The sequence below is a fragment of the Homalodisca vitripennis genome, chromosome 7, assembly GCF_021130785.1.
Source record: "Homalodisca vitripennis isolate AUS2020 chromosome 7, UT_GWSS_2.1, whole genome shotgun sequence".
Lineage (NCBI taxonomy): Eukaryota > Metazoa > Arthropoda > Insecta > Hemiptera > Cicadellidae > Homalodisca > Homalodisca vitripennis.
In genome coordinates, this window is record NC_060213.1 from 136,239,768 (window position 1) to 136,528,125 (window position 288,358).

Below are 288,358 nucleotides of genomic sequence, written 5' to 3' on the forward strand. Positions count from 1 at the left end.
CTTCAGTAAAAAGTTGTTAGAATGGAAATATGAAATAAAATTATAATAAGAACTAGCGTTGACTAAAATGCTGCGTCAAAACATAAAACACAAAAGGACCGACATACATCACTACTGAAAAAAAAAATGGCCTTTACAATACAACATACTGATGCTGTACAATGAATCAGCATTGTACAATGTGTGTAGTAGCATGGCTTGTTTCTCTTATCTGTGATGGATACATCTTTTAACATATTTTTGCCATGATCAAGTTTGACTTTGGTGAGTTCTTGTATAAGTTGGCTATTCAATTAGAACCTCAATATGGGCCATTTTTGTCACAGTAAATCTGTTCTAAATCAGTGAATTATTATTCTATTCAAATAATATTGGTGTCATTAGATTTGTGATGAAATCCACTACAAACTATAATTCCTGTAATTCTTGATAAAAATTGCAGGTTTTAAGATATTTAAAGTTTTAATGGCCTCCATTTTGAAAATACTAAAGATAATTTCATGATGATTTTTCCAGTAACCGGCCTTGTTATCATAAACATTCCAGCCAAATTGGGTAATATTTAATTTATTAGTTTTTAAGATATTAAATTGTTTTATAAAAAACTAATACAGACAGACAGATGGGAAACTAAGCATCGGAGACCCATGATCATATGGTGAAATATGTTTGTCTTGACCTGAGCAATAACGTGGTATACCTTTGTCCAGAAAGTTACAGGACACCCTGTATATAAAAATACAATATATATATATATATATTATATATATATATATATATATATGCATAGCTTTATGACTAGGTTTTTAAACCTGAAGAAAACGCCAGATTGCAGACTTTCTACTTTTGCAACATAACAATGGGAAATGTATAAAACCCTATTATCCTTTCAACCAAAAAATGGTCCCTTCATTTAATAAATAGTAAATTCAATAACACGTGAGTTCTCAAAATACACCAGAAAACTTGGCATCTGCATTTATATCTATAACACTATAAAATTATATCAACATTCAGTTATTTGCTTTCCAAACTGGATGAAATAAAAAAACCAAACACTATATCAAAATTAATAACGATTTATATATACCATGCGTCTTAAAGTCCCCCCCTCCCCCTATTAACTTTCTTATGAATAGAGATACAGTGATTTACTTTGGGGGATGTTTATATGACCAACTGAAGAGTTTTTTTTATGTAAGATCATTTTTGACTCCTCCAAAATAGGGTATTTTAGGGGCAAGTAAAAATTTCTAATAGTAACCCCTAGCAAGTGACACTTAGTAATGTAAGAGACATTCAGTCCAGTTAATGTATCAAAATTGACTGAATGTGTCTCACATACTAACTGATACACAATAAGATATGACATGGCAAAACCAGTTAGTTATTGGTATTCCCAGGACTGCCTACTGGACTTTGGTCAGACGAAACAAAACCTAATAAATGCCATGTTATTCATGGTTGTTGATTCTTTTAATAACTTGTTTTATAATTTGGTGTTGTAAATTCTCAATTTTAATTTAATTCTTCTTTTAATAATATCTTTAAAATGAGGTGTAACTTGCTAGGGTCACCCATTTGGGGACCAGTTAAAAATGTTCATACATAAAAAAATCTTCTCCATACTACCTATTAAAATATTTTTTGGACTTTACGAAGGATAAAAATATTTATCCCCTTTTCAAAGAGGGGATCACTTTAAATTTTCAAATAGAACCCCTATCTTGTGACATGTCATTTGAAAGGTAAACTCAAAATAAAAATACAATGAAACGAACAAAACTTCTCTACGACGTCCTAGAAAAAGTTATGGGCAAACAATCCCTTACATCTAAGGGTGTAAATTAAGCCAGGATACACCTGGATATATTAGAAACGGATTCACCATACTTATTCAACTTTTTTTGGATTTGTTTAAGGGTAACAAAAAAGTCATCCCCTTTTCAAAGGGAGGGTAGAAGGGGGTAACTTTAATTTGTCAAATTGCAACCCCTATCTTGTGACATGTCATTTTAAAGGTCTATTCAATGGAAACACAATGGCATGAACAAAACATCTCTACGACGATCCTAGCAAAAGGGAAATATTTTTATGCATTTTAATAGGTATGGTGAAGATTTTACATCGCTACCTCTATCTGTTTGGAATATATCCAGGTGTATCAGGACTTAATCTACCCTGTATATATGTATGTTTCAATAGACTGAGCTATGGAGCTGCACTAAAAGACAGATATTGGTTATGAAGGAGGAGGAGAGGAGTCAATCTCAAATTGAGTCTTTCCAATATTTATTTTTATACACCTAAAACACTAAATTCAGTGTCCGACTCCCCAAGCTGCTGCTGTTAATCCACATCAAGATTTTGCCACAAAATATTTGCAACCATAGGGGTAACTACTCACATGATAACGTTTCCTAGGGTGTACCCTGAGGTCAGCGTCCAGTATACAAGCCCAGGTCTGGCGGTCCCGCATGGACTGTCGCAGGCGGTCGTGCTGGCGGTCCCACTCATGGTAGTTCCACACATAGTGTATCGCGTTCACTACCAGCGCAAACATCACTGCTGTCCTGTCACTTCTCACGACACTGTCACCATCACTCTACACACATGTGCTTCGGTAACGCGATTCACAGACTTGGCACCTGATTGCAGGTTCGATCAGTTCAACAAGTGTTCATAGGCGGTGTTCAATTTGCCTTGTTCTGTAGGAAACCAGAGATTATCAAGAATGAAGGCTATGGTGTGTGTCAGAAAAAGTGTTAAAATTACCTACTGGTAGATTTGAGCCGGTAGATTATTATGAGACAGGTACATTATTATTAGGCAGGTAGATTATTATGAGACAGGTAGATTATTATGAGAAGGTAGATTATTATGAGAAGGTAGATTATTATGAGACAGGTAAATTATTATGAGACAGGTACATTATTATGAGACAGGTAGATTATTATGAGACAGGTAGATTATTATGAGACAGGTAGATTATTATGAGACAGGTAGATTATTATGAGACAGGTAGATTATTATGAGACAGGTAGATTATTATGAGACAGGTAGATTATTATGAAACAGGTTGATTATTATGAGACGTTTGTCCAATTACATCAAACCACGAGCCATCCTTAGCCAATGCTACACTCTGGATGTTAAAAAATAGTGACAAAAATCTTTTGAGGTAAGGTGTTTTTTTTTATTCTTCATTAAGGGTTTAATAGCTTTGTCTGTCACAATACTTGGAAAACCATCGGAGCTGAATGTTGAAATTCAGTATCAAGGCCTAACTTTATCTCAGAATAACTGGTTGGTAACTTATAGCTTTAATTGATGGTTCGGAAAGAGTCCATATGTTTTTGATATAGGTATTTAAAATCATTAAAAACAAGATGTTAATCATTTAAAGCAGAGTGCCAAAACATTGAATTTCTGAGTTATGAATTTTGTTTGCAAAACATCTGCGTCTTGAGTCAGACTACAAAAGAAGTAGGACACGGTTTATTTTTACTGTGTTGTATTTTGTTCAGAATTCCACATTCTTACATCTCTGTTGAAACATCACTGTGGGCCTATGCACTCAAAGAAATCGTGTGATCTATCCCCTTCAAATTGGACCTGAATATAATTTAAAAAACCTTGTTACAGGATCTTGTCGCTTAAAAGGTTAAATGTCTAGGTGTGTGAAACAGATTGGTAATAATAATAAATAAGATCAATCAATCTTTGTTCAATCAATTTGTACCTTACATAATCTTTTGTGATATACATTTTTTTAAAGGTGTTAAGTTCTTTGTTATCTGATCAGGAATGTAACAATTACATGCTTAGTGGTGCAAATTACAATTCCAAACATTAAGCGTGTTCTTTGATATTAGTTTTATCAATTCTAAAATCAATGTCAATGTTTTTCAACACCATTTAAGGCAGAAAGACTTAGGAGCTAAAACTGTTGTTACTTTTTCTTCTTTTAATCTAGTATGAAATTGTAATTTTTATTCTATAAGAAATAAAAATTTACAGAAGTTAGCTTTGAATATATATATATATATATATATATATATATATATATATATATATATATATATATTGTACACATAGAAAAAAATGTTTAAAACATTAAAAATGTACCAAAGGTTACAATTAGTACATAATATTATTTAACCATCCCGGATTTTGGTATTATTACGAGGAAAACCGCAATACTCATTTTCCTTATGGGAATTTATTAATTACACCCCCAAAAAGTGTTGTACATCCAGTACCATTTTCTTGTAAACAAATACCATTAATCGATTAAAATAAATTGTGAATTTCGACTTGAAATCAAGAAGGTCTGCCCACAGATATGTTCTGCTTTTAACCCCTTAGTCAAGAGGAAAGGAAAAATAAAATTCAGCTGGTGTTTTGGATTGAAAGAGACAATAAATTCAGAACCAACTCATGTAATATAAAACAATTGAGTTCACTACGGAAGATAAAATAATAGACAAACGTTTATCATCGGATTTAACGTCGACACCTGAATTTGCACACAGAAAGGAATTGTATGAGACGAAATCCGTGCAGTTGCAGTTGTAGCCTACAGGTGCTCCACTAAACTCGGACATGGTCACTAGAGTGGAGGTGTGGAATGCACATCATGGCTCAAGTCCAACATTTTATCCGCAAGTATTGCGTTGTATTGTTTTGGTTCTGCTCCGTCTCTGCTGTAGCCTGATACCTGGCTTGTTCATTCACAACGCAATTAATACAAGAAATACCTGTCAACGATTCGATTTTGGACTATCAAAATTACCACCATTACAAAAACATTCTGAACTGCATAAGTATATATATATATTTTTTTTTTAATTTTATCCACTTCTGTCCAATAAAAAAAAAAAAAAAATGATACGACTATACAGGCGGAGTTTAAACTATCCTTAAAACACAAATTTGGAGGATCTTAAGCAATAAACATAAAACGCCCTTCTTTCATTAATTTTTAAAACTTGATGTCAATATTTCTTGTAATGCATAAAATAAAACCATTAATTATAAAGATTAAAATCTATAATTATTTTTAACCCTTCAAAATACCTTTGGAAAACTAACAAATGAATATAACAAATATTGAAAAGACGAAGGCCACAAAACTGTTTACCGAATTCAGGTCCAGAATCAAACAATTCTTGTGAACTTTGTCCAACCCCTCCCACATCTTACAGCTCTTTTCTTCGTTTAGAACAATAACACAAAGAAAGATTGATTAATACGAGTCTTTGATCAAAGAATGCTGAAAGTACAACTAGCGGTGGTTGACAAAATGTAAAACTGAACTTGAAACGCAACTGCCAAGCCATTGGCCCTCTTTTAATGGCATTTGTTCACATTTATTGCCTTTGGATCGATGTTGTTCTTAATTATAACTGAAGGTTGGTCAAAGAACCTTAAAAAAGTTTTGATTTCCAAGCTTTGATTCAGTAATTTAATATTATTTTATTTTTCTTCAGTCTGATTTGATATTCACAATGAATCTGTAACTTGCAGCTTATGCACCTTCAATATTATTTGTGATCGATCAATGGAAGTATTAAAAAATATCAATTTCATATTTAGATCTTTGATCCATCTCAGGTAATATTTTAACTTTTCTAAAAGAACTTTATCAGAACTCTAAGAATTTATAAAAACCTCAAGAAACTATTCAACCTCAGCAGATTATACACTACTAGTAATCCAGGATGAACATGGAGAATTCTAACGAAAGAGTTGAAAACTTTGATTCAAGACATCCATAGCTGTAACAGCATTCACATCCATAGATAAAAAAATTTCCTTACTAAGATAAATTACGGAACACTACTTATTTGAATTAATTTAAAGAAATTAAACTCACAAAGTCTACTTTAGTGTCATCTACAATTTTAAATTTTTATGCTATAACGGTTTGAACTAATTTCAAGAATAATATGGAAAGACATACACAATTTATATCTGCAAACCTTGTATGGATAAAAACTACTTTAAAAACAAAAATACACTCTTTACAACTATCCAGTTCAGTTCATATGATTATTTTTTAAATAAGTAAAATTTAACTGAATTTAAATTTTACTACTAAGTAAAAGATATTTAAGAAATACACCAATTAGAGACTTAAAAGTCATGGGATATAGTTGCAGTTACAGTAAATTAAACAAAACCTAAAAGATGTAATAATTTGACTGGAATAATTTAAAAAATGAGTATATCTTTTAACATACAAAATTTAGAAACTAATAATGGTATATAATATTACTTTTTAAACCGCAAAACATGGGCAAAGTATGCTGGGATTTAAAAACTAAACGTTTAATCTTTACGAGTTAACAAACATATCATTCCAAGTCAGTGTCTTTTCTGTTTTACAGAGTATTAAAACATCAAGTAAATTTGACACCCCCATAATTACAGTAGGTACCAATGCATCTGCAATGAACAATGAGCAAATTACTGCAAGTGTAGAAGTAAATTGCTGATTAAGAGCATTATTTTTACATTAATAAACTGTAAATGAAGTAGGCACCATGTCATGAAAAGTTAAAAATATTGTACTAAAGGAACATACATAAGTACGTATTAGAAATAGAAGAAGTTAAAGTTAACCTTTATTCACCTTTACTCACGTGATCTGCACATGAATTTTGGTACTATCTCGAGGGATTTTTCCTTTTTTTTGCCAGATGCGCGAGAAAGCGCCACTGAAGCCCGCACTGATGTGGGGTACTTTTCTGACATAAGCCCACATTGGACGATCTGGCACATGATTTGACACTGGGAAAGTACCGATTGGAAATGCCCCTGACCAACGGGTAAAAACAAAACATCCTCGAGATAGCACCCAACTTCAAGCTCAAATCACATGAGCGTTCATAAAGTTTAACTTTTTCTATTTCTAATACGTCTGTATGTATTTACCTACTTATATCGCATAGTAACAAGTAATAGATAGTTACAAAATGGGCTCCATATGATACCAAAGTACCGAAACATAAATTGTTCACTTGATTATTTTTGTGATTTACTCGATGAAGTTTGAAAGTACATTAGACACATTGATTTATGAGGCTATGCACTGTGTTTCGTGTCCCTGACCTTGTTACAGACAATTACAGAATGTGAGAGTTTAACGATCACCAGCTGTTACACCAGTTAAGTCACTGTAAGTTGTAGCAGTTCATTTAAGTGCAATTATTACCCAGCATATAGAATTACAACTACACAGTGTGAATTTTAATTAGCTCTGTTAGCAGTTATTTGAGCTTAAAATCCCAATTTTATTCTAATTCATGGAGGAAGCAAAAATGTAATGATTAAGCTATTCTTGGAAAACCATCATATTTCAAAACCTCGACTACGCATTCAGGAAAGTTTTATTACAGTCATCAATTGACTTGAAACTGGTTGAAATGATTTCTCACTTGATTTCTTGCAATATACAGTTAATAACATTTCATCACATTTTATTAATTTAAAATTCTTTATAAATAACTAGTCTGATTGTTGTAATTGTACAACAGTTATTTAGTAAAATAAATTGAGTAATTTCATGATAACTTAATTGTGTCATTTGACTTATTTAATTTCTCATTCCTTTAGGAAAATAATTCTATCCTACAGAAAAAACTGAATTATAAAATTTTGAATTTTATGTTCTTCAGCTTTACCTAAATATTTCAACCTGTAACCCTTCCTCAAAAGATGAAAATCAGCCTAGCAGTTCTTTTTCATCCAGAAACGAATATTGCATAATAAGCAAGTATACATTAGTGGTAAGCTTAGATTGTATACAAAATAAAAATAAATATTACAATTATTAACAGTAAATATAAAAACACTAAAAATGTGTGTTTATGATTATTAAAATCTTCATTTTTCTGCAAAATACATACTATAGTGGTAATACAAGCTTCATATTTATACATTTGTTATCAACACCAAGGAAAACGAGTAAATTATTGTACTATTAAGTGAAAGGTTTAATGTTACAAAAACAATATTTAATCCTGTTTTTACTCAGGTTGGGAATTCTTTGCTAACAATATATACCGTAAAATGGTTTTAAATAAAGTATCAATACTTTAACAGATAAAAATATTTTTAATTAAGTAAATGACATCTTTCTTTTTAATACAATCAAAATGGGATTGACAGCAAATACATCAATTAGAAACTTCACCAGCTGGTGGATTGAGTGTATTTGTATTTTCTGATTTGGCGAAAAACTTAAAACGTTCTCAGAGGAAACCGGGATTAAGAAGACTCTAATAAAATTTAAAACGATTAATTGCACCAGGGAAACTAAAACACCGTAGGCATAGAATTTAAAATTAATCGACAAAAGCAGAACCTATTGTGTTGAAAGATTAATGGAGAGTCCGACTTAGACTGGATGCGCTGCGGATACGAACAAAGAGCAACCATAATGTAGAGTTAAATGCAGAGCCGTAGAGAAGCGTTCCAGCCCTAGAGCAGACAGATGTGGACGGAGAGAAAGAGTTATTTCTGTCTGATATTGTTGGATGCACTGAGACTCCAGATGCAGCCTGCCGAGGATCCAGACTGTGAGACGACAGCATCGACAGTAACAGTGCAAGTCGACCGTCGGAACTATACGAGACAAACCGTACATAGCAACCTTCTTATCCCACCTCCGAAGGTACCAATGCCAATGAAAATGTTAAGTAAGCAAATAAACGGTCCCATATGACTGCCAAAAACTTCCACTTATTTTGTATGCAGTAATCACCAAGAATTCTGCATAAACTAAATAAGTTCATCCACTAGTACTAGCTCTCTTGATGGCCCAAAGGTACCTTAGGATTAGGCTGGCTCTGCCCAAGTAGCCTAATACCCTGTCCACAAGTTTGATAGCAGTAGTTGATGATATAACAACTCTACAGACAACCCTACCTCATTTACCAACACTACCAGACAACCCTACCTCATTTACCAACACTACCACCATGTTAATATACAGGGTGTCACGTAACTCTCTGGACAAACCACGTTATTGCTCAGGCCAAGATAAACATATTTCACCGTATGAAAATGAAGTCTCTGATGCTTAGTTTCTCATCTGTCTGTCTGTATGTGTTTTTTATTTAAAATAAATTAATATCTTAAAAACTAATAGGTTTAATTTTACCAAATTTGGTTAAAATGTTTATGATAACATGGCCAATTACTAAAAAAAATTATTAATGTAATTATAATGATATTTTTCAGTAATTGGCCTTGTTATCATAAACTTTTGAGCCAAATTTGGTAAAATTTAATTTATTGGTATATTAGACATTAATTGTTTCATAAAAAACCCATACAGACAGACAGATGCGAAACTAAGTATCAGAGACCCATGTTCATATGGTGAAATATGTTTGTCTTGGCCTGAGCAATTACGTGGTATACCTTTGTCCAGAGAATTACAGGACACCCTGTATACTAGGATGATGAAATGTCCCTGAAAACCGAGATTGTCCTATTTATTTTCTTGACAGCAGTGTCCCGAAAAATTCTTTGGGGTCATCCAAAAGTCTCAGAATGTAGTTTTTAAACGTTTTATTACATTATTTTGATATTTTGGTTCATTTTATGACACATATATTTAAGTTTAACTTAAGTGATTTGTTTTCTTTGACTAGTCAGTAGTTTAATTGTGCTGTTGCACTCTATCTATCGAAAATCATGTACACAAAACTATCATCATGCCATTTAACACTACTACACTGCCGTAAAAATAATGTGTTTTTGAGAAGATTATGTTAGTCACAGTTATACTAGTTACTAAAATGATTATTATTCAAATCAAATGCTTTATTGCAATTGATCACATATTTAAATGTTGAAATAGGCATCGTACACAAAGTAAGAACTTTAAACTAATTACACATACATCATATAAAGATCATATTTATATGCACATTTCTATCCATAAGCTTTGGAATTGAATTTTCTACTAGTCAATCATATAAAACTATTTAAAATTTTTTTTAAGAAACGGTTCCTGCTGAAAGAGGAAGTTTATTAAAAAAAAAACCAAATTGAATTAATTTGAACAGAATTTGCGGTTTTACTGAGTCCGTGACTGGGAATATCAATGTTTTTTTTTGTTACAAGTGTTATAATTGTGTATATTGTCTGTTGTTAAATTATGTAAGTTAGATTTTGTATAAAGCAGTATGTGATTATAAAAATGAATAGTAAGTGGTACATACATTATTCAAATATTAATCAGTAGTATTGTATTGAGCTGTAAAATGTTAAAACTGCTTGCTAATTCAGTAACACTTATAATTACAACACTAATTATATTATATTGTTATACATTTTTATAGTTTATACAGATTATAGTTGTAGTGTCATATGTATATGTATGCTTATATGTATAATGTATGTGTATACGTCATGCGGTTGTGTTATATAAATTCAAATTAAATACAGTTTTTTTGTTTCAGTAGCCAAATGTAAAGTCAAATTTAAAAAAAAAGAAAAAGAAAGTAAAAATGTAAATGTCAAAATCATTGCAATACTGTACAATACTGATTTGGTTCCCGCACACACCTTGCAGGGTGCATTGTGACCTTATATTATAATGAATAAAGAGGTTGTAAACTTTGAACTGTAAATGACACATTGAAAAACACGATGTTAAAAGTATGCATAGGATAAGTACTAAACCTAAACTGACTAAACATTTAAATAATAATCATTAATTTAATCTGATCATTCAATTGTAAGATTGTTATAAAACTTTGAATTTTTGTTGTTCAAAAAAGCTCAGAAAATTAAAAATTGACACATTAAACCATACAGGACGCTTCTGTTTGATAGTTAATATTTAGTTAAAAAAAAATGTTCTTCAGATTTAAAAGTGTATATTTTGAAATTACTATTAGCGTTTTGTGTCTATTTAAAGTCAACTAAAACTCGAATTAGTTCATATTAATTAGGAAAAAAGTACATTAAAAGTTATTATTCAATTTAAAACTAGACAAATTTATGTTGTTTTAGTGAAAAATAATTCAATAAACATTATTTTTATAAAATAGTACGAAATAAAACAAAACTTTGAATGATTTTATAATACTGATTCAAACAACAGGAGAGAGAAACGGTGAACCTCTAAGACTGTCTGTCCGCTGCACGCAACACACGACACTCGCGGGCACCACCACCACTGCCTCCTAGATCCCCGAAGCCGACAGAGAGACTGCAGCAGGACGGGGACACGTGGTGGAATGCGGGGATACCCTCTCGTGGGGACACAACACACAGAAATACACCGTCACCGAGCAAAACGCGACAAGAGTATTAATACAAGCACACCTCCAACGGCTGACTCATTCACAGACTACTACTGTCTCACCGTCTCTCACCACTCTCGGGGTGGTAACACGATATAACAACAACACGTGTTGTGAATATTGTTGGCAAACCTAGCGACATTGACTAGAACAGTGAGGTCAGTTTGTTGGTCAACCAGTGGTCAACATCCTCCCGTCTGTCAAATACCTTTCTCCGTATACATGAGTTAGTTCTTATTAAATGAAAAAGTTAAACAGTATTTTAAATAAATTATACAAGTGGAGCACACTCTAATTGTTTTAAAAATAATTTAAATGAGATAAAATAAATTAATTTTTTGTCCTATAATCCTAAAATACATTATAATACCACACTTAACAACTAGTGAATCAAAATTCCTTTTACGTACTAATACGAAAAATTTCTTTTACGCAATAATAAAAATTCTTTTTACGTACTAATCCAAAAAAATCTTTTTACACAATAATCCAAAAAGTCCTTTTACGTACTAATCCAAAAATTCCTTTTACGTATTAATCCAAAAAATTCCTTTCATGAACTTATCCAAAAGTCTCATAAGTTATTAAAGTTGTTACTCTATTTTAGGTATATTGATACTGTAATATTATAATTCATGAAAATAATAACATTTTTGAGAGTTCATCTACGTGCAGACAGCTTTACACATTAACATGTATTGAGTGTTATAGTAAAAAAATAATAAATAGTAATAAGTACAAATATATTAATTATATAATAATATATTCCAATATAGACAAACCTAATGTTTTCTGACAGGGTCTCAAAACTGGTATTACATTTAATATTGTGAGATCGGTTTTAAAATTATAAACTCTAGCTAGTAAAGCTAAGGTATAAAATAATTCTAACATATTCTACATGAAGTGTAAAGACAATGTCCATATATAAAATTCACTCCATCGCAACAAAATCAAGAACTTAGACTAAGTAAAAAAATTTTGTGGTAGTTTTCACACACAAAAATACATTAAAACACCATGTTAAAAACGTGAATTATTTTAAGACTAACCAGCTATAATCGCTTTAAGTACTTTGAACATTTAAGTTATCTATACAAAGCACATTTCCTCTATAAAACTTGTTTTGTAAGAAATGTGGAGAAATATGAAGTAATAAAATGTCCATCAAACTTTTCTTACAATAATATGACAATTTTTTTAATAACTCTTGAATGCATAGTGTTTTACAAATATTAACAATACAGCCAAAAATTCGACACGGTTAACATCATTAAGAAGATTACCGTTCATTTGGAAATATGACATTTTTATGTTTTTAGGTTGGTTTAAGATTACAGTAAATAAAACTGCATTGTACAAATAAAAAAGGACAACAAAAATAGCTTGTGTTAACTGTTAACAGCAAATTGTTGAGTTAATCAAATTCAAAATGTCAATTATAGTTGATATGATATATTGAAAAAAAAACAAAAATATATCAAAACATGATATGTTACTATTTGTATTTTCATTCTGTAAACTCATACTAATCTACTTATTATTGAAAGTACAGAAATTTGTCAAACAAAAAATGTGCTCAACGATAATTTGACATCATTACAACTTTCGAACGATAACGAAACTGTAGCAAAACAAACAAAATATTAACTGTTAATGAGAAATACTAGTGACAAAATACTCACTTGTAGTAACCGTGTTCAGCTTACCTGAAAAAAAAAAACAAGTCAAATAGTTATTTTGAAATAAATACGTGAATTTCACAATTGTGTTGCACATTAAAGGATTTCAGAGCAAACATTACAATATAAAACCATTTTATCTCTCAAAATATACAAAGTATTAGTAATAAATCAAATTGTTGTGGCCAATAAAAAAGTACTCCCTGTTAATGAGATGTTCAAGTGGCATTAACTTGTAAGCTAATCACCTTTCTGATGGTGCTCATATTAGAATTATTTGTAGCATGTAAGTTTATGAGAAAACGTTTGATGCTTAGTTTTGAAATAAATAAGACTATTTGAAATCAGAAATTCAAATACTGGCAGAAGCAAAAGTAAAAAATTACATCTAAAAAGACATAAGCAGTTTAAAAACTGGCTCAATGAAGTTTATTTATAAATAGTAGTATATTTTCTTGCCTTTCTAATATTTGCTGTGACACTACATTGGGGTTCTAATTGTAAATTATAAAACTTTTAGTGTAATATTTTTTATTAAAGTTATGGTAGATTTAAAACATTAAGGTATTTGGTAAATAATGAGATATTACAAAATAACCAAAAGGCTGCTAATTTTAAACTAAGATAACAATAAAAACAGCATGAAAACACAGGATTTCATACATTTTCTTTATTTAACAAAGTTGCAAACATATTAAAATTTAATTTATTTATTTACTTACAAATTTAATATGGATAAATAATGTGGCATTTGAGAAAAATTTCAGTTACTACTACTTTCTAACAATATTTTGGTTAATACTAATAATCTTCAAACAGAAGATCTCATACTGGGCGTTTTGTGAGAAGTTGGAAGTCTGAGAACCTCTTTACGTTTCTTTCCAACTTATACAAGTACTACTTAGTTGGAAGCTGTCACATCAGATGTCTCAAGTGAGAGACGTATGTGGAGAGATAATATGTGCAGCTCGATGTGTGCAGGTATGCTAGTAAACACACACAAGGCCGAGAGCTGAATGTGTCGCAAATCGGAGAAGTGTTTTCACTACCTACTATTGGCACAATGCACCATCAACTGCCACTTCCCACACAATGCTCTATTAATCTGATATACGATCTACAAAATGCCTCTTTAAAGTTTACAACTCCCTTAAATAAAAAAAAACTAGAGCGTTAAATCTAAAAAATAGTGTATTTTTATCTTTCTGTATTAACACAATATACACAGAATTGCCTTGTAAATTTATTACTCGAGTTGGACTTTTATTTTGTTCACCAGTACAAGAAACTGAGAAACCCTCTACTGCACTTAAACCTACTGTATAAGGTTTCCTGCGCAACTTCCAAAGTGACAGGATATTTAGGATGGAAGCATGGAGAATTGTGGGGTATATTCTGGAGGGAAGATTGTGGTGGATATTCCAGATGGAAGCATGGAGAATTGTGGAGTATATCCCGGAGGGAAGATTGTGGTGGATATTCCAGATGGAAGCTTGGGGGATTGTGAAGGATATTACGAAGTTGTTAACTCTTTAAGTTAGGTTAAGTAACCTTTTAAGTTGACTTTGTTATACATGTGAACATGTTTACAACAAATAAATATTTGATTTGATTTGATTTGATTTATTCAGGATAGAAACATAGGGGATTGTTGAGAGAGTATTCAGGATGGAAATGTAGAGGATTGTGGAGAGTATTCAGGATGGAAGCGTGGGGGATTGTGGAGGATATTCAGGGTGGAAACATAGGGGATTGTTGAGAGAGTATTCAGGATGGAAATGTAGAGGATTGTGGAGAGTATTCAGGATGGAAGCGTGGGGGATTGTGGAGGATATTCAGGGTGGAAACATAGGGGATTGTTGAGAGAGTATTCAGGATTGAAATGTAGAGGATTGTGGAGAGTATTCAGGATGGAAGCGTGGGGGATTGTGGAGGATACTCCGGATGTAAGTGCGGGGGATTGTAGAGGATACTCCGGATGTAAGGGCGGGGGATTGTGGAGGATACTCTGGATGGAAGGGTGGGGGATTGTGGAGGATACTCCGGATGGAAGGGTGGGGGATTGTGGAGGATACTCTGGATGGAAGGGTGGGGGATTGTGGAGGATATTCTGGATGGAAGGGTGGGGGATTGTGGCCTGTCCATTTTATTGATCGCCCTACTGTAAGCCATGTTACTATACAGGAAGAGGAGACTCTGCTCCATTCTATACTAATCAAACTGTCAGAAAAAGTTCTATATCACATTTTGACTTACCAAGGGAATCAAACCCACTAGAACCATCAACCTCAGCAGTAAACTTGGTCTAGAAATCAATCTATTCCTTTATCTCAAAATCTCAACATTTCCAGTTAGTGATAGTCCAGTGCTTGGACATCCTGCAGTTGACCTGATCTAAGTAGCAGTATAGGTTTTTGTTAAACCCCAGAGGAGGTTCTATTAGCAGGTATAAACCAGCAAGAAGTGAACCCTCCTAGAAATACATTTGACTTCAAAAGAACAGAGAAGCCGTGTGAATTGGGTGGCAAAAATATTGTTCAGTTCGGCCAACTCAGCAAAGCGTACTGGACAGTAATAGTCTAGATAATGTTGTAATTAAATAAGTGTGTTATACAGTAGAACAGCTTTAGTGTGACTTTGCGCACATCTCAACCATCTAAATTTGAAGATAATCACTAAAACTATAATAATCCACTAATCTTTTTGTTTATTAATTAACATTCTCCCCAAATCATCCTTCACTTATACCTATATAAAACAATCATCAATAATTATAAAAAGAATATAATAGTGTTACTTTTAAAACCATTAAATAGAAATTATAGCACTTTGAGATATTACTGACTTACTGCAGAGAGCTAATTCAAATTGAGAGATGTTAAATTGAAACTGGTTGAACCAAAAATGCCTGCTGACAGGTGTATTGAGAGGACTCAGCTCTCATATCTTGTGATTGGCTAGAGCTCAACCAATCAACATGACTTCTATTAGCTGCCAGCTTTTTGATAATTTAATGCTTCTTTTTGCTGATTATGACTTTATTTCCTGATTATTTTAAAGGTTTTTCTTAAGTTTGGTGTAGCCCAGTGTAAACCAGAAGACTTATGATCAGATCAACTGTGTAAGTCTCTGAAATAAAAATTAATAGAAAAGTTAGCTTAAACGTTTGGTATTGTCTGAAGTTGGAATCTTCCATATTTTATAATACTTACAAAATGGAAAAAAACACACAGCCAGTTAAAAAAATAAGGGACTCATGATAAATTTCAATTGCAAAATGATTGATATCTACATTACACTTTCCAGGAAGTGCTTTCCTGTGGTTGCATGTGTTCCCGTGCTACAGCCATGACACATATAATTAACCAATAAGTCTTAGATAGAGCTAACGAGGCCTAGATGAGCGACTGGTAGGCGTTAATTGGACACTTGTGTAAACAGCCTTCAAGGTCATTCCGTGTACAGGCCGACAGAGAGAGTTCAGTGGCATCAACTCTCTTCCCGGTGAGTACACTGTTCTATCTTAGATACAGTATCTGAGACAATGACATCTAGATAAGCCTCCCAATTTGTCAAAGTATATTGCTGTCAACTTCTGAGTTCAATGGACTGTCATTGTTGTATTACACTTATGGCTACTAACCCTTTTAGGAGAAAAAAAGTTATTTTAATTTTTTCTAGAACTTACTTTTGAAGCAAATACTTTTTCTGAAGGGTCTAAGTATTAAAACATTTACGGTTTTTTCATCCTGTTTTTTTATTTACAGTACAATTGTCTATGATATAACAGTATTTAATAATAATTTGATTCAGTACAAAATAAAAAAATTACTATGTCTCTTTTGTGTTTCTTGTTTTAAAATTTTTGTTTACGGTCAGATTACTATAAGAAATAAAAATAATTTTTTGTGAAAAAAAAGATTTCCATTGTCTTACTTCAATTTTTTTTAAGAGTACAACATTTTATGTTGATTTATTGGAAAATAAGGATAAAATCCCACAAATACACGACACAATTGTCTCTTGTCTTACAACACAGGTGACGTGATGTTGATAGTGTAATGTATCATGGTTTAGAATTTAATTTATGCATGTTTTTTTATTCATTGGTATAAATTATTATTTTACTGCAGATTTGACATTATAGAAAGCTATAACATGAAAATTGTCAACAATAGTTTACTTTACACAATAATAATAATGGTTTTTATTTCTTTTAGTCGACTGAAAATATATATATATATATATATATATATATATATATTTGACACGGATAAAACTTACAGATTAATAAAAAAATGGAGCAGTGTTAAAACTTACAGATTAATAAAAAAATGGAGCAGTGCTAAACACGGCCAGTCCAACACAGTGTAAGAATCAATTTTTTGAATCAGTAAATATCACTAAAATAAACTAAAAAAATTATTATTACAAGAGAAAATCATACCTTAAAATAAAAAGACTCAAAAAACTTAAAATACGGTATTCTACGATATTCAACTGAAACTTTATACCATAATTTCCCTAGATTCTTTTAAACATACAAAATCATTATGGATTTATCAATTTTACTTTGAATTTATGTCAATACCTATACATTTTTATGTTCTATTAATCAATTTACGGCACTAAGTGCTGATTTGAAATTAACTAATCTTGAAATAAATAATCTTGGTGCTTGGAAAGAATAGTGTTGTATTATCAGCACAGCAAACAGTTTCGGCCTGAGAGTTCAGAGCCTATTGCAAATTTATCTTCTTGTTGTTGCATGTATTTTATATTGCAAGTACTTCTTTTTATAAAATACAAAATTCACAACTTCCACATAATATCTACATGCCTGCACATAATTTTTTGACTGGGAATGTGATCTGGCTTCCTCTGTTTTTAAAACTTAATAAATGTGATCTTTTCTTACACCAATTTCTTACACAGTAAAACATTCTGTTGTTCATTGATACTAAGTTCAGAAATCATCCTTTACATGTCCCTAAATTAAGGATATCATCCTGAAATGTAATGAAAATTGACTGTTAGACACAAAGGCGTTATTCTGTAAGTATCAAAATAAGCAAAATTAAGGTAAAACAGCAGTCCTATTTCATCCATATTAACTTGTAGTTTTTTGGTACACATCTATATATATATATATATATATATATATATATATATATATATATATATATATCTATATATATATAAATGAATGTTTGTATGTTTGTCCTTTATGGAATCGTGAACTATTGGACCGATCATGATGAAAATTTGTACGTATATGTATTTTTCCACGGAGAAGGTTTATAAGCTATGCCCATCCCTTTCCCGATTCAGGATTCCGCCCCAATGGTTACAGAAATACCCATAAGAAATGCATTGCAGCAAACATATGTTAACGTCTTTTCAAATTTTTAATCAGCTGTTCTTTGTAAACATATATTACACTTATAGTTTTAAAGCATAGAGTAAGCTTAAGAGAAACGACAAATTTTGTTTAAACTGTTTTTGCAATCACTGTTAAACATAGACTTTACTATCCAGATAATACAATTCAAATTTGACGTAAAAATTCACCTTTAACTGCAATATTTATTTAATATAAACCATGCTCATGCTTGATCAGAAGAGTAATGCAGATATCATAATTACTATCTTACGTTGGCTACAAATATAAAGAATGTTATAAAATCAACCTTAGTTGTTTTTTTTGACAGAAGTATGGTTCTCAAAACTCCGTGTGTACATATTCTCTCGATCGAGACAACAAAGCAAGCTCAATCGTGGCATCGGAGATATAACTAATTTAATCTAAAATTTATTATAGTAAAAAAAAAAATTTACTAAGTAATATAAGGACTTCGGTTCTTAAGATTTGCGTGCGAAGCCGTGGGTAACAGCTAGATAGAGGCAGGAATATGGTACATACCTTCATAATACGCCCAAGAGGCTCACGATGGAACGACTATCAATTATCTCAGCAATGTTTAGAATGTGATAGAAAAAGAATAAGTGAATATAGTGTACTGTTTTCAACGGGAAATTGCGTGCGAAGCCGCGGGCAACTTTTGCAAAAAATTATTGAAATGCGCAGCAAAGCGCGCCGGGCCCGCTAGTATATATATATATATATATAAATGAATGTTTGTCCTTTATAGACTCAGAAACTATTTGACTGATCATTATGAAAATTTGTATGTATATCTATTTTTCCACGTAGAAGGTTTGTATGCTATGCCCATTGATGTAACTCACCACCAGGAGGCGCTGCCAAATATATAAGTTATCAAAGCGCCTGCACATTGTAAACTACAATTACGAGATAGTTGTGTATAATAACCACACACTATGTGAAGGCGCTAAGTTTTTATGGATATTTGTCTTTCAAATGAATTTCGTTTGGCCTTATAGCTTGAATGTTAGACCACTTTATTATTAAGTACATGTATGTGTACAATGGCTATAAACATACACTTTTGGCAGATTTTCTTGATAGTGTAAACAAGGTAAACTCTACATCGGCATTGACAATATAATTCACTTGAACCAGAAGTGCTCATACACGAGCAAAGCTTACAAAAAGCGTGCGAAGCCGCGGAGAACAGCTAGTAGCTTTTATAAATATTAACCCTTCAACTTTTTTTACTTCATTATATACGTAAAAACCAACAATAATATGACGAAAATCTTTTAAAATTGTGTAAAAGATGTTTCATAATTTTTCACCACAAATGTTTTCTGAAAAAGTTGTTGTTTTTTAATAAAATGGATTCTTATAATTTTGTAATATATAAATAGTTGTTAAATAGTACAAAAAACATTTTACCGATCAAACTATATTTGTAGAAAAAATTTATCTAAAGTAAAAAAAAACCCACCTTTTGAAAAACAATAAAAAAGGCAAAACACATGTAAGATTCCTTTTTTTTTTTGTCAAACCCAGCTTCATAGCTTTAGAACACACAAAACAAACAAATGTTATTCAACAAGCTTTTTTTTCGTGGTAAACAGGTTAGGCAATACAAAAAAATTAATAAATTTGAAGTTAGAAACATTATGATTATTATGAAAAAATAAAAATAAAATTTAGATGCCTCTGAGCAGTGTCACAAAATAGGTCTGAAACAATAAAAGACTTGCTAAAAAAGTTACGAACAATGGCTGTACATCATAAATCTTTCTCCTTTAAACTTTGGTATCTAAGTGCTTAGGAAAAACTGTTCTACAAAATAAGGTCCTAAAAAACATTTTTTTCCATTTTTGACAGCTGTCTTACCTTAATTTTTATTGAAAATTAACTTACTTATATTCGAATAAATATGTAGGCTACCATAATTTATTAGTATTACATTAACTTTATTACGCTTGTAAAATAATCAATAACAGGACAATATAAAACTTTTCAGTTATATTTCACACAAATTTACACTTCTGTTAAGACCTTTCCACACTCGTAGTTTTATTGGGTTCCTTAACACTCATTGTTCCACTCCAGGCATTGTTAAGCTCTATATATAGAAGGCGTCACTTAATTAACTAATCTCATCCTTATTTAATGGGGCACAACATTCTTCAGTGGCTTGAAGAAGAAGGCACAAAGAAACACAGTTTTATTTACTATAAATTACTACTGCACATAGAAGATACACTGTTTACTTTTCTTGTGTCTTTTTTGTCTCCAATATTTATACATCAATGATTACTTTTGATCTTCTGTATTTTTAAAGTTATAAGAGTATACGACCATTGAATATTGGCTTAAAAATCTTAATCTAATTTTTTTTAGATTGTGGCAATTTAATCTTTCATGAGTAGACCTATTAATTCAGTTTGAATTACGTAACTCTTGCTATATAATTTTTTTTTAATAGCTGACCTGTGCAACATTTATTTATTTATAATTTTATGGCCTACATTGGACCACTTTAGTCACTTTATATTTTCTAGTCTTTCTTCTTTTATCCACCCAATATTTCTTCATCCTTTCCGAGCGTAATTTCCTTTCCTCCTCCGGAACCACTCTTCCTATTCGTTGTTTGTTTCTTTTCAGCTGTAGTGTAGAGTGTTTGTCATTTAATATCTTTAATGTGTTTGTCTTGTGTTTTAAATCCTCTACTGTAATTTGTAACTCTCTCATTCATATCTTCCCTTAATTCTGTGATCCATTTAATGTCACTTTTACTATACCACAGTTTTTCTACTATTTTCCTGCTAATTCTATTTTCAGGTGTTCTCAACAAATGCCCCAGGAATGATATTCGCTTCTTTTTAATTATACTTGTAATAGGTTCTATATTTTTGTAGACTGTTTCATTGGAAGCTAGTCTCCAAACTCCGTCTACTTGATAGTTTTTGTTTAAGCAAGTTCTGACTATTCTTCTCTCCATCTTAAGAACCTTATCTATTGCAATAGTATTTGTTGTTTTAAATATTGTTTCACTTGCGTATGTAATTTGTGGCAGAGCAACTGTTTTGTAGTGTCTTAATTTTGTATTTATTGAAAGACATCTTTTATTATACGTATTCTTAGTAGCATGTTTAATCTTAGTTAGTTTGTCTATTTTACTTTGCCAAGATGGTTTTTCATTCAGGTTATAAGTGATTACTTAGTCATAGTCATAGTCATAGTCATATTTCTTTATTAACATATTCTTCAAGAACAGTAATAGAGTCACAATGTTAACAAATTACATAATTGATATTAATAAATAATCAATACAAGATGTCAGAGCCTCCAATCTTCCTTGTTTACTTCTGTGAATTCTTCGATGGTGTATATTGGGTGGTCCACCAGGAAGTTGTGAAGACATCTTTTCAAGGCAGCTCCCTTGAGGTTTTTCACAGCTTGTGGCAGGAGGTTCCTCAGCTTCCTACCAATGTAGGATGGTTTTTTCCTCGAAAAGTGATGTCCGATGTAGAGGTAGTGTGTAATTTACTGCATGGCGTGTGTTATGTGTATGAAGGGTTTTTCCTGTTTGTACATGCAGTTGGTCAACGTGCAAAATTACTTCTTGTATGTAGAGTGCAGTAATTGTCATAATTCCCAAGGTTTTAAATGCTTGTCGGCAGCTTTGTTGGTGTTCGAGTTCCGCTAGGGTTCGGATAGCTTTTTTCTGCAGGAGTAGTACTCTGTTCAGGTTTCCTGCAGAGGATCCACCCCAAACAGCAAGTCCATACCTCACATGAGTTTCCACCAAAGCATAGTAAGCTGTTTTTGCTGCCTCCAAGTTGCAGATACATTTTATTCGGCGTACTACATATATACCAGTGCTGATTTTTTTTGCAAACCTGGTTTACATGCTCAGTCCACGTAAGTTTGTGGTCAATAGTTACGCCAAGGAATTTGATATGGTCTTTTCTTGATACATCAAGTGGGTTAGGGATATGGTCCTTCCTCTTGCTGAAGTTGATGTGAACTGTCTTCGATGGATTCATGGCTAGATCATTCCTTCTGCAGTAATTGAGGGCTTTACTGAGAGAGCTTGTGGCACTTTCGTACACTCCTTCAGCAGAGTCATTCTTAATCAACAATGTTGTATCGTCTGCATACATCACACAAGTGGTATTGTGATCACGTATATAAGCTGGGAAGTCATTCACAAATAAGACAAAGAGAACTGGGCCCAAAACAGATCCTTGCGGTACTCCGCGGGTAACAGGTAGTGGATTGGATTGATGTGAAGTAGTTACACCATAAATGGTAGTTTGCAGCTCGACTATTTGAGATCGGCCTGTGAGGTAACTTACAAACCATTTGTTAGCTGTGTCTCTGATTCCTAATGATGTTAATTTCTTTGAGATGATGTCGTGGCCCAGGCAATCAAACGCCTTGCTGTAGTCAAGAAAGAGTGCAGATACGTATTGTTCTTTGTCTATTTGGTCAATAACATGTTCAACAAGGCTGATGATGGCAGAGCTGGTTGATTTTCCTTTCAAAAATCCATGTTGCTTTTCGGTTATCAGATTTTCTTGTTTTAGGTGAGCCATGAGTCTGTGTAGAGCTATTTTTTCTATGATTTTTGAGAATGTTGAGATTAGAGAGATGGGACGGTAATTTTGGACTTCCAGTGTTGAACCTTTTTTTATGTTTGGGGTATACTTTAGAGAGCTTAAGGGCTGTAGGGAACTCACCAAGGCTGAAGGACTTATTAATTATGCTGACTAAAGGCGGCATTAGCTCTTCAGAGCAGTGTTTCACAATTTTAGAAGAATATTCATCCACTCCACTTGAAGATTTTGATTTTAGGGCATTTATGATGTTCCGTACTTCATTGATGCATGTTGGGGTTAGATATAGAGATTTATCAACATAGTTAAGTGGAGTTTCGTAATTTTCATTATCATCTGCGTCCCCTGGGGAGCAGTTATTCTGTTTCAGCGTCAATTCTGCTACTTCTGTGAAGAAGGTGTTAAAGTGGTCTGCAGTTTGTGTGGGGTTGTCCACATGTTTCCCATTCACTGAGAGACATATGTTTGGCTGTAGTTGATGTTTTCCTCTTCTTTCATTGTTTATGACATTCCAAAGAGCTTTACTTTTGTTGTCAGCTGAGTTGATGAAGTCAGCATTAGCATTTTTTCTTATTTCTCTAAGTTTTTTATCATAATTTTTCTTTTTTACCACCATATCTTCTTTGTCTTGGGTATTTCCTGTGGTCTCAAATTTGTGCAGGGCTTTTAGAAAGTCATTTTTAAGGTCTTTGGCCTCGTTGTCATAATACACATGTTTCCTTTTGTGTTTTTGACTACATTTTTTAGTAGGACAGGCAATGTCTAGCGTTGCTTGGAGAGTTCTATGAAAGATGTTGTATGCTTGCTCTGCATCTGGGGCCATATAGACAGCATTCCAGTTTTTATTCATTAGGAGAGATTTTATCTGGTCTGTATTAGAATAACAAAAGTTTCTCTTGAGAATGATCTGTGGAGGGATGTTTACTCTCCAGTCATATATTTTTATAATTTGAGCAGTATGGTCAGAAAGTCCAGTTTCAAGTATGGCTGTGCCAATGTTGTCCTCGATTATGTTTGTGCATATGAAGTCAATTGAGGTGGCAGTGCTATGTGTGATACGTGTTGCAGGAAGTGGCAGTCTTCGGATGTTATGGGTGTGTAGTTCATCTTCTAGGATAGTGTTGTCTAGGGTTGTTTTCATCCTGTCGATGTTTATGTCTCCAGCAAGCATGATTGATTTACTGTGTGCTTGAGTATATTCTAAGATGTTGGATAAGGCATTTACACCGGCTCGTACATTCTCTTTGGGAGATCGATATACCCCAAGAATGTGTATGTATTTACCCATGGATTCAATTACTGCCATGGCTGCTTCACAGTTAAATTCTTGGCAGAGGTGGGATATGTCAGTTGCTGTTGTGCAGTTTTTGAGGGTTTCTTTGGCATATATGGCAACACCACCAAGCTTATGATTTTCTCTGCAGTATTCTGCTATGAGAAAGTATCCTTCAATTTTTGTATTCTCTATTTCTATTTTTTTCAGGCCATGTTCAGTAAGCACTAGTATATTGGGGTCAATGTCATTAAGAAGGTGGTTAAGTCTGTCTAATTTTTTGTCTAGTCCACGGATGTTTTGGTGTAGTATTTTTAGGTTACTTAGGTTTGTTTTAGATTTGAGTTTATAATGTACCTGTTTTTGAATTTGATCTTTTTCTGTTGGGTTTGGTCTAAAAAAATGGTGGTTGTTTTTTTGGCTTGTATTTTTAGTTACTGTCGTCAGATGGGGTGATAGAGACTTTTCGTTAGTAGTGGTAAGTTCTTGTGTTGCCTTATAGTGCTCAATATACTTGGTGCTCAATATGTTACACCCAAGATGGCTGACTGACTACAGTCAAAGTGAAGTGGCTCCCAGTTAAAAGTGTATTTAAGTGTGTATTTTAACAACAAATATTTACTCACTTGTGCAGCAATTTACCTGGAACTACTGTAAGTCCATTTCACCATAAAACTTCAAGAAAACTAAACTACTCAAGAATCTAAGACAATTATAACAATCTCACTGTAACACAAGAACTAATCTGTAATCAAATCTCAAGCACTTTTTAAAATAAAACAACTTTATCACTAATGAAATTATAATAACAAGCTTATAAACACTAAAGGTCAAAAATTGTATTTACACACAATCAAGAATACTTTACTTAAAATCACCGAATAAACTCAAGCCATATGGTGACAACTGAAAACAGTGCTGACTGTGCTGACAACATCACATTCCACACCTGACCTAGTGACAGCAGCTTATTTGTATACACAGCCGTCAACAATCAACAGACCTGCTTCCCACCTGACCTTGATTTTCTAAACAATCTGCCGCATGAAAAAATTTAACCACGAGGAGGCTGCCAAACCTCGTTATAAAAAACAGTTTTCCATTTTGACATTTAAAAAACATTAACCACGAGGAGTCTGCCAAACCTCGTTATAAAAAACAGTTTTCCATTTTTGACATTCAAAAACATTAACTATGAGGAGTCTGTCAAACCTCGTTATAAAAAACAGTTTTCCACTTGATATTTAAAAAACATTAACCACGAGGAGTCTGTCAAACCTCGTTATTAAAAACAGTTTTCCATTTTGACATTTAAAAAACATTAACCACGAGGAGTCTGTCAAACCTCGTTATAAAAAACAGTTTTTCATTTTTTACATTTAAACATATATTCATTTTTGAACAATAAAATGGCCATGGACACAAATGCTCTATATGAAGTAGGAGTTATGGTATTTGCAAAGGTAAAAAGGCTATCCCTACTGGCCGGCAGTGATAAAAGGGGTTACAAAAACTGACAGAACTACCAAATACAATGTCACATTCTTTGGAGATGAAAACACTGCAAATGTCAAACAAAATGACATGTGTCTGTATTCAGAATACAAATTAATTCATGGAAAACCAAAAACAGACAATTTTCAAAAACAAAAAATTTAATGAGGCATTGAAAGAAGCTGAGACATTTTTTAAAAACCCATCTTGTAATAAGTGTCTAACAGAGAGCAACTCCAATAAAACCCTAAAAGGCTATATTAGTCAAGACTCAATATTAGAAAGTACACTACCAGAGCTAGAAGAAAGCTTAATTGAAAGTGAACTGCAAAATGGGGAAGACAGTCTAATCATGGCAGCAAAATTGGGAAAAGCACTGCTTAAAGAAAACGAGGCCCTCAAAGAAGACAATCGAAGGTTAAACTTCTTGCTAAACAGTATGGAGGCTAAAATTGAAGATTACAGCCGAGAGGAAGAAACTTATCTCTCAAGAGTAGAAAATTTTCAACAAAAAATTTCTGATATGGATAGGCAATTTGGAAAAGAAAAGCAACTACTTATTGATACACAACAAATCTTTGAAGACCACGATAGACGACAAGCACAAGTTCTAAATGACTATGAACAAAAGATTAAAGAGCTATCTAAAGAAATATTAATTTTAAAAAAACGTTTAAAAACCCAAGAAAATATGTCCCAAGAAAAGGTTCTTGAAGAAGCTGGTACACAAACAGACTCCCCGCCATTTTCAGTAGCTGAATCAACCCCACTGGTAACAGAGATTGTTCAACTAAAAAATAATCACTATCTTCTAGAGCAAAAACTTAACCGTTTAAACCTAGATAGTCAAAACCGTGCAGAAAATCTAACAAATCAAAAGAAAAGGGAAGCTGTAAACCAATCTCATAACTCTTTAAAAAAACAAAAGATTAATGGGAATTCCAAAAATAAATTTAGTATCTCTTTACAAGTACAAAAAATTAAAGAGCAAACAACCTACCCCAAAGAACCTTACAACAACCCAGTCCTAACCATATCAGATAAACAGCGACCAATTCCCACATGCATACCAAGGGACAAAGGAGACTTTGAAGTGATCGAAGTGGAAGCCATGTTTCACAGAGAAAATATTTGTACAATGCCGGAGTCTAAAGATTACAAAAAACCAACTCAGAAATCTAATAAGTCACCACCTTGTACAGCTTCTCCTAAGTATTTAAATTTCTGCACAATTTTTATATTGTGGTTGTCCAACCTTATTTTATTTGCAAGTGGAGGCTGCGTTAATAAAACTTCTGTTTTTTCAAACGATATCTTTAAACCAATTTTGTGATCTGTGCAACATATTGACATAAAATGGTTCACTACACATAACTTAGCAATGGTAGGAAGAGTTGGCTCAAATTGAATGTTGAATTTGGCTCCAGTTCACCTTCCTTTTATTGTAGCATGTGGTATCTGACGTTGTCTCAGACGACTCCTGGAATCTGGAGTCATGTTTGTCTGAAGATATCCGAAGAAAGTCGACATCAGAGACACCTATAAATAGGTGAAGTGACTCATCAGGTGCACAATTGAGTGCACTACGATGTACCTGATGAGACTGCCACTTCACCTACTATAGGTGTCTCTGATGTTGAAACACTGTAAAAGTTTTGTTTTGACAGAGTATTGGCATTTAATTCCTAAAATTTTTGGACTTCACGCCTGGTCTTAAAATTTTTTAAACAATCTTCAAATAGTCTCATACAATCATTTTAAAATGCAAAAATTTTTAAAGCAAAATAAATTAGTAATGATTATTGCACTTCACTTTCATTTTGTTGATATAACAATAAATCTATTCACAAAAAAATATTTTGAAAAATCTTAGTGAACGAGTTAACACAATTGGCAGCAATCTTGGGACAACTATATAGATAAAATGCCAACTGAGTAAAAATCTAAATTCACCAGGTCAATAATTACAGTCAAGTATACAAATAAACATTACAGTCTCGGTAACACAACAGTTGAAATCATGAGGCGATCTAGAAGAGAACAAACAGAATTCATAAAAGAAAACAAACGCATTTGTAAAAGCAAGTCTTTAATTTAAGATTCAATAAAGAGCGTTGTTCATTGGCATTGGCGTAATAAGTATACAGAATCGAAATATTTAGAATGGAACAGCTAACAGTACAGAAAAGAAGGAATATTTAGAAGTCACTGTTAAAGGTTATTATTGTGGGAGCAGTTGTGGAGAGTAGCTCTAATAATAACTGACAGATGAGAGATCCTACTCCAGAACAACACACTCACTCTCTCATATTAAGAGCTGGCTGAAATAAAATAACCTTGTGTTTTAACTGTAACAACAATGTTAAACCTCATGCAGTCCCCCCCCCCCCCCTTTATGTTTAGTTGTAGAATTAGTGGAGATCTCATTTTCAAGATGTAATTACTACACATCCAAATGCTTTTTAACTTTTCTTGGATATTTTTATGGATTAGTCATTAGTCTTAGTAATTTCATTGTTTTAAATATTCTAAAAGTATAATACATTTTATATAAAATACAAATACAATTATTGTGCATTTGTTTCTAAATATACAAGATCTACATAAATGATTTGTTTCCATTTTGTTGGAGGTTTTGTATTTGTATAATTTTATATATTTTATTGATTGTTAAATTTTATATATTAATTGTTAAATTGTATATAATAATTGTTAATTTTATATATTAATTGTTAAATGTTATACCTATTGTTAAATTTTATATTTGGTGTAGAATTGTATACATATTAATGATTTTTATATTTGGTGGGAATTTTTGTGAAATTGTTTACATTTTTTCAATCTTATTGCTTTTTACAATTTTTAATGCCTTGTTCTGACTAGTTTTAATCCAGCCTGCTTAAAAATAGTACTAGAAAAACCGCCTCAAACCACTAAGCTTATATAATGTTGCTGTAGATGCTACTATTGGACCTCTGTATGATTTTTAATATATTAAGTTTGTAGAATAGTACAATGTTACATGTACTTTTGACTTGGCCATCTGACAGCAAATAGACATCGTCAATACTAGTAGAAGTTTTACTGCAATAAACACGATTTGATTTGATACACTTAAAAAAAATAACTAAAAAGTGTTTGGATGCGTATTGATTATGTCCTTAAAATGAGATATCTCCAATAACATTACAATAAAAAATAAGGGCGTACAACTGTGTGAGATTTAACATTGTTTTTGTAGTGAAAAATTCAAGGTCATTCTACTAGATTTCAAACATGCAGATTAATCTTCATTCAAACTTACACTAACTTAAACCAACGAGTAGATGATTGAACAAATTATAGCAAACCGCAAAGATTTTGATAAAATACTTCATTGAGTTTTAATATTCAATGTAGTTTAGTAAGCATTAATTATTTTCATTCAGAAAATGTTCACATGAATTATTAAGAACACAATAGTGTCTTAATGAAATTAATTCATTGTCCGTCCGTCTATCTGATAACTCTTGATAGAAAGGTCCTACAGACTTGAACATACATGAAAAGTACATGGGTTACTTTTGGTACAAGGAACAATGTTCTTGGTTTTGGTGTCAAAAGATCAAAGGGCAATCCATCTGTCTAATTTTCTATTCATTTACTAGAGACTTGAAACTTGGTACATTGGTTCCTCTTAGTCTAGGGAAGAACCCTGTAGATTTGGAGATCAAAAGGTTAAAGGGCAGTCCATCTGCCTACTTTCTATTCATTTGCTAGAGATTCGATTCTAGAACTTGAAACATTGGTTCCTCTTAGTCTAGGGAAGAACCCTATAGCTTTGGAGATCAAAAGGTCAAAGGGCAGTCCGTCTGCCCATCTGTGCAATAAGTCTTGATAAAAAGATCCTAGACATTTGAAATTAGCAACTATGTTCCTTATCATCCAAGGAGAAAACCTACTGATTTTGCATTCCAAAGATCAAAAAGCAGCCTGTCCTTAGATACGTCTTTTGGTGCGATAACTCTTGAGGTAAAATCATTGTGACTTAAAATTTAAAAACACGTGATTTTCTTAGTCCAAGTAAGAACGCTATTGATTTTGGGATTAAAAGATCAAAGGGTAGTCAGTCAGTTAGTCTGAATGTGCGGATACTCTTGAATAAAAAGTCGTAGAAGCTTGAAACTAGGAAGAGCTCTCCTGATTTTAGGATCATGAAGTAAATGTATGGTCAGTCTGTCTGTGCATTATGTTCTGTTGTTTTTCAATACTCTGTGCTATTGGTTTGTTTAATACCATAAAATAACTTACAGTACCTATATAAAAGGCAGGACATTAGTGCCATTGTTTGGAAGTGTTTATTTAGATTGAATACCACTAGACACCCAGCAAAAGCATGACAGCAAACGTCTGAGTAAAGTATTTTGTATTTTGTAAAGTATATATACAATCACAATCGTATCACATTGCCGACGGACATGTGATGCACAAGTCTGATTCAAGTCATGTGACACCTGTGGGATTCATTTCTCGACAGTGACAAAAAGAACAGCAGCAATAAGAAATACTGTTGACGGCAGCACGGCAAAACTAGTTTACAGTACTGAAATTACATCAATGATGATTCGTTTATGCATTTACATTCTGAATCACTGTTGAATAAAATTAGAAAAATTATTTATTAGCTCTAAATGTTAAGCCTTGCAGTTTTTTAAGCAGAACGTTACACTGGTTTAGTTCAGTGAAACACATTTCTTTCCAAAATAAAATAGGTTAAAACGTAAAAACCAGATAAAAATGCAATTGCTCGACAACAAAAATCACAAGGAAACTGTTTTAATATACAATGTGCGACACATATTACTAGTTGATGAAACATGAAAATATTCCTTACCACTCAGTTGGAAAAAAGATTTTCATTTATGGCTATAATTATAATATAAAACTGAACATGAAAAAACAATTTTGATGGTTAGTTTATACAAAGTTATGATAACTTTGTAATAGCATATTAATATTTATTACCTTCAATATTTTGTAAACCCCATATTCTTGAAATATCTAAAAGCACAAGATTTATATCTAAATATAATTAGCACTCTATTAGGTTTCTACCTGTACTTCTCATGAAGTTATAGATTTTAAATGTTTTATTTTGCTCCATAAAAGGTTCTAGGAAAAAATTAGAATGAATGTAACGTTCAAAATGTTATGTGATTTAATTGAACAGTGTAAATTATGAAATAACCAAGAGAAACATTTTACATGACAACAAACATTATTCAATAGGTAATAGTATACTATATAATCTGTACGCACATATTTTGCTCAAAATAAGAACAACAGAATACTATATCATATTTTTAGAAAACCATTGATTAACGTTACACTAAACGGAAAAAAGCAATGATACCTGAACTGTGAAATGGAAATATGTACATTAAGGGAATGGGACCGAACATATAATTCACAGCGTTTGTCACTTCACGGTTATATACTCAACGTTCGCAACAGGTGATAGTTTGTCTTCTTCAGGATATCGCAGACGAACCGGTTTTGTGAATACCTAATTCCACAATTAAACTATTCTGTAATTTTAAAAAAAGTGTCTTCACCTATTAACAAAATGTTTAATTACTGAGGAAAAATATATTAATTAATCACAAGATAAAGATTAACGAGCATTCGCCACAACAATTCACAAACACTTTGTTGTTAAATTTTGGCACAACGAATATTTGGCATATGTAACAGAGCTGTCTGATTAATGGCACAGTTTATTTCAAAACAGCTGAATCTGTCAGTGCGCCCACTGAGGCTAGACCTGCCTTGGAGTACGAGTATGATTCATCAAGGCGTATAACAAATTATCACGCAAAAATAAAGTTTTGCTTTGCACATCAGAACCAGAATTTCTTTATCTCATTAACATCAAGTCTACTGAGGGCGTTATTTATGAGCGCAAAATATGTTACACGTGTACAAGAGATTCTTCAATTTTGCGTAATAAGGTCAGTCTTTAGTTTGTCCTTGAATTTTGCTTCATCATGGAAAGATTTTCTCTGGAACTACAAGCCGATGGTCTGGTAGGTGCAAGTCCTTGATCTGTCTTGCGTCATGCTGATGGATGTTGTTTGTGCAAAGTTCTTGGCAAACTCTGGTGCGCTGTGCGTCTCTATCATGTAGCGGAACGATAATATATTCCGCATTATCTAAATGGTTCCTTGGAAGAATCCCTTGGCTTCATCCCAGCTAATATTCATTCTTACAGTACCCTTATGTCTGCTGTCTTCTTAAATTCAGTGTCATGCATATGACTCAAGCAAAATAAAGCATGATAGGCTATTCATATACTGTTTCTGAAACAGGTATTACTCTTCCTTGAATTAGCTATAAAGCAAAGCATATGTACTTGTCCCCAGACAAGCAGTCATTTAAAATCACACCGATGATGACTTTCTGTTAATTTGGAAGATTTGCGACTTTATATATATGTCTCAGCAGCCTAATCAATGATAAGGTATACTGAGCAAGAGAGAGTGTACCATACTTCTGTTATCCAACATAATTGATACTTCAATATTCTTACCTGAAATACTTTGAAAAAAACATGTTCCCATTTTTTCTTTCAAAAAAGCAGAGTTTATTTTATTTTCATTATTTATCAAAATTGTAGTATTTTAAAGATTTTCACAACCAGAACCAGAACCGCGAAAGGCATGTTTCTAAACCCAAGGTACATATTTAAACTGGATTCTAAAAGCGTAGAATCCTGAATTTTTATGAATTCTTAATTAATCTAATGATTACTCAATAAAGGCACTAAACAGATCACTCATATTTTGATTGTTTTTATTTCGGAAAGAGCCTGTGGCCATGCAGTTTGAGGCGTTGGATTTTGGAACCGAGTTAGACATAGCGCAGGTTCAAATCCTGTTTGTGACAGTTGAATTTTGTCTAGTACTGACAACCTTGTTCTGTACTGGATCTCCTCCTTTACCCTGTTTGATAAAATTCTCACACACACACGTGGTCTATGAGAATGGGCAGAATAAAAAGAGGGAAGGGGAGACATTCAGAGTAAACTACTACTCTTATCTTTGACGATATAGGAACGATTGAAGTGCTTTAAATTTCCACTTGGTATATACAATTTTTACTCATAATTAGAATTATTAATAAAAAATTATTAATAACTAATTATTGCTGTAAACAACCAACAAAATTGTACTACAAATGTCATTTTTAGCATATTGTTTTAAAAAGTCATGTTATCTTATTAATCATAGGCACAGTTAATAACGTTATTATCTGTCTGTAAATTTAAATAATATTTATCCACATGTTATGTGGTTATGCATACGTGGATATGACCTAATGATATAATTATTTAAATATCAGAAAAGGACATATCAAATAATGAATGATACAATGTTAATTTTCATCCCATCGGCCCATCATAAGTTCATTAACGGAGTAAAACGCCTTCAACAAAAGAATGTGTCTTAATCGAGATTTAAAAATAATAGAAGAAATAAGTTTAATACCACTAATGACAAATGTTTGGTAAATAGAAAGAACAAGTAAGAACTAAACGGTGTATTGTCTGTTCAAATGAGTGCACGATGAGTACAACTTTGGTACCAATGAATGAGCCATCTGAGAGAGTAATTGTACGAGAAGATAACGACCATAACTGAGAGCCAATGAGAGCACAATTAGAGCAGGAGAGTGGAGACGCTAACAAGACCGGGCAGGTGGCAGGTCTCTTGAGTGAGCGCCAGACGTGAGTGAGCGCTGCTCCGAGTGCTACCGGACTGTCCGTCACTTGCTCTAACCTGTGATACCGAAGACAATCACGACTCATCACCTCACTAAAATACGCAAGAGCTCAAAATTGACTTATTTATAAATAAATAATAAATATTCATTAACTTACTGCTTATAGAACTGCCGATATTTGTTCCAAACTATTAAGTTGAAAACCATTATGAAGTTAAAAACACTTTATAGTCACATTTGTCTTAATTCTTTGGCTTACACAACCGGCATCATAATTGGTACTTTGGTATTATTTGGAAGTCACTGTTCCCTATCTACTAATATAACTACATGATAAAAGTAGGAAAATATATTATTTTGTTTACGAATTGGATCTAGTCCTAATAGGATCTTTGTGTTTTTTTCCGGGGTAAGGGTTTGGGGTAGGGGCTGCCTCCTGTTGAGATCCATGAGGAAGAATTTAGGGCATTAGTCATGTTCCCTTGGAAGAAGAAGCCAGCTTTGAACCAGCCTCTCCAGTTAAAGAAGGCAGGAGGTGGCACACCCTTATGTCTAGGCTAGCAAGAACCTTTGACTCTAAGGAACCACACCAACTCCAACAGTCATCTCCTGCAGTAGACCTATTGAACTACCTTTGCACCCCAGAATCTCAACACTTACGCTTAGCGATGTGCCGCTCCTGGACATCCATAAGGTTGCCCACGTATAAGTAACACAACGGTTTTTGCTGTGCCCAGTGGTAGGTTCAACTGGAAGCTATAAACCAACCAGAAGTAAATCCTCCTCGGGTGTAGGAAAATACATATGTACATGTTATAAATATAAAAAGTTAACCTTTACAAGCGTTCACTTTAACTGAGCAAGAATTTATGTACAATCCTGAAGGATGTTTTTCTTCAATCGCCAGAAGTGCGGTAGGTTTACATAACTCCCTGGAAGCTACGTTGATATTCTTTCCAAACCAAACTTAATACAAGACTAAGTTGAGATTAACAAAAAGTTTTTAATGTGTGATAGAACTATTATTTTAAAGTATAAATCAAAGCTAATTAAGTTTCCAAAAATCAAATTATCAAAAAAGTATTTCATTACTTGCTTATAAATATTTCATAAATAGCATGATTTGACCGAAAAAGGTCTTGAGAGCGTGAAATCATATTCTTCAGTAGACAAATATCTAATATTCAAAAAATAATTTCATGTAACATATTACTGCCAGTATATAGAACTTTTATTTCAATATTAGGTAAACATAAATATTTATATTAAAATCTACTTTGTATAGGTCTGCCTTTTTATCACAAAAAAACTTAAAACAACAGTATAATTTAGAATATTTGTTTAGCCACAATTGGCTAGTGAAAATGGTTCGATTAACTTTTTATTACAACTAGAGTGAATAACATTGTGATAATTACCTCGATATATCAATTGGGACTGTCACAATATAATTTATTATTAACACAGATTTATCTAATTCTTCTATGCTACTTATATAAAACCACTAATTAAAATGTGCGAGCATTTGTATGTTACTGAATTTTTTTAGTGGGCTGCTTTAATTACTTTTAGAACATGTGTAGAAGAACTACTTAAATGTTTTTATAAATCCATTTCTGGACTTTTCACGCAAACACATAATTACAGAAAAACAAGATATGGTGCACAAGCATAAAAAAGCAGCTGTTGGAATGCTTATAAATATTATCTTAAAAACATTACCACAAAACTCAATAACAAATACAAGTGAATAAAATTGTTAATGCTGTAACATTGTCCTTGGGTAATTTAAGTTCCTTCCTATTCAGTCTTGAACTCAACACTAATCTTAATGTCTCAAAACATTTCAAAACTATGATTTTTCATTATTCCATTACAATGAAATAAATCCCAACACAAAATCATGAAATAAATATTCCACATTTATTATAGTAGAATAGTGTTTAATTTTAAGTATTTTTATGAAAAGAGCACACAGGAACTAGAAACTGTTGTGAGAAGAGCATGTAAGCAAGAACTGGCATTTTGTTCAACTCCTGCATCAATCGGATACCATACCCAATCACAGATGTACTCATATTGCAGACATAAAAATGCAGGCACTACATTACATGCAAGCATGTTATAAAAGAACTAATATGATTACTTTTATTTAAATAAACTACAATTTGATTTAGTATATTGTTATAGGACATTAAAAGTGATTGAATATATAGTAAACTGCATAAATTTAACCTTTGAAAATAACTTTTTGCATTCTGCTGATTGTTTTAACCAAGGTTCTTGATTGCATTTCACTTATTTTGCTCTCGGAGAAACTTAAATGTTATAGAGTTAAAAATGAAATGAACAGAAAATACTATTTTCATATTAGATGGCATTAGATGGCAAACTGTTGTTCATAGTATTGATAAATCAAACTTTAGAAAAATTGAGAATAATAGGACCACCGCTATAAGAAATATGATGGTAAATGAATAATGATAATAATGAATAAAAAAACACTTAAGCGAACAAAACAGAAAATATTTATTTTTTATACATAAAAAAAAAAAACAGTTTTTAATCTGTAAGATAGTTAATTATTAATTTAATAGATTTGAAATATTTTATATAATTTATTTCGATATTAAGTTGAACTGGGAGATTCATCTAATAAAAGTATGTAACATATAGTTAGAGTAGTGTTTTTACTGTAAAATCTTTATTTTCAAGCAGTCATGAATGTTTAGATTGGTATCTGATTATTTTAGAGGAGTAATATTATTTATAACACAAAAGTGGTTCCAAGAGGTAAGAAATGAAATAGCGTAAAGATTTTTGTGTATTTTTTAACTATCTATTTTCTGTAGTTTAAAACCACTTCAACTGTACAGAATAAATTAAATAATATAATTAGCAAACACAAAAAACAAAACAAAACATTTGTATAAATACTAACCATTATTTATAGATAGTATGTAAAGGATAGGTTCATCAGAATGTTCTGGTTTCATTGTATTGCATTTAAAACCAACAGACAAATGTCTAATATATTTTCTAAAGATCATAACAAAACTTTTTGTTTTTATAAAATTGTTTCTAAATATACAAGTAATATTCCTTTAAAGTTGTGAGAGTTAATGATTTTTTTACTTTTTAAGCTGCCACATTCAATTAAATTGCTATTAGGGACTTGTACACAGTTAGTAGAAGCTGAAAAGCATTACGAAACTCTGCTCAACCATTCCTTATTTTCTTCCTGAGCAATACCTGCAAGTCCTGAACAAATAAATTACACTATAGGCCTGATTCCCCTAAAACTATTTCAAATTATGTATGATTTTTATTATTACCAAACATTAATGTAATAATTCTTCAATGGGGTACTAAAACCAAGAAACATTAATTATGTATAGTTGCTGGAACATATGTAGTAGCAACTATAAAAATAACTTTTGTCTATAAAGTCTAGAGCCCAAAAGGGTGCATTAAAAAAAATTCAAAGTCAGAATAAGACAAAATAACTATACGACAAAACTTTCAGTATATGTCTTTCTATATATGATAAATAAGACACTTCTTACAAAATGGTGATAATTTAAATCATTCAATGTGTAACGAGTAACCGGTTTCTTTTGGCGCTGTATATCAATCTATATCGTGTGAAGAAACAAAATTGTCGTCCTTACTCCTTACTTATGTAGGTCTTGTATTCCTGAATTCATTTTTGTATTTAAATCAGAGTTGGGTGTTCAAAAACATACTGTTTTTGAAAGATGAATGATAAGTTTTTGTTTTAATGCAAAATGAGTGATCTACTCATTCGGTTCGAGTTTCTCCATTAGACAGACGTTTTCTTTCAATAATGGCTAACATACTTCTACATGTTAACCGATAAAAAAATATCTTGCACTTAATTTTTTATTTTGTTATAAACTCAACCAATCATCAATTCAATACTATCTTGTGTGCGGAACAAGTAACTCATATCTCATTTCACAGTGAAGGATTCTCCTACAGACTTGTCATATTGGCAACAATGACGTGATAGTTCTCCCAAAATAATCTAGTGTCCCACGTCTGTCGGCTGCGCGGAAAGTTCATTGCACAACAAGTTACTCGTGTCACATAATTACTTAATTTCTACGCTTTTTCTTGTTACACATAAATTGTTATACGCAAGGAAGATGTTAAACTAAAACTATTTTTCCGGATACGAAATGGTCTACGTCTGAATGGGAAGATACTAATTGTAGTCTATCTCCAAACTCCGTCTTTCAGTATTACTAGGTCTAGACAAGTTACAACATGTAAAGTTACAATGAAACCATGTCATGTCAAGTGTTTGTGTGTTTAAAGTTTGTAAAGGAGCTATTAATGAATGAAATGAGAGTTCTGTTTAACAAAGATCAACATATTATTTTATTAATTATCACAAACATAAAAATGAACCCACGTAGTATAAATTAAAACATAGGACTAACTTCTCCTTTAGAAAAATGTTTAAGCAGTACAAATTTAGCACCAAAGAACACTAAAATTTAAATAAGCTTGTTAAACAGGCAAAACCTACAAAACAAATCTTCCGACGCAAGAAAGAACTGCTATCTACAATCCAACGTTGTGTGTAATACAGGCACTATGAAATAAAATGTTCCAACTGAAACTGCCAACTTTTTTCGAATCAACATCTACAACATTGTTAGAAATCATTCGAGCAAAAGATATTGGGCTATCTGAAGCTACAAAGTTCATTTCGAAAAAACTATTGAGTGTTCGTCACAAGATTGGTTTGATATTTGCTGGACTTTGAGCTAATAAAATTGTATCTATGTTGAAACAAATGATTTATATAAGAATATCTAGATTTGTTTTATATCAAGCTTGTACTGCATGAGTTATTCTGCTAGATAAATGTAGACATGACAAAGAGAACGAAGTGCAGATTTAACCTGTACCGTTTTACTGGCACATGAGGGGATAGCTTTGAAATTTAAACTTTTGTGAAAGTTCAAAAAATAAAAGAAAATCTTCTGAAATAAATAAGGTTCAAACTAAAATAAAACTTCTTCTTCAGGGTTGCTACAGGAGTCCAATAATGAAATTCCCTGACTTTTCCCTGATTTCCAGACCAAATTTTTCATTTTTCCCTGACTTTTTTTGACGCAATCCCCAGGGTTTTTTGCTATTAATGGGTGGAAAAAAGCGGTATTGAGGGTGGCAAATATAAAAAAGCAAAAAATAAAGTGAACACAGTTTAATACGTACAAAAAGATTGACTTAAATGATCTTTTACAACACAGAAGTAAAATACTTTAGAACACTGCACCATAAGTAATTAGTAGCACATAGAAATTACAGAGTAAGTTTATTTGTGTAAAGGGATTTTATATTTTTCCCTGACCAACGTCGAAATTCCCTGACTTTTCCCTGACTTGAGACCGGATTCCCTGACTTTTCCCTGATTTCCAGTCCTGTTTTTTTTCCCTGACTTTTCCCTGACTTCCCTGATTTCCCTGACCTTTAGCATCCCTGTTCTTCAAAATAATTACTGGATTTAAAATTAATCTGATCTGGCAATTCTTCACTTTAGTTTATCTTCAAAATTCAATTATATTTGTTACTAATTTTCTTTACTTTACTTTAAATATTACTTCTTTTCAGTGTTAGAAATTTGTATTATAAAAATTCTTCAGTGTTAGAGAATTAAAAATTATTGCTGAAAACATCTGTAACAACCACAAAACTCTTTTAATATTTTTACATAAAATTTTATATACATGTGCTCACTGCAGCAACAAGTTTTATATTGCACAGATCAAAAGGACAAGTTCCTAAATTTGCATTAAATTTAATTTTTACAATATTTCTTTCCCCAAAATTATTCAAAATAACTAAGAATGAATATTGACTGGACTCCAGTTAAAAAGTTCACTTATCCACAGGTTCGATGACGATTAGCAAAAAATTAACTCTAAGCACTTTCAAAGTCCACTAGTTACTATAACTTCCGATCAACTGAGACGGGAGGTACGGCACGTCTACCTCACCCCACCTCTCAATTTCATTATCAAACACTGCCATCTGCGATGCGCGCCTCGCTGATAGCAGCCTCTTTTGTACTGTCCAGTCCTTATCATTCTTCTGGGCCTACTCCTTCCACCGGTAATCTGGTTACCCCAGAATTATTATTTAATACAATCGGTATAAACCTATTGTAAAACCGAGATTTGAATAACTTCAATTTCAATTTCAATTTCAATTTCAATCTTTTTATTGTCGTAGACATGTATTACATGTATGACAAAAGTCAGTAGTACATTATTAATAAATAACATATAAAAATACAATATTTGTATGAAAGTCAAGCTGAGTAGGAACTAATTTTACATTAAATAAATAAAAGAATACAAATGATTATTAAAATAGAGTTTTAGGCTAGGAACTCCCCAACCGAATAAAAACAACCCTCTAATAGGTATTCTTTTAGTTGTTTTTTAAAAATTGTTTTTTCAGTTATATTTTTTAAAATGACTAGGGAGCTTCCAAAAAAACCTAGCCCCTGAATTTTGAGGCAGTCCACCCGCCAGAGCCGAGCGATGTTGGGTTTGTCGCAGGTCTACTCGGGCTCGCGTGTTGTGGTCATGTATAGCAGCTCCATCTACTACATTTGCACAATGAAACCTGGCATAGATAATGGTCTCGTAAATATACAAAGATGGAAAGGTCAAAATGCTGTGCTCTTTAAATGCATTTTCTGCTTGAACTTCTGCGAGATATGCCAGCCACAACACGCACAATTCGTTTCTGTAATACGAAAAACCCTTTTTAGTAAGTACTGAGGTGCCGAGCCCCAAACAAGAAGTCCCATACCGCAACCGTGACTCTACCAAACCAAAGTATATTATTTTTAATAACTGAACATGGCGATATTTTGCAAACTGGGAGATCAGGAAGGACGATGAAGACAAAGAGGCACACACAAAGTTTATGTGGGATCGCCAAGTCAAGTCATCGTCCACCTGAAGTCCCAAATATTTTACTGATAATTGGTGTTCTATTTTTTCTTCGTTTATTTCAATACATGGAGGCTGAAGATGATTATTTTTTTTTAATTCTGTAAATTGTGTTTTTTTGAAATTAAGATGTAAAATTCAGATTATTTAAAAATTGATAGGCCTGTGATAAGACTACGTTACTGTTAAATTTCGAGTTCTTCTGTACTGTAATTAGAAAATACGAAGGCAATATCATCAGCGTACATAACGGTATTTTCGTGGTTTATAGTGAGCACTAAAATTATTTATGTAAAGGTTAAACAAAATTGGTCCAAGTACTGATCCTTGGGGGGACTCCAAATTTAATCTCAATCAGTTCCGAGCAGTGGTTATTGAGTTTGACAAATTGTTTTCGATCCCTAAGATACGACTCTAGCCACCTCAGTATCTCATTTGCAAAACCTAGGCGTTGCAAACCCTCCATCAGTCTGTCATGACTGACACAGTCGAACGCCTTAGTTCAGATCCATCATTACACCAAGTGTCCGCTGTCTTCTCTCCAGTCCCGTGACCACATGGGATATAAAGTCGCCAATGCCTCACCAGTAGAGCGGGCCCTTGACAAAACCGAACTGCTTGTCTGTTAGAATATTATTTGTGAGCAAGTACGGTGATAATCTATTTTAAAAAAATAAGTTCAAATACTTTACTTAGACTTGAAATTTGTGTAATTGGTCGGTAACAGTCAAGAGACGTACTGTCCCCCTCCTTTGAATACAGGTAATCACTAAACTAGTTTTTAGTAAAGATGGAAAAGTAGCTTGCTGGAAAGAAGAGCTTATTATAACAGACAGGGGTTTACATATTGCATATGAACAAGCCTTCAATAATCTATTGGATATGTCATCAGCTCCACTTGAATTCTTATTTTTTAACATTTTGATGGCATTTACAACCTCAGCAGGGCTCACAGGATGTAAGAAGAAGGGATATTCCAATCTCGCCAAGAAATGATCATTATTAAGTGGTGGTTCAGTTGATTTTTCATTTTTAAATTAGCTCCAATTGATACAAAATGGTTATTCAATATATTACATACTTCCTGTTTATCTGATTCTATTCTGTCGTTGATACGTACAGAAATGTTATTATTAGCATTGCTACTATTGTACTTTTCCTTTATTAGCTTCCATGGATTCCTTGCTTTTATTAGTTGATTGCGATAGTATGTTTTTAAATAGTTAGCTTTAGCCTGCTTAATTTGTTTTTAGAATATACGTTCTTGTACTTTTTATAATGAGCTTTATTCGCTTCACTGTTATCCAATTTTAAATTTTCATGTAATGTTTTCATTGTTTGACTTGACACTTTAATACCTGTTGTTACCCATCCTTTATCCTGGGTTTCTTCGACCTTTGCGTATTTGTTTCTTAGGGCAAGCAAATCAAGAGCATAATTAATAATACTTATGAAAAGAATTAAAACTGCTCATCTACTGGCTCGGTAAACATCGATAGCGTCCCAAGTCTCCTGACTTAGTATGAAGTTCAGAGTAGTCAAGTTACTGGATGTTAGACAGCGCCTAATACACGGAACCGGTGCGGGCTCCTTCAGGAGGTTCATGGATATGGAGACTAGCTGAGCGAAATGGTCAGATAACCCAGTACCCAAGACATCAACACTTACATCTTCGTCGACTATGTCAGTCATGACCCCAGTCCAGCAATGATTGGCGACCAGCAATAGGATCCACTCGAGTTGGGGGAGTTAACTAGCTGTCTTAAGTTAGAGGAGGCAAGAAGGTCCTGCATCTCATCTCGCGCACTTGAACCAGCCAACCAATCAATATTTATATCGCCAGTGATAACAGTGTTGGTTTTATTGAAGAGTACAAATCTCTGAAAGAATTCTGCAGTTAGGCGTTGTAAAATCTCTACAATTACCACTTGGGGAGCGGGTATACACCAAAAATGTCAATTTCAAGCGATTGTTCAAAGAAGAATTTAGCACCTGCAATTTCAAAATTCATTTCTTCGGCTAAGGAGTGCAGATCAAAGGACTTTATGTTTAATTTGATTTTTGCAGTATATAAAGCACTCCGCCTGATTTATGGTGTACTCGACTGTAACTGGTAACTAACCTATAACCACAAAAATTTATATAATTTATTTCATGACTTTTTAACCCATGTTCAGTTATTATGAGAACCTGGGGTTTCTCATTTAAAAGCAAAATATCAAGGGCATCAGCTTTTTCCCTTATGTACTGTATGTTGAGATGCAAGACCTTGCAGCGATTGCCAATTACATTTTTATCATAAATAATTGCTACCATATGAGTTATCAGTGTTTTATATATTTTTAAGGATGACACATTTCTTTGATGCCTTGTTCTAAATAACTAAGCAAACCGCTAAAGAAAATTGGTTATATTTTCCATTCAAATGTTCAATAAATATGAAAAATTACTATGTTGTAACATACTTTTATACAGGTACAATTTACTTATATTAAACAGTAACTGTAGTCTGCTTATAACATATAACGTACCAGGAATTCAGTAATACAGCTCATATATAATTCAATTCAGTAGTTAAGATTTCATAATTCCTTTTTGTACAAAATAGTAATACACTACACTATGTAATAGGCTTCACTCAGTTTACATGGTAAATTTTAAATCAATAACTCATTTTATTAGGCTACATCAGGGTTGCTACAGGAGTCCAATAATGAAATTCCCTGACTTTTCCCTGATTTCCAGACAAAATTTTTCATTTTTCCCTGACTTTTTTCGACGCAATCCCCAGGGTTTTTGGCAATTAATGGGTGGAAAAAAGCGGTGTTGAGGCTAACAGGGTGGCAAATATAAAAAAGCAAAAAATAAAGTGAACACAGTTTAATACGTACAAAAAGATTGACTTAAATGATCTTTTACAACACAGAAGTAAAATACTTTAGTAAAATATGCCTGCTTCATGCAGGCAGTAAGTTTATTTGTGTAAAGGGATTTTATATTTTTCCCTGACCAACGTCGAAATTCCCTGACTTTTCCCTGACTTGAGACCGGATTCCCTGACTTTTCCCTGATTTCCAGTCCTGTTTTTTCCCCTGACTTCCCTGATTTCCCTGACCTGTAGCATCCCTGTACATGTGCTGCAATGTTACAAGTTAAAATGTCATATGATTGTATTTAGTTTGTTTATGAATTTATTTACATACGATTTTCTCGTTGCCATCATGGATACCAATGTAAAAATGTTCACTACAGCTCAGCTAAATCCTGTGGAGTGACATGCACCATCATTGAACTTACACAAAATTTGAAGTCTATAGATTACTTTGTTCTGTAATCATTGTGCAGACAGACAGACAGATAGACAGGTGGAAATAAAATTTTGCTTGCCCCTCGAGTGATAGGCTTCCCTAACGCTCAGCCAATTATTTTTGAGAATGTTTACAGTTTTATTAAGGATACCAAAATTTACCTTTACTAAGAGAAAAACAAGATAGGAGTCTTACTAAATTTACAATTCTTATTTTGGATCGTATTAATTTCACCAATACAAGACGTATTTATCTGGCCTGAACGTTACACAAATATCCAGATCATAAAAACGGAATAAATAACCAAATATTTTCAAGACAACTGTTATAAATCTATCGCATTGATAACATTATAAATTACCCAACTTAATAACATTGCATGGTTTGTCCACAATTTTACATGTATGGATCATCAACTTTATAAAAAATAAACGCTAAGAAGCGTAATTTAGAAAACGTTCCTGGCTTAGGAAAACGTAATAAAACGGTAATTGTAGAAGAGCAACGTCCAAAAATAACTCAAATTAGGCAGTCTGTTTGATATTTCCCTGTTGGCTGCTTCGACAAGTCTAATTTAACCAGAGCACACAAGACCTCTGCCAATATTGTGGGTGGGCATTGATCAGATTGCTCATCCGGAAGGAACGCACCAGCAAACAAACAACAAACGCAAACACTTCATCGCGACCGCATGGAGCTGTTTTCTGGTCACATGTTTGTGCCGCAAACAAACAGAACATCCTCGTATGTTTACACAATGCTTCTTTTGTTGAAAATATCAACTATAAATAATAGTGAATACTTCAAAAGTTACGAATAAAAGTAGGATATAATATAGCTAAAATAATATTAAATACTGGTTTTTATAAAACTTTAAGAAGAGGTTTCGACAAGAAAATTGGTAGGGGTCCAGCAAAGAGTCACTTAAACGGAACATAAGTAAAGTTGAGCAAGGCACAACAAACTTTGATATTTTCTATAACTAATGACTTCCCTAGAGCAAGCGAGAGGATGGAAAGAAAGTTCACTCTCAAGATAGTCTGACTGTGAGCTGCGGAACCGTCTGTTGCAAACTGATACTGTTAATGCCAACACTGAACACTTAAAACACGAGATTGTTGTATGGAAATAATTACTGATTTTGAATCTGCTAGCTTAATGAACACTTAAAACACGAGATTGTTGTATGGAAATAATTAGTGATGTTGAATCTGCTGGCTTAATGAACACTTAAAACATGAGATTGTTGTATGGAAATAATTAGTGATTTTGAATCTGCTGGCTTAATGAACACTTAAAACATGAGATTGTTGTATGGAAATAATTACTGATTTTGAATCTGCTGGCTTAATGAACACTTAAAACATGAGATTGTTGTATGGAAATAATTACTGATTTTGAATCTGCTAGCTTACTGAACACTTAAAAACACGAGATTGTTGTATGGAAATAATACTGATTACTGATTTTGAATCTGCTGGCTTACTGAACACTTAAAACACGAGATTGTTGTATGGAAATAATTAGTGATTTTGAATCTGCTGGCTTAATGAACACTTAAAACATGAGATTGTTGTATGGAAATAATTACTGATTTTGAATCTGCTGGCTTAATGAACACTTAAAACACGAGATTGTTGTATGGAAATAATTACTGATTTTGAATCTGCTGGCTTAATGAACACTTAAAACACGACATTGTTGTATGTAAATAATTAGTGATTTTCAATCTGCTGGCTTAATGAACACTTAAAACACGACATTGTTGTATGGAAATAATTACTGATTTTTAATCTGCTAGCTTATTGAACACTTAAAACACGAGATTGTTGTATGGAAATAATTACTTATTTTGAATCTGCTAGCTTAATGAACACTTAAAACACGAGATTGTTGTATGGAAATAACTACTTATTTTGAATCTGCTAGCTTAATGAACACTTAAAACACGAGATTGTTGTACGGAAATAATGACTTATTTTGAATCTGCTAGCTTAATGAACACTTAAAACACGAGATTGTTGTATGGAAATAATTACTAATTTTGAATCTGCTAGCTTAATGAACACTTAAAACACGAGATTGTTGTACGGAAATAATTACTGATTTTGAATCTGCTGGCTTAACAGATAAAGAGACCAGGAGCTGATGGCGAATCTGCATTACACAAGCATGCAAGGGATAATTCTTTTCCTCAGATCACATTGTGCTTATCTTGGCCCACTGAAAACTAACCGTCAGACAAGTAAATAAATGCTAAATCAGTGTCACCAAACTATATCCAGAACCTAAAAGTGCCGACTTAGTCTCTATATCTCATTGTCTTAACTTTTAGCCTTTTTATCTTATATAATAAATTGAGATATTTAAAAAAAGAAAATGTTAAATATTTTATTATTAACATTTGTATTTCAGGCTGACCTATCTTTTTCTGAGAACTCGTATTCATGCAAAGGCAACATCAATTGCTTACATACTTTGTCCTAACATTCTATAAAAATGATTTTCAAACATTGTTATAATTTTAAAATAATATTTCATATACATGACATTTATAACTTTGTTTGGAAATGAAGTAATATTACAGCTCTTACAACTTTTATTTGTTTATTATTTTTAAGGTGTCGTATATCAAAATAAGATACATGAAGTATAGAATGGTGATGTATTTATCGCCGACATCAACAATAACCATTGTTGGCAGCAATGGTTTTGCATTATTGGCGGTTTTGGTTTACCATCAGTCGACTAAAGATGACTGTACACAATGAGGCTGAAATCAGTATTTCAAATTTAGCCACGTTTCGATGTGGTGTGAACCGGAAAACTGTTAATTTACTAAAAAGGTGAATTAATAGTTTTATGACTGAGAAACTAAGTGATCTACAATTAATGTAGGCTTTGGAACACTTTGGTATTGGTCTTATTGTACCGTCTAACACAGCCGACTGTTTAGCACTCACATTGGCAGAGATCCAATTGATGTTCCTGAGTTGACTTGGACATATCCATAAAAAAATTCAAACACATTTACACAAATGTTTATCCGTCCACCAAAACAGATAGAGGCTGAGGGTGGCTGTGTGACTATATACAAGTGGATGGTGACTGACCGAATGGCTATTTGTCTTCAAATAGGAGGCTCTTATTCATTCACCTTATGTTTGAATATAAAATCTCACACCCACAAATGTACACTCATTCCCACATACTAATACAACGCAGTATCTACAAGAGCCAAAGCGGAGGAGATAAATTTTACATGACCTGGTTTCTCACGGGCCATGGCAACTTTCGAGCGTAACTGTTTAAGATGGGTATGTTTGAAAGCTCAAGAGTTACTATTTTTTTGTAGATAGCTGGAAAACGAAAGAAAGGGACTTGAGACTGCCATAGGTCAACTCTTACCGGACACCATTGTCTCTGACAGACAGACTTGGAATACTGTCTCTGTTTATATACAGGGTGTGGCACCCTATTGAAGTAATGCAAAAAGCAGTCCCGAGAGGGAATGATGCTTGGGCAGTAGGGTTATAGTGGGTGCGAGTCCTACTCAGCAGCGGAATCCGTTAACGGTACATTAGCAATTTCCCTATTGTCACAAAAAAAGATTAAAAAAAACAATATCCACATCATTAATAGTGATTCAAAGATACTTATTTCTCCACTCATGACATCATGCACATCCACATCTTGTGGATAAACTCTCGTAATAAACTCAAGGTAATACATCCATTCAAATCGCTATCAAACAGAATCTATAACATGACTCGAAACTCTATACTTATTTAAATGTTAGAATAGTGGTAGCTCATAGAATTTGGTTGTTATCCATAAATTGTATTCTAATGTGAGCTGTAAAGTGATGGACTCGCTTAGGGACTCAATTCCCACGTACAGATCTGTAGTCTCTGCGGGAACTTCTCAGATTTCAATATATTATTGTACATCTTGTAAAATATTTACAATTGTAAATAAATAGCTCCAATAAAATAGTGCCCAGAAAAAGTCAACAAATTGGTGCATCACCAAAAAGACAGAAAGGAGTCCAATACTCAATAATTCTGCAAAAGATAAAACTTTGTTGCTTTGTAACAATGAGGCAGAGCCCATCTAACTGGTTCAATAGATGTTCAAAGAGCGCCGAATATAAAAATCTATATTTCGCCAAGCGTGTAATTAGCTATTAACAAATTTAGGTTAATTTGCTTAAAGTTCTATTTGATCAAAGATTTATAAAGTTATTATGGGAAGTAAACTAGCCTAAACCCGCGGCTCCGCTCGCGTGGCAGTAGAGAGGGCTACATCAATCAAGCATCGAAAAGAAATACTAATTTTATTATACGTTTTTCCAATTAATTTATTGCTCTACTAATACATCGTAGCATATCATAAAATCTATTATAAAAGTTTTTTGTTTATTTTAATGCGTTTTGGTAAACAACGTTATTAGTTGTATTATTTGGAGCATAAATATAAAGGTTCTTCGGGTTTCCGACTCTTGAGCAAGCGACGTATAATTGACCGTGCGAGAAACATGAGGGTTCCAGATGGATTCCTGCGACGTTAAGTGATTGTCCTTGTGCCTTATTAATCGTCATTGCGAACGCAAGTCGAACGGGGAACTGAAGTCTCTTAAATTCAAATGGCAAGTCGGATGGAATTAAGGGGATGCGAGGGATGAAGACATCTTCCCCGGCAGATGTTCCCGACAAAATCGTTGCTTCAATGATATTTGGATGTAAATTTTTGACGGTTAGTCGAGTCGAGTGCCGTTGCACAATTTTGGTGGTCGTAAGTTTCTCAACATCATTATCGGTGATCCTACTTTCAAGAGTAATTGATGTGACGGCATAAAGCACTTTTTTTTCTTGGCGGCATTATGTTATTTTCCAATAAAATTCGTCAAAAAACTGCTCAAAGGAATTCTGTAAAAAAAAAATGTTGAGAAAAACATTCTTCAAAGAATATTTACATGAGAAAACAAAAATACTTGCCTATTTTTTTTAAACCTTTTACTGATGGAAAATAACACTGTTCTTGGAAATTGTAAAAAAGATATCAAATCACGTTTATCAAAAATTTGACATTTGTGACACGTTGTAAATGTCAAAAAATGTTTGTTTACATAGAAACGTCAAAAATATTTATGTTTACTTAGTTACTGTCAAAAATAACAACAATTTTTTGTCGCATTATATATGTTTACAAAGAACAGCTGATTAAAAATTTGAAAAGACTCTTTCACTTAATAACATATGTTTGCTGCAATGCATTTCTTACGGGTATTTCTGTAACCAGTGGGGCGGAATCCTGAATCGGGAAAGGGATAAAAAGTATCCTATAACCTTCTACAGATCAAGACGAACAAATTAAAAAAAAAAATTAGGCGAATCCGTCCAGCCGTTTGTGAGTGATGCTGTTACACACGAACAGTTTCATTTTTATATATATAGATAAACGTAAACTCAATTTCTTAAAAAATATCTTTACAGATTAATTTGTATAGAAAACAGAATATAGTTTTCCCAATTCCTCTTGAGTACTCCTGTCAAGCGCTTGGTTCGCAAGAGCAGTGTTTGGAGTCAGTTCTCTCCCTGCGTCTGCTCCCAGCATTGTCCCTCCTGATTGTCCATCAGTGGTGAGCTTCATCTCCACGATTTTATAAGTTGAGCTTTACACAATGTTAAAGAGGTGCTACATTACAAGTAGCTCGACTCACCTCTTTAGCAATCAAAAGCTTGGTCCTCAAGAGCAGAGTGTTTGGAGCCAGTCCTCTCCCGAACTAATAAGTGAGCTTTACACAATATTAAAGAGGTGCTACATTACAAATGAAATGATGCTGAGTTAACAATCGTATTGAATCAACCATTCCCACCATGTGTAGAAAACTCGGTTGCTCCGCCATGAATTGGGATCGTGTCAAAACATTGTAGTGCACTCAGTTGTACACCTGATGAGACAATGAGAACACCACTTCATCTGGATTACATTTGTTGTAATCCAGGTGGCTCTTGTAATGAAACGATTTAATAGTTCATTTTTGAGGTTCATTGTCGCCAACTGTTTTCGATCTCTTCAGATGGATTCTGATTCTAGATTTTAAGAGTCAAATCTATCACAGCATCAGATTTCTCACGCTGCACTAAGTGGAAGGTGAAATGGAGCTAAACTTAACATTCTTATTGAATCAACCCTTCCCACCATTGCTCTACATTACGCGTATTACGAGTAACTCTCTCACCTCTTTAGCAATCTGGTCAAGAGCTTGGTCCTCAAGAGCAGAGTGTTTGGAGCCAGTTCTCTCCCTACGTCTGCCCCCAGCATTGTCCATCCTGGTCGTCGGTCAGTGGTGAGCTTCATCCCCGCGAACTTTCATCCTGCAACATTCCCGTGCTGTTGAAACCTCAACTGTACTGATTATCACTGAGTTTGCTTTAGGTCCTTTCATTAGACGGGATATGAAATCAATTAACTTTTAACAGCCTGCAACAAACTAAAATCTTAGATCAATGGTAGAAGGTGAGGTCTTAACAGTATGGTACATGATGTTACGGAACATACTGGACCCACCCCCTCCACAAATATGGACTGTGTACCCTCAGAAATTTTTCAAGGTTGTACTTTTACTAGCATCCTTGAGTCCGATTCAAATTGTACATTTCTTATATTTTCGGTCTTAAAAACTAATAAAGATTGATTTACTGGAGTGGCTTAAATAGATTATTTACATACAACCCTACGAGTACATGAAGAACCTGAGTCAGTCGGAATAGCCCGGAAGCTTTGTAACTTGCTAGTTCTTGGAAGAAAACTGTAACAGAATAGTTACAATTCTGTCTCTTACATTTAACTCTTATTCAGAACCCCTTTCTTTATATTGTAAAAATTATAGGAAAATAATATAAATTTGAAGAAACAACACTTAATATTCGTTTCCAATGCCTGTTTGTTCAAATGTCTTATATGTGTCTATATAAGCATATATAGACTATATAAGTCTATATAAACCCCAAGTGACAATTTTGAATGGAAAAGAGCACAAAACCATTATGAAAGTTTTAGTAGAGTTTACTAAGAATTCCATGAGAGAATCGTAACACAGATGGTGATATGAATAGTCAATATGTGAACATTTCATGTTCACCAAAGTTTTGGATAATTTTTTTAAAACCCTATAATTTTTATAGAAAGGTAATATAAAAAAGACAGAACAGGTAGAGCAAATTCTCTTTACAATGAAATAAATAATGGATTTGCCCCATTCCCAGTCTCATTGGCCAAACCCCCTAACAATGGAATTAAGTAAAAGATGATGACTTCGTCCACTTCCCAAAACTTTTTTATGTTTATATATTTAAATTGTTATTGTTCATGTGTATTGGGGATGGTATTGTTAGTATTTTTAGGCAAGTGTCATTTATCATGTTAAATGTAGGAAAAAATTGTTACATTTAGTTTTAATAATCAAATTATTAATTCTACTACTTTTTTTGCCAAAGCAGCTTTAATAAGTTTAATTTCTGTTTCATATCAATCTTTCTTTATTTACTTGTTCATGCTGTTTATTATCAATTGCGTATTAGTTACAAATAATTTTGCATTTGTATTTACTGACACAGGTTAAGTGTAAGAAAGGACCTAATGGTCCTAACTTCACCTGTAATATATAACAACATTGAAATTTGGAATTCCTTTTGTTCTGTGAATAAATCGGTTCCTATAAGCGATGCCCGATCAATGTTAACTTCACAAACAAGGCTACAAAACTCAAAACTTCTACCAACCACTATAAGGAAAAAAAAAACAATATAAACTGATATAGAGTGTGATAACAAAGTGTTATTTACAATGGAAAAACATAAATATCAGACAATATTTCAACTCTTATTACACAAGTTGAATTGCTACCACAAGTGGTGTATCTAGGACTTGGGGTAGGGTGAATGTGACTGAAGGGCAGACCATAGGGGGTGGGGGGGTATGGAATAAATCTAAATTTAAAAAAATCATTTTATGACTAGGCATAAAATTCGAAGTAAAACTTTGAACTTGTTTATTTCATACAAGCTGAATTGCTAATTTATATATATATATATATATATATATATATATATATATATATATATTAATTGCATGCTAAACTTAACATCTATAGTTTATTTCAGTTTCTAAATGTCCTGCAGACAGATCTACAGACACACTAGAACTAGTTTCATGGAGAAATTTAAGTCTACATATGAAATCATGCGGATAGACTGGAATAAAACGTTTCTAGTCCCACGAGTGATAGCTTCACTAAACCTCAGCCAATTAGGATCTATTTGTAGTCGATAGCTTAGGTACTCTTAATTAATAATTCGGTTCTCTACTTCGATTGTGGTGGTGGCCGCTTACTATACTGCAGCCTTATGGCAAAGTAAGAAAAGCGGATCCGGTTTTTATATTGATTATAATCAATACTTTATATATAGAACAACAAAAATATCAATCGATATCAACATATCTAAAACACAAAATAAATCATAGGTTTGAAATTAAAAGGATTAATTTAATATATTCTATGTCACGACATAATGAATAATAAAGGAACCATAACAATTAGGATCGGTAATAGGATGAATATCATCCAAATAATAAAAAAAACATCAAAACTAAAAAAAATAGAGGTTTCGTCTTTCAATGCTATTTTGATTAATTTTCTAAAGTTAACTAAATTTTTTATTTAAATGAAGTTACTTATCAAATAAATATAGGACATCTTAACAAATAATAGGTTTACGTTGGTGCAGACGCCTTGAGGTATTAAAATCAGAATCGGTTTATTACACTGATGGTGTAATTGTAGAATGTAGTTTATTAATATAGATTTAAAGATCAGATCCGCGGATCATACTCTACCTCAGCCTTATTTTTCTATCTTCTGTTTTTTAAATATTTTTTGTAATGTCAAAAGGTTTCTAAACTAGCTAAACCCACATTTTACAATCACCTAAAACATGTTTAAACAGCCTACTAACTGGTCAAGACTACTTTTCGTACTGATTTATTTACTAAAAAGAATTATAGAAGGAAAATTAATACAGAACATTACTTTTAACATATAGTTGTTTATGTAGAATCTTGGAGCATTGGAAAAAGTTATATTGGAAAATGTTGTATTCATTTATACTAGTGATAGTACAATAGGTGTTTATGTGTGTTTGACATTATATTAAATGTTATAAACATTGTGTTTTAACGGTTTAAAACAAAAAACTATAGCTGAATATTCCTTAGTTATTATCAATATTGAATATATCTCAAAAGTTACAGGATCCAATGTTTTTTATACTTATATTATAGGGCTTTTAATTGAACTCAACTTTTGCACCAATAACAAGTAAACATTACATTTGTAGATAAATATTTAAAATATATTAAAAACAGATTGTCTATAAACAAAAGCTTAAAAACCAGCTGTCAATAACTGTCTTAGAATAACTAACCTGTTAGCCTTACAATGTCCATCCTATAGCCAATTTATTTTAATTGGATCTAGTAACTGTTGCTTCACAGCATAATAGAAAAATTAATACAAATTAAATAGCTAAAATATGAACAAGGCCAAGAGTAGGCCTACTTCTGACCCAAGTTAACCTGAATTCAGTCCCTTACTTTTGAGGTTACTAAGAAACTTCCTGAGGGGCGTGTAGAATCTTAATTTATAACTAATAATGGGCTGAAACGGTTAAATTTTATTTGACCGCATAATATGCAACCTAATTGATAATCCCTTCAGGCCAATTTTAAAACTATCAGCTCCTTTGAACCAGTAATGGAGTTTGTAGCATCGTTTAGAAAGTGGCTTTTGAGCGCCCGTTTTTTTAAATGTACGAACTCAAATGTAATCATAATAAATGTAATCTTATCTAATTGAGGGTATAATTGGATACAATAATGCTATAAATAGAATAAATTGTTTGAAAATTAGCCTGCGACATTGGCTATGCTAGTTGAGTGCCAAAAAGCTGAAAGGCGCACCTTACTTGAGTCAGTGGTTCTTGTCGAAGAATAAAATGAGACGAAAAGCATGAATAACTATTGTTTAGTAGGCATCTTTCTTAATCTTAAAATCATGCCGTACAATGTTAAAGTACATTAAAAGTCGATAAACACAATTAATTATCACTAATCATCACATGTGTGTCACTCGTATTCATTCGCGACTACTAACGCTATCAAACTGACGGTGGCCACACTCCGAACTATTTGACCGACCACTGCCTGCTGCTGCCCCGCAGCTGGTGAAAAGCGGGCAATTTCTATTTTTTATCACCTGAGAACGGTAAGATGTACTTCGGTAATAGATTATAGAGGGAGCTCTCTCCTCTTGAGCAACAATGTAGTAAATAATAATTAATTACGATGTAATGGATATTACCAGATTGTTTTATGTAAACGATATCTACTTATTCATTTTGTCTTTGAATTGTAAATTTATACAATATTGGGATATATCAACTTATTTATTACACATCCTGTTATAATCTGTAATCAACCTAATCTACTATAATAACAACGTGTCTCATTGTTTCTATAGAATATTTCCATTCGGACATAAACAGCGCTTCTTGTATTCTAATGTAAATGTGTTATAAAAAACCAACTGAGCTGTTATCAAAAAAATATTATCAGACAATATAGTTTACATTTATTTACATACCAACGGTAAACGCCAATTTACGATTCATTATCGCAAGCAAGTCGATAATATAAAAATTAATAATTCAATAACAATGAAGAAAAGATAATAGTTTGAAACCGCGTGTGTGTCTAGCAGTTTGTTGTTTAGTACTATGTAACAGAAGAAACGCAAGTAAATATTTTATAAAATACTGTACATAATTTTTATTTCTAAAAAAGACAACAATACTTTAAAATACCTTAATTAGGGTTAAACTGTACAATAATTTTGATTTATTTTGTTTCTAATGGAGATTGAAAAATATTAACATCTGAGCTTTTTGTATATTATAATAACGATGGAGAAACTTTTCCGACTGATTCATACCTAATATGAATCTAAAAAGCCAAGAATAATTTTTGTGAAGTGTTGTGTGCGTATTTGTATGTCAATGATATTTATAATAATTATTATTAGTAGACCTACTAATTATTACGATTTATGGATTCCTTCGTATCTCAGAATGTTCTTGGTACTATAAAAATATTATATCTCAAATAAATTTTAACGTTTTGTACCTTATATATTCAGACATAACATTGAATAATCTGACCACTACCTCGTTTATGTCCAATATCTACGTCAATTTCCAAATATTTTACATTTTTCTAGTTATATTATTTTATTTTCCTAACTGTAGAACGCGCATATTTTGTATATGACAGTTCCAGATTAATGAGATGACTTTATTAGCAAACACAGCAGACGACAATTCCAGCATGATTCTAAAAATAGCCGTTGGGAGCAGCACTTACCAGACAAGACAATGACCGCAGCCACCGAAATAACGTTGACCTGTAAGATTATAAGATACAGTTATAACTACACTTCATTACACCTCCCGCACATAATAAACATAATAAATAGCTATAAAAATACATTTGAGTATCAATATAAAATCTAAAATAATAGCTATACTTATTACATAATAAAATTGCAATTTTTGGCGCAAATTAGCAGTGACATAGAGAATTCTTCCTCTGTGGAGGTGGTGGTGTAATTAAAAGGGCACGCTTTAATGAGATGTACCTCCTTTTCAGTTGCATTTGCGTACAATTCAATACAATGTACCAGTAGCGTATCCAGTATACCTGCCGGGGGGGGGGAGGGGGGGTGCAAACTTATCATCTCATATTCTTCTGATAGAGAGGGAATGTGACATTTTCCTCTAGCAAGTTTGTAGAATGTGGAGCAAAACTGTGAGAAATGGTTAAGTGAATTTGATGAAACAAAAGAGTTCACTCCACTAAATTATGACATGATCAACCTACTTATGAAGTATGGTATAGTTCTGAATTACTATGTTGGGATGTCTTGAAATAATGTAATAATTAGCGTACATTTATTTCAAAACCTTATATGAATAATGATTCTTTCTGAAAATGTCTTAAAAATAAGGTTCTAACTATTAAACAATGTTGAACAATACGCAAATTAACTAGACACCATGGTTATGTGTAACTGAGGGTAGCTTTTTTATAGGATTTCGTCCCTGTCTTAGAGAATAAATATGTTACTTAGCCTTTTCTGTTTATTTGTAATAATTAAGAATCAACAAGAAATTGTTTAGTTCAAAATTAACTTTACAAATTAATATCTGCAAAAACCCTTTTATCCTAACTAAAACAAATTGCAAATGGAAACAATCTTAAATTGTATTTAAATCACTCACTACAAACAAAATAAATATTTATAGTCAGACTGGTAATACAACACATAACCATAATAATGTTTGACTAAAAATGTTGATGTTCAAGTTTGAAACCAAATTAAAAACTAACCAGACAAATTATAATAACTAGAGGTAAAATTAAGATTCACATTAATTTTACCTTTAAATAAACAAGAAGTAAACTTCTAGTATTATATGACTTAAACAGGAGTTTTATGAACGTAACAGTTTTACAAACTTTCTCTCAAGTCACCTTCCAAATGTTTTAGTCAAAACAAGTCAATAATGTAAGGTTGTAATATAATGTAAATATATCTGAATAATTATTGATAAAAAAGGATAAAATTGTTATTTTATCAAATTACGGTGGTCACGGTAAATTGAAAAACTTGTTGAACTTACTGTTATTTACCGTTTTCGAAATTGAGATATCGGTATCCCTGAATTCTGTTCATCAATACCTATCAGAATATGATGTTTTCAAGTGTCAAAACCCGCCATTACCGTCTTAAAAACAATATAGAAAACTGGTCAAATTTCCAAAACACGTTATTTCCATTGCATAACAAAAACGCGTCAATTCCATCTACCATTGTTTTGATTTGCAAAGCGCATTAAAAACTATCAGAGTAACATGGCCATCTCAGAAAGCAGATCCAAAACCTGTTATTTCCAATTTGGTGTAATATGTAAAAATACTCTAAAATTTAACTTTTTATAATAAAAATATAGATTATTGTGTGTGTATTTTGATTTTTACTCTATGGCAAACATGAAATACCAATTTTCCCCAATGATTACTATCCAGATGTTATCGTTATGTTTTTTGTTTTGTTCCCACTTTTTGTCTCTTGCTTTGTGTGAGGTTTTTGAAGGTTATATTGTAAGAGAGAGATCTTTGTATTAAGTAAGTAAATAATAATTAATTATATCTAAATGCTAAATGGAGAGTGAACCAGAAACACACACTGACGACCAAATAGTGGAAACAACTCCTGAAAGATCTAGGAAAAGACCCAGACATTAATATTAATATTTCAATTCAATTTCCTTTGTTTTCATTTCATTACCCAATAAATAACAGGTTTTGCAACTGTAATAAGTACAAAAATGGCTGACCACACAGTTCCAAAACCTGTTAATAACACTTTACAGATTCAAAACCAGTTATTTCCAAAATTTATTGTTAAATATCTTATTAACTAATAATGTGACATTATATAATTTTCTATCAATAACAAATCTAATTTTTCTTAATTTTTTGGTAAAAACCTCGAGTGGTTACCATACAAACAAACTCTTTCAGAAGTTTTTTGTGATTTCCCAAAATTTACAAAAACTGGAAATAACGTGTTTTGCATATGGGCTACTCATATACACTATTAGGCTATATAAAAATCTAATGTGCTTTGTGTGTTAATCACATAAAAACTACTGGACCGATTGTACTGAAGTTTTACATGGACATTTACAGTATATTCTATTTTATTTGCTATCAGTTATGTTGGCTCATTAACATTATACAATTAGTGAGTTAAAAAGTTGCGTAATAAAAATATACGGTAGTGATATTTTAAATATAAAACAAGTCAACAACTCATTACATTAATCTATATATTTTCAAAATATGTGATTGGAGGTAAAAACTGAAATACTGTAACACTACAACTCCTCACATTAGATAAAATGAACAATCATCGTATAATCCTATTGAAAACATTGTTCTTATCTCGTTTTTGATAAAAATTTTCAAATTTGTTACATGTTATTATGGCCCAATAATTAAATTATGTGTACAAAAAAACCAATAGCATACCCAGGAATTATTTTAGTGGGAAGAAGGATAATGGGGTAAGAAGAGTATGTATCAAAAGAAATTATTATACCTCAAAATTTGGGAGGAATATATATATATATATATATATATATATATATATATATATATATATATACTAGCTGTTTCCCGCGGCTTCGCATGCTTTTCGTAAGTTTTGCCCGCGTATGAGCATTTCTGGTTGAAGTAAATTATATTTCCAACCCCGATGTAGATTTTACCTTGATGTCACGATCAAGAAAATATGTCAAAAATGTATTGTACATGCATAATGTATTTTATTACAAAGTGGTCTACCACTCAACCTTTAAGTTCAACCAAAAATTTAGTTTAGACAATTATACATCATAACTTAGCGCCTTCAAATAGTGTTTCACTGTTTAATATACGTATCTATCTCGTAATTGCAGGTTATAATGTGCAGGCGCTTTGAAAACTTTTCTTCATTTTATTCGTTTATATTCACGACATAAGCGAATAATTCAGATAATAACTATCCTATCTTCTAAGTTAGACTAAATTACGGATACATGTGAAATTTGATTGAAATTGGTTCAGTCAGTCGTTTTGGAGTTTATTGGCAACATACATCGTGACTCAAGATTTTTATATATATAAGATATATATATATATATGTATATATTCAAATATGTGAATACCCGGGCAGTATTCGAATACCACTCAATTCTCCCATCACTAGGCAGTGTCCTGATGGTATTTTGGTTTGCAACAGAGAATGGAGTATAACGGAGAGTGAGAGTATACAATACACTCCTCTAGCTCTGTCTCTAAGCTGTAGTTGCAACAGAGGAGGAATGGAAGTGAGTGTAACAGAGAGTGAGATTGTACAATATACCACTCTAGCTCTGTCTCTAAGCTGTAGTTGCAATAGAGGAGGAATGGAAGTGAGTGTAACAGAGAGTGAGATTATACAATATACCACTCTAGCTCTGTCTTCAAGGTGTAGTTGCAATAGAGTAGGAATGGAAGTGAGTGTAACAGAGACTGAGAGTATACAATACACTCCTTTAGCTTTGTCTCTAAGCTGTAGTTGCAATAGAGTAGGAATGGAAGTGAGTGTAACAGAGAGTGAGATTATACAATATACCACTCTAGCTCTGTCTCTAAGGTGTAGTTGCAATAGAGGAGGAATGGAAGTGAGTGTAACAGAGAGTGAGATTATACAATATACCACTCTAGCTCTGTCTCTAAGGTGTAGTTGCAATAGAGGAGGAATGGAAGTGAGTGTAACAGAGACTGAGAGTATACAATATACCACTCTAGCTCTGTCTCTAAGGTGTAGTTGCAATAGAGGAGGAATGGAAGTGAGTGTAACAGAGAGTGAGATTATACAATATACCACTCTAGCTCTGTCTCCAAGGTGTAGTTGCAATAGAGTAGGAATGGAAGTGAGTGTAACAGAGACTGAGAGTATACAATACACTCCTTTAGCTTTGTCTCTAAGCTGTAGTTTCAATAGAGGAGGAATGGAAGTGAGTGTAACAGAGAGTGAGATTATACAATATACCACTCTAGCATTGTCTCTAAGGTGTAGTTGCAATAGAGTAGGAATGGAAGTGAGTGTAACAGAGAGTGAGATTATACAATATACCACTCTAGCTCTGTCTCTAAGGTGTAGTTGCAGTAGAGGAGGAATGGAAGTGAGTGTAACATAGAGTGAGATTATACAATATACCACTCTAGCTCTGTCTCTAAGGTGTAGTTGCAATAGAGTAGGAATGGAAGTGAGTGTAACAGAGACTGAGAGTATGCAATATACCACTCTAGCTCTGTCTCTAAGGTGTAGTTGCAATAGAGGAGGAATGGAAGTGAGTGTAACAGAGAGTGAGATTATACAATATACCACTCTAGCTCTGTCTCTAAGGTGTAGTTGCAACAGAGGAGGAATGGAAGTGAGTGTAACAGAGACTGAGAGTATACAATACACTCCTTTAGCTTTGTCTCTAAGCTGTAGTTTCAATAGAGGAGGAATGGAAGTGAGTGTAACAGAGAGTGAGATTATACAATATACCACTCTAGCTCTGTCTCTAAGGTGTAGTTGCAATAGAGGAGGAATGGAAGTGAGTGTAACAGAGACTGAGAGTATACAATATACCACTCTAGCTCTGTCTCTAAGGTGTAGTTGCAATAGAGGAGGAATGGAAGTGAGTGTAACAGAGAGTGAGATTATACAATATATCACTCTAGCTCTGTCTCTAAGGTGTAGTTGCAATAGAGGAGGAATGGAAGTGAGTGTAACAGAGACTGGGAGTATAAAATATACCACTCTAGCTCTGTCTCTAAGGTGTAGTTGCAATAGAGGAGGAATGGAAGTGAGTGTAACAGAGAGTGAGATTATACAATATACCACTCTAGCTCTGTCTCCAAGGTGTAGTTGCAATAGAGTAGGAATGGAAGTGAGTGTAACAGAGACTGAGAGTATACAATACACTCCTTTAGCTTTGTCTCTAAGCTGTAGTTTCAATAGAGGAGGAATGGAAGTGGTGTAACAGAGAGTGAGATTATACAATATACCACTCTAGCATTGTCTCTAAGGTGTAGTTGCAATAGAGTAGGAATGGAAGTGAGTGTAACAGAGAGTGAGATTATACAATATACCACTCTAGCTCTGTCTCTAAGGTGTAGTTGCAGTAGAGGAGGAATGGAAGTGAGTGTAACATAGAGTGAGATTATACAATATACCACTCTAGCTGTGTCTCTAAGGTGTAGTTGCAATAGAGTAGGAATGGAAGTGAGTGTAACAGAGACTGAGAGTATACAATATACCACTCTAGCTCTGTCTCTAAGGTGTAGTTGCAATAGAGGAGGAATGGAAGTGAGTGTAACAGAGAGTGAGATTATACAATATACCACTCTAGCTCTGTCTCTAAGGTGTAGTTGCAATAGAGGAGGAATGGAAGTGAGTGTAACAGAGACTGAGAGTATACAATACACTCCTTTAGCTTTGTCTCTAAGCTGTAGTTTCAATAGAGGAGGAATGGAAGTGAGTGTAACAGAGAGTGAGATTATACAATATACCACTCTAGCACTGTCTCTAAGGTGTAGTTGCAATAGAGTAGGAATGGAAGTGAGTGTAACAGAGACTGAGAGTATACAATATACCACTCTAGCTCTGTCTCTAAGGTGTAGTTGCAATAGAGGAGGAATGGAAGTGAGTGTTACAGAGAGTGAGATTATACAATATACCACTCTAGCACTGTCTCTAAGGTGTAGTTGCAATAGAGTAGGAATGGAAGTAAGTGTAACAGAGACTGAGAGTATACAATACACTCCTTTAGCTTTGTCTCTAAGCTGTAGTTTCAATAGAGGAGGAATGGAAGTGAGTGTAACAGAGAGTGAGATTATACAATATACCACTCTAGCTCTGTCTCTAAGGTGTAGTTGCAATAGAGGAGGAATGGAAGTGAGTGTAACAGAGACTGAGAGTATACAATATACCACTCTAGCTCTGTCTCTAAGGTGTAGTTGCAATAGAGGAGGAATGGAAGTGAGTGTAACAGAGAGTGAGATTATACAATATACCACTCTAGCTCTGTCTCCAAGGTGAAGTTGCAATAGAGTAGGAATGGAATGGAAGTGAGTGTAACAGAGACAGAGTATACAATACACTCCTTTAGCTTTGTCTCTAAGCTGTAGTTTCAATAGAGGAGGAATGGAAGTGATGTAACAGAGAGTGAGATTATACAATATACCACTCTAGCATTGTCTCTAAGGTGTAGTTGCAGTAGAGGAGGAATGGAAGTGAGTGTAACATAGAGTGAGATTATACAATATACCACTCTAGCCGTGTCTCTAAGGTGTAGTTGCAATAGAGTAGGAATGGAAGTGAGTGTAACAGAGAGTGACAGTATACAATATACTCCTTTAGCTTTGTCTCTAAGCTGTAGTTGCAATAGAGGAGGAATGGAAGTGTGTGTAACAGAGAGTGAGAGTATACAATATACTCCTTTAGCTTTGTCTCTATGCTGTAGTTGCAACAGAGGAGGAATGGAAGTGAGTGTAACAGAGAGTGAGAGTATACAATATACTCCTTTAGCTTTGTCTCTAAGCTGTAGTTGCAACAGAGGAGGAATGGAAGTGAGTGTAACAGAGAGTGAGATTATACAATATACCACTCTATCTGTATACAGAACTAACCATAACATATTGGTAATAATTGGCATAGCTTTGCCATGAGGAAAAGTGATTCACAATTACGGTACATGATATCATATCAGTGACCTCAATGCTACTAGAAAAATATCTAACCAAATTTTGATCAATGAGTTTTGATTTAAATAAGTTTTGATATAATTATAGCAGCCAACACTTCCAAACCAGCATAAGGCATATATTACACCAAACTGATGACATTCATAAAACTATCCAATACTTTGTTCAAATACCGAAAAAAATGAATCAAACCACTTTAAAATTTTGATAGAAACTGATCAAGATTTGTTTAAGACTAGTTGTAGGTTTTAACATTATTATCCTTTTGTTTTGATGTAATTAATTTTTAATTTTATGTTCAGCAAATAATTCAAATTTCAGTCATTTTTCTACAAAATTAACACTTTTATGTTGGTTAGAACTTTTGCAAAAGTCCATTGAATTTTTTTCAAAATGAATGAAAATAAATTATATACCTCCATGAAATTCCCAGATTGTAGCCCGTGTGGAAAGCATAACACCTTCTGACCAAGAAAGGAAATAAATTTAAATAAACAATATATTTTTATTTTAAATCATTTAAATGTTACAAGCTCCGAACTTCCAACCAGCTCAGCTACACTTGAGGCTATCACGGGGACTGTCTCGGTCATTATCACACGCCACGTAGATTACTGGGTTACGCTCAATCAGGTCAATGTCTTTCTCCAGCTCTTTGAGTCTCTTCTCGAGCTGAGTCTTCCGCTTGATCTTGGGTACCGTGTCCGTCACCATCGGCAACAACTGGAACTCCTTTTGAAGCAGCTCCCAGTTCTTCTTCAGCCCCTGAAACAACAATACATTTAGTCATTGTTACTTTACTATTAGTGGATTGTTTTAATACAACTTTTTCAGATTTTCAGTTAACACGTCTCTTTTACATTTTAATAGAACTTGGTATAATTATTATTCTGTTGAATATAGATGGTGTAATAAGAATAATAACACCAGAATAGTATAGTATCTGGGAAATACCATTGTGTAATGTATCTTCCTTGATTTTTCTATCCTTCTTTCTCTCAAAAATTCTCTGAAATACTAAGATATTAACTTATTGAATAGATTAAGATACTATATAAAATTTCCTACCATAACATTTACTACGAGAACAAAGAATCTGGAATATATTATACATGGAAAATCTGGTACGGAAAAAAATAGTAGGCTTGAAAGGGGAGTAAGTGAATTAACAAGATAAAATGGAAGATTCATAAATGGAGTAGGAAGAAAACATGTTACTACTGAAATATAAATAATAGGACAATTTATTGCACTCTTTGAATCTACGAGAGTTATCCAGAAAGTAGATTACGTTTTCATACAAACAAAAAACAAAGTGTAAGAAAGAATAATTGTATTACATACATCTGAAAATGGCACCAAATTATTATTTTTAAACATAGTCACCATACAAATTTAGGTACTTGTCATAGCGGTGCACTAGTTTTGAAATTACAGCATTATTAAATTCTGCCTCCTGAGACCAGGTAGTCACACCCTCCAGCAGTTCTAAGTCATCATCAAAGTGCTGCATCGCAAGCCAGGTCTTCATTGCTGGAAACAGGTGGTAGTCGCTGGGTGCAAGGTCCGGACTGTAAGATGAAAATACCTCCCACTTAAAAGAATCCAGGACTTCTTGAGTCCGATTTGCAGTATGTGGTCGGTACCCATCTTGCACAAAATTTCTGGTAACCTAACGTCTGCATAACAATTTTGTGTAAGAAACGCCTTGAAATTTGAAAAAAACTAAGTGAGAATTGGTAGTCTACTCTTTAATCTTAATCTACTCATCAATTTTAGAGATAATGTCATAGGTCATAATGCTTGGCCATCTTTTCGAATGTGAAAACTTTATTCGTCACTGTGCACATTAGTTCGGCCATTTTTAAACCTAACACATCACTGGATGCACTCCATCATCAGTAATCACTTCATTTCCCAAAACTGCACAGAGGTGGACATAAATCTCAATTGGTTTATTGTGCTTATCCAACAAAAACCGTACTACCGACCGCACTTCACAACTCGCAGGATTTTAATTGAGTCACACATTTTAAACTGCTATTGTAAAACAACAAGGAGCGACAGTAACCTCTCACTAGCATGGCTGGATAGCCACTGAACGAAGAAATGCCTTGACATCAAAAGGGCTGTGATAGTCCTGCCCCTAGCAGCTACAGAGTGAAATACGATCTACTTTCTGGATAGCCCTCTTATATTACTGTACATGGAGCAGATGAGTGATAGAACAAAAGAAACAGGAACTATATTATGAGATATCATTGCAAGTCTGACTGTATAGGTACCGCAACCTACTTCTCTCCTCACCTTGTGGCGTTGTCACATTTTTTTATCAGCTGATTCTCAGTATGAGGTGACACGACAATGTCTCGCTTCGTTCCGGTTGTTTACATTCATTTGGTCTTGAATGTATCAGAATGGATGGAGTGAGACCAAGGGAAACCTAGAGATTGTTGGTTGAAATTAAGAATGAGAAGGAACAATCGGAGAAGAGAGGAGAGTTAAAGGTCTGGGATAGAGAAGGCAGGAAGATGAAGGAATTAGAAATGAGTACATTAGAAAAGAATTAGGAAGACAATGATTTTGAAAACTGCAAAAAATGGAGATGATAATATATGTCTCAAAAATAGGTTTTGGTAATTCTTTATCATTGTAATTTAACAAAATCGTAATTTTGTAAGGTTTGTAATAGGCACATTTTTTACTGAAATGCAATCAATTGAAAGTATATTCTCTTATGGTATTGTCATAATATTATGAGTATTTGAAAAAAATTTCTGGAAGTTTTTATTTATTGACAATTTATTCCACTTACTATCAGCATTTCCTCCCGCTCCTCTTCTGTGACATACTTCAGTGGAGGTTTCTTCTTTCTCTCTTCCTCCTTGGCTTCCTGTTCCTCTTGATAAGTAGGCTGATACCTTTGCCGCAAGTATGAAGGTACTTTTCCATACCCCTGTGAACATGAGCAAAAAGACATTTTGTCGTAAAAAATACATGTTTTTAGTAAGTCAGTCGGCATACACAAAAAACGTAATAAGTTATAGCGTTAGATTACCGAATGTTTCTAAATACTGTGATTATATTAAATATTTATAATTATTTTTCAAATCACTCGCTATAAGATGGTGAAAAACTGAGTCTGTTTGAGAGCTGATGGACGATACTTACTCTCTCTTATAGTAATTTGATATTTTAATGAAAGTTTTGGTCCCAGCTTTTCAAGATACCATTTCAAAAAACAGGAAAAATAGAGCAAAGATCTTTTGATTATTATATGAGAAACAGCGGGAATTCGAAGCAGAATTTTAGGATATACATAATCGGGACCAAAGAAAAACTGTTAAAGATAAGGATATGGACTTTTTACGATATATACATAATGTTTATGTACTGGAGGGAATGATATGTTTTTTACTTATAGTCTCATTAAGTCTAAAAAAAACATATAATTTCCTGAAGCTGTGATTCATGTACACACAGAAAAAGTTTCAAATTTTCCATTTCAACCATTTTTATTTGGGCTTGATTACAAAAATGCACGGTTCCAGCTTGAAATGTCCGAATTTGTGGAGTGATTTTTTAAAATACTTCATTTATATTCAGGGATATAAATAAACAATTTAAAAAAATATTTTCCCGACAAAAAGTTGATTACACTACCAATACAGACCAAACTGAAAAATTGATAAAGTAGATAAAAATTGAAAGTGGTGGAACAAGATTACTTTGGCAAATCTTCTCATATCTATGTCAGTTTCCTTATTTACCTCATAACTGTACAAGTTGTCTTGATATTTTACAAAATTAGTTACAACTAGATATGTTAAATTGATTATGTCTGTAAAAAAATTAAAGTAAAAATTTTAGGGTGCTGAGTTTGGAAAGAAATTACTATTGTTAAAGGACAGGTACACCAATCAACTTTGCAAGTAAATAAGAATGAATACAAAGTAATCTGTCCAGTTTCATTTTAGAATGGTTCTTATCAGCAGAGATAACATTGTTTTATATAGAGGGAAAGAGATAAGAGTCTTGGCAGTAGTCCTGAAAGGACCTTTGTGCCTCTCTTACTTTATGTTAGGCCCGCAGAATCTGAAACTTTTACAGAAGCCAATCAAATTTGAGGGCTCCTGTTCTCTGATATCCTTGGGGCTGAGAAAAAACAACCCTAGGAATGTTTTCCTAATTGTAGATATGGCAGGACAGTTAGCCATATATATGTACCGCTGATTCTTCTGCTTCTCTGCAGATTCTGCATTCATCAATCTGACTAAGACCTGCCTTCATCAGATGTTTTCTAAGAGGGCCGTGTCCTGTCAACAACATCCCCAATATCAATTGTATATCCTCCTTACTTTGTTCTAGGAAAGCTGACCACTGTTAGGATAAAGAGAGATAAAGATTTTAGATTGTCTTAGTCCTGAGGACCAGACAGCAGAGATAACATACAAGTCAAGATATTTTTAACAGGCTTTGTACAGATAAATTATATAATGTAGAGTTTCTAACCTTTCTATATATGTATTTAGGCTGAAGTCCTGAAGTCTCCAGTTTTTGGGCATGACCAGTTCTTGTGTCAATAACCTGTAAATGAAAATAAAACCAAAATATTTCAGTTACTGGACTATGAATTACTTCATTGTTAGCTAAAAGAACCTGAGTATATCCTGATACACCTGGAAACCGACATAGAGGATTTGAAATGTTTTGATTTGATCTCACAAGTCCTAAGTATATGCATAAGAGGGTGATCATATAATGTGTTCATCCCAACCTGATAAGTTGGAAAATGTTCTATGTGAAGATAATACTTCAATTTTGGTTTATTCAAAATTGTAAGTAATTCTCCGCAAAGAAAGAAGAGAGATAATTAACTGTATAGGGATCTATTGGGAGAAGGTGCTGCCATTTTTAATTGGACTTAAGGATGTAGCCAGCGAGGGGCTCCAAGGGGTCCAGACCACCCAAATTTCAATTGTTTTTCAATTACTTCTTTAGCAAACGTTTATTATTATTTAAATAATTCAGTATTACTGACGTGTACTGCTGAAAAATCGTTTTTAACATTGAAATGGGTCAAGAACTTTTTAATACAAAATGGAGAAAGAGCGGTTGGCTGTACTTGCCTCACTTTCTGTCCACCACGGAAAAATATCAGTCGTCTAGACCCCCCAAAGTGTTTTCCTGGCTATGTTCTTGATTGGACTCACTAGAAAATTCGTTTTTAACATAGATAAACTATAGTACAATCTGTACAGAAATGCGAGGACTTTAAATAAAGTTAAACTTTACTTTTAGAAAATTATGCCTGTTGATTTAGATGAACTGATTTCGACGTACAAAAAGATACATACAAAGATCCAACAAAAATAAAATGAAAACATCGTAAGGAGACTACAGTATCTCAAGCTGTAGAGTGTCCGCTGAGATTAAAGTCTCCCTTGTGGTTTTTTGAAAGATCATCTGAGGTTTTTATCTCAAAGATTCTCACAATACTAAGCTTTATATGTTGTGTCAGAAATTGGTATATCGGCCGATTGGCTTCAGTGTTACCTCATGAAGCTAGCACTAACTTGAAGCTAGCACTAACCTGGGGTACAGGCTGTTTTGGCACGGCCCTTACAACCCTGACGATATTGTCTTTTCGGAAGTTCTTCTGCTCTCTTTCTTCCTCTTTGGTTCGTCCAGACTTGGGCTTGGGTGGAAGGCCAGGTTTAGCCTCTTGGGGGTATTTTTGCTTGTCTGTAGAAGAACAGTGATTTCAATGGAGTTTACACTTTTAAAAAATGTGGAGCAAATACATTTTTGGGAGAATAAAAAGAAAGAGGGATCACAAAAATGTTGTGGAAATAAAACGTCGTATATATTTAAAATTTGTTATCAGAAAAGTAGTGGCCAGTCTCTCTATTTTTATAAATTCAACAATATTCAACCCTACCAAAATTAGTTTCTTTTTTGTTTTCACAAAAACAAATACAATTTAAGAGCGGCTATACTGGTGACCATACTTATTTTACCTCCTTAAAAAAACAATTTTAAACTTCAAACTCTTCCATGACCTTATTTTTGTCTTACGATTTATTGAAGATATCTCGAGTTAAAAATATAATAATTAAGCATACAACCACGTTTTAGTTTGATATTTTTACTGGTTATCCTGAAAAAAACCACAAACTTTATTAACTTTATCCTTTAAATATTCATAAGTGTAAAGTTTACAAGTAAAATTAAAAAGCATTGGGATGCATTAATCATATTTATTTAAAATCCAATATTTCCTATAACATCTACAACTAAAAATATGTGCTTAAAAGTATTTGAAATTTGACACCGTTTTTATGGTGTAAAACTTAAGGTTGTTTTACTACAGCCGGCTCTTACAAAGAAACCACAGTTTTTTACAATTTTACTTCATTTGTGCTAAGGCAATTGTACAATAGCCAACACAATTTTGAATATTGCATAAAACTGTACCACAAAAGTTTGAATAAAGAAAATGTGCTTGATTTTTTAAAAATTCCAGTGCTCCATTTTTTTGTTATATTAGTAATTACACTTTAGTTTTAGGGCATTAAAACAAACTTTACTTTCTGATTTTGCTTTAAAAACTTGTCTGCATAGCATTCACTCAGATATTGACGACAATAAATACAAAATAAATAACATAAAGAATTTTCATTATTAACTGTCTTCTGCGTTTTAGGATTTTTTTTTAATTTGGAAGAAAGTTGCAGAATTTGTCAACTGCCTGTTAAGGATTCATAAACTGCTGATCTATGAAGCCCAGTCCAGCAGCTATTACTGCATCTGGCTCCTTAACAGCCAGATATATACAAACTACGTTGAGCTTTCCCAGATAAGAACAAAGTTAAATTTCAAACACTTTTATATTTTTCATTTTAGCATCACAGAGTCTTATTTCAAAGATATGGTTAACACACATCCAAAAGCATTGTAGTTTTTTCAACATCTTTATTGATAGTCTAGAAAAAAACACACTTTGGTATTTCATTGTCTTAAATAATCAAAAAGTGTACACTTTATAAGATAAATCAATAAGCGTTTAGATGTGTATTCATTTCCCATAACAGTATGATAAAAAAGTGTAAAAGCCCATGAGGTAGATTTCCACTTTTGACTATCAGAACATTTTAAATAAACGTGTAAATTAGCGGTAAAGTCGAATAAAGGTGTGTAATGACTTGATTTCGTTTGTTATTTTTATGTACAATTCGTAAAAAACATTTTTGTTTAGTATTAATATACCCTATTATGGGAAACACGTGTCAGAGTGCCCGCTTCGTACAATATATAATATCCTCACTATTTATTCATGGTATAAATGTTTTAAAAAATAATAAAAATCTATTGAACATGATTTTCTATTTGCTTCTCTAACAAGCGTCATTATTAAACACTTGGTGTTGTTCATCTGCCTTATAGCAAACATACAACATATCTATATACATTTTCATTCGGAAAATGTTATTTTCTTATTTAAACTGTTATTTAAATATTTTATTTTCCCAAATGAACAGTATTTTCATCTTGTTGAGGTGTGATGTCAAAACATTTGTTTTAAAATTATTGTTAGTGAATTGTTCTTAAAAATTCAGTTCTTATAATTTTGGCCTTTTTAGGGTGTTTATAGAGTTAGTTGTCTTTGAAAAGATGTGACAATCGTCAAAATGTAATCATTCTAGGTGTGAAATCTTGTGCCTTTTCAACCTACTCCAGTAAGTAATATAATCAAACCATATTTAGGTTTGATTAAGTTGTGTGTACTTTTTTTTAAATAAAATATAAATAACTTTTGTAAGCCTTATTGAAATAACTATAAAATCTATAATCTATAAAATAACTGTTTGAAGATAGTTTGATTTTTACAACATGAATTTTGCAAGTAAAAATTTTCAGGTGTAATAATTGAATCTTTTACAAGTCCCACATTAAAAAATATTAAATGATTAATCTACGAATACAACTGCTTACAAAATGTCATTTATACATGTAAAGCATCCTATAAAAAACATTGGTTGCACATTATTTTGTGGTTTATGTGCTGTCTTGAGGTTTAACTACTATCATTATTTGAAACCACATCCTTTAGATTTCCTGGTAGAGTAATAAAGAAAAATATAATACTAAATGCATTAGAGACCAAATTAGTATTGCCTTTATAAAAAGGAGCATAACATTCATTTTTACACCCTCAAATATTGAACCACAAAAGTTATAAGTATCGTCTTATTCAATAGACAATGTATTAATTATTTACAAAATCGATTGAGAGCTGCCGTTTATTCAGTTTTGTATTGTTGGCTATTTGCTGAGAACCTCAATGTGGGCCATGTCTTGTCACAGAAAATCTGCTCTAAATCAGTTATTTATAATTAAATTTAAATAATTTTGGTGTCATTAGATTTGTGAAAAACCTTTTAGAGGGGGAGGACCTTTTTTGGGGGTATTGCAAGAATAACAGTTTTTAGAGAACTGTTATTCTTGCAATTCTTGAGAAAAATACTAGTTTTTAAGATATTAAAAGTTTAAACGTTTTAATGGCCAGCATTTTAAAAATACTAAAGATAATTTCATGATATTTTGTTCAGTAACTGGCCTTTCTATTATAAACATTTGAGCCAAATTTGGTATATTTTAATTTACTAGTTTTTAAGTTATTAATTTTTTTAATAAAAAACACATACATACAGACAGATGGGAAACTAAGTATCAGAGACCCATGTTCATATGGTGAGATATGTTTGTCTTGATCTAAGCAATAAAGTGGTATACCTTTTTCCAGAGAGTTATGGGACATTTTGTATACATTTGATATTGTACTCTATATTCTAAAACATCCTTTACCTTTGAAGACATAGTGTACAGACATAATGTACAATTCTAGAAATAGAGAAAATGTGTTCATAGAGTTTTATAGACTAAATAAAACTATTAATAGTCACACGCTTTGAAGGTCTACAACTTTTTAAAACCACTTATCTCTAAATATAGTATTTATAATGAATTTAAACAAAAGTTGTATTCCTGGCTTATAGTCAATCCATTTTATTCTTTAAAAGAATGTTTTTACTTTAGAACTGTTAGTTTTTCAATATAATCTATTTAGTTTATGTTTGGATTTTAAATGTTAATGTCGTATATTTTTTATTTATATAGACTATATTTTTAAATTTATCAATGTTATATTATTCTGTTATTGCAATTTTTGAGGTTATGTTTTACTTGTTGTTATTTATTTATTCGTTATATACCAGTTTTAATTGGTTATACTCCTTTTATTTATTTATTTAAATTTTAAAATAATATTTAAATTGTGGTGTGACTGTTTTTGCAACTTTATGTTTTGAGTACCAAATTTGTCACAACTTAGTATTAATATTTTGAAAGACAATTAGCTAGGTCTCGGCTAATTTAGTTTTAAAAGCATACCAAAATAAATGATCATATTTTACCTACTAATGGTCTATGGACAATCCTTGTCTTCTTCTTCAGGAAGTTGGTGGGAGGTTCGAGCGGAACTTCAGCATAACCGAATGTTTTGTGGCAGTTTTTCACTTTTTTCGCGTCTTCTCGAACCTTCTTGCTGAATTTTGAGTGATACATTGGGAGTTTGACTTCTGGAGGCGGTTCCTCATATATGAGTTTCCGGATATCCTCGTTCAAATCCGATGGCATGGCTACAGCGCACGTCTTTGCCTATAATTAAAAAATACTAGAATATTTGTTTACACATGAACCTACTAAAATTAAAAACAAAAATGTAAATGCGATGCCCTATAAATAGAGCTTTGATAGAGTAGGTGATTAAATTTATCCTTTTTTCATAACTAAATTACCAAAAACACTCATAACCCTAATAAGTTCTGACTAACCTTTCTAAACACACACTTTTTTTAACTTACCATTAAGTTGAGATAAAACTTTAATGATCAAATCGGGATGTAATTAAAATGATTTAAACTGCTCAAAGAATCAAGTTTATAATGTTTTTCTATTAAAGATTCTCCTTTTTTAAGTTAGATTCATTATCCTAAATGACTTTATATTTTTATATTGAGTTTCCAAAACAATTTAGTACAAAAACATATGTTAAATTATATTTACCTTTTTAATGCTACAATAACACATGATCGTCTGTGAGAAATTAATAAAAACTATTCTTTTTCAAAGAATTTAGGAAAAAGACCGCTCATGCTGGAAATAAGTTTTTCAAAACTTGCCAAATGATTTATAGAATTAAATTTTAAAGAGAATAAAAACACATTTAAAGGAGCATTTAATGGAATTGGCATTATATTTACTTGAGGAGTTTTTATGAGTTAGTAAAGTTATAACATTGTAATTAATTATAAAAAATTATTCAATTGTAAATTTTAATTCTAATATAGTTTTAGTTATGTAGTTTATTTTTAATTACGCTATTTCATGTACCAGCTGTACATGGATACATAAAGAGAATTTTGATTTTATTTGATCTTTGTACTTTTTATGGATAATTATAGAAACTATTATGAATACTACTATAAACTAAAACGTTTTACACATTTCAAAGGGAAATAAAACTGTTTTTAGATTGTGTAAATGGACAATATTGAATAAAAATGAATTCAGAGTGACCCAAACTATAATGTTTGAAAGTTAATGTAAAATGTTATTGTTATTTTAGTACTATAGAAAAGAAGAGGAACATTTCCTAATACATTTGCTAAAATTCTGTGCATTTCTATTATAACTGGTTATTTGCAAATGGTATTTCAGTGGAAAATATTGTGTCAACAAATGATATTTTATTTTGGTAACAATAATTATTTTTGTTCCTATCACAAGGTGGTGAATATAAATTCTTGAACAAATTTTGAGATGAATGGTGTACAGAATATCAACACAAATAATGCATAATGAAATTCAGTTAATTTTTAATATTAAAAACATTACTTCCACAAAGTTTCTACAAGACATAATGAATAAAAAATAATACTTATTCAAGCAAGGAAGCATTAAAATAGTAGTAAATGTTAATAAAACAATACTTTTCCATTGTAGTTTATTTTTTGGACAAGGCCTTTCGAAAACAAAGGTTTCATTCAAATTTTGTGGCCTGAAGATGAAACTTTGGTTTTGAAAGGCCTCATCCAAAAATAAACTGTATTGGAAAAGTATTGTTTCATTAACATTTACCACTATTTTAAATTTTTTCTGATTGCTCCAAGAGTCTTCAAGGAAATATTGTTGTATTCCTTCTGGGGAAAAAATAGTTTATAGAATAAATTACAAATTTGTGTTTTTTTCCAGTTAGTTGTGGAACAAAATAATTTTTGTCTATTGACAATTAAAAAAAGTACTACTACGCTTCAAATTTTTGTAATAGGATTTTATTTATTAAGAAATTAACGATATTAAAGTGTGGTATAGTTAGACAACTTTTTACACCAACATCTATTTGATTTCTTGAACAAACTTTAACTTATTTTATTAAAACTATGCCTGGAAAACCCATGTAACAGTATACAGATGTAGCACTCACGTACCTTTGCAGAAGCGGGTGTCTCGGTGAGTGGGGCAGAAACACTCCGACTGTCCAACAATTGACCGGTTGCCTGGCAACGTTTGATCTATGACCCTTACCTACAACACCCTCTCACCTAGATCAGGGCTGCTTCTGGCGTTCATGTTTGGATCGCGTGACCAGATCGCTACGGCAACACGCCATGGTTTATATCTCTTCTGGCTAGCATGCTTGGAATCTGTGACTTCCTCTGCTTTTCATTACGCGGACCTAATCCTATCTATAAATTTTGTTATTTTAGGGATAACTGTGCAGAAATGTCAACTTAAAAGTAAATTTGAATTATTTATTGTTTTTTTTTTCAGTAAAATAGTGCATAAATGTATTTAAAAACGTTCTCGGTATGCTAATATTTTTAAATATTGTTAAAAAAAGCATTAATACTACCTAAAACAAATTTAGTTAAAAAATTAATTTTTTAATATTTTAATTAAAATATTTTAGGGTTTTTTTGCTTTTAAATTTTATTTTTTTTATTGTATCCACAATTTTCTTTTAAACAGGAACAGTTATTGACAATTATTATCAAAGGCTACGGAAGATAGCAGATACAGTATTAGGACTGGGTTCTTCTTTCTTTTCTTAGTTGTAAAATTTTATTTTGATAGTTGTGCTGCCACATTACTGGTAAACGTGATAGTGTAAATTCCGTCTGTGAATTCTTTTGATGTGATTTTTCAACATGAAATACATCATTATTATAATTATCATCTGCATTGTTTTTGAGCAAAGTGTGATATAAAAATAAGATTTTTGAATTCTGTTGACCTTCACTGTAGCATAAGGGTAAGGCTATGGTTTAAGAGGTCATAGGCTTGATTTCTGCAGAGGTCAATTAAAGCATTAACAAAAGTGTTTGGACCGTGTTCTCTCAAAAATGTTTTGTATAACTGATTAAAAAGCCGCTGGTGTGACAAAATTTCCTTTAAAAAGTAAAAAGAGACTGTAACCTTTTAACAGTTAGTTGGAATTAAACTAATTAAAGTGGGCAGTCTGGTTATATACACTTTAGTTTATACAAATTGAAAGGTTACAATAAAAAAATAAAAATACTGTTCTGGCAAAGACAGAAAAAGTAGTACATGACAAAAATGGAAACAACACATTCATTCAAAAAATTATATAATCACCTGAGTTTAATTTTGGATAAGAATAATTCTTGGATCATATTAAATTAATATACTCTGGACCATTACAGACTGAGGCTAGGAGGGTAAATAAAAGAGGAAGAAGACTAAAAGGAGAATACAAACAACTAATACCTAGTTCATTCTTCTTGCAATTATATGGGAATGAGGTCATATTTTACCACTAATCCAAATAATTGCTGAAGGAAATTCCAAAATCACTTAGATTTTATATAAAAAATTGTATTCGTCAGCTTTTAATCCAAACACTTTTATAATATGAAAATGTTTGAGATTAATACAACCTTCCAGATGAATAAATTTAAACAGTTTTATTCAGACAAAATGTACTACACAATCATTTTACAAAATGTATCTACATGTTGTAATTTCTAATTGAATTGAGTTGAATATAATCAATAATGTATCTTTAGTTTTTGAAAAAGCGGAAAAATATGAATTGCATCAGAACTTGTTAAGTTGAATATGCTGAATATGTTGTAGGTTTTTATTTTCCTTTGGCTGTGGGTTTTGGAAAACCAGGTGGCCTCAGGGTCTAAAATGTTAGCCTTTGGATCTGAATTAGATATAGTACGCGTTCAAACCCTGCCTGACAGATGGTTGTTTTATCAGTACCATACCATCGATCTTGTACTGTACTAACTCTCCTTCTTATTCTGTCTGATAAGATCTAGGTGCAGGCTAGTAACCTATTAGGACAAGAAGAATATGGCATAAACAGGAATTGGCCTCTCCTGGTTTTTAAAGAAAAATACTAGTTGGATACTACACTAAATGGAGTACTAGTGTGGGTATGTTGTTTTTTTTATTAGCTGTTGGACTATACTTTATTTTAAAGTATCAGCTGTGATGAATAAATAAAAATATGATTAATTTCTTTACTAAAGTTATTGTTTTGAACTGTTGTTGGCATGATTTATTCTGATTACCATTCTTCATCCACATTTTTATTTTTATATTTGAAAACCACACATGTTTATGTTACATAACTTTTTGTTACATTCCTCTAGCTAACCAACGTCATTGTACAAAAATAGACAAATTGTACTCAAAGACATGTAATTGACCATTTGGAAGAAAATGTCTGCAAGTTGAAATAGCAGAATTAGCAGGTTTTGAAGGAGTCAATAATAGTATTGTTGAGTTTGAATTGCAACAATGTTGTAGATCATGGGTATATTATAGATTGGGGTGCATGATGGGGGGCTCAAGCACCTCAATATTTTGAAAGACAAACGTTAAAATTGTATCTAGTAGTTTTTTTTTAAATAAAGCATATTCTTGAGGTCTTAAAGCCCAACAATTTCCCTGGGAAAGATTCCCGAGCCCTTATTTTTGGAGGGTAATTTCCATAACCACCCAGTGTGGCACCCCCCCCCCCCCAGAATAATGTTCTATATACGCCACTGCCGTAGATACTGGGAATATCTGTATGTAGCGAGCTATGGAAGGTATTACAACATGATAGTCAAACTTCGGTACATAGGTTTTCCACTTAAATTTTTCTTCTTTGCTTTCTTTTTTTTGAATTATCTAAACTCCAATGTATTCTGTTTGTTTTTTCAACAGATTTGTATATGTTTCTTTAATATGATAAATTGTACTGAGGTTAAGTGAATCGGTATTTGTTAAAAGGGCATCAGTCATGAAAAGTAAACTTTCGGAAAACTTGATAAAACCAATTAAATATTATATAGCAAATGTAAAATTCCTAAATAAATATGCATTGCATTTTCTGCCTTATTTTTAACATCCCAATATAAAGGTTTCAAATTTTTATCAAAATTTCAAATTTTTATGAATTTTTAAAAATGTGTGACTTATGCCCTTTTAACAAATTTTCAATATGTCACATGAAAAAAATAGTGTTAACGCTCATAATTTATAAAAAAACATTTATTTTTAAAGATGCAATGAGTACAGAATTATTGGTATAGGCTTAAGCTTAAATTATGTTACTTAAAAATTTTTTTTAAACTCCTTATCATAGAAAAGAAACTAAATTTGTGCCCTATTGTAGGTTTTTGTTGATACTTATCACTCATCTTCTTCTTGCATATTAATATTTTCCATTACAGGCCATTCTAAAATATCATTATAAAATTGTCTGTTCTTATGAGGTACATATTGAATGACTTTTCTTAAATCTTGGAGTTTTGATTTTTTTATAGGCACTTTACCCTCTGGGTAAGCAAGTTCGCTGGGACCAGTAATCCCTGTGTTTGTTAAAGACATGAAAAAAGGTGTGGCAATGGAGACCATTAATGGTGGTGTATGCCTTTATGTAGCCTTTTAAAGTAGATTCAAATACAAAATGAAACAGCTTAATGATCCCAAATTTGACTTTTTCTTTGCTTGGTTTCTTTTGTTTCCTCTGAAACTGGAGTATTTTTGTAATACTTTATCCGCCAAGATTTGAAGTTAGAAATCTCTGAAGCTCTCACCTCCTTCACAAGAAACTTTCCAGGTTTGGCACTTTTTATTATTACCTCAATGATTTCATACATACTGAATATTCTGTCATGCTTATTAAGCATCCTTTTGATTAAGCCGAACTCTCTGTCACAAGGAAGGAAACTGTGACCTCTGACAGGATAAAAGTGCTGAATTTTTAAGAACCTTTTACTGTCAATTAAAAATAAGAAAAACCTAGTCAATGTCTGGTTCTTATTTTGACCAGCGCAATGGTCCGAAAAAATACGGAGCTCTGTCACACTTTCCGGAACATGTTTAAGGTAATCATCCAAAAAGGAGCAAACTTCGTTAGGCCTCTTGTGACCTTCTCCTTCATGATAGAGGTAGATGTTGCTGTTTCTACTTTTTAAGTCTGTTATACAAAACACATTCACTGTAAGTTGGCGCAAATAAAACAGTTCCTGCACAGGCACCTTTGGGAGGGAAATGTTTTGCATGTAATCAAATGCAATTGAAAGAATATTGTTTTCTTCCTTAGCATCTTCTGAGGCCTCATACTTTAGCGCAGAATAAAACTTTTGGCTTCGTCGCTTATGTACAAGAAGCTCGGCCACAGCACTCCGTTTTGCAGCTTCATTCAAGTGCGGAGATTTAATTTTTAGCTTAAGCTCTTCACATGTGCAACATGTGTCGACTTGAGGCCGACAAAATCTGAGATTAAAATTATCTTTAAAAAACGTGTAGTAAAAACTATAACTCACCTTCTTTTCAGGGTACTTCTCACAAAAAAAGTTATACATTATTTTTAAATTTAATTCCGCATTCAGTTAAAATTTGGTTCCTCCCAAATAGTGGGATTCCTTCACAGGAAATGAACTAATATGTTCTCTAACCAAGCTTTTTATTTCATCGGACACGGAAAAAGACACTGCCTTTCCTCTTTTATCTTCGGGAGTTTTGCAGGCCTTCTTGAGTTCTCTGATTCGCCGGACTCTTTTAGTTGTAACACCAAAAGCATTGACAAAAGCATTCAAACATACTATATGTCTTGAAGTTCCAATCAAAAGGTGATATTTGAAACTAGCACTGTTTATTCTTGGATTTGCATTTCTTGGTCTACGTATTGCCACTTCCTCCACATCAATAAGTCCATATAGTAACATGTCTTGTTCATTTTTCGTACCGAGGTCGTGAAACCTAGCAAAAATCTCAGTCACGTTGTCCTCTGGAAACTCTCCCAAGCAATTTCTCTTGCATCTGTAACAAAAAGAGAGTTTTAGGCTAATGTAAACCAATTATTTCAGTAATAGCCTACTTAGGGCTCAGACTTGTAACTTGATGTAGCTCTGAGGATTTTATTATATAAGTTATTTAAAAAGACACACACCAATTATATTGGTAAACAAAGTTTATAAGTTTATGTTGATAACCTCATTTAAATTATTACTTACCCACAAGTAAATGAAGGCTTCTTAGCTGGAGTTTCATTGCCTTTATGGTTCACATATTTCTCCCCTTTGATAATGGCTTTCCTTATTTGATTCCTTTTGTACTCACTAGGATCTGTAAACTTCCTTTTACGAGAAACATCATGATTAACACTTTCCATATTTTCTATCATATTTTTCTACTCGTTTACTCTGTTGAATTAACCAAAGAATCTGAAAACTATAACCTTAAAACCTGCTCACAATATTCAAGCTGCTAGACAGCTGTTTCCATGTTAACAGCTGTAGCTAAACAAAAGTACAGCCAACATTTTTAGTTAAAAGGGCATGAGTCATAGACTGATGCCTTTTTAACAAATTACACAATATTCAACCTTGTGCTGTGGGCTTATTACTTGACTGACTGATGCCCTATTAACACAGAATGTAGATCTAGAAATAAAGAATCCAAATCCACCAAAAAGTGGAATTGTGAAAAAAAGTGACTGATGCCCTTTTAACAAATACCGATTCAAGTAGAAGTGAGTGTGTCACATGTAGAAAATTAGAAAAATTTACTTTAAAGTCAATCAAATATAGTTTTTATTTTGATAAAAATATGTCTGCTTATATGAAAATATTAGACATAAATCTTAAGAAATCTTATTGACTTACTCTAACCATCATCCAATAGAGCAATTTAGGCATAACTTGTCGTTTAACTAAAAGTAATGTGATTTAGTTTTCAATTCATTTACAATTTACAGAGTATGTATTTACTCAGTTACAGGTATCATTGTTTTTTCAGACCCCAGGACACACCATGACCTCCCCCCTTCCTATTGATACCCACTGAGACGTTTGTATCATGAACGGTTGGTCGGGGCGGATCCGTCCTAGGGGTCTGTGGGTGTGGTGCTGGCATTGTGTGTGAGGAGTGTGAGTGAGATAAAACACCATATATATTATTTATTTGTAAAATATTCTTATTATTTATTTATAAATTATTGTTATTAGGTATTATTAATAGTTTTTGGTTCTTATTAAAAATGGAAGTTGTAATAATATTTTGTGTTATGATTGTAGTCTATAACTATATTTTTATTTTTTTAGAAGTATCATATTTATAATTTTTAGTGTTTAGATTAATGTTTAATTTAATGTCTTTAGTAAAGTAGATCAATGTTAATATTAATTTGATTAATATTTGTTAATAATTATTGTTCAGACAGGTTAAGTGTAAGAAAAGGCCATGAGGCCCTAACTTTGCCTGTTTAAATAAACAATTTTTCATTTCATTTTCATTTCATTTCACTATCACAATGTCAACCCAACCATAGATCACACAAAAATTTGGTTCGAAATTTTTCAACTCAAATCAGTTGTTGCCATTGATCATCAATATGAAATAAGCCAAGAACGTAGCCAGGAAAATTGTTTTGTTTGGGGGGTCAAGACAACTGATAATTCCAGTAATTGATTATTAATTTAATTAGTTCCTTACAATATATGTGTAAAACAGCTTGGATCTATAGAACAACTTGAAATTAACATGTTTATATCAGTCAGCTTGGCCCAGCAATACTGCAAAAAAATGATCTGGTGTTCAATGAAGGTAAAACAAAACAAGTGACACTGGCAAGTCACAATTGGATGCTGTTTGTGGAGTTCCTTGACTTGAACAAGTGCATTAAAAACATCTGGAAATCGCTTTAGACAAGAAACTTACCCGGAATAACCATGTTGATGAGTTAAGCTATCATTTCAACTCTGCTATTTTTGCTCTCAAAAGAGTGAAAAATCCATTAGTACTCTTGAGGTAACAATGATGGCTTATCATGTACTTTTTGAGTCACGTATTAAGTATGGTATCGTCCTATGGGGAAACAGTTCCTGCGAAAACCTACAAAGACTTATAGTCCTGCAGAAGAAAGCTCTGTGAATCATAACTAACTTACTGCCATATGACAGCCGTAGAGAAACTAACAGAAAAGATAAAACACAGAAATCTCACTGTAACACTGTTCACAGGGCCATCCGATGGCTTGACCTAGGAACTACCATTGCAGGGAAAAAGCACATTAATGTTACGGTTAATTATGTTGATTAGTCTTAGTTACTAAATTAAGTGAGATATCTGGGGTTGGATTGTCTTGGCTTAAACCTTCTTAAAAGTCTTTATTTAATTACTTATATTCAGACAAATAATTTACTTTATTTTTCAAAAGGCCAAGTACCAGTATTCTATGTGTTAAATTCTTATGAAGACTAAAAGTTATTTATTTTTTCAGTAATTATTTATCATTTAGTGTACATAAATTAAATTTTTCAAATTCAGCCAACTACATTAAGCTACTACTAGTTAAAATATTTAGTTCTTATTAAAATAAATGATTATTATGTTGTACTGGTACTTAGTTTGTTTACAATGGCTTCTCTTTTGTGATAGGCATAAACTGAAAAATTCACAGTTAAAATTTATTTACTGAGAGCGAAGGGAGTAACACTAAAATTAGCAATTGTTTATTATTTTGTGGGAATAAAGTAATATTACGTTTGGGTTAAAACATCTTGTATTTTTTATAATATAATGTCACAAAACTGTAAAAAAGTAATGAAATAAATATTGGAATGGATAAATTAAGTAATAAAATAATATTATGAAAGCTTTGAAGAATTATTTATATCCATACTACTATAAAGAAGTTAAATTAGGATTACATTCTTTTATTGATCATACTTGCAGTTGGTTTACTAAGGAAAATCATATCAGAATGTAATTTACAGTTTAAATCTAATGTACTGAGTAATATTAAATTACATCGTATACATAAAATTATTGACTACAAATTAATTATTTATAGGAAAAATATGAGACTAATTCAATGCAAGGGATAAACAGTGGGTAGATATAGGTGTTCAGTAAAAGTGTTCCAATACTTTGGGATTTTGTTTAACACACGAGTAAAAATGAGCAAGAAGTTCTTATGAAGGTATGTCCTAAAAACCTTTAGTTTTCTGTCTGTATGTATGTGTTTTGTATAAAAATATTATATCTTTTGAACCAGTTTAAGATAAAGTTATGAATCTTGAGAATTGTACTAACCTTTGGTAGACTTTTAGAAAATAAAATACTACTTTAGTTGGTTTTGAGTAATTTTGATGGAATAATTTAAACGTCCGCCATTTTAAAACTGGTAAAAGGACTTTGTTAATATTTTATTTTCAAGAAGGTCTACCAAAGGTTAGTACAATTCTCAAGTTTCATAACTTTATCTCAACTGGTTCAAAAGATACAACTTTTTTAAATAAAAACACATACAGACAGATAGACGGAAAACTAAAGGACATACCTTTATATTAACTTTTTTGCTCATTTTTATGTGTAGTATTGGAACACTTTTACTGAACACCTGTATATGGCAAGAATAAAAAAATCTTAATTATTTGAATAAAACTATTGATTTACAAACTCGTATTTTATGAAAAAAGGTTGATAACCATTTTAACTTATTAGGACAGACTAAAGTTAACCTCAACTTAACATGAAATGAAACAAATAAAATGGCCCCAAAAGGCCCAGTGTGAAACTGAACTAAGCGATAAGATTGATTACCAGAACTAAGCGAAGGACAACAATTCTTGTCTGTATGATAGACCATAAATCAACCTGAGGAGTTGTAGTGACATTCATCCTTCTTTGGATAGCCTCAGGTGTACATTCCTTTGACTCAACCTCCTACTGGCTTTACAGAATTTTAATGGTATTTGCTTTGACTTGTACTGATTTCACTGTCAAATATTTCTTGATGTTTTGTTCCTTTAAGTTGGCAAAATGCATAAATTAATTATCTCTCAGTTGGACACGGAAATACAAGAAGAAGTCAGCAGCAGTAAATAAGCATAATGTTACGTACAGTATTTGAGGTTAAAATTGTTTTGAACCTTTATAAGATATTTCTAAACATCCCCATATTTACTATTTGGGCTCTATTTCATTATTATCCCGTGAAAAGCTTTATATACTCCTAAAGCCATTAAATTATGCTGTAAAAATAAGGTCTTTAATTCTTTTTAAACACATTAAATTGAAATTGGTTACGTTGTACTTATATCATATGTCCATTTTATGGGTTTTCTCATTGAACAAAATGTTTTTGATGGTTGTTTTCTTAATTTAATTCAAAAGGCCATAGACTAAGTTCAAGTATTTTAAAGATTTTATTTAAAAGTTTACTTTTTCAATATAAATTAATTTGACTACATATAATACTACGGTAGGCTGAGAAATTGTAATCATACGAAAGCACTTAAAATTTCACTTTGTGGTAGTTTCAACATTATCTAATCAAAAGGAAAGAGACAGATGATAAGAGAAGGGTTTATAAAACAAACTGGGAACGGTCCTTTTATTAAATCAGCTGGAGGACGAATTTCATGATGTTTTGAGGTTAGGATCAACAGATTCAGGATTTCATTGTGGGAGAAATAAAAACCAACAATTCACATTTCATTATTTCTGAGGGGGAAGAAGTGTAGATTTACATATTTCGGTACAATAATATGTACTTAAACATACAGTATGTTTGGAAAATGTGGACCAAAACTTCAAGAATTGGAAAACATTGGTTGTACAAAGTTTTATACACCATTTTAAGTCATCTTTGTATGTGACACTATTTTTCTATATATTTTTTAGCGATGGATAACATAAACAGCATATTTATTTTCCACAATCTAAATGAGTAGCTTTTTTTACTGGGAATTCCCCAAAATCAGGTTCCAGCCTTAATAAAAATCCCTAAACATGAAATATGCTAGATACATTTTAACAACTAACTAATAAAATCAATTACTGTAATTTCCAAGGTTCTTAAATTCACATAAAACTGTAGTTGTTGTTGGTTACTGGACTATTAGCCCAGACATTACACCAAATTCTTATACACATCACAAGAACAAGTCAATCTTATCTAATAACAAAACTTCACATATATGACAATTTTCAACCCAACCAAGTTATCAAAATAAAAATTAGTTTTTTATAATGTTAATTTTCAGGTTTTACCCCAGCATTTGTACAGTTCTATGATTGGTAATTATTTATATTTCATAGTTGATACCATGTAACAAAAGAAAAAATTGTCTTCAATATATTAATTTAATTCATAGATATTGATCCTGGTTATAACGGTTTATCCTTGAACATCAGCCATAAATAAATTAAATAATTTTAAAACATTTGAGAATTTTAAGAATTATATTTAAGTTAAATTTAAAAATTTTGAAAGAGGCTGTTAAAAAATTACTGAACAATATTTCAGCGATACTTTAGGTTCGAATAAAATAATAATTATATATATATATATATATATATATATATATATATATATATATATATATAAACTTTAAAACCATTAAAAAGTAGTGGAAAATTTAAATGTTGATGTTTCACCTTGAATATTATTTCAAAGGAGATGGGATTGCAATATATTTATATAATAACTGCTGTATGATATACACATTTCATTCATTTTACACAAATGAATCAAAGGGAAACACTATAATACACAAAGAATGTCATTGGTAACTATAAATCCAAAGATATAACGTAATTCAAAACATCAATTTTTTATTAGTTTTAAATTAATAATATTATTGAGTCATTGAAGTAGATTTCGCAATAAAATAAAACAATGGTTAATTTTTGTTACTCGTTTTGTCAGTTTCCATATCTCGTATTTTTTCTCATATGATACCATTTTATGTAGATCCAATGATGATGATAAATTATAAATAAATTATTAATATGGTATGCAGAGTCCTTTTGATTGATTATTAAATAATAAAAACTGCAAATAATATTGTCATGTCTGCTGTTAAAATACTTTGGTAACTTATGAAAACTAAGTTATGATTCGTAACTCTAGATGTACTAATTTCTAATTAAATAAGCTATACAAAATGTACAAATTAATAATAAACTACACCTAAAGCCTTTGTCATCGTTCATTAGCTCTTTGCCAGTCTTCTTTTATCATATCACTCGCTTTCTCCGCTACCATGATAACAACAGCGTTCGGATGTGAGGCAGGGATCTCTGGGAACATGGATGCGTCTACAACCCTTAGCCGAGGGACTCCATGGACCCTCAACCTTGCGTCCAACACTGCTGTAGAGTCATTGGCAGGTCCCATCTTGCAGGTGCCTGACTGGTGGTATATGGTGAAGGACAGGTGCCTTGCGTGACAACGCCAGTACTCATCGCTGTCCATCTTCAGATGGCTGCATCCGGGGAGAGGAACATTGTGGCGTTTAGGGTTCAGGCTTTTGAAAGCTCTGGTCTTGATAAGCTGCTGCGATATTCTGACCCCTTTAACTAAAACATCGAGGTCCCTCTCGTCCTTGAAGTAACCAAGCTCAATCATTGGCGGTGTCAAAGGGTTCGTGTTCCTCAAGTATATCCTACCTCTGCTCTTCGGCCTTAGCACCATCGGGAATATCATGAATCCATCACGACCCCTGATCGGTTTGTAAACTGAGTTGTAAACACTGTCCCTTATGTTGAAATTCCGTTTCAGTGTATCCTCTCCGGAAAGGGTGGATGAAACCAATAAAAGCTCCAAATCCGGATGGCCGTCGGGGTCGGTTGGATTCTTGAGGTCTATGAAGGCCAATGCTTCCGTTCCGCCCGGTATGGAAATGACACCGTCGTGATGCATCATGAAGTTGTACAGCATTTGAGCATTGCCCATTATTCTCTCGCTGATCAGTGATGTGTTGGGTTTGATCAAAAATGTCATACCGCCCAGCGCGACATGATCCATGAGGTTGTATCCAACAGGGAGATCAACAAAAGTTCTGATCCCTTGCTTTGTGAGGTGATCCTTGGGTCCAATTCCGCTCAGCATGAGAAGTTGTGGGGAATTCACAGCTCCAGCTGATAATATCACTTCCTTCCGAGCAGTGACACGGTACTTCTTTCCTCGCAGGAGAATCTCCACCCCTGTGGCAGTCTTTGTCTTCTCATCGATGAGTACTTTGGTGACCATCGTTGACTTAAGCACATGCAGATTTTTTCTGTCTCGAATAGGATGTAGGTAGGCCCTCGAAGTACTCATCCTAGTACCATTTTTCAGAGTTACCTGTGACAAAAGATTAATCTGAGTTCCTTACGCTTACTTAGCAGTTAGTTACATTTAACATCTAAGTGTTCTGGTTCACGCCACATAGAAACATTGCTTACAAAACTAAATTCTCGAAATATTTCAGCGTTTCACTGTGCTGAACCATCTTCATTCAACACATGTTGAATCAAAACAACCAATAATATGGATCTGTCTGTACTAGTGATTTAGAAGGGGTGGAGCTTTATTGTGATTGGCTGATGCTTAACCAATCAATGACCAGTAATTAATAAGGCTCCTTTTTTCACAGGCTGCCAACTTTTTGACAATTTGATACTATCTTCTTTGTTTAAGTTATTTTCTGTCTGGATAAAAATCTGCCTGTTTTTAGTCACTTTTATAGGTGGATGTGTATTACTGGCAGTTTGTTTAACTTGGATTTTTAACTGAAGATGGCTCTCTACTACAAGACTGCAATATTTCAAGAATTTAATTGTGTAATTGCAGTGGTATACTGTCTTGTTTAAGGTTTTCTGTCAAGTCACCTGATGGAGGGAAAAGCCCTGCTGGTACTGCCCGTTGTAGTCAAGAACGCTGAACCCTAGCTCTCGACCAGCCCCCACAAATGCTTGAGCCACAGAAGTGTGCACTGGGATGTCCGTTACACTCATGTAACCTCCCTTACTGTGGTACCTCATGTCCATGGGTTTTGACACCTGTAAAGAAAACTCTGTTAAAAATTAATATAAACTAAAAAATTACAAAACTTAATACTTATTTCGTTTTATTTTTAACGAAATAAGTAATAAAAAGGATACATCTTTAAATTAAAGTCCACATCTTGGTGCAGTTGAATACTTAGTTGAATAATACTTAGTTGAATAATAACCAAAGGATAAATCCTCCCTCCAAAAGATTGAAATTTAACTAAGTCATTGAAAATAAGCTAAAGGATTGAAGTATTCAGAAGTAGGAACTAATCTAAATACTTATACAGCCGCATGTGTAACTGACTGACTGACATATAGATACAAATTAAACTTGAAATTTTGCACGCAGGTACCTTTCACAATATGACCCGGAGGAAAAGTCTGAAAACCGGACTTTTTTACTTTTAAACCCCTCAAAAATCGTGCATTCTTCACCCCTGCAGGCATTTCTTGTAAGCCTGATAGCGGGTGAACCGTTGGAGCTAGCTTCGATCTGACGAAAAATCGTTAGTCAGGAATGAAGTGAACTACAAGAAAGGTCCAGTGACTTTATGTCCTATCTCGTGTGGTTAAGCCACAAAACACGGAAATGTTTGACATTCCAGAGATTTTTTTCGCTTAAAATAAAGTTTCGAGCCCGATAGTGGCCGAACGGTATAGGTCGTAGCTCAAATCTGATTGATTGACCCATCAAATTAGCAAATTACGTTATCTACAGAAAAGGTCTAGTGACTTTTTTCCCTATCTCCATTGGTTTGGCCGAAAAAAACGTGATTATGTGCAATTTTTTTGTAAATTTTACGTGAAAATTTTGGTTATGGGGTCGATAGCGGCGTAACCATTGGTCGGAGGTCAAAATAAAACAAAGATTAGATTTAGGAAATAATGTGATCTACAAAAAAGGTTAAGTAATTTTTTACTCTATTTTCATTAGTTTGACCGCAAAACGCGATTAAGTTAAAATATTTGGACATTTTCGCCTAAAACTTTACATTCCGGGCTTGATAGCGTCTAAACGGTTGGTCGTAGCTCAAAACAAATTTTTATCAGGATTTATGAAATTGCGTGATCTACAAAAAATGTTCAGTAACATTTTGCCCTATCCTCAACGGTTTGGCCGCATAACGCGATTTAAAGTATTGATTTTTATGTTTTACGTGATATTTTTAAACTGCCCAGTGCAGTCTTTTGTCCTATACTCTGTACTGCCTAAATTATAGGTCGTAGCTTAAATCTGATGGCATAATCGAAAGAGAAAATTAAATTTTCGACAAGAATGGTCCAGTCATTTTTTGTCGTATCTCTAACGGTTAAGTCACAAAAGGGCCTCAGAGTCAAAACTTTGGTAAAAACTGGAAAATTCATAAAAATATGTCTAATACTATTCAGAATTCCGCTTATCCCCGAACGGGAACCCCCCGTTAACCCCCCCCCCTGGGAATTACCTGGCATGACATCATGTCCGAATTTTACCTATCACCAAATCAACCTTTCCCCGAATTTAAGGAACTTACCTTGGGGGCCTGGGGGCGTAGCCCCCAGCGAGCCGAAGGCGAGTCTAACAGTATATTTTATTTACATGAGTTATATTACTACTCCTAAATATAGTTATGTGTGATGACCCTCAACATGTAATTGTAAGACCAGACCGATACCATCAATCAACCAACTTTAGAAACATTAAATTTCCAATAATATTTATTTTGAATCAACATTTTCATTACTTGCTTAGTTGCAATAACTCATGATAAATACAATGCAGCCAGTCGCATTACGTTTAAGTAATACAGTGTGTGTGGACTATCCTTATAATACCACAAACTTGTAATTTTGTTGTGCTTTTTAGTGAATAGATTTTTGAAGATTGGAGGAATATGAAGAAAACTCTCTTGTAAGAAAAACTTGTAAATCTTTTATTACAGATCAAATATTTTTTCCTAAGCCTCTGAAAGACGAAATTTGTAATTTTTATTACATCTTAACGTTTGTAATTTAAATCTTGCATTTTAAATAAAAATAGTTTAAATGTGCTTTAAAGTATAATATTTTTTATAAAATTTATTTTTGATTGGCCTTTGTATGTGTTTTAAATTCAAGGGCGGTTGGAGCTCTTATTTTTAAAGGGCACCACCATCTGAGTTTTTGTTTTCCATTATTATAAGCAATTTTGCATTTAATACAACAAGAACGTAAAATTTTTTGAAAGAGATTTTCTCATACTCACAGTTTATGTCATAAACTTAAGTTAATTTTACTTTATATGGTAATAACATAAAAAGTTTGTTTTTCATAACAAATTTTATTTTCAAAACGGCCCCCAAGGCCCCTCTCTGGATTCGCCACTGTTTAAATTCTCATTTCATCCTGTTCTCTATCATTTCTTTTCATGAGATTCATTTCGATATATGATCAAACCTATTACTAACCTGGAGGTCCTCCAGTTTGAGGAAGTAAGGCATCACATCTCTGTAACTCCAGCCTGGGTTGCCGAGTTCTTCCCAGTGGTCGTAGTCTTGGTGGTGACCTCGGTTGTAGATCATGTAGTTGAGAACCGAGGATCCTCCCATTACTTTGCCTCGGGGAATGTTGCACTGGTTCTTCTTCAGTCCTACAGCAAATCGAAGCTTCTTAGAGATTTGTGAATAGTCTGAATTCTGAATTGGATATAGAGTTGTACTAATGTGGACTTTAGAAAAATCACTCTATTTTCCTCGAGTTTACAAATTTTACGAGTTTTAAAGGTTTTAATAGTGCCTACATACATTTTCTTAATAAGATAAGCAATAGGATTGTACGGTAAAAATTAATATTCTTACATTTCAAAGTGGCTCTAAGCTATTTAAATTAATTTTAATAAATATCATAAATTTAGATAGTTTTCTCTCTTTAGTTTTTAGACCAATGTGTTTACAGGATCTTAGTAGAAAATATTTTTTTAAAATCTGTTATAATACCTAATAAATCAGTTTCCATTCTATAAGTAAAAAGAAATAGCTAACAATTGAGTTTTATCAGTAATTGTAATTGAACCCGTGGCGAAGCAAAGGGGGGCGGCGGGAGGGGGGCCGCACTGGGTGTCACCTTTTCGGGATGACACCCACCCGGTCTCTTAACTTTAAGAACAATGTACAAACAAACAAAAAATAAATCGCTAGCACAGATATTTCTTTTTCGGGGATTCCCGTAAAAGAGCCTGACGCTGTTGTGGGTGCTTCCCCGTCCCATACTTTTTCTCATTTGTTTCGTGAAGTGTGTTGTATTTGGTTGGCGTGAATTGTTAAACGTGTATTATTCTATAGTGATAGAAAATAAAAATATATATTATATTCGTGACCTTTATCATATAAAAGGTATTGCTTTTGTTTTCGATGGGGTGACACCACAAACTTCTGCACCGGGTGACACCCAAGGTAGCTACGCCACTGATTTGAACGTTTCAGATATCTCAAAGTAATATTATATATGATTAATTTTGCAAGTAAGAATCATCTTTACAGTGTTTTCGGGATGAGAATATCAATACAAAATTCAAAAAGTTTTGTTCAGCTGGCATTTTGTACTTTTTGGACCTATACAGTTTCCAGTTATACAGTCCTTTGCATCAACTCTGACTCTGACACGAGACTAAAGAACTCACCGAGGCAGTAAGAGTTGGAGGGGACACTTTTGTACTTCCAGTTGGCATCCGTGAACTGGAACATGTTGGCAAGGATGGGGATGTCCATGAGATAGCTCTCCTCCCTTCCAGCTTCGATCAGTAACACCTTCCAGTCAGCTACCTGTAAAAACGTGATTTACTAATAAACAAACTGTCTCAATCACTTCACCTATGTGCAGTAATGCTAACAATTTGAAAATATATAAAATGTAACCTATACCTATGAAAAATATAGGCTATTATAGGATTGGGTAGACACCACTTCCTGATCCATGAGGAAGAATTTAGGGCATTAATCTCAATCATGTTCCCTTGTAAGAAAGGAAAGCCAGTTTTGAACCAGCCCCTCCAGTCAAAGAACGCAGGGGGTGGTACACCCTTATGTTGAGGCTAGTAAGAACCTCTGACAGGGAACAAACCCCAACTTCAACAGTCATCTCCCGCAGTAGACTAGACCTATCGAATTACCCTTACATCCCAGAATCTCGACATTTGCGGTTAGTGATGTGCCGCTCCTGGACATCCATGAGGTTGCCCAAATTTAAGTGACACCTTGTTAAGTGGTACCTTGTGCTGTACTCACTGTGGGTTCAACTGGAAGGTATATAAATAAGTCAGAAGTGAACCCTCCTGAGGTATTAACAATGAGTTAAGTAAGCATCCTATTGGATAAAAGAGAATTGGCAATGAAGAGATTTACTTTAAAGGATAGCAGCATTTTGAACATTTGCCATTGTTGTGACATTTGCCATTGTTATGACATTTCCCTCTTTGTGGCATTCTCAAAATATTCACTGGTTTTCACAAAGCATCATCAGCTGTAAAGATAAGTCACTAAACCAACTATCAATTGTACCCAGCAGGGATCACTTCTGGCTGGTTTATACCTTCCAGTTAAACCCACACTGGGTACAACAATAACCCATGTTTCACGTAAATTTGGGCAACCTTATGGATGTCCAGGAGCGGCACATTATTAACTGCAAATTTCGAGATTCAGGGGTGCGAGAGTAATTCGATAGGTCCAGTCTACTGTGGGAGATGGCTGTTGGAGTTTGGGGGGTTCGTTCCCTAAGTGTCCCCGAGGTTCTTGCTAGCCTCAACAAGGGTGTGTCACCATATGCCAGTTTTGCCTGGTTTAGTGCTGGCCTCCCCTTCTTTCGGAGGGACATGACTTTGAGATTAGTGCCCTAATTCTTCCTCATGGATCTCGACAGGAGGCGGCCCCTACTCCCTAACCTTACCCATCCAGAATATCCTATCACTCCGGAAGCAGCGCTAAGGTCCTTATAGGACTAAGTTCAATTTATAAGCTTCTTGTCCTAAGTGAGCAAAAAAAAAAACATTAACTGACTTTTCTTTCAGTAGCGATATTTGATGATTAATTTATAATTACCGATGGAATTAATATCAAGACTGTTGCTTATATTTTCTGATTTACAAGCGACTACAATCCAAGCACAAGTTGTAGAAATCAGATTAATATTTGTACTTCAAATGGTGGATTTAAAATGCTATTCCTAGGGCTGAATATTGGCTAAGTGAGTTGAGAGATAACTTAGTTGTTTGGATGGTTAAAGTTGGTTACTTTGTAGCTAGCTCAACGAATTTAACCATTTGTATAAAGTAATAATAAATTAGTATCACATGCTAAATGCGATTGGGCCAACATAAAATTTAAGGTGAGATTAGGCTAAAACTCAATCTCAATGTTATAATCTGGCACAAAGTATATAAACAACTTTACCTCGGTTAGCCTATTGGCGAGAACACAACCAGCACTACCCGCACCCACCACGATGAAGTCGTACTTGTTAAGCGGCCGTGAGACGGAGGGTGGCTCTTGGCTGGCGTGCTGAGACCCTTCACCCATGAAGCTGAGGAGGGCAGGGAACAGCGCAGGGTATTCAGCAGCTGCCGTGGTACACATCAGCACCACACTCAGCACGGCCAGTCTCAGCATGCTGCTGTGGTAGTCCTACACAAATGGTACACTGGAAATAAGTAAACTAAAAAGTCTTTCATTCGTCAAAGTACATGTACGAGATGCACAATAATGGTGTCAAGTTCGTTGTTAAATGTCAGTTTAGGACATACTAAACTAAAGTCCTCAATTAAAAGTATTTTTTTAATTTTAAATCGTATTTTAAAATCTAAGTAAATATTTTTAAGATTATCATATACTTAGAAAACTCATCAGTGGTGTATAATGGTTGTTCAATTACATAATTTTCAAAATTTGTCTTAAAATGTTATAAATGTTGGGAATTTATTAAAAACTCTGCTTCCCTGACAGGTAGGTTGTTTTAAAAATTCTAAATTGTGATGAGCAATTGCAATGAAGAACGTATCAAGGAAGAATTTTCGGGGGGTCCTGACAATTGATATTTCCCCGTAGTGAACAGAGAGTAAGGCCCCATTTTGTTCCTTAAAAAGTTCTTGACCCGTTTCTTTGTTCAGAACGATCTTTCAGCAGAACATGTCAGAAATACTGAATTATTTAAATAATAATAATCGTTTACTAAAAGTTTAGGGGGGAGTCTGGACCCCTTGCTGGTTGCGCCCTTAATTGCGATATACTCCTGTTTCTGGTATGATAAATGTGAAAGTTCTAGAGAAATTGTTTCATATATTAAAGTGTATTAACGGTCATTATCCTTTGTTCCTGAAAATAACACCTAACAGATGCAGAATAATCTCAATTCAAAATGATTTCTAAAACTCTTTTTTGCAAGATAAATATTCTTCCTAAATTTTCTCTTTTATGATGATGCCCCGTATATGCTAACTCCAAAAGAGTTGGCAGAATGTAAGAAGGCAGTATACTTCATTTAGTGGGTATTGTGTTTAAAGTGTTATCCACCGCAGACTTAACACAGCCGCTACTTCGACTCTAATTGTTGGCACAATAGTGCAGTCATTGAAGCGAAAATAAAATACGGTCTCTTACCTCCGAATTTTTTTACTGTGAACCGATTTGCATGAAATTTTGGAATTAGGCTCATCTTACCCTTAACTTCAAAAGTGAAAATGATCTGAACTCCGCCTATTATTTTTAAGGGGTGTAAACAACCCCTTAATGGGAAAATTGAAATTGAGCCATTTTATCGCTAGAAAACATGTATAATAGTAAGTGTGGTGAAATTGTAAAGTGTTTTCTAACACAATTACCTCATATTAAAATCATTTTCAACCCCTTGAAAATCTTACAACCTTTGCAAACAACCCTAAATTGAAAAAATCACAAAAAATACTTTGGTATGATATAAAAAGTATGTAAATATAGAATAAGTAATATTTTAACATTGTCTACAATAATTATCAAATTTTTTAACCCCCTTTCAACCTTGAAAACTACCCCTTGATAAAAAAAAATTAAAAAAATTTGTAAAATAAAAAAGGATTTAAATAAATATTATTCCACACTCTCAAAATGATTAATTATCATATTCTTAAGCTTTTCTATTCTACCCTTAAAACTACCCCTTAAATTAAAACAGTAAATATATATGATTATATATTTAAAAATAATTTAATTTAGAGTAAAAAATGTACCATTTATTGAATAAATTATTTACAAATTATATAAAATTCACTCAAATGTGTTATATATACATATAAGAACGTTGGTATGTATTCATGCCTACGTTTCAAAAAATATGTGAGCCATATTATGTATATATGTACACATTAAAATAGTTTTGGGTCTCTATTTATACTGCGTACTTTCACATTGCTCCAGATATTCACACTCCGAAATTTTCAGTTTACTAAGTAGAATTAAAAATTATGATAAGTTTTTGGACCATAACTCCTTCAATTTTCATGCTATCACAATTTATAAAAAACCATTGTAAAGGTAATTAAGAGAGCTACAACATCCTACATTGCAATATGTAGTAAAAAAACCTTTTTCTCAAACGGTGAAGGGTTAAAGGGCTTAAGAGAGGCTGTGATTGCGCTGCCACGCGCTCTTTAAACAATCATATCTCCGTCAATTTTTGTTTTGACAGAAAAAACAAAAAACCAAATTGTTTGTCAGAAAAATACCTAAATTTTTCATTCTTACACTTTTATATACGTATATGTCGTCATTTTGGAGATATTATGAAAAAAGAGATGGTTTTCTTTTTAATTTGAATTTTTTTTAATCGTGACTTTTTTTGAAAAAAATATGTATCCTGAAGCACCCAAACTGATATAAAATCTATCAAACTCTTCATAATAAAGTTAGTTCTAGGCGGAATACGATTAGTTTTAATTTTGGTGGAAATGGCACTTATGAAACCCATTGATTTTAAAAGAAAAAACATTAGATGCTCCTCTTATTTGCAATACAGCTCACTTATTTTACGTGCAAAAAGACTTTTAATAGTGCTCATTTTAAAGCTTATTTTCAAGCACTACAAAACCCTTTTTTATTAGAATGCCTAAAATGCATCTGCTCGCACGCTAGATGGCATTGACCACATCGATTAAATTTTCAGACACAATAAAAAAACTGCTTTGATCTTTAATATCTAGCTTAAATATTGCACTTAGAATACTTTATAAAATCCCAAATTGTTTATTTATTTACCTGCTACAATTTTGTTATTTATAATATTTTCAATAAAACGTATATTTTTGAAGATATTTGCAAAAAAACCGATGAAAAACGTGAAAAAATGCGAATTTTAAATTGCCAATAACTTGAAAAAACTATTGGATTTTTCGAAAAAACTGTATAGATGATATTTTTGCTTAAAATTATGGCCTTCTATCGATATCCGAGGTTATTTAGAAGAAAAAAACAATTCACCCCCGAGAAGGGGTTGGCAACCACCCCCAGGGTGGTTGCGAAGTTCAAATCATTTTCACTTTTGAAGTTAAGGGTAAGATGGACCTAATTCCAAAATTGTATGCAATTCGGTTCACAGTAAAAAAATTTCGGACCAATAATGCTTCAATGACTGCACTACAAATAAACATCAATAGAGTCAAAAAACAATTTTAATGATAAGCTCCTAAATATACACAAATCTCTTTCATCATATCATATGTTGGTTTATTCCATTTTTGATCGCTGGTCATTAAAAAGTTCATTATTTATGGATACTTGGAAAATTTATAAATGTTATTTTAAAAATGTACAAACTCTTGGTGATTTACTTGTAACTGAATCCTAAAATATAGTCTTTCTTTGATGTTTTTTTTCTCACTCCTACACTTTGGAGATCTTTTGAACAACATTTTTACAAACACTCTTTCTTGAATGGTTAACTGTCCTAGTTTAAATCCAGTACTTCCGATCTATTTATAATTTTGAGTAATTTGCTTATAAATATACATGTTTGAAATGCTTACAGACAATTAAACAAAAAATCGCAAACATAAAGGCAATAACAAGTTCCATCTTTATTTCGTACGCCAAACACATTGCCTTAAACTTTTTTAAATTTAAACTGAAATAATGATTTTGTATGAATATTTCATTGTAGTCAATAAATTGTGACAAACGTTTTATTAAGCACGCAAGTAGATTGTATTATTAATGTATCGTTTCTTGTAACTTCATATCAAAATACTTTAATCCACTACCATACATCTCCAGATAGTTTCAATAAGTTATCAGCAAAATTCAGGTGACAATAAAAAATATCATAACTTTATGACCATTTACATAATCCTTTTTTATGGTTCTTTTCTTAATTTATAATAAACTTTTCTATATTGAAGAAGCTTAAAAACTAAGAAAATAATAACAAAAACAATCTAGGTTTGTTTTGACGGTATTCTGGAACGAGGTGTAAATAAGTGTTAAAATGCCATTTATAACGAAACCAAGAAAACGAAAAGGAATACTTCAAGGTCAACGTATGTACCATGTTTAATAAAATTCTTCAAAAACAAAAAGACTTTAGTTATTTAAAAAAGACCTTTTTATGTATTGACGACAATTTCTATCATTGATCAACTGATGTGATATCCTTGGTGACCTGTCTTTATATATATATATATATATATATATATATATATATATATATATATATATAATTTCAATAAACATTGAATCACAAACGGTACTTGCTCCGCCGGGACTTCTCTCCGGATCTCTCACTTGCCGGGTGAATGTGCCACCATTACACCACAGAATCCTTACTTTTTACGATTCAATTATTTTTTATTTGGCCGTGTGTGTGTGTGTGTATGTATATATATATATATATATATATATATATATAATATAAAAATATAGAATAGCAATAGAATATAGAATCATTGCGTAATTACTTACTACCCACTGCCATTAGACAAGGAAGTAATCAATTTACTACCCACGCCATTTTTCAGCTAGCGTTTAATTAACACCTCTTTGCAATAAATATACAGTAGATTATCTTTAATCAAGAGTGGCGGCACGCTGCTATTTGCGCTATTATTGTGGCAGTGAATAAATCAGCTGTGAACGGAACTAGCTATAGGCTAGCGACAGACTATCGGCCTTGGACTCGCCACTGCCTTCTGTATTAGACATCGACCAGTGTTGTTATTGCGTCTTACTTATGTAACAACATAACAATGGCAAGAACCGGTTCTCTCCTAGTAGGTTGACATTCCAGGAGGATGCTGGAAACGGAAAGTATGAGAATTCTATTGGTCTACTACTTACTCGTTTCTTCATAAATGTGCCTTTTATGGTTAGGAATGTAAGGACGTATTTCCACGCAATATTTAAAAATATATCGTGTTTTCTAGACAGTATATATGCACGTAGCAAGGCATAAATGTGGAAAAACCTTTATATATTATTAATTACGTTAACCAGTAAGATTATCTCAGCATACCTCAATAGGGTATGAAAACGCAGATTTTGATGACTTTTGAAACCGCGCCTTTTTCCAAAATGGAGCGTTTGAGGAATACAAGGTTCAAGCATTCAACATTGCCGATTATCATTTTGATTTAGCATAAAACTGCCTTGTCCTAAGGTGTTTCAACATTGGCATAATAAAACCTTTAAAATTCCAAAAAAGGTGCTATTTCCACCATTCAGCTTTGAAAAAAAAAAACTTTTAGATCGGATGGACGCGACTACCGAGACCTATGGCGTGGACATGGGTGTAAGCAGATGGAATAAATGAGTGAGTGAAGGGGTTTAAAATATATATTTTGTTTCTAATGTAATATATGTTATTATGTAAAGTAATATTAGTTTCAGCTTAAACATTTTTTATCATAAAAAAAGATTTAAGTTGATTATTTTTTATTGGTTATTTGTTTAGTAGTTGTTTTTTGAGGTTATATGTAAGAAAAGGCCATGTGGTCCTCATTTCGCATCAGTACTAATAAAGAAATGATTACTATTTCCTTGCAGAATGAGACAGAAACCTTTAGTTTGCACCATTCATATTCTTTTACCACTTCCTTTAAATTATAGCAACAGCTGAAATGTGCCTTTACATAAGAAATATTCAGCTTCTTTTCCAAATAAGCCATTTTGTAAAAGGGGCAAAGTTACAAGAATCACCAAAAGTAAGCTATTAAAATGTGCAGCCCTTAGTGTCACTGGTTAAAACGGATAATAAGGGCGTTGCTACATTTTTGCACAAGAGCTTAACGCCTTGTTAAAACGTCAACTAATGTTTAAAAAATTGAATAAAGATGTAGATTTTACTATCTACAGGGTGACAATTAAGTCTGGAACCTCTTTTTTAATTTTTAAACCACAATATACAAAAATACCAAAGTTCACACGTGCTTACTGGTGATAGTAACGCACACATCTGCCCAATTACCGACCGGATAATCCCTTTGGGGGACGGTCCACAAGGAGTCAGACAAAATTCTTAAATACCAGCATAGGTCACGTTTGGTATCAAATTAAAGGTCTTACTTAGCAGAGTACAATGCCGCAAACTGGACTTTAAAAGGTGGATTCATTCAGTAGTTATAGCTATTTGAATTTTAAAACTATTGGACAGTTGTTAAATTATTAAGTATTACAAGTAATAACCAATTTTTAAGTACCTGTGATCAAAGTAAGTGTTCAAAATGTTCCCCTCCCATCATCTGACAATGTATTAATCGAACCCAGGAATCAATAATTATTACCAATAACAAAACTACTGTTAGAATGTGAAAGTGGCTCTTTGGGTTTTCCCAAAGAGTGAACTTTGACCCCCAAGTGAACTTTGACTGCAACCGTTGTTATCTGTATTTTGTTAGGAAGATAACAGTTCAGTTGCACTGAAGCTTCCAGCGGGTTTAGTTATGCAGATGGAATAATTTTCAATCATTAACAAGTTTTAAAATTGGTTATTAATTTGTTTATTTACCGTTATGTCACTTAGTGAGCGTGAAAGGATAACTCTTTTAATGATGCGTGGGTGGGGAGATAATGAAAGATCATATGAAGCAGTTAAAAATTTATTCAATGATACTTTTCCAGAGATATATCCTATCTCTAAGTCCACAGTAATAAAGACAGTGGCCCGTTTTGTAGAGACTGGTAGCGTTAACGATCGTGTCAGAACTGGAAGACCAACAACAGTGACGGATGAAGCCGCATCATTAGATGTTCTTCAGTCTTTCGTTGAGAATCCAAATGAATCAGTTAGATCGGCTGCAGAAACTCATGAAATGTCTCGTGAGTCAGTAAAAAAGTGTTAAAAAAGGCAGCTTTCAAGGCGTACCGAGTACATCTGATTCAGGAACTGAACGAAGACGACTTCGATCGGCGGCTCGAATTTTGTAAAGTAATGATGGATAGAATTGACCGAAAACAAATCCTTTAGAACGATATTTTATTTTCTGATGAGGCAACATTTATGTTGAATGGCAGTGTCAATAGACATAATTGTCAGTATTGGGACAACAGCAATCCGCACTGGAAAGAAGAGAGTCATACACACCATCCACAGAAACTTAACGTTTGGGCAGGTATTATAGGAAATCAAATTGTGGGCCCATTATTTATCAATGGTAATTTAAATGGTGACTCGTATCTAGCAATGCTCCAAAATGAGATAATTCCTGCACTACAAGCTGCTCTTGGTCGACAATTTCAAAGAATTTATTTCCAACAAGATGGCGCGCCACCACACTTTGCTCTCCTTGTTAGAGAATACTTGGATACAACATTCCCTCACTGATGGATTGGAAGACGTGGTGCAGTAGAGTGGTCTGCTCGTTCCCCTGATTTATCTCTGCTGGATTTTTTTCTTTGGGGATACCTCAAAGATAAAGTTTATCGTACTAAGCCTCGAGATTTGGCGCACCTAAGAAATCTCATAGTTTAAGAAGCTCAAGATATTCCTCGTGACTACCTTCAAAATGCAGTGGATGGCTTCTACAACCGCCTAGGACATTGCCAGACGATGGGAGGGGAACATTTTGAACACTTACTTTGATCACAGGTACTTAAAAATTGGTGTTTACTTGTAATACTTAATAATTTACATTGTTCAATTGTTTTAAAATTCAAATAGCTATAACTACTGAATGAATCCACCTATTGAAGTCCAGTTTGCGGCATTGTACTCTGCTAAGTAAGACCTTTAATTTGATACCAAACGTGACCTATGCTGGTATTTAAGAATTTTGTCTGACTCCTTGTGGACCGTCCCCCAAAGGGATTATCCGGTCGGTAATTGGGCAGATGTGTGCGTTACTATCACCAGTAAGCACGTGTGAACTTTGGTATTTTTGTATATTGTGGTTTAAAAATTAAAAAAGAGGTTCCAGACTTAATTGTCACCCTGTATAATACTCTGAATATGGAGTTAGGTAATAACCATTGTAATTCCGAAATTACTGCACGAGAGAGAAGGGTGCGTAATGAGCTGAAACTGAATCACTTTAGTTACCATTGTACAGTATTCTTAGATGATTTAATAACCAAATGCTGGTTTTTATGTATCTGTTAAGCTCTATTAAATCGAGGTTATGTTAACAAAATACATGGTTATCTTCAAAATCAATAGGCTTTTCAGATTATCTCCACCATGTATCAGTCGGTTTATAAAACAGAATTATTAAAATTTTCACCTTGATCCTGGTCTCAAAACAAGCTGTTCCAAAAAATATTTCAATGAAGCAGAATGTCATCATTTCAGCTAATTGAACTACACGAATTAAGATAATTTGAGGAAAAGTATGTCATGTATGTTATCGTTACCCACTTGCTTGCAGGTTTATAGTCTGATCAAAAAAAACATCCACAATTATGGGTCAAAATGCCTTGTTCTACTTAATGCACATGACTTGTAACTGCATTTCAAGTCTATGAAAGGCTTCAAATTTGAAAGGGAGGTTTATGCTCACAAAACACGTAGACCTGAAAGATGAATATTTACAAAAAAAAGTGAACTAAATTCAACCAGACTCTCTGATCAGACAGTAAAACCTGAATTATTCAACTCTAATGGTAAATACATTAGTGACACGATTTCTTAAAATTACTGTGTTTTAACGAATGACATGCGTAGACATTATTTTGTGTGGCAATAAAATAACTGTATTGTTTTGTGAGATTTTGTCGCAATCATTTGAAAACCACCTGTTTCCCACGGATCGCCAATCCAAATGTATCTAAATACTAAAATTTTGATTAAATTATAAATACTAAATATTACGCACCCAAGTTTAGTGCTCTTGTACGAATATTCAGTAATAAATTAATGACGTGCAGTCATCCGGAGGTTTTATCGAGTTTACTAATTTTACTTCGACGTGCATATGCATATTGACTGATGGATGAAAGGAAACTGATACAAGTCAATGCAATAAATACCAGTTGAGAACTTTCTGACCAGCAGTCATTTTGTATTCCCTGGTTAGGTCGCCAGATGGCCTTCTGCATACCAAGGCTGTCCACGCTAGGCATTGGAAATAATAATCAGCTGATCGCAGCTTTGCCTTATCAGTAACCTTTCGCTGTAAAGGAGAAATAGAACTTCTTTTGGTAAAGTTAGTTCTGTTCGGTGAAGTGCAGATAGTGCTACCATATCAAATCTTTTGTTGTAATCCATTCTAGTAATAATCTAATTTTTATACATTCATTTTAAAATGATAAGTATAGTTACGTTTGTTAGAGTTTTACTTCATGTAATATGTTTGCAAGTATTTAGCTCCATTTCTTTTCCCACTCAGTCTAGCGTCTGAAATCTGACACAGACTTGACTTCTGGAATCTGGGGTCCACGTCCTTCTGAAGAAATCCAAAAAATGTCGGTAACGAAGATGTTAAACACGAACTCTTTGCTCTTGAAGTTCTCACGGAGTCAATTCTTCCTACAACAGCTAAGTAGCATTTGAATAACTTTCTGTTATATATTTGTAATCAATGATTCTTTCGTTTGTCGCTAAATAGTGTGCAACCTCACCATTCCAAAAAGAACAGATTTCGGACATTTGACATCGTTATATGTTACAAAAGGTTTAGGACCAAAACATAGGGCAGGAAGTGGCTTGCGTTTACCTCTTCCTCCTCCTGACCATCGCCTTCTTGTCCCACTGTTTCACACGACGCGGAGTCAAAGAAAGTGGCGACATCGATTTTCATCTTAGTATCCCATTTTCGCCTGTGCTTGTGTGGTTGTGCTCTTGAATTCTCGTACTCGTGACTTGTGCTCGGGACTTGCATCCTGTGCAGTGACAACGCCTGGACTGGACTCCAAGCTGCTTTCAGGTATCTTTGAGCCCTTTTCTTTTTTATATTTTCTCCTTTATGTTCTTTATTTTTGTATGTATTAGTAACCCCCTCCCGCACCTGACGAAGAGGATAGATTCCAATCCTCGAAACGTTGTCTTACATCTTTTGTAAAATAAAACTATGGCAAATGGCCGAAATCCAGTTATCCTTTCAAACCTTCTTGTAACCAAAGCTGTAACTGATGTACTATTGAAGGTCAGCCGATTTGACTGACGGGTTAAGAGGAGTTACATGAAATCATGTATCCTAACTCCGTTTTCTGAACTGAAAATACTACTTTCCCGCCGTTAGAATAAAAATATTCTATTAGCCTATTTATTGAAATTTCATAATCATTTTGCCCGTGAATTCAACGCCAAGTTCGACCTGTCAAGTCCAAATTGAGATTTTCAATCCAAATTGCTCTCCCTCCACGAAGTCTTATAGCGCCTTGTGACCACAAATCACTGTTGACTTGATTGCCGTCGTTTAGGTTGTGGTTAGTTTTGTAGCCACAATCTTCACGCCTAACCTGAGTAGGTTGCAACGCCTTTCTAACCACAAACCGTACGGCATCACGGACTGCCCTTGGAGAGCAATTGTGGTAAAAACGGAACTACGGAAGTACCTACCTTGTTAATTTTAGGACTAATTAAAGAAGTAGTTAACACGTTTCGCACAACAAACGAATGGTAAACAATGGTACGCATGTTACGTCAATGTACTCAAGGCCCATAATACGCATTTAGTATTATTAGCCTACGCTTGTTGAGATAATTTGATCTATCAGATGCTGATCATTAACTTGTTCATGCACGTTTTATATGAATGTAGCATTGTTTATGAGTCAACTCAGCCACGAGAGCATAACCCTTTTCAGGTTTTCAATAATGGTTTTTAACATGCTTTTCACAACGAGTCGTTTTACGTAACAGTTCCTGATGTTTGTTAGTATTGACGTTTCGTTTCTTTCCGCAAGACGATGCTTTACAAGGGGTTACGCAACTTGGTACATGTTCGCAACGGGTATCCATGATTTTTTCCAAGAGTAATTCATTTTTAGCAAGTAGGCTATTATAATAGACTACTATCTAACTCTTACAAACAATTTTAAAAACAACCCACCTTAGTTGTCTATTGACAAAAATAGCCTTCCCAGACTTGTGTATGTGTATATATTTTCTTAATTGGGAAACAATGCAAAATCAAGTACGGAACAAAAACGATAATTAGTCCTGAGTAAATTAACATGGCCACTCTTTCACAGATTTTCTCAATTATGGCAGTAAGACAAACTCAAAATTCGCTCTGGGAAATATAATTCGTTCGAACCGACAATGCTGATCATGTACGTGCAAAGCATACGAAATTACAAGCTAGGGCGTGGGTAACTGCTAGTTACTTAGTACAACAAGGAATTAAACTAATTTCAGATTGGCGTTCACTGAATTCAACAAACTGGCAAGACTCATCATTTGTGGAGCAAATTTGTCAACTGTTTCCAAACTCAAACGTAACTGCAAAATGTCAAGTTTGTACTCTCTGAACCCAGTATATCGAATATTATTGCTGATACGGAACTTCACAGCTGTACCAGTTCGAAGGTGCGTGCCCATGCAAACCTAAAACTAATAACCGTAATAAAAAACGGACGTGTGACCTTGAAGGTCCTTTCTAGCCGGAGTTGGCTATCGCACCTAATAGCTATTACCATCACGCGTCTCTGACCTCCTGTAATACACGCCATTGGCCTACAGCCGCATCCATCAATGTCGATGTCGATCTCTGACATGGAATTGATCCAGGAGGCAACCGAGAAAGGATCTAAATTGGCTAAAAATATGCAAATTAGCGTTATTAAAGCTCTAAGCGTGAAATTTGCAAAATTGGTAATTTAACGGCAAGTCTAGTCGGAGTGGGGTAATGGCTTGATAATTACCACCCGTAGTGGAAATACAAACATGCCCCATGGCCTTGAGGTTTTCTTCGACGATAATGTCACGTGATCAGTATCGGATCATCACTTCTACAATGGAATAAAGAATTCTGGACACTTCAGTAGCGTGTACAGGGTGGCTTTAATAAGTGGGCCACGATTGTGTTATAGATCTGACAGAAAGGAGTAAATGGGGAACTATTCCTTGACTTTAGAGAAATCTAAAAATATGTACATAAAACTTTTAAAAGCTGCCGCCATCTTCGAATATGGAGATCAACTTTATTTTTCTTACGGAACACCTTGTATATTATTATTGTTTTGTATACAAAAAAAAACCACCTTTTTTGTGCTCCTCTTAATAACGGAGATATAAAAACTCAAAGGGTTGAGAGTTTAACATTGAGAAAACATTTTTTTTTAATTGGTGTCCATTTGAATCCTCTGAACTGTAAATATAACATCATACGAGATTTTTTAATGTCCTTTTCTTATATTTGTAAATGTGCATTAAAATGTATATATTTTCAATAAAAACCATTGTTGAAGACCAAGATGGTCCGGACCCCCAATCTTTTTTTCAACTACTTTATTAGTAAACAATTATTATTATTTAAATAGTTCAGTATTACTGACACGTACTGCTTAAAGATTGTTCTCAAAAAAGAAACTTTTTAAGGAACGAAATGTAGCCTTGCTCTCTGTCCACTATGGGAAAATATCAGTTGTCTGGACCTCCCCAATTTTTTCCTGGCTACGTTCGTCAACTTAATTATCTTTTCGGACATTTTGAACGAAAGGAAACGACCAGAATAAGTCTTCTTTCCCATTGAAGCATTTATAAATATCAAAAAACCATGGGAATTTCTCAAACGACTGATGTTACATGTTTAGGTTAACAGTTAATAATATTAAAATGGACGTTTACTATAAAGGCATTTTCAAGATATTAAACTTCATAAGGAATCTCATAACTTTAACTCATTAAAATTCCTGATTTCTCTACTGGGATTTTCTAATTTTCTGCATTAAAAATACATGTGTCTTAAGCTGATCAACAAATGTTATTTTTAATTGTCATGAACATTTCAGACAAGGATATTGAAATTAGAAAATTCACTCAATTACGAAATTTGTGTCTACAATATTATCTAATGAACAGCTGTTATTACATATTTGTGCGTCTGTTTAATTAATTGGGGGTTTTACGATATTGTTAATCTTTATATTTATCACTATGTTATTATATTATACACTGTTGTTATTGAAGTACATTATTATGTATATAGAAACTGAATGTGCAAAGTTACTCTTACTGTATATCTTGTATACTGTTATTGTTATTACATTGTTTATTGTTATAGTTAGCATATAGTATAGAAACTTATATATAAAGACTGTCATATATGTAGCTCATATATGATTACTGTATTGCCGTCTGTAATAAATAAATAACAGCTGTTGGTTTAAATACAAACACCAATTTATTGTCAATTCATAATTTACGACATCAACTAAAAAAACTCCAAATAGCTACGATAAAAAAAAAATCTTTGATAACTTGAGATTACAAAAAACACAACCGTATTTGCCAAGGTAAATTTTTAAATTAGTGACTGAAATTTTTTTAAATGAACTCAAGTTATTTTGACGGATTTCCTATATGCTTTCGTATATTCCAGATGACCTTGTATTATAGATTTGGCAGGGTGATGTGTTGAAACTGCAAACAGTTTGGAGAACTAAAGAGTTGTAAAAACTCTGTCTAAAACTAAAAATTTACAATAAACGTATTACAATTAAACTTTTAGTAGTCAATTTTCGGTAACATTTGTATTTCCAAAAGGTGAAATCCTAATGAAAATGTGAAGTACAGTAAACCGCGGTTAGTGATATCATTGTATAGTCTCAATAATAAAACTAATCTACCATGTTACAATTATACCATCAAAATTACACAGTAAATCCAAACGTAATCTATAATTTTGCTTGGTACTGGGATAAAGTGTTTAAGGTTATTGTTGGGCATAAGGAAATGCCACTCTTAATAACAGAGTACTCGAAAGGAATATAAAAAGTCTTGACCCAGCGCTGAAAATAGGATTGGACTGTATAATCTGTAAATGCTCACACGGGTATAACCCGTCATTATGAAGTATTTGTGGCCTTCTGATGTAGCGTTTAATATTGCCGCTATTGAATTCAAATTCAGCAAGTCCAAGAGAATTGAGTTTCCTTAATAAACTCATTACGTGATTCTTCAGAATTGCTCGACTAGTAATATTAGCTGATCGTCAGCGAAGCATCTCTCAAATTATTGGTTGTAAACGCGAATAGTAACTTAAATTAACCCCAGATGGTTCACTTCTGGCTGATGTATACCTTCCAGTTGAACCCACACAGGGTACAGCAAAAAGTGATGTTCACTTAAATCTGGGCAACCTTATGGATGTCCAGGAGCGGCACATCATTAACCGCAAAAGTTGAGATTCTGGAGTGCAAGGGCAATTCGATAGGTCTAGTCTACTGCGGGAGATAACTCTTGGAGTTGGTGGGGTTCCCTAAGTTAAGAGCTGTATATTTGTTTTGTATCAATATCGTGTAAATTTTGTTAATACTGTGAAATATGTTTTTAATGAATGAATGAATTCAATTGTGCAATACATACAATTGTAAACAACAAAGAATGTAAAAAGTTTGCAAGGTAAATAGCTAAATTGCTACACATAACGGCACCCCCAGCCCAATACAACTGATTAATCCTCATGATCCGAAAACACACCAACAGAGTAGTAGGCTCCTTGCACCAGTAGGCGCCTTAGCTTCCTCTTAAACAGTGGTTTCCTTCTTTCAACACGTAAGTCTAAGGGTAGCTTGTTGAACAGTTTAGCTCCAACCTCAGATGGCAGAGCTTCGTAAGCCTGGAGCCTGTGCTGTGAGTATCTCAATGCATCCCGCCCTCTGGTATTATACAGATGAACGTCACTGCCCCGCGTCACCTCACATTTGTAACGACAATACAAGACGGTCTCGTATATCTAGAGGGCCAGGAAGGTTAACAAAGTTCTCTGAAACAATCCCTACAGGATGCTCTGATTCCGACTTTTTTTAATGATTCATATTACCTTCTTCTGAGGGACGAAACACCTCTTGGAATTGACATTAACGCACCCTCTACAAGGTTATGACACATGACATATGTGGGTACACTAGGCCATTTTCAATTAGTGTATTCCACAAAATTCTGCCAATTTTCTCAAAGCATGGATAGATGCCTGAGGAAATTCTAGTACAGACAATGTCACGTTTTCTCTACGTATTGATGGGCAGTTAAGATTCTGTTTTGAATGCCAAACTCATTTCACCACGTAAAGGCAATATGGAAACCATTGTAATAGAAATCAAATGTAAAAGAGTATGCTAAATTAATAGACACGAGTTGAGAGTACCGTGGGCTATAGTGAGCACCGAGATGGAAAATAACTTTCTCTCTTCGATTTTACGCTTGGCAATTTGCTATCAATTAACTACGAGTGTACAGATAATGTTTACAACAATTGCTGGACTTACCACATGGCAGTGTCTTTGCTTGAGGCAAACAGTTCTTGCGAAATGGAATTTCCAGATAGTATCATTAGTAAAAAGCTGCAGGAAATTCGATTGCGTATCTCCTGGGGCACTTGTCCATTTTTAAAGTTGGTGGATTCGATTGTTTTACACTGAATCGTGCTTGACCTTGAGTTTCATTATGGTAGCCTGCGGAATTTTAATACATGGAAATGTTGTGGTAAAATTGATTTGTTCGTTGTATCCCACTAATATTATAATTGCGAAAGTTTGAATGTTTGGATATTTGGATGTTTGGATGGTTGGAGGTTTGTCCTCGAATCACGCTGAAACTGCTATACGGGTTGTGCTGAAATTTGGAACAGGTATAGCTTTTGGTCTGAATTAACATTTAGAGTGCTCTTTACCACTCATAACACATTCATTTCACTAAATAAAGTCGAATTCAAATTGAAAAATTAGTTTGTTTACATTCGAATGTTATGATAAGAACGAAACGTAATAACGTTTCATAATTCAAATTAAACTGGCACTAAACAGCTGTTGACAGCTATAATTCGACAAACTTTCTGAAACATCTGTTTACATTGTTAATGAAAATACAAAGATAATGGCGGGCGACTTATTATGCCAAAACACCGGGGGTGAATTTAAACGACCAGAACAGACCCATATTGACCGCAGCAACTTTTTAGCAAAAAAAGCAGCAAAAATTTATACACTTTCGTCATTGGGATAAAAAGGCTAACTCTTATTGTTACTGAAGCCATCAAAGAACTTCAATAAATTATCATGGAGTGTGGGAGGGAAATAATAATCTTATAAAAACTGTTTCACTTTACGACTTCAGGATCCCAAACCTTTCTTTAAACTTAAATCTAAATTGGATCAGGAGATTGGAATAACTTTGAGTGACTATCGATTATCTCTAGACTGTTTATTATGTCATAGAAAATTAATACATAGATATATTGTCCAGTCTTTCAACAGAAAATTGCGTGCGAAGCCGCGGGTAACTGCAAGTAGTTAATATTAACTAAATACAAGATTCTTTCCTTAATTTTCATTTAGTTTCATTTGTATTTTTAACAATATCCTAACATTTAAATCCTCGGTGACAGGAGTGTTTTTTACTGATCGTTATGATATCCCTACAATATCGTGGGCTATCAAAGCCAGGGCAGAACTAGTTGACTTTAAATTACAAACCATGGTTACCAGAAATCTATTATATAAAAATGAAACTGTTCGTGTGTAACAGCATCACTCACAAACGGCTGGACGGATTCGCCTAATTTTTTTTTTTAATTTGTTCGTCTTGATCTGTAGAAGGTTATAGGATACTTTTTATCCCTTTCCCCGATTCAGGATTCCGCCCCACTGGTTACAGAAATACCCGTAAGAAATGCATTGCAGCAAACATATGTTATTAAGTGAAAGAGTCTTTTCAAATTTTTAATCAGCTGTTCTTTGTAAACAATATATAATGCGACAAAAAATATATTTATATATAATTTAATTACTACACTTATAGTTTTAAAAAGCATAGAGTAAGCTTAAGAAGAAACGACAAATTTTGTTTAAACTGTTTCTGCAATCACTGTTAAAACATAGACTTTACTATCCAGATAATACAATTCAAATTTGACGTAAAAATTCACCTTTAACTGCAATATTTATTTAATATAAACCATGCTCATGCTTGATCAGAAGAGCAATGCAGATATCATAATTACTATCTTACGTTGGCTACAAATATAAAGAATGTTATAAAATCAACCTTAGTGTTTTTTTTTTTACAGAAGTATCAGGAATGTGGTAACATACCTTCATAATGCGCCCCAAGAAGCTCACGAAGGAACGACTATCAATTATCTCAGCAATGTTTAGAATGTGATAGAAAATGAATAAGTGAATATAGTGTACTGTTTTCAACGGGAAATTGCGTGCGAAGCCGCGGGAAACTTATTGAAATGCGCAGCGAAGCGCGCCGGGTCCGCTAGTTTAATTATAACTGCTCTTTGTGCAATTTAAATGAAGCTGAATCCGTCTTTCATTTCGTATCAGTGTGTCCAATTTTGAGGGAAAATAAGAAAATACTATTTTGGTAAATCAACATTAAACAAAAAATGAATATATACATTATTTAAACGGTAGGAATTGGCGGGTTTCATGAGCACCGCGTGGAAGTATAGATGGCAATTAATCCAGGAATTCAATTTTTAGGGTCGAATTTAAGGTAGGAAAAAGGGGAAAATATTTTAATTACGACATTTGTATATTTCAGTCATCACCTGTTTTTTCTTCCATTTATAATGTAATTTTTGTTTTAATTTTTCTGAGTTTTAAGGTGTTATATTTGTATAAAATGTGTATGCGTGTATGTGTGTGTGCGTGTGTGCTGTTCTATTGAAAAAAGTTGTAATAAGTTTAAAATTGATAAATTAAATAATTTTAAGTTAGCATTATTCAGTTTTTGGAAAAGTGTCCCAGTGTGTTGATTTATAATTTTAAATTATTATTGCCAATTTAACTTGACTTTTGTTATTCTTAGATTAGTACAGTATCATTCCTGCTAACCACTACAGACGGCATTCAAGCCATTGTAGATGTAGTGTTTTTTTATTGTATGTATTGTATTATATTTTGGTCAAAAATAAAAACACTTTTTCATTCATTCATTCATTCATTCATTCATTCAATATCCTAACATTTAGTATTATATCTCAATTTTGCAGTTTAGAAAGAAACACAATGTTTTCAGTGGAGTCTTTATTACATCGCTTTACAGACAACGGAGCTAATCACAAACCTGCGAACATACAAAGGAGGTTACAAAAAGAAACGGATTATAACATCTTTTAATACTATTTTCTAAGAAACAATGTCTACTCAAAGTTAATAGAACCACAAGAGTTCTTTTTTGCAATGGTATACAAAAGTGGCAATGGAATTGCCATTAAACCGTTTGAAATATCTCAGCTGTTTAAAACTGACTCGTTATACCTCCCTTAAGATTAAAAAAAAATATTGTAAAAATATATTTTTAATCAAATAACAAGCACGCTTGAGAAAGCGCTTGTTCTTAATATTGAAAGTTCTTTGTATTAAAGAAGCTAAGCAGTATTCAAATAACCATTATTAAACCCCGAAATACTTTGAGGCCCTTAGATAAAAATTTAACACTGACGAATAATAATGATTGATTAGATAACGAATGCATTCTAAACGAATGTATACAAAGAATAATTATTATCTTGTATGATCTTTATCCCGATAAAACACTGTTAATGTGTTACTATTTTCTGTTAGTGAGCACTTTAAAATAATAAATCTTAATTAATTAATATTAGTTTTTTGTGTTTTAGTAAGGGCAGTTTTGGTGTATTTTTGTAATCTGAAATATTTAATATTATAAACCCTATTATTCTGAGATTGGAAATGTTTAGTCAAAAGTACATAGGTACGTTAAAAATTGTTAATTTTAAATGAATGACACACTTGACTCCTTCCGTTGCCTTTATAACGTTAATTAACCAACTATAACATTAAACACATTACATTCACACACATTACATTACACAGGTACATTCTGTAACTAGTATAATTTTGATTTCGATTAAATTGCTACAATGGGTGTTATGAACAACGTTATTGAATTCTCAGCGCCAGAAAGTAATTCAAATTAATTTGAGAACATTGCATTCAATTGTTTGAAAGATTCGTAGTGAGTGAATAGTTCGGCCTCTAGTTGTTAGACGTCCGACCAAGATAATTCGAATTAATAGATACCGTACTTATTAGAATACCTTGAAAATGTTCAATTACAAATTGTATTCGAATATATGAAAACCCCAAGGTTCTTGAGTTCCATCACCGTTTAGCGGCAATCTACTCAAGAAGTCTCTTCACTTGTTTTTTATTCCAACATTTTGCAATAAAGCTCAGTGCTATTAACAGATTTCAGTCCTTTAGGATGGTCACGAATATCGATGATTTCATATCATTCGATAGTCATGATCCGGTTGTGCTGGTGGTCGCTTATTATACTGCGGCCGATGTATAACACGAAAAGGTCCAAGTAACTTACATACAGCAGTGCACGAATATCGGTGATTCAATATCATTCGATAGTCATGATCCGGTTGTGCTGGTGGTCGCTTATTATACTGCGGCCGATTTATAACGCGAAAAGGTCCAAGTAACCTACATATGCAGTGGCCCGGTTTGAATTTATGGTAATTTAGCTCAATTAAGAGGCTTGATACTTGTCCGACACGGTGTTATACTTGAGTCATCAGACATTTGTCTGCTCGCCAAAAAATACTGGCTTCCGCAGTCTGGCCAACCCTGCTCAGTCAGGTGCACCTGTGAGTTGTTCAGGCACAAGGAAGACAACTTGAAACCAATCTGTGCGTTTATAATCGTGCGATTTTTACCCCACCGCATTGATGGAGTTGAGTAATTTCTGTAATTACGAAGGGTGTTTGGGACTTTGAATAGTAAATTACTTTTTATTCTTATCAATACCGGTTTTTTACAAGTCGATCAAAAACACTGTTTCAAATGTTAATATTTACAAATAAGGAGAATTCAGGATTGAACTAATTTGAATTTAAGTTTAACTTATTTTTAGATTTAAAGGTTTTAAAACATTTAAAATTTAAAAAAGTATCCTACTGCTCAAAATAATCAAACTGCAACCCTCCTACATTAATGATATGCCATCGAATTTGGCAGTGAAGGACAAGAAGTTTAGCTTATAAATGTTAATCTGTATCTGTTATATACAGACTAGAACTTGAACTTGTATATTTACAAGATAAAAATTTCTATCAACATTCATAACTCCTATTTAAATCAGGCTGTTTTGTAATGTGGTTCTTTTAATTTTTGCGCTCTTTAATTAGGCTATATGAGCCGCATGGTGGGAGTTGTATAAAGAATAAAAATAAAAATTTATTAGATAGATAAATAAATAAACAGAAATTGAGTAATTGTAACAGAAATCACGAATCGCATTCAGTTAAATTCGAATATACAAACTTACTGTTCAACGAAAAGACTTGTTTTAACGAATAATGACGTAGCCTATGTTAAAATTCTTTAAAATTGGTAGAAAGATAACACATACAAAACATGTTTCGCTAGGACTTTTTTGGAAATACACGAAAAAAGCTTAATAGAGAATACCTTTAGTGTAATACTCAACCCCCAATTATTTGAAACCGCAAAATGAATAAGTTTTACATTTTAATTTTGGATCAAATAACAGATTTCAACTTTTACATATGTAGCCATATATTATTTATTAGTTCTGTTCTAGAGATAACTGTCAAATCGCTCTAACAGTCGCCCAACATCTCCTTCATACTTCGTCTCATGTAAATTCTGACAAGCAAATGATTAATGTGTTACACAATCTTCAATCTTACATCAACATCTTTATATCTTTCAACGGCGTTTGCATCATTAAAGTTTTTATTTTAATCACCAATTTCAGATGCATTTAGAATTAAATATATTTAATAATACATCCAGCCAATGATTTGGTTACATAATGATGTAACCATTTAATAGTAATAATAAGTAATGACTTTCCGATTAAAAATGGTTTAGACTATGAAAATAGTCTTGGGGAAAATTGAAGGTTCAAGATGTTGATAAAGCGTCGATGACAGTTGTTATTGAACAAGAAATCGTTTAAGTGTAAATGTGAATAGTAAAGATTGAATTCAAAACAAGCTCTGTAAAATACAAAGTAATTTTGACTGGAAACTGTAATAATTAAATGTTAATATGATCAGTTTGAAGTTCAGTAAGCACTTACTTTCTGCACACAAGCTCCTCTTCCAGATATTGCACCTGGAGGGTTTTCCTGATTTCCTTGAACTTCCAAATCAAATGAGTAGTCAATGTTTGAACATGCCCAACGTCAAACAGACTCCCCGGACGTAGAAACATCCACAACTTCTCCGACAGTCCCTGTTCTTGGGGGGGGGGGGAGCTTTAGCAGTTTCCCGGAGCTGTGGACTGCAGTGTGGTTACTTCGATCAGTTCATGCCGACAGTTCAGGAAGCAAGTCATTCCCAAGCCACCGCAGCATTTGGTTGAAAAATCTGAAACCGTGTAGCTGGACCGTGACTTTAGTGGGTGGGGAGGGTGGCTGAGGCAATGTCCTTGTAATCTGAGGTCGAGCAGTGCATTAATTCTAGAGATTTTGTTGGTATTACTGTACAGAATAGTTAGGAATTTCCTCAAGCGGTTGCACTGTCTGGATGGAGTGAATAGTCGATGAGTCCTCAATGTATGGAGCATTGATTTATCGTGATTTTAGTTAGGGCTTTTAGGAATTTCACCTTTCTTGCTCTTAGTCCTTAGGCTCTCGCGGCAGATGTCATTATTAACATCAAAGTCTTCCGGTAATGAAGTTGCTTCTTTACCCCACGTAAAGAAACATGTTCTTGAAATATTTAGATCTTCCTATGGAAAGCCATCTTCAGTCAACAGGTGTATACACAGTACACTGAAACTGTCAGTAATAAGCAGTCGTCTGTAAAGGGGCGGAGCTTAATTGTGATTGGCTGATCTTAATCAACCACCGTCAAGTTATGAATAATATGGCCGACACATGCAATATAATTCGTAAATATACAAGTACTTGTGAAAATGCCCTACTATTATCCAAGGGTGATAAAAGGAACTTTAAAATATTTAAGAACGGAAATAATTTCAACAAAGAACGTAGCATGAAATTGTCTTAAAGTTGATAGGGTGATGAAGAAGCTGTGTGATAAATATCCAAGGAGTCGCAACCACTCATGCATGGGGAAACAAAATATCTTTATCTATTGCACTTCTGGTTTTTAGTGATCCGGAAGAATAGTTTTCTCCTTCAGCATTGTTCTCTTCTTGGTAGCCCGTATACTGCAGTGGTATTTGAGAAAAGAAGTTTCTTATCGCATTGTTTTCGCTATCTATCATTATTACTTATTGAAGATTAGAGACAGTAGTTTAAGTACTTTTTCTTGAAAAGATTTTGAATACCTGGAAGTTTACAGTAACAGTCTATTTTCTAGGTTGAATTTCCTGATTCACATTGCCCGTATAACACTATAATCTCCAAAATAGGCTATTTAACTTCTACTCGTAATGACACACTTTGTTGTAGATTTTTTTCTTAAGTACCAATAGGTATTTGGTACCTTTGTCTGTGAGGTATTGTAATTTAATTACTCTTTTTGTATGTACAGCTTTATCACGTTACAGTCATTTACTTAAGCGTTATTATTTTCCAGTAACACTTGATATCAACTGTTGGTTCGTGAGAATCTTAACTTATTTTTCATATGTTATAATAAACAACTCATTGTAGCTTTGTAACTCCATACGCCAGTTGGGCATACACCCGTATTTCTGTAAATACACGCCCATAACGGAAACATACACACACAACTCCAAACTGTACATAATGATGAGATATTGTGTGAAACTTCTGAGGATATTTTAGGTCTATTGTCTAACTTATATTTTACGATATCAAAGTATCATTAGGTAAAAATTATGCTGTAACTTTTCTATCATAGATGATAATCTAACTCGACACTTAAACATTTAAAAAAATAGTGAAAGAGCGCCTTTAGTTATTGGTAGTACGAGAGTGAGTTTATTTCGTTTCTGTCAGTAAGTTAAAATACAGTTTTTAAAATAGAAACCAAAAATGAACAATTTTAGTTTTAAAGGTATATATTTAACTTTCTTTGTGTTCTTTCGGTTGCAAACAATGGATTTGGATTTATCAACCAAAAACCATACAGAAACGTTGAGAAGCCTTATTACCTTCCTTTTTATGGAATGAGGTGCTTTTGAACTTAATATTATGTCTGTGTGAACAATTGAATAACATACAAGAAATAGGTATTTAAGGGCTTTAAATTAGGAATAAGTAACTGGATCTTTGTTGCATCACGATAAAATAACTAAAATGTATTGCTAACTTCGCAAACAACGGTAAACCACTTTAAATGTTTTGTAGCTCAACCATGCAATGTTCGGTTAGCTCCTATAGAAATTCTACTCAAAATTTAGGATACATTTAGTAATATAATTTTGTAGTAGTACTAACTAAAGTGTAAATGTCTGTCAAATTATTGAAAATTTCATACCAATATTCACAAGAATTTTAAGGTACAAATGGTCAAAAGTTGTGAAAAATAATTTTACACAGTAGCTTTGATAGCGCAATGTTGCGTCACTTTTTGTGTACCGATGGTGCAATGATGATTCCCTGGCAGTTGGAGATCATTCACAAAAACACATAGGTAAAACCCACAACAGCAATGCTCATAGCGCTCGACCGTCTTGCCGAAATATATGGATTTTAAACAATGATAACAATGCACAAAACACAATGTACAGTAAAGCACATGGATGAATACTACGCACATTAACAAATAAAATATGACACGAAAATCTTTTCATTCATAAGTCATTAAGCTAGGAAGTAAATTAAAATTTTTTCCCGACTTGACGGCAAGATGGGAGATTTTTTTTTATAAAAACAAAGTCCGCCGGAACAAAAGTTCAATCACTCACCAGAAAACATGTTCGGATGTCCAGTATCGGCTAACAAGTGGACCGACTGGACGCCCGTGGGGGAGTGGCCCTGGGCCTTGGAGGCGACAAAAACTGACCGGTTGGCCTGGAGTACTACTAAACTGTGGTACCGAGACAAGGCAGGCGGGTGTGCTTCCTGGGGGTGCCGACCCCGGGGGCGTTCATTAAATGGTAGTAAACATTGGGCTAAATATGAGTGCCGAATAGCAGGAACGTCATGCACATCTTTGGCATACATAGCATTCAAGGAATCTCCTTGATGGCCGTTCGAAAATATTCTTATTTCTGGACATGGCTGCAGTATAGTAAGCGGCAACCACCACAATCGAATCAGGGTACCAAACTATTGATACAGCGATATTGTTCAAAATTAAACCAAACGAAGTAAAATCATTTTTATGGTATTTGAGTAATGGGCGCAAGTAAAATATTGTTATTTGTATCATAAGCTGTCACGTTTATCCTTAAAAATAGTAAAATATAAATATTACCCTGTTTTGTTTGTTACATTTTATAAATAAACATTGGCTAGATAGTGTTTTATGCATAATTAAATTGTTACTTTTTTAAATACGAAAGCAGCTGAACTATACTCTAATTTGAAGTACCGGTACCTATAACTAATTCGGTTCAATGTTTCGTTTTCGGTAGTTTAGATAATCATAAATATCGATAGTTCGGTTCTGGTGGTGGCCGCTTATTAAATTGCAGCCCCGTGCATCATTCTAAGATATTTATTTTAGTGAATAGGTCAAACAGATTTAACTGGCACTTGAGCTGTCTTAGGTCAAAGGAATCCTGAAGTCGGAGTACGTTAGCTTTCTCACTGAGAGCACTTATGATTTAATATGGGAGTCCTATAGTAAACTTGAAACGGAGATACCTATCAAATTAATGAGGTGCATACCAGTACTATTTTTCTTGATCTGGAGCTAGAGAGTACTTATTCATTGTACTTCCATTTTCTAATAACAAACTCAGTAACAACTTTGGTTGGAGGTTATCTTTCACAAGAGAAGACGGTGAAAGAAGAAGAAGAAGAAGTTGAAATTATCTAATTGATCCCAGAGGCTAGGACTTCCAGAGAGCAGAAGTTCTAAGAATCCTGGGGCTACCAGAAACCAAGAGCTACTATAACCTGAAAGCGTTTCAGTCCAGCAACTTTTATCGACTGATTTATTTGGATGCAAAGAACATCAATCTAGCTAACAGGAAGTTACTAAAATTCTGAAGGAAGGAATAGGAAACCAAAATTCTTTGCCTGGGTTTCCAGAGGCTGAGAACAAGAGTGTTGTGTGTTAATCCACACATAACAAAATGCTGGAATGTCTAGAATATTATTTCTACAATACTTGGATGACCTTAAAACCATTCTAGACTGGGGGATTTTAGATGTTAGATTGTTCCAGATGTGGTGTAGTGTGCTCTATAGAGGTGTTTAAGAGAGTGTTACAGAGGTTCACGTACGCAATTGCAACGGAAATTACCCGACTGTTGCGGTCATGCTCAAAATTAGTGAGTCGTTTTCTAGATTAATGTTGCTTTACACCGTCTATCCATAATTCGTGGACAGTCATATCACAGAGTAATAAGGTATATATATATATATATACCTTATTACTCTGTGGTCGTATGATCTTTGCATACTAAGCAGTTACTAACTAAAATGTTTTTATTTGATGCCAGGTTATCTTTAACAGTCATACAATCATATCATCTCACAATGGCATCTAGAATTACATATAATATGACCTTACCTTGGTTTTTCTAAGAGATAATACGTGTATGTATTCAGATACCTCCTAGAACACAGTACTAACATCGATATTTATCCTCTTATAAATAAAAATGAATCGCTATATGTGTTGCTAAGCGCTAATCTCTAGAAATTTCCTTTTTTTAATTCGTTAAGTTCCATGGAAGATTTGTAGGAAGAAAAATATCAGAAAATTTTCCGGAACACTTTAGAATTTGGAAAAAAATAATGACATTTAGAAAATACTTTATCTGGTGAATGCTTAATTTCTTACTTAGATTTAAAAAATATCATAGGACTTCTTCATATTACATAATCAGTACTTTATCCATGTAGGCTATAGACTTCAATTTAAAAAATTGCCTGCAATACGCCGGAAACAGCTAGTTTATATATAAAAATAAAAATGTTTTGAAGCATAGGATTACATTTTACAGAGAGGTTGACTAGTGAAAGAGATGAGTTCTGACTCAATTTCTTGTCTGATAATATCTGCCGTTACAACAGCAACAAACTCATGGTTCGATTAAAATGAAAACAAATAATCTAGAGTTCTACAAACAGTATAATATTAAATCATCACATCTTATCTACATCATCACGAAATCAATAGAAAACAGGTACAGAAAGTCAACAAAGTCAAAAGAAATAACCAAACTTTCACATTTCAAAGCCAAACAGGTCATTAGTGGAGTTCCTCAGGGATGCATTCTTGACCCTGTTGTATTTCTCTTGTGAGTTAATGATATTAAACAATGAGTGGCAGAGTAAACTACTCGCTTATAATTTAAATTGATTTTTTCCTTATAAATAAAAAAATCTTAAAAGCATGAAGCTCTCTAAAAAAAGAAGTATATGAGTTATCTAAATGCGTGAGTAAGGCAGACAAAATATCACTTCAAATCTAAAAATTTTTTGGCGTAATTTGTATTGTAATTGACTCACCCCAAAAATTGGCACCCGTAATTAGAACCACTGACTATAACATAATGATTATGACAGGGGAACAAGTGATTAAATGATAAGGATGTTAATGAGTCCCAACCGTTGAAATTGCTTTTAGCTTGAGTTATTTGTAGTTCATTACAATATTTCAATATAATAACAGGAACCCCAGTTTTTTTAGGCATTACGATATACATGTCATTCGATAGGAAATAGTTTTAAGCCATATTTTACTGGACATTTTAAGATGTTTTATTGTTACGGTTCTTTACTTTGCCGCCTGGGAAATTAGACGTATAAAATGAGTAAGGATGATCTGTGTAGTCTCGGTACGATCCAAAAGTTCTAAGGATAACAAACCTAAAACATTCCAAACTACTGTTTCGATTCTTAACAATGTAGTTATTGGTGAAATTGTACCGACTAATTGACAAAATTCAATGACGAACTTCACATTTGGTAATGTTAAATACCAATCCACTAAGTAGGAACTGAGTATAATCAATAAAAACGTTAAAATTTCAGTGCCAAGATAGGTCATTAGGAGTTCCTCAGGGATGCATTCTTGGCCCTGTGATATTTTTATTACAAAATTATGACATAATACTCAAATAACTATTCCCTCGGCAATTTGTCAAATGTAATGTTGTCAAAAAGTCAATACGTTATTGTGTGTATTGATGAAGCAACCTTATCTATTTTCTTTATATTTTATCGAAATTTAGACATTAACAAGTTTATACTCTAGCTTAAGCAGGGATTATATAATGACTCCACACATCTACATAAATTATTATGTTTACATTGTTTTTATACATCTGTTCCTTCAAAATTGTAAAGCATGTACCAATATAAAAAGGGGACCTGTTCAATACCTCCAACAGTATGGTACGTCTTGTGCAAAACATGTCATTCATGGTTATAAGAGGCATTGAGTTTCAGGAGATTTTGAGAACATAAACAGTGTTAGAAATAAATATAAAGTCCTCAACTGTACTACAAAATCGAAGCAGTACGTTAGGAATAATTGAAAAGAGAAGATGAAGAAAATATGAAAGAAGTAGGAGTGATAACTCAAAGGGTCGGTATAAAAAAAGTAAGTTAAACACTCTATGAAAGAACGGGGCTACAGACTCAAAACCTTAAAGATTGTGGAAAATCTTTGCTACGTTGACCCTCTAATAATTTCCATAAAAATATTAGTTTTGAAGGAATAAATTACTAAAATAAAAGAGTAACTTTTTAATTTACGCGTATGTTTAATCTTTACATACGTAGTACACACTTTTTAGCTAGCTCAGGGACGATTATTTATTTAAGTTAAATCTCTTATAAATGAAATGTACTAAAAAAATTAATGGAACTCAAATTTGCATATGTTCACAATTATTGTGAACTGTGAAATTAGCCTCGGCGCGAGCCCCTCATGTGTGTAGAGCCTGTACGCGCTCATGCGCACGCGCGACGCGCAGGACACGTGGAGGCGGCAATGAGACAGTTGTACTGGCGGCCATTTTGTTTTTAGCCCCATAAGAATAATTTAAACCTCATGCACTACAACCTTATTGTTAGCTGTATGAGAGATGTCTTAATTTAAAAAATATAAATAATATTCACCGAACGCTTTTATGTTTTTGTGAAGTTTATACTTTGTTAGTGTTTAATCGAGTAGCGAAAATTTTATATATCTTTTACCATACAACAAAATTAGTCAACGACTAAAATAATGTCATAAAAGTGCACGAGTCTTAATACTGTTCTTGGCTTCCAGAACAGCCGGTTCTTGAGTTGAAGATCTAGAACTCGACAATATTGATGTTTTTAGTACTTCAGAGTTAAACTTTGTCCATCAGAAGAAGAAAATAAACAGATTCCAATAAATATACCTATTTAGATGCTAAACACCCTTAATGATGTAGTTTACTCGGACCAGGTCATATAACTGTAGTAGGTTCCTTTCTATCCTGTTTATGTCTGTAGCTTTATTTCTTTGGTAAATACGTTCGTTCTAGAAACAAATAATTTCTGAACTTCCTCGAACCTTTTTATTCTCATTAAAAATGTGTATGAGAAATGCAGATTTAATTTTTTTTGCGAATAAGTTTATCTCCATATATCTTTTCTGCTTTTTGTAGTATCTGAAATCTGCTACAGCTACAGACTTCTAGGAATCTGGAGTCAATGTCCGTTTAGAGATAAAAAAAATTGACGTTCAAAACGAACTCTCATTAGTTTCGACATCAGAGACATCTAAATTACAAAAAAGCTCTCTCTGGTTATCCAGGAGCTATCCAATGTAGTCTAGATGAAGAGGTAGTCTCATTGTCTCATCAGATGCACAATTGAGTGCACTACGATGTGATAGACACGATCTCAATTAATTCACGGTGGAGGTACTGAGTTTTCTACCATAGGTACGTTAAAACGATCATATCTTTCTATTCTAGGTCTAAAAATTAATAAAACGCGATTAATAAAATATTTATCAGTATTGATATGTTTTCGTCATATCCATTCAAGTCAAGTGAACGGTGTACGATATTTTGACATCTTAATCTATATATATATATACACATAACATTCATAAACATTCATATATATATATATATATATATATCTTCTATATAATATATAAAAATGAATGTTTGTCCTTTATGGAATCGTGAACTATTGGACCGATCATGATGAAAATTTGTACGTATATGTATTTTTCCACGGAGAAGGTTTATAAGCTATGCCCATCCCTTTCCCGATTCAGGATTCCGCCCCACTGGTTACAGAAATACCCATAAGAAATGCATTGCAGCAAACATATGTTAACGTCTTTTCAAATTTTTAATCAGCTGTTCTTTGTAAACATATATTACACTTATAGTTTTAAAGCATAGAGTAAGCTTAAGAGAAACGACAAATTTTGTTTAAACTGTTTTTGCAATCACTGTTAAACATAGACTTTACTATCCAGATAATACAATTCAAATTTGACGTAAAAATTCACCTTTAACTGCAATATTTATTTAATATAAACCATGCTCATGCTTGATCAGAAGAGTAATGCAGATATCATAATTACTATCTTACGTTGGCTACAAATATAAAGAATGTTATAAAATCAACCTTAGTTGTTTTTTTTGACAGAAGTATGGTTCTCAAAACTCCGTGTGTACATATTCTCTCGATCGAGACAACAAAGCAAGCTCAATCGTGGCATCGGAGATATAACTAATTTAATCTAAAATTTATTATAGTAAAAAAAAAATTTACTAAGTAATATAAGGACTTCGGTTCTTAAGATTTGCGTGCGAAGCCGTGGGTAACAGCTAGATAGAGGCAGGAATATGGTACATACCTTCATAATACGCCCAAGAGGCTCACGATGGAACGACTATCAATTATCTCAGCAATGTTTAGAATGTGATAGAAAAAGAATAAGTGAATATAGTGTACTGTTTTCAACGGGAAATTGCGTGCGAAGCCGCGGGCAACTTTTACAAAAAATTATTGAAATGCGCAGCAAAGCGCGCCGGGCCCGCTAGTCTATATATAAAAATGAATGTTTGTGTGTTTGTCCTTTATGGAATCGTTAACTATGTGACCGATCATTATGAAAATTTGTATGTATATGTATTTTTCCACGGAGAAGGTTTATATGCTATGCCCATTGATGTAACTCGCGACCAGGTGGCACTTTAAAAGAAAAATTTCGAAGCGCCTGCACATTATAAACTGCAATTACGAGGTAGATACATATATTAAACAGTGAAACACTATTTGAAGGCGCTACGTTATGATGTATAATTGTCTTTAAACTAAATCTTTGGTTGAACTTAAAGCTTGAGTGGTAGACCACTTTGTAATAAAGTACATATGCATGTACAATACATTTTTGACTGATTTTCTTGATCATGACATCAAGGTAAAATCTATCATAAATCTACATAATGGCGTTGGAAATATAATTTACTTCAACCAGAAGTGCTCATACGCGGGCAAAACTTACGAAAAGCGTGCGAAGCCGCGGGAAACAGCTAGTATATATATATATATATATATAATGAATGTTTGAGTGTTTGTCCTTTATGGAATCGTAAACTATTAAACCGACCATTATGAAAATTTGTATGTATATGTATTTTTCCACAGAGGAGGTTTATATACTATGCCCACTGATGTAATTCGCCACCAAGCGGCGCTTCAAAAGATAAAAGGTTTCATGGCGCCTGCACACTAAAAACTGCAATTACGAGACAGTTAGGTATATTACATAGCCAAACACTATTTGAAGGCACTAAGTTATTATGTATATTTGTCTTTAAGATAAATTTCTGACTGAACTTAAAGTTTGAGTGTTAGACCACTTTATAATAAATTACATGTAAGTGTATGATGGCTATAAACATACACAGATTTTCTTGATCGTGGCAACAAGGCAAACACTACATTGGCGTTGTAAATATAATTCAATTAAACCAGAAATTCACATACACGGGCAAAGCTTTCGAAAAGCGTGCAAAGCCGCGGGATACAGCTAGTATTTAATATATTTTATATTTTTTGGAAGGAAAACAAAATGAAAAACTGACAACAAAAAGTTATTAAACCGGTAAAAGTGATTTAATTACAACTTATATTTATCTTAGCTAGCAGCCCACTAAGAAGATTACTGAAAGTACTGATTGTACAGTAAGTAGTCTACCATGCGCGGTCCGATTGAAACTGATAGTACGTCATCCTCAATACTGACAGTCTGATTGATCGGCTAATCCTAACCGCAGCGTAACGGCGGGATTAACAATTTTCCGCACGTAATCAATATAACAGCATTCAGGGCGAGACCGATGGATTTTGGGATGTTTCGACACCGACTTCGGCATGAAACTGAGTTCACGTAATCCCAAGACAACGTAAGTCGCGGTGTATTGTTGGGATTTTACTCAATTTGGTACGGGAATCAATAGGCTGATTGGAAGCGGAATGGAAATAACTTATTGTGAAATTCCTTATTTCATCACTCAAGCCAAGCTTGGAAGTCAATAATGGGCTTGTTGGAACTTCCTTAATACCATTGGTTGCAACAAAACCTTTTGAGCTTCCATAAAATATCAGTGTTTTAGACTAAACTACATTTTTGTACACGGAGGATTAAATCTTATAATGACTAGATCATGGATTAGTAACTGCTGGACAAGGGACGAAGCTAGCGAGGGAATCCAAGGGGGTCAAGAACCCCCCCATAATTTCAATTTTTGTAAATGACTTTTTTAGTAAACGATTATTATTATTTAAATAATTCAGTATTACTGACATGTACTGCTGAAAGATCGTTCCCAACAAAGAAACGGATCAGGAACTTTTTAAGGAACAAAATGGGGCTTTACTCTCTGTCCACTACGGGAAAAAATATGAGTTGTCTGGACCTCTCCCCAAATTTCTTTTTCTGGCTATGTTCTTGCTGCTGGAAAGTGGATTAACAATTATGTATTAAAAATCAATAGTAGAGATTTCTGGACTATGTTTTTGTTCATCTAATAACACATTAACTATATTACTCTCGAACTTTTCGTTCAAAGTTTGACGATAGGAGGTTTGAAAGGATGATAGGATTTCGGACATCTGTCATCGTTATATGTTACGAAAACAGTACTTTTCGATGATTGGAATCTATCTTCAGGTGTCAACGAATCGTAAGATTCAATGGTCTATAAACATTTAAGCTTTTTTGAAATTGAAATAATCTCTAAAATTAATAGCATAAATTAAACTATCAGATATATATACAGGTATAATCCATTCAGTTTAAAATGGCAACACAAATTTTGCATGATAAAATAAATTCTGGCAATTTTAATCCTTGGACTTACGCGTTAGTGTCATGGTCTTGGAAGTCATCATTACGGAGAGCCATCTTAAGTTAACAGATATTCCATTAACAACTGTGTCAGTTTCCATTGAGTTCGAAATAACCGGAGGTGAATTGGGTAACTTATTTTCTAACATACAACATTTCGTCAGGAGAAGCGAAGACGAAAAATCTACATAATTACAACATAAGGAAGCCACAGCAGGCAAGTATAGTGTCTTAATTTTGTCATTTTTGACTTTGTTGTCTTCATTTTATTCTTTACCATATGGTCTTCATGGCTACACGGATTAGTTGTTTACTTTAAGATACATTTTGTATACACACTCATATACAAAAACAGCTTATTCCAACTGTTTTTATTGAAGCACTTACCGACTATTTCTGCATAACTTCACCGAACAAAGCACCTACATTCCAAAACCAACCCCCTTTCAAACATTTTTATGCCGTATATCGTGTAGCGGGTACAACGGTTATCGCGAGATAACCTGATCAAGCAACGTCGAGCGTGGCTGCTGCTTGGATGGGTGGCCGCTGAGCGATCCTGTCCTTGCAAGCAGCCCGCCTGCCCGGCCGTTGGTGGCGGTTCGGAAGTCACCTTTAAGCCGTTGGTCCCCAGGTTAAGTTTTAGAGAGAGCTTCTTGGTCCTAACTTCGCCTGGTAAAATGAGATATCTTTACTTTACTTTAATGTGGCCTCTGGAAACGATAACAGTCCCAAAAATATCCATAAAAGTTGAGACTTGCCTCAAACATTGATGCTATTAATATCTCGGCTATGTTTGTTGGCCAGCTTGAGAAGCCATTTTTTTCTATTTTGACGGTCATTCAAACTTTCAAAAACATTCACAACTCAGTAATTTATGAAATTAGAAAACAAGTAAAACGTGTTCTGGAATGCTAATGGCATTTACTGAAGCAATTTTTTAATCAAAAATGTTTTTGAACCTCGAATTAAGGTATTGATTTCATGTAAACCCCATTGTACCAAAATCTACCTATTCTTCTAAATGAGCCGGAAGGACTATTTTTGCTTGCCATTAATGTAATCAGTTTTGTAGGAAAGTTCAATAACATGTAATACTATCGGATAAAAAAAAAATCAATTTTGAGAATTAATAGGTCGAAATAAAATGATTTTCTAATAAATCATACTTAGTATTCGAACTGTTACTTTAGAATGTTTGTAAAATATCTGTAGCGTTTCTTTAGACGTTATTCATTGATCGGGTGATCTTAAAAGTGTTTTTAATTAAATGAAGAAGGAAGTTATATCAGTAATACCAATAGTAACTAATTAATTTACCAAGTAAATTAACAATTTTAATTGTACTTAAACACTGTTTCGATACTTAAAATTAAATACTCCATAGTTTATTGGTTTCATAAATATTTGTCTAAAAATGATCTAGAACAGTATAAAGTAAAAGCTCTTTTTACAAATTAAAACAAATAATGAAACCGGTGTGTGGTTTAGGCTAGGTAATACATTTGTTTAGACGGAGGCTTAAATCTTATAACGACTAGATTATGGATTAGAAACTATTGGAAACTGATTAACAAATATGTATTAACAATTAATTGATAGTAGAACTTTCTGGACTGTGCTCTAGAATTTTGTTCATCTACTCAAACATTCTTTATTAATCTCAAACTTTACTTCGTTTAAGTTTGTTATTGACAATTAATCGTTTGGAACAAAAAGAATTTAGGATATTTGCCATTGTTTTATGTTACAAAAAATAAAATACTATTTTTCGAGGATTTAAATCCATCTTTAGGTACCAACGAATCGTAAGATTCACTGATCTGTCGACATTTAAGATTTTTACACTCGAAAAAGTGGATAGGTTTCAATCCTCGAAACGTTGTGTTGTATTTTTTTTTTATTTCATTTATACTATATTTCTATTTGGAATGCATATTTTAACAAATAAAATATGCACATAACTGCAAGGTTAAAACATTTTAGGTTGTAAAATTAAACTAAAAGTAATGTAAACATTTGTCATATTTAAGCAGTCCAAAAATACACAAAGCACTACCTTTTCACTTTCTAAAATTATAGTTTTTAATTAAAATTTAAACTACGGTTCTACTAATGTGGTCTATTAATTGTTTCCAACTATTTTGTTTATTTGAATTTTATTTAATACTAATTTTAAATTATTATTAGGGACTTTAACCCTGTTGGTACGTTTATTAAATAACTATGGCTCATATAATTATGATATTGTAACTTCCCATTAAATATGGAATCACTTTCGATTATTAGCATTTTTTTAAATTCAACAACTTCCTGGGAGAGAAAGTTTAACGAGCGAATCTATAATATATTGTTTAAATAGAATAAATAAATTTTAATTTTATCCATCGTAATCGGTGTATATTATCAAAATGGTTTGTTTCATGGTTTGTCCCAACATTATTCCTTTATATAAGGAGATATTAGTTTAATTGATATCTAAAACTAATTAATTTTGATACGACACGCATATTATAGCCGACCTCTGTTACACCTTAAGCTCTAGAACACGGAAATGAATGATAAGACTTTGTATGTAGTTCGTGGCGAATTATCCTTCCATATACCTATAATACAATAATGTAACATGATCTTTATCGGAGCGGCACTGGGCTCTCTAACCGAGGGTCACGGGTTCGATTACCGGGAAGGTCAGTTTAAATTTGTAAATTGATTTGGACCTATTTCCTTAAAAATGCACGTCTCTTAAAACTGATTAAAATGCTACATGCATAGAAAACCCATAAAATTAAAAATGCTCTAAAGATAAAAGTGCTATACAGTTGCATTACAATCACAATATGTTATATGAAGACATAATTCAAGAAAACACAAAAAAATAAATAAAAAATCTTATAAATTCGAAGACAACGAGAAAAAGCTACGAAATGTGCATGGAAATTAAACCCCGATATTAATATAGAATTATTACAACACTTAGTAAATAATTCTGTTACGTTCTACATAATCCATTGGTTTTTCGAATTTATAATAATTTTCTGAGAGTTAAAAATTATTGACAATAAACAATTTTTAAAATTAGAATTAAGCAACCCATCAATGTTCAAATTCCTTGATAAACATCTAGTGACAAATATATTAATTGCAATTGGGAAAAAATAAAATAAAACATTTGTTATGGTAAAAAATGTAAAAAACCACAGTAACAACTTACCGACTGTGTCCGATATAAAGCGCGGCGTTTGAATGCTGGACAATGTCCGTCTGCTGGCTGAGGCATTGGTGGTCGCGACCTTGAAGGACGTAACTTGCTTCACATACACAATAACTTACACTGAGCTGCCCAGGTGTGGCACTACCACTAAATGGAGAGAGGACAGACACGTTCAACACCGTTGTTACATCACCTCGCGGCCGCCAGCCCCATAATTTCTCCCGTGCCGGGGAATATTGTTTGTCCGAAACCGGTGTAGGCCTACATCACGTGCGATCTGGGAGACAAAAACCCCACCGGTGACCCTCAACTTTGCCTGTCGACTGTCCAGTAAACACAGATTAATTTGATTGCCGAGCGGTTCAGGTGATTAAATGGGGGTCTAATAGTAGCCGCCTGTGAGCCGTCCGTTGTGGCTGAATGGTAAGAGCCTCGGCTTCACACCCTGAGGGCCCGGGTTCGAAACTCGCTTCGGGCATTGTGTTTTTGCACGCTAGCAAATAATAATCTAAGTCGAGCTTGAAGTCACGCAACGATTGTTTGAGACTTCAGAATACCATAACAGTGGAAAACTACTAAAATAGAAAAGGGTGCTTACACTCAAACTACTCAATCCCTGTAATTATACAGGGTGTGCCAGAACTATACGAAATTCCTTGGTACAATTTCCTAGGTTCAAGACAGCATATGTTATGAAAAGTCTCTGTGCTTAGCTGATTGTTACGTATAATGTCTATTCAGTCGGCTTAGTTAATTCCTACGTGGACACCATAATTTCTTCTTCTGCGATCATGGGCGCTATCTGGGTACACCTTCCACCCAAAAATAATGCTATAGTTAACCCGTATCCGCCCAGATAATAAATCGTGAGGTTCCCAGCCTGTGTAAGTGCTGTGAATACTAATGTATCCATATGGCTACCCTAGGGAGTAGGTTACCTTATTAGTGATTGGCTATGAGTGTAATTATTAATAAAAAATATTATCTGTTATGATTAATATACATTGGGTGTTTCGCGAGAGGTTGACACAATTTCAGAATAGAATAGTAGATACAAAAAAGCAAAGAACTTCATATGAACACATGTCATATCTCGCTTCGTTTAGTGTCTGTCCGTCCATATGGGTTTTTTTAATAAAAGAATCATATCTCATAACTCGTTGGAGTAAATAACATGAAACTTGTCATTTATGTTAAGCCAATAAAAGGGACAATGCAAATATATTAAATACCTATTATTACTTTCAATTTCTAAATGGCGGCATTTTCAAGTTTTCAAACATTAATATCCAAAACTTTTTTAATCCTGCGTAAAAGTTGAAAGAGTATCCATTTATTGAAAATGTAATTATAAAACTAACGATACCAAATTTGTTTAAATTTGTTAGGAAATAAAATAACTACATCAATGTTAGTAGGTCACTGTTTATAAATATTAAAATGTTGACTCTGTATGCCAAATAGCGAACATGTGGAACCAAATTTAGGCAATTAATAATCCACTGGCACACTCTGTGCTGTGTTCCTATTAACTTTAAGTTTACAAAACAATTACGAGTACTAAATAATACTGTGAATAATACAAATACTAATACATTGTATTTAAAATGGAGTCTTCTGGCTAAATTTAGAAAAAAATCATAACGAAATTAATTAAGACTCTTGTTATTTAGGGACAAATCTAGTGAAGAAATCGACTGCTATTGTATCACATTTTTGTGACACTTCTGAATCAACTAATACTTTTTAGTATGTTGCGAACCTTTTAATATTAAAGTTAAAGTAATGAAACAACCCAGCAAAGCGAAGCGAGCAAGGGTGTTTCCAGGGCAGGGTTAACATATAGTATAGCCTACGCCTAGTAGCCTAGGCCTAACTTCGACGTTTTATCACGAATATCTTGCGTAATTTATAATTAACTAGCTGTTTCCCGCGGCTTTGCACGCTTTTCGTAAGCTTTGCCCGTGTATGTGAACTTCTGGTTTAATTAAATTATATTTACAACGCCGATGTAGAGTTTGCCTTGTTGCCACGATCAAGAAAATATGTTTATGTTTATAGCCATTGTGCACGTACATGTACTTTATTATAAAGTGGTCTAACACTCAAACTTTAATTTCAATCAGAAATGTATCTTAAAGACAAATATACATAATAACTTAGCTCCTTCAAATAGTGTTTGGCTATGTAATATACGTAACTGTCTCGTAATTGCAGTTTATAGTGTGTAGGCGCTTTTAAACCTTTTATCTTTTGCAGCGCCGCTGGCTGGTGAGTTAAATCAATGGGCATAGCTTATAAACATATATATATATATATATATATATATATATATATATATATATATATATATATATAGAGAGAGAGAGAGAGAGAGAGAGAGATTAGATTAAACAGTATTAGGTAAATAGTAACCATTATGAACTGTCGTTTATGAACACTTACCCTCACAGGTGATTGTTCACTTATGAACAGATTGCCACGCTTAATCAAGAATACAACAACGCCTAATGCGGCAAGAACTCGATTAAAAAGCTGTCCAGCGTTACATGCATTTTAAAATGTAGACGAGTTTTTCCCATTTGATTGAGAAATCGTCCGTTTGGCATACTGCCATCAGGGCTAGGGCTGGGAATAAAAATAGGCAAGTGAATGTATATTTGTGTATTTTTACACGGAGAAAATTGTTTTGAGCACGTCAAAAAATTATCACTGTCTTTTACAATGCAAGGCGTGTTATTTCTATTGCAATATTTTAATTTGAATTGCCAGAACAAGTTGAACAAATTAGACCACTGGAGTCAAAACTTTTACGGTGAAAGCCACTTTACACACCTACACATTTTATGTTTACAAAAATGTATTTTTAGGGTTAGGCTGTTTGTATTTTTTTTACAGACCTTGCCTCTCGATACAGACGTTATAGGCGATTGCATAAATAGTTTAGGATTTCCCCGTGGGAAAGTTTAGGTTAGAGGAATTTCTCTCTGGAACTTATTGGTGTAGAAAGTGTTTTCTATTCAAGTTGTCAATTATTAAGACGCGGCTGTGATGATTTTGGCCTTGAGTTTTATCCGTTAAGAACAACATTAAAATCTACGACACTTTTACGCTTTCATCTTTTGCCGCAAGACATCTGACATTGCCTCAATTAAAAGTAACGACAATATTTCGGGAATATACAAAGCGTTTGAGTCATATTTCAAAATAAGGAATAACAACTTTGGAAAAACTAAATGTGATTTAATTGTGTCTTTAAAATGGGGAATCTTATGTAGTCCTGCGAACAAAAATAAGTTCGTGACAGGGTTTGAGGTTTGATATGATTTCACCCATAAACGTCCATATGAAAATAATGGGTGAAAACAAAAGATTTGCTTTGTTAAAAAAATTAACATGGAAATTAAAAATCACATCAAATAATCGTCTTATAATAAAAAAAAACTATCGGTTTAGAAAGCAAAAGTAAAACGTAAGAATGAAATGTGCATGTAATTGTAAGTTGTGAATTTTGAACCAGCTCAAGAAGACCTTGGGTTTTGGCTTATAATAGCTCATAACACAATACTACGGCTACAACCACATGTACCACGTGACCAGATAACCACGTGATATAACGCATGTAAGACAGTCGCCTATGGCAGTCTGTGCTTGTGCTATATGACGCGTGCGGGAATTCTCAGTTTGCCCTGAGGTCTGATGTTGGTTCTAAACACACAGTCTACAGTCCACAATGTTACTGGAGTTTACAAATCTTAATTACCCTTCATCCACTTGTTTTCCACCAAACGATGTCTCCATTTTCATAATTACACAATATTACAGCATGAAGATATACACTGTAATACAAACTTTCATTGTGAGGATAACAAGATTTCGGACATTTGCCATCGTTATATGTTACAAAAGATAACACTAGGGTTATACCTTTTATAACCTATAACAGAGGCAAATGTCCGAAATCCTGTTATCCTTCATGCCCTCTATCGTCAATCAGAAACTTTAAACAAAGAAATGACATTTATTGCCGTATAAGAGCTACAATTTGTAGGGGAGTGACGACATATTAGAATTGTTATAAAAGAATCAATAGTTAAAAACAGCAAGGGTCTTAGATTTATTCAATGATAAAAGAAATCAATCTAAACAGAGGAATCCAATTAAGAGAATCTGGTTCAAAGCATAATGTAGTACATCTACGCTATAAGCTACTTCTATGAGTAAAATCACCCCGCCACCAAGTGCTCATTTAATTTTAAGTTGAATAACGATTTTGGATGCACTTTGGGCAACCAGGAAGCCTCCAAAAGAACCTGGTGCCGACATAAAGAGACAAACCTGCAGCCAAAGCCGACTGGTGCGGTGTCTGTCGGAGGTTCAGACGTGACCGGGTGTTGTGTCCGTGTACCGAGGATCCATCCAGGGAGGGATAAGAAGTAAGACTCAATAAAATCCAAGTTAAAAATCAATCCAAAAACGTAATATTCACCCGTCTGTTATGATCTCATTCCTTAGATTACCAGAAGTGGGAATCTCGGTTCCAATCGCAGTTATACCAGAATAAAGTTTTACATCTGAAACAAATCTAGTTGTGCTTCGGTGCTCTTGAAATTGCTCTTTCATTATAAGACGCTAAAATCGGGGTTAGAACAATAATTAGTCCAAGAAAAAAAAAGATCCCAAAACATGATTTTCACACGTTTTTCGTTGATGCCCTACCTAGCACACCGGAAGTGGAAGAACCATCTGGTACCAACTACAAAGGTTTCTAAAAACTGCGCTGCTTTATGGCCTGCATAAATAGCCAGCTTTTTAACAAGTTAAAATTATAGTAGGGATTGACTAACTTGCGCTGAATTTTTCCAAATTTGCATAAATTATTCTACTCTGAATTATTAAACATATTTTTAATAATAACAAATCCCACTTTTCTTTTAGCATCAAATTTTTTAAATATAGTAGTTTCAAAGGGCACAAGTAATATTCTTAAATGTGTAGAATCCAATACATTTTGAGAATAAGCGTAAATACAAAATATATATAGGGCTTTTTAAAGGAGATCCGATCACCTCCTAACCTCACTTTCTTCATTCCCCACAGATTTTAGATCTGCCTGGAGCATAATAAATGTTTGGTACTTTTGAATAGCCAATAAAAATGTCGAAAACTAAAAGAAAACATTTGGATGCACAATACTTATATCGTTAAAATGAGACATCTCATTTAATTTCACAACAAAAATAAAGCTGCACAACTAAATGAGATTTAACAATGTTCTTACCAGGTTGAAATAAACCAGTGCTGCCATTACACCCGGCTCTCAAGTTTGACGCATGAACTCAAACGTAATTTTTATTCCATTATTTCACGGAGGGTATTTTCGATAGTATTTTTTTTTTCAACAAGAACTAAAGAATGTAGGAGTGTTTTTAATTTTTTCAGGCACGAAACTTGTAGTAAAAACGTCTGATAAATACACTTAGTAACTTGCTATAGTTTCCTTCTTTCAGTTTATTGTGTAGTGTTTACCGAAAAATAAAACTTGCAAAGTATAGGCCCTTGTTACAAATTCGGCAGAGTTTAAATTTTGCGTGAACATTTATCTATGTAACAGTAATCTAATTGTAACGGTAATAAAAAATAAAATGTAGATGTTTAAACATTCTTGTGTAGAATTTAATTGAAACTGACGCTAGGGGAAAACACTGCAAAGAAACAATTGGGTAAACAGTAAAGCTGCCAAATTCGTTTTTAAATTAATAAAAATCAATTAAAACTAAAATTGAGTTATTGTTAGGTCTTAAAAAATGCACAATTGCATAAAAATTAGTCATTTTCCATCCACAATCATTAAAAATAAATATAATGATTTTTATGTTATAAGTTTATATGTTTATTAAATCTTTTATTTTCCTCCACTCTTTATATAATTTGACATAATTTCAAACAACTTCAGTTTGGAAAATAAAAAAATATTATTTTTAAAATTTAGCATTAAACTAGATCCAAACAGATACATTCATGTACGATATATATGGTTTAATTTAAACAGCATTCGATTTTTGAAGTTTATAATGTAAGTAACAAACAAATTTATGCTAAACAAAGCAAAATAACGTTACTGTTCTGTATTATGTTTATTCTCACCCAAGAAAAACTTTAAATTTTGAATCCTACATAGTGAAGATATATTCAATGCATCATTTTAATTTGAAAGAACAATGAGGCATTTAGGCTAATATATCAACCTCTTTAATAATTCCGTGGATGAGTTTGGTATAAAATGATTTGATACAAAAATGAAGAGAGTTCTTTTCAACCCTAAGATTAATATTATTATACTCTTTTAAAATTGTTACAACAAATTATAAGAATTTAAATTGTGAATGTCTGAAACGGATGATTAACGCCATTTAGCTTTATTAAAATGATGCGTAAGTTAATAACGCTTCGAAAAGATAATGACCACACAATTGGGCAAGCAGGAATAAGGAAGGAATGGACCGAAACTGTTGGAATGGGTCCTGTAATAAGTGACCTTGATGACCTTGAGATAGACTCGTCTGGCAAGTTGCGTCACAATCACGTCCATACAACGGCGGGATAGCCACTGTTGACCTGATACACCTCCGTGTGCCCTCTGGTGAATAAATTTAGGCGAAGCACGGTTCGTTTCACGGACTACCGGAATGCAAAGTGACAAAAAATGTGCCTGCCGCCGCGCCGTTTGGGTAGGATAGATATCAGCTGATTTGTTTGTCAACAGCTTGGTCTATGGAAAATGTGTTTGGTCCTATGCAAATGTGCATTGTATTGGACGAATGAACCCACCTGGAGAAAAAAACGGCGTGGATCTTCAGGAATTCTTTGTTTGTTGTTCTTATTAGATTATGTAGATGATTTATCGATGATTGCTAGATGATTATTAGACCGTGTTGATGTATTGGGTTTTCAGACGTGCAAATCTTGTAATTTTCTAGTTACAGCCCTTTAATATTCCCTATAACCTCAAAAAGTGATAAATTTGTTTGGTCAATTCAGGGTAACAAGAAGTTGAAACATTTTAGGTACCAATTACCATTTCTTTGTTTGAAGCTTGTTTTTGACGATGGAAAAATTGTGAAGAAAACATGATATTTCCGGACATTTGCCATCATACAGTGATAGAAAAAAATCAGTAACACTACGTTTCGGAACCTGCAATCACAACGCTCTGGTATGATTTGTTTATTTTAACCTAATTTGTAATTATGTGTTAGGTTAGTTATTTAACTGAAGAAGAGATCAGATTGCAGATCTCGAAACGTAGTGTTACTGATTTTTTTTGTATCACTGAATGATGGCAAATGACCGAAACAATTCTGTTTCCTTCATAATTATAGCAGTTTTGAAATCAGGTCAACAAAAAACTGTTAAAGTTAATAATGCTAGTTTTTTACAATTTGCATCATTATTACATATGGCTGAACGGCATGACATTTTTTATATACAATTGTAATATTTTAGTCATTTTTAATTTCAAACACAACATTTTATTTAACTTCAAGCGTGGCATTTCCTTTTGCCATTCTATACAAAGTTAAAACTCTTGTTTTCCGCCATTATTTCCTGAGCCTGTTACAAAGTTATTCCAAATGGATATTTAAACAATGTTGTGTTATGCCTTCAATGCTATCGAAGTGTCCCAAAGAAAAAGAAGATAGCAAAAATTGGGTACTTTGGGATTATACCGACCACACCAGTATGAAGAACACAAAAATATAAATTTATAGAAACAATATGATAGAACGAAAAACCAACTCTTTAATTACAAAATTACAAACTTACAAGCATTTCCAGGTATTGTGATCGGTATTGTTGTTGCTGTTATCTTATCTTTCTCGAGAATCCCGATTACGTCAGGGCGCGCGGCATCACATGATTATTTAAGTTTTTTGCACGGTACAATAATTGCCTTTCCATTACAATTCAATTTATATTTCTGATCAGCCCCTCTAGAATTTGATATTTTACTGATATACATGTATGCAAAACAACACCGATATCAGTAATACAACAAACTTGCTAAAAGATTATTAAGTAATAATCAAACTTCGGAATCCGTAAAAGTTCAGGGCTGTGAATTAATGAAAATAATCCAAGTCCCAAAATGTGGCTCAATGATTTCTCATCATGTAAGAAACATTACACTATCGTGTTTTTTGTTACCAGACAAAGATCTGGGTTAAAATGCAGTTTGAGTTGATTTTACAAAATTAATTTTTTTTTTTTTTCATTTTATACACATTTTTTGTAGAATCTGTAATTATTTAATGATTTTTTCAAACAAGGGAAACAAGAAAATATAGAAGCGAGAAAATACATTCACATAAAAAAAGGTTAGGTACAATAGTAAAAGTATTATTTACAGGTACACTTTGTAATTTATTGTGTTTATATAAATACAAAATTGGAAAGGTTTATTAAGAAGAACTATTCAAAATTTGAATACATTTTAAAAGACTGGTAAATAAAGATCATTTGTCGAGTTTAATAAAAATAAGATCGATCCAGTGACCTCTGTAACAGTTTCAATGGAATTTGATTTAAAAATTAAAATTAAATCTTATTAACTTTTAATGAGTACTTTTAAAGATACGAGTTTCTATATTTTGAGGTTGTAAATATTGAAATCATAATCATTATTATAAGGTGGTTTACAAAACTTTTAGTTCTGTTTGAAAATTTGGGTTTCAGTAAAATTTTTTAAACATTACACTTTTTAGATAAAGCGTAGACAGTTATACAAGTATTCGTTTTGTCAAAATCGATTATCGTTTTTAACGATCGATACTTACAATAAAGTGCACATACAAATATATTTTTTAATAAAACACTTTTTGACTTGTATGCAGGGCTGCGGATATCCGGTACAAATATTTACGGATAACCAAATGTTACTTTTAGCATTATTATACTTTCTAATAAACTGTGGATACGTAAAAAAAGAAAAAAATACGTTGTATCCAACACAACAAAAACACAAGCGTTGTTCCAGTGCGTTTTTAAATAATCAGGAATCTTTTCTACCCAGTAGTCCTAAATTCGCCTCTAATAAAGACTTTTTCATTTTAATGTTTAGATTCTTACTAACTGTTAAGCACTTGTCCTTCAAGCAGAAAAGGTGGTTCCAGTTTAAGGGGTTCTATGGTGTTATTTTATGTTGTGTTTCCTTATTCTGAATTCTACTATACTCATTGTTTGTTTTTTAACTTCACGACGAATTCGGTGGACCTAATTAATTGTTTTGCTCTAGCGTCAGTTTCCATGAAATTTGACAAAGAACTTTAGAACATATACACTTTTGAAGCCAATTAAATTACTGTTACATGGATATTAAAAAGACAAAATGTTCAAGCAAAATTACAACTCGGCAAAAAGGCCTTCATATCGTATATTGTTTTTAATTTTTCGCGTTAAAAACCCATAGCGCGTTAAAAAATTGTATTTACAGAAGTTGTTACTACTAGTTTCGTCCCTCATACCCAATTAAATAGCGGACATTCCTTCACTCTTTTGTGCATGTAAACAAAACTACTCTGAAAATTGATCTCAATGAAATAGCCTAATAGAATAAAACTGCGTTCAGGTTGAAACGAAAGAAATAGAAGCCCATTTATGGGCACAGCGACTGCGGGTTCTTAAAAAATATGGAACAAATGAATATTTTTTTTACAAAAAGTACTAAAAAATCAAATAAACCCAACCTTTTAATTTTTTAAAATTATAATTATTAGAAAAATGTCAGGTAAGGAACTAGTATTTAGTGTATTAAGCATCTGGTAAAAGTTTGGCTGTATTATCCCCATTCGTGTTTAAGTAATGTGTAGTACCAGTGTAAAAAGTAGACTTTCAGGAAACGAGCAAAACGTAAAAGGACAACACTAAATGAAAAATCAATTTGGCCTACCTTAAATAGTAGTCTACAGAGTTGTATGTTGGGTTCTCTGGGTCTTCCTCAGCAACATACAGATCTTCTAATTTCCTTTTAACCAGAGTTCACTTCTGGCGTCATTCTTTTTCCAGGCCCTTTAGTGCTTTGTCAGCGAAGTACACCTACCTCCTATCTAGTACCTCCAGAGCGTTGACCACGCTTCTTCCTGGTTCTATCCCCAGCTCCTTCATTACATTGTACTTCCATATTAGTTATATAGCCATCGTTGAATTAAAGAATAGCTTCACATAAACCAAACTTCATTGTTCTTAGTTTTTCAAATGACCTCCTTGGAAGGTGCGCCCCGATCAAGTTGTTCAGTGGCTCATTTAGATTTTGCAATTCACCTTTCAAACACTTTTTTTAATGGATCAGGATCAGCTAGGAATTTAAATATTGGCTTAAAAAGTAACAAGAGTAGCCATCCTTTGCAACAAAAATACTCTAAATGCCCAAGTACTTTATATATTATTTAAATTTGTAAAATTCAATTAAAAACCAGCATTTTATAAATATTTATTTTTTCTTTCGGGTTGCTGTGCCCTTAAGAGTTGTAATTTATATGACGAGTTTAAGAGCTGGCTGTAGTGGTGACAATCTTGATTTCAACACCGTAAGAACAATGTTATTAACTTTTACATTTTTGGTCGTCGAATTGTGGTAATAATGTCTCTTTTTAACGGTGTGTGTGATTAATAGGCAAATACCGATGTACATACAACCTTCACCATACCTATTAAAATACTTTTATGAACTTTTTGAAGAATAAATATATTTTACCCCTTTTTCAAAGGGGGGTAGAAAGGGGTAAAATTTAATTTTCAAATTGTAACCCCTATCTTGTGACATGTAATATTAAAGGTTTATTAAATAGAAACACAATGGCACTAAGATTACACCTCTACACCTTTTCTAACAAAAGTTAGGGGCAAAAACATAATAATTTGTATGGACAATGCCAATTTCTTGCGCATATCAACACAATGCATGCGTGATGTCTTTGCGTAGTATCTGATATTTCTGGTGTGCATAGTTTTGGTAAGAGGTGTCTTTTTCTAGGTGGTATTACAAAGTAAGAGATTATTTGCCCATAACTTTTGCTAGGATCGCCGTAGAGTGTTTTTTCATGCCATTGTGTTTCAACTTCCAAGGGGGGGGGGTATTTTTATCCTTAAAAAAGTCCAAAAAAGTATATTAATAGGTATGGTGAAGGTTGTACATCGATAACTCAATCCTTTAGGGATATATCCAGGCGTATCAAGACTTCATTTACAACCTGTATATATGTCTTTGCTATATTTTTTATCCAAACTCGACCAAAAACCTATTTTTGGACAAGACAAGAGAGTTATTCCATACTGGAGTTTTATGTCAGCTCATAACCATACGTATGTTTGTATGATCGCGTATCGACCTACAATGTACGACACAAAGTGCCTGACAAACGCCGGTATGCAATATTGTCAAGACACGCTCCGCGTTTTGTTGTATTTTTACTAGGACGGTGAATTCTGTTACAACCTATACATTTTTAGAATATTCTATTTGGAGCAATACATGCGTATAATAGCAGAATAAGTGACGTAACAAGTAATTGTACACAATAAAATACATTTGTGGGATTGGCCCGAAAAATTTACTGCAACACTAAAGTGACGTAATGAAATGTTACCCAAAAGTTATATATTATGTACTATATAATTTAAACGGCAAGGATACTTTGTATATATTTGATTAAACACGTATTTACTTGTTGAAGATGGAGCTTGTATTGGCTATTATTAACTTAATTAAGTTTAAAACACATAAACCAATACTTAAAACTTTTGTTTTTGTGAGGCCTTTCGATAGCAAAAAATCAAAGTTTTAAATATTGGTTTGTGTTTTAAATGAAATTAAGTTATGTATTTACTTATTTCATGATGTTGTATTTCATATTCTTGTGGAGTATGGTTTGATTTCTGAACTATACTTCTCTGTCTTGTGTCCCTTTTATCTTTGTCTTTTGTAGTCTGTCTCCTAGTCTTATATATTCAGTTATTCTGTGACATGAGAAAGAGATCAGATACCAATTCTCGAAACGTCTTGTTTCTTCAATTTCAAATATTCGTAATTATAGTTGTTAATCACCTTATATATGTATATATTATCCATAAAAATCATAATAATATACGCAAGGATCAGTCTTGTTTTAAAGTACGTATTTCGCCTACATTTCCAATTGGCAAATTAAAAATAGGCTATTAAAAATATTAATAATCAGTTAATGATTTAACTACAAAACGTTTCTTATCGTTGTAATGGAGGCCCAATATACATGGCTCGAATATTGTACAATAAACCTTTTGCAAACTAAGTTTAGAAACATTTTTCTTCAACGCTTGGTGGAACGTCCTGAAAAATGAGTACTTATTAAAATGTTGGGTGAAGAAACTAGAAATTAACGCTTGACGCAATGTTGAATTTAATACAATGAATAATATAGGGAGTAGAAAGATTTACTTCAGATTTGAACATTTCTTTAATTTTACCAAATTAATTGAATGTGATATAATTTCAAATAATTTTAATGCCAGCTTCTTAAAGTAAACTTTACGATACAAAAACACCTTTAAGATGTTTTTTGAACGGAGTTGCACTGTCGCAGTCTCTTATTGTTTCAGGAAGGCCGTTGAACAATTTGGATCCAAGGTATTAATTTGATTTTTTAAAGATTACGCTTGTTCCTAGTTTAAAATCTGTGGCTATGAATTGGAAAATTGGAAAGATTATTAAAAATGCAAAAAAACATACTGAATATATGAGAATAGAATGTAGAGTCAACAGACGGTTTTCAGGGAAAACATCTCGACACCTGTCACGACATCCCAATCCACAGATAATTCGAATTGCCCACTTCTGCAATTTAAACACTCTCCCAAGTGAAGACTTAGCAGCGGTTCCCCAGAACGTAATGCCGTAGCTTAAAAGAGAGTAAAAGCAGCCGAAGTATACCAAGCAGCCAAATGTTTTTGTCAAGGAAGGTGGATAAGTACCTTAAAGAATATAGACAGCAGCTGAGTTTGGAACACAGAACGTTTCCTCTAAATACTGTGGAGATACGGTCATGTGTGATTGACTCACAACAGTGATTGGCTCAGTACAGATTGCGGATTGACTCCCGCAACAAACGATGCAGCTGTCGCGATTAAAATGCTTATCCTTGTCACAGCAGCTGAGTCAATGCTATCGCAACTTTACCCGCCAATGTGAACGCGGCGAACTAAACAATTATATTGTAATTCAACTTACATTACTTAAAAAAATGTTAAAATCTTTTAACATCCGTTACTTTGGCTGGGGCGGACCTTTTGAAGTCGGGCTTGCGCTTTAATTTGATGTAAAACTTGGCCTTCGCTTGTATTAAAATTGTTCAACTGAGGTATTCTCCGATTTGATAAAAACCAGAGTCGCTCGAAAGTGTGAATTTTTAGTAGACTTTAATCGACAACACGTATGAGTATTTGAGCATGAGAAAAAAATATTTAGTGCATATAAAATATTAGTTATAAACGGGTTCGTTCAATGATCTAATAAGCCATTGTTAGTGGAACCTTAACCTAACCTATAAATAACAACACAATCTAGCCAGTCCGAAACAAACATCAGATAAACGACATCTAGCGGGCAGCTGCTGTACTAATAGACTTGGCACTGCCAGGACAGGACAGTGGAATATGCAATCAGCTGACAATGACTGTCACTTTCTTTTTTTTTTTTTTTTTCAAAAGCTTTATTTCTGGTTCAATTACTACAAGTAAATAATTATACACAGAAGTTTGAATCATAGAGAACAGAAGAACATAGAAATATTAACATTAGTGGGTTTGCTCCAATGGAGACACCCTATAACATAATATAGTTAACAGAAAATAAACAATAAAATTAGTACTTGACAAACAATGTAAGTTTCAAATTATAATTAAAATGTCTTGAACAAGACGTGCTTTCAGTCTTCTGTTGACAGTTCTTTGGCCAATGTTTAAAATGGACAGCACCTGTTGATTGGTCCAGAGTTTCTAGAAATGTAGCACTTAGTTTTCGGATGTAGTCACAGATGGTCGGAATTTCTAATTCATTATGAATCTGTCGGTTTCTAACAAAACCATGGAGAATTTGTTGCTATTCTCAAAAACTTGTTTTGGAATACTTGAAGTTTGTTCATTTTTGATTTATGGAGGCAAGGACCCCAAACTGGGACAAGCATAAGTTAAGAGGGGTCTGAATATTCCTTGGTAGATTAAAAGAGCGCATTTAAGTTTAAGAGATGATCTTCTATTGAAATTGGGTACATTTGTGCCAATCTTGTGTTTGCTTGATTTAATTTTTGAATTTATGTGCTGTTTTTATAAGTAAGTTTAGAGTCTAATAAGACACCCAATATTTAACAGTTCTGTCATTTTCATTCCATGGTATGATGTTATCTTGAATTTCTATATTCCTTAAGGGATTGAATTTTCTTAGCGAAAATATTTTCGCTTCACATTTTAGAGGGTTAAGTGCGATTTTCCAATTAACGAACCAATCCAACAGTAGGTCTGTATCAGTCTGAAGCATGTCAACTGCTGTGTCAATGTCTTGATGTTGGGGAAATCAAGGCAGTGTCATCAGCGAAAAGAGCAAGCGTAGAATGAGCTGGAATGGGTAGGTCATGCATGAACATATTAAACAGGATAGGTCCTAAAATTGAGCCTTGTGGCACACCAGCCCGGATCTGTCGAACAGTGGAATGAGTAGAATTTATTTTTACTGAAAAAGTCCGGTTTTCTAAAAATGATTCTATGATGTTTTGCAAGTAATTTGGAAGTCCAGTTTGAAATAGCTTATACAGAAGGCCTTTGTGCCATACTTTGTCAAAGGCCTGAGCAACATCCAGAAACAAAGCAGCAGAGTGTCTTTTATTTTCAAACCCTTGCACTATTGTTTGTGTTAACCTCGCAAGTTGCTGCGTAGTAGAATGTTTTGCCTAAAACCGAATTGGTGGGGAGGAATACATTGAGCATCTTCAATGAATCTGCATAGTCTCTTCTGTATTAGCTTTTCAAATACTTTTGCCAGAGTGGGTAGTAGGCTGATGGGTCTGTAACTAGAGGGATTTCTAACAGGCTTACCGGGCTTGTGGATAACAATAACTTCAGCATGTTTCCAGGATTTTAGGAAAGTAACCAACGTGTAGGCATGCATTAAATAAAGTTTTTAATAGCTGATGGGCTGTTGGCGGGAGTTCCTTTAATATTAAGTTTGTTATCAAGTCATACCCAGGAGCTTTCCTCAACGGTAGGTATTGGATAACATTTCTAATTTCAGATGTTGAGATATACTGAGTGGGAAGCTCAGCAGATAAGATTGTGCTATTTAAAAAACCTGTTGACTTCATCTTCAGTTTGCAAATTAACAGTAGGGTTAGGGGAAAAAAGCATTTTCAAAATAATTCGCAAAAACCTCACATTTTTCAGAGTCACTCTGGTACGTCTCCTGGCCTTGTTGAAGGGGAGGGATCGTAGAAGGCGTTCTGAGAATTCTTTTGGTTGCCAGCCACATTGAACTATCGCCTGGGTTTATTTCACTCAAATATTTCTGATAGTCATTAATTTTGAAAATATCTAATTCTGATTTTATTTTTCCTGATGAGCCTGTTAAGCTGCATGCGATCTTCTGGATGCTGTGTCTCTGCCACCGTCTCCTAAAAAAACATGTTTTTCTTTAATTAAATTAAGAATTCTTTGCGGAGGGCGATTAGGACAAAACATGGTTTGTGATTGTTTTGCGACTGCTTTTTTAACCGAATTTTTAATCAGGCTCAGTGAATTGTAGTACACAGTTGTCAATATCTTCGAAAGACTGTAAACAATTCGGCAAGATAATATTAGTTTCTAATTCGTTATGAAATACAGCCCAGTCAACTTTACCATTTATTAGTTTCAATGGAGGATTGGTAAAATCGGGTTTAATTGAAAAAGTTACAATTACTGGTAATGGTCAGACGTTAACTCGCATAAGGTTTGCTGTACTATCGGTTCATTGAAATTATTAAACAAAACAATATCTAATATGTCAGGTTGCTGGTTTCTCTGCCACGGATAAAATGTTGGTTCTACAGGAGCAGATATATTAATAGTTGTACGCATCAAGTAGTCATTCAATTTATTACCCTTTGGGTTATTAGTGCGACATCCCCATAAAGTGTTTTTACTGTTTAGATCTCCCATTAAAAAATAGTAGGACTATTATTATAGAGAATCCTATTAAAATCTTCATCAACAAAACGTTTGTTAGGAGGTAAGTATGCTGATACTAATGAAAAGTTGAGTCCATTTTGTAAAATTATTTTTATGGAAACAGCTTCTAAACTTTGTAACTGGGGAGCAAGAAATTCGTGGTGTTTTATGTTTCTTTTGATCAAAATTGCGACACCCCCAGAGGCATGAGGAGCCACTCGGTCCTGTCTGTAAATAGAATAGCCACTTATTTTTAAATTTATCATTGGGCAGGAAGTGAGTTTCAGTGACACATGCAACATCTATATTATGTCTTACTAGGAAATCTGTGAAGAGATGTTTTTTGTCTTTCAAGCCATTGGCATTCCAATTGAGAACAATTAAGTTTTTAAAGAGAGTTGGGGCCTGATTGTTAGTCACGGGCATTTTTTAAAGAAAGAAGCAATAACCTGCTGAATAACCTTTTTCAACTGGGGTATGAGTATTTTACTACATTGCTTATTATTTCGTCAAGACCTGAGATGTTACCTGCTTCCAGAGATTGTGGATCCTCTACGGAGTTTGCAGTTGAAGGAATGTACGACGGATGAGCCACCTCAGCATAGCTGGGGGAGTTCATATTCAACGGAGATCGAGGTGGAGATGATTTTGGTTGAGTTTTCCCTAGGTTCGTTGAGTTTTCGGGTCGTGTCGTTGTAACTTGTGGACGAGATTCTTGGTCGTTCCCTATGGAGGATTTCTTGCGACCGGTCAATTTCTGCTTGATGCCCTGGTAGTATTTACACCTCCTGTAATTTGAAGTATGTTCCTCGCCGCAGTTAACACACACTGGTTTGGTTTCTTTACTGACCGGGCAGTCTGAATAGAGATGGGATCCGAGCCACCGCACACAGCGAGGGTCCAGTTTGCAGAAGTTTTTTGTGTGACCAAAGTCTTGGCATCTCAGACACTGTGGGATGTTTTTTGACTTCCTTTTAATTTCCACTTTAACTATGGCGTGAAACAATTGTTCAAGGTTCATAATTATCACGACCACTTTCCGAATTCTCCAGCTCTACAAAACAGAGTGGCATTGGACTTTTTGTTTTTGTTGAACAATCTTGATACTTTAATGGTCGGGTAACCCATGTCACATAACTCTTGATTGATTTCTTCGTCAGTTAGAGAGTAGGGAACATTACGAATGATCACTTCAAGGTTTTTTTGTCCTGGGAAGGTTTTAAACGTGAAAAACTTTACTTGATTTGTTTCATAAAAGTTAGTTAGTTTCCTGTAGTCATTTATTTCTGTTTAGGTTTATCTTGATCGATTTAGCTTTGATTTCAGTTGTGAAACTTGATATTACATTACACTTAATATCTTTTATTATTTCTTGGTGGTTATTTACGTCACGCAAAAATATTGGTGGGATCTTAGATCGTGATTTATTTTTCTTTATATCATCAGGAGATCCTTGTTTCCATTTCATGTCCTTGTTGTGAGGAAGGAAGACAGTAGCTATGATCTGCAACATTGGTATGGGTTGGTTCAAGTATCTTGAATTGGTTTTTTGAATGAATCTCACTCACATCGAGGTAGTACTTTCTTAGGAGGTGGAGAAGCATTTGCAGTTTTAGTAATATGTCGCTTTTTTGGATTCACGAAAGTCGTTGTTGTTATCGGGAAGAGGAACAGTTAGCATTTCATTCATGTCTAACGTCGAACTTTGTCCGAGCGGGAAACAATTCATTAGCCTGGCTGGCTGTCATAGCGGTAGGAGTAGGTTTAAAAACATTTTAGGTTAAGCCTTTGTTTTACAATATTTGAATTGAACATCAAATTTCTTGTGTGAACGAATCTTGTGAATTAATCAAACAAATACAATCTAAACACGGTTAAAAAGTTAAAAACAATAATTAAAAACACTTAAAATAAAAAACTTTTGGAACAAACAATTCGAAGAAAAAATAGCGGACTAGAAAACACTAGGTAAAACTGTTTTGTCAGTCAGCTGAAGATCTGTCACTTTCTACACACAATGTCGCGGCCGTAGATTAACAAACAACAGAGGTCGCGACTGCTCAGTATTCACAGCTGATCGATCGTGAGCTTGACAGGCCCGCCGCAACATTAACGTCCCTGCACGATCACCTGCTTGTTGTTGAAGAAATTATAAGCAGCATTTATAAAATCAAAGCCTCGTGCGGCGTTGCGTACAGGATGATAATTATAGCAGAGCGATCGTGCCGTTGTGAAACGAAAGAAGAAAGCTGTTACGCAAACAAAATGTTTGCAATGCAGGAGAAACCCTACTAAAAATAGCATTGATAGTATCGATATATTGCACATCAAAGTAGAAACGATTTTATAGATTATCGGAACATTGCGTTTCGTTCGTTGCTTACTTGCACAAGTTTATTTTGTTCTACAGGAACGTTCCTTCAACATATGTCGATAGCAAGGCATTTTGAAGTCAGTGCATCCAGACTTTGAATGTAATTAGTTTGATTTCGATCTATTACTCCGGTTCTACAATATTTCAAATAAGTAGCAGCTAATGTTTTGCAACTAAGTTAAATAATTTGTTTATTGCTGGTACACCTTCGGTAGTCAAAGATTGCTCTTTTAGTTTTTTACACACCTTTTTATGCTCTAATTAATTATACTAATCGTATACTTTTTATGAAGTATTCATGAAGATCTTCCATGAGACAATATCAGCTTTTTCATGATACTTCACAATTTCTCAGATTCGGGCACGCCGAAAGACATTGAAGCATCCCTTTGGAAATACAATAAAAATAATAATAATAAAAATAAATTATTGTACTTTACAAATAAAGCAGAGTCCAAACTCTGGTGTACACATACGCAACATTTATGTTTATGACAACAGATGAAACCACATGTGGAAGCTGTAAATGTTTTTTTTTAAATTAGACAGCGTGTACACGCTAACCCAGAATTAGCTGGATGGTAATAAACGTCAAAGCGGTAAAATGACATGTAAATAAAAGTATATGTTCTGTCTCATACATTTCTGATTTTGGGTTCACACACATCAATCGATACGTACGAGTAATACAAAATGTATATAGCTTACATTGTGTTTAACATGTTGGTTATGCGAATATTGAATTTAGCTGCAGTTCACCTTCATCTTACGTGCAGCATCTGAAATCTGATGCTGTTGCAGACTTGACTCCTGCAATCTTGAGTCATGTTTGTCTGAAGGGATCCAAAAATAGTTGGTGACGAAGAACGAAGACACTCAAAACGAACCCCCCGCATCGTTTCGACATCAGAGACACCCAGACTACAAAAAGTAGTGCAGTATAGGTGAAGAGGTATTCTCATTGTCTCATCAGGTGCACAGTTGAACGCACTACGATGTTGACTGTCACGGTTCCAAAGCACGGTGCAGCAACCGAGTCTTCTACACATAACGCAGCTATGGTGGGAAGGGCTGATTCAATGTGAATGTTGAATTTAGCTCCAGTTCACTTTCCTCTACCCTCTCTCTGGATGATTAAGATCACTCAGTATAGAGCCATAGTGAATGTGTTAAGTGATAAAGTTCGAATCGTGTCTTTCTCTGTGTTCTACACTTTTTAAATGGGAAATTGACTATTCTTAAAATTTGATTGATGGATGTGTGGATTCAACTCGTTTTAGATCAATTTACGTCACTGACTTTTACTGCTTTACTTGTCTTCGGTTCAGTTTCCATACAGCACTGCACTGTTGTTAGATCGTTTACAAATGAACTGTAAAATATATACGGAAGTTCATTTTCATGATTCACAAAAATATACTTCTGTACTTCTTATAACTAAATGTCTGCATTGATGACATTACTGTATGAATGGGCATCATAGTAAATAAATTATTGACAACAATAACAATAATATATGAACAATATAATAAACCTTCATCAAGGGTATCCAGTTCAAACCGCGTCTTAAAAATACTAACATTTCAAATCTTGAAATTTTTAACCTCTCCGTGGATAGCCAACTTTTTGATCCAATTGAAAGCCAATCCTTTTGAACTTTTTATAGCTCAAGGCGAGATATTTTAAGTTTAGAATTCTGTAACAAGTTTTCGACACGGCGTTGAAAAACACTCTATGATATCAACCGATTAAACCTAAGGATCAAGCATGATAATAGAACTGATAACAATTTAATGTTATTCTGAAGTGTGATGAGGTACATTTAATACTACCAAATGATCACTGGCTAAGCTGTAGCGAAGACTATCACTTAAGGGTTGGAAAATGTAAGGTCTGTCAGTCTATATGACTGTCCGCAAGATATCTCGAAAACGAACGTACCTAGACTTGAAATTCTGTATGAAGTTTCAATTCAATAAAAGGCACGCTTAGTTCGATTATGGTGCATGTCACTCCATTGGATTTGGCTGAGCGTTAGTGAATATGTTTACACTGATCTTATGGGTAACCAATATGACAACAAGAAATAGCAGAACAAATACATTTATAAACAACACAATACACTGATAAAATATTTTAACATGGGACGTATTAACACATGTAGCCTAACTATCATAATACACACAACATCAATTTGACATCATATGACAAATTAAAACAAACGTAAATTTAAAAGTATCATTTATATAGAAAGGGTACTTACTGATATAACTTAAATGCTAATGAATTATTCCTGACTTGTTGCAAATGCTACAATGAGTGAACCTCTTAATGCCGTTTAATTATATATGTCGACATAAATTACAACATAATGGGGTTAGTTGCGTAAATATGTGAAATTAAGTTTCAATAATCGATAAAACGTGATGTGTAGCTTTATATAATGTTTTAGATAAAACAATTGATCTAGTACATTTTATGAATTTTCAAAAGCAAATACTTAGGTTTTACGTTTCCAGCGAACAGTAGTTGAGGCTATGTTAGCACTATAAGCGCTTATATTGACTGTCAAATTTTGCTGATTAATAGATTCACGAACAAGAAATTGATATGAGTAGTTAAAACAACATTATTTTATCTTTTCATCAATGTTTTAAAATGAACTTTGTCGGGTACCAGACTTTAAAACTGTAGCCTTTAAGGTTCAAAGCTGTATACTCATAACAAAAGTAACAAACTGACCAAAACTTTTTTACTTGGTGGATTAGGTAAACACTTTGTAGAGTACACGCTTTTTCATAAAATCCCAATTCAATGTAAGTATTTTTGAATTGTAGTTGTATATGGCACATACGGTGGATTTGGAATAAAATCCATGAAAAACAAAAAGTTGCATGAGTTTTTTTTATTTAATTTATTTAGTTTCTCTTCATCATACAGGGTAGTTATCTCAGTGCAATAAAATCAATATATCTGTGCCCTCATCATTGCGATAAACAGCTGATCGAGAGAAGACTGTCAGATCGAGGAAGAAGCCGGTTGAAATAGCCAACCGGGTTTTCCTCAGTAAGTGATACAATAATGACATTAATCATACCAAACTGGTAGTTATTAAGCTATCATTCACATACCGAGTAATACATTAAACCCCCTGACCGTTTCCGCTAACCCTATCATCTATAATAATAATAAATATTTTATTGCGTAAGCAATGTACAAAATTGTATTGCAATTGTCAGTTTTATATGTTAACTAAAATTTACCATTCATTCACGGAAAATGGACTCATTCGTACATAAAATAGTTTCCATTCTTAATCTCGTTTATTCGAATTTGTCTACTCTAGTGTCAGTGTCAGTCAGTCAATTCAGCGGCCTCCCAATCGTGTGTTAAAAACTCGTCTGTATTATAAAATGCTGCACGCATTAATGCTGATTTCAGGCGAGCTTTAAATGCCTTGGGCATATTTGCACTTTTAATGGAATTTTTCAGTTTGTTGACCAATTAAGCGCCTGCCTGTGAAGGCAAGCGTTCTTGAACTACCGTCCTGTGTCTCGCAGTGCGGTAATTGTCCCTGCCTCTGGTTTAATAAAAGTGTACATTTACTACCTCTTACATGTTCGCATTTGTACTTAAAAAAGAGACACACTTCTAAAATATAGAGACAGGGATCGAAGTTTCAACAGCTGCAAATTTTTAAATGCTGGCCAACACGACTCTTTCCATTGAAATTTTGCAATTATTCTGACTGTTGTTTTTTGAATTGAAAACAATCTGGAAAAGTTTGTGTTTGTGCAACCTCCCCACAAAACCAATCCGTAGGAGAGATGTGGGTAGATTACTCCGTAATATGACGTCATCAACACCCTGGGCTGGGCAATATTTGGATGGTTGTATCAATATATAGATTCCCGAGGATAACTCTGAGCAAACACTGTCTACACAGAACTCCCATGTCAACCCCCGATCTAGGTGTATTCCAAGGAATTTCGTTGAGTAGACCTCGTCGATATCAGTTTTATTCAGCATGACTGTTGGAATGTAATCTAACTGACTTTGTCGCAGACCGAAATGAATGAATGTTGATTTAGCAGGATTTGTTTTGAGATTGAGTTCGTTGAATATTTGAATAGTACTGTTGAGCTCAGTGAATGTTACCATTTTGGTTTCTCTGATTGAATTTGTCTTAAAACAAAGAGTCTTGTCATCTGCATACTGGACGAGTCGTCCATGTTGTAGCGATGAGCCAGCGTCATTTATATAAATCAAGAAAAGCATTGAGCTGAGTATAGATCCCTAAGGGACCCCGCAACTCAACCCTTTCTCTTTCAATAGTCCGTAAGATACGTTCGCAAATTGAGCTCTATCAGTTAGGTACGATTTCACAATCCGAATAAGGAAGACCTTCTCAAAAATCTTACTGAAGGCCGGCAGGATTGAGATCGGGCGACAATTTTGAAATCACCTTTCTTGAATACTGCGGTGACTTTGGCTATTTTAAGAGAGGAGGGAAAAGTTCCCGAACGAAAAGAGAAGTTAATCAAATGCTCGAGTGGCTAAGTGCTTTGAGCACTGTTTCAGCAGCCATGTTGAGGCACGATTTAAGTCATTTGACTTTTTGGGTGGAAGGTCTCTTAACTTTCTGGAAATTTCCTCCTCTGTGACCGGGGACAGAGCCATGGAAGCTACTGGGCTCGACGCCAATGGAGGGAATCGGTGACTCTGGCCAAGTCCTTGGTCCGCTTCAACCGAGGCAAAAAAGCGTTGAATTCATCAGTGATCCTTGACGGGTCGCTGACTCTTTCATTGCCAATTTTCAATTCAATTTGTTTGTCTGTTCGTGAGTTTTTATTGTTAATTATGGCCCATGCTTTTTTAGAAAAATATTTTGTCGTGAGCAGTGCTTTATTGACATCGTAAGCTTTCGGAGCTTTGATGTCCTTTCTGTAAATTCTTTGTACTTTTTGAAGAAAGTTTTGAATTCTAAATTTGGTGTGTTTATTAATCTTGGAGAAAAATAATAATTTTTCTCTCGAAACAGGATACCTTTGGTAATCCATGTGCACTTTTCCTCTCTTGGTTTTTGGGAATCTTTACGTAAAAGACAGCTCATCTTCAAATGAAAGTTAAGGTTTTCCTCGAAATTTTTAAATTGTACTTCTACGGGATCCTCATAATTTAGAAAACTCCATTTGTCCTGTGCGAGCAGAAAGTTAAGGAGCTTGATATTTGTGGGCTTCGTGTCTCCAATCGTCTTTTGGTTGATTAGATTCCGTGCTGGCTCATGACCATTCATAATGGACCTGTTGGCCGTAATGGTCTGAGATAATCTTGTAAAGTAGAAGCCCAGATAAAACTTGCTTTATTTAACACCCTCACTGCAACATGAATCCTGTACCGATTTAAGAACAACCGGGGTGTTATCAATTTGCGCAATCACTAAATGTGTTAAATGGCGCAATCTAGTTTTTGCGAAAACAATAAGGTCTCTTAAGAAAGAATTTGATCGTCATCCGCGATTATTTAGATGGAGTTTGAAATAGGAGGATTAAAAGATTAAACGATGCTTTTCTCAAGCTTAAGGCATGTCGATAATATAATTATATCACTAAAAGCCAACGAACATTTATTAATCTAGACATATAACTGTTGATGTGAATTAGCTGTTCGTGTCAGATTGACCATTCTGCTCATTTACAGTAGGGGAGGACCGGGGCAGGTTTTCGCACGGGGCACGTTTTCGAATGGGCTTTAATTTCCTAAACGTCGTATGATGGCCACGCCCCCTAGTGGCAGTTCTGTTAGTTTCACGTTGATGGACGCACGCACTGTTGAGCAAAGCCAACTTTTGTTGTCCTTCGAACAGGTGAGTAAGTTTTTATGTTATGTTTAAAAGTTAAAAATCACACGTTTTCTTTAATTTGAAACAATGTGAATGATATATTTCGATAAAGCGCTTTCTTCTGTGTCTTCATGATATAGATATTGGATAAAGAAACACTTGTTTTAACCAAATTAGGTTTAGTTTAAATCTAAAATATGGCGACGGGGCAAGTTTTCGAATTACTAGCCATCGAAAACCTGCCCCGTCTTTTCCAAATATAATTCATGCTAAATTTACTCATTGATTTTTCACTATAAAGTCAATAAATATGTATTGAAAGAAGATTTAAAAACAGTGAAAATGCATTGTATATTAACAATTTGGCAGTAAATGGGTTATAAATAGTAATTTAAAATTCTCTTCATATTTAATCAAATTTCCTCAGTTTTTTTTTAGGGTAGGCCTAAATATAATTAATTTAACGATTTCCATTCTTCATTTCAGTTTCATCATGGTTCGCAAATTACGTGAGAAAGACAGGAAGAGGGAAGTATGAAATTGAGACAGATGGAGAGAGCGGTAAAAGAAGTGAGGGGAGGGAGAAGTATGAGAAGCGTAGCTGCAGAATTTGGATTGTGTGATAGAACACTAGCAAACTATTGCAAGAAATTGTCCGCTGCACCAGGTTCTACTGATCCCTCAAATGAAGCGGTGATTATTCAACCAAATCCTATTATATCTACTACAGTAAAACAATGATCTGGTGATTCCTGACACATCTACTCGTGATCCGGCGATTCCTGGCACTTCTACCCATGATTTGGCAATTCCTGGCCCATCTACTTCGTGATCCAGTGATTCCTGGCACTTTACCCATGATTTGGCAATTCCTGGCCCAATCTGTTCGTGATCCGGCGATTCCTGGTGCTTCTACTGAAGGTACTGCTGCAACAAGCCAGTCAGCTCAACCATGGTCGCAGTTTGGCTACGCACGGAACTGGAATGGTAAGATTCCTTATTGCAGTAGCCTATATTTAAACACGCTATATCTTTATCATAGAGCCTATTAAATTTTTCACTAGGTTAAGAAACTTAGGGATTTCACTGGGGCAAGTTTATTTCTCGCATTATAGAAGAGATAATAAACTAATTGTTGCGTTGGTTTTTGTCTGTCCAGGTGTTTGAAGCCATTCCAAGAACAAATGCTGGCTGAGTATTTGACTCAAGGCATCTGATATATACTTTGGATTAACGCCTAAGGGAAGTTAGACGATTTTGCGTACACTTACGCTGTAGCATGTAATTGCAAAATACCCCCAAGCTGGTCAGAAAATGAAATGGCCGGCCCTGACTGGTTCACCTCATTCATGAAGAGAAATAAAACACTTTCCATCAGAACTCCTCAAGTAACTAGTATGTCCGGGCAACAAGTTTCAACCGGACGAAACGTTTGGAACCTGTTTTTCAGGAACCTAACCACTGTCCTCCAACGATTTCAGTATGGGCTAATGATATATGGAACGTTGACGAGACTGGCGTCACAACCGTTCAACGACCAGATAGAATTGTTAGCGCGGCGTGGATTTTAGGCAAATAGGGAAACTAACTTCCGCTGAACGAGGAAATCTCGTCACAATTGCGTTTGCAGTGAATGCAGCAGGCAATAGTATTCCCCCGTTCTTCGTATTTCTAGAGTAAGATTACCATGATCACTTCATCCGTGACGGGCCTCCTGGTTGCGAAGGCGATTCAAATCCTTCTGGATGGATGAAAGGAAGCCAATTTCCTGAAATTTGCCAAACATTTTGTCTCTCAGGCCAGATGCTCCAAGGAAAAACCTTGCATTCTATTGCTAGGACAATCATGAATAATCGCACCTTATCAGCCGACGTCTTAGATTTATTTAAAGACAACGGTGTGACCTTACTCTCATTCCCCCTCACTGCAGCCACAAGCTTCAACCTTTGGACCGTTCTGTGTATGGACCTCTTAAAAAAATACATCAACACTGCGTGTGATGCTTGGATTTGTACAAACAAAAGACCTATGGGGATATATGATATTACCATCCATTTTGAAAATCGGCAGCACTCTGGCGTTAACACCAACTAACATTATGGCTGGATTCAGAGTGTCAGGTATTTTTCCTTTGAATCCATTGATCTTCACGGATTCTGATTTCATGCCGAGCTACTTTACTGACAGGCCTGCTCCAGCTGGAAACAATCCCTCCTCAGAACCAAATTTGGACCAATCGTCTGAGAATCCTCAGCACCAAGCTGTCTATCACAAGTAGCTTCTTGCCCTTCACCAGAGGGATGTGAGGGCCCTCGAAAAAGCAGAGGGCCACGAAAAGAAACCACAAAGGGACGGAAGAAAAGGAAGTCGAGTATTTTAACCGACAACCCCCAGTTAAAGAACAGCTGCGACTTGAACAAAGAAATGGCCAAGCAAAAAACGTATCAAACTAGAAAAAAACACAACAAAGCAAAGGAACTACAAATTTAAAGTCTGTCAAGAAGGGCCTTTTCAAAATAAATCACAGCTAATGCTGAAAAAGCAAGTAGACCTTCCACCAAGAAGAAATCAACCTCACGTCAGAATTTGTCAGATGATGAAGAAGAGACTGACTCCGTCTGCATCTATTGCTTGGAAAAATACAAGCAATTCGAAATCAAGTGTGAGCAGTGGATACAGTGCACCCGCTGCAAACGATGGGCACACGAAGATTGCATTAAAGGGCGATTCTGCGTATTTTGTTTGCCTCAACTGCGACAGTGACGATGATGCCGAATTTTGCTAAGATTAGTTGTTATGAAAACAAAAACAATGTCATTTTCATTAATTATACGAGTGTGTTAAAAAAATGTGTGTTATTTTCCTTACAGATGTATTTTAATGCATGCGAAAACTTGCCCCAGGGTAATAAAATGCTGTGCGAAAACATGCCCCGGGTAACGGGGCACGTTTTCGCACATGGACTTACTTTTACTTTTTGGTGTTTTTATTAAAAATTAGTTCATATTTCATCAAAGATAGAAAATACTCTCTAATTGTAGCTGAATATACCACTGAGTGTAATGGTATGTCTTGGTTTGTTGTAGGTTTTAAGGAAAAAAATACAAAAAATTAAGACATATAAATGCGAAAACCTGCCCCGGTCTCCCCTACTCAAAAATTAGAGGACCAAGATTTAAGTTTCTTAGACAGCAATGAAATAAGATTACCACCTCACTGTGACTTAAGTCACGTGCCGACTTGAAGACAGCAGGATTTAAAATGGTTATGTATTCTTAAATCGGATTAATTTGACAAAAACATGATCAGTTTATACATGGTCTGCATTGAGAACAGTTGTTGGCTTCTGAAAGTAGACCGGACAGGAGCGAGGTCTACAAGACGATGGAAGTGGCAAAATAATTTCTTTCTGGCATATCCTTATTCTGGCTGGAGATGATCCTAATGGGTAACGTAATGGCTGTGCACGAAATTGGGCATAGTTAATGTCTATTCAATAAGTAAAATGCGTAAAAACCGTAGGTTTCACGTTTTTTCTCTGTTATCCTATTGGTATAACATGCTCGTGTAGGCCATATTGAACAACAACTACTCAATCTGATGCTGATAAAACATAAGTAAGTTTAAAGGGATTTAATTAACGTATCAAAATTAAATCACAAAATTCTCCAGACTGTTCAATTACTTCCACTGGTTTACAACTCCTTATTTAGTCAGCAGGGTCGCTTGGCGTACACCAGGTCCAGGATTAATGCTAGATATAATCTATAGTCGAATGGATACATCTTCCGTATCGGCGTGATGGGGCGTTCTGACGTTGGAGTGAGAGGGAGAACTTCCTGGTTGGCTACCTGACCAATAGGAGCGAGAGGCGTCTGACGCGGTTGCCATAGCAACAGGCACTGTTGCCACATCGCACCGCGGCGACCGCTTCTCTGCGCAGTCCTCAAGTGCTACTAGAGTGACTACTTCGAGTTTACTGCTAAATTTGTTGCCTGTGTTCGGTGTTTTTGCTGTTCGTTGCGAATATCAGGGTGTGAGTGTGTGTGTGTTTTATATACTGTACGTTGTACATTAACTATCACCGTCATGGAAAGAAGAGGAGGAACCAGTGCTAATAAAAGAGGCCGCCCTCGCGTTCGCCCAGTGGTTAAGCGGTTCAAAATGGTTCAGAGAATCACTTCTACCTAACCTTTCTGCTCCATCGGTTATTGTTATGGACAACGCCCCATACCAATCCAAGATTTTAGATATTGCTCCAACGCAAGGTAACAAAAAAGCGGAAATTCAGGCATGGCTTCGCGAGCATAACATACAATTTGCAGAAGATTTTACAAAAGCCAAGTTGTTAGAAATATGTGAAATGAATAAACCACCAGTCCCCAAGTATATTATAGATGAGATGGCTAAAGCCCAAGGACATAAAATTGTCAGACTCCCACCTTACCAATGCCATTTCAATGCAATAGAGATGGTTTTTGGGCACAAGTTAAGGGACACGTTGCCCGGAACAATAAAACATTTAACATGACTGAAGTGAGGTTAACCGAAGAAGGACTTCAAAAAGTTACAACCGTAGAATGGACGGATATCGTAAAGCACACAAAAAATCTATTTTAGAAGCGTGGGCATAAGAAGGTCTCATTGAAACAGCAGTAGAGGAAATGATAATTCACGTGAATGGAGATGACAGTGACAGTTAAACTAGTGACCTTGAAGATTTTGCTGACGAATATAGAGTGCAAACTGACCAAGGAACACAGGAAATATACGTCAACAGAACGTATGCTGACGAAGCAGATGATGATTTGGATGGAATAAATCCACTGCAAGCTACGCACGGAAACGTCCTAGAGTTTTCGCAGTATTAGGTAAGATTCTTGTTGCAGCTATATGTATGTTTATTTCAATAACAATTACTAAAATTTCTTCAATTACGAACATCGGCCGGACGCTGAGTGGTGCGGAGCTGGGGGGCGGTGTTTGAAGTATTTTGACAGCCCCCACAATAAATATATTCGTGTTGTGAATGCAATATTAGGTTTTCAGAGTACCCAAATTATTTGTCCTTCACGATATCCGAATTATTTAGTAGTTGTAGATTATTATATAGTATAATAGTAACATATTAATATCGCACATATTTGTGTTAAATTAGAGAAATTTCGTTTCTGATTACTAGTGTAAACAATCAAAAGACAACACACACTGACGCATTGTTTGTTGGTAAGTACGCTGGCGCGCACCGTCTGATGTTCTCTTCTCAGTGTTCGGTGAGAAAGTAACCGCTCACGGCAGTGCCCGCATCAACGCGGCAACACCGCGGCATCAGTCTCCCCACTGCTCGCTGCCCCTCCACACCCTTCCAATACGGAAGTTATATATCTATTCGACTATAATAGTGATTTTTAATCCTGACCATAGCAAATGATACTGTTGATAGGTAACACTATTTTGTTATATTATTACTAATTTAATATAGTTAGTTGTAGTATTAGCCTTCTTCTTGGTTAGACTATTATGATGCAGATGTGAAATGGTGTGTTGCCGTATATAAATAAATAAATAAATGAATTCTCGAGCTCAGTATCAAAGACCAACATAAATGGTTGAGTGATAATTCTGAAAGCTAAAAACTCGTTTAACGAATACAAAATAAATATAGTCGCGATGTGACGGATTGTCCGGCTTCAGGAGTTCGGTATTTGTGGGAAATGAAATAATGGAAACTAATATCTGCCGAGTTAGCCTTTGTCTTTAGTCCTGACAGAAGCTGGATCAAGCTCGAGGATTAACATTACTTTGCAAGAGAATACGTATTAAAACAATGCTGCAGTAGTCGGGGATTAGACTAACGTATTAACTGATAAGAATTCGTAACACTAGTCTGTGTTGATGAGGTCTAGGGGTTTAATTATAAACAAAATAATCAAACTAACAATAAAACAATGCCCTACAATGCTATTACAATCGTTATATTTAATACAAAGTTTTTATTTTTGTCTGTGCTGAGTTGGATTGGTTTATCAGTATAATGTTTGTCATATGCTTAATAAAAGGACAATGTTCTTGAAATTGGATATTATGATTTGAGAACAGAGTGCATGAACTTTGATTTTCTTCTTGTATGAGATAGGATAGGGACACTGTAGATAGACAGTCAAAGGTACTATCTTATATGTTTTTCTGTTGCTGATTCAACGCTACGTTTCTTTTTTCTCTATGGTAGTTGGGTTAACCTGACTGGATTGGGGTTTTCACTTAGTCATATGGTTGGATGTTGGATTTGGAGAGGGGAATGTTTCTCGAATTGGATTGGAAGTAGAAAACACAAAAAATCTTCAGTCTTGTTTGTTATTATGTTTCCGTTTACGAAGTTCGCCTCGGGCTCAAACAATTGAATAGGGTTGGCTTTCTCCATCATTTGCTCTTCCGCGATCAACAAGTGTTGGAGAATTAATCGTCAGTGATAGTTTATCTTTAAAAGTAAATAAAGCAATTTAGCCAATTCATATCTGTTGCATTCGTCTTGGATACTACACTTTCATTTTCTCTAAAGTAAGTTAATTTATTACTGTTAGTCAGTAATATAATTTTTATGAACCTGATAACATTTTGGTCTTGGCTAAGAAGAGATAAATAAGCTGGTATAACTTTATTTATAAACAATCAAGAGAGTAAGTAAAATGTTCTGTTTCAAGAAAAGACTAAGGGCATTTTATTTTATTATGGCCTAGGAATAGAAAAGATTTAGGCTGCAGTATAATAAACGCCCAACACATATGCATTATCGATATTCATGATTATTGTATGGAATCATCGACGTTCATGAGCCAGGAATCCTCTATAAAACTACTTAAACCCAATTACTTATATGTATTTCAAATCACAATATTGTACAATTCGACTGTTTTCATGATGTATATTTATAAAATGTAACGGTAAATGTTTGCTTTAGCCACTTCACACTACTTGTTAAAATTGTAACGTAAAATAAGAAAATAAATATATAGGAAGGTATTATAATAATATAAGGGAGTAGGCCTAAAGCCTAAATATTAATTGAAGTTACATCGAAAATGCCCCTGGCCATCAGTGCAGGCTTCGTTGGCACGATATTAAATAAAATAATAAAGAAATGAAAATAATAAAGGGTACTTTGGGATTATACCGACCACACCAGTATGAAGAACACAAAAATAGAAATTTATAGAAACAAACATGATAGAACGAAAAAAACAACTCTTCAATTACAAAATTACAAACTTACAAGCATTTCCAGGTATTGTGATCGGTATTGTTGTCGCTGTTATCTTATCTTTCTCGAGAATCCTGATTACGGCAGGCCGCGCGGCATCACGTGATTTGCACGGTACATCATTGCCTTTCCATTACAATTCAATTTATATTTCTGATTAGCCCCTCTAGAATTTGATATTTTACTGATAGGTACTATCTCGAGGGATGTTTTTCTTTCGTCGATATCAGCGCGGGGCAGCACCGAAGGTGCTGTCAATGCCCGCGCTGATGGCCGGAGGCACTCGCATTTTGGGTGGCGGAATGTGATCAAGAATAAAAACAAGTTTTGAGTGTTTTTTTAATAAAAAGTTTAGTTTGGTAAATGTTTTTGTTTTTGTTGAATTTTTGTGTTTGGAGAAATGTAGAGGTAAAACACGGAAGTACAACAAAGCGATGCACCAGCTGAACGGGCGGCGAGACTCTGCAATCACGTTATCTACTAGACGCTCGACTTTGACCTCTGTCTGAGGATGGGGAGGTGTTTGCGATAAGACAATTCCTGTTTTATATTGACGAAATATTGTTCTACGCTAATCTAGTAATCAGTAGAAACGAAATGTGAAATAACGATTCATGTCTGGGTGTGGTCGGTATAATCCCAAAGTACCTAATAAAGTACTTACAGAATATTACATGAGGAGGAGGATACAACTTCGTGGCTGCCTTGGAAAGTAATAAAGCCAGTCCAGCTTCTAAAACAACACCAACAGTGTATTCTCAATTAAAGGACAATGGCCACCACATTTTATACACCAAGAAAACATTTAAAACTCTCTTGTTGAACAAAATATAACACAATTGCCAAATTGTTCATTGGAACGAAATGAAATAACTTCAGGGAATACCCATTGCACATATTATTCACAGGTAAAACCTCTTCACTATTTTAAAAGGTAAAAGGAAACGCGAAAACAAAATAGCTAGTGGCAATAATAAAAGACAAAGAACATAGTCTTCATTTTAAAATGTACTACCCAGAAAAATCTGTTTGAAACTGGTAAAAATAATTCAATAACAAGATGGGCATTGGTAGAAAATGTTACAAAAATGTCAAAAAAGAGAGCACAGACAAAAAAACGTGAATATAGGTAGAACTTGTTGTAAAAATGCTCTAACCTCTAAAATTTCTTGTACTTTTTCACCTGAATGTTGGTATCCTGATTATACCTTCTACCAATGCCTACCCCCTCCTTAGTTGTAGAAACCTCACTCTCCCACACTCAGAAACCTCAATTCCCCTCAGTCCACTAGATTAATGGATTATTTGAGATATAACCCAAAATTTGAAACATATCAGTTAGGCCTATTGTGCAATTATGGATTGTGACCGCCTAAAAATTCTTTCTGCAAATAAATACTTCTACTATTTTAAGAAATTGATAAATTAAGTGGTTTGAGATCGTTATAGCTAATGTGGCTAAAGCAAATTAGAACTAATGTAACAAACGAAACAGTGTAACATTTCCTTATATTTTATTATTTTTAAAGATAAATGTGTCTTACACCTTGTGACACAAATAGAACATGTACATACCATTGTACTTACGGCCATTACAGATGGACAGTATTAGTGTCAGTAACAGGTTATTCAATGGTAACCTGTTACCAGGATAACGTCTTACCAGTAACACTGCTCTTTCAGTAACAGCTGGGCTGAATGATTTGGCACTCTCATAACGTCTTTCTGGTGTAGGTTAATCGATAACCAGCAACAGCTAAGTCAATTTCGAGTAAGCAATGAGACTAATAATGGAATGTTATAACATAATATAAGTAGGTTTAGATCGGGTTATTACAAATATGTTACAAGTAGTACCAAATTTAAAGATAACCTTTACAAGCACTCATGTTATATGAGCTTGGATTTGGGTACTATCTCGAGGGATGTTTTTCTTTTTTCACCAGAAATGAAGGGTGGTGCCACCATACCTGCACTGGTGGCCAGGGGCATTTCTGATTGGTACCACCTAAATTCAAGCCCAGACTTTTTATCTTTATATAATACATATGTATGAATAGCCTATAACAAATAGTAGATAGGCACCAGCTTGGCCTCCTTGCCAACATCGCTGAAAACAAAAACTGATCGTCATATTGTAATTTCTTAAGGTCCCGGTCAAGAAAAACTGTTAAAAAGATATCTATTTTCTCTGTGACATTTATATCGAGAAAATTGCTTTATTGTAATACAATGTGTGTCCACATGTGGCAAAGTAAACCGAAGATCTCATCACAGCATTTTCATAGGAACAGTTTGATAGGCTTCTGTAAATCTGTTGGAAATGTGAAATAGGAATTCATATACTGTAAAGAAGAGTAAAACTGTAAAGCAGCTTTGGAAAATTAGTGGTACCGTTCTTTAAGAGTATATTTTCTCTTGAAAACAGATAGTAAAGTATATGCTTCTTTATTCTTGCATTTGGGAGTACGTCTAGATGAGCTTATGTCCTCCAGATCATTATCACTTATCATCCAAATATGTTGTAAGAATCAATGTTTCAGTGTTCAGGGAGACATAAGGAAGATAGTTAACACATAACAGGTGACACCCACAGCAGTTTGTCGCCATTTCTGAAATTCTGTAGTGTTATTATGATTAACAATATCAGGAGCTTGGGAACTCGTATTATCTCTTCTCATATATTTCTTTGTAGGACCTTGACATCTATTAGTCTTTTAGTCACTTTGTTTTCAAAATATTTAAAATGTTTATGTCTCCTACATCCGATTCGACAATGTTCTTTAATACAAACATTTTAATTTATTAATAAAGTCACCCACTTATTTTAAATTCAAGTTCGATTTCCAATGTTGTTATAATATTGTTAGCCACATCTTTTCTTAGAGATGATTTCATATTGAAGGAAAATAAAAAGTAATGAATGAGTAAGCGTGAGCAAATTGCCTTTATGCGATCACTCGCATCCAGGAAGGAGGTACACACTGGGTGGTATAGAAAGTATAAAATATCCTCCTAAAATAGCGGCTTGTGAATATTCCTCCAGAAAGTTCTTGAGCTTTAAGATCTCATAAATTTACTTTAGCTTAAAAAAGCTACTAGGTGCAAATTTAATGTTTGTCTTTAAAATTTTTTAGGGGGGGGGGGCACTTGAACCCTCTGACTCTTCTCTTATGTACGTCTATGCTTCACTCATAAGGGACGTTTCATTATGTTGTGTTTGAAATAATTCTTGAATTCTTGATTTCTTGTGCTGCAGCAAAACTAGCTGAATTGCTGGAAAGAGATCCGGGTGATCTCTTTACAACTGGTGAGTAATTGTGATAAGTTCAGTGCATTACAAAACACATGCTATAAACAAATGTACTGAACAAATTTGTGCCTACTGTAAAATTATCTTTCTAGCAATACAAACTATCTTGAGAACAAGTCTAGGAGTTAACAACTGAAATACCACAATTTTATGAAGAGAAGCATAATATTATTATAATTACCTACTAAATGGGTAATTTTTGTGAAGGACGTTAAAAATAGTGAGGATATAAGTTAACAGTAATATTAAACATTTTAATTAAATGTTTAATTATTAAATTAAATTAATCTGGTCCTGTTGAGTATGTATAATAGGAAATACAAAGAAAAAAAGTGTAACAGTAAATTAGCAAAGGTTATAACTAACTTATTTGTTGTAACATACATTATTTCTTTCTAGCCTTACTTACGTAATGATACGTTATCTAGTCATTAGAGCTAATAAACTAGTGTAAAGTCATATCTCAATATTTTAAAATTCAATCTAATCTTTGGAACTTCATTGCATTTCTATCAGACTATTATGTACAGTAGACTCCCGTAAGTTCGGCCACCTCGGGGACCGGACCCTAGGCCGAACTTAAAAGCGGCCCGAACTAACCGATGCCTATTTAAAAAATGCCCATTTTATTGTTTGCAAGGGTAATTTTTCAATAAAAAGTTATGAAATAACCGTAAAAATTAACCTTTCCAAACATTACCAACACAGAATTAACTACTAAACTAATTTTAAATTTGTAACTTACCAATAAAACACGGTAATACTGCATATGTTTGGGAATCAATGCGTGTAGGAATCAAACACTTGCACATAGAATACAACACAGAGTAACGCTTTATTTACAAAACCACAGACCTAATGAAATAAAATAAAATAATACAGTACTGCACTGTACATTGGTGGTTTAGCTTCTTAACACTTAAAATAATCTGTCACTTTTTTTCTGAATTTTTGTTTCTAATGATTTTTTATGTGCAAACTCACGCCCACTTCTTAATAAAAATTACATCGACTGCAGTTGCTTCTTTTTGCTGTTCGATGTAAGTAGCTGCCAGTTGCAAAGCTGCTTTTCCTTCAGCGTGGCTCATTTTATTTTCTTCGTCTTCCTCTTCAATCTCAGCACCATCTGCGTCGTTATTCATCTCGTTGTCCTGGGCGAATGACACACTCGACGATTTCGTCATCATTCAGAACCTCGTTGTCTAGCTCCTTTTCCATGTTGATCCACTCCAAAACATCTTCTTCAACAATGGGACCACAGTTCGGTAGTTGCTGAAGGTCGTGCAATAGAGCTGCATTGTCATCAGGTTCGCCATCAAGAATGTTGTGTTTGGCTCATCTGCTGTTGTGTTGTTTTTGATCTACGCTATCTTCTATATTTGGCCAAAGTTTTTTCCAAAAGACTTTACAAACGTGGATGGTGGTATTTCGTCGTATGCCTTGGCCGACATGTACACAACATCCTTCATGTTAACTGACTTCAACACTTTGGTAAGGTCTAAGCTGTCATCAGTCTCCAGTTTTGGAAAGAACTTCCGAAAGTAGCTTACGACGATACTTCCTCTTGAAGCACTCAATGACCCCCTGGTCCATCGGCTGTTGAAGACTGGTTACATTGGGTGGTGTAGGAACAGCAGTTTAATTTCTTTTTCATCGTCACACTGAAGATGTTCATCATGAGTAGGCGCGTTGTCAAGAAGTAGAAGTGCTTTGGCGGGGAGTTTCGATTTTGCCAAATGTTTTTTTCACTTTGGGAACAAATTCGCATACAAACCATTCTCTGAACAAGTACGTGTCCATCCACCGCTGATTTCTGTGACCGATATAATACACTGGGAGAGCGTCCATGTTTATGTTCTTAAACGCTCTCGGTTTTGCTGCTTTGCCAATGACAAATAGGGGTAACTTGTGAGTCCCCGAAGCATTTGAACACAAGGCGACTGTTATCCTGTCCTTTGCTGGTTTTAAACCCCTGGAGCAGACGTTTCTTGCGGGGTGGCAAATGTTTTTCTAGGCAGAAGTTTAAAATTTAAACCCAGTTTCGTCAATGTTGTATATTTGCTCTGGGCAAAAAGTTTTCTATCATCGATAATTTTTAAAAATCTTGCAGAAAAGTCGGTGGCCGCTGTTGGGTTTGCTGATAACTTCTCACCACAAACTCCATAAAATGTACGCCGTGTCTCTTTTTCCAACGAGAGAGCCATCCATCACTAGCCACGAACGCCTCTTCTGGTTGAAGCTTTGAGTGTAAGATCATGCCTTTTCTTTTAAAATTGGTCCACTTAATGGCGTTCCTCGTCTTCGTTCTTGAACGAACCACAACCATAGAGCATCTTCCACCAATTCGTGTTTGGCCTTCCTTAGTGTGCAACGCTTTTCTAGAACTTTTTTCGGTATCAATTTGTGTACAAAAGCCTTCAATACTTTTTCTGTTGCGTCGCCAGTCGTTGACTGTACTTTTGCCCACGTTTAAATCCTTGCAAATACTTTGCACGGATTCTCCTTTGTCTAATCTCTCCAGAGCTTGTAGTCTCTGTTCCATTGACTTGTACTTACTTTTACGCATTTCACTCATTTTAAAAACAGATTAAAACACGATGCAAAACAGTTTTTTGTTCAAAACACACACGCACACACACAAAAACTATGAAAACAACAGTACTGTACATACACAAAAGAAATCACAGAACCCACGAGTAAATAAACAACAGTACAAAACGCAAACTAAAAGAAAATAACTGACTTTGTAGGTCTACTGTAAAAATGACGAGCACCACCCAGTATGAATGTTCGAGACGAACTGATGAGCTGTTTGACAGAGCAGTAAACTAACCAAAGAATACAACGGCACTGTTAGTAGAGACGTGCTGCCCGCTTTCTGGCTGGCGCCAATGTGCGTGTGACTCATGCTCAGCCGACCCGGCCGGACTAAGCGGCGGCCGAACTAACCGAGGCCGAACTTACGGGAGTCTACTGTAATATAAACTGAATCATTAATTTTTCATGATTGAATAATGATTATTACATATCAGTGAATTTAGAAAAGTAAGACATAATTAGGTTCACAATTGTACATTTTGATATTGAGTTGGGCTTATTAAGATGACTATATACTGTAAAGCAAAGCAACTCTTCTGTGCAAAGAAGGCTGATTGGGATCGTCACGGGATCTAGACCTTAGTTCTTCGAAGGCTAGATTGGTGTGAGCCCTGAGGGCTTAGGTTAAAATCTGACCGGATAGATCACATCCTTTGTGAGAGTCCCACACTACAGGCTGGCCACCTGTGTGAATAGATACATTTTCCTACGTCTTAAAAAATTTATATAAAACGCTGTTCTGTCTTTACGAAATATGTTACAGTAACTTCACAATCATTACATAAAAATACACACATTATCCACTAATGGTGGCAAAATCAGGATTTAAATTCCATATGTGCACCCAAGATGACATAATAAACAGGATCAATGATACTTCTGATCAGGAAATAGTTGTCAAAAGTACTATGGATTACTCAGAAGTGGAATCAGCAAAATGTAAATTAAATTACTGTTATCAAGGTGGCAATTGGGAAAAAGAATACCCCATCATTGTGACACTGCGGATGTTGATTTCAGTTATGTTATGCCGATTTAACGTTAGTACATATGGTTACTGATCATAGACAGCAGGTAATGATTAGGGCAATTTTTCAGTACAGTATTATTGTTTTGAATTTTAATATTGGTGAAAAGATAACACGAATGTAAAAGACATTTGCCAATTTTTGAGTTCTAACAAAACAACTTAACTGTTTACTCCTTATTTTTATGGTACGATGCCGATGGTCGATTGGGCAAGAGAATGCCTCAGTCACTGTTCTCCTAATGATTTGTTTTGGCATACCCTGCAATCTAGTCAGTGCAGGTCATCTTTAGGTTTTATGACGCCGTAGTAGCTAAAGATCCTTCTTGACCAGATTTAAGAAATACCCTGTGAAGGTGTTTCCACTTTGACAGTGCGATCGCTTCACAGCCACAAATGAAGTGTCAGCAGTCTTCCTGAACCCCCTGCAGAGGGCGACATACATACATATATATGACTAGGAGATACCTATCATATACAGGCGGTGGTTTAGTGAGCAGTGTCCAGTTAGAGAATAACCTGATATCAATTGTTACATTTAACAGCAATAGTTTATCTGTAACACTCCTACATTATAATGATATTTAATAGCCCTAGGAAAAGACCATATGTTATTTGTGATTCAATTTTGTTTTATTTTCCTCAATCTATTAAGAACTGTTTTCACTTTGTGACAAGTGATAAACAATTCATTGGCTGAGCTTTAGCAAAGCTTATGGATCGAGAGACTGTAAATATTTAATTTGTCTGTCTGTTCGCACGATATTTTGAAAGTGAAAAGACCTATAGTTTTTAATTTTGCATGATGCTTGATTTCTATATGGGCAACACTGAATTCGATGATGGTGCATGTCAATGGGATTGGGCTCAATGTGATGGCGTCTATATTAGTCTTATAAGTAATCGTAATGGCAAGGAGAAAATAGCAGAATAAATAAATTTGTAAACAAACAGCGTACAGTCATGTGCAATTTGAACATTTTTATTCGTAGAGTAAAACAAAAACTAATAGAATAGAAAGTCAATGTTAAAAGTCAGAGACAAGATTTGATTACAACGCAATCTTGCATTATGGTACCTTCTCTTGCTATTAGAACATTACAATGAGAGTTAAGTTAATGAACAAAACTTTGAATGTATCATGTGGAGAAAGATTTCACCCATAGACTTTAAATTGTGCGTGAAACTTCATTTCTACATGGACAAGAATGTATTCTATGATGATACATGTCCAGCTACTGAATTTGGCTGAGCGTAATTGTAGTGCTAATTTCCTTTTTGTATGATTGTCTGTCTGTCTATCTGCCCAAGGGATATCTCAAGAGTTATGTTAGTTACAGATAGGAAGTTTTGCTTGTAACCCCAGCGAAGCTTGTTTTGTGACACAAGGCGTTCTCTTGCCTTGTCTTAATATGGAAAGGATATTTCAATAATGAGTTGAATTAGTCAACGTTATGAGCAACATTCTATGGTTTTCTATAAGTGATAAGATTCAAGCTGTACTAATTGTAAAATTTCACTCTAAAACTACATCATAGACTGTAATGTGGGGATTGACAATGTATTAAAAATTCTTTTTGACTAAGTGTTATGTTTCTATTTGTGTTTCCTAACCTCAAAAACAATGAGTAACTTAGAAACTGAATAGGTTAGCGGCATGCTGGTGGGAGGTCATGGGGAGCCGAACCCGAACACTACATGGCTACAGAGTCGGGGATTCTGGATAGCCTACTCCCTGGGACTCCTGGTTCTCCACCTCATCCTTCTGTCTGTGCCTGTCTTCAGCATCCCCGTCGCTTGGACTCTCACACATCAGATACACACAGTAGTAAGTAGATGCTGAGGTCAGAAGTGAATGAGAATGATTGAAATGTTGAGATTTACTGAAGCATTCAATTTACTTACAGTACAGAAATCTTTGATGTAGTTGATATAATTTTTGTATACCTAGAGACAACTATAAAGCGTAAAGTAAATAATGAAACTATTTTAGGGTGTTAAAATAATTAAATACATAATTTTGCGTGGTTATTTTACTTTCAATAACAAATAAGCAAGACCCAGTAGTGATCACTTCTGGCTGGTTTATACCTTCCAGTTGAACCTACCACTGAGCACAGCAAAAACCGATGTATTCAGTGGCGTAGCGACAGAGGAGCGAGTGGAGCGACCGCTCCAGGGCGGGGGCGACAGAGGGGGGCGGGCGGGGCGGGCGGACGATAAAATTGCGGGAAGCAGCCAACAAATAATTTGTTGATTTATTACTTTTGGTATATAATGTCAAAAAAACTAAGTGGTGCTGAGTATCTGAAACGAAGGTTAGAGAAAGGTCAACGCAGAAAATCTTGAACTTAAGAAAATAAAGAAGTTATCTACCTACTTTTCGAGGGACACTTCAGTAGTTGCAGTTTCTCAACAACCCACTTGTAGCTCACAAGTAGCTACCTACAAGCGATGAGGACTTGGAGCAAACGGTTCGGACTTGGTTCATGTAGGCTTACCTGAAGATGCAGAAGATCCACGTCCTTCTTCAGGAACCTTTTTCTAAGGTAGGCCTAGTTAAAAGCTGAAGGTACTGATTGCGAGTTGAACCTTAAAGAAAATGTAACAGCTGTTATAAGTTTCTTCTGATAAGGGTAATTTTGAAAACACTCTTACAGCCAAACAAAAACGGCAAATAATAAAATTAGTAGGCCCTCATCAGCCTATAGGGCCATTTTCAAAAGAATCAGAAGGGAGAAATAAAAATAGGGGATTTGACGAGAAATGGTATTTTCAAAAGAATAAAGAAAACCAATTGAGAATAAAAACGTAATTGGTTATGCTATTCAAACATCCTCAATGTTTGCTATTGTCAGCCATGCTGGCTTTTCAATATGGCCTATACTGATGTGGGATTTTCGAAAGGTACGTCTTGATTGGGCACATTTAGGTCGAAACATAAAAGACCATGAAGAAGATTCGCAAAGTCATGCAATTGCGTGTGAAATATACTATCGCTGGCAGTTAGGCCTAACAGTTGATAGTGAGAATCTGGAGGAGATTAAAAAAGCCACTGATTACTAGAGACAAGTTTTAAGGCGAGTGGTGGACGTCATTATTACGTTAGCTACAAACGACTTACCACTGAGAGAGCACAGATTGTGTAATGACGATGAAGATGCAACTAAATCGAAAGGAAATTTCCTTGAGATAATACATATGCTAGCAAGATATGACCAGGTCCTTGCAGATTTAATTAAGTTACCAAAACGTAGTGTTAACTACCTTAGTCCTCAGATTCAAAATTAGAGCTGATCAACCTGATTTCCAAAGAGATAAAAAAAGAAATCAAGGAAGAAATGAATAAAAGTCCCTATGTGTCTATTATCTTTGATACAACTCAAGATATTAGCGAAAAACCGACCAGCTGAGTACAGTTGTTTCGTTATACAGGGTGTACATAAAGTCCTGCACGGGTATAATATTTTTCTGAATGATAACAGATAAATAAACAAGATTTGGTACATCAAATACTACACCTAAAAATCTACTTTTTGAAGGAACTATGAGTTTTCTGTAATATCATGGGGACGTCCCGTCCCGCAAGGAGTCAGAAGGAAATCTTAAATAGGAGCATAGGTCAATATGGACATCATTTTAAAGGGCTTGTCTAGCAGAGTTTAATGCCGCAAACCGCACTCAAAAAGATTGATCCAGTACAAAAATGGTGGCTGTTCAAAGATTTTACTTGGTTACATTTTTATTAGTAAGCCATAACCCCAAGTAAAGCAAAACTGCAACCAAACAAATACTGCAGCTAACCACTACATTGTGCTGGTCAGTTGTACAAAAGTGAATTTTGGACATTAGTTATCCTCAAGTGTTATAAATTTGGTCCTAATATATTGATAACGGGGAAAACCTGATAACAGTAACAATTAGAAATCTCTTATCTTTGGGTCGCAGTTAGGACTTTCCTATTAGCCAGTCTATTCATAGTAGGCTATTCTAGTTTTCTTGTTTTAGTAGTGCTGTCCATCCATTTTATCAGTAAAGTAAAGTAAAGAATGTCTTATTTTACCAGGCGAAGTTAGGGCTAAGAAGCCCTCTCTAACACTTAACCTGGGGACCAACGGCTTAAAGGTGACTTCCCGAACCACCACCAATGGCCGGGCAGGCGGGCCGCTTGCAAAGGACAGGATCGCTCAGCGATCACCTGTCCAAGCAGCAGCCACGCTCGGCGTTGGTACAGCTTTAGTACAAAAGAGTTTGTCGTATTGCTTGTAGTTCTTCAACTACACTATGTCGCTTGACGAACGTGAACGTATAACACTTCTTTATGATGGTTGGTTGGGGAAAATAACAGACGATCACACGAAGAAGCATGCCATTTATTTAATAACTACTTTCACGAGAGGCAGCCAATTTCTAGAACAACTGTAGGGAGAACTGTTCAACCACTTTATGAAAACAGGAAGTGTTTCCGATCGTTATAGGTCGCTGAGATTTTTTCTAATTGTTACTGTTATCAGGTTTTCCCCGTTATCAATATATTAGGACCAAATTTGTAACCCTTGAGGATAACTAATGTCATAATTCACTTCTGTACAACTGACCAGCATAATGTAGTAGTTAGCTGCAGTATTTGTTTGGTTGCAGTTTTGCTTTACTGGGGTTATGACTACTAATAAAATGTAACCAAGTAAAATCTTTGAACAGCCACCATTTTGTACTGGATCAATCTTTTTGAGTGCGGTTTGCGGCATTAAACTCTGCTAGACAAGCCCTTTGAAATGATGTCCATATTGACCTATGCTCCTATTTAAGATTTCCTTCTGACTCCTTGCGGGACGTCCCCATGATATTACAGAAAACTGATAGTTCCTTCAAAAAAGTAGACTTTTAGGGTGTAGTATTGATGTACCAAATCTTATTTATTTATCTGGTATCGTTCAGAAAATATTATACCCGTGCAGGACTTTATGTACACCCTGTATAAAAGATAAAAACTGACGAAGGCGACAGGCCAGTACAACTAGTCATAGAAGAAGCGTTCGGGGGCTTTTTGGAAGTGGAATATGCGAGTTGGTTTTGTAACTACTTAAACTACTATGTTCACGTTTTAGATAATGTGCTCAAATTTAAACTAGGGTTTTCAATAGAGATTTATTAAATATATTGAAATTTGTACTTTCATTCCAAACCCTATGGAATTGAATTGAGATTTAAATACATATTGCTATACACGTAAACTAGGTCTCTTACAAGGAACAAAACTTTATAAAGAATAGTAGACTGTAAGTTATTATAAAAAATGATGTTTGGTCAAAGACGCCTTACATTGCTGATGAAATGATGGCCAAGAAAGGTTTGTTACGGTAGTGAGGTGAACTGTCGGCACTGATTGATCATGTAAGTAAAAGTTGGGGAAGGGGCGCCAGCGGACTGAGTCGCTCCATGGCGCCAAAATCCTCACTACGCGACTGGATGTATTACTTAAATCTGGACAACCTTAGGGATATCTAGGAATGGACATCACTAACCGCAAATGTAGAGATTCTAGGGTTCAAGGGCAATTCTATAGGTCTAGCTACTGTGGGAGATGACCGTTGGAGTTGGTGGGGTTTGTTTCCTAACCTAGAGGTTCGTGCTAGCCTCAACAAGGGTGTGCTACCTCCTGCCTGCTTTGACTGGAGAGGCTGGTTCAGACCTGGCCTCCCCTTCTTCCGGGGAGACATGACTTTGAGATTAGTGCCATGTTTCTCAATAGGAGGCTGCTCCTACTCCGTAACCTTACTCATCCTGAATATCCTGTCACTCAGGAAGCAGTGCTAAGGTTCTTATAGGACTAAGTGCAATTTATAAGCTTCTTGCCCTAAAAAAAATCAAAATTATACTTCAACAATTTGAATTCAACAAAACCTAATGTGAATAACCAGTTGTAGGAGCAGCTCTACTGGCAGCCATCTTGATCTTAGCCCCATAAGAACAACGTTAAACATCAAACACTTTCATGTATTTATTTTTAATTTTAGAAAAAGAGGAGGTGTCTCATGATTAACAGGCATCTAAATAGTTTTAAATTTATTTCTAAAGTTTTCTTCATTATTTAGAAAGAAATATTCAAACCTGCTCTACTTCTTCGTTTAAGTATTCAAAAATTACTCACTTTACAAAAAAACCTAATAAACGTTTGGATGTGTATTGATCATATCTTTAAAATGGAACATCTCCCATAGCTTTACAACCAAAAACAAGTCATTAACAGTGTTAGAAGTTTAATATTGTTTTATGGGGTAAAACTCAAGTTCACGTAACACAGAATGGGTTAACCATATAGTTGATGTGTCCAGTTGCAGTTTATATTCCTGCACACGCTGAAGGGCGCACCATGGATCCCTCAGGACCAGGGAGACTGCCGTGTGCTCACCCACTGGGAGCAGATCGACTACGGGGAGCAGTTCACAACCACCAGGAAGTTCCTCACTGTCGCTCCGATCGTGCTGTGAGTTGTGTAAAGTTCTTTCCTCAATTTAAAATCTGCAAGTGTTGTTGGATCATTTGTGGGTAATATTTTTTTCTATTTCTTTCATATTCTTAGTGTCTAAGGAAGTTAGTGTTAACCCTTCCCGCACTGTAGATGGATATATTAGAATGGTAGACTTTGACCTAAGCGCCAAATATAGTTATATCTGATATTTTTTTTTTAGTTCACAAAAGGTCTTTAAAATGTTTGGTGCAAGCTCCGTGCTTTATCGCGGTTGCTAAGGAAGTATTAATAAACGACCTACACTCTGCGGCAGAGGGAGGGGAGCGCCCTTTGTCTAACTCCGACAACCTGCTCGCCTGTATTTAACTATGATAAAAATTAGATGAAACAAATGTTTTGTACTTGTCTTGGTGTTATAGGAGAGTTAATGGATTTACTAGTGCCGTGCGAAGGGTTAAACCAAAATTCAAATGTTATCAGAAAAATATTTATTCTTGAAAAATTAGTCAAAAATTTATTTTTTTCCAAAAACGTCTGCCTACTTATTGTGTTACCATAGTAGTGACAAATTAAACAGAACAGAACAGTATTGATTGAATTTGGCATAGAGATGTAGTTCTTAGCAATTTTTTGTTACTTGAAATTTTTTGTTTTCATATCCTAAATTATTTAATATAGAAAGAGATATTTTTGGAAACTACTCATACAATTTAGAATCAAATTTTAAATAGTCCATAGTTGGCTAAAAGTAATTCACAAACTGCGTCTTTCTTACTCAAAAAATATTTTTTTAAATGATTTTTTAATAGGCTACTTCTTTTAAAAAGAGTTTAAGTGTTAGGGAGAGAGAGAGGAGGAAGTCCATAAATACCCTAAATCAGAAATTCCAATTCTATAAAGGTTATTATTATCTGAAAAACGAGTGTCAGAATTTTTTTTCAAACCATGAATCCATTCACATTCTATATTTATATCTTATTATGTTATTTACAACAGTACCAAATATTTATGTAATTATTTTGAATTATGTACTTAAAAAAAGTTTAATCAAAATCTTCATATGTAACTTCTTTTCATTATAACCACATAACATCAAATAAAATGCTGCAAAATGACACCTCTACCAGATCAATGAAGAGAGCATCTAGAGCAGTTTCAAAAAAATTGGTTCAGTCTTTTTTGTGAGTTTTTGGAAACTTTGCACATCCGTATTTCGGAAATGATTTGTGATAGAAATTAAAAATATTGTATTTTTCTTAGACTCAGCTCTCACTTTGACTATACCAATTTTTGAAAGATATTGCCTCATGTTCTTGCCAAAAGTCAAGGTCATATATTTTTGAACACATCTCGTAATTTGCTCAACATGATTTTTCAGAATTTATTTTTGGAACTTTCTAAACTTTAAATAGTACATTTAGTACAATATGAGTATTATAAGTATTCATCTTATTAAAAATATATAATTTTCAGCAATCAACTTTTAAATTTATAGAAGAAAAATGTTTATTGTAGGAGCCTATTTGTTCTTCAAATTTTCTTTTTATGTGCATTCTTAATATAGACTTAAAGATACTAGATAATGATGTGAGGGGGAGTGAACAGATCAGTCTATTTTTTAAACAGAATATATGAAAAATATGGACAAAACTTCAGGAACCAGTTAAATAGATTACATAAATGTTTTACTTCTTTGTAGGTCTTGTCTTACTTTGTTTAGCATATTTCCTTATTTCCTCTGTAGTAGTGCAGTAATCTAATCTGAACACTAAATGTTTATTTTTCCTATTCTTATAGATTACAGTTGTTTTCTCCAGGAAAATTGCACAGCAAAATATGTGTTAAACAGTAAAAGATAACAAAAATAAAGGTGAATGTTGAGTTTATCACCAGTTCATCTTCCTCTAAGTCCAGTGCCTGGAATCTGACACTGTCACAGACTTGACTCCTGGAATCTGGAGTCATGTTTGTCTGAAGAGATAAAAAAAAAAAAAAACGGTGGAGAAGACGCTTAAAACGAACTCTTTACATTGTTTCAATACCGGAGACACCTAGACTACAAAATATTAAAATATAGTGTAATCTAAATAAATAGGTAAATTCTCATTGTCTCATTAGGGACACAAAAATAAAGTTTGTTTAGCATTTTGTGATTCAAATAGCATTTGTTTAATACTCGTTATGAAGTAAAATTATGTAATTTATTCCCATTGTTAATTGTTTTTATCTGAATGACAGTCACAAAATCATGATGTTTTATTGTGATTATTTACTGTAACTGAATATAATGATTTTCTTTATCTTGTTGTAATAAACTTCATTGTATCAATATCCACATGGAGCAATTCGTTGAGTACTAAATATAATATTATAGTGCCGATAGGTTTTACCTGTTGTTATATAAATTTAATCACTAATAAAAACACAATGTTTAATTCATGAACAAATAAAGTTGATTAAAGATATTTGTCATGGAAGTAGGATAATGTAACACAACTAGTGACTGTTACATAGATCGCTTCAAGGTCTCGAACATTGTTTATTATTTGTGAATGCAGACCTCTAAACAATACACAACATATGTACTTGATTGCGTTCTTATCCATATGATGTTTAATTTTGTTCATTCGTGGATTACTAAGTTGTTTTACCTTCAATTTATAGCCTATTTTTATCTGCAAATTTTTATATTTTACAAAAGCATAGAGCTATCTCTTACCGATGGTTTTGGCTAAATTACCTTGCAACTATTAGGTAGGTGATTGGCACTTTTTAACCCGCGAGAATTCGCGCTACAAGAAGTTACGCAAGAACTCGCGTTGTTAGATCGAATCTAACATCCTCAAACCAACTAAGAACGGCTTTTTCATGGTCTTCATTCTTTGCAATAATTGTAAAGTCATAAAAGAGCAATCTACGAAATATAACTGAAAAGCAAACAGAAAAACAATAAAAATCACTAAACTGATGGATTTAAACTGGCAGTTACGCGATCACTCGCGCTGTTAGATCGCTCTATCATTGGGCTGACGCGATCACTCGCGCTGTTAGGTTGAAACTAATAACCCGCGAGGAGTGTTCACCCCACCCACCATGACGCCCCACCCCAGCAACTTCTAATGTCTAAACATGATGAAATACGCAGCAGACATACCCATAGAAGCATAAATTAAGGGTTCAGTATTGTAAGATTACAAATAAAAAAATGTTATATAACACAAAAATTATGTTAGATTCAATCTAGAATAGAATAGAATAGAATATTCTTTATTGCACATATTCTTGGAGAACAGGGCAAAAGTCATGTTTATGTTACAATTGGTGTATGAGTTAGTGTTTGTCAAAAATTGTGTGTTCTACATTGAACAAATTCTTGGATGGTGTAAATTGGTCGCTCCAGTAGCCAGTTTCTCAAGGAGGCTTTGAAGTTCTTTTTCTGGCAGTCTTCTTAGGGATTCAGGTAGAATGTTGAAGAACATTGCTCCTCGATAAGAAGGTTTCCTCTCAAATAAGCTGAGATGATGTTGATTTAGGAGAAAGTTGCTCCTGTGTCTGGTGTTATAGGAGTGTCCGTCTCCAGTCCTTGCTTGCCCTGATTTGATTGTATAGAGGATTGTCTCTTGGATGTAGAGTCCTACTACAGTCAGAATTCTCAGTTCTTTGAAGGCTGTTCGGCACGTGTCAAGTGGTCCTAGTCCTTTTAGAGCTCTAATTGTCCTTTTTTGTAGAACCAGCACCCTTTGGAGATTTGAGATTGTCGTGCCTCCCCAGGCTATCAGGCCGTATCTCAAGTGAGATTCAAACAACGAGTAGTATGCTGTCATAGCTACATCAGTGTTGCTGATTTGTGCAATTCTCCTTATTGCGTAAAGACTGCTATTTAGTTTTTGACAGAGCTGGTTGATGTGTGGTTCCCAAGATAAATTTCGGTCTGTACTACGCGAGCCGATTTGGGGGATTAATTGGTATCCGCTGCCACCACCGGATGATTCCGGGAAAAAGAAATAAAGTTTGTGCAACAACGTTTGAATTTTAAAAAACACTGTTTATTAAAGATTAATTTATAGAAATCACTCAATCTTACATTGGTTAAAAAAGGGCGAGAGCACTTCTGAATGATATAAAGTATTGAATTACATTATTGAAAGAATTTAGAAAAGTTTTAAAATAGGGCAACAGAGAGTTACATGTCTACGAGTCTGAGGCCTGAACTATAGACTAGCTTCCCCAGCACACGCAGGTGCTGACTCTGGCATTGTCAGCAGTCTTACTGCTGACCTCCTCGACAGTGCTGTACACTTTACAATTATTATGTCTTTAGTTAAATTTTACTAAATGAATGAAATTTGTATATAACCAAAATAAAGCATAATTTCTTGAATTATTATTAATATTGGGTTCGGGTCGTTACATCACCCTCTCATCTGGAAAAGATGTGTCCATAGGATTAAAGTGATGGCACATCTTGAATCTATTACATTCGTATATTAATGACTTATTTGTAACTTTAAAATGTTTTTTTTTCTTTGAACATTGAAGTGTTCCCCAAATTATTAATTACATATTACTAATCTAAGTTTACATAAACCATGATACTATTAAGATTTAGGATTATTACTAATATACAATTATTTCTTTTCAAAGTCACAAGCCGGTCAGAGTCTTTTGATTTGTCACTTTAAAGATTTTTAAAATGTTCACTACTTAATCATGAGGGGGGGGTCATCCGAACAAAGGAGGCTTCGTGGATGATCTCTGCTAATGGAGTTCCTTCCTCCACCTCACCGTCAGTTGGCTCTGGTCTGGGCCGCTTGTGCTCCGAGTTTGTCTTTGCTGCCGACTGGTCGTGCAAAGGCGTCTTATTCTCCTATGACATATATAAAAACTACGAGCCAGTATACATTTAAACTTACAACTACATACATGACAATAAAATTATAATTCTTATTTACATTAATGACGACAGGTTTGTTTACATTAGATCCTTGCAATAATGAATTTAGTCCTATTTCTATATGATCATCAATTAGATTCTTTTTTTATATCTTTTAGCGTTTCAAAAGTTAAGTTATTGTTTTAATAATATAAGAGCGGTTTCATTCGGCTGCAATATGTTTATTTTCGGTATATGAAGGTGCGTAATGTTTCTTTTATAACTATATTCCCTCTGATTCTTGAAAATATCTTACCATTTTTTCCCAAAAATATCACACCTTGATACTTGTTTTATGATACCTGAGGTATTAACAACAACTTCTAAATAATCTTTTACAATGTCTGTTTTAATTACAGATGTATCATCTTCAATATTTCTAAACAATTTAATATTACTTTGTAAGGTTCTGCAACACATATAAATTCCAATCATTGCCATTTTGTAACCAAAACGGTGAGTTTACATTCTCAGTTAGAACTTCTGTTACACTTTTGAGTTACAGAAACTTAATCCCATAAACAGTGAATAGATGCAACCATCGACTGTATGGTGTAAACACTCTTATTGAATTTGGACAAATTTTAACATAACTGTGCCTACATTGAACATATTCATCTGAGGCGAGAGGGTACATAGTACTGCCTATCTTTAGATATCAACAAGTAATCGTGTTCAATTTTCCAAGCTAAACTCAATGTCTTAACCTAGGTTGATAAAGTGGTATCACTTCGATTTTATAGGTTTCAAATTGTCTATCAATTGAGCTTAATGGTACTGTAAACAATCAATCTTTATGCTAGCTGGATTAGCTAATGCTTGTGCTGTACAAAGATCATAATACAAAAATATATCTTCATCATTTACAGGAAACAATTAGTTTCAAATGAGTGATGGTATACTCTTTTCAATTTTATTCAAAACTTTTGTAAAATCATGTGGATTTAGTAATTTACTGCTTATTTACCAGAATATATAAGTTCTAATGCTTGCCTAAACTCTACTATCTTAGCTTAGCTTCATCAACAGTTTGACCTAAATGTCTTAACATTGTTGTAATTGCCATATGTTTTGCTAAGGACTGATGCATCATTTATATTCTGTTCATTGAAGTTTGTTAATGATGTTATTAACCTGTCGTTTGGCTGTAGATAACTTAATATTATCTCATGAATAGCTTTAGTGTTACTTACAATTCTAGAATTAATATCTTTCATCAAAGTTATTTGTGTATGACGCGAAAACAATAACAACTGTACCACTTACTAACTTTAGTTCGTCTACACCCTTGGTATTTACATGTTCTAAATCTTCACTAGTCGGTACACCATAATAACCACTTTAATGCATAACCTCCTGCATTTATAAGTCCACGCTTATTTCTAGAATGTCCTACAGGTGGCAAAAGTTTTAATATAAGTCAGTTATATCACTCTCATATTGTTTCGATTCCTTCCTTCACTCTTATATATTCAAACTCGAAGTCTTCATCCCAGACGTTCACACTGGATATTTTTTAAAACTGTTCTAATTCTACACATCTTTCTTTTTAATGGTATCAGTTCATCAAGGATTTCTACTAGATCAAAGTCTCTAAAACGATTCTCCATTCATCTCCGGATATCACAGAGTCTTCTAGCTTCCTAAACACAACTCCTTGGCTCATTTCAGCTGCTTTGACCATCCGTAATAATCATTAGTCCTGTAACAAAGGTTATACTTGACATCTATAATCTAACCTATCATTTATGTTATGCATATTCAATGTTGTTTAACTAACTTCTCCTTATTATAATATAACACAATTGATCTTCTTAAAGTAACTCGATTTATTCCTTTCACTTCTTACAACTTTTTTTTTCTTCTGGCCTTTGTGTTAGTACTCTCAGTAATCTCATGTGCTTGTGTGGATATTCTCAGACAAATTTTAGTCTTCAGAGATCTCTTTTTTATGTTTTCTCTCACACAACATTCATACTCATTCAGCAACATTCGTTTCACATTTTCACTTTGTCAAACTGATCATTTTCACTTCATTCGCTACTGAGTTGTTATCCTACAAGATGAAATTTCGAGAATATACAACAACTTCGGCTCTTCTCTTACTTCTCTCGATGATATAACCACTTTACTTCTTACATTATTATAGTACAACTTGTATGCTTCTATTTACAACTCAACTTCATAGTCTTCCCAGTCTGGATGGCTTCCTCCTTTCCCTGGCTGGTCTTTCATTGCTTCTTTCTTGGGCAGGTTGTAATCCACTCGGTCCAGCTTGCTCTGCTGCTTGGCTTTGGTACTGTTGGATCTTCAACCTCCTCTTCTGCATCACTTGCTTCTTCTTCGAGGCTTACTCCTCTTCTTGCTTCCTTGCTAGGAAACTTCTAGTGCTTCTTCATTTTCATTCCATGGATTCTTTCTACGCTGTCTTCGCTTTCTTCTTCTTTGTTTTTCAGTTCAACTATGGCTTGATTTCTATTCACGTGCACTTTGACGTTTTTCCCTCTTATTCTTAAAATTACATTTAACTCAGATACGATTTCTACTATTTTGTATGGACCTTTCCATAAACTGTGAGAGTTTTTTAACTCTTCCCTTTTTTATGTGTGGTACATGCAGGTACACTAACTGACCGACATAATACTCACTTTCTTTCGACTTCTTGTCGTAATGCTTCTTTGAGCTTTCCTTGCCTTTTCCTGGCAGTCGTTTCGATATTTCTTGAATCTCTTTTAATCTGGTTCGTAGATCTTCCACGTAATCTGAGTAGACATCTGTGTCCTCAGTTATTGTGAGATCTGCTTTAAGGGTGTTTCCATTCTTCTTTCCGTACACCATTTCGAAAGGTGTGTACCCTGTTCACTCGTGTTCTTGGCTGTTGTATGCCATGTTTGATCATGGGTAACCAGTTCGTCCCAGTCTGACTGGTTTTTGTTGACAAAGTGGCTCAGCATTTTAGGGATGGTTCGGGTGTTACTCTCTCTGTCGTTCCGTTTTACTCATTAGGGTGGTAAGCAGTCGTCTGTAATTTTTTTATTTTTCAGTAGTTTGCAAACATTCTGAATCAGTTCTGATGTGAAATTTTTTACCTTGGTCATGTAATTAATTCCTTTTGGTACTCCGATTGACGTTATAAACTTTCTGAACAAATGCTCGTGCTATGGATTTCAGCTGTTTGATTGGTAATGCTATAAATATTCCGAATCTTGTGAAATGGTCGATAACAGTTAATATGTACTTGTTATTTGATCTAGTTAACGGTAAGGGACCCTACTATGTCGCATGCTAATCTATAACCAAATTCACTCACTTCTTGAAATACTTCCTAATGGTGCCTTTTGATTTTCCATAGTCTGTTCGTCTGTTGCATGAGTCACATGATCGTACGAATGCTGTTACATTGCTCTCATTTTTGGCCAGTAGAATTTATCTTGAATTCTTATATGGTCTTCTTTATTCCTCCATGTTCCACTCGTTGGCAAATCATGATGTAGTCGTATTACTTTCTCTCTCAATTCTCTTGGTATTACAATTAATTTTTCATCTTCTTTCTTGAAGTACACTACTCCTTGGGGGACTTGTTTTGAAATGTTCATGCATTTTCAGTTTTTGGACATTCTTTATCTTTCTTTTGAGCTGCTTTAATCGCGTCTATATCTAATAAAGGTAACTTTTCACACTCGTTTTTATATACTACTACTTACTTAGGACTAAATCTGCATTTTTGTTTTTCCACACCGGGTTTGTGGTAAACTTTGTAATCATACTCAGCTAATTTCAAAGGCCCATCTTGTTAATCTACTTGAAGGATCTTTTAATGATAGTAACCATTTGATTGCACTGTGATTCCGTTGTTAAAGAGAAAAAGATCTTCCATAAAGGTAACATTGAAGTACTTGACTGCCCAAAACTACAGCTAATAACTCTCTTTCGGTTACACTGTAGTTCTGTTCTGCGGAATTCATACTGTCTTGATGCATATGCTATAGGATGTTCTACACCGTTTATTTCCTGTCCTAGCACTGCCACCAATTCGCTACGTTGCTGGCATCTGTGCTAAGAGTGAAAAGATTTTGAAAAGTCTGGGTAGATCAAAAGGGTTCAGTGGTTAGTTTTTCTTTTAGTTTTTTGAAAGCTGTCTCACAATCTGGGTGTCCAATTAAATTTTTCATTCTTTTTTGATCAATTTAGTTAATGGTTTGGCTATGTCCGCAAAAGTTTGGAACATGCCTTCTGTTAAGTAACTGCATAATCCAATGAATCCTCTGATTTCTTTCTCCATTCTTTGGCTGAGGGGGAATCCTTTACAGCTTCAATCTTTTGTCGGACAAGGCTTTACTCCTTGATTCGTGATTATATGTCCTAAGAAATTAATTTCGGGTTTTGCAATTTGGCATTTCTTTAGCTGCACACTTAAGTTTACCTCCTTAAACCTCTCTAGCACGTCACTCAAATTCTTGTGCATGCTGTTCTATTGTCGGGCTGTAGACTAAGATGTCAGCCATGTATGGTAGACAAGACTTTCCTTTCAGTCCTGATAAAGTGGTATCAATCAACCTCTGGAAAACTGCAGGGGAGTTTATAAGACCCATGGGCATTCTGGTATATTCATAATGTCCTGTTGGAGTACTGAAAGCTGTTTTCTCTTGGCTGTCAGGATGCATTTTAATTTGGAAAAATCCCGAATTCATATCTTTGCGCAGTAAAGAATTTACTTCCACCAAGCATGTCAAGTGTTTCGTGGATATCTGGTAAAGGATAAACTTCTGGTACTGTGCATGAGTTCAGATCTCTGTAGTCGATGCACATTCTGTGAGTTACAAACACCATCGGGACCAGGTTTCTTTGGCCACTATGACCACTGGTGCTGACCATGGTGATACACTCGGTTATTATGATTCCTTTATCTAGTTGTTCCTCTATCAGATCTTGTATCACTTGTTTCTGTGCATGAAGGCACTCTGTATGGCCTTTTGTTAATGGGGAGGGTGGTCTCCTGTGTTAATTTTGTGGCTTACTTTTGCTGTACATCCTAAATTTTCAATTTCCTCCAAGGCTAAACAAAATTCCAAATCGATGAAGTACGTTTCTAATCTTTGCTTTTTCTTCTGGTCTCAAATGCTCTATCTTTTTCTTCTACTTTTCTTCTGAATTCGTCGCTTTTTTTAGATACTGTGTTGACCCTTTTTGGTTCTGTCGAATTCTTTGGTTTTAAATGAGGGTTCTTCTAATTTACAGATCAAAGTGTTCTTGTACATTACTAAATCTTCTGGGCTTGTATTAACTACTTTCGTCCAACAAGTTCCATTTCTTACTTTAGTTAGACTTCTGGCTACATTAAATTCCATGAATTTTTACGAGTGCTGGTTCTGTAATTACAACTTTGTTCTCAATTTCTTGCTTTCGTTGTTTCACATTTTTCCCCAATTTTAGTTGTACTAAAATTTCTGAACGGGCAGGTATGTTGAGGTTAGTTCTGCAGTATGCTGGAAGATTTTCAGGCAAGTTTTCGTTTTCGTTAGGCTTCACTTGCGCGTTGATTGAGCGATCGGGTTCTACTTGGAAGGTTTGAGTTCGGCTTGGTGGCTATACCAAGTCCACTCACAACAATCATTCGTAGTTTCTTTGTCTCGTTCGTATAGGTTGATGCGTTTCAAACCTTCAATACTTAAGACATATCGTTCTAAATCAATGACAGCTCTTTTCCACCCTAAGCACATCATACCCTATAACTGCAATATAATCGTCAGGCAAGTATCTGCTACTATGAAACGTACACATCATTTCTGTGTCTCCTAGCTTTATAGTCTGTTTTACTTGACCGTAGGTGTGCATTATGGCTCCTGTGATGCCATGTACACGAACATCAGTCGGTTGAGATTAGGTCCTTGGGTGACCGTTTTTCTCTATCATCGAGATTTGTGCCCAGTATCAATTATTACTGGCCCATTGACAACTCCCAATGGTTCCATGAGCTAGTAGTTCATAGTTGTTTTTCCTGCTCAGTGATGTATGCAATTTTAGGTTTTTTCTTCGCCTGTCCAAACCTTTTATCTTGTGTAGGTTCAGATTTACTTCCTCACGGGGTTGCCAGCGGCGCTTCTGGGTTCCCCGCTGTAGTTTAACGGTGTAGAGCGTTTCTTGAAACTATAACCGCTTCCTGAAGGTTGACCTCTTTCGTTACCCGTGTTCGTTCTTTGTTCTGGCCCAGCAATTATCAGCTGTATGACCTTGCTTCTTGCAGAAGCTGCAGTGAGGACGTGTGGAGTTTGCCCTTTGATTTTACATTCTGATTCTCTGTGCCCTTTTCTACGGCAATATCCATCATTCCTTCATCTGCTGTCTGTAGAGCTTCTACATCTACAGTCTTTTGCTACGTGTCCTTATCTTTCCACAATTGTAGCATTTACTTGTTAAATTGTTTCCAAAAACTTTCCTTGGTTTTTCTTCAAATGGATTTGGCCTTTTTTCTAAGTTATTTATTGCTATTGCGGTAGTCAACTGCTTCTCTAAAATTTCTTTGGAAACTTAATCCTTGTTTGTCTGCCAATTTCTCCGTAGAGTCTCTGACAAAGGCTTCCATTGTTCTACCTCTCGGTCAGCTTCTTCTCTTAATACTCTATTTACTTCTTCGTTATTGGTGGTTCTCAGTGTTTTGTCACTGACTCTCTTGACTCTGTCAGAAAATTGTTCGATGGTCTCTCCTTTATTTTGTCTGATGTTAGCTAATTGTTCAAAATAATAGTGATCTGGTAGGCTATCTCCAAACCTTTCTGTTAGAGCAGACTTAATTTCTTTAAGTGTTGTGGCGTTTTTTTGCATTTTTCATCTGATTTTGAAAACTGTAGTGCACTACCAATTAACTTTAATTTCAATACTTGTAATGTTTGTGTTTCGTTCCAATTGCTCAGTTCTCCTATGCCTTGAATGCTATCGAGAATGGCATGAGTAGATCGGCTCTCTCTCCATCGTAGGGAGTAATGCTAGACACTAGCTCAAATGATGGCCTGCTTGCTGCTCCGATTGTCATATCCATAGCGGGATGGTGACATTTCTGTTCTGTTCAGCACAGAATTTCCCGCGATTGGTTTCGTCTATGCAGTCTTGAAGAGACCTGACTTTGGTTGAAATTGCATCAAAAGCCTCTTGAAATTCAATGGTTTTTCCTTTCAAACGTTACTGTAGAACTCATTGTTGATTTGTTTTAATGATCTTAATTAATCACTAGAACATTTAATTTAGGAAACTCTACAAAATTTTACGAAGTTCGATTTAAAATATACGACTGAATTTATGACTAATAATACTATTTTTTTTCTTCAAAATCCCAAAAAGTTCTATAAAAATAAATTTTCTGATAACCAATCAATGATTGATAGCCTATCTATACCCAAATCCTATCAATCAATCATCATCAATTGATGTTAGTGATAATAATCCATATACATCATATAAAAACTAATTAGTAGATTAGCAATGCCTAATCAATTAACAATATCGATTTACACAGTACAAGTATACTAATGTGACGTATAGATTTTGAATAACGCACTGGAATAGCGTCTAACTTCAAATTCAAATTAATTTTAAAAACATCAATATTTCTCAATAACAATTATCTAAACTCAAAATATTAATTTTAATCATAGCCTATGACACTTTTGTTTTAAAGAGTGCTTCTACATTACAAAGATTTAATAGTTCATTTTTTTTTATCTGGAAAACATTGGCAATTCCTACTAAATATTATTTAATAATTATTCTTATCTTAATTTTTAAAATGAGAAATAGGTGCCCTGGAAGTGACGACCTGACATTGAAGTGCACATTGTTACTCCATGTTAGAGCAATTTAATTTAATTTACTTGTTACTTTAATAATTGATCACAAAAATTAATAAGAAATTGTGCAATCATTCAATGCTGCATTCACTATTACCCACAGCACCTTTATTCTCTCTTATATCTATGTCTTATTTTATTATATAATTATTTAACGTTAGAATATTTGGTAAGAATTAGTTTAAAAGTATAGCAATGTTTCTTTATTATATTTTATTTAGTTTCTGAATGTGAACACAAAGGCTTACCCAATATCGCCGCCATTGTGACTGCCATGGTTGCTAAGGCTTGTCGACAGGATGATGTTGGTTGTTGTCAGCGTCACCCACGATGTTGGTTGGGTTGCTCCGCTTCCGTCTCCTAGGCTGGCGACGTGATGAAGATGGCAAGATGGCGTCCTTTCTCGGCGTCCTTTCTCGGCTTGGCGTCTTCACGTGTAGATTTCCTTTATCCAATTCCATCATCTCCTTGTTGCACTTTTTATACCAAAATTTTGAAAAATCCAACTTGGAAACACTTTTCCTAACTGTTTAAAAAACTATATTGACACTGGATTACACTGTTTGAATAATTTTGATGTTCACGTGGTCACTTCGGCGTCGGGAAATCAATCAACTGTACAGTTAAATTGTCCCAAGGTTTACGCGATAATCCCACGCACTGCCACCAAATCTGTAACGCGACCGATTTGGGGGATTAATTGGTATCCGCTGCCACCACCGGATGATTCCGGATAAAAAAGAAATAAAGTTTGTTGCAACAACGTTTTTGAATTTTAAAAACACTGTTTATTAAAGATTAATTTATAGAAATCACACAATTTACATTGGTTAAAAAGGGGAGAGCACTTCTGAATGATATAAAGTATTGAATTACATTATTGAAAGAATTTAGAAAAGTTTTAAAATAGGGCAACAGAGAGTTACATGTCTACGAGTCTGAGGGCTGAACTAGACTAGCTTCCAGCACACGCAGGTGCTGATACTCTGCATTGTCAGCAGTCTTACTGCTGACCTCCTCGACAGTGCTGTACACTTTACAATTATTATGTCTTTAGTTAAATTTTACTAATGAATGAAAATTTGTATATAAACCAAATAAAGCATTAATTTCTTGAATTATTATTAATATTGGGTTCGGGTCGTTACAGGTCCAAGGTGAGTCCTAAATATTTTCCGAATTCTATTGTAGTTACTTCTGGGAGACCATGATAGTTATTTTGAGAAGCTGTAAAAATTAGTTGTTGGGTTTTTGATTCATTTAAAACCAAATCATTTAGGTTGCAATATTGTTTAGCCATATTGAAAGCTACAAAGGAGTCAATGTCTAGTTGATCTTTGTTTTTGTTTGCTACAATAAGGGCTGTATCATCGGCGTACATTACCATTTCACAATAGTTTTGAAGGTATTCTGGAAAGTCGCTAGTCAGAAGGATATACAAGACGGGTCCAAGAACAGAGCCTTGCGGCACTCCTCTGCTTACTGGTAGTGGTTCAGATTTTACTTTTTTGACCGTGTTGTGTGTAGTGTAAGTAATTTCCACAATCTGTGTCCTATTGCTGAGGTAGCTCTTGAACCAGTCTAATTTCTTTGTCAATGATTCCCAGAGTTTGCAGTTTTTTTGTAATGAGCTTGTGGTCTAGACAATCGAAGGCCTTGGTAAAGTCCAAAAGTATACTTGTGGCTATATATCCTGCTTCCAATTTATCAATGATGGTTTCAATTAGTTGGACCAGTGCTGTTGCTGTAGATCTGTCCTTTTACAAAACCATGTTGTCTCGGAGTAAGAAGGTGATGCTGTTTGAGATGGTCCAGTAGTCTAGTTAGCACTACTCGCTCCAGGATTTTGGAAAAAAGTGGAGATAAGTGAGATTGGCCGATAACTGGTGGCTTCGTCAGTTGCTCCAGTCTTATATTTTGGATAAATTTTTGCGAGTTTCAACCCGCTGGGAAAAGTCCCTTGTAAAAGTGATTTGTTTTTTAATAGTTGTTAGTGGAGTGATAATTTCATGTTTGCATTGTTTGACCAATTTAGAAGATATTTCATCGTCTCCTGTTGATGTTTTTGATTTTAAGGTGTCTATGATGTTTCCGACTTCTATTTCATTTGTCTCCTGGAAAATTAGTCTTGGTATTTGGGGTATGTAATTTGGTTCTATTGTGTGTGTTGTTCGTTGTTCATTTCCTTTGGTATCAAGTGTTCTGTCAGCAATTGTAGCAAAGAAGCTATTTAAGTAATTGGCAATGTCTATTGGAGAGTCTGATGCGTAGTCCTGTATGTTTAAGCGTTCAAGTTGAGTTTTTTTCTAATCTCTCTTTTCTTTCATTATTAATCACTTTCCACATGGCTTTTGATTTGTTGTCAGATCTTTCAATGTAGGAGGAGTTAAGATGTTTTCTTAGTGTTTTTAGTTTTAAGTCGTAGGATTTTTTCCTTTGGGCTGTTTCTTTTTTGTCGTCAGGATGGCCCGTAATGTGTTCTTGATTTAGTGCCTCTAAGTATGCGTTTTTTAGCGCCTGGCTTTCATCATCCCATATATTCTTGGTGGGATTTCTTTTATGTTTTACTATTTTGAGAGGGCAGGCTATGTTCATTGCAGATTGGAGGATCCCATGAAACGCTTTATAAGCAGCATCCACATTGTCTGTGAGCATAACTTGTGACCAGTCCTGTGCTTGTAGATTATACCTCAGTTCTTCTACGGTTCTTGTGTTAAATTGTCTTCTGTATGATTGTGTCTGCGTGGGGCTTGTCATGTTTGTAAAGATAAAGCATAACTGGGCAGTGTGATCTGAGAGTCCTGTTTTTAGCACTCTGGTTGATATTTCAGTTTCGTTAATGTTTGTGCATATGAAATCTATAGAAGTCTTGCTGTGACTGGTTATTCTTGTAGGGGGTAGGTGAAGTCTGCTCAGTCCATAGCCGTGAATCATATCGTCCAAGTTTCTTCTGTCGTTGCTTGCCACCAGGTTGTCTACATTGACATCCCCTATTACGAGTACCGGGTTTTTAAAAGATGTTATTTTGTCCAATTCAGATGATAAAATATCTAATGCTTCTTCCAGGTTGCTACTAGGTGGCCTGTATAAACCTAAAAGGTGCAAGAATCCTTGTTTCATCTCAATTTTCAGAAGGATGGTTTCACATATAAGTTCTGATGTGGTTCCTGATAAGGATATTACTGTAATTTTATTTTTAAGGTTTAAGTTTGCAAAGACAGCCACTCCACCTTTTCTGTGTTGTTGTCTATTAAAGCTGCCTACAAGTCTGTAGCCAAGGGATTCTAGTGCTCTCCAGCTTTTCGTTGTTTAAGCCATGCTCAGTAAGTATTAGTAAGTCTGGTTTGTTGTTGTGGAGAAAATGAGCAAGTCTGTCGGTTTTGTTCTGAAGGCCGTCAATATTTTGGTGTGCAATCATAAGTTTCTGGTGCTTATTTCTAGGTTTGGAAGAATTTATATTTTGGGGATTTTGATTTATTTTTGGTTCTTGTGCTGTTGCTAATTTCGGCTCAGCTATGTCCTTGTGGACTTGATTTTGGTTTTGTCTAAAAAAGTGTCAAGTTGGTGGGTCACATCCTGTGAAGAGGTTTGAGTCTGAGGTCCTGGTTGTGTAGGAGACTGGTTAGGCATATATGAGGTGGCAGTTTCACATAATGCAGAGGGTTTGCCGTATTTTTTTACATTGTCTTTATAAATGTTAACATTGTCCTTGTACTCATCAATGTGACGGTTGAAGAACTCCTCGATACTTTCTCCTTCTTTCCTGATTTTTGCTAAAGCTGGTGGTGATCTTGAGATCTTATGAGAAGATGTGGAAGGTGAAGTTATTTTAAGGCCAGGCATTGGTGATGTTGGTGTCGTCAGAGGACTCGTTTCAGAGGCTTGTCGCCCTGGTTGTTTTCTTGAGTCCTGTCCTTGGAGTGTTGCAACCTCCTTGCATTTGGCAACTTGCAATGCTACACTGAACTGAGTCTTCTTTTTGTTTTTGGAGATTTTTTTTGATACATTAAATTTAGAGCAGTTATTTTTCTGACTTAGATGTGGTGTCATTTTGTGGGGATTTGGGGTTTGAGAGCAAGTTTTCCCAACTTGTTCTTTTAATTTTTGTATTTCACACTCTATTTCATATTGCCTTCTTTTAAGGGCAGTCAATTCGGTAATTGTTATCAATGGTAAGAGAGTCTCTCCTGTATGTGAGCATGTTTGAATACCAACGTCCCGATTGGTAGCTTGAGGGATTACTGATTTTATTGACTCCGATTTGGAAGTGAGTTCTTTTATAGTTTTTTCTAAGTTAAAAATTGTTTTCTCTAGATTGTCAATAAGTTTGCGTTGGTTGTTGTCTTGTTCTTCAAAAAATTCTTGGAGCTTTGTTTGGTTATTTCTTTCTTTGTCTAGCTGGCTCTGTAACTTTGCCAGTTCTTGGTGTAAATTCTCGACTTTGCTAATAGCGTGAGTGCTCCCGGGTTAAACCTTGTTCAATTCAAGTTCTGTATAGACATTTAACGTAATTTGTGCTGTTCGCGTAATACCTGTAAATACGTTACTACAACACGCCAGTTCATTCATTAAATCGTATTCAATCCTTTTTTAGTATTCAAGTAATTTCCAATTAACACTGCCTGTAGTATATTGGCTATGACTTGTGATACTTGATATTCAGGAAAAACTTACTTTGAATCAGTTAAGATTAAATTGTCATACATATAAGGTGTGATAGAAAAGTAATGATACTTTTTATTTGAACTATTTTTCTGTTATATTTATTTAGTTTCTTGGGTAGCTATACAGCCGTAGAGATGTTTTTCCCACTCTCCTAAGCAGTGCTGGAAGGCTTTAACTGGTATCGCCTTTAGTTCCTCGGTTACGCTTGGTTAGAATGATGGAGCATCTAACAGTCTCCAAGTAGCCTTTTCATGAGCCGTTCAAGCGCTTCTATGTAAAAGACTTGGTTAACAGGTTGTCCTGGAGGCACAAGTTCTCTATGAATGATCTATCAAAAGAACAAGCATGGTCTTGATTTTTTATTCGCTCATGCAAGCTTTTCTTGATTGGGGAGTGTGCCACTCTTCACTTTGTCATTTTGTGTCGAGATCACTCAAAAACCCATGATTCGTCACCAGTGATCGCGTAACTGAAAAAAGTAGGTAATTTTCAATACTGTCCAAAAGATCAAGGCACTCATTCTTGCAATTGTGTTTTTGTTCAATTGTCAGGTTTTTGGTACCATCTTGGCACACACCTTTCTCATGCCCAGAATCTGATGAAGAGTTAAACCATTTAAACTCAACTCTATACTCATTAGTGTTAATATAAGTTGATGGTCTATCCTCACCAGAGCCCTAACTTAATGGATGTTGTCATCAGTTTTTGATGCTGAAGGCTTCCCGAAACGAGCTTCACCTTCAACTAATTCTTGACCCTCTAAAAATACTTATGCCACAGAAAATCTTGTGCTCTTGATAATGAATGTTCCCCATAAGCTTTTTCAAACTTTTCAAATGTCGAAGTCCCAGATTCACCTAGCCTAACACAACATTTATTGGCACACTGATGTTCCAAACTAAGCTGTTCCATTTTCAAAACGGAACATATATACACTAGAAACACTTCACTTGTCATGTTCTAACGGGTGACAAGTTTGAAACTTGGACCGGATCTTTAGAAGAGACCAAACTACAAGTGATGATAAGGAGAAGGTTGCAGTGTTGCCAGATCACTCTCATTACTTTTCTGCCACACCTCGTAAATAAATACAAACTTAAAAACTGGAAATTTGTATTGTGTTGCTTTGATATAAAAACAACGTTTAGTTGTTATGTTTATATCAATACTTTGTATAATCAAGATTTTTAATTTGATATACAACAGCGTATGCTTACATTTGAGTATATTCAGTGATTCGTTGTGGACCAAATCTTAGAGTTTCAGGGACACTAAAAATGAATCGTTGCTCTTTAACCGTCAAAAGTGCTAATGCACTTGAATCACTTTAAAGTGTTAGTGTCACGTTGTGCGATGACGGTTTCTTCGTGTCACAAATAACGGTTTATTCATTATTTGCGTTCTTCATAAAGTAAAACGTAAGAAAGATTCCTCTATGCAATGAAGAAACTAGAAATACTAAATCAGAAGCCTAGCTATGGTAGGAAGGGTGAATGTTGAGTTAAGTTTCCAGTTTCTTAGAGCAAAGTCAAAGTCAAAATCTCTTTATTTACAATTTCTTAGAGAAATGTATTGGCGTCAATAATACAATGTTAAAATTTAAAATTTACAAAATAAATAAGTTGAATTGAGCGGTCTTGATGTCTAAGATGGTCATGTGTCTTGTAGATATTCTTCCAGCGTGTAGAATGGCCTGGTCACCAGCCATCTATTCAGTGCCATCTTCAGTTTCTTCCCCCCTCTGAGCCTTTATCTCGGTTGGCAGTAGGTTGTAGAGCTTGCGTCCCATGTACGATGGCTTCCTCCCGTACAGTGATAGATGGTGTGCTGGCAGGACGTAGTTGTCAGCATGTTGTACTGGTGTACATCTGTTTCCCCGAGGGAGTTCATTCATGTCGGCAAACATAAATCACTTCCTGGATGTAAAGGGCTACAGCTGTGAAGATGTGAAGATCCTTGAACCCTTCACGACAGCTTTCCTTGGGTCCTAGGCCTTTAAGAGTTCTTATTACTTTCTTCTGTATCAGGAGAAGTCTCTGTAGATTAGTGACTGTGGTGCCTCCCCATATATCAATGCTGTACCTAAGATGTGATTCAAAGAGGGCATAATAAGTTGTCTTTGCAGTGATTAAATTACTAATGTGGTAAATTCTTTTGATAACAAAGAGGCTGGTGTTTAGTTTCCTGCAAAGGTTGTCAACATGCTGAGTCCATGGAAGAGTTTCGTCAATTGTTACGCCGAGAAATGTTTCCTTGGGTTGCATGTCAACTTCTGGTAGGGCTGCAATTTCATCTCGTCTTCTACCGAATGCTAGCTGTTTGGACTTGGTCATATTGACTACTAGGTTGTTTGAGTGGCAGTACTGGTATGCCATATTTAGTGCAGTATATGAGTCAATTGCTAGCTCTTCTGCAGAGCTCCCAGTGAGCAGAAGAGTAGTATCGTCGGCATACATTAAAGTAGAACAGTAGGCATTTAAAAAGATGAGGCATGTCATTGGTAAATAAGATAAACAGTACAGGGCCTAGGACTGATCCTTGTGGAACTCCTTGGCTTACAGGTAACGGTTTGGATCTGATGTTTTGTATTATCCCTTTGCTATGATGTCTTATCTCCAACACTTGGGTGCGTTCTTCCAAATAGCTTTTAAACCACCTGTAAGCAGAGCCACTAATACCCAGGCTTTGAAGTTTTTGCAGGATGAGGTTGTGTCCCAGACAATCAAAGGCTTTGCTGAAGTCAAGCATTATGCCAGTCACAAGCTTTCCTGCTTCCAGTTGATCGCAAATGAACTCTGCCCAGCTCAGCAATTGCAGTTGTTGTGGATCTGCCTTTCACAAACCCATGATGACTATTAGTTAGCAAGTTCTGTTGTTTGAGGTAGTCCATCAGTCTCTTTAATACAACTTTTTCTATTACTTTGGAAAAGGTGGAGATCAGTGAAATTGGTCTATAGTTGCTGGGTTTTTTTTTGGCAGTTACTTTTATGCTTAGGATATACTTTTGCAACTTTCAAGGCGGATGGAAAGAGTCCCGATGATAGTGACTTATTTATGATGCTGACCAAGGGGGTTATAAGGGCTTCACTGCAGTGTTTGAGTAACTTTGATGATACTTCATCAAGCCCTGCTGAGGTTTTAGACTTCATGCTTTTAATCATAATTTTTACTTCTTCTGTAGTGGTGTTGTTGTGAAGTTGACTGAGCCTACAATTTGCTACATGGAGTGTTAGCTGTCGACCTTTTTTGGTGCTGATTATTGATGGCCAACGTTTGCTGTGCAACTTTGGTGAAGAATTCATTGAAATGTTCAGCGATTTCATTTGGATTGGTTGTTTCTTTTCCCATTTATCTTCAGTTTCAGCTGCTCTTTTGCCTTGTTCTGCACTCTTCCTTTCACTGTTTACTATTTGCCAAACTGCTTTTGATTTATTGTCAGCTCTGTTTATACAGTTAGATGATGCCTGGCGTTTTAGCATTTTTAGTCTAAGGTCATAGTTTTTCTTAGCAAGGGCTGTGTCCGTTTTTATGCAGGTCACTTCCCTAAGCATTTTGGTTTCCCTAGAGCATCATCTGAAATTTGGCAGAAGGTGAACTGGAGCTAAACTCGACATTCATAATGATTCAGCCCTTCCCACCATAGCTATGTTATGTGTAGAAAATTTGGTTGCTCCAACATACTTAGAGATCGTGCCTAAAACATCATAGTGATCTCAGTTGTGCAGCTGATGAGAGAATGATGTTACATAGTTAGTTAGCACTTGGATGGTCACGTTTTATTATGTTTACATGAAACGGTCTTCATAATAGCACTTGGATGGTCACATTTTGTTACGTTCGGTTTTCATACTATTCCTTGGGCAGTTAGACAAGATGTTTTGACATAGGACTCTAAATTGTATCATTTAATAGAAGTTTTGGTTGTCTAAATTGTTAATTTTAAGTCTGTTTACAGTTTGTATTTAATTGATAATGATTGCAGATTAACTGTTTCAGGTTTCTGCTGACATGTTTCTACACACGCAATGCCTCGCACCCACTTTGTGATAAACTTCATCTCTCTGGTAGTGGTAGTCCTGCCTAAGCTGCCACAGTTCCACAAAGGTTCGGCTGTTTGGTATAAACAACAAGTACTGAGCACTGGCTGCCACCCACGACAGCACCGTACCCCCAGATACCTGGTTGGTAGCATTGATTTTTCTGTTATGTTGTGATAGGCAATCAGTTGTGTGATACTTGATGTTAACTATAAAACTCAGTAAGTAGTATTATTTTTTTATTTAAGGATGGGTAGATTCTGGTTCTTGATTATAGTAATTTGATCACAATTTGTAGTTTAAATTGAAGGCTGGGCAACTCTCAATTCCTCTTTTTCCACTCTTTTATTCAATTCTGACGTTTGTCTTAAAAGGGTTTTTTCCAAACGAGTCGTGATTGTATTATTCTGTGCTTTTATTGTTTTTTGTTTTTATTGTGTTTTTTAATATAAATTTATATTAATAAATAAATAAATTTTTATAATATTTTATAAATTTATAAAACATGCTAGATTGTATTATTATTAAAGAGCCATTGGCCAACTAGTCTAGGACGATATGATTTTGTATCTGACCTTTAAATCATGATCAAATCCTGTCTCTGACTGTAGTACATTGTATTTGGACGGACAGAATAAGGCTTAAAAGAGGAAAGGTCTCTCTCTCTTTACAAAAAAAAAAAAAAAAAAAAAAAAAAAAAAAAAAAAAAAAAAAAAAAAAAAAAAAAAAACTATTTAGAAATGATTCATCTGAAGCAGAATCAGGTAGTGAAAGTGATGATAACATTTCTTTTTATTGATGATATGAACTACAAACCAAACTGTTGACCTATTAAATTAGTAGACCATCTAATTCCTAATCTACCCTAAATTAGGACAAACTTGTCATTCATCGTTATTGATGAAGGGGATGATGAAGTAGACACCAATTAAACAAGCGTGCTAACCTCCAATTCATTAATTGTAATACTCTGGTGTAAGCCTCTTGGATTTAGGCATATCAGTAAACGCTAATGATTGTGTTGTTATGCATCGTAAGAGAGCCTTGATTAATGTCAATTTAAAATAATCGGCTTTGGTGATTCACTGGTTTTTCCTGGAAATCCAGGTGTGTCCATCACGTAACATTCTAGTTATTTAATATTTCAAGTTTTTTCTTTGTAATAAATCCACTGAAGAAGTTTCCTGTGTATAAATATGTATACTGAATAGAATCATTTCTGCCTGAAATGTAATAAAAAAGGCTTAGTTGAAAGTCAATGAATGTGGCAGTCTGCCTCAGATTAGTAGACTTTTGTAGTAGAATGAACAAAAGTTTAAAAAAAACCATTCATATTTATTGGTTACAGTACAGTTTCCTGGTGTAATAGAAAGTTTGCAAAATGTTTTTTGAACTTATTGTGATTCTTTTTTATTCACTTGGGAGACACAAAAAACTTACATAGACACTTAAGGAACCTGGTTGACTTGTATGACTGGATTTTCACATATCGACCATATAAACTATACAGCTAAAAACTACTACATTCAAGCACAAAATTGAACACTTTTTGAGAGGATAAAACAAAATCAGCCCTATGATGCAGTATATTTATTGTAGGTTTGGCACCTATATCTGGGTATTGTGTAGTGCCTTGAATCGCTATTGTTTAAATATTTTTGTTGTATCAAAGTGAAAAATCTCCCAAAGGTATCAGAATCGGAGCAACTATCTAGTCTACACAGTAGTTGTGAAACTTTTTGGCCAATATTTATATAAAGGCTGTATATTTGTTTGAGATTTTTTTTACTTTGTTGAATTTAGAAAACAATTAGTTGTCTGCTCGACACAAAACTTTCTCACAGGGACTGTGTGAAAAATAAATGAGAAAAATATAAGGAAAGAACTGAATTTTTTTGTTCTCTTAAGACAAAAAGCTTATAAATAAAGCTTATATAGTGACAGGATATCCTGGATGGGTATGGTTGGGGGTAGGGGCTGGCTCTTGTCGAGATTCATGAGAAAGGATTTCGGGCATTAATCTCAGTCATGTCTCCTTGGAAGAAGGGGAGTCTAGCTCTGTAGCGGGCCTCTCTAGTCAAAGCAGACAGGGAAAAAGTAATAGCCTAAGTGACTAGTACTGTAGCTGTCAGCTGAGGTCCAAACGCTGTAAAATAAACACAAATCTGAAAAAGAAGAAACAACAGCAATTTTTAGGCCAGGAGTCTCCAAAACTTTTTCATTTGAGGGCAAAATTGAAAATATCTTAAAAGGCAGCTGGACCAACCACCTTCACCTGTATTTTAATTGAAAGAAAGTACAGTGCAACCTCGTTTAAGTCGGACCCTTTTAAATTGGATCTCCGTGTAACCCGGATCAGATTTAGGAAAATTTAAAATTGGCTTTTGACGTCTGACCAGACTGCTGAGTGTGGGATGGATGTTTATCAGTAGACTGTTTATAATTACATGTATTCCGGCTTGTTGCAATAAAGATGCCGATAACAGGGAGGATACCGATGAAGAAAACTCTGAGAATATCGCAGTTATAAACTATGCAGAAGCAGCCATTTGGACGAGTTAATGGTTTATTTCTATGTCAATCCCTTAACCGCAAAAGCGCTTTTAATTATAAATAAAATTGTGAATTTGTGAATCCTGAATAAAATTCTCTAAAAACAAAAAGCGGCACAGGCGCTGGAATTCTGGGAGTGAGACCATGTAGGGAGCTGGTGGTCCCTATGGGTCCGTATCCAACAGTTTTTCAAGCGGAGGTCACAGCTATTATGGAATGTGCTCGTGAGAATCTTCGTCTGCGATATAGGAGCAAGACGATTAATATTTTCATGGACAGTCAGGTGGCACTGATGGCGCTGGACTCTTGCGTGTCCAAATCCAAACTTGTTTGGTATTGCTATCAGGCCATTTCCTCCCTTGCCAGAATCAAACAATGTGACCGTTTGTTGGGTTCCTGGTCATGGGGGGATTCTTGGGAACGAAGGAGCTGATGGCTTGGCAAACCGGGGCTCAGCAACAATTATGACGGGCCCTCAAACCGTTCTGCAGTGTTCCAAGGTGTGAATCCTCTAGGGTTGTCTCGAAATGGATTCGCGCGGAAGCTTGAGAGAAGGTGGAGGTTGCATCCGGGCTTGAGAATGAGTAGAATGGTAATTACAGTCACCTTCCTCCAGGGTGGCTTCGGACCTTGTCTCATTAAATAGATCAATGTCTTCTCAGGTGTTTGGTCTCATTACTGGGCATGGTCACCTGAGGAAGCATCTTCACAGAGTCGGCATCCTTCAGGAGGGATCCGCTCTGTAGAAGGTGTAATGAGCAGGAGGAAACTGCTGAGCACCTGCTCTTTGATTGCCCCTCAATAGCAAGGGAGTGGTATGCCATCTTTGGTAGTTTGGACAGGGGTGGTGAATTTTTTCCCAGGAGGATGTGATAGGTTGTTTTCGGCGGTTTTGTGGAACTGCTGAAATTGTAGACTGGTGGGCCTCATGGTGTGTTTTCTGGGGTGCGCAAAAAGCCTAGGCCGCCCCAAAGGGAAAAAAAAATAAATAAGGGCGGTAAAGCTGGCGAGAGGGTCCACCTTAAATTAAACGGAGGTTTATAGGATCAGTGTATTCTTGTATAAGTGTATCAGTCCCTAAACATCCGTTTTTCATTTTTTGTCTTACTCTTGTAGAAAAATAAACAGGAAAATAACTTGATTTGTGTTATTTTATGTTTTTAAGGCATTTTTTATTAAAACCTAACATCAAATCAATGTGGTGTCTACGTTCTAGGCCCCCACATTGGTGTGACCGTGTTAAAAAACTATTTATTCATTATTTATTTAAGTACTCAAGTAATTCAGCAGAAATCGATCAGTAACTATTGAGTGATTGGTAATGATTCTTCCTAATCATAACCATAATAGTAGCATTTTAAGAATAAATATACCATTTAAACCATCCGAGAGTGTTTGGAAAAATTACCAGCAGTTAGATTGGTTTTTTGAATTAACTTTTTCACTTATTAGTTACAGGTTTACGGTATAGTAGTAATTGTATACAAATTACATTTCATTCTTTTGCATCACTCTCTTTTAACAGTACATGATTGTGGATTAGGTTTTTATATTTTAGTGATCTAAAAAAAGAGTTGCAATCTGCAACCGATCTGAAAACAGATTAACAGTTTTGAACTCTCATATGGCAGTGAAGAGTGTGTGTGCTGGAGACTTACGTATTCTGTAAACATGTCCATGGTACGATGTAGAGTTATATTTCAAGGCCAATACTACATTCCACTACATCACTATCAACAGATTACCTCCGACTGCGTCTTGTCGATTGACCCCACCCCCCCCCCCCCCCACCCCCCCCCCCCCCCACCCCCCCCCCCCCCCACCCCCCCCCCCCCCCACCCCCCCCCCCCCCCACCCCCCCCCCCCCCCACTTCTTGATTTTGATAGCATCGTGGGAATGGGGGAAAACGGGTTTCAATTTATTTATTATGGGAGTTTCAATTTATTTATTTACTTTAAGTCGAAAAACATATAGTAAATGTAATTTAACAACCTGAAACCTCTAAACGAGAAATATGTCTAGGAAGCAGCAGGACTTTTCACAAACATATGCTATCTTTCAGTGATAAAAAAATCAGTAACACTACGTTTCGAGATCTGCATTCTGATATCTTCTTCAGGTGAATGTCTAATCTAACACATAATTACAAACTAAGTTAAAATAAACAAATCATACCAGAGCGTTGTGCCACGCGTAAGTAAGAAATAGCAACCACCAAGAATGTTGTGTGTCATCGTCACTAACTCTAAGACATTCTTCGAACTTCAAAAAATTTTTTTGAACTGCCTTAACATATAATGGGATTATTTGATTACAACCGATATTATACGCAACGTAGAGCAATGGTGGGAAAGGTTGATTTCAATACAAATGTTTGGTTCAGCTCCAGTCCACCTTCCACTTAGTGCAGCGTCTGAAGTCTAACCGCTGTGACAGATTTGACTCCTGGAATCTGGAATCAACATCCATCTGTAGAGATCCAATACAGTCAGCGACGAAGAAGCTCTTAACGAACTCTCTATATAGTTTGCGACATCAGAGACCACCTGGACTACAAAAAGATGTAATCAAGTTGAAGTAGTGTTCTCATTGTCCAATTTTGTACCTGATGAGATAATGAGAACACCAATTCATCTTGGAATTCTAAACAGAAACAATAGAATTAAATGAGAACACGTTATACATTTCGTCTGTATAATACTTTAGGTTGTATAATGTGGATATATTACTTGACTTCTAGACCAAACACATATTAAAACACGTTAACAACAATGACTAATTTTACGGACCTTTTTTTATATGTCGTTGATTTTTTCAATAATAATGCCAAAATCTTTTTTACGTTAAACATTTAAGCATAAAGAGAAAATTATGTTAAGTTTCTTGAAATTTTGCACAACAATTTCAATATGTTTTTACAACGTTGACTCCATATAAAAAATGTCAATATGTTTTTACAATGTTGACTTCATGTACCCCCGAGGGTTCGTAAAAATTATGTTACAATAAAAACGCAATAAGGAAATGCATAGGCAAATGTGTACCCCATTGGGCGCACGACGCGCTTTACGAAAGCCCGGTGTGTACCCGTTCAGCAGTTGTGAAATATCATGTGTACCAGATGTGGTACACCTCGTCGTGAACGCGTTTTAACCATGCAAACCACCTACAGTTAAGTAAGCACAAAATATAACTTATTTGGAATAAGGTGCTTGTGTAAAATGTTATAAAAATGTGTCAGCATAGATGATGTACAAAGTAATAAAGCATCTTAAAAAAAGATAGAATAACATGAGAGAACATTTAGTTTGGTATAAAACAGAATCAGATGAACCTGCTTCTTGGATTAAATTAATATGTTCTCCGTAGCAAAGAGGATTTAATAGGATTAACATAGTTACATGCCGAGTAAGTCACAAAACCTTGTGGATTACCTTGCTCACAGTCACCCACGTGGCTGGCTTCTGTGAAGTATGTTGTTTTTTTAGCCTTGCAATGAGATCCTGTAAGATCAGGTGATTAAATCTTCTCAAAATATGGTCTTACAATTTGTTAATACAAAAATCACTTTGCGGTAGTTGTATAAATTGGCTACTGACCACAGAACACACTTAAGAGGTCCATCTTTAAAGCTCGTATAATAGTTTGTCTGTGCAATAATCCTTAACAGACAATACAAATATGTTGTGTAGTTCATTTTGGTATATAATATTTCAATATCTCATTTTCATTAGCGTTGTATATGTAAGACGATTATTATAATACATTTATACGATCTGAGTGTACCATAAATTCAATTTAATTATGCAGTTCATTTAAAACAAAGATTCAAAAATATTTTAAATATCGAACAGACAAAATTGTTGAAATGATATTTAAAGCACAAATTTTAACTATCTATATTAAATTTATTTTCCTGTTCGCATGGTCCTACAAATAGATATGCAGAAATATAAAGAAAAAATCTTTTGTTTCTTCATGGTAAAATCATTCATTCAAACAAACTGAAAAGTATATGTATCCTTGAAAATCAAAGTCAATTTCCAAATCTAAATTTAAAGAAATCTTTTTCAACTTTTGCAAGTAACATGAACCTCGGTGGTCATGCGAAAAAAATATATCTATGATATATCTTGTAGTTATTTCTAAAAAAAGAGGCTTTATATAATGTCCAAATTGTATTCACTAAAAAACACTATTAAAGCAACTTAATCTCACAATTTTTTAGGAGAGGCAAATCCTCCTCCTTTATTCTGCATATCCTGATGGGCCACATCGCAGTACGAGGATCTTATCCATCGGAATACACATAAGAGTCGAGAAATCACACAAGATTGAGGGTGCTAATAAAAGTTTCAACGGCCATAGCAATTCGGAAAAGAATTTGAACCTTACCAATTAAAAAGTTGTTAAATTTTATTTTTGCTCTTGAGGAACTTGTAAATTTAGTCACATGACTGTTCAGAAGACTAACGGATTCAACAAAAATAGATTAAATATGCTTGCAATGTTTTCTCACCACTATGATAGTTTAATCAAAGGCATAAATAATTTCTTTTGTGCAAAAAGGAGAATCCGATCCCCCTTATGAGCCTTGTTCTGCCCGTCCTCATGGGCCACTGCCCTGTTCGAGGATCTTTTCAAGCAGAATAAGGGGGAGAGTCAATACGGTACAAGATAAGATAAAAAGTGCAACGGTCACAGACAGGATTTGAACCTGCGCTATCCAACGTCTTAGACCGCTCGGCGATCGGCACTCCCCATAGACAGAAGCAACAGTAGCTGTAAGGAAATAAGAGGAATTAACCTGTTTCCGACAAGAGTGAGTCCTATCTTAGGCATCAGAGAAAGAGAGAGGGGCAGACCAATAGATCAATCAACTGTCACGCTGGAATGGAATAGGTCCCGAGCTCAGCTGTCGACAATTGATTGCCAAAGTTGAATGGATTTCGAGCCAATTAATTTTCCCAACATAAACCAATCCAACAAATTGGCCTAACGCGGTGATTACAGTCAATAACGTGCGGTAGAAAGAGACAACAGTGAAATTATTAATGTAAAATTAATAATTAATTTAGTGTGCTTTATTATTACAATGGCATCTGGGATTTTAATTATTTTTTTCAAAAAAGTATAATACATTTTAAACAGTTGAAAATTAGTAATTGAGCAGCAGTTTTTTGTTGTAATTCAAATACAATATAAAATTATTGAACATGTATTTATTCATAATTTGTCGAAAAAACTAGAATCGTGATTGAAGTGTTTTTTACCAGAGAACAAATACAAAATTTGTATAGCAATCATCATAAACACGTGTAACTCTATAGGCTTACCAGTATATTATATTAATGTTTAAATTGTTTTATCTAAACAGTTGTATACCTAGTAAAAGAAAACTAAATAATCTTCATCAAAAATAGACAATGCGCAACTTAAGAATAGACATGTCAACACCCAGTGAGAGATGCCCGATCGAATGTTATGTTCCATAAACTCGCTCAAGATATAACACTCATTTAGTATTAAATAGCGCTTGAGTAACTGTTAAGAATGGAAAGTGTCCAGTTCCTAATACGATCAGGAACTTTGTTAATAATTTACACCAACTTGAGATGGTAGGCTCTCATAAGATTTTAGTGTATGTTGGGCAACTCTAAAAGTTTTCCAGCTGTTATTGAAAGTCTGTAAAAGAGCCTTTCCCTACGTTATGGCGCCCAGGTGAAGCCTATACTTGAGTAGTATAACCCACTTTGGTATAGAAAAACAGATGTCGCCAACATCTCTACAACCAGAGGTGATCTGTGAGGGATTTCCAGGAGCGGCACATCAATAACCGCAAATGTCAAAATATTGTAGTAAAAGTTAATGATAGGTGTAGCTTCCTATGGAAATGACTGTTAGAGAGGAACTCTCTTCTAGGTTTTAGGAGGCCTAAACATGGGGAACCGTGCCTGCTGGCTTTCAGTGGAAAAGGGCAAACCAGTAGCATTCTCTTCTTCCTAGGAGACTTGGCTGGGATAGAATCCACTACTTCTTCTTCTGGTTGATGCAAATTAGGATCTGGATAGGAGGTCTCCACTCCCCAATCTATTGAACATGTATTTAATTATTGTGATCCTCAATATATTGTCTGCACGCAGTGTAGTCCTTTCAAAATAAGTGCAATGAGGCATTCCCTCAGCTTTCCTGGGACGCTGTGGAAATTTCGTGTACGATGGTTTAAGCCACACGTCACAGACTCTTCTAGTTGCTCGTATAAGTTGACGATGAAGGTTACGCATTGACCTCCAAGAAAAAAAAACTGTAATAGGTTTAATAAAAGATCTCCTGAAGGAAGAAGGTTTTTAAATCTCCCTGTTGGAATGTCATCTCTCCAAGTGTGCAAGAATCTAGAATTATATTTTTGGAATAATTTCAAAATCCCTTTCCGTGTATTCTTGAACTGCTCTTCCCCAGTCATACATACGTTAAGCGGGGCTTTATAAGCAATAAGTAGTACAGCATAACTGGATCAAGCAACGTCGAGCGTAGCTGCTGCTTGGATGGGTCCTTGCAAGCAGCCTGCCTGCCCGGCCATTGGTGGTGGTTCGGAAGACATCTTTAAGTCGTTGTTCCCCAGGTTAAGTGTTAGAGATGGATTCTTAGCCCTAACTTCGCCTGGTAAAATAAGACTACTTTACTTTACTCTACAGCAGTAAAAAACTTATTATTTTTGTGTTGGACTGTATTAAAAAAAAGGAAATGTTACATCGTAGATAGACCTGATGCCACCGCACAACGTGCATACTTCAATGTTCCATTACTGTAATGGAAACGACTTGGCGATGATTTAGAATTGTTTATAAACAATGTCACCTGGCAAAAAATATTAAAAATTGTATATAAGTTTTCTACACTTGACATAATATCGTGCAAGTAGAAATAATTTTCCTTTAATTACATTTTCACAGTTAGAAACATTTGCTTAAGCATTAGGAAGTGTGACGCACTTAAGTAATTCAAAGACTGAGCAGTGCTTCGCTTTCATCATGAAAGAGGGGATTATCCCTCAAGGACACGTAATTCTTTTCTTTTTCTACCATGTTATTATTCTCCACAAAGGAAGGCTGTGCTCAGTGTAAATGTTAAATAATGTTTAATTCTTAACGTGTACATCCGTTTCACCAATTAGGTTTGATGTTTAAGTTGCTTTTCGATGTCTCGGTGTATCCCAGGTGTTTCTAAACCCTAACTAAAACCTAAGGATATCCTTCCATTGGCGAAAAGGAGCCAAGAACTAAGTGCAAACAATGGTCTACATCTTTTTGTTTACCGTCCGCCTGTATGTGTTTTACAATTTAAAATTTAAATTTTGAAAATTAATGAAAAAAATTTAACAAAACTTTAGGAAACTCTCCATGTTGACAAGATCTATCTAAAAAACCTTGATCACATATGCAAATTAAATTTCAAAAATTATAAAAAACAATTTAAACTAAAACTATTTACAAAATTACTAATTTCACCTTGAATTGACAAAACTAGCGGTTAAAAAATTAAGAAATGAAACAAGACTTCAACGGTTTAAATCCGGCAAAAACAAATGACTTATTGCAAGTTTAGTCCAACCATGCATGTCCAGTCTCAAGGTCCTTTATAGTAGGTTTGTTACCCTTAATAAATTACACAAATAATACTTATATCAACGTCAGACAACAGGACAAACAGATTGAACATTTTCAGTTAAAAAGCAGGCGTTCCTAGTGATTTGTTGAAACTAATTTATTCCATAATAAACTCAGATTTCTTTTAAAGCACCAGACTAAAACTATATACATGGCTGAAGTATACATATGACTGGCTACGCTGAGCTTTTACGGGGTTAAAAACACTGATATACTCACTAGTTAAATCCTTAATATCCCATATATTAAGGTGAGACTTACAAATCAGGATGTAAATAGTATATACACAATGGATGTGAGAAGGAAACTGGATTTTCCGGACATTGCCCATAGTTCGGTGATAAAAAAACAGTAAACACTACGTTTCAAGATCTGCTAGTTTGTAATTACATGTTTACCAATACAGTTGTAGGTGGTTGGTTGGCGAATGCAGACGTATTGTCACCTGTATTCTGTAGTTCAGTTTTTAATAATCACTGTTGTATTTAGTTTTTTATTAAGTACGTGTTTTAGGGTTAGTGAAGTTGACCCTCTGGTACAATTTTTTTTTATTTTAACCTAGTTTGTAATTATGTGTTAGGTTAGTTATTTACCTGAAGAAGAGATCAGATCGCAGATCTCAAAACGTAGTGTTACTGATTTTTTGTATCACTGTTCGATAACAAATGTCCGGAAGAAATCCTGTTCCCTTCTCAATCCTTCCATCGTCAAAAACAAACTTCTAACATAATGATGTGTCCATGGGGCTGCACTGGTCTGTTACAGGTCAAGATACATTTTCACTGCCGATGATTTGGTTTTAATTGTGTGGATCTAAAGAATTTTGATTTTAAAACAAAATTAAGTTTTAAATATTTTTAACCCTTTTGATCCTTTCCATATTGACCCCCACCGAAACGCGCAGCTAATATTGAACTCTTTCTTAAAATCCACTACCGATTTCACATATTGTGTGCTTATGTAATGCAAATTGACTTCTCAATCCAAAAACACAACGCTACAGAAGAATTTATGGATTACCTTTCGTAATTATGTGCACCGATGAAAAACTGCTGTTTTCCCCCGTTTTAAAATAGAACATGCCAATTCTACGGCATGTAAAGTGTAATTTGTTACTAGTCGTGGTACAATGGGACCACCCATACTAATTGGTTAGTTACCGGAATGAGCCTTGTTTCCGTAGATTAATTAACGCAACGCGGCGCTGTATCTATTACAAGTCGGAATAGTCTAGACTGCTGTATGTTGTCGAATTAAAGCATCACTACCCGTTGAATTAATGTTTGGGTCGGGAGACAAACGCTGAGTATTTCCATTCATAGGAGACGTTAAATAGGAATTCGAATCTTTTAAGAATAGGTTGGAATGCAATGACCTTGACTTTTCCTCCATAAGAGTAATGTTAAGGCCTCATGCAGTTTACGCCCTTATTTTGGATCGTAGCTTTGGGACATAATATGTCTTATTTAAAAACCTTTTTCGCTTTTTGTGTGTAAAGTATATACTTTTTGAAGACGTAAACTACATAGTACAAAAAAAACTTCATAATTCTACGTTTCTCGTTAAGGTGCGTGAAGTTTAACATTGTCCTAATGGCTCTAAACTCAAGATAACCGGCACTTTGTGTATGAAATAGAATTTTAATAAAGACTGGTTTATCGCTATCGCAATGTTTAACTTTAATACAAATAATTAAAGTAGTTAAAACTTTATATGCAAATTAATGCTTATCTGTTTGTCCTTTATAGACTCAGAAACTATTTGACCGATCATTATGAAAAATTAGTATGTATATTTATTTTTCCAAGTAGAAGGTTTATGTGTTATGCCCATTAATGTTAACTCACCACCAGGCGTCGCTGCAAAATATAAAAGTTATTAAAACGCCTGCACATTATAAACTGCAATTACGACACAGTTATGTATATTATGTATGAATAGCCAAACACCAATTGAAGGCGCTAAGTTTTGATGCATATTTGTCTTGTATATTTCCGGTTGAAGCTGGTTATTGGTATTTTATCAAATAGCTCAAGTGGGAGAGTCGATACAGTACAAGGCCGATAGTAGTGATAAAAAAGTGCTAAGATCACAGACAGGATTCGAACCTGCGCTATCGCTAATTCAGATCATAAGTCCGACGTCTTAGACCGGGCGGCCATTCGTTCTCCCATAGCTTCGTGTAAGTTGCTGAGTACAAGACAAGGAGAATCGTACAATATTATCATTGTAGCATGTAAGTTAAATCAAATACGTTACAATTTCCTCGAAGATTGTATTTATATTTTAAACAAATCTCTTATCTACGTTTTGTATAGAGCCGGGTAAAGTATTATTTGCTGTTTTGGTAATAGCCCGAGAGATGGCGCCTAGTTGGCGGTTAGCGTATTCCATTTCTTGACATCCTTCCCTGGGGAGCTTCAATAGTGCCTTCTTGAATAAGAACCCCCAGGGTATGACGTCATGCCTGCAGGTGCATAGACAAAATTACTACGATTAATAGGAACCCCTTTCTCGAGGTCAAAATGATCTCACGGGAGATGGCGCGCAAAAGACACACCGAATAAAATTTAAATTTCGGTCTTATCCAACTTTAAATATCTGTTTGTCACTTTTCAAAGTACTATTGAAAATGAGAGATTTCAGTTTATTGTTAAGGAGGAAAAGGGAGAGAAAACGAGAGGGTTAGAGGGGGAGGAAGTTGGGGTGTGAGGAAGAAAAAAACGTGAAAGGGGAAGGCATTTAAATAATTTTTAATTCACCAACTAATTAGCAAACTAGGCAAATTTGAGTCTTAGAAGAGTATGATAAGTGTTACGAGTATATTAGGTAGTCTTTTACTAGTAGTGATTGGTTAATTTGTAGCTTGTGCTGTTAACTAATGACTCTATAACCAACAAAGTTTTAACCGGTCTCAGATTTTAGGTCAATTCCCTAACACCGAAGTCACTTGTACCCCGGTAATTGGTCACAAAATACGTTAACGTCGAAAAGTGAAATCGTCCTAGAGCGCAGAATTTTTTGCTATATTGTACCTTAGGAATAATATACATTCCGTCCTTCAGCACCGAATCGTGGGTGCTGTGATAATGTGACCATTTCAGCCCTGACGGATGATTTCAGTAGGAGGCGCTAACGGACATCACTCACCTAACCTAAAAATATTCTCGAAACCCAAGTGTCAAGTAGATAAATAACGTGACCAGTTCAAGTTAAAATAATAACGATACACCTAAGAGACAGATTATTTGTGCGAATTACTTTATATATGCTGTAAAGATATAACAGTAAATAGCTACACTTAATATACGTTGCCTGTCGAGTTGCGTTTGAACGGCGTAAAGTAGGTACCGTACGTTAAGATAAAATGTGTTCTACTGCAAAGCTCTAACTGCCTGATACCAGTCGGAATTCCGACTGTTCTACTGAAAAGCTCTGATTGCCTGATACCAGTCGGAATTTCGACTGTTCTACTGAAAAGCTCTGATTGCCTGATACCAGTCGGAATTCCGACTGTTCTACTGAAAAGCTCTGATTGCCTGATACCAGTTGGAATTTCGACTGTTCTACTAAACAGCTCTGATTGCCTATACCAGTCAGAATTCCGACTAATTCACTGTAAAGTCCTGATTCCCTGATACCAGTAGGAATTCCGAATGTTATACTATGAAGCCCTGATTTCCTGACATCAGTCGGAATTCTGAACGATACAAAGACTCATTTCTTCCTGTTAGGAGTCGAGGACTCCATACAGTAAAGATTACTCCACTGGTAATCACAGTCAAGAAGCACTCTTTCACTAAGAGGAAAAACTGAAACTAGTTTTGTGTCACAGCGTTCTACAAACAACCTTTAATATTGACATTGCAACTAAATTATCCAAGCGGATACTTCGATATGTACTGTATCATTAATTATCAAGCGTATTTCAAGCATTACAAAGGCTTAATCAAATCACGCTGCATACCGAATCCGCCAATTAATCACCGTGTTATATCGACATTTCAATTAGTGCTCCTACTACGTAATTGTAAGCTGTGTGCATTGTCAGTACTACTTACATAGATAATTATGCTTTTATTTCGATCGTTTTGAAATCTACGCCCACTTTCAGAGCAACTATAGTCTACTAAAACTAAATAATTAATCTTAATTACTGATATAAATACATACTAATAACAGAACTTCATAATACTTGAACTTAATAAATTAAAGACGAATGCAATAAGAGTTTAAATACACATAATGATACATTTAAACAATAATTTACTTATGTAACAAATGTTTGGCTGAGCATAAACATAAGATAGGTGAAACCTATCACTTGGGTGGAAACATTTATTTCTGTCTGTCTGTCCGAACGATATATCGAGAGTAAATTGAACTAAGCTTTATTTTTATATAGGCAACATCAAGTTCGATGATTGTGCTTGTCACTCTATAGGATTTGGCAGAGCGTTAGTAAACAGTGTCTGCATTGATCTTATCGGTAACCGTGATGGCGACGAGAAAATGGCACAATAAGTACATTCTAAACAAGCTGAGTACAATCAAATCAGATTTTACATATGACATTTAACACATGCAGCTCTTTTTATTTTTTTTATTATCTTTTAAAGCTCATCTCTTAGGCTATGCTGACTTGTTTTAGCCACTGTGGCCATTATTCCTGTCAAGATTGGACCTCCCCGGGATTTGAACCCGTAATCTCTCAGTTAGAGAGCCGTGACTGTACCCACTAGTCTACGGAGGAGGACCACATGCAGCTTATTCATAAAGTAAAAAAAAAAAAAAACGCAACATTTTAACACATGATGGTATGTCATGCAGCCTATCACTACTAGAATGAAATAATGAGCATTAAACTTTTTGCGTGGAAATTATTGTTTCGCGAAGCAGGGTCGTGCGTACTGTGTAGGCGTTGCTTTTTGTTTAAATCCCACTAATTGATAAATTGAACCTTAATATTGGCTGAACTTATCTGAGATCTGTGGATGGCGCAGTGTGGTGGGTACAGCGGCTATTGTGAGATAAGCGAATCAAGCAACGTCGAGCGTGGCTGCTGCTTGCATGGATGACCGCTGAGCGTTCCTATCCTTGCAAGCAGTCCGCCTGCCCGGCCATCGAAGGTGTTTCGGAAGTCACCTTTATGCCTTTCAGTAGGTTATACTTGGTTGCAGGCCCATGACAACGATGTTATACCTTTTACATATTTATGACCTTATCGTTAACTGTATCATTGTGGCAGATTTCTAAAGATTTATAATTAATAGCACCCGAGTGTTTTTTCGATACTTTTAAAGGTTATTGAGAAAGATAGTCCTCACACTTTATTGTACCCATAGTCTATTGGTCAGTTCGTTATGAAACTAGGGCACGTTATTGCAACATTCAGTTCAGACAAAACCAAGTTGAACGAAAGGAAAACTGATTTAAATCCCCCGGAGTCTAATAAACCTGAAATAACATGAATAATCTTATCATACGTTTAACCCTTTTGATGCATTCTCAGTTTGACCTCCATCATAACTAGCATTGCTGGCAACCGATTTCTTGCTTAGGAAAGAGTTCCTCTATTTATTTCAAGAGAAATGAGGTTATGTTCTTATAAAGTGAAAAATCGGCTCTCGTCTCCTGGTCTATAAGCAGTACCTATCTGTTAAATCAAAATCGATTAGTCAGTTAAACTCTCCAATCATAAAATGTAATTATTCGCGGTATCAGGAGTAATGACGCTGATTGACTACGTCAATTATCCTAGCCCCTCACTTCAACAACCAGAGCTATTGCACTTTTCTATCAGTTTTATGTGCTTTAAGTACCATTTTTAAAGCTTACTAAGGCATAATCAGAATAAGGAGATATTCTCGTAGTTTCATCAGCAATCTCGTGCAATCTGTGGTATAACCGTCACACTGACCCTAATTGGCGCGATGTGTAACACTGGTCACGAGTGGAACAGCTGTTACAGTCTATTGTAATATTGTCAACAGCGATCTAAAACTTTACCCAGTAGTAACATAGATACTGTAAATATATGACATAAGTTATAGTTTGTCTTCCAAATATTCCTAATCCTAATACATGCGAAAGTGCCTTTGCTTATTTGTTTTTCTTTCGCGCGTAAACTATTCATCAGTTGTACTAAAATTTTACATGGACATTCTTACGGTCCCTGGGATGAATACATGGTTCCATTCTTATTCCGGAAATCCATCCGGGCTACGCCCCACTGGAGCAATTTTGAGACGACTTTAGTATGCTAATGGTTCTTCAGTATAGTTGAATTTTATCGACAATGTAGAACAATCACGATGTACAAATCATGATTTTAAAACTTGTTTTTATTACCTTTGTGTGTGCTATAAACAGAATTTTAGTCTGATGATTACGAATTATAATAAAACCCCATAATCGATAAATGATGAAAAGTTATGGGTTGCCGCAAGGAAAGATACTCTTTAACTCTCATGTAGTTTGCAACAGCTGTAAACATGCATTTGTAGTTCAGAAAGCAAGACAAAAACACAACTTCTGGTACTACACGCCTATTTGCTTGACTCTAAATAAGCAGTTTAAAGAGAATGCTGTTCAGTCCACACAAATTGAAAGAGAGACTGACCTATTTACTCCTATTGTGCAGTTCCCGCAGGCTATGCTCTGTCATTACAAAATAGAATAAAGTGGCGGGACTGCACATTGTGCTACTTGCAATAGCAATATTGCCACATAAATGTGATATTGTTATACTATAACAGAAGTAGGTATCTAGCATGTGATAGCTTTGCCGTGGCTTTATCATCGTTTAACATACGATCGTTACTAGTCTAGAAAATGTAGAATGTTTTAGTAATTCAATGTGAAAGCCGTTGGCCATAATTTTAAATTTAACAAACACTTTTAAAATTGAGAAATACGTTAAAGTTTTATATCTTTTAATACCAATAGCGCAACCTTGTGGGTACGGTGGTTATCACAAAATAACCGAATCAAGCAACGTCGAGCGTGGCTGCTGCTTGGATGTATAACCGCTGAGCGATCCTGTCCTTGCAAGCAGCTTGCCTGCCCGGCCGTTGGTGGTGGTTTGGAAGTCACCTTTAAGCCGTTGGTCCCCAGGTTAAGTGTTAGAGAGGGCTTCTTAAATCTAACTTCTCATGGTAAAATACGACATTCTTTAACTTTTTAATACTACAATACTGTATTTTAAGTGCTATTTTATTCGTATTTTTCAATAAATAGGTTAAATATTTCGAAATGTCGAAATACGTGACAGAACGCAACGACAGTGTTGACGCCGAGGCGGCCAATCAGAAGGTTATTAAAAAAGATAGTCACACACTTTGTTGTTCGTTATGTTTTTTTTTTTTTTTATATTTAAAAACTATACAACTTTTCTTTAACTAATAAAAAGCGTTTGGGTCCATACCAATCATATACATTTGAACGCTCGGTTACTGTAACACAACTTTGTTTATACAAGTACATTAACACAACATAGCCCATAAATAAAACTCATATTTTTAGTAAATCTAATCGAATTTTTCGAATAATTAATATATTTTTTACAAATTTAAATGTATAAGTATAGCTTTTTAGTCTTCATAAAATGCGACTTATTATATTTTGATCAGCCACAATTTGTATAGATCAAGGACATGTTCTATATATTATAATTATAACAAATTTAAACAATTTATTTGTGTAAAACTGTTGACGATAAAACCAAGTACATCAATAGTAGAGATATGTTGTTTCCTGAGATTCGATTTCGATGTATGTTTCCGGTAGTCTAATAGCCCTCCCGTTTTTTTACATTTTATGCTTCCCCCTTGTTAGGCCGGAAATAACCACGCAAAACGGAAGTAAAAAGACCAAAAACGTAGGTAGTTACCCTGAATGATCCACCCTCATTATTCCCCCTGCCCAAGGCTAACCTTGTCTCGTTATGTCGCGAATGTACTCTGCCGCCCCCTCATACAAACAGCCATTAAAGCTGACTAAATCTTGCCTCGTAAGCCAAGGGGCGAGTGGAGGAGGGGAATGGTTTAATTAAGTGTTTTCATACATTTTTGATGGGTTTTAATCTAAAATAATTAGTTTTTTTAATTTTGTCAGCAATACATTTTATTTACACGTCCTGACTATGTATTTTTTACCTAAAAGAGTATTAAAATTACAATGATCCACCTTATAGAACTTTGGTTGCTTCTCAATAGGCATTTTATTACTATTCATTCAAACGAAATATTTAAAAAAATACTAAACATTTATATAACACTAGCTGTTTCCCGCGGATTCACACGATTTTCGTAATGTTTGCCCGTGTATGAGCACTTCTGGTTCAAATGAATCATATTTCCAACGCCGATGTAGAGTTTCCTTTCTTGCCATCATCAAGAAAATCTGTCAGAAGTGTATATTTATAGCCATTGTACACGTTCATGTACTTCGTTCTACTACGTTCAACCAGAAAATTGATTTAAAGACAAAATTTAGCGCCTTCAAATAGTGTTTGGCTATTTCATATACGTAAAAAATCTCGTAATTGCAGTTTATAATGTGAAGGCGCTTTGAAAACTTTTATATTTTGCATCGCAGGTGGTGAGTTACTACATCAATGAGCATAGCATATAAACCTTCTACTTGGAAGAAACATATGCATACAAATTCTCATAATGATCGGTTAAATAGTTTCTGAGTCTACAAAGGACACACACACACACACACACACACACACACACACACACACACACACACACACACACGCGCGCGCGCGCGCGCGCGTGAAGAAATTGTAGTTATTTACAGTATAAATTATTATACTTGGGAATCAACCTGAGTTTATTTTTGAATATACAAATGAACTGATACAACGGGGTATATAAGTGCCCGATAGAATGTAACGAACGTTTTACCAACCAATCCACCAAATATCACATGTTAAAATATCAAATAATGGAACTCAGTTTTTATTGTATTGCTTGTACAAATTCAAAGTTTGTACGATTTTCTCGTTCCCTATTTTAACTCATATAGGCAATGTAAAACTGTTCGCTAACGTTGACCTAAATCTCATGAAAGGACATGCTGCATCATCGAACTCCATGTTCCTCTCACAGAAGTCTACAAATATCTAACTCAATATTCATCATGCATAATTTAAAGTCTATAGGCCAATTCGTTCTCGAGATAGCGTGCGAACAGACAGACAGACAGACTTAAAAACAATAAATAAATTTCACTGCACCTCGAGTGATAAGCTTCGCTAACTTTCAGCCAATTAGTAACTGATTCCAGCGTACTCGGAGAAATAGATGACTAAATACAGTTACTAAAACTAGGACACATTATTGCAACATTTGAGTCCCAGACAAACGAAGTTAAACGAAAAGAAATGTTAAAACTTAGACATAAACAGCTTTTAAATCCCCCGGAGAAGTTTTAAATTTATGATGGGAGTAAAAGTGGTGAAAACGACTTTGATAAAGTAAATTTTCAGTCTTTCTTGTGAAATATTTCTTTGGAAGTTTTGTTTGTGTGGAACGTGAGGCTTATCTCAGCCTCGAACTTTCGCGAAACGTATAATAATAGTTTTTAAAGATTTTGTCATGTTCCCGAATCGAAGTTTTACTATTTGTACAAATTATTATATAACTAACTATATATTATAGGTGGAAAACATGTATTGTGAATGATCTTCTTTAAGTAGTCACAAAAGTATAAGCTAGAATATTATTTTTTAGTTTTGCACTTTCGATAATGAATCACGATGAAAATTTTAATATCTAATCAAATTAACGTGTAGAAAATAGTTTTTTAGTAATCAGTGTAAACTTGATGAATAGTATCTGATCTCTAATAATCGAGTTGGTGGTGAGTCCCACCTCTTTCTTATAAATTAGGATGAGTGGTCTCTTATCTAGTAATCCATCGATTGGATGAGCTGTATCTCTTCTCTAGTAATCAGTTGACTGGATGAGCCTTATCTATTCTGTAATAATAATTGGAATAGATGAGTTTTATCTCTTTTCTAGTAATCAGTTGACTGGATGAGTGGTAACTTCTTTCTACAAATCAATGCACTGGACGAGTAGTTCTTTTTTTTTCTAGTAATTAGTTAATTGACTGAGACGTATGTATTCTCTAATCATGTTGACTGCATTAGTTGTATTTTTTCTAGTAACAATCGATTGGATATGTCGCATCTCCTTTTTTATAATCAGTGGACTGGATGAGTGGTGTCTGTTAACTAAATAAATCAATCGATTGGACGAGCTCTTTCTCTACTCTAGTAATCAGTTGACTGGATGAACCGTATCTCTTCTCTAGTAACCAATGGAGTAGATGAATCTGATCTTTTCTCTAGTAATCAATCACCTGAATGAGACATATCTTTTCTCTACTAACGTTGACTGGATGAGTAGTATTTCGTCTCTAGTAACAATCCACTGGATATGTCGCATCTTATTTTTACAAATCAGTGGACTGGATGAGCGGTGTCTCTTATCTAGTAATCAATCGATTGAATGATCGGTACTCTTCTCTAGTAATCATTTGACTGGATGAACCGTATATTTTATCTAGTAACCAGTGGAATAGATGAATCTGATCTTTTCTCTAGTAATCAATCACCTGAATGAGACATATCTTTTCTCTACTAACGTTGACTGGATGCGTTTGTATTTCGTCTCTAGTAACAATCCACTGGATATGTCGCATCTTATTTTTTCAAATCAGTGGACTGGATGAGCGATGTCTCTTATCTAATAATCAATCGATTGGACAGACTGTATCTCTTCTCTAGTAATCATTTGACTGGATGAACCGTATATTTTATCTAGTAACCAGTGGAATAGATAAATCTTATCTTTTCTCTAGGAATCAATTGACTGATGATTCGTATCTCTGTATAGAAATCAAATTATTTTGGTTAGTCCCTAGTAATCTAATTAGTAGTACACACTCGGTAGCACTTCAGGCGAACATCTAATTCCCTGTTGCTGGTAAGAATAATCTTTGTACCCCATCCATCTCGATTAAATTAGCTTGAAAGTTCATGGCTAGGAGTTAGGATCGTTATAGTACATCCTTACAACACCAAATATCCCTGCAATATCCTGATATCAGGAAGAATCACTAGGTGAAACCCTCTATCTGATCTAAGAGGAATGCTTTGCCATTTCAAGAACAGTATCGAATAACTTTACATCACCGTGTATCCTCAAGTGAAGTGAAGGGGCTGGCAAGACGTTTCTTCAGCCAGTCTGTTCGCAGAATATCTCAAGAAAGAATTGAGTATGGGACTTCACTTCTATATCCACAATGTTGAGTTTAATAATCGTGCATTTGCCCCCATGTTGTAGATTTTCGGAGAGGGTTAACTTATCAAGTCACCCAGATATATAGAACGTATGGAAATAGAATTGCACGGAACTTCATTTCTACATGGGCTAAGACTAATGTTGACTTTTAAGATTATATGTGTGTATATCTTTGTTTAAGAGCATGGTGCCTGTTCCTTTTTGCAGTTTGGCTGAGCGCCGCTTCCGAAGTGACATGATGTTCTGGATGGGTAAGATTAGGGGTAAGGGTCGCCTCCTGTCGAGATCCATGAGGAAGAATTAGAGCACTAAATCTCAAGTCGTGTCCCTCGAAAGAAGAGGAGTCAGCTCTGAATCAGGGGGGGGGGCTCACTCACATGTCTAGGCTAATAAGAACATTTTACTCTTAGGGAATCCCGCCAACTCCAACAGTCATCTCCCACAGTAGACTAGACCTGTCGAATTACCTTTGCACCCCAGAATCTCGACATTTGCGGTTAATGATGTGCCGCTCCTCGACATCCATAAGGTTGCCCAAATTTAAGTGACACATCGGTTTTTGCTGTGCTCAGTGGTAGGTTCAACTGGAAGGTATAAACCAGCCAGAAGTGATCACTACTGGGTCACTCGAAGTTTTAGGTTCTTTCTATTGAGTTTAAACTGTGAAGGTTTTGGACCTTAGCTCAAAAGAGAGGAATAGCGGAACATTTTGTAGCTTCTTGATTTTGATAGCATCGTGGGAATGGGGGGAAAACGGGTTTCAATTTATTTATTATGGGGAGTTCAATTTATTTATTTACTTTAAGTCGAAAAACATATAGTAAATGTAATTTAACAACCTGAAACCTCTAAACGAGAAATATGTCTAGGAAGCAGGACTTTTCCAAACATATGCTATCTTTCAGTGATAAAAAAAATCAGTAACACTACGTTTCGAGATCTGCATTCTGATATCTTCTTCAGGCGAATGACTAATCTAATACATAATTACAAACTAAGTTAAAATAAGCAAATCATACCAGAGCGTTTGTGCCACGCGTAAGTAAGAAATAGCAACCACCAAGAATGTTGTGTCATCGTCACTAACTCTAAGTCATTCTTCGAACTTCAAAAAAAGTGTTTTAACTGCCTTAACATCTAATGGGATTATTTGATTACAAACCGATATTATACACAACTTAGAGCAATGGTGGGAAAGGTTGATTCAATACACATGTTTGGTTCAGCTCCAGTCCACCTTCCACTTAGTGCAGTGTCTGAAGTCTACCGCTGTGACAGATTTGACTCCTGGAATCTGGAATCAACATCCATCTGTAGAGATCCAATACAGTCAGCGACGAAGAAGCTCTTAACGAACTCTCTATATAGTTTCGACATCAGAGACACCTGGACTACAAAAAGATGTAATCAATGTGTGTAGTAGTGTTCTCATTGTCCAATTTTGTACCTGATGAGATAATGAGAACACCAATTCATCTTGGAATTCTAAACAGAAACAATAGAATTAAATGAGAACACGTTATACATTTCGTCTGTATAATACTTTAGGTGGTATAATATGGATATATTACTTAACTTCTACACCAAAACATATATTAATACACGTTTACGACAATGACTAATTTACGGATTTTTTGTATATGTCGTTGATTTATTCAATAATAATGGCAAAATCTTTTTTACGTTAAACATTTAAGCATAATGAGAAAATTATTTAGGTTTCGAAAATTTGAAAAAAATTCAATATGTTTTTACAACGCAAACCACCCACAATTAAGTAAGCACAAATATAACTGATTTGAGATTAAGTTGCTTGTATCAAATATGTCAGCATAGAAAATGAACAACGTAATATAAAGCATCTTACAAAAAGATAGAATATGAGAGAACATTTAGTTTGGCATAAAACAGGATCAGATGAAGACCTGTTTGGATTAAATTAATATGTTCTCGTAGCAAAGAGGATTTAATAGGAATTAACATAGTTACATGCCGAGTAAGTCACAAAACCTTGTGGATTACCTTGCTCACAGTCACCCACGTGGCTGGCTTCTGTGAAGTATGTTGTTTTTTAGCCTTGCAATGAGATCCTGTAAGATCAGGTGATTAAATCTTCTCAAAATATGGTCTTACAATTTGTTTATACAAAAACCACTTTGCGGTGGTTGTCTAAATTGTCCACTGACCACAGAACACCTAAGAGGTCTATCTTTAAAGCTCGTGTAATAGTTTGTCTGTGCAATAATCCTTAACAGACAATACAAATATGTTGTGTAGTTCATTTTGGTATAATATTTCAATGTCTCATTTTCATCGGCCTTTTATAATTATGTAAGACCATTATTATAATACATTTATACGATACCGGTTTTACCATACGTTCAATTTTAATATGAATTTCGTTTTAAATCAAAGATTCAAAAATATTTTTAATAGCGAACAGAAAAAGTTGTTCAAATACGATATTGAAAGCACACATTTTAACTGCAACTATCTATTTTTCTTTTATTGTTCGCACGATTCTCCAAATAAATATGCACAAGTATAAAGCTAAAAATGTTTTGTTTCTTCATAACAAAATCATTCACAACAAATAAAACTATTACTCAATTCCCCATCTAAATTTAAGTAAATTTTTTCAAGTTTTTCAAGTAGTATGAAATTTTAGTGTTTTTCAACTTTTTGCAACAATATATGTATTACCGTAGGTTTATTTCTAAAAATGAGTTTTTTACTGTCTAAATTTGTATTCACTCAAAACAAGACTATTCAAACCCTTAATTTCGCAATTTTTAGGAGAGCCAAATTCCTCTTTCTCCCTTATTCTATGTTCGAGGATCTTAACAAACAGAACACACAAGAGTTTGGTGATGATAAGATCGAGGGTGTAATAAAAGGTTCAATGGGTTTAGACATTTTTGACCAATTTAAAGTGTTGTTAAAAAAGTTATTTAATTTTGTTTAATTTTACTCTTGAGGAATTTGTAAATTTAGTCACATGACTGTTCAGAAAGACAAACTTTGACAAAATTGTGTAATAGATAAAATATGCTTAGAATTTGTTTTCACAATATGATAGTTTAATCAAAGGCATAAAGTTTTTTTTTTGTAAAAAGGAGAAGAAGCCGATCCCCTTATTTAAGCCTTCTTCTGCCCGTTTTCATGGGCCACTGGCCTGTTCGAGGATCTTTTCAAAGCAGAATAAGGGGGAGAGTCACTACGGTACAAGATAAGATAAAAAGTGCAACGGTCACAGACAGGATTTGAACCTGCGCTATCTCTGACTCAGACTCAAAGTCCAACGTCTTAGACCGCTCAGCGATCGGCACTATCCCCATAGACAGAAGCAACAGTAGCTGTAAGGAAATAAGAGGAATTAACCTGTTTCCGACAAGAGTGAGTCCTATCTTAGGCATCAGAGAAAGAGAGAGGGGCAGACCAATAGATCAATCAACTGTCACGCTGGAATGGAATAGGTCCCGAGCTCAGCTGTCGACAATTGATTGCCAAAGTTGAATGGATGTCGAGCCAATTAATTTTCCCAACATAAACCAATCCAACAAATTGGCCTAACGCGGTGATTACAGTCATTAACGTGCGGTAGAAAGAGACAACAGTAAAATTATTAATGTAAGATTAATAATTAATTTAGTGTGCTTTATTATTACAATGGTATCTGGGATTTTTAATTATTTTTTTCAAAAAAGTATAATACATTTTAAACAGTTGAAAATTAGTAATTGAGCAGCAGTTTTTTGTTGTAATTCAAATACAATATAAAATTATTGAACATGTATTTATTCATAATTTGTCGAAAAAACTAGAATCGTGATTGAAGTGTTTTTTACCAGAGAACAAATACAAAATTTGTATAGCAATCATCATAAACACGTGTAACTTTATAGGCTTACCAGTATATTATGTTAATGTTTAAATTGTTTTATCTAAACAGTTGTATACCTAGTAAAAGAAAACTAAATAATCTTCATCAAAAATAGACAATGCGCAACTTAAGAATAGACATGTCAACACCCAGTGAGAGATGCCCGATCGAATGTTATGTTCCATAAACTCGCTCACGATTATAAAAACTCAGGTTCCTAATACGATCAGGAACTTTGTTCAAAAATTTACACCAACTTGAGATGGTAGGCTCTCGTAAGATTTTAGTGTATGTTGGGCAACTAAATATTTTTCCACCTGTTATTGAAAGTCTGTAAAAGAGGCTCTTTTACGCCTTTCCCTACGTTATGGGCGCCCAGGTGAAGCCTATACCTGAGTAGTATAACCCACTTTGGTATAGAAAAACAGATGTCACCAACATCTTTACAACCAGAGGTGATCTGTGAGGGATTTCCAGGAACGGCACATCAATAACCGCAAATGTCAAAATATTGGAGTAAAAGTTAATGATAGGTGTAGCTTCCTATGGAAATGACTGTTAGAGAGGAACTCTCTTCTAGGTTTTTGGAGGCCTAAACATGGGGAACCGTGCCTGCTGGCTTTCAGTGGAAAAGGGCAAACCAGTAGCATTCCCTTCTTCCAAGGAGACTTGGCTGAGATAGAATCCACTACTTCTTCTTCTGGTTGATGCAAATTGGGATCTGGATAGGAGGTCTCCACTCCCCAATCTTAACCATCCTCAATATATTGTCTGCACGCAGTGTAGTCCTTTTCTGAAATGCTGTGGAAATTTCGTGTACAGATGGTTCAAGCCACACGTCACAGACTCTGCTAGTTGCTCGTATAAGTTGACAATGAAGGTTACGCATTGACCTCCAAGAAAAATAAACTTCCAATAAAAAAATGATAAATTACAAAAAAAATATTCATCTATTTTCACACAACTTTCTCGCTGACAAATTTTGTCTGACCAAAAAATAAAAAAAATCCTCGCTTACTACTTTTTTCTTGTCATTGTAAACGCTATGTAAAATGTAAACAATAATCAAAATTATTTCGAAATTTTTTTTAATATTTAAAAATGTAACCAATAGATTGCCAATATTAAGAGCTTTAATTTGACGCATCTTACAGAATTGTACGACATTGGCTTCACTTTTAAATCGCGAGAGGAAGCCGTAAAGGTCACTGATTTTCGCAGTCTGTTTTCATACTCCGCCGGGACAGTTTTAACACAGCGAGACTGACTTTTTCATGCAGGTTAGTAGTCCGCGGCCAAGTCTACTATTATCATTAGCATGTCGGTGACGCGAACCGAGGATTTTACCCTCTACCAAAACGCTCAACGCGCCTAAAGAAGTTTTCACTTCAAAAAACTAACTATAATAGGTTTAGTAAAAGATCTCCTGAAGGAAGAAAGATTGTTTTTATCTTCCTGCTGGACTGTCATCTCTTCAAGTGTGCAAGAATCTAGAATTATATTTTTGGAATGATTACAAAATCCCTTTCCGGGTATTCTTGAACTGCCCTTCCCCAGTCTTACATACGTTAAGCGGGGCTTTATAAGCAATAAGTAGTACAGCATAACTGGATCAAGCAACGTCGAGCGTGGCTGCTACTTGGTTGGGTGACCGCTGAGCGATCCTGTCCTTGCAAGCAGCCCGCCTGCCCGGCCATTGGTGGTGGTTCGGAAGTCACTTTTAAGCCGTTGGTCCCCAGGTAAAGTGTTAGAGAGGGATTCTTAGCCCTAACTTTCGCCTGGTAAAATAAGGCTACTTTACTTTACAGCAGTAAAAACTTATTATTTTTGTGTTGGATTGTATTATTAAAAGGAAATGTTTCATCGTAAATAGACCTGACCACAGCGTGCATACTGGATTTTTATATTACTGTAATGGAAAACGACTTGGCGATGATTTAGAACTGTTTATAAACAATGTCACCTGGCAAAAAATATTAAAAATTGTATATAAGTTTTCTACACTTGACATAATATCGTGCAAGTAGAAAAAATAAATTTTCCTTTAATTACATTTCCTTTCACAGTTAGAAACATTTGCTTAAGCATTAGGAAGTGTGACGCACTAAATTAATTCAAAGACTGAGCAGTGCTTCGCTTTCATCATGAAAGAGGGGATTATCCCTCAAGGACACGTAATTCTTTTCTTTTCCACCCTGATATTATTCTCCACAAAGGAAGGCTGTGCTCAGTGTAAATGTTAAATAATGTTTAATACTTAACGTGTACATCCGTTTCACCAATTAGGTTTGATGTTTAAGTTGTTTTTTCGATGTCTCGGTGTATCCAAGGTGTTTCTAAACCCTAACTAAAACCTAAGGATATCCTTCCATTGGCGAAAAGGAGCCAAGAACTAAGTGCAAACAATGGTCTACATCTTTTTGTTTACCGTCCGCCTGTATGTGTTTTACATTTTAAAAATTAAATTTTGAAAATTAATGAAAAGAATTTAACAAAACTTTAGGAAACTCTCCATAATGACAAGATGTATCAATAAAAAACCTTGCTCGCATTTGCAAATTAAATTTCAAAAATTATAAAAAACAATTTCAACTAAAAATATTTATAGAATTAGTAATTTCACAATTAATTGACAAAACTACCGGTTAAAATGTTACGAAACGAAACAAGACTTCAACGGTTTGAATCGGGCAAAAACAAATGACTTATTGCAAGTTTAGTCCAACCAAGCATGTCCAGTCTCAAGGTCCTTTATAGTAGGTTTGTTACCCTGAATAAATTACACAAATAATACTTATATCAACGTCAGACAACAGGACAAACAGACTGAACATTTTCAGTTAAAAAGCAGGCGTTCCTAGTGTTTTGTTGAAGCTAATTTATTCCATAATAACTCAGATTTTATTTTAAAGCACCAGACTAAAAACTATATACATGGCTGAAGTATACATATGACTGGCTACGCTGAGCTTTTACGGGTTAAAAACACTGATATACTCACTAGTTAAATCCTTAATATCCCATATATTAAGGTGAGACTTACAAATCAGGATGTAAATAGTATATATAATGGATGTGAGAAGGAAACTGGATTTTCCGGACATTGCCCATAGTTCGGTGATAAAAAACAGTAACACTACGTTTCAAGATCTGCTAGTTTGTAATTACATGTTACCAATACAGTTGTAGGTGGTTGGTTGGCGAATGCAGACGTATTGTCACCTGTATTCTGTAGTTCAGTTTTAATAATCACTGTTGTATTTAGTTTTTTATTAAGTACGTGTTTTAGGGTTAGTGAAGTTGACCCTCTGGTACAATTTTTTTTTATTTTAAAACCCTAGTTTGTAATTATGTGTTAGGTTAGTTATTTACCTGAAGAAGAGATCAGATCGCAGATAGTGTTACTGATTTTTTGTATCACTGTTCGATAACAAATGTCCGGAAGAAATCCTTCTCAATCCTTCCATCGTCAAAAACAAACTTCTAACATAATGATGTGTCCATGGGGCTGCACTGGTCTGTTACAGGTCAAGATACATTTTCACTGCCGATGATTGGTTTTAATTGTGTGGATCTAAAGAATTTTGATTTTAAAACAAATTAAGTTTTAAATATTTTTAACCCTTTTGATCCTTTCCATATTGACCCCCACCGAAACGCGCAGCTAATATTGAACTCTTTCTTAAAATCCACTACCGATTTCACATATTGTGTGCTTATGTAATGCAAATTGACTCTCAATCCAAAAAACACAACGCTACAGAAGAATTTATGGATTACCTTTCGTAATTATGTGCACCGATGAAAAACTGCTGTTTTCCCCGTTTTAAAAATAGAACATGCCATTCTACGGCATGTAAAGTGTAATTTGTTACTAGTCGTGGTACAATGGGACCACCCATACTAATTGGTTAGTTACCGGAATGAGCCTTGTTTCCGTAGATTAATTAACGCAACGCGGCGCTGTATCTATTACAAGTCGGAATAGTCTAGACTGCTGTATGTTGTCGAATTAAAGCATCACTACCCGTTGAATTAATGTTTGGGTCGGGAGACAAACGCTGAGTATTTCCATTCATAGGAGACGTTAAATAGGAATTCGAATCTTTTAAGAATAGGTTGGAATGCAATGACCTTGACTTTTCCTCCATAAGAGTAATGTTAAGCCTCATGCAGTTTACGCCCTTATTTTGGATCGTAGCTTTGGGACATAATATGTCTTATTTAAAAACCTTTTTCGCTTTTTGTGTGTAAAGTATATACTTTTTGAAGACGTAAACTACATAGTACAAAAAAAAAAAACTTCATAATTCTACGTTTCTCGTTAAGGTGCGTGAAGTTTAACATTGTCCTAATGGCTCTAAACTCAAGATAACCGGCACTTTGTGTATGAAATAGAATTTTAAATAAAGACTGGTTTATCGCTATCGCAATGTTTAACTTTAATACAAATAATTAAAGTAGTTAAAACTTTATATACAAATTAATGCTTATCTGTTCGTCCTTTATAGACTCAGAAACTATTTGACCGATCATTATGAAAATTAGTATGTATATTTATTTTTCCAAGTAGAAGGTTTATGTGTTATGCCCATTAATGTAACTCACCACCAGGCGTCGCTGCAAAATATAAAAGTTATTAAAACGCCTGCACATTATAAACTGCAATTACGACACAGTTATGTATATTATGTATGAATAGCCAAACACCAATTGAAGGCGCTAAGTTTTGATGCATATTTGTCTTTAAAATATATTTCCGGTTGAAGCTGGTTATTGTTATTTTATCAAATAGCTCAAGTGGGAGAGTCGATACAGTACAAGGCCGATAGTAGTGATAAAAAGTGCTAAGATCACAGACAGGATTCGAACCTGCGCTATCGCTAATTCAGATCATAAGTCCGACGTCTTAGACCGGGCGGCCATTCGTTCTCCCATAGCTTCGTGTAAGTTGCTGAGTACAAGACAAGGAGAATCGTACAATATTATCATTGTAGCATGTAAGTTAAATCAAATACGTTACAATTTCCTCGAAGATTGTATTTATATTTTAAAAAAAATCTCTTATCTACGTTTTGTATAGAGTCGGGTAAAGTATTATTTGCTGTTTGGTAATAGTCCGAGAGATGGCGCCTTGTTGGCGGTTAGCGTATTCCATTTCTTGACATCCTTCCCTGGGGAGCTTCAATAGTGCCTTCTTGAATAAGAACCCCCAGGGTATGACGTCATGTCTGCAGGTGCATAGCCAAAATTACTACGATTAATAGGAACCCCTTTCTCGAGGTCAAAATGATCTCACGGGAGATAGCGCGCAAAAGACACACCGAATAAAATCTAAATTTCGGTCTTATCCAACTTTAAATATCTGTTTGTCACTTTTCAAAGTATTGAAAATGAGAGATTTTCAGTTTATTGTTAAGGAGGAAAAGGGAGAGAAAACGAGAGGGTTAGAGGGGGAGGAAGTTGGGGGTGAGGAAGAAAAAAACGTGAAAGGGGAAGGCATTTAAATAATTTTTAATTCACCAACTAATTAGCAAACTAGGCAAATTTGAGTCTTAGAAGAGTATGATAAGTGTTACGAGTATATTAGGTAGTCTTTTACTAGTAGTGATTGGTTAATTTGTAGCTTGTGCTGTTAACTAATGACTCTATAACCAACAAAGTTTAACCGGTCTCAGATTTTAGGTCAATTCCCTAACACCGAAGTCACTTGTACCCCGGTAATTGGTCACAAAATACGTTAACGTCGAAAAGTGAAATCGTCCTAGAGCGCAGAATTTTTTGCTATATTGTACCTTAGGAATAATATACATTCCGTCCTTCAGCACCGAATCGTGGTGCTGTGATAATGTGACCATTTCAGCCCTGACGGATGATTTCAGTAGGAGGCGCTAACGGACATCACTCACCTAACCTGAAAATATTCTCGAAACCCAAGTGTCAAGTAGATAAATAACGTGACCAGTTCAAGTAAAATAATAACGATACACCTGAGAGACAGATTATTTGTGCGAATACTTTATATATGCTGTAAAGATATAACAGTAAATAGCTACACTTAATATACGTTGCCTGTCGAGTTGCGTTTGAACGGCGTAAAGTAGGTACCGTACGTTAAGATAAAATGTGTTCTACTGCAAAGCTCTAACTGCCTGATACCAGTCGGAATTCCGACTGTTCTACTGAAAAGCTCTGATTGCCTGATACCAGTCGGAATTTCGACTGTTCTACTGAAAAGCTCTGATTGCCTGATACCAGTCGGAATTCCGACTGTTCTACTGAAAAGCTCTGATTGCCTGATACCAGTTGGAATTTCGACTGTTCTACTAAACAGCTCTGATTGCCTATACCAGTCAGAATTCCGACTAATTCACTGTAAAGTCCTGATTCCCTGATACCAGTAGGAATTCCGAATGTTATACTGTGAAGCCCTGATTTCCTGACATCAGTCGGAATTCTGAACGATACAAAGACTCATTTCTTCCTGTTAGGAGTCGAGGACTCCATACAGTAAAGATTACTCCACTGGTAATCACAGTTAAGAAGCACCCTTTCAATAAGGGGAACAACTGAAACTAGTTTTTGCGTTCTACAAACAACCTTTAATATTGACATTGCAACTAAATTATCCAAGCGGATACTTCGATATGTACTGTATCATTAATTATCAAGCGTATTTCAAGCATTACAAAGGCTTAATCAAATCACGCTGCATACCGAATCCGCCAATTAATCACCGTGTTATATCGACATTTCAATTAGTGCTCCTACTACGTAATTGTAAGCTGTGTGCATTGTCAGTACTACTTACATAGATAATTATGCTTTTATTTCGATCTTTTTGAAATCTACGCCCACTTTCAGAGCAACTATAGTCTACTAAAACTAAATAATTAATCTTAATTACTGATATAAATACATACTAATAACAGAACTTCATAATACTTGACTTAATAAATTAAAGACGAACGCAATAAGAGTTTAAATACACATAATGATACATTTAAACAGTAATTTACTTATGTAATAAATGTTTGGCTGAGCATAAACATGAGATAGGCGAAACCTATCACTTGGGTGGAAAAATGTATTTCTGTCTGTCTGTCCGAACGATATATCGAGAGTAAATTGACTAAGCTTTATTTTTATATAGGCAACATCAAGTTCGATGATTGTGCTTGTCACTCTATAGGATTTGGCAGAGCGTTAGTAAACAGTGTCTGCATTGATCTTATCGGTAACCGTGATGGCGACGAGAAAATGGCACAATAAGTACATTCTAAACAAGCTGAGTACAATCAAATCAGATTTTACATATGACATTTAACACATGCAGCTTTTTTTATTTTTTTTATTTCTCTTTTAAGCCTCATCTCTTAGGCTACAGTATGCTGGCTTGTTTTAGTCACTGTGGCTATGATTCTTCTCATGATTGGACCTCCCCGGGATTTGAACCCGTGATCTCTCAGTTAGAGAGCCGTGACTGTATCCACTAGTCTAGGTCACATGCAGCTTATTCATACAGTAAAAAGAAAACACAACCATATAACATTTTAACACATGATGATAAGTCATGCAGCCTATCACTACTAAAATGAAATAATGAGCATTAAACTTTTGCGTGGAATTACTGTTTCGCGAAGCGGCGTTGTGCGTACTGGGTAGGCGTTGCTTTTTGTTTAAATCCCACAAATGATAAATTGAACCTTAATATTGGCTGAACTTATCTGAGATCTGTGGATGGCGCAGTGTGGTGGGTACAGCGGCTATTGTGAGATAAGCGAATCAAGCAACGTCGAGCGTGGCTGCTGCTTGCATGGATGACCGCTGAGCGTTCCTATCCTTGCAAGCAGCCCGCCTGCCTGGCCAGCGGAGGTGTTTCGGAAGTCACCTTTATGCCTTTCAGTAGGTTATACTTGGTTGGAGGCCCATGACAACGATGTTATACCTTTTACATATTTATGACCTTATCGTTAACTGTATCATTGCGGCAGATTTCTAAAGATTTATAATTAATAGCACCCGAGTGTTTTTCGATACTTTTAAAGGTATTATTTTTAAAAATAATTAAAGCAAAAAAATTGATAACCTCCGCCCCAATTAGTCTTTTGTCAGTTTTTTCAAAAATATTTGAGAAGATTATGAAAGTGCGATTAGTTCAGTATCTTAATAGTATAAATTTTTTTAGCACTAAGCAATATGGTTTCACAAAGGGAAAGTCTACTGAAGACGCTCTTGTCAATGTAACAAATTTTATTTACAATAGTTTTAACGAAGGTGAAAAGATTACGGGATTATTCATAGATTTTAAAAAAGCGTTTGATTTAGTAAATCACAAAATACTTTTATGCAAATTAGAATCAATAGGAGTAAGGGGAAGTGCTCTAAAATGGTTTGAAAACATTTCTAACTGGAAGGAAGCAGCGTGTAAAAATACAAAACTCTTTAAGTAGCCCTACTGTTGTCAGAGCTGGAGTGCCCCAAGGTTCCGTGTTGTCTGCTACTCTTTTTTTTTAATATTTATAAACGATTTACTAGAATCAAATTTCTGTGGAATTCCAAGCGCTTTTGCCGATGACATAGCTATTTTTTATTCTAAAAAAAATATTCAGGATATATTCGTTAACATCTCAAATTATTTGCAACTTTTGAGGCTTTGGTGTTATAATAATAAAAATGGAATTAAATGTAAAAAAGACAAAATATGTAAATTTTCATTTTAATGGATTCAGTTTCTTGTCAAATTTAAAGTACCACAAATTAGACTGCGTTGACATGAATTGTGACTGCTTGGTCATAAATAAAGAATTTAGTTTCAAATATCTTGGAGTTATTTTAGATGAAGGACTTACATGGGAAAAAAAACATGTACATTCGATACTTACACAACTGAAACCAGCTTTGAGAAAATTCTATTTTTTGAAAAACTTTTGTAAATGAAGTTTTATTGAGAACTCTTTATTTTGCGTTAATACATTCAAAATTACAGTACGGGATTCAATGCTGGGGAGGAACTTTTAAGTATAAAATTGAAAAAAATACGTGTTCTTCAAAACTATTTTATAAGAATAATTCTTAGAAAACAAAAGAGAGAAAGTTCTTTTCCATTATACCATCAATTAAAAATTGTACCAGTACAGCACCTGTTTGTTTACAAGGTTCTACGCTTGTTTTACATTAAAAGTGGTGACACAGGAACAAACCAACTTTTTTACAGTACAAGAAGTTGCAGTAATAATGTTTTTAGAGTGCCTAGAGTTAGAAAATCACTATTCAGACAATCTTTTATTTATGTAGGCCCAAAATATTTCAATAAACTACCAATTAATATAAAAGTATGTTCAAATATTAGAGCTTTTTCTCGGGAGGTGAAATACTGGCTGTTTGGTTACGATGACTTAAGTTTTCTAAACAATGTGATTATGTAAGATAAATATAGGCTACGTTTTTGTTAAAAGGAAAAAATGGAAGATTCGGCAGTTATATGATTACTTTAAATTTTGTTTTTGTTTTCTAATATTAATAATGTTTTAGTTGTAGAATGTATAGAATAAGTAATTTTAAGTTCTCAATTATGTATGCAATCTTCACGCAGTTGGTGTAGCATAGTGTATATAGTGTATAGTGAGCACAGACGGCACAGAGCGTGGTGCTGCTCTTATCAAAGGACAGTTACTTTGCTGGACTGAACAATATTCATGTTTTTGTTTGTGTAGCGCTGCCACGCTACTTGAAACTGTGGCAGTGTAATTCCTGTCTACAACTCTGTAAAATACCTGTATTTATTCTGGAATAAATCATTATTATTATTATTTATTTATTTTTTATTAGGTTATTGAGAAAGATAGTCTCACACTTTATTGTACCCATAGTCTATTGGTCATTTCGTTATGAAACTAGGGCACGTTTATTGCAACATTCAGTTCAGACAAACCAAGTTGAACGAAAGGAAAACTGATTTAAATCCCCCGGAGTCTAATAAACCTGAAATAACATGAATAATCTTATCATACGTTTAACCCTTTTGATGCATTCTCAGTTTGACCTCCATCATAACTAGCATTGCTGGCAACCGATTTCTTTCTCAGGAAAGTGTTCCTCTATTTATTTCAAGAGAAATGAGGTTGTGTTCTTATAAAGTGAAAATCGGCTCTCGTCTCCTGGCCTATAAGCAGTACATATCTGTTAAATCAAAATCGATTAGTCAGTAAACTCTCCAATCATAAATTTAATTATTCGCGGTATCAGGAGTAATGACGCTGATTGACTACGTCAATTATCCTAGCCCTCACTTCAACAACCAGAGCTATTGCACTTTTCTATCAGTTTTATGTGCTTTAAGTACCATTTTTAAAGCTTACTATACATAATCAGAATAAGGAGTTAGAGTTCATCAGCAATCTCGTGCAATCTGTGTTAGAACCGTCACACTGACCCTAATTGGCGCGATGTGTAACACTGGTCTCGAGTGGAACAGCTGTTACAGTCTATTGTAATATTGTCAACAGCGATCTAAAACTTTACCCATTAGTAACATAGATACTGTAAATATATGACATAAGTTATAGTTTGTCTTCCAAATATCCTAATCCTAATACATGCGAAAGTGCCTTTGCTTATTTGTTTTTCTTTCGCGCGTAAACTATTCATCAGTTGTACTAAAATTTTACATGGACATTCTTACGGTCCCTGGGATGAATACATGGTTCCATTCTTATTCCGGAAATCCATCCGGGCTACGCCCCACTGGAGCAATTTTGAGACGACTTTAGTATGCTAATGGTTCTTCAGTATAGTTGAATTTTATCGACAATGTAGAACAATCACGATGTACAAATCATGATTTTAAAACTTGTTTTTATTACCTTTGTGTGTGCTATAAACAGATTTTAGTCTGATGATTACGAATTATAATAAAACCCCATAATCGATAAATGATGAAAAGTTATGGGTTGCCGCAAGGAAGATACTCTTTAAACTCTCATGTAGTTTGCAACAGCTGTAAACATGCATTTGTAGTTCAGAAAGCAAGACAAAAACACGACTTCTGGTACTACATGCCTATTTGCTTGACTCTAAATAAGCAGTTTAAAGAGAATGCTGTTCAGTTCACACAAATTGAAAGAGAGACTGACCTATTTACTCCTATTGTGCAGTTCCCGCAGGCTATGCTCTGTCATTACAAAATAGAATAAAGTGGCGGGACTGCACATTGTGCTACTTTGCAATAGCAATATTGCCACATAAATGTGATATTGTTATACTATAACAGAGATAGGTATCTAGCATGTGATAGCTTTGTCGTGGCTTTATCATCGTTTAACATACGATCGTTACTAGTCTAGACAATGTAGAATGTTTTAGTAATGCAATGTGAAAGCCGTTGGCCATAATTTTAAATTTAACAAACACTTTTAAAATTGAGAAATACGTTAAAGTTTTATATCTTTTAATACCAATAGCGCAACCTTGTGGGTATGGTGGTTATCACAAGATAACCGAATCAAGCAACGTCGAGCGTGGCTGCTGCTTGGATGTGTAACCGCTGAGCGATCCTGTCCTTGCAAGCAGCCCGCCTGCCCGGCCGTTGGTGGTGGTTTGGAAGTCACCTTTAAGCCGTTGGTCCCCAGGTTAAGTGTTAGAGAGGGCTTCTTAAATCTAACTTCTCATGGTAAAATACGACATTCTTTAACTTTTTTAATACTACAATACTGTATTTTAAGTGCTATTTTATTCGTATTTTTCAATAAATAGGTTAAATATTTCGAAATGTCGAAATACGTGACAGAACGCAACGACAGTGTTGACGCCGAGGCGGCCAATCAGAAGGTTATTAAAAAAGATAGTCACACACTTTGTTGTTCGTTATGTTTTTTTTTTTTTTTATATTTTAAAAACTATACACTTTTCTTTAACTAATAAAAAGCGTTTGGGTCCATACCAATCATATACATTTGAACGCTCGGTTACTGTAACACAACTTTGTTTATACAAGTACATTAACACAACATAGCCCATAAATAAAACTCATATTTTTAGTAAATCTAATCGAATTTTTCGAATAATTAATATATTTTTTACAAATTTAAATGTATAAGTATAGCTTTTTAGTCTTCATAAAATGCGACTTATTATATTTTGATCAGCCACAATTTGTATAGATCAAGGACATGTTCTATATATTATAATTATAACAAATTTAAACAATTTATTTGTGTCAAACTGTTGACGATAAAACCAAGTACATCAATAGTAGAGATATGTTGTTTCCTGAGATTCGATTTCGATGTATGTTTCCGGTAGTCTAACAGCCCTCGCGTTTTTTTACATTTTATCCTCCACCCTTGTTAGGCCGGAAATAACCACGCAAAACGGAAGTAAAAAGACCAAAAACGTAGGTAGTTACCCTGAATGATCCACCCTCATTATTCCCCTGCCCAAGGCTAACCTTGTCTCGTTATGTCGCGAATGTACTCTGCCGCCCCCTCATACAAACAGCCATTAAAGCTGACTAAATCTTGCCTCGTAAGCCAAGGGACACGAGTGGAGGAGGGGAATGGTTTAATTAAGTGTTTTCATACATTTTTGATGGGTTTTAATCTAAAATAATTAGTTTTTTAATTTTGTCAGCAGTAAATTTTATTTACACGTCATGACTATGTATTTTTTACTTAAAAGAGTATTAAAATTACAATGATCCACCTTATAGAACTTTGGTTGCTTCTCAATAGGCATTTTATTACTATTCATTCAAACGAAATATTAAAAAAAAATACTAAACATTTATATAACACTAGCTGTTTCCCGCGGATTCACACGATTTTCGTAATGTTTGCCCGTGTATGAGCACTTTTGGTTCAAGTGAATTATATTTCCAACGCCGATGTAGAGTTTCCCTTGTTGTCATCATCAAGAAAATCTGTCAGAAGTTTATATTTATAGCCATTGTACACGTTCATGTACTTCGTTCTACTACGTTCAACCAGAAATTGATTTAAAGACAAAAATTTAGCGCCTTCAAATAGTGTTTGGCTATTTCATATACGTAAAAATCTCATAATTGCAGTTTATAATGTGAAGGCGCTTTGAAAACTTTTATATTTTGCAGCGCAGGTGTTGAGTTACTACATCAATGAGCATAGCATATAAACCTTCTACTTGGAAAAAACATATGCATACAAATTCTCATAATGATCGGTTAAATATTTTCTGAGTCTACAAAGGACATATATATATATATATATATATATATATATAATATATATATATATATATATATATATATATATATATAAGTTTTAGTAAATTACTGTACAATTAAAACAAAGTGTTTTTAAAACATTGGCACTATATTTCGGTGAAAAACCGTCTTCAGGTGCAAAAATTGTATAAAATATAAAAATATAAAAGAAAACAGTATAAACGAAAGTAAATAAACAGTGAATAATCTGTTTATTGGCTGTAATACAATTGTTAATTTTGAAGTTTACAATTCAATTTTGACGAGAACATTAAATAAACAGTTTAATTTGCTTAAGAAATAGGTAGTTAAAGTAGGTTATCAAAATGAAGAAATTGTAGTTATTTACAGTATAAATTATTATACTTGGGAATCAACCTGAGTTTATTTTTGAATATACAAATGAACTGATATAACGGGGTATCTAAGTGCCCGATAAAATGTAACGAACGTTTTACCAACCAATCCACCAAATATCACATGTTAAAATATCAAATGATGGAACTCAGTTTTTATTGTATTGCTAGTACAAATTCAAATTTTGTATGATTTCCTCGTTCCCTATTTTAACTCATATAGGCAATGTAAAACCGTTCGCTAACGTGACCATCCATGACTCCATCACCGAACTCCATGTTCCTCTCACAGAAGTCTACAAATATCTAACTCAATATTCATCATGCATAATTTAAAGTCTATAGGCCAGTTCGTTCTCGAGATAGCGTGCGAACAGACAGACAGACAGACTTAAAAACAATAAATAAATTTCACTGCACCTCGAGTGATAAGCTTCGCTAACTTTCAGCCAATTAGTAACTGATTCCAGCGTACTCGGAGAAATAGATGACTAAATACAGTTACTAAAACTAGGACACATTATTGCAACATTTGAGTCCCAGACAAACGAAGTTAAACGAAAAGAAATGTTAAACTTAGACATAACAGCTTTTAAATCCCCCGGAGAAGTTTTAAATTTATGATGGGAGTAAAAGTGGTGAAAACGACTTTGATGAAGTAAATGTTCAGTCTTTCTTGTGAAATATTTCTTTGGAAGTTTTGTTTGTGTGGAACGTGAGGCTTATCTCAGCCTCGAACTTTCGCGAAACGTATAATAATAGTTTTTAAAGATTTTGTCATGTTCCCGAATCGAAGTTTTACTATTTGTACAAATTATTATATAACTAACTATATATTATAGGTGGAAAACATGTATTGTGAATGATCTTCTTTAAGTAGTCACAAAAGTATAAGCTAGAATATTATTTTTTAGTTTTGCACTTTCGATAATGAATCACGATGAAAATTTTAATATCTAATCAAATTAACGTGTAGAAAATAGTTTTTAGTAATCAGTGTAACTTGATGAATAGTATCTGATCTCTAATAATCGAGTTGGTGAGTCCCACCTCTTTCTTATAAATTAGGATGAGTGGTCTCTTATCTAGTAATCCATCGATTGGATGAGCTGTATCTCTTCTCTAGTAATCAGTTGACTGGGTGAGCCTTATCTATTCTGTAATAATAATTGGAATAGATGAGTTTTATCTCTTTTCTAGTAATCAGTTGACTGGATGAGTGGTAACTTCTTTCTACAAATCAATGCACTGGACGAGTAGTTCTTTTTTTTTCTAGTAATTAGTTAATTGACTGAGACGTATGTATTCTCTAATCATGTTGACTGCATTAGTTGTATTTTTTCTAGTAACAATCGATTGGATATGTCGCATCTCCTTTTTTAAAATCAGTGGACTGGATGAGTGGTGTCTGTTAACTAATAATCAATCGATTAGACGAGCTCTTTCTCTACTCTAGTAATCAGTTGACTGGATGAACCGTATCTCTTCTCTAGTAACCAATGGAGTAGATGAATCTGATCTTTTCTCTAGTAATCAATCACCTGAATGAGACATATCTTTTCTCTACTAACGTTGACTGGATGCGTTGTATTTCGTCTCTAGTAACAATCCACTGGATATGTCGCATCTTCTTTTTTCAAATCAGTGGACTGGATGAGCGGTGTCTCTTATCTAATAATCAATCGATTGGACAGACTGTATCTCTGATCTAGTAATCATTTGACTGGATGAACCGTATATTTTATCTAGTAACCAGTGGAATAGATGAATCTTATCTTTTCTCTAGCAATCAATTGACTGATGATTCGTATCTCTGTATAGAAATCAAATTATTTGGTTATTCTCTAGTAATCTAATTAGTAGTACACACTCGGTAGCACTTCAGGCGAACATCTAATTCCCTGTTGCTGGTAAGAATAATCTTTGTACCCCATCCATCTCGATTAAATTAGCTTGAAAGTTCATGGCTAGGAGTTAGGATCGTTATAGTACATCCTTACAACACCAAATATCCCTGCAATATCCTGATATCAGGAAGAATCACTAGGTGAAACCCTCTATCTGATCTAAGAGGAATGCTATGCCATTTCAAGAACAGTATCGAATAACTTTACATCACCGGGTATCCTCAAGTGAAGTGAAGGGGCTGGCAAGACGTTTCTTCAGCCAGTCTGTTCGCAGAATATCTCAAGAAAGAATTGAGTATGGGACTTAACTTCTATATCCACAATGTTGAGTTTAATAATCGTGCATTTGCCCCATGTTGTAGATTTTCGGAGAGGGTTAACTTATCAAGTCACCCAGATATATAGAACGTATGGAAATAGAATTGCACGGAACTTCATTTCTACATGGGCTAAGACTAATGTTGACTTTTAAGATTATATGTGTGTATATCTTTGTTTAAGAGCATGGTGCCTGTTCCTTTTTGCAGTTTGGCTGAGCGTTAGCGAAGCCTACCATTCTGCATCATAGCTCAAGAACAAATTGGCCTATAGGTTTTAAATATTGTACGAAAATATATTTTAACGTATATTTAACAAGGGTGTGTCGTACTTCTACCTTGTCTTAATCTGAGATCAGTACAGGGTGAAAATCTTATTTCCGTACCCAGTCTATCCTGTTGAACCTAACGTGTAAGGTCGTGGCATATTAGGTTAGTCATTTTTTCCCCTCGACTAAGACAGCAGAAAAAAGAGACAGCCTTAGTAAAACTGCCTTTAGTAGACAGCGTAAGTAACAACTAAAAAGGACATATATGAGTGCTTTGCGACAATTTCAGCTCCAAGAAAGAGAACCGGCTGTCAGAAAGATAATGAATGCATACAAGCACTGAACTGTATAATTTATTCATGATACAAGTCTAGACTGCAGTGTTACAGCGCCGTACGCGCCGACACACTGGCGCTAGACCCCGTTGCACTGTATCATTGTCACGGCCTGACAGTTAAATCCCTCCGGTATACCACCTGCCACCTACACTACAGGAAACGGTCTCCACATCCGAGTCGGCCACGGATGAGCCCCTCTTTCACAAAACAAAACTCGTATTCTCTTTAAAAGTAAAGTGTTACAAATTGTGCTGCCCTGACTACCCAAAATTGTCGCTAAACGATTTCGATTACTTATACTAATTGCACTTTATAATTTGTATTGTTATAATTTTGCAATTTAAAGACTAGAATATTTACTATAACTTATCTAATTATTGCAAACAATAATATATTTCTTACTGTTCTGCATAAAAGACGTTCACTTCCTGGATAAAAATTATATTGTTAATTTAATGTTTTTGAAATAAAAAAGGAGAAGCCTACATTCTTTTAGGCCTTATTCAGCCCGTCCTTATAGACCACTGGCCTGAGCGAGGATCTTATCAAACAGGATAAGGAGAGTCGATACAGTAAAAGGTCGATGGTACTGATAAAAAGTGCTTCGGTCACAGGCAGGATTTGAACCTGCGCTATCTCTAACTCAGACTCAAAGTCCAACGTCTTAGACCTCTCGGTCCTCGGCATTCCCTAAGTAATGTTTTATTAAATAAATTATTTATTTATAAGGTATTGCCAATTATTATTTTTGTGTACTTTCTAATTTTCTTCACTGTACAGATTACATAGTATTAATTTGATATTTGATGTTATAATGATATGGATTTCTAATTCGATCTCTTGATGTATTTGACATGTATTGATAAAGCATTTTACATTACCTTTCCACTATAATATTTATAGGCAATGCGGCATGGAATGGTCTATCGAAGATAACTGTTCGGTTGGAGAAAATAAATACAAAAGTCCACTCTAATACTTAGCACAAGCTTTGATTGTGTAACAGTCTATGACAAGATGTCGCATCCAATACTGAGATCTGTTACTATTAGTTTTTAAACGCTCTCTTGCGGCGAATAAAACAAACAGTGATTATAAATACGTTACAGAAAAGTACTAAATGTAAATCTGGCACTAATACAAAATAAGCAATATTTTAAATTGAATTGATAAAAGCGAGATAATTACTATTAGAATGGGTTACAACTCTAAACCAAATATTTAATATAGTAGTGCTGTCTATGATCTGTGAAGCAGATTCGGTTAACCGAACAAGCAACGTCTATTCTCTGGAAAGTCAGTGGAATAGGAGAACGCTGCCTTTCTGATTTTCTGGAAATGACCTTACACAGGGGCGTAGCCAGCTGATGGTCCGGGGGGAGGGGAGTGGCAAGCCGATATGGAGAATGAGAAAAGTATTATATTGGTTGGTTCTTTTTTGATTCGGTCAATTAAAACATAATATTCGAGGGTTGTTTTGTAAACTTCTAAACCACTCCAAAGAACAACAGGCAGGTCAGACTTAGGACTTAAGTTGCTTTAAATTTGGTACATTTTTCAGAATACTGTATCGGGAAATGTGTAGTAAGAAATGGTCGAGAGTATTCTCTGGATTACCAAACTCCTTCGGAATGTCACTTTTTTCTTATTCCCGGCATCTACAGTCTCTTTAAGTTTAACTTTATCTTAAGTTGATAAGTTTTTGGTTTTGCCATCACTTTCACTCGAATTACTGTCACAGTTTAAAATATAACGCGAACAGTTCACTGAGTTAAAATTTGCTCGAACCACGGTAATGTCCAAATCAAACGGAGAGTGGAGTGGTGATTCAGAACTGGCGATAACAGAAAACAAAGGAATATCGATGGTGGAGATCAAGTCTCGACATGAAAAATCGGTACTGTACTTCGCTTCGTTGCGCTGATAAACTGAAACTTCGATATTTAGAGGTTAACAGAAAGCAAAAATTAAAGGTAAAAGTTCGATATATTGAGGTTATTTACGTACAATATTCGATTTATAGAGGTACAATTAGCATAGAAGTACATTCAAGGAAAATGACAAAACATCTATTTATCAAGAAATTCGATACATTGAAGTTCGATTTATCAAGGAATTCGATATATCGAGGTTCGATTTATCAAGGAATTCGATATATTGAGGTTCGATTTATCAAGGAATTAGATATATTGAAGTTCGATTTATCAAGGAATTAGATATATCGAGGTTCGATACATCAAGTTTCCACTGTATATTCATATTATACATTGGCAATTTCCTAACTATTTTTATAAAATGTCTAGAATAAAATAAAAATACATCGGAGTATTAATTGATCAACAGAACAGAACAGAGGTCTTACTAACCGATCCAAAAAAGTAACTGTAAAGACGATGGCCTAGTGGTTTAAGCTTCGTTGGATTTTGTACCTGAGATAGCGCAGGTTCAATCCAGTCTGTGATCGTTGTACTTTACGTCAGACAATCTTGTACTGTATCAACTCTTCCCCTTTTCTGTTTGGTAAGATCCTTGCACAGGCTAGTGACCCACGAAGACGGGAAGATGGGGCTTAAAAAGCGAACTGCCCTTTCCTAAAAAAATCATATCATTTAGTGTAAACATGATGATTTAGTGTAAAACTTAACAACTACAGTCGTATGACAAAACGACTGTGGTTGTTAAGTTTTAAATTTTATTTATTCTGCGATGTTCTCGTGGCCATCATGGCTATCCCCATAGACCAACGTAAAATGCTAGAATTATATTTTTATTTTTGACCCCAATAAGAATAAATATTTCTTTGAACCAACAGGAATGTATGAACCAAGTTTCAAATCTGTAGGATCTTTCTATGAAGAGTCATTGCACATATGGACAGACCGACAGACACGATTCTAAGAAGGTCCTATCCTTTTTGTTTTTACCAATGGCCCAATGCAGCGGGTACATCGGTTATCGCAAGATAACCGGGATCAAGCAATGTCGACCGTGGCTGCTGCTTGGATGGGTGACAGCAGAGCGATCCTGTCCTTGTAAGCAGCCCGCCTGTCCGGCCGTTGGTGGTTGTTTGGAAGTCACCTTTAAGCCGTTGGTCCCCAGGTTAAGTGTTATAGAAGGCGTCTTAGCCCTAATTTCGCCTGGTAAAATAAGACATCTTTACTTTACGATGGAAGGATTGGAAATAAAACAAGATTTACCACTTACCATCAGTTGGTAACACTAGGTTTCGTGATCTGCAATCTGATGTCCTCCTCAGGTGGATAACTAACATGACACACAAATACAATCTAGGTTAAAATAAACAAATCAGTTCATAGCGTTGTAACTCGCATAATCAGGAACCACAACGATGATGTGTAACTCCATGAACAATATCTCTAAAAGATGCATTTGATAAAAATGAAACACTACTTAATAAAACCTTATCATTTATAATCTATGTAGGTAACAATAGGTCTGCACTGAACGACCTATCACTTAGAACTGACCACAGGCCAATAGTAAATGGCGATCATCACGGCAGAAACAACATTGCGGCAGAACAGGAAACGGAAACGGTTGTTTATTATTGATTCATTACAGATGAACTTATGAAAACCATAATATGATTCCGAATTGGTTTACTTAAAATTTCTAATCCTTTGATACTTTAGGTTCTATTGTTGGTAATTTTTCAGAGTTTGCAACCAAAGTGGCCTAATTTTTACTGATAAATAAATCACATACATTTTAAATAGCGTGAAGCACATCCTCATTGAAATGTGCTTATATCTTTCATAATCAGCAGTCCAAGTTGTGGCACGCTGAAATTATCATAAGTATAATCAGGAAGTCTCGCAAAGGAAGTTCCTAAATTTCAGGCACGGATCATGAGAAAATGTAATCAGGTTTATTTGGAACCACGAGGAGCATGGAATTGAAAATATGCAAATAAACAGAACGCGACGGGAATGGAAAGGTGTTGGTGTGATTGCGTTGGTTCAGGGTAACCGGGGGTGGGGAGGGGGGATGGTGTGAAATGAGGAGTAGAGGGGTGTCAGTGTTCACACAATTAGTCTGCGGCCGTCATTAACAAGGTACAACCTGACACGTCATGTTCGCATTATTTTCCGAGGTCCAGTTCACTAGTGACCCGTTTCATACGGTAGCCTGAAATTAACATGCTTAAAATTCATCTCATCTATTCATACATGGTAAAAAACAGAAATGAAAACTTGTCCAACTTAAGAGTTATACGTTGTACTTAAACAATAGAAGGTAGGAATATACCTCCACATACGTGTTGCGTAACAGGCTTCCCTGAAGTTGCATCCAAAATTTAAAATCTACAGTTTCGTCCATTCTAGAGGTGACCTTCAAACAGGTCGTCACAAAATCACGTAAAACATAAATTTTTACAAACTCCCGACGAAAAAAGAGAAATTGTGCCAGCCAACTGAGTGATCGGCGTCTACAGCGTTCAGCTAAGTTCCATGGCTGGACGTACACCATGGTATAACTTATTTAAAGTCTACAGATGGAATCATTCTAGAGGTATCTTTCCACGTGATACACTGACAGTTTATTTAATTAAGTTAGGTTTCACAGTAATGTTTAAATAAACTAAGTTTTGGTGAGTTAGGGGTGGTACAACAATACAAGACTGGAATGGACTCTTATCACCGAATTTAAATATTGTCTTTCCACTCTCTTTATTTTTTTACATATGTATTGACATTTCATATGGTTGTTTTTTTTCTGCTATTTTCTCTCTGCCAGTATGTTACGTTTAAAACGAATCAAAATATATATACTAACACTCTGCCTAATCTCGTGGAGAGACATGCATAATCATCGAACTCAGTGAAGCGTTGCTAATATATAAATGAAGCGTCATACAAAGTTTCAAATCTGTTGGCCAGTTCGTTTTCGGGATATCGTGCGGATATTCAGACAGATACAGGCATACAAACAGACTTGAAATTTTTCTAGCTCCACGAGTGATAGACCAATTATGTGATCATAACTGGTCGGTGATTGGTCAAGCTTCAGCCAATCGCGATTAAGCTCCGCCCCCTTTACAGACGACTGCTTATTATTGGCAGTTTCGGTTTAATATCTGTTGACTGAAGACGAATCTTCACTGCGAGGCCGAAATATTCCAAGTACTTATATTGTGTAAGCAATGTTTGAACGTGGTGTAAACAGGATCATTAGTTTTCCGATCTCTTGTGTGAAAACTAATAGTCAAGTAGTAATTATAGTCAAGTACGATGGAGGTACGTCCTTGCCATTCTCTGTCCCCTCAGGTGTACCACAGGGATCTCATCTGGGCCCACTGCTTTTTAACCTGTTTATCAATGATATTTCTAGTGCAATATCATCGAAGTTTCTTCTGTTTGCTGATGATATTAAGGTTTTCAGCAGGGTTACATCTCCTCATGACCAAGAGGAACTCCAACATTCCCTTGACAGGATAAGTAACTGGTGCAGAGTAAATGCTATGGAGCTTAATATAGCCAAGTGTCTTGTCATCAGCTACACTCGGAGCAACACAGCCAGGCCCTTTGACTATTTCTCTAAATGGATCCCCTCTTAAGATAGTAGACAGAGTCAGGGACCTCGGAGTTATTATGACACCCTCCCTAAGCCCTTACGAACACATAATGCATGTTACAAATAAGGCCTCTTCTATGCTTGGGTTTATTGCCCGAACTTGCAAAGACTTCAGATCCCCCTCTACATTGGCTATCCTCTATAAGACTCTTGTGCGTCCTTTGTTGGAGTACTGTTCCGTTGTTTGGTCTCCATATCAAGCAGGCCACATTGTGCTGCTGAACAGAGTACAGGTGCGTTGCTTAAGACTTCTTGGAGTCAAACTGGGATATAATTATCTTGCAACCCCCGTCGCTGAGATTGAGATGCTATATGGACTGCAACCTCTCCAGGAAAGAAGAAAATATATTGATATTTTATTCCTGTACAGGCTGGTGAACGGCTTCCTCGACTGCCCTCATCTAGTGTCGGATATAGACTTCTCTATACCAAGAGGTACCCGCTCTAAGACACTTTTCTGCAGAAGATTTAGGCCCACATATTATGCATCAAACCATGGAATATGCAGACTTCTAAAACTGGGTAGCGAGGCAGCGCACATCGACTTTTTTCACGATTCAAGATACACCCTGAAAAACAAATTATTAAATGTAAACACCTAGCACATGCTTAAACAGATCCACTTACAGTAACTAACAGCTACGATTGTATTAATTATTGATAGTATATTGTTGAGTTTCTAAATTTTATTAATGTTATTGGTCAACTATTTATTTATCGTTGCTGTTACTGTATTGTTATTATTTCCTTGTTATTTATTGTTGTTTTTGTTATTTATATTTATAGTATATCACTCTGTTATTGCCTATGTTGTTCAAGTTAGAGCTTACATAAGACTGTGTATATTGATTATGATTTGTCATCTTGATTGCTAAGTACTTGATTTGTTGAATTACTTTTGTAAAAATGGTGGAACCGTTGAAATAAATAAATAAATAAATAAATAAATAAATAAAACGATTCGATAACATCCAAACAACAAAAAATGGAGTTTTATTTCATATTTAGTTTAGGTTGAGATACTCCGTTCTTTGCTATTTTACTTGCAGAAGGGCAAACATTTATCATATAATTGTCAATATTTAATTACAAATGATCATCGATCAGAGAGATCAATCAAATGACAGGCATTGTATCTGTATCAGGGCCACTGCACCCAGACGGAACTACCCCTGTCCACCACCCACCCACCCACTGCTACCCTCAGCCTAGATTAAGCAGTTAAACTATATGCGTTTATAATCCTTATAGAAGAAAGTTTAAAACTGTTAATGTATTGTATATTCAGTTTGGTATTTAGAATTCCTGTAAATTATTGTCTTGTAGATTGTAAGCTTTTGTAAGTGGTTGTTTCCTTAATTTGAAGCGGTTTTGGATTTCGAAGTGTTGAAATTTAAAAAAAGCATAAATTGTCATTAAAGCCGAAAAGCCTGAAGTCACAGAGGTTTATTTTGTAGTGTGTTGTTCAGCGTAAAAAAATAAATAATAACTCCTTATTTACTTCATTACGGGAATGTTTTAATATCATTTTTAATATCAAGTTTTAATGTGAATAAAATAAATTTCGATCTGAGTTTAATTTAAGTGTTTGGGTATCAAACCACTTTAAATTAAATTGTTATTGCTTCCAAAAACATCGCATTTGATCGTTTAAGAGTGTTCGGTGTAATACAGTGATGCGAAAATCACAATTTTACATCGATAGCACAATGTCAATAGAATGGGCTTCACTCCAATGTAGCCAGCCCATCCGGAATTTGATTAGCGAATGAATGAATCTAATTTCAAATGAAATATTCAGTTCATCTTTGTCGAAATCTGATAAATGAGAGGGGCGAATCGAGGTGCATCGATTTATAATTCAGTGATACAACATTGTTTGTGAGAAACAAAGGTATCATTTAACGTCAAATGCTGTGATACAGATATGATGTATATTAGTAGTCCTTCCGGTTTAGCCAGAAGAAGTAGGTAGATTTTGTGACAACTGAAATATTAATAATTTGTTTATCGCGGGATTTACTGTACTGTACACAATATCTTGAAAACTGTTTGATATGAAAAAATATTCGTTTCGGCTTAGTGGAAATAAAAGTAGATAGCTGTATTTCAGAAGTGGATGTCATCTCAGCGTATAAAACTGATGATGCATAATTTGTTGAGAGATTTGCATACGGTACACGGATGGTACAGTGACGGTCAAGGTTGGCATTTTATAGGTTTGTAACACACATATTTAGAAACCTTGCAATATAGCATGGCTATAACCATATATATTTTGGTAAATACTCATGGACGTAATTTAGTTACAATTAATCCGAAATTATGTTTGAAAAAATTTTTGTTACAGCATTCAACGTTAACGTGTACTTTGAAACCTTAAGAGTTATAGAAAAATAAGTAAGAACACACGTTATTCTTGAGAAAAAACTGAGGAAAAAAAACAGTTGTTTTGTGATATAATGCACAATAACTATGCGAGTATAATATTATAGAGTATGGGAGTGCCGATGGCCTAACGGTTTAAGACGTTGGACTTATCAGAGTTAGAGATAGCGCAGGTTCAAATCCTGTCTGTGACATAGCACTTTTTATCAGTACCAGCGACCTTGTACTGTATGGACTCTCCCCCTTATTCTGTTTGATAAGATCCTCGCACAGGACAGTTGCCCTTGAGGAATAAGGCATAAAAGAGGATCGGCTTCTCCTTTAAAAAAAAAAAAAAAAAAAAAAAAAAAACTTATATAGAACTATTCTTTTTACAAACTTTGAATGGGCGCCATCTTGAAAACTCAAGAGATATAAAAAGTGAAATAATAGAAGTTGTTTATTATTACGCAACAATATATGTAACAATACATTAGTTTGAGTCGAAGTTGGGAATTAGGTTAGTTAAACCTTTTCTCGAATGTGAATGGCCGCCATATTGGATTTTTAATCGGTTGAGAATGGCTAACGAACTCATCCATACTATGTGCAAATACTGCCTTTGTACCAAGTCGTCTGGATATTTAAAGAATTGCGACAGTTATCGTGTTCACAAACTCGCATTATATTACTGCCTATTACTAGCCTATTACGTAGTGTGTGGTTAAACAGTTGATACTTTAATTGGCCACACAATTTGATAGAGTAACATTAGAGACATCTAGTTTGAACAATTCATCTTCTTTTTATAATACCTTTAAAATGAGGTGTCACTTCCTAGGGCTTCTACTTACAAGTTTTGACTTACCCACAAAATACCCCATTTGGTAGTGGGGGGGGGGGGGGGGGGAGAGAAAACTTTTCATACATCCAAAGCTCCGTCTCTATTCATGAGAAAGTAACTTGGGGGGGGACTTCTAAGAGACCGTATATATATATATATATTTCGGATTATGGTGATTTTGAACTCTGGGGGTCATAATTGGAGAAAACCCCAAAAATCGCCTAGACATCCCCTAATGAGGGCGATTTAAATATATGGATTTCCATGAAAGATTAAAATGACAGATTTAAATAAATTTCAATAAAATAGAACGAATGTTTGGTAGAGTAATTTATTTGTGGTGTTCACAATTTACTACGTAACTGTAATTATAACTAGTTTAAAATAAAACATTACTATAAGAATAAATTGTTATTGCTACTGTTTGTAGAGTAGTATAGAATAAATATAATAACAAACATAATTATATACTAGAGCGATTCGTTAATCTGATACATAAATGTATTTCCTTTCCATTTCAGGTTTTAACGACGCTTTTGAGACCTTGATTTGTAAAGCAGTGGAAATCCGATACACACACGGGTTTTATTAATTTCCTGTCACAAAGACAAACCGGGTTGTAATCTACGTCAGAGTTACAAATCAACAAAATAAGCTGGTTTTGTGGCAGTGTTTCCTTCCAATTCTGACACCAACCTATTACATTTCCCCTCTCCCCCTCCCCTCTCGTTTTATCCCAGGGAAGATTAAGGGCTCCATTATCAGAAATGATGACTTCGGCAAATGTTTCAACAGCTCAATATCTTACGGCACTAGCTCATGTTTTGCTGCGATCACAACAGCTTCAGCAATTCCAGTTTCCCTTTTGTCAACATGTTTTTGGAGCAGATATAAAATATATAGTACGGAAAAATGCTTATACCGTTTTATAAAGTGTTCGCTGCTTTGCATAATTTATACAAATGATTTTTAAATCTTTTGGTGGGTACCTAAGTTAAAATTTAAATCTTTTCAAGACGAATGTTTCTGAAGATTGTAAACCAAGAATTTATAATAATTGCAATGCTAAAAGAAAATGACAAAACATCCAAATACCAAAAATGTTCTAATAATTATTAAAATCAATTTCAGTTAACTAAAAATAAAAATAAAACATTTTTAGCTTCTTATCCCGTAGATTTTAAGTAACTTTAGGGTGAAACTAAGTATTTATTACAAGTCACATATTTCTTCAAAATAAAAATATATGGTTCGCTATACATTTTACAGTATACAAGTTTGTCTAACAAATACGCACAGAAATATTCAAGACATAAACTAAGCACCAGCCTGGGAACATATTCGAAAATTATCGATTTAAAAATATAGTGTGAAATAGAACAAAAACAATTCAGTGGATTTTTTTATTTCATTACCTTAGAGGCTTCTTTCAATACAAAGGCATTTTTAATTCATACGGACTAAAGGGTTTTAAGAACAATCGAACCCGTGACTTCCGTTGGGAACCATATCCTTACCACTATCAAGGTCTAAACAAAAAAACTGTACAATTTAAAACAACAGAAGTACTTACATGCACATCCTCCACATCCGTTTTACATACTCATGTAGTGTCAGCTGGTCAGCTGATTTAAAAATATAATTTATTTTAGTATTGTAAAAGATATAGACCACCTGTTTTGCTTTGGTCATTATTATAAAGTTAGTTATCATCTTCTCTCTGTAAATACAATACTATTATTTTGACTAATTACATATCTTTAATTTCTTAATTAGGGAATTATTTAGTAACATATCATTCTCTATATTGGTGACCCCGAAAAAGAGGACAAATTATTCAAGACCCGCTTTTATTCACATTCAATGGAAGATTTGCAAAGGCAAAACGACATTTTGCGGACTCAAGTTGAAGATCTGCAATGTCATCTTCAAGGTCAGCAAGAAAACAATGCTGAAGAGATTCACCATCCTGCTAACCAGGACAATGAACATGCGGAAACTGATATACAAACTGCAGCCTCACCCCAACGTGTCAGTGACACGAAGTGACAAACTTCCACCCTTTTGGCCCGAAGATGTGGAACTATGGTTTGCACAAGTCGAAGCTCAGTTTACCATCGCCCATGTTACACAGGAGAATACAAGATTTGCATACGCTGTAAGTCAGCTAGAAGGTCGCTACGCTCATGAGGTAAGGGATATAATTAAAGCTCCTCCTGTAGCCAACCCTTACACGCGTCTCAAAACCGAACTTATCCAAAGGCTCTCTCTCAGTACCAATCAACGACTAAAACAAATTCTGACGGAGGAAGAAATGGGATCTCGTAAACCATCTCAATTCCTTCGTCATCTACTATCACTTTCCGGTAACACTCCAGTACATGAGGATCTTATTCGTCAACTATGGATCACTCGCCTACCATGCCAAGTCCAAGCAATACTGCAGGCACAACCTCAAGAAACAGTCACTAGAGCAACTAGCTCATGTTGCTGACAAGATATTTGAGGTAAGCCCATCAATCCCTTTGAGTACAGTTCAAAGCACCGCAACTCCGAATGTAAGTGTATTTACTTTGCCATCTACAGTGTGTTCTCTCAACCGTAAAACTGTAAATATTGACTCAGAACTCACCTTGGTCATAAAGGAATTGACGGATAGGATTTCTCAGATCGAGACAGCACTCTCAGCTCATCATCCTGGATCTCGCTCAGACTTACACGGCCAGGATGGTTCTAAATCATTATCCAGCTCCTCCGATATATGTTGGTATCATTTTAAATATGGTAAAAAAGCTAATAAATGTATCAAGCCATGTAAATTTTCTTTAAACTCCAACAGCAGTCAATAATGGCGTCTACTGGCTGCTCAACTGGATGACGACGCCTTCTCATCAGTGACCGGGTTACTGGTACTAAATTTCTCATAGACACTGGTTCTGATCTCTGCTGCTACCCACGTCACCTACTACAAAACAGACCACAACGCGTCGACTACGACTTGGTTGCAGCAAACTCATCACAAATTCACACCTACGGTTTTAGAAATTTTGGTCTAAATCTAGGTTTGCGACGCATCTTTGCATGGAAATTCATCATCGCTGATGTCACCATGCCCATCATTGGATCTGATTTTCTTGCTCACTACGGACTTCTTCCTGACTGTCGCAATCAACGCTTGATTGACTCAACAACTAATTTAACAGTAAGATGTCAAACTTCTGATGCCTCTGTTCCTAGTGTGAAGACCCTCACCGAGTCCTCTCTATTCCACGCTGTGCTTGCTGAGTTTCCTACCCTCACTCGTCCGGCTGGAACACCTCGTGAGGTGAAGCATAATACGTTACACTTCATCAAGACGACGCCTGGCCCTCCAATCTCTTGCCGACCTCGCCGTCGTGCACCTGATCGCCTTAAAATCGCCAAAGCCGAATTCGATAGTATGGTCCAAGAAGGGACTGCCCGACGCTCTGATGGACCTTGGTCGTCTCTTCTGCACTTAGTTCCTAAGAAGACTGATGGTTGGCGACCGTGTGGTGACTACCGTGCTCTAAACGCTAGAACCATTCCTTACAGCTCTCCGGTACGTCACATTCATGACTTCAATCATCAAATTCGTGGGTGCACAACATTTTCGGTCATTGATCTAGTAAAAGCTTACACCCAAATACCAGTAAACCCTGACGACATCCCTAAGACGGCCATAACCACACCTTTCGGTTTGTTCGAATTTCCCTTCATGGGGTTTGGACTCAGAAATGCTGGACAGACATTTCAGAGATTTATCGACGAAGTGGTTTCAGGACTTGATTTTTGTTTCCCATACATTGATGACATACTTATTTTCTCACAAACATCCGAACAACATCAAGATCACCTCCGTATCCTTTTTCAAAGACTCACAGACTATGGAATCCTTGTCAACGCTAACAAATGTGTCCTTGGATTTCCAATAGTTACCTTTCTAGGCTACGAAGTATCTGCCAGTGGTACTAGACCTCTTCCCGATCGTATCACCGCTCTTCAGACCTTCGCCCGCCTGGAAACTGCCAAAGGACTACGTCGTTTTCTGGGCATGATTAATTTTTATAGAAGATTCATTCCTTCTGCATCTCAACACCAAGCACCACTTCACTCTGCTCTTGCAGGCCTCAAAGGAATTCAGAAGATAACCTGGACCACCGAGTTAGAACAGGCCTTCATCAATTGCAAGGAGAATCTATCTCAAGCAACTCTGCTCAATCACCCTGACCCAAACGCTCCACTCGGACTTTTCACTGACGCCAGCACCTCATCTGTTGGGGCATGCCTTCAACAACTCGTCAAGAATGAATGGCAACCACTTGCTTTCTTTTCTCAAAAGCTTACTGCAAGACAAATAGAGTGGCCCGCCTACTACCGTGAACTCTATGCCGTCTACTCATCGGTACATCATTTTAGACACATTTTAGAAACTCAACGTTGTACTATATTCACTGATCATAAACCATTGACATTTGCTTTCCAACAGAGAAAGGATAAACTTCCTCCTGTTCAAGTCAATCAACTATCATTTATTGCCCAATTCACTACTGACATTCAGCACATATCTGGATCTGCAAACATCGTTGCCGATACTTTCTCACGTGTCGATGCCATTTCAGGAATCACAACTGTCGACCACTGTACTCTTTCACAGGCTCAACAAGAGGACACTGAACTTCAAGATCTTTTGAACCGTGACACAGCATTGAAGCTCAAGAGAATCACTCAAGAGAGTCCCTGGTTCAAACGTTGACCTCTTCTGTGACACTTCTAATCCTTCACTCCGACCATTTGTACCTGCTCCTCTCAGACGACTGGTTTTTGACTCTCTACACAACTTAAGTCATCCCGGCATCAAAGCTTCAGCTCGCCTCATATCTCAACGTTTTGTTTGGCCTAATATTCAGCGAGATTGCCGCACTTGGGCCCAAACTTGTCAGCTCTGCCAACGTGCCAAAGTTTCACGCCACGTTCACAGTCCACTTGGAACAGTCAATCCACCATCTGCTCGTTTTCGTCACATTCATGTAGACATAATTGGACCACTCCCACCAGCTGGCCCGTACCGATACTGTTTGACCGTTATTGACAGGTTTACCAGATGGCCAGAAGTTCACCCACTTCAGCAAATCACTGCTGAGGAAGTCGCCGAAGCTTTGGTGAACTGTTGGATATCCCGTTTTGGATGCCCAGAACGTATCACAACGGATCAAGGTCGTCAATTCGAATCTGGACTTTTCAAACGTCTCACCTCTACATTTGGGATTGAACGTCTACGGACCACCAGTTATCACCCACAAGCCAATGGTATGGTCGAACGTTTTCACCGTCATCTAAAAGCGGCCATCATCTGTCACCCGGAATCAAGCTGGCTCCAAGCCCTCCCTCTAGTTCTGCTTGGTATCCGAAACGTATACAGAGAAGATTTAACAACGTCCTCTGCTGAACTAGTATACGGAGAACCCTTACGTCTACCTGGATCACTCCTTGCTAGCCCTCCGGGGTTGGGACGCAGTGAAGACATCTCTGACCTTGTTGTCAGGCTGCAACGTCAAACATCTCGCCTTCAACCTGTCTCTGGCTCAGCTCACAGCAAACCTCAGACATTTGTCTTCCAGGAATTATCAACATGCACTCATGTTTTCTTACGTGACGATACTGTGCGTCGAGCCCTGCAACCTCCCTACAGCGGACCTCACAAAGTGCTCAGCCGTGACGACAAAACTATGACCATCCAGATCGCAGATAGAAGCTCTAAAGTAAGCATTGACAGAGTGAAGCCTGCTTACATTCTACCTGACCCTTCCCCACAGCCTCAACCAAGAAGCACCCACACACCGGCACACAGCATCGGTACACCTGCTGCAGACCCGGACAACGCAACACCAGAGTGCGCTACCAGATTTGGTCGCAATGTGCGTTTACGGCTTGCTCCCTGACTTCCAGTCTCCCTAGGGGGCTCATGTAGTGTCAGCTGGTCAGCTGATTTAAAAATATAATTTATTTTAGTATTGTAAAAGATATAGACCACCTGTTTTGCTTTGGTCATTATTATAAAGTTAGTTATCATCTTCTCTCTGTAAATACAATACTATTATTTTGACTAATTACATATCTTTAATTTCTTAATTAGGGAATTATTTAGTAACATATCATTCCCTATACTCATATTTTATATAGATCTAAAGACTAAACTGCTGACTTTTGGGCCATTTTCATTGTCTTTATATCTCTTTCTGACGATCATATTATTACTGCCGTATCTCACGGTTTGTTTAAAATAAAAATATTTTAAATAAATAAAAATTGGCAGTATGTATGAAATTTCTGAGAACGGACACAGACAGTTTGTTGTATTTAAATGGATAAGTAAAGGGTTACAGCGGAAAAATCGACCTCTGGAGCATAGATTAATGTATATTTAAACCTTTCGCTACCCTTCCATTCCCCCCACCACCCACGAAAAATATTGGGATTGACTTTCAATCATTTTTTGAACGAAACTCCATAATACCATTGTTTGTCACTTATTTATTTGTTTACAATGATAAACTAATGGATGTATTAATTTTAAATGTTTAAAGAATGTCTGTAATTTTAAACGTGTACAATGAAAATACAAAAAGATACCTTTCTGCAACATAAACAAAATGTCAAAGGTCAAATGTCAACCTCACCCAGTGATGTAAACAGTTCCGTAAAATAATATTTTCCCGGCCAACTTCTCCTCTTAGACTCACAACAATTCAATTTCCACAATTTGCCACGGCGATGACGTCTGTCTCTTTGATGGAAATCCATGCAGGGCTACCAACACTAGTGTGTGAATTATACAAACACATATAGGAGTAATAGAAAATAGGCAGTCTGATTACAAATTACAGTTTAAAAAATGGGTATTGTGTATAAAAAATATCTCGATCAAAATTGTCGGCAATGTTTTTGAGGTATTGAAGCACATAGTGGTTTTAGAATCAACATTTGAATTAGACTAACTCTTGCCTGGATCCCCATGTATTTACATATAAATACATATATTTATACATTTGTGTTTCTGGTATAATTAGTGCCCCCGCATTAGTGATATTGTATAAGAATCAATGCATAATAATTATGTATATTAAAATATTCATATTAGAAGACTCATTGTACATAAACCGTTAGTATCGTGTAACGGGTTTGAACCGTTCTCTCTCAAGGAGTTCTGCACCTCAATACCAATAAAACTTTCTTCCTTGTAGGCGTATGATTCCTAGAAAGTAATATAGCATAATCAGAGCACGCCGTGCCGGCCAAACTAAATCCTTTATAAATAAAAAAAGAAAAAATTAAAACACACTTTTAATGGATAGTGCTTTTTCCCGTTTTTTACGGTATGGAGTTAATTGTACATATTACAATTTTAATTCAAACCAGTTAGATGGTCTCCTTTGCCATTAAGGATCCCCACTCCTTGTACTGTATCGACTCTCCTCCTTATTCTGTTTGATAAGATCCTCGCACAGGACAGTTGCCCTTGAGGAATAAGGCATAAAAAAGGATCAGCTTCTCCTTAAAAAAAAAAAAAAAAAAAAAAAAAAAAAAAAAAAAAAAAAACTGATATAGAACTATTCTTTTTACAAACTTTGAATGGGCGCCATCTTGAAAACTCAAAGATATATAAAAAGTGATATAATAGAAGTTGTTTATTATTACTTAATATATGTAACAATGCATTAGTTTGAGTCGAAGTTGGGAATTAGGTTAGTTAAACCTTTTCTCGAATGTGAATGGCCGCCATATTGGATTTTTAATCGGTTGAGAATGGCTAACGAACTCATCCATACTATGTGCAAATACTGCCTTTGTACCAAGTCGTCTGGATATTTAAAGAATTGCTCTCCCATTATTCTCTTTGATCAGATCCTCGCACAGGCCAGTGGCCTATGAGAACGGACAGAATAAGGCTTAAATGGGAACGGCCTCTCCTTAAAAAAGAACAACTTTTGTTCGGTAATCTCTCATACATATTGGTAAATATTTGGCTTACAAGATTATTACATTGGCTTTTGTGCTTACATATAGACAAAAGCAATGACCGAAAATGTGCATAAAAATGCATTTTTGAGCGGAAGGTTTCCAGAACGGCGATATCCACTGAAAACAAAAATGTTTTGTATTTCAACTAAAATTATCATTTACAGATAGTATTATTATGGAGTTTGAAACAAAAATATTAAACAAATGAAGACGAACAAATTGCTGACAAGCAATTATTATAACATTGTGTAATTGTTCCCAATCTATTTTAACAGTACGACATGAGAAATTGGATCTGTACATTTGGAAGTGAAATGGATATTGTGATGAAACTGTTCAGGTCTTCTAGTCTGAACTGTCTCATGTACAGTACATAGTTAGGAGTGACGTAGCCGCAGGTGGAGCGCTAATAATTAATCTGTGACGTCATTCTGAACGTCACCCGATGTCGGGATTTGTCAGCCAACGTTACATCGTATCAGTTACAGGTCATTGCGTTAACGATGTTTTCTGATTTTGGATATTAGCTTAGTTTATGTAGTAAATTACTTTTAAACTGTTGTTACAGTCATTAGAAAAATATTGTTCCTTATTTTTACACCTTCACGAATGGGTGGCAATATGTGTGCGTATTTAAATAGCCCACAACGCCTATGAAGCAAGTAAAAGGATTCTTTCTGATAAAAAAAATAATTCAATTCAATAGAAATTGAAATAAAAATATATCTTATACATATACGGTGTGTCCACAAAGTCATGTCACACTTTTAAAGAACTTTCTTTACAAAAGTACAAGACACAAAATTAACATAGGAGTAGAGAATACTTTAAAAGTTTTACGTCGGTTTATCTGAGCTTAACATGAGCACCATGAATTTCCCCTGTATACGCCCAAGTGAACTTTGATCTTCGCCCATATTTGGATCAGAACTTCTGTGGTGACTGACTCAATCGCAGCTCCGATTCTTTGCTTTAAGTGTTCAATATGACGATTATGACGTTATGACGATGTACATTTCCAGACAAGTGAAAGATAGCTTCAACACTAAAAGCAATTCAGTGTATAAAATGTTGATCCAGTCCATTTTCATACAGAATAAAAACAGCAAAGTCATAACTCTTTAATTTTTCATCTGGCTTCAAAGCATGCAATAGTTGAGGTTTTTAACCACAAAAGTTTTTTCTTCAAACCTTTGTGAACTGTGTGATAAGGAACGTTCAACTCACGTCCATATTTTGGCGCTCTGAGGTTTTTGGACTTCTTACAAAACAGTTTTGAATATTCTCGACGGTTTGATCTCCTATATAACCTACTTTTCTGCGTTTTTGTCCAATGAGCTGTGTGTTTCCTTAAACGTCTTATCCCATCAATAAATTCTGCTTCTGTCTGAAGGAGTTTAATGAAACACTCGACGATACTCGCGCTGCTCTGAAATCACAGTATAAAGCTCTGCTGCCCACAAAATATACTGATCTTCTCTTTAAAAGTTGTTATTATGGGTGTTGTTTTGGTAAAAGTTTGAGCCACAGATGAGAACAGTGGGTAACTCATCTAGTTTAATCAAAACCTTGTACACAACTGTTTTAATTTATATCTGTTTCAAAGATCTGCGATTAATAATAGAGTAGCTATAATCAATTAAATATCTTACATGACTTCGTGGACAAACTATATTCATAAACATTCGTGTCATCAGAACTGCACCATGTATGCAATAAAAGAAAAAGAGGAAACAAGTGAAATAGTTTTAAACTTTCAGCAGAAACGTTTTAAAGTGATATTATTATTTCTCTCCAGAACTAGCGACGTACGGTTGTAGTGGAAGGGGTGGAGTGGCGCCGACATGGCTATAAGTTGTTGTAACGTACTTCTTACTGGAACTGTTTTTCGATACACAGTTAAAACTATGATAAAACTTCAGGCTAAGCCATCCAATCAGGTTTCCAACACAATATATTTCGGTTTAACTGTTGCATTACACGTCTAAATTACTTAACCAATTACTCCAACAATAATTCAAAATTTTGTTGAACTAACTTGCCCTAAATTTTATCTTATCAATGTATTGTATGAATGAAACACTATTCATGTACATAACTTAGCTATGGTAGAAAAGGTTGATTCAATTGAATTTAGAGTTTAGTTCCAGTTCATCTTCCTTTTATTGCAGCGTCTGGTACCTGACGCTGTCTCAGACTTTACTCCTCAAATCTGGAGTCACGTTCATCTGAAGAGATCCAAAGAAATTTGACGACGCAAAAGCTCAAAAAGAAACATTTACACCGTTTCCCTATCAGAATAAAAGGAAGGTGGACTTGGAGCTAAACTCGAAATTCAATTGAATCAACCCTTCCTACCATAGCTACGTTATGTGTAGAAAACGCGGCCGCTCCACCGTGCTTAGAGATCGTGTCTATCACATCGTAGTGCACTCAATTAATTGTGTACCTGATGAGACAATGAGACTACCACTTCACCTATTTATATGATGTCGAAACTATGTAAATGTTTCGTTTTGAGCTTCTACGTCCTCGATTATACAAATATTCAAGTGGTTATTCTATAGTTCAAAGTTTTAGAATCGATATGGAGATGGAGGAAATGATTCTTGCTTTAAAGAGATTCTTCTTCAATACCGCCTTTACTTAAATTTTATTGCTTGCTTGCTTTGTCCTAATAAAATTACTCAATAAATTGTGTCAACATGACAATTACATGTGATGAAGAAATTATATTTGAGATTATTTATTACATTAATTAGCGGAACAATGAATAATAGTGCCAACTCACAGTATGAATACAGAATAAGAATATTGTCTAGAATATCAATAATTGCTTAATTAATTAGACAATCATTTTAGTTACTTGGTAGGCGTTGTAGGCAATTTCATTACGCACACATATTGCCACCAGTTTGTGAAGGCGTCAACTATTTTTACCTTTTTTTATTATTATAGTCACAAATAAAATATTTGCCTTATGCATTAAATATCCGATAATTAATTTAGACCATCTGAACACATGTAACGAACATCAATTCTGGCACATATGTTACAAATTTTCATAAATTGGAATGTTTCTTGGTTATGCATTTTATTCGGCATATGTCTTATTTTTTAGAGTAGAATCTAAAAACAACATAAAATACAGGGTGTTCCATAAAAGATTTTAAAGTTAGCCACCATATTGGAAAATGGCGGCCATCTTCACAATATTTGAAAGTGTATTCCTGAGTTAAACTTAAAATTGAGCAAGTTCCAAATTTTAAGTATGGTGCTAAGTCGTGTAATTAAAAAGTTTGCTATTGGATAACTTTAAAAAACTCACCCGGTATATATATACAGGTGTATATTATGTCTGGAAACACCCAAATATATCCTTTAATAATTTAAATATAAATTTGAAACCTCTTACAATCGTGATAGAGATTAGGCATCTACTTTTTGGAACAATGTTTTGTTATGTCACACCAACGGGGGGACGTCCTGCCGAGGTATCGTGAATATTCTTAATGGAAGCCTATACCTTGTGATACATAATTTTTAAAAGTAATAGTTTACTGAATTGAATGCCACAAACCGCATCTCAAAGGAATTATTCTATCAGAAAATAGAGCATTTTTAGTATTGAAAAATTTACTGATGTTCAACAATGTAATTTTAACATGGTTCTTGCCACAAAATGTGTTACACTAATTTTTTAGCATTTTTTTAAATGTTCAATTAAAATAAAATAAACAATTTATTTTTAAGCTGGTTTCATTAGTACAAATTTACCAGTTTTTTATTACAATGAATAAAAACTTATGAGTCACTTTCTCTGATTACTTATGAATCTGTACTTGGTGTTTTCCAGTCAGCAGGAAGGTTTAAAGAGACAAAGGTCACTAGCCTATGAAAACATTATTGTGTTATTAATCATCTGGTCTACAGGTTTCAGTTTGTTGAGCATGAGCTTTCACTAGACAGGTCTAAGCTTGGGAATTACAAATGGACAAAGGGTCATATCATTCCCTGTCGAGTTAATCAGTGTCTCTGAAGCATTGCTGTCAGCAAGTTATCTAATTACAGTAGTTCAGTTTTTATTTGGCATTTTAATGGAATTGTCTGAAAGAGAACGAATTACTCTGATTGATGATGCGAGGATATGGCGATCGTCAAAGATCTTATCGGGAAGTTTGTAATTGTTTAATGACACTTTCCCAGAAAGGAATCCCATAAGTGTTTCAACAATATCAAAAACTATTGAGCGTTTTGAAATGAAAGGGAGTGTACGTAATCGGCCAAAGTCGGGTAGGATACAATCTGCAACAGATGAAGAACATGCACTAGATGTTTTGCAAACATTTATTGAAGACCCACATACATCGCTCAGAAAAGCTGCACAGCAACATGATATGCACCCTATGTCTGTGAGTAAGATTTTGAAAATTAATAAATACAAACCATTTAAAGTTCATTTAGTCCAACAGTTTAAGTGAGGATGATTACGACAGAAGAGTTGAGTTTTGTGAACTTGTGATGCGCAAATGTGATGACAATAGAGATTTTCTGACCAACATACTATTTTTCTGATGAGGCAACTTTTTTCCTAAATGGCAATGTTAACAGGCACAATTGCCGTTACTGGGCTAGTGAAAACTCACATTGGATTACTGAGTCCCATTCACAGCAACCACAAAAACTGAACGTATGGTGTGGAATTTTAGGTAACAAAATTGTTGGACCCTTTTTTCATCAATGGAAATTTTAAATGCCGAACTTTACTACAATATGCTCCAAAATGAAATAATCCCAGCTATTCAAATTGCATCAGGAGAATACTTTGATAATGTATGGTTTCAGCAGGATGGTGCTCCACCCCATTATGGGAGACAGGTAAGAGAGTATTTGGATTTAAGGTTTCCTCATAAATGGATTGGGCCGAAGAGGAGAAATCGAATGGCCTCCAAGATCTCCGGATTTGTCACCAATCGATTATTTCCTATGGGGTCATTTAAAATCCAATGTTTATAGAAGAAAGCCTCATAATTTGGAAGACCTAAGAAACAGGATTATAGAGGAGATTGCTTTGATAACTGAAGAAATGTTAGGCAACTCTGTCGAATCATTATTACACAAGATTGGCTCATTGTCAAACCGTAGAAGGAACACAGTTCGAACAATTGCTTTGACACCAAATGCAGGTAAAACGTTTGTTGTAAGACTTTTCTAACAGCATACATTATTTTTTATTTGTAATAAGAAATCAATAACATAAGTATTTCCATAATTGTACTGTAATAAAAACTGGCAAATTTGTGCTAATAGAACCAGCTTAAAATGAAATTTTTTTGTTTTATTTAATTGAACATTTAAAAAAAAAATGCTAAAAAATTAGTGTAACACATTTTGTGGCAAGAACCATGTTAAAATTACATTGTTGAAACATCAGTAAATTTTTCAATACTAAAAATGCTCTATTTTCTGATAGAATAATTCCCTTTGATGCGGTTTGGTGGGCATTCAATTCAGTAAGCTATTACCTTTTAAAATTATGTATCACAAGGTATAGGCTTCCATTAAGAATATTCACGATACCCTCGGCAGGACGTCCCCCGTTGGTGTGACATAACAAAACATTGTTCCAAAAAGTAGATGCCCAATCTCTATCACGATTGTAAGAGGTTTCAAATTTATATTTAAATTATTAAAGGATATATTTGGGGTGTTTCCCAGACATAATATACACCCTGTATATATATATATATATATATATATATATATATATATATATATATATATATATAATATATATATATATATATAGGCCAATAATCGAAAACCAGCGAAAACAGTTAACGCAATGACTGTAACTGATACGATGTAACACTAGCTGACAAATCCTCACATTAGTTGACGTACGGGATGACGTCATGGATTAATTAATAGCGCACCACCTGAGGCATACGTCACTCCTAACTCTGCACTGTATATGAGGCTGTCACAATTGGTGGAACGTAACAGATTTGTTCCCATCACAACAGGACACAAACGGTAATATCCATTATGTTTCTTCCAAATGGTCAGATCTGTTTTAAATACCGTACTATTGAAAATAGAATTTTAGTGAATTTTCATAATGGTGCATTATGTCAGTTATTAAATCAAGGCGTAATATAAATATTGCTCTATAGTAACGCTATAACAGTGTGAATGTTGAGTTTAACTCCAGTTCACCTTCCTCTTAGTGCAGTGTCTGGAATCTGACGCTGTCACAGACTTGACTCCTGGAATCTGGAGTCATCTTCGTCTGAAGAGATTAAAAGTCGACGACGAAGAAGCTCAAAATGAACCTGTTACATCGTTTCGAAATCCGAGACTCCCAAACTACAAAACATAGTGTAATCTTGAAGAAGATCTCATTGTCTCATCGGGTGCACAATTGAGTGCACTGCGATGTGATAGACACAATGTATAACCACGGGTAACCGAGTTTTCTACACATACCGTAGGTACTGTTGGCGAGAGAAAAGAAGAGACCTGGCCCGTGCCGGCGCACAGCTGTGTACTAGTGTGTTGCCGCCCGGTAATTTCAGGCGCTTCGCCCCACAGCCAACCCTGCGAGTTGTTTATCCTAGCAATGGAACAGTGAAACAATAATGGAATTACGAAACAGGGCGCGGCAACATTCTAGTAGTAACGCCTGCAAATTTCAGATAGGCCAGAATCCAGGTCTCTTCTTTTCTCTCGCCATCAGTAGGTAGGGTTGATTCAATGTGAATGTTGAGTTAAGCTCCAGTTCACCTACCTCTTAGTGTTTTCTAAGTATTTCCACCTAGTTAGGGGTGCATTATTACACTGAGAATTACACAAAATTGTATTCATCAATTAGTAATTCAATGTATTACTCCTTCATAATATTTTCAAAATCTGGGACTAATATCAGCGTATAATGTGTAATAGTTCATGTATATGTAGTTAATGTATTAATAGTATGTCGGATTTTATACATACTGAATTGTTAAAGCGGTAGATAAAAGCGTTACGTAATCTCTATATAAATGATTTAATATTTACTTTATTACAAGGACAGGTTAAACCACCAGGATCTGCCAACTGATTGCTAATTACAATTTAGATTTATGTTTTAGTCGTTGAGATCCCCTACAGATAATGTTTATGGATTATTCCTCTCGTCACAAATTAATTTTTATAATGTAAGTTCTAATTAAAATACAATATTGTGTTTTATTAATACAAAAATAATAGTCCAGGAGTCGAGATTCAATTTGTATTTTATAATTATATAACCTGACTTTGTATTGTTTTCGATAGAGAAATAAATCAACCACGCTAGTTTTGGTGGGGGTCGAAATGGGAATGTATCAAAAGGGTTAAACATAAGATACGATAACCTTTTACAAATCATGTTTTTTATATTGCTGCACTTAAAACGAGCGCCACGTAAAAAGTGTTAAATCAACGTTACCTAACTATTTACAGGTCCTTGAACTGTGAATGTTGAGTTTAGCTCCAGTTCTTCCTTTTAGTGCAGCGTTTTGAATTAGACGAACGTGACTTACCTACGTTATGCGTTGAAAACACGGTTGCTCCAAAAATATCGCAGTGCACTCAATTTTGCACCTACTTCTTCACCTAGATCACACTATATTTTGTAGTCTAGGTGTATCTGATCTCGAAACGATGTAAAGGGTTCAATTTGAGCTTCTTCGTCGCTGTTTTGGATCTCTTCAGACGAGCATGACTCCAGATTCCAGGAGTCAAGTCTGTGACAGCGTCATGTTCCAGACGCTCACTAAGAGGAAGGTAAACTGCAGCAAACTCGACCCTTTCACCACAGCTACATTATGCATACGTAATTATTATTTAAGTATCTGGCGACCTGTTTTAGGTGTATCAAGCAACAAAAAAATATATCTGTGAAACATTATTTATTATTTCATATTTTTTTATCCATTTCATATCCTCACATTTCGACCAAAACTAGCGCGGCTTTCCTTATAAGACAAATTCCTCTATCGGTTTCAAGAATTACGAGGTTGTGTGTTGTATAAAGCAAGTCTACCCTCGACTCCTAGTATTAACTGGATGAAAAGTAGTAAATAGCAATCTTTCCGAAGGCCGCATTTCCTTCCGGAAGTTGTTATACATCACGTAACAGGTGATTATGCTAACGTAAAAAAGGTAAGGGGAACCCCAAATGCATATCTGTACAAATAGGGAGACGGAAATGTTGAAATATTTAATTCTTGGCTCAATTTTTGTAATATTTATTTCACTTGTATTAAATAACGCACAGATTTGAAACAAAAACTTTTCAACGACATAATCAGTAAATATAATAAAAACATATGTTTCTTTTATTTATAAGTGTGTTATTGTTACGTAATAAGCTACTATCTATGAAATCCAAAGCTATTTTAATTGAAACAATTTAACATCAAAAGCATTAGAATGTCCATTTTGTAAATCGAGTTATAAATTCAAAAATAAAATTTAGTATACTCAATAGAAGCAGGTTTAGTACACAGTAAAGGGTTTAAAATTTAAAAATCCTGTGTAAACTTTACCATAATAAGTGACTAATTAAATTTCATGTTAGGGTGTATTTAAATTTTTGTATTTCAAAATGTACACAGAACACAGTATAAGTAATTTTAAAAAAGAGTTACAGGTATTTTAGTTTTGTCAATGTCGTATTTAAAACTGAGTCGGATTAATATATAAATACCTGTTACATTGATGTTATAACAATTTTGGTAAAGAATCATTTAGTTATTTTCTGTCAAAGAAGTTAAGCCAAAATGTTTACTGAAATAAATGGAGAGTTCAAATCTTTTAGCCTAAAAAGGTCTCCAAAGGGTTAATAAGCATTGTGCAAGTGCTGACACAAACGTGGTAGTTCTTAAGCCCCGAGCACTCGGTTGGCTGTTAGATTGAGGTTAGGTGTTTCGCGTGTAATATTCATTAGGGGAGGATGTCTTTATACCGGCATTTGATAAGTGATTACCAAGGCTGTAGTGGTTTCCTAGTGCCAAATAATGGAATATGTTTAATATTCAATTTAAGATCAATTAAAGCGTCTTGAAAGTTCTCTAGACGATTTTAATGTTGTAACGAGTTTCGTAGTAAACGATTTGATTTTAAAGATTATAGTTGCTTGATTAAAAATGTGCACCTAGTCATTAATACGTTAAAATTAAATTTGACACATATGGAAAAAACCTAAAGTAAAGTAAAGATGTCTTATTTTACCAGGCAAAGTGAGGGCTAAGAAGTCCTCTCTAACACTTAACCTGGGGACCAACGGCTTAAAGGTGACTTCCGAACCACTACCAATGGCCGGGCAGGCGGGCTGCTTGCAAGGACAGGATCGCTCAGCGGTCACCCATCCAAGCAGCAGCCACGCTCGACGTTGCTTGATCGAGTTATCTCGCGATAACCGTTGTACACGCTACTCACTGCGCCACTGTCAATTTTAAACCTTTTTAAATTTATAAAAGTGCCGTAATTAATTATGGCATACTATTAAATTACAAAAAAATGCATTATTTGATAAACATTTAAGGGTCGCGAATTAATCACACGTAAATTAAATATTACAGCAACGAAGGTAGTTTTAACACATATTAATCTAATTACTATTCTTATTTATAACTGCCATAACCTACTGGATGGTATACTGAATCCTAAATGTACGTAGTACACATTAGAAATAATTAAAAGAATACAGTTAAAGATCATTTTAAATGTTGTATTCAAAAGTGAGTTGTATTCCCAAGTGATTATTGTTTTATTCTGTATTATAAACCACTTTTATCTGGACTAACTAATGCGTAAAATATAATTAGGAGTGCTGAAATATTGAGTACGACAAGCACTCGATGGCGAACTTGTCTGGCGAAGAGTACCCGCAACTGTAACAGTCTATTAAGAGTGAAATTGAGAAGCAAACGTCGTTGGCGCCGTAGACTAGTGGGTACAGTGGTTATCACATCGTAACTAGGTCAAGCAACGACGAGCGTGGCAGCTTACCGGATGGGTGACCGCTGGGAAATCCTCTTCTTACTAAGCTGCACTGAGGGGAACAGGATTTTCCCGGACATTTGCCATTGTTCAGTGATACAAAAAATCAGTAACACTGCGTTTCGAGATCTGTAATCTGATCTCCTCCGGTGAATAATTAACCTAACACGTAACTAAAATCTAAGTTGAAAATTTCCGGAAAAGATCCTGTTTCCTTCGCAATCCTTCCACCATCAAAAGCAAATTTCAAATAAAAAAAGCAGTGTCGGATGCCATATTTAAGCTATTAACCCATATCTCAATTTCTTTGCAGCTTGTGTTAGCAATAATCGCCTAAATAAAAATAATATTTAATTTTTGAATTTTACTGTAAATAAAACTATTATATACTGTATTGAAGTCAAAAGGGGAATAAAAATATATAAATTAATTCTATACCTCAAGGATATCTATTGAGTGAAGAAGTCGATTTGTAAATTATGCATTACGAAATAAACCGAAATAGTTCATGATTTAAGTGCAAGCCCCTCACTTCAGGCGTTTAATAAATAGTAGCATGCTCTGAAGAAAGTTTAAATAGGTTTTTGTGATGGGTTAAAAAGGTAAATATGCAGCTCGCACATAAAATACATGTTTCTTTACAAGTCGGCTGCAATGACACGACCTTGCGGTTTACCACGTGGGGACAATGTTTAACTTCAAACCCTTATTTTTTGTTGTGGTATAAAATTATGAGATTTAAAATTTTTTAAATATTTAATAGAATTGAATTTATTTTCTCACAACACTACACAACACAATACAATAACAGAGATACACTTTTAGACAGTATAAAGTAATATGAAACAATCAAATTTCAAATAAAATGAACAATAACCATACCTGGCTGATTGCAATTACATGAAAACAAAACTGCTTTATTACAATAATTGTTTTGAGAAAGAATAAACATCTTAAAGTCAAAAAATATAAAAGTAAATTAATTAAAACTCTATTACTCTGATTCTGCTAGTAAAGGTTCTGAGAACACAAAACGGCATCTTGTAAAACAGACCAACATGTTTTTCGGTTGTACAGAAATAATAAATAAACATTATTATTATAACACTTTTACCTTTATTGTATACGTATCACACATACACACTCGCTCACATACATACACAGTTACTCTTGTACACATTAAAGTTATATACTTAAAAATTAATTAATTAGTAATAAACTATACAACATTTTTATTTTTTATAGAGAATTCCTCTATAACTTTCTAACATATAATAACAATTTAATTAATTAAATTAATGCAGTGGTAATTACAATTTTATATTATGGTACGATTTAAAACAAAAGAATTCTCTGACAAGGAAATGCGATATGGTGATTTATAATGCAATAATATAACTTTTAAAATGCTCTAAGTTGATACTAAAAAACTCTTTCTCAATATTAACTATCGTAAACAAAGATGAATGATTTAAAGATTTTTTGCAAAATTTAAAATTTTTGAATATTTTACGATGAAGTTCCAAAACGACAAACTAATAAACACTTAGATGCGTATTAGTTGTTAGACACAAGACTTAATCCATGGTTTTACGATTTCAAGGGATAAAAGTATTAGAGGTTTAACATTGTTTTTATGGGGTTAAAACCAAAATGGCCGCCAGAACAGCCGAGTTAGACGTAATCCCTGTCGAGTTTAACCTTCACTTCCCGACAGAACTGTATGTTTCAAACTGCCAGGTCCAGGTAAACCGGCGATTGGGATACCAAACTCGGGGAGGTGATAGAATGGCGGGGGAGGGGGGGCCACGAGTGTTGAAGTGTTTTGTGTTATCGCCTTGGTTAAAGTTTAACATTAACAAGCTCTTGTACTCCCCCGACCTACTCCACCTTACAGTAGCCCCGGGAGGGTTTCTGAAGACGTCTCTCGTCTCACCCCTCCCTCGCCACGTGTTGCTTTCGCCCTGACCTTTCTACTTTTTACCTTCTGAACCATTTTTCTGGAAACAAAGTTTCCTTCTGATTTACCCTGTTAGCAAAAGTACTACTAAACAACTATGAAAGGTGATTTGAAGGATTTTTAATCCATGAAGGGGCTCTTTATTTGAAAGTTATTTTTGACGATGGAAGGATTGTGAAGGAAACAGGATTTTTCCGGACATTTGCCATCGTTCAGTGAAACAATAAATCAGCAACACTACGTTTCGAGATCTGCAATCTGATCTCTTCTTCAGGTAATAACTAACCTAATACATAATTACAAACTAGGTTAAAATAAACAAATCATACCAAAGCGTTGTGGCACGCCTAAGTCAGGAATCACAACCACCATGTTGTTTGTCAACTTCACTAACTCTAAAAACATGCACTTAATAAAAAAACTATACACAACACTGAAAGGACAAAAAACTATACACATGAAGGAGCAATGGCCTAAACTTCCCCGGCAACTTCGCCGTTTTGGAAGTTCGACCGATGTGGCGCCAGATCAATTTATAATGTTATGGTACACTTTTTTTTAAATAGCTAACAGTGGTGTGACAAAGGTTTTGTGATTTCATTGACGTTTTTATTTTCCCTCTACTGCTGATTGTGACTTCATTGTGCATAATTAAGTCAGCTGTTATTATTGGAAGTGAGACATAATAATTCTGCTAACTGGTCGTTTACTTTAGCGCTGTGCATTTAAAAGATACATTTTAAAATATTTCCGTTTAATGCCTTTATTGTCTTCACACACAAACTTTTTAGACATCATAAAACGATAAAAGGATTTGAATGAGTATTCATACTTTTGAAATAACATATGGCCGATGATTCTGCGACTAAAAAATAAGGTTGTAAAATATAATAAGTTTAATATTGTTCTTGTAAGGCTGTAATAATCAATACGGACGCCTTTATAACCAGCTCTTAAATATATATACTTATTGGTATTATTACTATAATTAATATAGTTGCTTCAGAGATTTATGATTGCAAATTAAGCTTCTACCTATAATCATACAACTAGGCTACTAGGTAGATCCATGAGTAGGTAACGAAATTTATAGTTACCAATTAAAATATTTGTGACCTTGAAAGTAGATGGTATTTCATTGTTTGGTCAGATTCCATTATATGCCCCCAACGCTTAAACTTTTTTCAATGAACTTAGAACATTATAAAACGATGTAGTTGAGTAACAGAACTAACATTCCATTAATCAACAAGCGTTTCCAGGTATTGCGGTCGGTATTGTTGTCGCTGTTATCTTATCTTTCTCGAGAATCCCGATTACGGCAGGGCGCGCGGCATCACATGATTATTTAAGTTTTTTGCACGGTACATTACAAATAAATTTATATTTCTGATCAGCCCCTCTAGAATTTGATATTTTACTGATAGGTACTATCTCGAGGGATGTTTTTCTTTCGTTGACATCAGCGCGGGCTTCGGCAGCACCTTCGGCCGGAGGCACTCGCATTTTGGGTGGCGGAGTGTGATCAAGAATAAAAACAATTTTTGTGTGTTTTTTCAATAAAGAGTTTAGTTTTTGTTTGGTAATGTTTGTTTTTGTTGAATTTTTGTGTTTGGAGAAATGTAGGGGTGTGGTCAACATAATACGTAAGTACCCTTTTTTCTTAGCTAGTAACCAATTGTTAATTCATTATAATCATCCGGAAATGAAAAATAAGCGTTGGGGGCATTATGTTAGTTCTGATACTCAACTACATTGATTTACAACGTTCTAAGTTCATTGAAAAAGTTTAAGCGTTGGGGGCATATAACGGAATCTGACCCATTATTTTAATATACAATTACCCTAACTACTTTATGGGCAACTGGGAATAATTTTAAAGTCTGGAAATAGCGTAGGCGGATACATCGTCACAATGAAATGCGAGACTTTCCATTCCATTACAAGGGGAAGACGAAGTCAATAAAGTTGAAACGAAGAAGAGAAGTAAAGATCTCTCCGGATTGAAAGGAAAGACCTGTTTGCTTTGTACAGCAAGCTTAGTTTGACCTATTGGATTTTCACTGGTTACAATGAGTTTTCTCCGTGGAAAACCTGACAACAAAGACTAGAGCTAAATGAACATTTCAACCTATTTATCAAGTTTCTCGAATGATTCTCATTTGGAACGAGCAACCACACTGGCGTTTAGGGGTACCGTAGCGGACTTACAGGTTGAAAGTATTTTGGAAGTTCAGTCCTGGTGTTATTGTAAGTATAATTATTACTATTATAATTAATGGCTTAAGACATCAAAGTGTCTATGCACAACTTTTAAGCAAATATGAACAAAGATTTGTTCCGGAACCATCTATTGTACTTCAACCTAACAGGTAGACATTATAAGATGCTGAATGTAGCATTCTCCTTCGGAGATTATATAGTAGAAGCCATCATAGAGTAAAAATCTGTATTTTAGCCACGCTACGGGCGAGCCCTGTTTCTGCCTTTATAGGTCTGAGCGGGCAGGAGAATTGTCTCCTTCGCGTGCTTATTAAATCCTTTAACACCAAAGAGCCTTCCTACTTCAACCATCAGCCTCGCAGTAAACTAGACCTAGATGGATAAATTTATTCCTTTACCTCAAGTTTTTTTAATGGCGCTATATTTTCTGATGGGATTCGCCATATGTAATCGACAACATCACTTTTGGCTGTAGTGTATGTTCTACCGGCAGGAACTGAAAAACCCCCTTGGGGTTAATGGTAGTTACCCTATTTTGGGAAAGAGATTCCTAGTTAGAATGCCCAAATTAGCACAGGTATTCAAGGGAGTTACGTTCAGACAACTTGAATTTCTTCTCTCTTGGCTATAGAGTAGAGTCATTGGTAGACGATGAAATACTGCTGAAACTGTCAAATTCTCTTTTCTACCCAACGATGAAAAGATAATGTTTTTTAAATACTTTTTTTATTAAAGAGTTTGTGTGGTTGTCAGCTGATTAGAAGATGAAATTCAAATATAACCTAACCTCAAACTATCTTCAAAATCTGACCTCCTTGTATTTATCAGTTACAAACTGTTAAATAAAACAAGGTAGTTGATTAAATCAAGAAATATGTCTAATCTATACTCAAAAACCATTTTCAAAATCAGTTCAGATCCTTAGTTTTAACGTTCAGTTGCAATTTGTTAAAGAAAGATAGTTGATTAAATCAAGAAAGAAGTCTAAACTAACCTAAAACCATCTTAAAAATCGGAACTCCTTGCAACTATGATTATGTTTTTTTTTTTTTTAAATTTTTTAGGTATTTTAAGTTTAATAGTCTTAAGTTTGTTATTGTTAATTTTTAACTTATTATTAACTGATATGTATTGACTAGCACAAACAACTAAATGTTCAACTGTGCGGAAAAACTAAAAGTTAAATCTGTTAAAGAAAGGTAGTTGATTAAATCAATAAAAAAGTGTAACCTAACCTAACTTAACTTATAATATAACCTTACCGACTTAGGCATTTAAAACCCTTAGGCATTGAATAATGACATTTAGAAGGTCTGACAAACGTCAGAGATCATAAATGTTCGTTCTAATTCGTAATATGACTATGTTTGATTTAGTTATTAAATTGTGAAAATTACCTTAAGTAACTTAACTGTACTTTTCTATGAAACTGAAGTAATGAACAATAGCACAGTAGTCCTGCGCTGAACGATCAAACCACTGGTAACGTGGTGTTACTGATTTATTGTATCGCTGAACGATGGCAAATGTCCGACAATTACTGTTTCCTTCACAGCTTTTTCGTAGTATGTACATATAATGATCAACCTACAGCATTTAGGATGAAACTGAAGACAAATAATATATAACCTAAGAGTTTCAAATAGAAACCTAACGTGATTCCATCAAGCTTGTATATCAAAACCTGAAGAGCTCAAATTAAGGCATATTATTAGAGGTGATGCAGTGCTGAGTTAGCAAAGTTCTCATCTAATTTTGTAATTATTTTATTTCGCCAAGTCTGTTTTTTTCATATTGCGTTCGTATTTTTTTATTCTTGTATAATAAAGCTGGTGGTATTTTTAAAACTCTATAATAACATAACACTTTGACAACATGATTTTTTAAAAAGAACTAACTACTTTATCACACAAAAAAACAGTGAGTGAAAACTAAATATCCCTCAGTGATGCAGGTGAAGTTATAAAGGTTCAGTTATAATAATGTCTGGTTAATAAAGAAATAACTGTGAAATTAATTGATGGTGTGCAATATAATATAAAAGAAATGTTCCAATTTATTAAGGATTCCAAGAAGCAATTATTCAGTTACTCTTCAACGGAAGCTTAACAGAGAATTCTGAGAATAACAGAATTCTGAGAACAACATCATAAAAAGACCTGTGATTATATTTTTAATTTAAAGATAATTCTTCAAATGTATTTCATGTTCTTTGAAGCACTAAAAATGTAACAAGACCAACAGGAGTGCAATCTGAGGTTGACGCAGATCCTTTATTTAAAATCAACAATACAGTTTTTAAAAGTTTTCAATATCAATGCTCGATATTATAATTTGAACATAAGATTGAGCTTTTCTTACCTGCGTCAGAAACCTCACTTATTACGATCACGTATCTACTTTGTCAACAACTTGCCGAACTCGATCAAAAGTGTCCCCATGCTGAAGGCATTAAAACTCATCTAAAACAACATTGACTACACACGCATTCTACAGTATACACGAGTTTATGGCACGAGTTTGATGTCTCTTTTGAGCACAATAATCCTTACTCCATCCTCTCTTCCCTTGACGAATCTGAACCTCCTTGTGAGGTGGTAGGGGTAACTCCAAGAGTAAGTGGAGATTTTGGTAGTCCAATAAGATTGCACAACTCTCCTAGTCACCTTAAGAGACACAAGACTTCTAGGTCAAACAAATGTGCTGATAGTAAAACAAAATGTAATCAGTACGGAAGTGTTAAGCTTAACACCAGAATATTGCGATGAGGAAAATGTCTCTCCTTCTGTTTCTGTAAGACTTCCAAGAAGGAAAATTAGGTTGTTAACTGACAGTCATGGTAAACTGCTAAGTAACTTGTTACAAGAAAAATGTAATAGTGGTTCGGATGTACTTTCTTTTGTCAGACCTGGTGCTAAGTTGGATCATGTTGTACATGATATAGATGATGTATATAGTGATTTATGTAAAAATGATTATTTGATAATTTTTGGTGGGGACCAATGATGTAAACTCTGGACACTGTAGTATTGAAGATTTATTAAACTCATTTACCAGATTATTAAACATCGACTAGCAACACAAACGTGATTGTGGTTGGCCTTCCTTATAGACAGAATAGGCCTGATCTAAATAGTTTGATTTCTAAGATTAATATGACAATTTTTCAAATCGTTTCACAGTTTGTTCATGCCCATTTCCTGTCACTCAGCTCAGTATTCAGGCCTCAACTTTACACCAAATTTGGCCTCCATCTTAACATTTCAGGAAGAGGAGGATAGCTAGTCTCCTTTTTAACATGATGCCTGTTGATTGTAGCTCCCAAACCTCTCCTATTCCTGTCTTAATTAACCGAGATCTCTCATATAACTATATGTCCGAATCACTCCCAGTTATGTCGGATACAGTGCCGAAAGACACCTATCCTCTTGAGAATGACTGTTTTTTTTTTGAGGGCTGTTTGCCGAGAGTGGATAGTGTTTTAATGAATGGTAATTGTTCTTTGGTGGGCAGGCCTCTATTACGAAGTCTCCGACTTATCCATCAGAATGTGCAGGGTGCCAAGGCCAAAAATGCCTCAAATTGTAGTTTTACTTGATCTGTACTCCCCAGATTTGCTTTGTATCTCTGAGCATTTTTTTTAATAAAGCGGAACCTAGACTCTTTCAGCATGCCTGGCTACTGTATTGCTTCGGGGTACTGTCGTTCTATCTTAAAAAGAGGAGGCGTTTGTATTTTAGTTAAGGAACTACTTAAGTTTTATGAAATTGATATGTCTGAGTTCTCGATTGAGGGTGTTTGTGAGTTATGTGGTGTTAGAGTTGAGTCTGAAGCAAATAGTATTATTTTTATATGTGTCTATAGACCACCTAATCAGAGCATTTCTGAAATAAATGATTTTTTTTCTATCGATTCAGCATTGCTTGGAAAACCTGTATCCATCTTGACAGATGGATTGTTTTGTCTGGTGATTTCAATATAGATTTTTCCACCATTAGTCAGTCATCTAAAATTTTTATCGATCTGATGAATTCGTTCGGCTTGGTGAGCACAATAGACACTTTCACTCGAGAATTTAATGGTTCCAGTTCACTCATTGACAACATATTTAGCAATATTCCAAAGAATATGTTTTCACCTCAGGTTCTAATTACTGGAATTTCCGATCATCATGCGCAAATTGGAGACATTGCCTCAATTTGTTCCTTCAACCCACAATATTATTAAATTTTACATTCAAGCGGTGCTTCACCCCGGACGGCATTCGGGTCTTGAGGAGTCTTCTGGAGGGTGAATCATGGCATGAGCTTTTTGGAGCCGCTGATGTTGATGAAATGTTTGACTCATTTCTTGCAATTTTGTCATTTTATATTGATTGTGTTTTTCCTACAAAAAAAGATTAAGTTCGGTACATGGGGCACTCAGATGAGGATTCCTTTGGATGAAGATCTAAAAAAACTTCATAATCGCCTTTTGTTTCTCTACTCGCTGTCTAAGCATCTTGACTCTTCTCATCCTTTGAGAGTTTCTTTTATTCAAACCAAGAAGGAGTTTAGGAATCGCATCCATTCCGCCAAAGCGAAAAAAGTATTGACCTACATCAGCGGGGGGTCAGAATAAACAGCGAGCTGCTTGGAATGTGGTTAAGGATCTCATTCCTGATAAGAAAAGCTAATGCCTTCACACATATTTACGCTTAATGACGAGAATGGCGATCTGATGAAACAATCCTAGGATGATTTCAGAGAAATTCAACATCCATTTTGCAGAAATAAGCCAGAGTTTGAGAGATTCTGAGGGTAATTCTTCATTTGTTCCTCCAAGATCATTGTCTTCATCAAGTATGAGTTCCTCTATATTTTTTTGCTTCAACTGATAAGAATGAAATCATCTCAGTCGTAAAGTCCTTGAAAACAAGCAATTCAGCAGGATTTGATGGAGTTTCATCCAGGATTTTGTTGAGCTGTATAGATATATTGGCTGATCCTCTTGCACAGATTGCGAAACTCGTCATTTGAATCTGGGAAGTTCCCATCACACTTGAAGCTCTCAATTGTAAAACCTATATTTAAGAAAAAAGGAAGTCCAAATGAACTTAGCAATTACCGCCCCATTTCGATCCTTTCTACATTTTAAAAAGTTCTTGAAGGGCTTGTGCCTGACCAGACTTTCCAATTACCTGTCTGTCAATGGAATTTTTACATGACCATCAATATGGCTTTCGTGAGGGGTTGTCTACAGTCAATGCAATTTTTTAGTCTTCTAACTGAGGTATCAAACTCAGTGGATAACAGGAACCACGTGTTTTTGGCCTATTTTTGGATCTTACGAAGGCTTTTCGACGTTGTGGATCACGGGTTGTTGCTCAGAAAACTTGAAAACTTGGGTATTAGAGGGAAAGCTTTTGATTGGATTGCTTCTTATCTCCTGAACCGTAGACAGATTGTTGAAATTCCTTTTATTGATGATTACAGGGTGCTTAAGAAAACAATTTTCTGAGGAGCGAGAAGTACGCACTGGAGTTCCCCAAGGCTCCGTACTTGGTCCTTTATTATTTTTACTATTCATAAATGACATCCATCGAAGCGTGAAAGATTCCAAGTTGTTTTTGTTTGCTGATAATAACCTCTTTGGTCATCTCTGGTTGCAATCGAGCCGAGCTTGAAATCCAAACCTTTGTTCAGGCCAGTAATTTGCTGCAGTGGTTGGGTGCAAACTCTCTGTTTGTAAATACATCTAAAACCAATTTTCTTGATTTTGGAATTAGAAAGTCTGCTAAAACGTTGATTGAAATCTCAAAAACATTATGATTGGAGAGTCAGAAATGTGTCCATCTTTGAATGTTAATTATCTTGGAATTGTTTTGGATGATCAGCTAAACTTTTTTAGTCACATTGATAAAGTCACGAAAAAACTAAGCAGCTGCATATTTTTGATGTATAGACTATCCTGTTTTGCTAGTGAGGAAATTCTTTTGCTTACTTACTATGGCTGTTTTTTTCCTCACCTTTGCTATGGAGTCTCTATATGGGGGATACGAGAGTAAGAAAACTCAATATGTTTTTCGTCTCCAGAAAAGAGCTATAACGGATTATTTTCAAGTTGAGTCGTTCCCAGTCTTGTAGAGGTTTCTTTCGCAGTAATAATATCCTTACGTTTCCCATCCATTTATATCCTTCAGTGTCTTTCTTTTTACAAAAAGTATCCCCACCTTTTTTCAGTCAACGTTTAATCCAGCCCATAATTACTCCTTAAGAAAAAGAAACAACCTAATCCTACCCTGCCATAAAAACATCTTTTTTTGAAAAAACAAAGTCTTTACTCCTGCATCCGCCTTTTTTAACTCTTTGCCATCCTGCTTGAAAAATTGTTGTGGACGATAGGGAATTTCAAAATCGTCTGAAAAAAATTTCTTATTTCGAGAGAGAATATTACAGTGTCGGGAATACGTTGAGGATAATAAATTGTAGATCACTCCTGTTATATTGATTTGGTCTTTGTTGTGTTTGATCTGTCAGTAGTCTATACTTTAAGTTAGGATATTATAATTTTCTTGACGAATGCCTATGCATGTTATGTTTTTGGCAATAAATGAATTGATTGATTGATTGACACAATTGGGAGATTTCTCAATTGGTTGACTGATTGGGGAAGTGGTGGATAATTTCGAATGAATGAGAGAGAGAGTTATTATTTGTGCGTTTTTGTTGTTTTACTGCTACAATAACATTACTGAAACAATGCTTGGCGTGAACTGCACCTCAGTGAGGTAACCGGAAAATCCTGACGGGGTGAACAATATCATATCGGTGTGACTGTCACTTTGACAGTTAGAGGTAACCGGGACTCATGGTGTTTCCGGTACAGCAATATGCTCCTTGTATGTAATACGAGTATTTTATCAGAAGGTATGTCATATTACTGCTATGTAATGTTTCGACTGTATTCTTCGCACCGCCAAGCAATAGTTAGTATCCATTACTTGATAATATGTCATGACACGATAGTGTTTTCGATGTTGTACCAATAAAATCAATGCCACCTAGTGTCAAACCTCTAAATAATTTTTTACAAAATGAACACAGTAAGAAGAATTAATATTTTTAATTTTCTTTCAGATATATAAATGAATAATATTTTTAAATGTAACTTAAATGTAGCATAACAAATTTAACAAAAGAAAAAAATCAATGTTACTTAGCATATACAAATACACTTGTGAAAAAAATGTATACCTACAGATAATCTAAATTAAAAAAATGTTACAATGAAAAATAAAAAGTTACTACATTAATATTAACTTAAGGAAATAAAATAGGGCCTCTGAAACAAATGCATGTATAGAGGTACCATCTATTAATTTTTATTAATGCGATTAAGCTCATAAATCAATATAATCTTTTTTACCACTGCAAAATAAGATGAGAAAAAAAGTTTTAACTTAATACGAAAACGACTCATTTAGGAAATTATACAATTCTTTAACTAAAAAAGCTTGTATACAAACATGTTATTTATTATCTTTGTACAACAAGAATGAAATCAATATTGTCCAAGCATGTTAACCAAATGTTTATTCTTTTCATAAATCATGCCATATTCTTCGAATCTTTAATCACATTTGGAAGTAAATTAATTATTTTTGGGCCTAAAAAACAGAAGCATGTTGTGTGAAATGATTTTGTAACAGGTAATGATTCTTGCTTTCTCAATTTTCGTTTATGTCAACTATTTTCCAATACGTTTTCTAGCCCCATAAAATTGTTTCAGGCCCTTGCAAATAAACATGTATTTACTGATAAAACTTTAGATTATAAAATATTGGGTGAGATGGTTCTCCTTTACTCCTTTTTTCTATCAGTCTCAAAAAGTGATAATAGTTAACTTTTCCTAGCTAAGGATAGAAGTAGTATTGATAAATACACTACACGATAATATTTATGATCAATGGTATTTTAATCAATCTCAAATCAATACCATCTAGCGCAAAACTACAGAAATAGTATTTATTAATACAGTACATTGCACAATGACTTTTATGGTTTTGGATCCGTCAAATCAATCCACAGTTTAATTATTGTAAACAGGATATTGTAGACTCTGACAAGTCTGTTTTTTCCGGCATCTGGCGATAACGTCAAGCGTGTCATACTTTTCAGATTTTTATCAATTACTAATGGGTACATTCATTCATTGTTAGCTAAAAAAATATTTCATTCATACTGTAAACCCTTTTACATTACTGTATGAAACATTTTTGCTTAGAAAAAGGGTTTTTGGCTCCTGCGGTTGTGCGACTTTTTTGTCGCTAATAACGAAATCATACTAGAACGTACTTTTTAATTTTAACATAGATTTTAATTATATGTCAGGTTAGTTATCTACCTGAAGAAGAGATCAGATCACTGAACGAAGGCAAATCCCCGGAAAATGTCTGTTTCCTTTACAATCCTTTCTGAAGCTCTTGTAAAAATCAAAGGGAAAGGTTCTCTGACCGGCTCTCATGCTTCAGTGTCGTTGTTTAAGTTCTAGTAGGCTTTTGAAAGGGATTAAGAGTTATAATTTTCTTCTCAAACATTCTCCGGCTTCGGGAGTAGGCTAAGTACTTCTCGCGATGGACAGACTGGTCCATCTCTTAACCGAGCAAATGGAGGATTTTTATTATCTCCTAATAAAAGAGATAATAAAAATGTTATCTATTTTTGTAAATGTTTCAACATCCTTCGATCAAATGTATTTGTAATGTAGGATAATAGGGCGATATTGTGTTCTTCTTTCATTGTCTCAATGGTTATTTACAGTATGTTTTATATACGTGTTGTGCATGGAAGTTCAAACCAAGTTCTTACTCTATTGCATTAAAAACCGTATTGTGTAATATATAATTCCCTATAATTAGGAGAATACTTCGTGGATTTTATATTTGTTGCTAATGAGACTAAAGGGCATTTAAAGATATTCACAGTGATTATTTTATGGCGTTATTGTAAGTTTGTTTATGTTTGTATAAGTATAAAACATCTCATAAGTATAAAACAAAACTTTAGACAGTATATTACAGTTTCCGTATTGTGAACAAAATTTTTAATTAACCAAACAAAATCAAATTACACCTACTCTGGTGCTACAACAACTCATCTCATTAAATCCTAACTTTGTCTTGCGGTAGAGGGAGGGAGATGACGTGGGAGTGGCCGCCTGACATATAACAAACTTTAAATAAATTTTACACTCTCATTGTTCATCACCATTAGGTAACATTGTATTTACAGTAAACTCAGTAGCACACTTCTACATCTAAATGTTTTGTCATGTATACATATATATGACTAAAAATCACTCAGTAAAAACAGGAAACACTAGCATCATTTCAGTTGTATGAATTTCGATTGAGTTTCGCACGAATAACATGTGAGTACATTGAAACTTTTAAATATAACTGTTTTACGTAAGTACAATGTAGGACGCCGCACTATGTGCTGCGTAACTGGCTTCACTTATGTTGCAAGCAACGAGTCAAATGTATAGTTAATTTCATTTTAGCGATGTCCTGAGGACAAATAGACAGACGGGCAATCACATCCCCAAAAAAAGTCGTATTTACATCCCCCGACAGACAAAATAGAAATTGTATCAGCACTCTGTGTGATAGGCCTCAATGGGCTCATCAAAATTCCATTGTTGTAGATGCAACACCATAGAGCTCATTCTTTTCGATGTAGAACAGTTTCATGCAAATTTAAAACTGACAGTGAAATTCTTTTAGAGATATCTTGTCTCATGATACATCACATTTTTCTTAACTACATTATGTTTTATAGCAGAGTTCAAAAATAATAAAAGGTTCTGTGAGCTAGGGAGGGTACTACAACACAAGAGTCAGCTGAAAAAATCTCGTCACCCATCTCGACAGTGGTGTTTCACATTATATACGTTTTGTTTACTTTATGAATAAAAAATGTTAAAATATCATATGATAGTACTCAGTTAAAAAAATTGTTATTTTGCTATCCCCTCTCTGCCATTTTTACTCATAAGAACGATCTAGAGTGGCATATATAAATTAAGTAATATTGTTCCCTATGGAAATGAAGGTTCAAGCAAACTCAAATCAAAGACAGATAGTCAGAGAGAAATGAAATTTTCAAGCTTCTAGAGTGATTGGCTTTGCCAATGACCATCCATAATTATAACACTATAATTATAGGCTAAAATCTAGAAACGTGTCCATGTAAGAACCGTTACATTGGTCAATCTTATATTTTAAAGAAAATCCACTAAACCTTCAGTTTCAATATAGAAAGTGAACCTGATCTCGGACACAAATTAAAACCTTGTTACCTGGTTTATAGCTTTCCATCTAGGTTCTCTTTGTTTGAAGAAGTTTGGTGGATTATGTGTAACAATAATACTCTGCAAAGTACCTTGATATAGAGTCTTCAGCATCACGGAAACAGGTGGTATTACAGAAAAATCAAGGTTCTAATTAATTATTCCGATAATTTCTAAATTATTAAAGTGATTCCCCTCGGGCTACTGTTCCCATACAGGGAGTAAACAATATAAGAATACAGGCATCGTCTCAACCTACAGAGTGCACGGCGGTGGGTATGAAGGACTATCCAGCACAAATCCCAGAGTGTCAACCTCTTTGATAAACATTGTAGTTGACACGCTGTTGAGCACGATTGCAATACCGCTCTTCTGAATGAACTATATTAGGTAGTATGGGCAGTGAGAACCATTGCACACTTGCTTGAGAGTTATATATTATATATAACTTTTTACTGACAACGTTCTATTGCATTCCAGATGTACTGAACAAGTTGAACTGACAAAATCGGTTGAAAAGAGAATTTTGGAAAAAACCCAACTGTACGGTTTAATGGCCTAATGTCTCCTTTATAGAATTGTATCAATTTGTTTAGTCCTCCACCAAATCCTAAATGGTATGGTTCCGTTTGGTGGATAGAAATCAGTCATTAATTGAGTCAAATTCTGAAATAGTCTAGCATTTCAAAGGTAGTACACCTCCTCTTATTATTTTCTTCAAATCAGTAAACTAATTGGCGAAAGCGTTGAATAGACCAAAGTTTCTCTCAAACTCTATTGAAGTTTAAGAGGAATAATTCGAAAAAAAAAACATTGGCAGTATTTTAGTATTGATATTATTTTCGTTGTTAGAAGCTTGTTTTTTATGAAGAAGGATTGTGAAAGAAACAGGATTTTCCTTGCCATTATTTTATTGAAATAGCTGTTTTGACATGACTGGTAGTATTAGAAATGAGCCTCAATTACTACAACATCACTGTTGGGTGTATTGAAATCGGCCAAATGGCGATCAATGCACCTTTTATACTCACTGTGTAAGTACCCACTTATAATCTTCTATTCATTAAACATAATGTAGCTATGAAGGGAAGGGTTGATACACCTTGAACTGGAGCTGAACTCAACATTCCCGTTCTATTGACTAGTTGTATAATAGCCCGCAGTGCATACAACCTCACTGATTTGATCATCTGAATAAGCATATCATCATTACCAACTGCTCTTGACTTGATCGCATTCAATTCTTCACAATTTCTTCTATAATGGCGGTAAAAGACTTTTCAGCGTTACTTTCCTCGTACGTTAAACACCGCCAAATTTCGAAGTCAATGCCACTGCTATCCCCAACTTCAATAACTTCCTTATTTAATAGATTTACCATAACATAATCTTAGATCAAACGTAACAGTAGCAATATTCAAAATGCATTAGAAAAATTAATTATCATTACCTTATTCTGTCTGGTGGTGCTAAATTTTAAACAAATTCTAGAAAGTTTGCAAGGCGTATTGCTGTTGTGAACATGAAGGCAAACGTTGCAGTTTGCAAAGTATCAGGTTTACAAGGCTCTTTATGAATATGTAAACAAGCTAAGCCCACACTTACATCTAACTTCCCACTTACCCAACAAACTTGCTATGTACTCTCTCAGTGGATAGCTCCCTCTCCGAAGCTAAGTCTTCCTTAAGGTAATGATCACTGTCCGTGCATAAACACGCAACCCTTCAATTAAATAGATAATTTAAGTTCATAACTAACTTTAACTAGATTTAAATTTAAATTGGAGTTGCCTTTGTATAAAGTTTAAGTAATGCGTAACCCTTTGCTTGTCGGGGAACATTTAGTGTGCCTATAGTGAATTGATTTAAAAGTGTAATGTCTGTAGTAAAAGAGGTATGCAGACTTGTCTGTTGTTGGTCGTTGAATGCAGACCTATTGTGTCCTGTATTCTATAGTTTAGTTTTAATAATTGGGGTTGTGTTTAGTTTTTATTAAGTGCATGTTTTAGAGTTTGTGAAGCTGACACACAACATGGTAGTTGTGATTCCTGACTTACGCGTGTCACAACCCTGTGGTATGATTAGTTTATTTTAACCTAGTTTGTAATTATGTGTTAGGTCAGTTATTTACCTGAAGAAGAGATCAGATTGCATATCTTGAAACGTAGTGTTACTGATTTTTTAATCACTGAACGATGGCAAATGTCCGGAAAATAGTGGATGCTAACTCAGCCATGCCTCCTTGAAAGATGAAGAAGTTGTGTTTCAGTCAGTCAAAACGGGCAGGGGTAGGTTCACCTTCACGTTATAACATTAAAGGTAACTCACCTACTCCTAACTAATATATTTCTCTTCAGTATTAATCATGCCATCCCTTTTCCTCAATATATCCACATTCGGCATCCATTGAGCTGTCCAGATGTAAAAGACAACATTTGTTTTTGAAGTTCCCAGTGGGGTTCTATAGCAAGGTATAAGCCAGCTGAAGTGAAAATTCCTAGGGCACACACATCAGAGTTATTATTACTGAATTTCTGTACCTTGGAAGAGAATGAAAAAGACATCTTACTGTTTGTTAAAAGAGTTAACAACTTAAGGAGGAATTCTCAGAAATTATTTATTATGTCTATCTAAAAGAGAACTATTACCATCTCTAATGATAAGGCTGTATCGTTTTAATTTATTTGTGTAGTATTTGTAATAATCTGACAATGAAGCTCCTCACATTTGCTTACCTCTTTCTCACACACCTTTCCAGTTTCTTCACTCATCCCACGTTTAAAATCACGTTTGTGGTCCGCTCTGCATTAAAAGCTGAATGAAGTCTTGAAAAGTACAAGATCAACCAGAATATTCTCTCATAAATGATGTGATCTAATATAATTTTGTTCGGCACTCTTGGTGCAGTCTCTGAAATCTTCTGACAATTTTAAGGCAGCTAAAATATTTGCAGTAAAATGTTGCTTAACAACGTAATTTATTTTAATTTTAAATGCCAACAAATTATAAATACAAACGATGCACGTACATATGTTGAAAAATTTATAATTATAAACAAAACGTAAAACATTCAGATAGTTGTCTAGTTCATTCTGGCCACAGAAACGTACAATTCGGTTTATTGCAAGTAGTTTTTTGAGGACGGTGTTTGAATTCGGAACCAGATGCAGGCTTAAGATGACATTTTTTTGTATAGGTGTTGTGGACTCCATTCAGCTTAGACCCTTATGGTTTGGACTCCAAACGGCATATACACTGGCATTACGTTATAGACGCCAAACGGCGTATACACACTGGCATTATGACATGGACGCCAAACGGCGTTTACACTGGCATTATGATATGGACGTCAAACGGCATTACACTGGCATTATGATATGGACGTCAAACGGCATATGCACTGGCATTACGATATGGACGCCAAACGGCATATACACTGACATCATGGACGCCAAACGGTCTATAAACACTGGCATTATGATATGGACGCCAAACGGCGTTTACACTGGCATTATGATATGGACGTCAAACGGCGTTTACACTGGCATTATGATATGGACGTCAAACGGCATTACACTGGCATTATGATATGGACGCCAAACGGCATATGCACTGGTGAATTTTCTATCACGATTAATAATATTTTACACTCAGGAGGCTAAAACGTTTTATTTTGTAACTAAAACCACTTTATCGCTTTATTACGTTTAATCGAGAGTTAGCCTTTTAGTGTGTAGACTCAAACAAAAAGTACTTATGCCCGGCAACTGTAGTCTAAAAGCCAAGTAAGAGAATCGGCTATTTCCGCTTAAAATGACAAAAGGGTATGTAAATGGAGCTGGCCGTTAAATTGCTTGTAACAAAGCCCTAATAGCAAACAGGGCCGTTAACATCGTCATTATCCTCTTAAGTAGGAAAATGTCGTCGCTCCTAACGCAATTTTGGATCTTTGCGTAACAAGCCGGTATAACCGTCGTAGAATTTTCCGTCCCATATATTTTAACGTTGACGAGATGTACGTCACCATTTTACGGGGCATTTATCAAATTCTGTGCAAGAACGCTCTAAAACCTTTTCTTAGGGCTAATAAAAATAAAAACATTAACAACGAATGAAATGTTACGTCGCTTTGGTTAGCTCATGCTTCACTTTATAGTTTTAACAGGAAGTGAAAAATATTAAACAAGATAAATAACTGCTTTGAACCCTAGTACGGTATTTACCCTTTATGTCTCTTGAGTAAACATGTTTGCTTTGGTTTCTAATGGCTATTTTATTACTTCAATGTTAAATTATACGAAAAATCCAAAAGATAACATTGTGAAAACCTATTAAGGAATATAACAGACCGTGTAACAAACGTAAAGTATCACAATAATTATTCTTAAAATTGGGGATGTTGGTACGCCTTGTTTGTTCCATATCCCATATGCTTATGTAGGTCACACGTCACTATGGGAAAATTCTTATGCTCCTTGACACTTCATCGTGGTCAACGAAAAGTTTTTAAAGAAGTGTGAAGCCAGGTTTATTAGAGAAGAATTTTATTCTTGCTGTAGAAATAATAACGCAGAATAACATCGAAGTATGTATGAATGTAAGTATATACGAATATGAATGTCCACGTTTAAAATACACATGGATAGATGCTATACATAACAAAACTTGTTTCTTTTATACGAGCTCATGACTTGGAGTAAAACAGAGTTTTCTAAATTAAAACAATAAATCTTGCTGTTTTAAAATCCAATGTTTGGTTGTTTATTTGTATATCTATTGTGTACAAAACTACAGGTACGTTCCTACATTTTTGGGAAAACGAAGAGTTTTCCAAATAAATCCCAATAAATGATTTTAAAATCACTAATGATCTAAAGTGGTAAAGCTTCATATACTAATTCATACATCTATAGAGTGTATCATATTTATAAATCACTTGAAAATCCATATGAATGTTTAAAATATATAATTTTCTATTAATTTATAAACGGAATCTTTTTCAATAGAAGTAATTTTATTTAGCTTCCTACAATACCTATAGAATATTTTGCGACTACTGTTTAGTAGAAACGCGCTAAATCGTAATTCTTTGTTTAAAGAATTATTTTTACGATGGTTAAATTGTGGGGGAAAGATAGTTTTGGAACATTTTCAATCGTTCTATATTCCATGAAATCAGATGCACCACGTTTCGAAATCTTTAATCTGATGTCTTCCTCGTGTGGATAATTAACTTAGGTACAATCTAGGCTAGTAAACACCAAATCGTACAAGAGCGTTGTCACACGTGTACGTCAGTGATCACAAATATGGTCCATGATTAAAGATTATTTATTCGTGATTTATTTATATTTTGAGCTCTGTTCAAGTAAATATGAAACATCAATGTGATTAACGAAAATACTACTTACTTGCTTACTTACTGCCGGGGCGTAACAAATCTCAGTCGATTCTTTGCCTCGTCTATGAGCCTCTTCCACGCCACCCTGTCTTCCGCCAGATCCACAGACCCTCCACACCGGGGTCACATCTTCGACCACTTGATCGCACCATCTTATCTTTGGCCTACCCAAAGGGCGCCTTCCTGTCGGTACCGCCTGGACAGGAAATATTCTAAGACAACGTAATATATACACACTAAAAATTAATATAGCCTTGCAATGGAACAAATTTTAAAAGTGGGGTTTACTCATTTTATATGTCAACTCCATGTATAAACGAGCACTATTTCTGAAACGTGCACTTAATAAAAACAAAACACTAATGGTCTGAGAAAATCATTATAGTTCCAATATTTTAACCATTTTCATACCCTTCCAATTCTAAAAACCAGGATGTGTGCTTATGCAATGCAAATTGACTCTCGGCTGTAGGATCAAATACAGTTTTAAATATTTGAGAACGAATGGTTTTGAGGTTATGTTGTATCGAAATCGGTCTTCCTGAGTTTCCGTCTTGCTTAACGTGGAGTCTGTAAAGATATCCTTGCCCTAACTTTGGATGGACAGGAATTATACAGTCAAGTCCGGAGACAACATGGTTCTGAACCCACGTAACATAGGATGGCTCTTGGATACATATTGGGGTAAAGTTAATTTATTGTACGAATTACTAAATTTGTTTCCTTAGTTACACAAAATACCAACAAATTTTCACTGATCCCTATTGAATACGGTCCTGGAATTAAAATTATTCGTCAAACTCGGGAAACATATCTGCAGCAGGAATAGCAGGAATAGCCAAATGGGCGCGTTTCAGTAGTTAAGTGCTGCGGGAACTTAGCTGTCACTAAGTGGCTTGGGCTAAGTGCTTTGCCACTAACAGTTTCTAAGTAATGTATAATGTGAATTTTCACCGTGAAGATTCCTCAACTTTTCTCTACCGTGTTTGTAAAATACAAATGTCCTACATTTCTTTTAATATTACACACCTATAAAAAATACTTCATAGTTTAAAACAATGGAATAAAATAAAAATTTATGTCAAACATTTATTTTAAAATTGTCATGAGAGTAGTCAAACCCCAATGTAAAGTCAAGTGAAATAAGTTAAGTTCGTCCAAAGATTAGTTACAATTAATTTTTACTCTCTTGGTGAAGTATGAGTAACAAGAAATTTAATTATAATTTCTATGTTTTCCTGTGTAAAGTTCTGTGATTACAAAAAATATTTTGTGTAACAACCTTTAAAATACTGTCAACAGGTAAAGTTACTTAGATTTTAAGTATTTCAAAAGTAATAAGATAAGATGAGTGATATTGTATGGATTCTTCATCCAATCACACAATTTCGCATCATCCTTATCCCAGAATCTCACTAGATCCAGAAGTTCTCCAACATCGGCCACTATAACTAGGACGGAATGGTGTCTTCCAGCCTTCCTGAACTAGAATTTCCATGTTTTTGTGCAAGAGCAAAGTTCTGTGATTATGACAAATATTTTGTGTAAAAACCTTTCAAATTCTATCAATACGCAAAGTTACTATCAATCCCATCTCTGAATCCCACCAGATCCGGAAGTTCTCTAACAGCGGCATCATAACTTTGATGGCATGGTGTTTCCAAGATTCTTTGACGCTAGTCATGGCTTTTGGGGAGGATTTCATCTCTGCTACCGAATTTTTCTCGGTATGACATGTCCGAAATATCTCAACAACTTCCTTGGATACCTTGCTGCCGATTCTTTACACTGCTCCAAGCAAGAAGTAGTGTTCATAACCTTCAGCACGAATTTCAGCTAAATTCCTTTTGCCTGGATAATCAAAATGTTCTTAGATAATTCTAAAGTCAAATAGTTATACATAACAATAGTCTCAGGATTTTGAGATAATTAACAGAGAGCGTTATTAGTCACTCTCCTAAGCATTTCTGTGTTCAGTTTTTTCAATGAACACAAGAAGCTGAGAAACCCCTCGTTCCACTTGGCCCTAACAGCACCATTGCTTGCTTCCATAGGTACAGAACATTCAGGATGAATAACGTTAGGGGTAGGGGACACCCAGGTTGAGATTACACGAGGTATCTCAGTCATGCAACAGTAGAAGAAGGGGAGGCCAGATCTCTTTCAGCCTCTCCTGGCGGCACACATTTATGTCCAGGCAAGCAACAACCTGTAAACACTAAGGGAAATCCACAAGTCACCCTCTGCAGCAAACCTATCGATGCACCCTTCCATTGGAATATCTCGACATTTGCAATGAAAGTACTAAAGTATGGTATGATCCATATGGTTTGCCCAGTGACAGACGTTATTTACTTTTCCCAGTGAATGTACAGCTGAAAGAAATTAACCCTCCTGGGGAATGAGGTATTGTGAGTTATATTTATTGGGAATCCTTATAGTGGCAACAATTTGTACATCAAGATTTAGTTGGACGTTTAAGGAACTATGCCGAATATCGCAAATGCTAGAACATATTTTTTGTAGTCTCCAGTCCAGAAGTAATTTGTTATATTGCCAACTCATTTGTTTAAACTTGTTAGAAATTAAGGTAAGGATCCGTCTTCTCTACAGCAAATTCGTTTTCATGCTTCCAGAGTTAAAACTAGAATCCACCATCTGTTTGCTGTACGAGTACATTTTTCTAGAACTAATATATTAGCCAACTCTCCTATTTCCTCAATTGTGAGGCTGAATAATTCATTGGCTCAACATTTAGATATTTTTAACAATAGTTTAAGTGAGTTAAGAAGGGTATGTTTAACTGTATTGATTTATCAATATTTATAAACATAATTCTTTGAGCCATAGTTTTGCATAAGTTATATACCGTAGTTTTTCATTCTATTTAATAAGTGATTGTATTGTTGTTTATTGCTAGTTGGTTTTTTTTATTAATTTCTATGTATACTATTTGTATATGTTGATTTGAGTTTAATAGTTTTTGTTATGAATACTTTTTACTTGATTGCAAGTGGTAGTTTTTGTTTAGTTTTTAGTACTGCTCTATTGTAATTAGTTTTTTTTACCTGTAACAGTGCATGTAAATAAATAAATGAAAAGAAATAGTCAGCATGGGTTGCATATATCAAACGTACGCATACACATACACGCGCACACAAGGGCGATTGCAGCGTAAACTGAATCTAATTAAAGTTTTATTACATGTATATTACTTTTGTTGCGATGTTTTTAATTAATTACTCATAAAACAATTGGTATGCATATTAGGAGGTGGAAAGTAAGTAAAAAATAATTACAATTAAGGGTTTAATGTAGCTTGTAATAGGGTGTTATTTCCAAGGGAATAACATGTTTCTCTAATATTGAAGTACATACATTGAAGGACATATATATGAGGGCAAGCGAGTTAATTGGAAGATCGTGTTACGTATATAAACATTAGGTTTCAGACTTCTATTACACGTCGTATTTCTTTTGGTACAAGGTTTTGTTCTGCAACAATAGCCTTTGTTCGAGAACCATCCCCTTTATCAAAGAAATTTTACCGCTGTGATAAACCTCAGAGAAGAACGTCTTAACTACAAAACAGTAACATCAATCATAAATACAAAACATGTCTTTCCTTCCAAGAGCACAATTTGTGAAAGGTTGTAATTCGTTCAGACAAAAAAGATCCATATATGTAAACCTTAATGCATTTTTCTATGCTGACCCTATCAAAAGTCTATTAGTCCACCTTAATAATTTTATTAACTGTTTTTATGCTTTTAAACTTTAAACAAGGTATTAAAACTGTGCAGAACTTTAGAGATCTAAAAGTTCCTAGAAATGTTTGGGTACAGTTAGGCATTCCTAACTCGCAAATAATAGTTGCGAGGAGTGCCGATGGCCGAGTAGTCTAAGACGTTGGACTTTTGAGTCTGAGTTAGAGATAGCGCAGGTTCAGATCCTGTCTGTGACCGTTGCACTTTTTATCAGTACCATCGACCTTGTATTGTGTCGACTCTCCCCCTTAGTCTGTTTGATAAGATCCTCGCACAGGCCAGTGGCCCATGAGGATGGGCAGAATAAAGCATAAAAGGAGACCGGCTTATCTTCTGAAAAAAATATTCAACAGACATTTATGCCCCTCCATGGAGATTTCATCATTAAATGTTGTAACATACCACGTTTAATCTATGAAAGTTCATTGATAGATATATGGAAGTTCATTCATGATTCTAAAAGTATTGTTTCATGTTTCAGGTATCTACAAAATTGAGTTTGCGTGATACAGAAGAACGATATCAGGTAGAATTACTTGAGAGTTGAAAGGTATAGCTTTTAGAACAGTATCAGTAAACTAATCTTTTACATTCTGTTATCAATTGAAAAAATAATTGTGCATGACCTTTAGTTACTTTGGCACAGAGTATAAAATTTAACGGATATGGTTTTAGTAATAGTAAAAAAGGGCCTTAGGTCCAAATAAATTTCAGGGGGCTGAATTGTTGGTATGTTGTTAGGACATAGTAGGGTAGTGTTAAACCAAGTTTTCAGTTTCGAAATCCTTTCGCTTAACTTATGGAAGCCAAAAAAACCTCAAAATTTTCAAACTATTCCGGTTTTTGCCTTGTAACTCGTGAAGGGTGAGTGTTTTACGAATAACTATTCATACTTTGTTTAAGTAGGTAAAATATAAAAAATGCATGCCCAACTGCAGCTCAAGCCTAATAGTTCCCAAGGTATTGGACTAAAAAAATTAATTTTTTCCCCAAAAAGATAAAATGTCTATTTTAATCATCTTCCGGATAGAATATTGACTCTAATAATCATCCCATAGGTAAAATCAAAGAAGAATCTAATTTCAGAAAGAAGTCCGTAAGTGAAATAGGTCGGTAGTTACCTGTAAGTTAACCCACATTCCTGCAATGTTTTTGGACTTTCACATATCTTGCGACTGGCCTAAAAGGGATTTTCTACGAGTACAGATTCTTGGTCTTACTTGTTGCTTATATGTACTATCCAACAGTGATGTAAAGAAATGTAGGATTGCCAACGTGCAGCAAATTAAAGTCCAAGGAGCATGCTTGCGTTCGAAGAGAGGATCAGTGTTCGAGAATATTCAATCGAAAGAGGAAAATTTACTGAAGATGCACAACTGCGAATGGTGATAAACTGGTTAGGTTTACGCCACACTACGT

The 288,358-nt window shown here is 34.6% G+C and overlaps 6 protein-coding genes across 7 annotated transcripts; 2 read left to right on the top strand and 4 right to left on the bottom strand.

Annotated features, from left to right (window-relative positions):
• Nucleotides 1-21,728: 21,728 nt before the first annotated feature.
• LOC124366900 lies at nucleotides 21,729-22,990 on the bottom strand. The gene is made up of 2 exons (XM_046823499.1): nucleotides 22,755-22,990; nucleotides 21,729-21,897 (listed from the first exon to the last, which is right to left on the bottom strand). Exons 1-2 carry the CDS (start codon nucleotides 22,988-22,990, stop codon nucleotides 21,729-21,731), a joined length of 405 nt encoding a protein of 134 aa, XP_046679455.1.
• Nucleotides 22,991-62,795: 39,805 nt separating this feature from the next.
• Nucleotides 62,796-73,998, bottom strand: LOC124366606 (enkurin). Of its 2 annotated transcripts, none has more exons than XM_046823204.1 (6): nucleotides 73,863-73,998; nucleotides 71,787-72,030; nucleotides 67,904-68,055; nucleotides 66,823-66,897; nucleotides 65,126-65,266; nucleotides 62,796-63,075 (listed from the first exon to the last, which is right to left on the bottom strand). In XM_046823204.1, the coding sequence occupies exons 2-6, from the start codon at nucleotides 72,007-72,009 to the stop codon at nucleotides 62,863-62,865; spliced, it is 804 nt and encodes a 267-aa protein (XP_046679160.1). In that variant the 5' UTR covers nucleotides 72,010-72,030; nucleotides 73,863-73,998; the 3' UTR covers nucleotides 62,796-62,862. The 2 variants fall into 2 exon arrangements, with proteins under 2 accessions (XP_046679160.1, XP_046679159.1); XM_046823203.1 differs by lacking the exon at nucleotides 73,863-73,998 and adding an exon at nucleotides 72,237-72,423.
• Nucleotides 73,999-78,290: 4,292 nt separating this feature from the next.
• LOC124366901 lies at nucleotides 78,291-79,424 on the bottom strand. The gene is made up of 2 exons (XM_046823500.1): nucleotides 78,915-79,424; nucleotides 78,291-78,720 (listed from the first exon to the last, which is right to left on the bottom strand). The coding sequence occupies exons 1-2, from the start codon at nucleotides 79,082-79,084 to the stop codon at nucleotides 78,291-78,293; spliced, it is 600 nt and encodes a 199-aa protein (XP_046679456.1). The 5' UTR covers nucleotides 79,085-79,424.
• Nucleotides 79,425-84,325: 4,901 nt separating this feature from the next.
• LOC124366385 (glucose dehydrogenase [FAD, quinone]-like) lies at nucleotides 84,326-128,017 on the bottom strand. Its single transcript, XM_046822903.1, has 6 exons — nucleotides 127,941-128,017; nucleotides 92,133-92,363; nucleotides 90,365-90,506; nucleotides 89,154-89,335; nucleotides 86,563-86,733; nucleotides 84,326-86,035 (listed from the first exon to the last, which is right to left on the bottom strand). The coding sequence occupies exons 1-6, from the start codon at nucleotides 128,004-128,006 to the stop codon at nucleotides 84,893-84,895; spliced, it is 1,935 nt and encodes a 644-aa protein (XP_046678859.1). The 5' UTR covers nucleotides 128,007-128,017; the 3' UTR covers nucleotides 84,326-84,892.
• Nucleotides 128,018-158,660: 30,643 nt separating this feature from the next.
• LOC124366386 (ORM1-like protein) lies at nucleotides 158,661-194,630 on the top strand. Its single transcript, XM_046822904.1, is given in 6 exon segments — nucleotides 158,661-158,944; nucleotides 168,231-168,410; nucleotides 172,918-173,069; nucleotides 194,490-194,529; nucleotides 194,531-194,593; nucleotides 194,595-194,630. Coding segments are annotated over 5 exon segments (462 nt in total). The 5' UTR covers nucleotides 158,661-158,944; nucleotides 168,231-168,239.
• A 55,888-nt stretch (nucleotides 194,631-250,518) lies between these two features.
• On the top strand, nucleotides 250,519-251,148 carry LOC124366902. The gene has a single exon (XM_046823501.1). It carries the CDS (start codon nucleotides 250,519-250,521, stop codon nucleotides 251,146-251,148), a length of 630 nt encoding a protein of 209 aa, XP_046679457.1.
• The last annotated feature ends 37,210 nt before the right edge of the window (nucleotides 251,149-288,358 follow it).

What these genes read in the sequence shown, in the direction of transcription:
- LOC124366902 (XM_046823501.1), top strand. Translation starts at nt 250,519, where the DNA reads ATGGTCGAACGTTTTCACCGTCATCTAAAAGCGGCCATCATCTGTCAC.
- LOC124366901 (XM_046823500.1), bottom strand. Translation starts at nt 79,084, where the DNA reads ATGATAGAAAATATGGAAAGTGTTAATCATGATGTTTCTCGTAAAAGG. An exon ending in AAGCCTTCATTTACTTGTGG is followed by an intron (nt 78,721 to 78,914) that starts GTAAGTAATAAT and finishes TTTTTGTTACAG; the next exon opens with ATGCAAGAGAAATTGCTTGG.
- LOC124366606 (XM_046823203.1), bottom strand. An exon ending in CTAAATACATATATAGAAAG is followed by an intron (nt 65,267 to 66,822) that starts GTTAGAAACTCT and finishes TCATGTTCACAG; the next exon opens with GGGTATGGAAAAGTACCTTC. An exon ending in AGCGGGAGGAAATGCTGATA is followed by an intron (nt 63,076 to 65,125) that starts GTAAGTGGAATA and finishes TTGTTGTTTCAG; the next exon opens with GGGCTGAAGAAGAACTGGGA.
- LOC124366385 (XM_046822903.1), bottom strand. Translation starts at nt 128,006, where the DNA reads ATGCCTCAGCCAGCAGACGGACATTGTCCAGCATTCAAACGCCGCGCT. An exon ending in TCAAACTGGAGGACCTCCAG is followed by an intron (nt 86,734 to 89,153) that starts GTTAGTAATAGG and finishes TTTTCTTTACAG; the next exon opens with GTGTCAAAACCCATGGACAT. An exon ending in AGGGCTTTTCCCTCCATCAG is followed by an intron (nt 86,036 to 86,562) that starts GTGACTTGACAG and finishes CTTTTGTCACAG; the next exon opens with GTAACTCTGAAAAATGGTAC.
- LOC124366900 (XM_046823499.1), bottom strand. Translation starts at nt 22,990, where the DNA reads ATGGCTCACCTAAAACAAGAAAATCTGATAACCGAAAAGCAACATGGA. An exon ending in AGAGACACAGCTAACAAATG is followed by an intron (nt 21,898 to 22,754) that starts GTTTGTAAGTTA and finishes TCACTTTTCGAG; the next exon opens with GAAAAAACCATCCTACATTG.